Source organism: Taudactylus pleione, unplaced genomic scaffold, assembly GCF_031769625.1.
Source record: "Taudactylus pleione unplaced genomic scaffold, aTauple2 ptg000717l, whole genome shotgun sequence".
NCBI classification, from domain to species: Eukaryota; Metazoa; Chordata; class Amphibia; order Anura; family Myobatrachidae; genus Taudactylus; species Taudactylus pleione.
This window is the reverse complement of record NW_028285119.1, coordinates 875,096-1,163,453: the sequence shown is the minus strand read 5'-3', so window position 1 is coordinate 1,163,453 and position 288,358 is coordinate 875,096. Positions and strand designations below refer to the sequence as shown.

Here is a 288,358-nt window from a genome sequence, read left to right as displayed (position 1 = left end):
TCGGCACGCGCACAGCTCGTGATGTTGGGGGGGGGCTCCCTTTTCAAATTTGCCCTGGGCTCCAAATACCCTAGTTACGCTACTGGTCCAGCCCAAACTGATTAACGACTGTTCACTCATAAACATTAAAGTCTATTAGGGGAATTCAATATGGAGAGAAAACTCAGTTTTTGCGTTAATATCGCACCTATGACGTCATTATCGCAGGTTTTAGTTTTACACTGTATTCAATTTCAAAGACTTTTCGCAGGTTCGAAAAGTCTTTGAAAAAAAACGGGGATAACTTTTCACCACTGAATAGGTGGTGAAAAAAAGTGCAGAATTGGGGTTTAGGGGTGCAGGCTTAAAAAAAATAGCCTGCATCCCTTGGAATGACATTTTAAAAATAACTGTGTCAAAAAAAAAAATAGGGACACCCCAAAAAATTAATTAAAAAATTGGGGTGAAAAAAAAAATTTTTTTTTTTTTAAAAACAGGGAAATAGGATCAGGGCTATTCTGCAAGTATGCGGCAGGTGTTTTCTAGAATAGGTTATTAGCGGCAGGTGCATAGTTGCAGAATTTTTAAAAACTTACTTTAGGGACATAAAAATATGCTAGCACCCATTTTCATGTACCCCAAATTTGATGGGACCACTTAAAAAAATGAAAAAAATAACCTGTGCTCTTCTGCAACACTTCTTCAATGTCGGGAAAAAAACACCTGCTGCGGCTATTTAAATCCCCAACTTTCATTTGCAGGCTAAAACGGGGGTACCCATAGTGATCCCCCATGTTTTTACAACTTTAGGGGGGGTCCTACAATTTTTTTAAGGAAAATTTCGTAACTTTACGCAAATCCCACTTCACAGGCTCCCGTTTTCATTAGTTTCATATTGAATACGGGGATAAGCGGGCGCGCGCCCGATACTTTATCCCAGGTAAAAGGTCCGATATGAAACGTAACTTCGACAGCGAAGTTTACGTTTCATATTGAATTCCCCTCTATGTATGAGTAACAATAAGAAGTAGTAGAGAAATAGTTGCATCAGTGAAACTGTTGTTCCTTACATATCAGATAAGAGGTTTTATTTGCTAAGAATTGCGTTTGGCCAGAAATGAACACGCTGGGCATTGCTCAGACTTACGTGTGTTTTCTCATGCGTGAAAGTGTAAAAAAAGGCATAACTGCTTTGGTGTGGGTGTAGTATGTTTTTTATAGATTTATTTACAGTGGGGGTACAAGTGCCAGCAGGCTGCTGGCACTTGTGGTTCTATAAGTGCCGCCGGGCAGGCTTGCTGGGACCTGTATTCCCACTGTAAAGAACAAAATTTTTTCTATATTTTTTCTATATTTTACTCCTGCAGCCCAGGACTGATTGATCCCTGGAGGAGAGACGCCATTTTATTTTTGTAGTTCCCACTTTCTGAGGATTGCCAGCCCTAGGCTGAGCAGTTTGGGGTTGGTTAATGCTTTGGCAGGGGACCACACTCTGTGTGTCCGGTTTGGGTATGGGTTGCTGGCATTTTGGATCCCGGCGGTCAGAATCCCAACACCGGCATCCCGACAGGATTAGAATACCGGCACGTTTCGGTCAGTATCATAACCCCGTCCCTCTCCCTACTGTAACCATAACCATCCCTCCCCGATGCCTAACCCTAGCCTTACCCTAAGTGACTAAACCTGACCTCCCCGTACCCTAAACCTAACCCCCCCCCCTTAGTACCTAACCATTTCCCTCCCCCTAGTGTCTAACCCTTACCTTAAATGCTAATCCTCCCTCTAACCCACTACTTACTTTTGGGATGCCAGCGGTCAGGAAGCCAGCGCCCGGATCCTGACAGGTGTTGGGATTCCAGTGCTAGCATTCTGACCAACGGAATCCCATGCGGTGGTATTATGACCACATCCCGTGTGCCCCCCTTCTATGGCATAACCAACACGACTGGTTCAGTCTGGTGCCGGTTATAGGAAAATAGGGGGAACCCCAAGCCAGGTTTTCCCCTGATTTTCCTGTACCAGAAGGGGCTCAGAGGTTCAGGGCTGGTTACGCTTTTTTTTTTTGAGTGGGGGGTTCCCATGAAATTTAGTTTTCTGATTTTTAACCCTTTCATTAGACTACACACAGAAGCACTGCACATCACACTGACCTGTGCAGTGCTTCGGCAGAGCACGCATCTCACAGGCACTTCTATTCATTTCTTCTATTCTGTGTTCTATTGATAATTAGTAAATCCGTTAGTTGCATTTCTGTCTATGGAAAGTACTTGCCTATTAGTTCGATGGTCTATTGACTTCTATTTGTGTGTTTTGCTATCTATTTCTGTGCACAGATGTGTTCTTGCACTTGTGTTTGCCTTTAGTAAATCTCTGAGTTGCAAAATCAGGGGAAACTCGCACACACAGTCAATCATGAGTGTCTCACTAACTGAGCCAATGTCTGCAGACATTAAATCTTGTCCTAGCTCACTCATTTTATATTGCTCCATTTATGCTATTGATTGTATATTTCTGCTCATATATGCAAAGTATTTTTTAAACAATATTCAGATTTTGCATTGATACAATTATGGGCTTGTGTATTGTCTGAAGTAAGTATTAACTTTCACATAGGTGTCCTCTAAATATATGTGTCATATGTTTTTTCTCACAACACATAGCTATTTTATTGCATTTTACATATCTGTTCACTAAGGACTGACTATTCTTATTTACAGTACATGATTTTTTTAATCTTAATTTTTATGACATAGAGGACCTGTTGGCTTATGCTGTCATCCCTAACAAAAGCAACTAGAATAACATCGTCAGCCCAGGGAGTGTATATCCAGGCAGAGGAGGTTTAAGAGGGAAGGAGGCCCATGTACAGTCTCCTTGTGGGCTCCCCTCTTTCACCGACACATGCACGCATCAGTGAAAGTAGACTGTGTCAGAGTCTACTACACATGCAATGATGCTAGTGCCATTTCCCTGGTGCTCTCTGCAGCATCAGCGGAGAGGTCTGTGAGTGAAGGGTGAGCATTGCACGCCCTACACCCAATTTAGATATACGCCCATGTCTACAGGTCCTGTGTAACACTGTTTGGGATGCCAGATGCAGAGGTGATACAATGCTTTCACCTTCCACCTCATGTTATTATGGACACTCTGCACATGCCGAGTGTCCATAATAGGGTACGACTTGCAGCCGCTGCGGGAACTCCTGCGAGTCCCTGTACTTTTAAAGTGGCAATCATTTGGTTTTGCCTTAAAGATGATTGCCACTTTAAAAATATGGAAAGACTCAAAGGAGTTCCCACAGTGACTGCAAGTCGCACCCTATTACAAAAGCCCCAGTGACTGTTTGGACGGAGGGCCACCATTTTTTTTTCACAGTTAGCCTCCCAGCAATTAGGTAATGGTTCTTTGCTGAATAAATCTTATTCTCACAACCACTAAAACTAACAAATGCAGTCAGGTGCATAAATATTGGGACATTGACAGAATTTTCATATTTTGTCCTCTATTCACCACCACAATGGCTTTGAAATGAAACAAACAAGATGTGCTTTAACTGCAGACTTTCAGATTTAATTTGAGGGTAATTACATCCAAATCAGGTGAACGGTGTAGGAATTACAATGGTTTCTATATGTGCCTCCCACTTTTTAAGGGGCCAAAAGTAATGGGACTATCAACTCAAAAGCTATTTCATGGACAGGTGTGGGCTATGCCCTCGTTATTTCATTATAAATTAAGCAGGTAAAAGGTCTGGAGTTGATTCTAGGTGTGACATTTGCATTTGGAATCAGTTGCTGTCGACTCTCAATATGAGATCCAAGGAGCTGTCACTATCAGTGAAGCAAGCCATCATTAGGCTGAAAAATCAAAACAAACCTATCAGAGAGATAGCAAAAACATTAGGTGTGGCCAAATCAACTGTTTGGAACATTCTTAAAAAGAAAGAACGCACCGGAGAGCTCAGCAACACCAAAAGACCCGGAAGACCACGGAAAACAACTGTGGTGGATGACAGAAGAATTATTTCCCTGGTGAAGAAAAACCCCTTCACAACAGTTGGCCAAATCAAGAACACTCTCCAGGAGGTGTCAAAGTCAACAATCAAGAGAAGACTTCACAAGAGTGAATATAGAGGGTTCACCACAAGATGTAAACCATTGGTGAGCCACAAAAACAGGAAGACCAGATTAGAGTTTGTCAAACAACAACTAAAAAAGCCATTACAGTTCTGGAACAAAAATCCTATGGACAGATGAGACAAAGATCAACTTGTACCAGAGTGATGGGAAGAGAAGAGTATGGAGAAGGAAAGGAACTGCTCATGATCCAAAACATACCACCTCATCAGTGAAGCATGGTGGTGGTAGTATCATGGCATGGGCATGTATTGCTGCCAATGGAACTAGTTCCCTTGTATTTATTGATGATGTGACTGCTGACAAAAGCAGCAGAATGAATTCTGAAGTGTTTCGGGGAATACTATATGCTCATATTCAGTCAAATGCTTCAGAACTCATTGGACGGCGCTTCACAGTGCAGATGGACAATGACCCGAAGCATACTGCAAAAGCAACCAAAGAGTTTTTTAAGGCTAAAAAGTGGAATGTTATGCAATGGCCAAGTCAATCCCCTGACCTGAATCCGATTGAGCATTCATTTCACTTGATGAAGACAAAACTGAAGGGAAAATGCCCCAAGAACAAGCAGGAACTGAAGACATTTGCAGTAAAGGCCTGGCAGAGCATCACCTGGGATGAAACCCAGCGTCTGGTGATGTCTATGCGTTCCAGACTTCAGGCTGTAATTGCCTGCAAAGGATTTGCAACAAAGTATTAAAAAGTGAAAGTTAGATTTAGGATTGTTTAGTTTGTCCCATTACTTTTGGCCCCTTAAAAAGTGGGAGGCACATATAGAAACCGTTGTAATTCCTACACCGTTCACCTGATTTGGATGTAATCACCCTCAAATTAAATCTGAAAGTCTGCAGTTTAAGCATATCTTGTTTGTTTCATTTCAAAGCCATTGTGGTGGTGAATAGAGGCCAAAATATGAAAATTCTGTCAATATCCCAATATTGATGCATCTGACTGTATATCTAGAAATAAATGTATTTTGAACTTTTAAAAATTTTGCTCACTGCGATGAGATGAATAATATGCCACACAGTAGTGCCCATTTATAATATGCCTCGTAGCAGTGGCCCAATTCATAATATACCACAAAGTAATGCTTTCAATTGATAATATGCTACCATAATGTCCGAATTTATAATATACCTCTTTATTGCCTGCAATTTATAACATAGCCATCGTAATGCACCAATTGGTAATATACAACACAGTAATGCCCCCAACTGGTAATATGTCACTCATACCCCTTAATATTCCAGCCTTAGACCCCCTTCATACCATTCTATTGCAAATGAACCCCCCTCATGCCTAGACCACTGAAAGTCATTCTCTGCATCTTCCATCCACGTCACTCCAATCATGCCCGCCCTCTGTTGCTATGCAGTTTATTTGAGTAATCCACAATAAAACAAACAATTATGAAGATGACATGTGTGCATACATAGCTGCCCCTCAGACTCCTTAGTAAAACAGTGTCACCTAACACTTAAATAACAAAATTAAAAAAAACGAATATCACCAAGACAGTCCAGAAGGCGTTTATAACAATACACAAAGGGTTCCCCACTTGAATTTCTCTGGGGATATTCACTTCAAGATAGCCTTCTCATTCACTTGTCTCCAGAGTATGAACCTCTAAGAAATACAAACAATATACTCTTAGTGTAGCAAGTTTTTTAGACCTTTGAAATTGTGTAGGAGTTTTGGTTCAAACACAATTACCCAAAACGGTGGTCTACAGTGTAAAGTAGACAGACAGGCACTTTGTAAAAAGAGAGTTGAGTCATTAATTGGCAAAACTGCACTTTCATAAGGCACCTCTTGTCTTTATAGTCCCACCATTGCTCTTAGTGCACATGTAATGAATATAATATATCTCCTATAGTGTAAAACTATATTTATTAAAATCACAAACAAAACATTAAAGAATAAGGTGCAATGGACTCTCACCAAGCATAATGGTCTATCAGATGAAATAGTAGACAAATATTGCTTTAGGTAAAGTGTCATCCATGCGTCCCCAGGAACCACCATCCATCTACTCGGTAAGGTCCAACAGCATCCAACTATAGATCACCTCTTTTCCAACGCGTTTCAATACATAGATCTACTGATATTCTTTCTAAGACTTCTTTTACTATATGGGGGATAGGGGAATATATGATGGGACTAGAGATGGAATGGGATCAATTGTTAGTTCTTATTGTATATTAGCTATCAGTAGATCTATGTCTGGCATTACGTTATAACTAGAGTCTAATTTGCAGCACTATAAATATGGGCATTTGTGCTCATTACCTCTATATGCCTTGAGGAAGATACACACTGAATGTATTGAAATGCGTTGGAAAAGAGGCATGGACTCCACAAGACCCCTAAAGGTGTACTTTGGTATCTGGCACCAAGACGTTAGCAGCAGATCCTTTAAGTCCTGTAAGTTGTGAGGTGGGACCCCAATAGCACAGACTTGTTTTTTCTGCACATCCCACAGATGCTCTAGCAGATTGAGATCTGGGGAATTTGGAAGCCAAGCCAACACCTTAAATTTTTTTTCATGTTCCTTAAACCATTCCTGGAAAGAGACCATCAGGGAATAAAGTTGCCATGAAGATGTGGTCTGCAACAATGTTTAGGTAGTATGTGTCAAAGTAACATCCACATCAATGCCATGACCAAAGATTTCCCTCAGAACATTGCCCACAGCATCACACTGCCTCCGCCGGCTTGCCTTCTTGCCATAGTGCATTTTGGTGCCATCTCTTCCCTAGGTAAACAACGCACAGGCACCCGATAATCCACATGATGTAAAAGAAAAACGTAATTTATCAGACTAGGCCACCTTCTTATATTACTCCATGGTTCAGGTCTGATGCTCACGTACCCATTTGCAGGTGCTTTTGGCGATGGACTGGGGTCAGCATGGGCTCTCTGACAAGTCTGCAGCTACAGAACAAGCTGTGATGCACTTCTGACACATTTCTATCATAGCCAGCATTAACTTTTTATTGCCCATGTTTATTGCTTCCAGCACATCTACTTCAAGAACTGACTGTACTGTTCACTAGCTGCCTAATATATCCCATTCCTTGACAGGTTGCATTGTAATGAGATAATCAATGTCATTCACTTCACTGTCAGTAATTTTAATGTTATGGCTGATCGGTGTGTGTCTATCTATCTATATATGGGACTGTGCATACATCAATGTGGGCAGAGGGATCTTTAGGATCACTCACTAAAAGAAGTGGCAAAAGAGTAGCCCATAGGCTACTATGGGGCACCCCCATCTTCAGATGGCGTTATCGACCGGGTCAAGCTCAAGAATTCCAGAGCCTAGCATCCCCAATTGAAAGCTATGGAGGCTGCTTTGTGGTCAGAAATGGGGGGCTTCCTTAAATCCCGGGGATCCTTAATATTTGCAGATACCCCCAGAAAACATACGTTTGTTTTCAGGGGTATAATCTTTAATAAATATGTGAGATTTTAGAATACAAACAAACAAATAATATTAAAATAAGCATATTTAAGTATAAGTATATATTTTTATGATTACAACTGATTAATTCTTTGCAAAGAATAAGTAGGGTTTAGTTTAAATTTGAGAACGTTATCATAGTAACAAAGGTCTTAGTGTTGCAGGACAGTGGAGCAACACTGTACATTCGTATGGAGAACTCAGGGAAGTAAGTTGCCAGGTGCCCACAGGCAAAATACACGGCGGTGTTTCCACCTCCCCTTCTGTCTCTACAAGCCCCCAGTGTCTCTCCAGCTCTAACCAGACCCCTTCTGTCTTTCCAGTACCCCAGTGTCTCTCCAGCACTAGCCAGCACCCTTCTGTCTCTCCGACCCCAGTGTCTCTCTAGCTCCAGCCCCCGCATTCCTTCGGCTCTAACCAACAGACACTTATCATATTGCGAGTCTTCTGGCTCCAATTGCTCCTTTTCATGCCACGGCTCCTCTACCTTTCAGCAGTGTGGCTTGATGTCATGACGTCACATGCATCGCAAATCTTCAGCCACCACCGGCAGTTGGTGCAATAAAGTATATAAAAAAAGCTTTATTGCACCAGCCACCGCCTGGCAGAGCCTGAAGATAAGAGACAGCGGCTCCCTGGACCGAGAGGCGTCACCGGGTCTGGTGACACCCACAACGCACTCTGTTTTCCCCTTGTGCAGTGGAGCAGAGCGCACCCAAAAGGGGTGCGTGTCTTGGGCGTTTCCAGCATCCCCGGACATGCTGGGCTGTACCCGGAGACTGTGCCTACACTGGCGCCTGGAGGCCAATGACTCCACTGCCTCTGGGAGTCTCACCACTGGGACGCCTTAGTAGTGAAGATGCACAAGTATTTATTGGGTGTAAGTGGGTCAGGGAAGAAAGGAAATCAAATGACAACATGAATACAGTATATAAAATGTACATGTACTTGTGTGGTAGTTTACTATAATTGTAGTTTCTAAACAATTTCTGAGTATATTTTTTGCAAGAAATCTGCTACTGTAGTATTAGACTTAGGTATAAATACAAATGTATTTTTTAGATATACCATAATGTATGGAATAATAATTAAATTAATCCTTTACTTAATGAATTAGTTATAATATAGTTGTTTTCCAAGATACAGCCCTATATTTATTTAAACATACTGTAACTTAATATGTATTAAATTAAATTTCCCAGGCCAAACTTGCAATGTATTTTCTTAGTGGCTACTGCCACCTTCTGGCCATGAGTAAAAGAATTAGCAATAGAACTGGCAATGTGCAAAAAGAGAAATGCTCCAACAATGAAAAAAAGTCCTATAAGGTAACGGTTTAATGACTATTTCCATAAATACACAACAAACGTTGAAAAAATGGCAGAATTCAGGTATCTGTATTGCACCATGAAACATGATCAGAACCGTCATGTTTGGTTTGTGAGAACAAACAACTAGAGCTTATCAATATACTCAATGGTACACATCGTTTCACAATGTGTTCATATCGTTTAATTTAAAAATATCGCTTAGATCCTCTGACAAATCCGCTGTGTCAGAGGCAGAGAAAAGCTTCAGGTGTTTGATTCCACAGTGACACGCAACATAGAACGTGCGATTGGTTCCTCCAACCATATAAGGGGAAGACAAAAGGAGAACAAAAACTGATAGTGTAGTATGTTCCAAACTGTTACTGATATGTCCACACTGTCACGACTGTCGTGGCGTGGAGGTTTGTAGTCCATACCGGTGAGGGCGCTGTGGCGCAGTCCTTCTGGCAGGGGAGCTGGCGTGTGGAGACTGCCATTGCGTGTACACAGAGATCTGCCAGCGTGGGGCCATTTTGGCAAGGGTAAGTCTAGTGGTGTTTCCACATCACGGCTCTCTGGGCGCCACCATGTTGTCTTTGGCCATGTGACATAGCAGGCCAATCGTCTGTTGCCAGTGCAACGTGCTCACAGCTGTGAGAGAGAGTTCTCTGTGCTCCTGAACCTTAGACTTGTGCTCCAGTGCTTGCCTCCGGCTCCCTGCATAGCCTGCACTGCTCTGCCTTGCCTCGCACTCCGCTGGGTTCAGCCCTGTACCTTCCACCATACCCACTCCTGCCTGAACCTGTGTCCTCAGTTAGCTAATACCTGCGTAGCCATCATCACAGCATTACTGGATTTTCCTTTCAGTCATCATCACAGCATTACCGGATTCTCCTTTCAGCCATCATCACAGCATTACCGGATTCTCCTTTCAGCCATCATCACAGCATTTCCAGATATCCCTCTCAGCCACTATTCAGCATACCAGGATATTCACTTCACTCTTACAGTCTATCTAGATTCACCTCATTCATCTCTGTCACTGATCTGGACATTCATTTATTCCAGGGCCGGCTCCATGGTTTGGAGAACGTGTGCTGGCTCTTAACATGGCGCCCTTACATCGCGCGCAACAGAAAATGTGGACGTGGCCTAATTACCATAGGCCACGCCCCCTACATGATGGTATTTGGAGGCGTGTCTGCATGGCATGCCTCCAAATAACGTCAGGCTGGGGGGAGCCTCACTAGCTGGGCTTCTCCCAGCCCCTCTCCCGTCACTGAATAGATGCCGCGCTGTGGCGGTGGGGGTCCCCAACCTCCCGATTTCACCACCCATGGGACACTTCGGCCCACGGGTGGAACAGCGGGACACTACTGTCCCCCTGAAATTGGGATGTTGGAAGGGGTGCACCCTCTATGGGTGGTGCCCCTGTGTGACCGCACTGATCGAACACCCCTAGAGCCAGCCCTGGTTTATTCCCACTCACTACAGTTCCCTCCTGCCACACATATTAATTGTTATTACTGACCTTTAGTTTATCTTATTTCTCATGTATACCAAGATTCAATAAACAATCCACCTTGCAGTTTAAACCTGTTCCGGTGTCTACTCCTATTACCACTCCGGGTCCACAACAAACACAGGGCCTGATTCAGACCCGCTCGCGAGCGCTGAGTGCTCGCAAGTGGGTCGATGTTGCCCAAGTGCACATGCGCACGACGGAGGCGGCTCCATCGTGCGCATGCGTGAGACCCGAATAACGACGGCCAAGCCGTCGTTATGGGTCTCGCACCAAAGGGGGTGATGGTGATTGACAGCACGCCCCCTTTGGTGGGCGTGCCGGGGGCATGGCTGCCCAGACGGAGGCGTTCCCATGGGAATACCTACCGTCTGGGGCCGGCCCCACTGACATCACTAGTGATGTCAGTGGGAGTGCTTTTGGCTCTGATAGAGCCAAAAGCACTCCAGGGCTTTGCGGCAGCGAGACCCTACCGCAAGAGTCTCGTCGCAAGCCCAATGGTCGCGACCATCATTTTGGCCGCTTGCTATAGCTGTGGGTGGTTACCCACAGCTATGCGACCGGCCAGAAGGCCGCTCCAAAAAGGAGGAGGGACGGCCCTGATTCAGAGCGAGCGCTCTGTCAGAACGTCCGGCTCTGAATCAGGGCCACAGTCTCTAACAGTTTGCACTGGCAAAATGTATACGGCTACTGGACAGGAGTCCAGAACAGATTTAACTCACGGCATGGCTTCCCGTCTCGAAGAATTGGCGATCATGCAACAGCAAATAGCACAGTATGTACAAGAAATGGCACTCTGTCAGGATACCTTACAAGCTAAGCTTGATGGGGGTGGGCCGCGCTTCTAATAGTGGTGATGTGGTAGGTCCTAAATGTAGGAGAAAAGGGTCGGGTAGGTGCTGCAACGTATGCAAGAGTACCACTTCTTGCTGGGTAAATGCGACAATGGGGAATGGGTATACGTGAGCTCCTAAGTGAGAGAAATTGTGATTGTAGGTGTAGAATATGTGATGGAGAGGTGTGCGGGTGGAGGTGGGGGGTTGGGGGGGGAGTGTGGAGAGGATGTGGTATTGTGTAGGTGGGTGGATGGAATAAAAACTGACAAATGATGTTGGATCCAAACCTATTTAATGGGTAGACACAATACTCCCTAGGTGGTTCCGTATGTTAACATACATATAGTGAATGATAATGATAGTCTCGATATGGCCCACGGTTGGGGAGGTGGGTGGACCCTTTTAGGGGGTGGACCCTTTTTGGTCTGTCGACCAAATGTCCAGCAGGGGGACATGCAGGAGTGAGGATCGCACGCCAAAGGAGCCCCCTAAAAGGGTCCACCCACCCCCCCAACCATGGGCCATATCGAGATTCTCATTATCATTCACTATATGTATGTTAACATACGGAACCACCTAGGGAGCATTGTGTCTACCCATTAAATAGGTTTGGATCCAACATCATTTGTCAGTTTTTATTCCATCCACCCACCTACTCAATACCACATCATCTCCACACTCCCCCCCAATCCCCCCCAACCGCACACCCCTCCATCACATATTCTACACCTACAATCACAATTTCTCTCACTTAGGTGCGCACGTATACCCATTCCCCATTGTTGCATTTACCTTACAAGCTACACTAACTACTCCAAGTATGCCTGTAGTTACTTCTGTCTCCATTACTGTGGTATCTGCCTCTGGAGTTCCTCCTCATTTGTATTTACCTACACCTGGCAAATTTGATGGCAATCCTAAACTGTGTTGTGGTTTTCTCAACCAGTGTGATGTACATTTTACCTTACAACCCTCCAATTTCCCTACTCCTAAAACCAAAGTGGCCTATATAGTGTCTTTGTTGTCCGGCTCAGCCTTAGAATGGGTTTCTCCGCTCTGGGAGCAATCATATCCGCTACTTGATAATTAGCCAGAATTTTTAACATCATTCAGGAGGATTTTTTACGAGACCGGAAGAACCACTTCTGCCCATCCAGTATAATGAATCTGAAACAAGGTATCCATCTTGTCAGTCAGTACGTCATTCAGTTTCAGATGTTGGCATCAGAGCTCAGATGGAACGAAAAAGCTCTAACTTCGGCCTTTTGGCACGGACTATCGGATCGTATAAAGGATGATCTAGCCACTCGTGATTTACCCTCTAGTCTTAATTATCTAATTCCCCTTTGCAACAAGGTTGATATACGCTTTAGAGAGCGCAAAGCTGAGAAGCATAGAGCTGATCATTTTAGGCCTGATCTTCAACCTTCTCCTGCCATTCTCCTCCCTCTCTTACAGATGAAGAACCCATGCAGGTTAATCATACCCGTCTTTCTAAAGAAGAACAACAGAGATGCATTCAAAAGAACCTTTGTCTATACTGTGGAGACACGGGTCATCTGCAAACCGGGAAATGTCCATTCCTAACTAGTCCCGGGACACTCCGTTATGAGTAATACTTTCGTCCCCAAAGCAGAAAGACTCTGTCTTGTCCATAGCTCTGGACATTAAGTCTAGTCCTGTCTTCATATCTGCCTTCCTGGATTCTGGGGCAACAGAAAATGTCATGTCCTCTTGTTTGGCAGATAAATCACAAATTCCTTGCGTCACCTTGGATCATGTTATCTCCTTGACCTCTATTGATGATAGACCTATTTCTAATGAAACTGTGTCTAAAAGAACCCAATCTATTCTAGTTCATATTGGAGCTCTTCATGTTGAACATATCAGCTTCTTAATCATTCTCAAGGCTTCCCATGAGATTATACTCGTATACCCATGGCTGCGTAAGCACAACCCCAGAATTGATTGGAACACTATGCAGGTTCAGTCATGGAGTGAGGAATGCCAGGGGTCTTATCTTCCAAAGATCCGACGTGTGAGAAAAATTCAGATGTTAGAGGTCCCATCTATACCTAAAGAGTATCAATCATTTACCAATGTTTTCTCCGAAAGACAAGCTAACATCCTACCTCCTCATAGAGAATGGGTTTGTCCTATTGACTTGTTACCTGGGAAGATGCCTCCCCATGGTCGGACCTATGCGTTGTCCCTACCAGAAACCGACGCCATGTCGGAATACATGCAAGAGAATTTAAAAAAAGGATTTATCCGACCATCTATATCACCTGCTGGAGCGGGATTTTTCTTTGTTTCTAAAAAAGATGGAGGTCTGAGACCGTGTATAGAGTATAGAGGCCTGAATGATATTACAGGAAAGAACAGATACCCTCTACCACTGATCATCAAATTATTTGACAGAGTCAAGGGATCCACAATATTTTCTAAGTTAGATCTCCAAGGTGCATACAACCTCATCCTTATCCGAGCAGGTGATGAGTGGAAAACAGCATTCAACACAAGGGACGGTCATTTTGAATACTTGGTCATGCTGGTTTTGATTTTTTCATCCTCTCCTGAGGAACAACATAATCATGTCAAAGAAGTCTTGTCTCATCTGAGGAAGAACCAACTGTATTGTAAATTGGAGAAATGTGTGTTCGGTGTACCAAGAGTTCCATTTCTTGGATATATCATTTCAGGATCAGGTATAGAAAGGGACCCCAACAAAGTCACAGCAATATTGGTTTGGTCCCATCCCACATCTTTGAAAGCCATCCAGAGACTTCTAGGTTTATCCAATTATTTTTGGCATTTTATTAAAGGATTCTCCTACTTGATGGCTCCCATCACAGCCCTAACTCGTAAAGGTGCCAACCCTGCTCTATGGCCTCCTGAGGCAGAGACAGCCTATCAGCTTCTTAAGCAAGCCTTTATAACAGCTCCAGTTTTGAGACAACCAGATGTCAACAGACCTTTTTTACTGGAAGTGGATGCTATGTCTGAGGCAGTGGGAGCTATCTTGTCCAAGTGTTTTGAGGATAACCGGATTCACCCGTGTGGTTTCTTCTCAAATAAATTCTCCCCTGCTGAAATAAATTATGCCATAGGCGAACAGGAGCTATTAGCTGTCAAACTGGCCTTAGAGGAAGGCGGTACCTACTAGAGGGTGCTAAGTTCCCTTTCACAATTTTTACAGACCACAGGAATCCTCTTTTCCTAAAAATATTCAATGTGTAAGTCCTCATCTGGCCAGATGGGCAATATTTTTTGCCCGTTTTCATTTATTCCCTGTTGTATCACTCTGGGGCTCTCAATCTGAAGGCCGACACCTTGTCACGGTCACTGTCCACTGATAGTGTTCCAGAAACACTGCAGAATACTCCCATGCTGGAGTCAAAGGTTTCGCCACTATACAACTGCAACCACCTTTTGGAAGGACCTTTGTTGCCCCGGAGTTGAGGAAACAGTTGCTGACATGGGCCCACTCTTCTCGTTTTGCAGGTCATTCGGGCATTCGTAAGACCTTGGAGTTCCTGAAGAGATCCTACTGGTGGCCATCAATGAAAACCGAGGTAATCGAGTTTATCTCTTCTTATACCCGTGTGCCCAGCATAAATCTCGACAGTCTCCAGCCTGTGAATTGATGCCTCTTCCCATACCATCTCATCCATGGACACATCTGTCCATGGATTTTGTGACAGACCTGCCAAATTCTAATGGATATACCAACATCTGGGTTGTAGTGGATAATTTCTCAAAGATGGTCTATTACATTCTGCTAGAGAAGTTACCCTCGGCACCTGATTTGGCTCACCTATTTGTTCACCATATATTTTGTCTTCATGGACTTCCTTCAGAAATCGTCTCAGACCGGGGTGTCCAATTCGTGGCAAATTTCTGGAGAGCCCTCTACTCTGTTCTGCAAGTGAAATTTAACTTTTCCAATGCCTATCACCCTCAAAGTAATGGGTCCACCGAGAGGGTGAACCAGGACCTCGAGACCTTCATGAGAATCTTATGTCCTCATCCCAGGACAACTGGCCAGAGTCCCTTCCCTGGGCCGAATTTGCGCACAATGCATCATACCACTCTTCTACTAACCAAACTGTTTTCTACATCATGTATGGTCTTCATCCTAGGGTCCCTGAGTTCCGAAGTTTACCCGCCTTTGATGTACCAGCTGTGGATACCACTGTACAGAACTTTGCTTAGATTTGGGCTCAAGTGCCGGGTGCTCTTGTTAAAACCTCCCTGCGGTACAAGGATCAGGCTGATAAGAAGCAAAGAAAAGTTCCTCAGATACATGTCGGGGATCAAGTATGGATTTCTACCCGCAATCTTCATCTCAGGGTACCATCTATGAAGTTTGCTCCGCAGTTTATTGGACCATACTCCATTACAGAGATAATCAATCTAGTGTCCTATCGTCTTCAACTCCCATCTTATCTAAAAATTCCTAATTAATTTCATATATCTCTGCTCAAGCCATTAGTTCTCAATAAATTCTTCAGTGTTCTCCCTGTTCCCCCCAGGATCCAAACTGAAAAGGGGGTGGAATTTGAGGTGTCTCAGATTCTGAATTCTCGTATCCGTCATGGTCATTTGCAATACCTGATTGGAGAGGCTCTGGTCTGGAAGATCATTGTTGGACAAGAGCTGAGGAGGTCCATGCTCCCAAACTCATCAGCAAATTCCTCTTGGCTCATCACAAAAAGCCTAGGAGGTGTCCTGAGGCCACCCGTAAGGAGGGGGGTACTGTCACGACCAGGGTTTCGTGGTGTGGAGGTTTGCAGCCCTTACCGGTGAGGGTGTTGTTGTGTGGTCCTTCTGGCAGAGGAGCTGGTGTGTTGAGACTGGCCTTGCATGTACGCAGAGGTCTGCCAGCATTGGGCCATCCTGGCAAGGGTAAGTCTAGTGGCATCTCCGTGTCACGGCTGTCTGGGTGCCACCATGTTGTCTTTGGCCATGTGACATAGCAGGCCAATTGTCTGTGGGTCACCTGCTCTCTCTGGCCTATCTCGTTCTGTTACTGGGTACTTAAGGGTTGTAGAGCACCATGTAGTTGACAGTGCAACGTGCTCACAGCGTCAGCTGTGATAGAGGGTTCTCTGCGCTCCTGAACCTTAGACTTGTGCTCCGCTGCTTGCCCTAGCTCCTTGTCAGCCTCCAGATCCCTGCATAGCCTGCATGGCTCTGCCTTGAATCGCACTCTGCTGGGATCAGCCCTGCACCTTCCACCAGACCCACTCCTGCCTGAACCTGTCTTAGTTAACCCATTCCTGCGCAGCCATCATCACAGCATTACCGGATTCTCCTTTCAGTCATCATCACAGCATTACCAGATTCTCCTTTCAGCCATCATCACAGCATTTCCGGATATCCCTCTTAGCCACTATTCAGCATACCGGGATATTCACTTCACTCTTGCAGTCTATCTGGATTCACCTCATTCATCTCTGTCACTGATCTGGACATTAATTTATTCCCACTCACTACAGTTCCCTCCTGCCACATATATTAGTTCTTAATACTGGACTTTAGTTCATCTTATTGCTCATGTGTACCAACAATCAATAAACAACCCACCTTGCAGTTAAAACTGTTCCGGTGTTTACTCCTGTTACCACTCCAGGTCCACAACAAACACAGGACCTCATTCAGAGTCGGTCGTAGCGGCCGCACGGTCGTACCCCACCGATGTTTGCTAAACTGCGCATGCGTATAGTTCGCAATGCGCGTGCGCAAACTAGCCGATACGATTAGAAATTTCTCTCTCCTTGAACACAGCCAGGTCGGTAGTTTGAGTGACAGATTGAGGCGTTTGTGGGTGGTAACAGGGGAAGGTGCTTGAAAACGGGGGAGTGGAGATCCGAACACAGGCGTGCCTAATTATGCGAACGGCGTTTAATGGGAGTGCATAATTAACAAAGTAGTGTCATGGCACACGTGACATGGGAGGCTTGTACACTGACATGATCGTAGAGCTTAAGAGAGGGTATGGTCAACCTTAAGCTCTACAACCAGTTCCGATGGTTCCCGATGGTCTCGATTAATCCTTATATGCCTGGAGATGACGTGTAATGCGTACGAGAAGGGGGCGTATTTTTTTGTCTTCCGGCCGCTTCCTCCCCTTGATCGGCCAGCAAACGATCCGATCTTAGGGACGCAACATGCGAGTGCATCATTTGCATATCCGGCCCCTTTTCCCGTACGACCGTGCGGCCGCAACGACCAACTCTGAGTGAGGTCCACAGTCTCTAACACACAGACTCTATATTGGACTCCAATGTACCAATAATAGATTATGGGATACGTGTAGTTCTACTGGTCACAGGTCACCTGTGAAGAGAAGAATGTAACAGGATGCTCACAGTAATGCTTACATCCGTCAATATTCACCATACATATAACAGTATCTTTATACCTTCTGTTCCCTGGTGTTCAGGCCGGTAAATATCTGTATCATTAAACACCACGTGATATTCACACTTTCACAACATGCTTACTAGAGATGTGCACCGACCCCCGTGTTTTGGTTTTGGATCTGGATCTCCCCTGCTTTTGGATCTGGATTGGTTTTGCCAAAACCTCACCTCCGTGTTTTGTTTTTCAGTTTTGGATCTGGATTTTTTCTTAAAAGATCATAAAAACAGCTAAAATCACATAAAATGGGCCTGTGTTTGTTCCTACAGTATTATTAACCTCAATAACATTTATTTCCACTTGTTTCCAGTAAGTTTTGACCACCTCACAGCTCACAATATTGATTTTTTTCATCTAGTTAGGGGCCAAAAGGTTGCATCCAGCTAGCTGGCTGAAAACTGAGTGATACATAGAGTTGAGGACTTTGCAAAGATGATGGTCGGGGTACCCCTTGCGGATTGAAAAATTGATAGTTGATAATTGATACAATCACTGACTGAAGGAGGAATTGATAGTTGATAGTTGGTGCAGCCACTGTCTGAAGTAAGAATACTGTAGTTGATACTTGATAATTGGTGCAGCCACTGGCTGAAGCAAGAACAGTTGATACTTGATAATTGGTGCAGCCACTGGCTGAAGTAAGAATTGATAGTTGATAGTTGGCGCAGCCACTGGCTGAAGTAAGAATAGTTGATACTTGATAATTGGTGCAGCCACTGGCTGAAGAATTGATAGTTGGTGCAGCCACTGTCTGAAGTAAGAATAGTTGATACTTGATAGTTGGTGCAGCCACCGGCTGAAGTAAGAAGAGTTGATACTTGATAATTGGTGCAGCCACTGGCTGAAGTAAGAATTGAAAGTTGATAGTTAATTGTTGATGCAGCCTCCGGGCTGAGTAGTACTGGAATACAGAGCTATGATTAGGAACCAGTCCTGCAACAGCCTTGAGGGCTGAGAACTCTTGGCGGGATGTGGCCTTTGGGCCATGCAGCAGGATGCAGCCTTTGGGCAGTGTAACAGCCTTGAGGGCTGAGAACCCTTCGCTGAATGTCATTGTTGTGCAACTTATGCCGTCGGGAGGACACAAGTAGCAGTTGGTTCAGAATTTTCTTTAAAAAAAATGAAAGGGGCGCACGAAGGAGATGCTGTCTGTGGCCATTACAAATTCTGGACATTCATAAACATTAAAAATGTGTGGCAGCAATGCCCCAAACATCACAAAATGGAAAGGAAAAAGGTGCAAGATGGAATTGTCCTTTGGCCCTCCCACCTACCCTTATGTTGTATATATGAAACAGGACATTCACAGTTTACCAAACCAATCACTTCAGTGACAGGGACTGCCACTTGTGGCTAAAATGATTGGTTTGTTTGGACACCCCCACAAAACAAGCTGCTAATGTGCAGTGGACATTGGTGGCAATGATCCCATACACAAACTGGCTTTACAACATAGGTAAGATCAGATGTCGTCATTGTCATCCCCATCAGTGTGTACATCCTCTTCTTTACACAATATTAAGTCGTCCCTGCTGGAATCCACCATTACAGACGCTTCTGTAGTTTTTTTACTTAATTGCTGGTAAAGGTCTTCCTCGTGGAATTGTAATTCATTTTGATGAACATCATCTTTTCCACATTTTGAGGAAATAATATCCTATGCCGATCACTGACAAGGTTCCCGACTGTGCTGAAAACTCTTTCAAAGTGCACACTGGAGGGTGGGCAACTTAAGTACAGCAAAGCGAGTTTGTGTAAGGGACTCCAAATTGCCTCTTTTTCCTGCCAGCAGTGAAATGGACTGTTTGACATGCCTATTTGGATGCTATGCCTAAAATAGTCATCCACCATTCTCTGAATGGTGACCGTATCAGACAAAGTCACGATGGACATGTCACTCATTGTAGGCAGTTCTTTCAGCCAACCAGATGTCATTAGTTTTTGCTGACTGATCTGCATCACCACTAGCAGTGGGTCTCTTAGGAAAATTTAGTTTTTTCCTGGCAACTGCAGAAACTGAAGGAGGAGAAGATGTTGTGTCACATGTCGCTTGAGCTGACAAATTTTTCACCAACAGCTCTTTGCGTCTTTTCAGATTTATATCTGTCAGAAAGAAAGACACAAGGTATGATTTAAACCTAGCATCAAGTATGGTCGCCAAAATATAGTGATCTGATTTCAAGAGATTGACGACCCTTGGATCTTGGCGAAACGAGTGAAGGGCTTGATCTACCAGTCCATCATACCTAACAAAATCACTCAGTTTCAGCTCCTTCTTCAGTTTCTCCAGTCTGATTAGGGGAATGACCTGACTCAAGCTGGCAGTGTCTGAACTAAGGGCCTGATTCAGAGCCGCTCGTAAGCGGCCGCTCGTTCGCTCCGAGCGATGTTCGCACATCTGCGCATGCATATGGGTTGTAATGCGCAAGCCCCAACCAGTCAGTGCGGTCGGAAATCGTGTGCTCACACAATAGCGAATGCCTGCTAATTTGAGTGACAGAATGAGGCGTTTGTGGGTGGTAACAGGGGAAGGTGCTTGAAAACGGGGAGTGGAGATCTGAATGCAGGCGTGCCAAACGGTCAAAACGGGCGTTTAATGGGAGTGCATAATTAACAAAGCAGCGTCATCGACCACGTCACTTGGTTATCTTTTAGCCTGAACTGCTCGCATGATTGCGGTAGGAAAATGCTACCACAAGAATTGCGAGCAGTTCATACACCTTTCGATGTACTCGATTAATCTAATAAATAGCGGAGATGGCGTATGATGCGAGCGGCCAAGGGGCGTCTTTGCAAAATAGCGAGCGCATGTTTCATTCGCTCGTTCAGTCATGGAGGCGTCAACAGACCGCAAAGAGCGAGCGCTCAATTTAAATAGCCAGCCCCTTTTTCTGAACGAGCGTCTGCAAATAGCGTCCGGCTCTGAATCAGGCCCAAACTTCACATGTGGCAAGTTCAAAGGGTTTGAGAACTTTACACAACACGGACTTATTCTACACTGAGTTTGACTAAGTGCATTCCCACTCCTCTCCCTATGTCATAGGCCGTAGTGTAGCTTTGGATGGCCTTTTGCTGCTCCTCCATCCGCTGAACCATATAGAGGGTAGAATTCCACCTAGTTGCTACCTCTTGCTTCAGCTGATGGCAGGGCAAATTTAACAGTTCTTGCTGGTTCTGCAATCTTCGAAACACAATTGGTGAATGTAAAAAATGTTCAGAAATCTTTCGGGCCACCGAGAGCATCTCCTGCATGCCCCTGTCATTTTAAAAAAAAATGTTGCACCACCAAATGAATTGTGTGAGCAAAACATGAGATGTGTTCGAATTCGCCCACATGTAAAGCTCGCACAATATTTCTGGCATTGTCAGAAATCACAAAACCCGAGAAGAGTGGGGTAAGCCATTTTGCAATGATTTCCCTGAGTTGTTCTCAGCGGTATGCCTCTTACTGTAACCGGTGATACACAGAGTAGCCTGCCTCTGAATAAGCTGGCATTTGTTAGATGCTGCTGCTGCTGTTTGCACTGTTGGAGGCAATTCACTTACCAAGTGGGCTGTCACAGTAATGTAATCTTTAGTTTGCCCTGTCCCATTTGTCCACATATCTGTGGTTAAGTGGACAGTGGGCACAACGGCATTTCGGAGGACATTAATAAGGTTTTTTTAATGTCCTTGTACAGATTGGGAATTGCTGTTCTAGAGAAGTGGAATCTAGAAGGGACATGGTAGCGGGGACACATGATCTCCATTAACTGTCTGAAACCCACTGCATTAATGGCGTATACTGGACGCACATCTAATACCAGCATACCTGTTATGGCGTCAGTAATCCACTGTGCAACTGGGTGTTTGAGTTCATACTTGCTCACAAATGCAAAGGATAGTTTGATTGAACTACTAAAAGCAGTCTTGTTCCTGGTCCCCTTCTGGGATGAAGATCCACTCACAGCAATAGCAGCAGACGTAGCACTCAAGGATCCTTCTGAGGAACAACGGATAGGAGAGGAGTCAGTGCTTATGATATTGGATGCAGGACTACTTCCAATCACGAATGAGGATGTTGATGATGATGCAGGTGTTGGTGGTGGAGATTGCAGGAGCTTTGATCCAGATAGAAGTGAGCAGCTAGGTGACACTGGACTGATTGTTGTTCGTTTTTTTGTCCCCAAAGTTTCAGAAGTGACGTAACAGGGAGGAGGTTCCTAGATGGTTAAGGTCCTTACCTCTACTCACTGATACATGGCAAAGGTTATAAATGGCTTGGCAAAGGTTGTCTGGATTTGGGTGGAAATGATTCCACACATGAGAAGTGGATTTTTTGGTCCTTTGCCTAGGCATGGCAATAATGGGATTTTTCCCTCCATGGGCAACAACTGTTGCCTGATTTACAATTTTAACACAAACATCATCAACATCCTCATCATCCTTGTTGTTATTGCCAACTAATTAAATATCCTCCTCATCCTCCTGGTGCAATTCCACAGAATCATCCTCGATTTCTACATCAGCATGTTGACTTGTGCTGCTCATCCCCATATTTGCAGAGGGCACACAAATGGTGGAAGGAGGATCCTCTTCAAGTACAGTATTAGAAAGGTCAGGCTCACACATGGCAACCGCGGACTCTCCTCGGGGATCTGTGACTTTTCGGAGACAATTGTAATTTTTTTGTACCTCTTCTACAAGCAGAAGAGCTAAAATCATCACAACTATAACCACCAGTCATAAATAAAGGCCAAGACTTTATCCTTTCCTTGCCACTTCGTGTAGTGAATGGCATTTTGCCAATTTTTTTACTTCGCTTTAGATTTTTTTTCTTTAACATGGTAAAAGTAGATCTTTTTACATGGCCTGACTTAAGCCCTGGTGCATCGGCCTTCATAGATGATGTTGATGGAATTGCATCTTCATCATGAGTGCTGCCGACAGTTACAAGACTGGTATGTGGATCCATACTCACTGCGGTCTTACAGCAGTGTCACCAAGCAATTATAGTGCAGCTAAGTTGTGGCTAACGCACACAACCACACACAGAAAAAAAAAAAAAAATTTTCACACTGGGGGGGGAAGCACCCCTGAACGAGGCAGCAGCTCTTTGATAAATGACACAGGCAGCACCCCTGCACACCTACGTTGCTGATAAGTGTGGCTAGTGTGCACACACACAGAAGAAATTGTTGGATGAAGAGTACCCCTGAAAGAGGCAGCAGCCCCTTGATAAATGGCACATGCAGCACCCCTGCACACCAACATTGCTGATAAGTGTGGCTAACGCATGCACACACACACAAAATAGTTTTCATTATTTTCACACTGGGGGTGAAGAGCACCCCTGAAAGAGGCAGCAGCCCCTTGATAAATGACACAGGCAGCACAGCACAGCACCCCTGCACACCTACATTGCTGATAAGTGTGGCTAACATCTGTGCACACACACAAAATAGTTTTCATTATTTTCACACCGGGGGTGAAGAGTACCCCTGAAAGAGGCAGCAGCCCTTGATAAATGACACAGGCAGCACAGCACCCCTACGTTGCTGATAAGTGTGGCTAACACACGTGCGGACACACACAAAATAGTTTGTATTATTTTCACACTGGGGGTGAAGAGCACCCCTGAAAGAGGCAGCAGCCCCTTGATAAATGACACAGGCAGCACAGCACCCCTTCACACCTACATTGCTGATAAGTGTGGCTAACGCACGCACACACAGTAAAAATAGTTTTTATTTTTTTCACACTGGGGGTGAAGAGCACCTCTGAAAAAAGCAGCAGCCCCTTGATAAATGACACAGGCAGCACTCCTGCACACCTACATTACTGATAAGCGTGGCTAATGCACACACAAATTTGTTTTTTATTTTTTTCACACTGGGGGGGAGAAGCACCCCTGAACGAGGCAGCAGCCCCTTGATAAATGACACAGGCAGCACTCCTGTGCATCTATGTTGCTGATAAGCATCGCTAATGTGCACACACATTTTTTTTTCCACACTGGGGGGTAAGAGCACCCCTGACGGACAGAGCACCCCCTGGACAACACAGCAGCACAGCCAGCCAGCCCCTATATGAACTACAGCCAGCCTCTATGCAGTGGACAGGACAACAGCCAGCGAGCCCCTATATATGGACAACAGCCAGCCAAGCCCCCTATGGACATAAGCAGCCAGCCCCATAGTTACAAAAGTAGCCAGCCCTATGCACAGCATTAGCAACAGCACAGCGATCACATTTACACACAGCCCCCTCCCTCTTCACTCTCCACAGACGGTATGAAAATGGCGGCGATCGCGGGATCCTTTATATAATCCAAAACCCACGAGAATCTGACAGCGGGATTATGACATTTTGCCTCATTTTGAGATCCGAGTCAGGCGGGAAAACCTGAGCCGGCTTGGATCCAACTCGGATCTGCAAAGTTTGGGTGGGTTCGGATCTCTGGAATCCGAATTTGCTCATCTCTAATGCTTACATGTATGCTTACATATGCACTGCAGTTGATCCACATATAGCGGTTTCTTTATCTGTTATTCCTTATAATTCCTTCCAGGATTACCACGTATAACACTTCTTATAAAACGTGTTTAAAATGTTTACATTACAGATTATAATAACCACTTGGAAAAATAGAACAAGACCCTGATATTCTAACCCAAGTGGCAGAGTAATCAGTCACTGGCAGGAAGCATGCAGGTATTCTAACACCACACAAACACGTTTTGACTGGTATTCTTTTTCAAGGCAGTGGTGTCAACCAGAAGGATCCTATAGTAACCTGGCACCCACGACTGGGAGATAACAGCGTCACCCGTGGTCACAGAGGGCTCAAACTGACGTAGACCCCGGACCCGCAGCTCATCTGTGGCCACACCCAGGGGAAGGGGTGGGACTATACCCAGTATAAATATCCGTCCAGGAAGAGTACTGTTGGCAGCCTGATTGTAATATCTATTTTAACATTTCAGTAGACTTAAAGAGGGATTTAGGATTATAAGCAGATTTTCTCCTGTAGGTTGTTTGGGCGGGATGCAGTCAGGAAGGCGACAGTCGAAATGCCGACCGGCGGCTTCCAGACTGTCGCATCCCAACGCCTGTCATTTTACCTACGCCGGGAGCCCGATGCCCGGAATACCGATCAAACGCAAGCCAGGCGGCAGGCACGGACAGCTGCTGGGTGGAGGGTTAGGTTAGAGGCTCCTGGGGGGGACTTAGGGTTAGGCAACCCCCCCGCTAGGGTTAGGGTTAGGCTAGGGGAAGGGGGGGTTAGGTTAAGGCACCCCCAGGGGGAGGTTAGGGTTAGGCACCCACCAGGAGACATAGGTTTAGGCTGCAGGGAAGGGGGGGGTTAGGTTTAGGCACTTACAGGGGGAGGTTAGGGTTAGGCACTTGGGGGGGAGGATAGGGTTAGGCACCCCTAAGGGAGGGTTAGGGTGGGAGAGGATTAGTTACAGTTAAAAAACTTACCTATCGGGATCTTCTGTTGCCGGTCTTCCGGCGTCAGGATTTGAACCGCCGGACGCACAAATGATTTGAATTTTTTAATGAGTTTTAATAAATATATTATGGAAGTTTCAGAGGTAGAAATACTGGAGACAATGGAGGTGGTTGCTTCCAGGCCCCAGCTCTGAAAGGAGCATCATGACATCCTCCATTGGTCTATGTTCGGCACCCTAGAATAGGAATAAGCAGGGAGCACAGGAGGCATGTGCCTTGGTCCTCCCATTCAGTATAGGGATAGATCACCAGCAAGGGTGCCAGCAGTCAATGCAATTGGGGGGGGGAGTCTGAGTGCTCCTGGAGTGCTGCCAGTGAATGCACAGGGAGGAGGAGCTGTGTCTGGGTGCTACTGGGGTGTTAGTAGTCAGCATGGGGTTGGGTATGACTGGGTGCTGCTGGCCACCCACTTCAGTTGGAAAGTGAGCAATGGCGGGGACTGGCCATCTCTGTTGTGAGGCTGTGAGAGGCCCCCTAAATTCCAGGAGAGTTGGTAAGTATGGACTATATGTAGCCTTTGCTGAAGACTGTGTGTGCCCTGGTTCTTTTTATGATGTGTTACTCTACAATCTCAACACATCTGTAGTCACATCAATACACTTACAGGCATCCAGCTGCTGGTTCGCCTCACTTCAATGTTAGTCATACTTGGGACTCTAGCAAGGGCTCACTTGAATCTCCCTGATGCCCTTTAGAGCGGACATCCACATCCACATTCCTCAACTTACATGCAGAATAGGTTAACAGCCCTGACTGTGTATTTCATCTTAACATACCTACCGTTCTAAGGGCCTGATTCAGAGCCGCACGCAAAAAGCGTGAGCTCGCTCTGAATCAGGGCGGCCGCTTTTTTTTTCAAAATCAGGCCTACTGGCAGCTCGCATAGCTGTGGGTGACCACCCACAGCTTTTGCGAGTGGGCCAGGTGATGGTCGCGACCATCCGGCTTGCGACGAGACCCTTTTGGTAGGGTCTCATTCCTGCAAGCCCCAGTGAGCTTTCGGCTCTAATAGAACCGAAAGCTCACCCACTGACATCACTCGTGATGTCAGTGGGGCCTCCCCCAAAAGGCAGGCGTTCCTTCAGGAACGCCTCCAATTGGCCAGCCACCCTCCCTGCCCGCCTCCAAAACGGGGCGAGCTGTTGATCAACTCTGACAGCCGTCCCTTTTGGATGCGAGCACTGGAGCGAGTGCTTTTTGTGCTCGCTCCAGGGTTCGCGCGTGCGCACTGGCCCAAAATCGGCCCGATTGCGTGCGGGTCTGAATCAGGCCCTAAGTCTGTATTACCAATGCCTTCTGTTCAGAACTCATACACACTTGAATATTAGAACCTAGTTGGCCATTGGTGGGTTAACCCTTTCATGGTCACCGTTGATGGTACCATTGGTGGTTAACCTTGATGGTATGAAACCATTGAGGGGGAACCATTCATGGTTTCATCCATGGATAGTCATCACTGCTCTATTACTTACTGGGCCAATCTTAGTGGCGGAGGGGATTTGCGGGTCTGGTTTGGGATTGTCCGGGCACCAAGCAGAAAGACAAAAACCATCAAGGGGCTCCATGCCATCAATGGTGGAGAACCATTGATCTCCAGCATCAATTTCAAAACCATGAGTGGTTAACCAATGATGGTTGTTAACAGTCAATGGCCATTCCTAATATTACCTTGAGCAGCAATCACAATAGACATTGTTCATGTTTTTACAGTATTTAAGCCCTAACCCTAAACCTAACATTGACATGTACTGTGAACAATGTGAGACATGTAATGTAGACAAAGTTGAATGTTGACATTGTGATCATGTCAACATTTGAATGTCGACATAATGATGACATATCATTTTTGACTTGGGTCCTACCAAAGTCTCAACATGCCCTTGAATATGTTGCTCTCGCTGACACGTCACATAGAATGTGAAAATGACTCACTTTTTACCTTTACTATCCACTATGTCTTCCATCTTATGGGTATATAACATTATAACCAAACACTGACATTTGCTTTAGACCAGGGAGCCCATTTCACCAGTGACGTATCTGCAATGGGTAAGAGTGCAAGGTGCACACAGACAGGTCCTTAGGACCAGGGGGGCCCACACTGCAGACCTTAATCCATAGTCTGCAAAACTTACCTCTACAGAGTCCCACTTCAGCAGCAGTAGCGCTACACAAATCGCTTGTAAATGGCATGGCTGCCATTTTCACAAGAGACCTGTGCATGCGAAGTAGACTCTAGCACAGATATAGAAGCTACTCACTTACGCCACTATCCAGAAAGGAGGGGGCCCAGATGGAGACTGCACACAAGCCCCCTCCTCTCTTAATAAACCTGTGCCTTTAACTTTCTGCTGTGTTCCCTCCTCTGCCAACTGTAACCTACTCACAATGAATGCAGTTCATGTGGATGTAACTTAAATGCACAATAATTTACTAATATTATTTATTTATTTATTAACAGTTATAGAGCTCAAACATATTCGCCAACACTTTAGAGAGAATATTTCATTATTCCCATCAGTCCCTGCCCCAGAGGAGCTTACAATCTATGGGCCTGATTCAGAGATGTATGCAATGATGATGTTTTCGCAGCTGAGCGATAATCAGCAATTTGCGCAATATGTCTAAGTGGCACGGCACATGCGTTGCGGTACATTACTGTTGGCGCTTGCAGTGATTATTTTCTCGCAGTGTGATTGACTATCAGAGAGCATAGGAAACAGGGAGTGGCGGCAAATAACGCAGGCGTTTCGCGACCATTTCAGGGGCATGCCACACCATGCAACTGCAATCCCGTAATAACAATTCCTAAATAAATTCAGTTTCATGAGTTAATAGACACAAAAAGAGACTAAAATGACCAGACCTGAATTTATCATTTAGGAGTAAATTTATCATGCAGCGCTTTTCAATTGTAATATTATTGTCTTTTAAATCCAGTGGCCAAAATCGCTGAAGACACAGCGTATTTCTGCAGAGTAAACTTACTCCTTAATCATTCCTTTGGGTCGCTCCTATATGCACTCTCCTGCATATAGACATATTGTCTAGCTTCCCTTATGGATCATTTGTATAAAAGAACTACACGAAATCTACTGTATCAGTAATTTAAAAACAGATATTTAACATGTTAATTGTGTTTTATTGTGACATAACAAAAAACCTGGTATAATGACGAAGCACATGGAAGCCTGCCACCAATATAATTCTGTAGGATTATGTGATTTTATATATAAAATGCATTGGTCTGTTTGTTTGTATATCAGTTTATGCATTCAGACATCCCTGCACCAATTGGGATGAAACCAATGTGAGGTGGTCCAGTCGGACCTCCTGTTAGTGTACGCTGAGCAGAACTTTGACCCGGGGAGCCTGTTCTGAGTCTTCCACTGGATGGATTTGGATGAAAATTTCATAGAGTAGTAACATTGGATCCAAGTAGACATACTCGGGGGTTGAGGTCCCAGTTGGACCTCCCGTTGGTATACACTGACTGGAACTTTGACCTGGGAGCATGTCCTGGGTCGTTCACTGGATGGATTTAGATGAAGACTTCACAGTGGGGTGGCAATTGGTCTGGGATGCCTGGCAATTGGTCTGGGATGCTTAAGTTAAAAACTTGAAGATTTAAACCTGGGCAACACCATGTACTTCAGCTAGTCTATGCATACATCTGGGCCTACAACATGCAGACTTTAGCAAAAAAAAAACTTCAGAAAGTAAAAAATAATGAGAACTTTATAAAATAGTATATATCACTGAGAGTACGGCATACATATGTATTGTACAAGTCCTGCATTTCTACAGCTTTCACAAAATGCCAGAGGATACTAGTACAGTAGAGTGCAAATATAGCACTAACAGCTGTATCATTGGTTATAATACTAAACTAATCATGTGGGGTTAAATGTTAGTTGTAACTATTAGGTTGCTGAAAGGTGGACATCAATTTAAAAAGTAAAATTGCAATGTATCATAAAATGAATAATATCCAAATAGAATGGAGCTCCAGCCATATGTTCCTTCAGCTTGCAAGCTTTTTCCAGCAGGATTTTCATCAGTATTGCATTCTGGTGTTGCCTTAATGGTAACACTAGTACAGGGTGGAACACACATTTTCAGAGTTGCTAATCTGATGTTACAGAGCTACATTATCGCTCGAGCCTTTTTTTTTATTTTTAAAGATTACTTGATAATGTCATTACTGGCCTGCATTATTTATGTTTATGGAAATAGCTTATAGACTATAAATAACTGCAGGCTGCTACTGCAAAGTATTTCTGTGTTCTTTCTTATTCCGGGCAATGCAATTTTCTGACTGCTCTGCAGCAGTAATTCTGTGCTGTGATAGTCGCTCATGTGTACCAGTACTAATTGTACAACATAGCAATATTTCATGACAAAAACAGGGCTGCTCTAGATCTGCTTGGGCCCTATCCCAAACTGCCCCACAAGACATTGAGGCCTATTTATCAAGTAATATTTGTGGCATATCCCCTGAAAACACCCATTTTCAGGAAGTACCAGCAAATATTAAGTATCCCCTGGATGTATCTATGGGGGATTGCAGTAGATATTAGATATCCAGTGGCGAATGTTACCTAGCAGCCCCCCCCCCAATAAAATCCTCCACTTCAGTGAGCCAGTGCAGTCTGTGACAGCACTGGATACACTGTGATTGGAGGTGGCTTTCCACTGGAAGCACCGCCTGCCAGTCACCAGGCAGCCCCATAGGGAGGTGTCTCCTCCACCTGGGACTACAGTGAACGCAGCCCCCAAAAGCCTGTGTCATACAACTGCACGGCGCCACTCATATGCATGCACCGGTCCCGGTGCCTGCCAGATCTATTGCACAGGCACCGGGACCCGGATGGCCACGGCCAGACCAGCAGCAGCCACCTCAGATAAGAGGGCAGGAGCTGCTGCTGGAGATATCCGCTGCCATTCCTTATTTTCAATTGCAAAATCGCAAAAGAAGTCAACAGAGGTTTCTACGGGGGTTGCTTAACTACAGAATGCACTTGGCCCGGGTAGCTAAAGCCATCTTCAGATGATGCTAGCCATTGCAACCTATAGGCTACACTCCGCAGAGTTTACCAGGAGAGGAACTCATAGGAAATCCATAAGATTTCTCCAGTGGCACCCCTGATTACAGCAAAAGTCACTTCCCCAAACAGGGTTATTTTTCTTGTATGGGGAGAGCGATTCAGTGAAGAACAGAAATATCTTGTTTCCATTTCTTTCCTCTATTTCATTTTGCCATTTGTAGATGGTGATGAGATTCACTCCTCCTACTCCTTCATCTGTAGCTTCTCCCCTTGTCTCCAGCATCTGCCCTGTGACATGAGCGGATGCTGGCACTCAAGGTACTGCCGCTGCATGTGCAGTGTGAACAAGACATTCCGTAATCATGAGTATTCATTCTGTGCACTGCTTACCTCCCCTATGATTAAACAGAACAATGTCTACACTCACACTCTTGCAGACCAGCTTAAACTATGCCCATATGATTGTGAGGCCGAGATCCAGGGCCGTAGCTAGGGTAGTGCGGCCGGTGACATCCGGTTTGGGCCTGTCAAATTTCTGTTTATTATCATTCTTCCTTGTAGTTTCCTCTTATTTCATCCCCAGCATCTCCTGGCCTTTCCTATCTCTTCCCTGGCCCTTCCCCATGAAGCCATGGCCCTTTTTTGGGTGCATTATGTTACTTTGAAAAATTAGGGGGGCGCCAATGCTCTTTCTGGCACAGGGCACCAAAAAGTCTAGTTACGGCTCTGCCGAGATCCACAAATAGGGACGGTTTGGACGGTATATATATATATATATATACACACACCTTTTTCCACAGTTTGCAGAGTCACAACTTTGATCACAGTGACAATTGGTAAAGTTACCAGGTGTAAGATCCTTTTCTCCACCATTACATAGGCTGGGCTCAAGTTGCAAACACATCAATATAGAGGTGGGAATTTTTCTGCTATTCTTGTATTGAAAAACACTCCAATCTGTGGACAAACATTGATGCTTATACCATCCAATTTCAGTAATGTACTGAGTGTTGAGACAACCCCTGATGAAGTCTCGTAAGGTAACAAAACTTGTAGGGTAAAGAAGCTTTGAGATCCAATAGAAGGATACACAATTGAAGTCTGAACCCTAGAATAAGGGTGGAAAAATCTTATACAGTACTAATTGTGATGTAATATGTATTGTGAAAAGTGTGTTCTATAAAAAAAGATCTTTCAAATTGTAGCCCTATGGTATTATCTACTAAATTTTGGGTATAGCACCATTGATATTCATGTTTGTTGGGGCAGGTTTGTAACTTCCAGACACTGGATGCCCCTTAGAACAATTTAATCCTTGTCAGGCACCAGAAAATCTTCAGATAATTAGCTAGGAAACAGAGAATACCAGTTTTAGTTTATATGCGCCCTCTAGTGGTTTGTTGATAGATAGATAGATAGATAGATAGATAGATAGATAGATAGATAGATAGATAGATAGATAATGTGCTGTTTACACTGTACCAGGGAACACATGGAGTCTTTATTTTATGTTTTTACATTATTACTACAAAAGTCCTTAGTTGGGAATCCCAACTCACAGCTGGTGTCACGACCAGGGCTGTGTGTGTCCGGGGCCAGCGAGCCTTACCTGTTTGGATGCTGTGGAGGGGGCCCTCTGGCGGGGCATGGGCATCTGGAGGTCAGTGCAACATACACTACCGTTCATTGACATAGACATTGGTAAGGTTAGAAATAATGATTTTTATTTGAAATAATAATTTTGTCCTTCACACTTTCCTTTCTTCAAAGAATGCTCCTTTTGCAGCAATTACAGCATTGCAGACCTTTGACATTCTAGCTGTTAATTAGTTGAGGTAATCTGAAGAAATGTCACCCCACGCTTCCTGAAGCACCTCCCACAAGTTGGATTGGCTTGATGGGCACTTCTTGCATACCATACGGTCAAGCTGCTCCCACAACAGCTCAATGGGTTTGAGATCTGGTGACTGCGCTGGCCACTCCATTACAGACAGAATAGCAGCTGCCTGCTTCTTCCTTAAATAGTTCTTGCATAATTTGGAGGTGTGCTTTGGGTCACTGTCCTGTTGGAGGAGGAAATTGGCACCATTCAAGCACTGTCCATGGACAGGGTATGGCATGGCGTTGCAAAATGGAGTGATAGTCTTCCTTATTCAAAATCCCTTTCACCCAGTGGCGTAACTAGGGTATTTGGAGCCCAGGGCAAATTTGAAAAGAGAGCCCCCCCATGTGCAAAAAAATGGGCGTTGTCACTTAAAAATGGGGCGTGTCAACATGACACACCCCTTTATTTTCACACTGAACATTCCTATCCATATGCACCTTAACCCCAGTAGTACCCCTTATACAGTACCCCCAGTATGCAGTTGTGGTCCCTCTTATGCAGGCCCATAGTAGTGCCCCTTATACAGTATCCCAGTAGTGGTCCCCCTTATACAGCCCCCAATTAGTTCCCCTTACTCAGTACCCCCAGTAGTGGCCCCCCGAAATGCAGTGCCCCATGTAGTGTTCCCCCTTATGCAGTGCACCCAGTAGCAGTCCCCACAATGCAGTGCGCCCAGTAGCGGTATCCCCTTATGCAGTGCCCTTTATATGGTGCCCCCAGTAGTAGTCCCTCCCACCCCTATGCAGTGCCCTTTATATAGTGCCCCCAGCAGTAGTCCCCCATGCAGTTTTCCAAGTAGTTGTCCCCTTATGCAGGCACCCAGTAGCGATCCCCCCTATCCAGTGCCCCCTGTAGTGGCCCTTCCTATTATTGCCCCAGTAATGGTCCCCAGAGTGCAGTGCCTCTAGTAGTAGGCCCCTTTTATAATGCCCCCAGTGGTAGTTCCCCCCCCAAGTAGTAGTCCCCAGTAGAGTTTCCCCCTACCGATTAAGTGCCCCCAGTAGTAGCCCCCCCCAGTAGAGGTCCTCCCAATAATGGTGCCCCCAGTAGTAGCCACCCCTCCCCCATTGTGCTCCCACCACCAGTAGAGGTCCCCCCAGTAGTAGCCACCCCCCTCCCCCGTTGTGCCCCCAGTAGTGTGGATAGGTTAAAAAAAAAAAATATATATGTAAAAATATACTTACCTGAATCCACGCTGCTGCTGCTGCTCCGGTCCACTTCCGCCGCCGCCTCCCGCCAGTCCTCCTGGGCTGGCGCGCTCAGCATTATGGGCCAGACGTCATGATGTCATGACGTCTGTCCCATTACCCACTGCAGGAGCCGGGCGGAAGCCCGGCTCTCGCAGTGGGTGCTGCAGCAGTCAATGAGAGTCTATCTGACTCTCATTGGCTGCTGTTTAACACACGCATCGCCGCCAGCGCTGGTGGCGATGCGTGTGTTATGCACAGCCTGAGCCTGCCTCCTAGCGCTATTGGGCAAGCGCTCAGGGGGAGGGAACGGGCTCAGCACTCATTGCGGTCAGCGCTACACTGGCTAACTAGGGTGGGTGGGCCGGTACCGTGGCCGGCGGCGCCTACCCCACGCCACCGGTCCAACGGCGCCCAGGGCACGCACCCCGCTCGCCCTGCCATAGTTACGCCACTGCTTTTACCTTGTACAAATCTCCCACTTTACCAGCATCAAAGCAGCCCCAGACCATCACATTACCTCCACCATGCTTGACAGATGGCGTTAGGCACTCTTCCAGCATCTATTCACTTGTTCTATGTCTCAGAAATGTTCTTCTGGGTGATCCAAACACCTCAAACTTTGATTCGTCTGTCCATAACACTTTTTTCCAATCTTCCTCTGTCCAATGTCTGTGTTCTTTTGTCCATATTAATCTTTTCCTTTTATTGGCCAGTCTCAGATATGGCTTTTTCTTTGCCACTCTGCCTAGAAGGCCAGCATCCCGGAGTCACCTCTTCACTGTAGACATTGACACTGGCGTTTTGCGGGTACCATTTAATGAAGCTGTCAGTTGAGGACTTGTGAGGCGTCTATTTCTCAAACTAGAGACTCTAATGAACTTTTCTTCTTGCACAGTTGTGCACTGGGGCCTCCCACTTCTCTTTCTACTCTGGTCAGAGCCTGTTTGTGCTGTTCTGTTCAGTTTCTTGGCAATTTCTCACATGAAATAACCTTCATTTCTAAGAACAAGAATAGACTGTCAAGTTTCACATGAAAGTTCTCTTTTTCGGCCATTTGGAGAGTATAATCGAACCCACAAATGTGATGCTCCAAATACTCAACTAGCTCAAACTACGGCCAGTTTTATAGCTTCTCTAATGAGCAAACCCGTTTACAGCTGTGCTAACATAATTGCAGAAGGGTTTTCTAATCATCCATTAGTCTTCTAACGCGCTTAGCAAACACAATGTACTATTAGAACACTGGAGTGATGGTTGCTGGAAATGGGCCTCTATACGCCTATATAGATATTCCTTTAAAAAACAGACGTTTGCAGCTAGTATAGTCATTTACCACATTAACAATGTATAGAGTATTTCTGATTAATCTAATGTTATCTTCAATGGAAAAAAACAGTGCTTTTCTTTCAAAAATAAGGAAATATCTAAGTGACCCCAAACTTTTGAACAGTAGTGTACCTCAGGGTCACGCAGGCACAGAGTACTGAATGCAGGTGTCAGTTTGGATCATTTTAGGCTGTGCTGCAGCACGACACGGGCATCGCCATCTTGGATTTCATTAAGTGACTAATTTCAGCCAATCCAGCCAGAGCATTATCAGGAATCCTAGCAACCATGCACTTCCTTTGGTATTTAAGGGCTGCTGAGCAGTCCTTTCTTTGCAAGTGCAACGTTAATCCCAGTGCAAGCTAGGTACTAGTTTTCTGTGCTCCCTTGCTGTTACCTGTTCCTAGCTACTATCCTCAGACCCTGCTTGCTCCAGGCTCCAGCCACTCTTGTCAGACCTCTGTGAGACAGCAGTGTTCCTCCAGGCTACCACCCATACGGGGACTCCTGCTAACATCCGAACAATCTGCCCTTCTCCCCAGTCAGCCAGTTACCAGTTGTCTGTACTTAGCATATCTGTCAGGGTATACCTCCGTCTGGGCTACCACCTGCCAGCGGGCCACTCCTGAATAATACCCCTCTGAAACCTGCATCCTTCCAGTACCAGCAATCTGCCCTGAAGACCTCTCCTAGTTCCACTCCAGGTCCAGTCCTCTTCCTCCCGTGACAGTTTGCACTGGCCAAATGGATTTGGCCAGTGGACATGATCCCGGGAGAGATATTTTCCAAGGCATCATCAGCCGCCTGGAGGGGCTGGAAGCTTCGCAGCAACAGCTGGCCCCGTTTTTACAGGAGATGTCTTTCTGCCAAGATAATTTACAGGCTTCGCTTGTCACCGTGAATATGCCAACCTCCACTAGTCAGTCGGCTTCCCCGGTGATACCCGCTCCGACTGCTCCATCCCATCTGCATCTTCTAACACCCACCAAGTGTGACGGGAACACAAAACTGTGCAGGGGATTCCTCAACCAGTGTGACGTTCACTTTATGCTGCAACCATTGTGTCTCTTCTGTCTGGGTACACTCTGGACTGGGTATCTCCTCTCTGGGAAAGCTCCAATCCAATCCTGGACAATTATTCTGAGTTTTTGGCCTCCTTTAGGAGGATTTTTGACGAGCCAGGGCGAACAACCTTGGCTGCTGCTGAGATTATGCAACTCCATCATGGCAACCATCCCATGAGCCAGTACGTTATTCAGTTTTAGACACTGGCATCTGAGTTGGGATTTTACAAGGAAGCTCTGATAACGGCTTTCTGGACCAGCCTCTCAGATCGAGTGAAAGATGATCTGGCTACGAGAGACCTTCCTTCTACCCTGGATGGGGTTATTTCCCTCTGTAACCAGGTGGACCTGAGATTTAGAGAACGCCAAGTTGAGAAATCTAAAGGAGTCCGCTATCGGTTTCACCCAACTAATACTTCTAGTACTCCCACACCAGAACCAGTCGGTAACGAGCCTATGCAAATTAACAGAGCTAATTTATCTTCTGAAGAACGGCAAAGACGTTGCCGAGAGAACCTATGCTTGTATTGCAGTGGAAATGGACATATGGTGGCGTCCTGCCCTCAGTGTCTGGGAAACTCTCGCTCCTAACTGGCATCGAGGAAACCAGGTTAGGAGTTATGACTTTGTCTCCATCCAAGAAAGAATCTACTCTCTTTCTCTGGAGATGGTACAGGATAATAAAACTGTGCTTTCTATCTTTGATTCAGGAGCTGCGGAGAATTTTATCACAGCCGAACTTAAGAAATTCTGGATACTGGTCGAGACTCTTGACCATGAAATCAACCTGTCAGCAGCTGATGGAAGCCATATCCGTAATGGAACTGTGTCTTTTGTTACCTCCCCTTTACGAGTCCGCATAGGGGCTCTTCATACTGAGGACCTGGTCCAGACCCAGTTGCTAAGCTGCGTTCGCTAGGGGCGAGTATCGCACATCTGCGTATGCATATGCTTCAAAGTATGCATGTGCGAACCAGTCACTGCAGCCAGGAAATGTGCACTTGTAGTACACAGACTGGAAGCTACTTTGAGTGACAGATAGCGCCTTTTGTGGGTGGTGACAGGGGAAGGTGCTTGTGAACGGGGGAGTGGATGTGCGAACGCAGGCGTGTCTGAGCATCAAAACGGAGTTTAATGGGTGTGCATAATTAGCTAAGTAGCATCTTTGAACTCGTCACTTGGTGGTTTATTAGCCTGCGGTGGGGTAGGGGCTACCTCAAGGGCTGCGAGCAGCTCCGATGGCTCTCAATGTTACCAATTATTCATACACTTCCTGGAGATGACGTCTGCTAAGAGAGAAAGGTGGGCAGCTTTATACACCTGCGTATGCTCACTGTCGTCGCTCTCTAAGACATAGAGGGCATCCTGAAGCCACACAGTGCGATCTTGGAATTTGCATACCTGGCCTCTTTTGGCAGCGAGCGATCGCGGCTTAGCGAGCAGGTCTGAATCAGGGCCTGAGTCCATACAATTTTTAGTCATCCCCAAGGCTTCACAAGGGATTATATTGGGATACCCCTGGTAATGCCGACATAACCCTAGGATTGACTGGTACTCTATGCAAATTTTGTCTTGGGGAGAGGCTTGTCAAACATGTTGCTTACCCTGTATTAAGTCTGTGAGGAAAATACAAGTACTTGAAAATTCACTAATCCCTTCTCAACATGCTTCCTTTAGTGATGTCTTTTGTAAAGCTGGAGCTAACTCCTTGCCACCACAGCGGGACTTGGATTGTCCTATTGAATTGATTTCTGGCAATTTGCCACCTTGAGGTCGCACATATCCTTTATCCCTGTCTGAGACCAAAGCAATGTCTGAATATATCCAGGAAAATTTGCAAAAGGGCTTCATAAGGCCTTCCACCTTTCTAGCTGGGGCAGGATTTTTCTTTGTTGTCAAAAAGGATGGAGGCCTACGTCACTGTATTGACTACCGGGGACTAAATGACATTACTGTAAAAAACCGCTACCCCTTGTCTCTTATCACCGAACTATTTGACAGAGTCAAGGGCTCTTCCATTTTCACAAAATTAGACTTGAGAGGGGCTCACAACCTCATGCGAATATGACCTGGAGATGAATGGAAGACTGCATTCAGCAGTACTCGGGATGGACATTTTGAATATCTGGTGATGCCTTTTGGCCTATGCAATGCCCCTGCGGTCTTCCAAGGATTTGTGAATGAAATTGTCAGAGATCTGCTGTATCCCTCTGTCGTGGTCTATCTTGACGATATTTTGATCTTTTCTTCCTCTCCAGGGGAGCACCAAGAACATGTGAAAGAGGTCCTATCTCACTTACTAAAGAACCGGATGTACTGCAAGCTCGAGAAATGTGTGCTCGGGGTATCCTCCATTTCTTTCTTGAGATACGTTATCTCCGGCTCTGGATTAAAAATGTATCCTCAAAAGGTACAAGCCAATCTTGATTGGTCCCGTCCTGGCTCCCTAAAGGCGATTCAAAGATTCCTGGGGTTCATCAATTATTATAGGAATTTCATCATAGGCTTCTCCTCCTTAGTAGCACCTATATCTGCTCTGACTCGTAAGGGGGCAATTCCCTCTCAATGACCTCCAGAGGCCGAATCAGCTTTTCAATTATTAAAGCAAGCATTTATCTCTGCTCCAGTCCTGAGACAGCCTGATGTGGATAGACCTTTTTGTTGGAGTTGGACGCCTCTTCTGAGGCAGTTGGAGCAGTCCTCTCTCAAAAGTTCGAGGATAATCAGGTCCATCCCTGTGGCTATTTCTCCAAGAAGTTCCTGCCAGCTGAGAGAAATTACCCCATCGGGAAGCAAGAATTACTAGCTGTTAAACTTGCCTTTGAGGAGTGGCGATATCTGCTTGAAGGCACCAAGCACCTTATCACTGTCTTTACGGATCATAAGATTTTGCTCTTCCTAAAAATAATCATTGTGTCAGTCCTCATTTAGTTCAATTTCTCCTTAACCCTCTGCCCGGGATCTCAAAACCAAAAAGCAGATGCCTTGTCATGATCCTTCTCATCTGAAAACCCTGCAGAAGATCTAGGGGAGACACCTGTCCTGGAATCCAAGATGTTTGCTGCTACTAACATTCAACCACCTCCGGGAAAGATTTTCGTGGCCCCAAATCTCAGGAAACAACTTCTAACCTAGGCTCATAAGTCTCGCTTTTCTGGACATTTGGGTATTCGCAAAACCCTGGAATTTCTCCAACAGACCTACTGGTGGCCTACCATGAAGGTTGAAATCTCTTCCTGTACCCAATGCGCCCAACTTAAGACTCCCTGGCGAGCACCCACAGGTGAACTGAGATCTCTGTCTATTCCGACTCGACCTTGGACCCACTTGTCAATGGATTTTGTGACCGACCTGCCTGACTCCAAAGGTTACTCTACTATTTGGGTCGTGATAGATAAGTTTTCCAAGATGGTTCACTATGTTCCCCTCAAGAAACTACCTTCCGCCCCTGAGCAAGCCCAGATTTTTGTCTCCCATATATTTCATCTGCATGGACTACCAACCGAAATTGTTTCTGACCGGCGGGTTCAGTTCATGGCTAAATTTTGGAGAGCCTTGTGTTCTGCTCTGCAAGTCAAGTTGAAATTCTCCACAGCCTATCGCCCCCAGACCAACGGGTGCACAGAGAGAGTGAATCAAGACCTAGAGACGTCTTCCTCACAAGACGATTGGGTGGATTCTTTACCCTGGGCAGAGTTTGTGCACAACAGCTCATATCATTCTTCTACCAGGCAGACTCCTTTCCTCATGGTCTATGGTCATCATCCCAAGGGTTCCTGAGTTCCAAAGTCTTCCAGCCTTTGATGTTCCAGCCATATCCAACTCCCTACAAGATTTTTCCCAGGTTCATGCCTCTCTACTGAAAACATCCCATCGTTACAAATTAGGGGCTGACCGGAGGAGGAGGTTTGTTCCCAGTATGAAAGTAGGGGACCAGGTATGGCTTTCCACTCAATCTTCAACTCCGAGTACCGTCTATGAAGTTTGCCCCCTCGCTTCATCGGCCCTTTTACTATTACCGAGGTGATCAATCCTGTGGCCTATAGACTTCAACTTCCTACATATCTTAAAATTCCAAACTCCTTCCACATCTCTCTTCTCAAGCCATTGGTTCTAAATTGATTCCTTCCAGTTTTGCCTCCGTCTCCCAAGATCCATACTGAGAGGAGTGGAGTTTGAAATTAAACAGATCCTAGATTCCCGATACCGCTATGGACAACTCCAATATTTGCTGGACTGGAGGGTGTACGGTCCTAAAGAAAAATGCTGGGTAAAGGAGGAAGACGTCAATGCTCCCCATCTTCTTCACAAGTTTCATTCAGAAAATCCAGAAAAACCTATAGGGTGCCTGGAGGTCACCCGTAAAGGAGGGGGTACTGTCATGACCAGGGCTGTGTGTGTCCGGGGCCAGTGAGCCTTACCTGTTCAGATGACGTGGAGTCCTGAATGCAGGTGTCAGTTTGGGTCACTTTAAGCAGTCCTGCAGCGCGACATGGGCGTCACCATCTTGGATTTCATCAGGTGACTCATTTCAGCCAATCCAGCCAGAGCATTATCAGAAATCCTAGCAACCATGCACTTCCTTTGGTATTTAAGGGCTGCTGAGCAGTCCTTTCTTTGCCAGTGCAACGTTAATCCCAGTGCAAGCTAGGTACTAGTTCTCTGTGCTCCCTTGCTGTTACCTGTTCCTAGCTACTATCCTGAGACCCTGCTTGTTCCAGGCTCCAGCCACTCTTGTCAGACCTCTGTGAGACAGCAGTACTCCTCCAGGCTACCACCCCTAGGGGGACTCCTGCTAACATCTGAACAATCTGCGCTTCTCTCCAGTCAGCCAATTACCAGTTGTCTGTACTCAGCATATCTGTCGGGTATAGCTCCATCTGGGCTACCACCTGCCACCAGGCCACTCAAGAATAATACTCCTCTGAAACCTGCATCCTTCCAGTACCAGGAATCTTCCGTGAAGACCTCTCCTAGTTCCACTCCGGGTCTAAGTCCTCTTCCTCCCGTGACAGCTGGGTTCTCAGCCATAAAATTGTATCATAGGGCATATACAGCTAAGAGTCAGCAGTGGCACAAAGCAGGAGACAGGCAGGCCTGGCAACAGGGGGGACAAACGGGACATCCATACCTGTCCTTGAGGATCAGAGGGGCCTCGATGATCAGGGACAGAAAAAACAGGAGAGCAGCACCTATTAAGACTTTTTAAACAGCTGCTATACTGTTACAGCAGCCGTCCAGCTGAGGCCCTGCCCACTGACACCCTTCCCATCTTCCCAAGTCAAACACCAGATAACACTGTACATTATATGTACAACATGTCTGTTGTGTGTGTGCATTTTTCTATCTGTAATAATTGTGTGTGCATGTGTGCGTGTGTGGACCCGGCATGTGTGTTTGGAGAAGGGGTCAAGGAGGGGGCATTGTGAGGGGGGGACCAGATATGTAAGTGTTCTGGGCCCCAACATTTTTGTTGCCGGCCCTGAAGACAAGTAAGTGCTAATGTACATAGGGCTTCATACAGTTTACATTTTTGGCAATAGTCACTCTACTCTGCAATTATTGGGCATATGACAGTTAACTTGGCAGATACTGGACATTTAGTTTGTCAGTTAATTGCATATGATAACTTGCTTGACTATTACTAGACATTATCATCAAGAATGTACAGTGGGTAAAAACAGAACATAATAAACTTAGCTGGGCATATGATATATAAGATAATGGGCCAGCTTGAGCCCCGTTCCAGCTGACGACCGCACAGGGGCACCACTCCATAGTGGGCACTGTGCAACTGCCGCAGCCAGGCCCCGCGCCCACCATGCTGCTTTTGTGTAGCTTGGCAGCACTGGGCTCTTGCAGGTAGCTCAGACACAGTACAGACAGCCAAGTGGCGGCGTGATGTCTTAGGTCACCTTGCCACCCGCCATCCTTGTCTGCACACAGAGAGACAGTGAGTTACACTGAGTGAGATAGGCTGAGGGGCTAAGCCTGAGGATTGTGCTGAGGACAGTGATAATGGCTGAGATGCTGAGGATGTGTTATATCTGTACTCGGCTGGTCGAGTCTGGACTGAATCATCGGAATGGTTGCTGACTTGTTCACCTATTATGATGATGTCAGCCTGGGCATTAGACTAGTTGACTGTGATTGGTTTGCCAGAAGCTTTAATCAGGTGCTGGCTCTTGGGCCCGTGTAGGTTGTTCTGTTCTGGCTGAGTGTCCCACAGGATTCCAAGTCTTGACTGATCCCTGGTTCTAGCTGTTTGCAAGCTGCCTAGGAAGGATTGCTGGATTCTTCATCTGCTAAGTATTCTGGATACATTCTATTACATATTATTGCTAGCAGATATACACCTGGCTAATATACTACTCTGGATAGTTCATGTGTTTTGAAATGTCATCCTGCAGTTTTAAAGATATTCTGAGTTTTTTTTACTGCGCTCTCTCTTAGTGTATTTATTAAGGGTTGCTATTTCTATTGCTGCCGGCAAGTGTTGTGTCTCTTTCCAAAGTCACAAAGGAATTTATTGTAAAAAATTGTTGGTCTGCTGGCGCAAATATAAAAATAAAATACCTCTTAATGATTATGACTAAAAAGTAGAATATATGTGTATATATTTATTTTATTCTAAGTTAAAAGTAAACACATAACATATGGATGATTTGAACAGTATGAGTTTTATAAAACTGTTCTTTTAAAATAAGCATTGATCCCTCACATAAAAATTATAGATAATAAAATGATGTTTCAAAAAAGTCTTGTTTTCCCTTATGCATAGGGTTAATTGACGTTTGTTTTGTCCTAATATGTAAATAATTAGTCTCTCAGATGGCAATAACAATTGCAAAAAGGGAAAGTCTGTATCGTGAATATTGATTAAGTTGACTTGAGTGAGAGCCTATGTTGTAGCAAGAGATTTGCTGTCAGTCCGGCTCTTACCTCTGTCTTCTTTGGCGGCTGCCTGATCTTAAAAAGTCTCTGGTGTAAGTGCTAGCTGTGCATGAGTGGGAGCTGTGGGTGGTTTGTTCGTGCTCTGGTTCTCGTATGATGTTCCTGCTTTGGTTCCCACGTGAGGTTGAAAAGGGCGTGCGGCGGCAGCTTCCACGGCATATTTAGTGTATCGGCTGAGCTCAAGGCCGGACGGGTCTCCTGAGGGTGTGTGAGGCAGTCAGTGTTACTAGTAGGTGTGTGCCAACGCGTTTCATTCTCCAAAAGGGATGAACTTTGTCAGGGCAATCTGATTGGCTGTCTGCCTATCTTCTTTTTATGGTGCTCTTCATTTCCTTTTTTGACCGAGCCAGGTGTCAATCAATTAAATGGCTTGCAAATGTGCTGATTTCGTTTTCTTTCCTCCGATTAGGATATTTGTCAATTTGTTTCAAAAATAGTATCCAGTTACATTATATTATTTAATACAATTAAATGTAACAATATAAAAGTTATTCTGTTTAAAACCAGTGCAGTAAAAACCATATTGTAGATAGGAGTATGTTCCTTATGTTAAGTGTTAGGATGCTTCTTATTTAGAGGGCACATTGAGAATGTGATTTAGGAGTATATTTGAGAGCAGTCATGTAGTGTTAGTGTTGTTCAATTCAATGTAAAAACATGTTCCCTATATGTTTGATATGGTTGTGAGCTGCTCTGATAATTATTATGAGAAGCATATATAATATGCTTTGACAATAGTTGTGGGAAACATTTTGATTATAGGGGAAGTTGTATAATTCTAGTGTAGTTTGGTAGATGACTGTAGTTGGTTGTCAATAGGATTGCGTGGATTCAATTTAAATTGTTCGGTTACATTTGTAGTTGATGTGGAAGAGTTATTTTTTCGGTAACCAACCGCATGTAGATTTCAGCGGATGTGGCAGTTTAATTACCAACATGCCGATGTCACACCTGCCCATTTTGATTCTTGAACAGGTGGAGGAACTATTAATGTGGCAGCAAACAAAACGGAAACACTGAACAGGAAGGGGGCAGAGGAATTATTAAAGTCTGGTACTAAACATCTCTCATCATTGTGCTTCTGGGATTATGTATGGGAAGGCTGGAAGGGGAGGGAGCAGAACATCTCCAGATACCATCACAAAATATCTTCTCCATTTCGTGCTTGAGTTGCACCTGACCAAACATCGTTGTTATGATCAAGGAAAGCCAAGCCCATCTGTTGTTACACATTGGAATGAAAGTTTAAGAAGAAATATAACCAGATTGGTATCTAAAAATCAAGGTTGAAAAAGGTATAAAAGTATTTTGCAAGTATATCTATTTGTGATTTTGTTGAAATAAATACAGTATGAAACAAAAAAAAAAGTAAGCGACAGAGCAGTGGCACAAACACATGGCAGTTTAAAAAAAAAAATAGGACATCTATGAACCTTTTCCACAGACACAGCAGTGACAGACAGGATGGCAGTTTAATGAACTATAAAAATGTCAGTCAGCAATACCCAAAACAGCGCATATTGCAAAGAAAAGAGGTGCAAGATGGAATTGTCCTTGGGCCCTGCCACCCACCCTTATGTTGTATATATTAAACAGGACATGCACACTTTTAACAAATCAATAACTTCAGCAACTGGGACTGCCACTTGTGGCTGAAGTGATTGGTTTGTTTGGGCAACCAGAAAATAAGCTACCAATGGGCATAAAGTAGCTAACAGTATTGGTAATCGTCTCTACAGTTGGAACTGGAAGAGGTCATTCTCCTCATATGATTACTCATCCTCATCAGTGTTTACATCATCCTCACACAATATTAATTAATTCCTGCTGGAAACCACCATTACAGATACCTCTGTATTTTTTTTCACGTAATTGGCGGTAAAGGTTTTCCTCGTGGAACTTCTAGTTCATTTTGATGAACATCATCTTTTCCACATTTTGAAGATGTAGCCTCCTACGCCAATTGCTGATAAGGTTCCCGGCTGTGCTGAAAACTGTTTCTGAGTACACACTGGAGGGTGGGCAGCTTTGGTAATGCAAAGCCAGTCTGTAGAAAAGCCTCCAAAATGCCTTTTTGTCTTTCCAGTAGTCCAAGGGACTCTGGGCCTGATTCAGACCCGCTCGTGAGCGCTGAGTGCTCGCAAGTGGGTCGATGGTGCCCTAGTGCGCATGCGCACGATGGAGGGAGCTCTGTCATGCGTATGCGCGAGACCCGCATAGCGACGGCCAAGCCATCGCTATGGGTCTCGCACCAAAGGGGGCGTGCTGTCGATGGTGATTGACAGCACACCCCCTTTGGTGGGCATGCCGGGGGCGTTGCTGCCCAGACGGAGGCGTTCCCATGGGAACACCTACCGTCTGGGGCCGCCCCACAGACATCACTAGTGATGTCAGTGGGAGTGCTTTTGGCTCTGATAGAGCCAAAAGCACTCCTGGGCTTGCGGCAGCAAGACCCTACCGCAGGGTCTCGTCGCAAGCCCGATGGTCGCGATGGTCTTGACCATCACCCACAGCTATGCGAGCGGCCAGGAGGCCGCTCCAATTTTAGGTAGGAGGGCCCTGATTCAGAGCGAGCGCTCTTGTCAGAGCGTCCGGCTCTGAATCAGGCCCTCTGTAACATGCCTATGTGTATGATGTAATAAAAATAATCCTCCACCATTCTGTGGATGGTTACCCTATCTGATGGAGTTGCGGTAACGGTGTAGCTAATTTTCGGCAATTCTTTTAGACCTGACCAGATGTCACAAACTTAATTCTCTGCATCACCACTGGGTCTTTTGGGAAAGCCGAGTTTTTCCTGGCAGCTGCCAGGACTAGGTATGTCGGACTACAAGTCCGACATACCTAGCGTAATCGCTTTATTTAATCTCTTCCTTCAATTTCTCAAGCTTATTTTCCAAAAGCCTAATTAGGGGAATCAACTGACTCAAGCTAGCAGTGTATGAACTCACATCACAGATGGCTATTTCGAAGGGTTTGAGCACCTTGCACAAGACGGAAAGCATTATCCACTGTGCTGGACTAAGGAACTAACTGGACTAAGGAACACTCCTCCTCCTCTCCCAATGTCATGGCTTGTTGTATAGCTGTGGATGGCTTTTTACTGTTCATCCATCCACTGAAGCATATTGGAATTTCACCTGGTTACCGCCTCTTGCTTCAGTTGGTGGCAAATTTAACTGTTCTTGCAACTGCTGCAATCTCCTGCATTCTGTGGCTGAATGGTGAAAATTTGCCAAAATACATCGGCCCACAGACAGCATCTCCTGCGCGCCCCTGTCATTTTTTTAAAAACCCAGTACCACCAAGTTGATTGTGTGAGCAAACCATGGGACATGTTAGAATTCACCCAGCTGTAATGTTCTCACAATATTGGTGACATTGACTGAAGTCACAAATCCTGAGGAGAGTCCAAGTGGGCTAAGCCATTTTGCTATGACATACCTTAGTATGGTTGTCAGCGGTATACATCTTAGTGAAGCCAATGATGCACAGAGTAGCCTGCCTCTGAATGAGCTGGCATTGTTTGTTAGACACTGCTGCTGTTGCTGCTCAAGATGAATCAACCCGCCCAGTGGGCTGTCAGTCATGTAATCTTTAGTTTGCACACTACCGCTTGTCCACCTATCTGTGGTTTTGTAGGCCAATAATTAGTTTTTTTTAATGTCCTGGTACAGTCGAGGAATGGCTTTTCGGGTAAAATTGAACCATGATGGCACTGGTGACACAGGTCCTCAATTAACTGTGTGAAACCCACTGCATTAATGGCGGATATTGGATGCAGATCTAATACTAGCATAGCTGTGATGTTATCAGTGATCCGCTGTGCAACTGGTTGAGAGCTGTCATACTTGCTTCCTCTTGCAAAAGATTGTTTCACAGTCAGTTGTTTTTTTAAAATACTAGTCTTCTTGTTCCCCTTCAGGGATGATCCATCTCCAGCAGCAGCAGGCCTAGTGCTCAAGGAATCTTCTGATAAATCCTGGATAGGGGAAGAGTCACTTAACAAATTGGATGCAGAACTACCTCTGATCATTACTGTGGATATTGAGGATGAAGGTGTTGGCAGTAGAGAATGCAGGTGCTGGGATCTAGTTGAGAGAAGGGAGCTAGCTGATGCTGGACTGCTTATTATTCTTTTAGCATCAGTTTCTGATTTCAAATTTTTTTCATGAGTTTGCTGCAAATTACGTAACAGGGAGGAGGTTTCTAGATGGTTAATGTCCCTACTGCTGCTTACCATGTTTTACAAATGATACAGATTGCTTGACAATTGTTGTCAGGATTTGGGTAAAAATAATTCCACACATAAGAGGTGCATTTTTTGGTCCTATGCCCAGGCATGACAATGGTCTTCCTCTAATCATGGCCAAGAGCTGCTTCCACTGGTGCCTTACTTACACAAACAATATCCTCATCCTCAACATCCTTATTAGCACTGGCATCAGCTACACAAATATCCCCCTCATCCTCTTGCACTTGGTGGCATCCTCAATTTTTATGTCATCAGCTATATTTGTGCTGCTCTTTCCCACATTTGCAGAGGGAGCAGAAATGGTGGAAAGCGGCTTATCTGAGAGTACAACATTCCTGTGTGGACTAGAGACACAGGGCTTATATATGCAAGTGAGCAAAACAAAGCACACAAAATTGTACAATCAATACAATTATTTAATTTCATATTTTGATTTCACAGATGCAGCTCTATTCAAACAGCGTGGAGTGAAGTCACAGGGCTTATATATGCTCGTGAATGTCTTACTGATGGAGTCTGGACACAGCACAGCCAATACAGCAGAGTACAGCACAGCATAGAGCAGCATGCACCCCCTACACACACAGCCTAAGCAGCACACCCACTTGTGTCTTATGAGTGTGAACACAGCCTATACAGCAGAGTACAGCATAGCATACAGCAGTGGGCACTCCTATACACATTGATTGACTAAGTAGCACAGCCACTTGTAAGACTTGTGGTGAGTCTGGACACAGCCCTCCTATATACACATTAACTAAGCAGCACAGCCTATACAGCAGAGTACAGCACAGCAGCATGCACCACCCTATATACACAAGCAGCACAGCCTATACAGCAGAGTTAAGCGCAAAATACATCAGCGTGCTGAACAAGGAAATGGCATAGAATCCCGTCCGCAGTAACTTATATAATCCAAAACCCGCAAGAATCCAATGCAGCAAGGATGATGTTTTGTCTCGAAGTGGAATCGAGTCAGGCGGGAAGATCTGAGCCACCGTTCGGACCCCCAATGTTCGGGCAGGTTCAGATTCCTTGGAATCTGCTCATCTTTAATATACATATGTATGTATACTATATAACATAATATAATTATAAGCAGGCATGTAGTAAATCTGTCTGTCCTCAGACCACGGATCACTATACAGGGCTTCTTCACCTTAAAGCGATGCTCAGACTGAACCCCTTATGTTCATCACCCATCAGGATGTAAGCCCGCCCATTAATCCAGAGTTCCCATAGACAGAAATAGAATATGTGCTCTCATGGTGTAGTATTTAAAACATTTATTACATACACCACACATATAATGGAAGAAAACAACAATACCATTAAAATGCTTATCTTGGTTTGCAAAGTTTGTAAGAGTGTAGGCATCACACCGTCCTCAACTCGTTTTGTCTCAAACACTGTATTAGCATTACTTCATCAGGAGGATACTCCAAGGTGGCCCTGTCTAATATTTATGTCATGTATAACTAATTGGCCTGATCATTTACGAAACTTCTGTCAGTTTCCCAGTGCTGCCATTTTGGAACCCAGTGTGCATGCTCGGGATTCACTAAGTATAGCGGCAATTACTAAAAGTGCTTAACTGCAATAAAACCTATCTGCCAAAATATGTCATACACCACCGATCATGACATGCCTTTCCCCTATCTGATCAGGAGTGCAACTGCTTCCTGTGCACTGTTCCGATGTCGTCATCCGTATTGGTTCACAAAAGTATATAATATATGGTGGTGGTGATTTTCTTGTGTACCTATGGATGCCGCAATTAAGGCATAGATTAACAACATACTGTTGAGGTCCTTGAAGATCATAACGGCCATTTTAAGTTACACATTCAAATATATAAATACATAATACACCATAAAATATACTTAACGTGACACATGGTATGCAGCGATCTTAATAATCATATCAGAGTCAGACACAACAATAATAATAAATAGATTCTAAGAATTCATAAAAAAAATACAAAAATATATTTTATATATATATATATATACATATATATATATATATATATATATACACACACACACATATATATATATATATATGTATTATATATATCTCCAGAACAAAGTGGATGGCACTCTGACATAAATACACCCAATAAAGACGCTGGCAACACAGCCCTTGTGGTCGACGTTTCAGAGTTTTACTCCTTTATCAAGACATACAAATAACAAAACAAACACATACCTTATATCACTTCACCCGGTGCTCGGCATCTTCCCCACCTCCGCCCACGTCGGAGACCGGATGACGTCACTGTGCGCCGACGTCCCGACCATCTCACAGGTGCGTGGTTAGGACAATGTGTACCATCACCTTGACAACAGGGTAACCGGACTATGTGTCAGGAGACACATCAACACAACCTAAAAGGATAACAATGCAAAATAATGGATGGCATGCTGGTATACTGAAGTTCCTTAGAATTTATCGGATCTGCAGTAACAGGCAAGATGCCATTATACAGATTGATGAGATGTCAAAAAAATTCCTGACATGTGGATATAAGTATAAAACTTTGAAGTTGGCAAAAGAAAAAGTACTTAAAATATCCAGAGATTCTGTATTGAAACAGCAGCAGGTAAAGAAAGTGGATCATCATGTGATTTGGACCCAAGATTATTCCTACATCAGTCCGGTGATTACAAAAAAAGAATTGTGGCCTATTGTGTCTGATGATGAAAAATTGCCAGCATTACGCAATACATCTTTATTACCATCATTTAGATGGGGCAAGAATATTAAAAATATCGTAGTACATAACGATGTCTCGATGCACTGCGAACCTAAACCAGAACATTTTCTATCTCGTAAGCCTGGCAATTTTAGATGTATGGGCTGCATTACTTGCAGCAGCCTAGAGAAGGGGGATACATTTATACACCCTCATACTGGGAAAAAATTTCAGATAAAATACGCCTTAACCTGCACAAGCCGTTTTGTAATCTACTATATCAGATGCCCTTGCGGCTTATTTTATATTGGATAAACTACCAGGCATCTTAAGGAAAGAATAGCCCTGCATCGATCCAGCATCAGGGCAGCCATTGATGGTTAAACTTCTGAATTACCAGTGGCTCTGCATTTTAGGGACTTTAAGCATGGACTCTCTACAATCAGATATAAGATGATAGACTGGGTCCCCCCCAATCCAAGAGGAGGAGACAGGGGCCGCAAACTATTGCAGCTTGAAATAAAATGGATGCACATATTGAACACCGTGCATCCATATGGACTGAATGAGATGATGTCCTATAAATGTTTCTTATAATCCTGGTGATTGCTTAGTTTGAGTTAATTGTTTGCTCATAGCTCGATTAGTGTGTAGTTTTGATACTATATTTCTCAGGGAAGATTATATTCCTATATTTTTTTTGACTCTGGTTCCAATACAGTCAATATTTAAAATATAGATTTCCCCAGACTGTAATTATGATATAAAATTGGTTTGTGTCTTTTAGTCCTGAATAGATCAGAAGTGGGCTCTATTATGAAGTTCAGTATACCAGCATGCCTGCACATTATTTTGCATTGTTATCCTTTTAGGTTGTGTTGATGTGTCTCCTGACACATAGTCCGGTTACCCTGTTGTCAAGGTGATGGTACACATTGTCCTAACCACGCCTGTGAGATGGTCGGGACGTCGGCGCTACGCGCACACAGTGACGTCATCCGGTCTCTGACGTGGGCGGAGGTGGGGAAGACATCAAGTACCGGGTGAAGTGATATAAGGTATGTGTTTGTTTTGTTATTTGTATGTCTTGATAAAGGAGTAAAACTCCGAAACGTCGACCACAAGGGCTGTGTTGCCAGCGTCTTTATTGGGTGTATATATGTCAGAGTGCCATCGGCTTTGTTCTGGATATATTTTCTCTGGGAAAGGCAACTGTCCACGTTATTTAGATACCTGAGTGCCGGATTCTCCTTGATTGTATATATATATATATATATATATATATATATATACACACACGAATCCAAAAAGAGACAAGCACTCAGTGGCGAAATATAAGTTGCAAAAAACAGTGTTTTACAGCATCAACGTTTCAGGGCATCAGCCCCTTCGTCAGGACACACTAGTACACAACAAGTAAAAAAATGTTTTCGGGGTACTCTATATCAAATGCACTTATAATCCATTGTAGGGTTCAGGAACAAATTAAATTCTACCGGTGATACAGACAACCATTAGAAGCCAATATCCGGCAAATTTGGAGACAACCATTAGAATTGATTGTTATTCCGTCTATCCTGCAGCACATGTGAGCAGCAGTCAAGGGATACTGTTGCCACTATTTAGTAACTACTCCGCACTCACAATAATTTTGCAACATTTTTGAATATGTTGCAATACTAACAATCAAAGAAGACTAAGCACATTTGCACCTCACTGGGATATAATATCAACTCCCTATATATCCGAGTGCTGCTTAATTAAATATCTAATATTGATTGTATTGGTACAGAAATATTAGGATGTAGTTTTTACAGTATTAATATCTAAGATTCATGAATAATTATATACCCCCAATAAATCTGTGCTCCCCATTAACAACAGTTGGAATTTTTTTGGGCCGCTCTATATTAAATGCACTTGTAATCCATTGTGGAGTTCAGGAACAAATTAAGCTCTACCAGTGATATAGACAATCATTAGAAGCCAATATCAGGCAAATTTTGAGATAACAAATAAAATTTATTGTTATTCTGTCTTCACCGTAGTTTTGCCGTAATATACTCTGATTTCATCTAGTTATATGGCATTACCCTATATTATTAATAATTCATTAGTGGACCTGGCTTTCCTATTTTAATTGTGTTTTTTCACATTTATTTGTAAGTATTTTCTTTCACACAACATATATGTTCTGTATAATAACATATTTTTAACCCTTTATTTTTCACTGTATAATCCCCCTAAATTGGGGTATTTTTAACATACTATGAAATAAAAGTTATATTTTATTTATTACCAATTTCTTCTTGTGCGCCCACAAAAACAACCCCTTACTCTTTCTTTCAAACTTACATAACAGTTTATACCTGTACCCCGCGCCATCACATTCGTCACAACGCTAACATAATTCACTCCTTTTGTTTTGCGGTACTCAGGCAACAAACTTAGGCACGATACACAGCTCAATATAAGGTCAACGTTTCAGTGCCACTTTATTGCACCGGAACATTGACCTTATATTAAGTTGTGTATCGTGCCTAAGTTTGTTATCTGAGCACCGCTCCAAAAGGAGTGGAATGTGTGGGTTGATGTATATATAATATATATTGCTCTTCATATTAACAAGTGTGGTTGAGCTAGGTTAGTGTTACGGCAGGTCTAGTTTAATTAAATTGTAAATGCATGTTGACGCCTCCACATTCAGGTCAACTAACTAAAACATAAAGAGATAGAGAGTTGTGGAGGGGAAAAGGAATGCATATTCACGGGAAAAGACCAACAACACAAAGGCAACAGTCGGGGACTTTGGCCGAACGATGAATAAAATAATAGACATAGTTTTACATAGCTTTTTCTTAACTCAACAGAGTAATAATTTATATACAGGCATTACTTTAAACTAATACATTTTTGCTAAATATTTGCATATATGGGACCACATTTAAGGAAAATAGGAAAACTCATGCACTCTGTTTTGCAGGGCTTCTCTCTGGCATCTGTCCCTGCAGTTGAGTGAGAGAGGAAAGTTGTGTCCATCAGACCTGAACAGGGTGAGTTTCCTGGCAACGCACCAAGAAACACAAAACAAGTCACAGTTCAAATCTGTTTTTCTTTCTGCTTATCAGTCTCTTAAAGCTTCATGTTTTGAAGGTATCTGATCCTCAGGGTCTTTTTCAGCTTCTCTAATCTATTAGGTCACTATTAATTCTTTTTATTACAATGTTCATAAAAAAATAATTTAATTAAATAAAAAATTACAGTTATACAATCTATGGAAATCCTTACACAGAAATTATGTTTCTTTATATGAGCTCTAGCAATGTACACAAAACACATGTATACACACACCAACACACACACTGATTCAGAGATGGACACAATGCCAATATTTATGCAGATTGAGCAATTGTTAGCCACTGTGCATGCTAGTAAGCCACGCCGTGCACATGCAGCGATTAAATTGCGAATACGCTCAGAGAATTCACTCACAAAGTGAGTGACAGGCAGTCAGCAGGGGTGGTAACAGGGGTTGTTAGAAAAACACATGCATGTTGGACCATTTAAACACTGTTCTCTGGGCGTTCATAAATTAGCCACCTTGTTTGTGCTGGAAGCAGGAGACCTCTGCATGCCTGGAGACCTGCTATGTCTGCGACAGCTTATTTAGGAGGCTGATGGCCGCCTGATCTGTGATCATTGTTTCCGGTTTTATGCATGAGCGAAGGATGTGAAATGCTTTAAGTGGGCGTCTTGACCACTGTATTAAATTGAAAATTAAGATCTTCTTGCATGATTTGTTATTTCTGCAGTCTAAATGGAGTAAAAGGCACTTAAAAACCACCTTTAAAAAACAACCCAACTGTACAGTACCTACCATCAAAGTGAATTGACGAAAACTGGACTAATTAGTTTCCGGAACAATGATGCTGCAAATTCACTTCTACTCTGAATGCATACTATAAGGCGGCAGAAAGGGCATCTCTATGCCATCCCTCTGCTTATTTCCAACCTTTCCAGCACTTTATTGCATCTGCCCACTCTTGTGGTTTTTTTAGCCCCAGGACTATATTTCTCCAGGCAAGATCTCAGCTCTGTTTATTTTTCTTATCTTTATGTTTTCATCCCTGGTCTCCCACCTCCAATTTCTATTTTCATAACTTCTTGTTTCTCATCCCCAAGCTCTCCATTTGTCCCTTTCTATTGACTGCCCCTACCCCTGGCGGCCTCCCTCAGTCCCTCTCCCTCCTCTCATGACTGCCATTCAGTCAGTTGGCATGAGTTCTCAGACAATTACTATAACTAGTGGAGTCCTCTGCACCATGTGGACAAATCTGTGGCAACAGTATATGTTCTCTGCTGGATATCTAATCAGAGAAGACTCCTCTGATTGATCCACAAGGTGCACTGGGTACTGTATCTTCTATCACTGACCGTCACTAAAAATGACAAAGAATGAATGCTGGCCAAGTGATAGATCCGGCAATGACTAGGAGATAACATGATCTGAGAACTTGGGGAGTGCTTTGGGTACTGGGAGTATAGCAGTATAGTCTAGGTCACTTTTTATAAATAGTGAATAACGTTTTTGCTAGCTAAGTTTTGGTTAACTCTTATAGAGTTTCTCTAGAATCTGGGTGTAGGTGAAAGTTAGTTTTGTGAAATGGCATGGTGTGTCTCTACCTGAAGAATAGGAATTAGCAAGAAATCATCAGTGTAATTTCTGGTGACTCATCCACTGTGCCATCTGTCTCACAGGCAGGCTGAGGATCTATAATAATGTTCCTTCTCTGTCATGCGCAGTGGGAGCCAGAGTGTTAACCATAAGACCCTCTATCAATGTCCCTCACTGCTGCAACTGACGGACAGAACAACATACCGGAGAGGATACCCCTAGATTGCTGAAAACAGGAAAGACAATGTAAGCAGTCAACGGGTCAGAGTAGATTTCTCAGACCCATTGTTAGGATTATCTGATCATAAGGAAATCTGGTACAAGAATACCACATTTACCTAATACATGTAGTAGGGGACAATAAAATGGGGAGTAGGGACTGCTTCCTACAATACCAGGAGCAAATCAATTCTTAGAACAAAGCTATTATTATCACTATGGCATATGCCCAAACGTCTACCATTTAGAATTATCACACATAGGAGGAGGGGTTAAATGCAAATAGATATTGATGTCAACTCTGGGCAATCAATAATGCACTTGTCATCCTGTACCTTTGATGTACCATGGATACAACTGAGGTTCATCTTAGACACTACAGTATAATAACCTTTGAGGCCTTATGCACCTGAATCTTTGGACAACAACTTACTGTATATAAATAGCACCATACCAAGAAGACCTTTGTCAAGTACAATGGTTCCTAAACTGGGTGTCGGTTCGCTCTGGGTTTCCAGGGGTTGGTGATCCAGCACCAAATCAAATTATTTATGGTCAGTGTGATCGGCAGACCCACTGCTGGCAGCTGCCAATCAGGAAACATGTGGACAAGCAGAACCACAACCCTGCCCACCATCACATAACTGAATCTAAGGGTGACAGGTAAGCACATCCCTGCCCACCATCACATAACTGAATCTAAGGGTGACAGGTAAGCACATCCCTGCCCACCATCACATAACTGAATCTAAGGGTGACAGGTAAGCACAACCCTGCCCACCATCACATAACTGAATCTAAGGGTGACAGGTAAGCACATCCCTGCCCACCATCACATAACTGAATCTAAGGGTGACAGGTAAGCACGATTTATTTCATTTCAGATTTTTTTCTGAATTTCTCAGTAAGAAACTTTTGGCCTAATAATCTAGAGCGCCAGGATTCAAAAAAGTTTGGGAACCACAGATTTAGTACAGTAGGTGCACAAAAACGTAAAATACTGAGTACATAGATCGCCTCCTTTTACTGTTCACAGGAGGATGTACCAGAGAGCAGACTGTAGATTATAACATGAGCTTGAAACTGCTCTCTCAATGACACTTTATATGTGTCACCGATCTCCCTAAGCTACTGTTATGGACATTTCAATAAAGATGACACATTTCTAAAGGACAAAACATAAACAGGAATATTCTCTATTGCCATCCAGACTGCCCTTCAAATCCTGTCCTTTGCATCAATGGCTGGTTCTAAATATACCACTCCTTACAGTTTTTATTACAACCAATATTATTAAAATAATAATTGTTATATTGCATAGACTACCAATAAGCGTATAACTTTTCCACACAGAATACAACCATATGTTTTTTCATGGAAAGCCAATAGGATATGATATATAGGGCTAACCATGCCTAATTGTTTGCAACAATTCTGTTAAAGTACTTTTAAATAATATACTTTTAAGAATTGTCAATAACAGGATGCAAAAATAGATCACAGTGTAGAATAAATGACACCCAATCCACAGTTCCTGTAATTGTACAAAATACAGAAACTGTCACATTATAAGTAAATATTGTATTTGTGTAGGAATTCACAGATAAGAGAAACCTGCAGCAACTCCATACTCTTTAGTCTTTATATTTCAGATATTAATGCATCTGTTGGATCATTTTATTAATGTGACCTTCGTGGGATAGTATTATATGGAGACATGCAGGAGCCTCATTCACCAATGCCAATGTGTCACTGCAGCTTCCATCCCCTCCTGTATATCTAACAACCCCTGACTGTCCCATAGAGAAGCAAAAAAAAGGAAAACCACACAGCTGAGTACACATTGGAAAGGTTTATTAATGTTTTGGATGTCATAATGAAAACAACATAATGCATTTCTTTAGAATACAGATGACAGATATTCACCTTGGTTTCTGGATAGTCTAATATGCCAAGAAAAAGCATCATTTAGCAGCACATTTGTCCCTGCACAAACCATACCATAAATACATTAGGTACAAAAGCTATTTGTTTTCTGCAGGGCTGCCATCAGGGGAGGTGGGGACAGCCCGGGCCCAGACAGAAAAGGGGACCCAGCCCTGGCTCCTACCACCCCAGGCCACTGGAGCTTAGGACAGTTTTTGGAGCTCCCCTTAGTGGTTTGGCAGGCCCATAGCCCTTGGCTTCACCGTGTTGGGCCGATTACACAGGCCCCGTGACCGGAGCATGTACAATTGCGCAGCTGAGAGGAGCCGCAAAATGAAGAGGAGCAGCTGCCAAGGTAAGGTAAGTGAGTGATGCTGGCTGGAGGCACACAGGCTGGGGCTAGCTGGAGAGACAGAATAGGGACTGGCTGGGGAGACAGAAGGGGGTGCTGACTGAAGACACACAAGCTGGGGCTGGCTGGATACAGAGAAGGGGGGCTGGCTGGAGACACAGAAGGTGGGCTGGATGGATACAGAGAAGGGGGGCTGGCTGGAGACACAGAAGGTGGGCTGGCTGGATACAGAGAAGGGGGGCTGGCTGGAGACACAGAAGGTGGGCTGGATGGATACAGAGAAGGGGGGCTGGCTGGAGACACAGGATGTGGGCTGGCTGGTGACATACAAGCTGGGGCTGGTAGGCTGTAAACACAGAAGTGAGGCTGGCTGGAGACACAGAAAGGGCTGGCTGGTGACATACTGTAAAAGGGGGACTGGCTGGGGAGACAAAAGGGGTTGGGCTGGAGACACATAAGGTGTACTGGATGAGGAGACAGAAAGGGTGCTGGCTGGGGACACAGAAGGGGGTTCTGGCTGGGGAAACAGAAGGAATGCTGGCTGGGGAGAATGTGGCTAGCTGGAGCTGGAGAGACACTGCAGTGCAGAAACACTTGGGTGGCCCTGAGTATTTTGTCAGTTCCTGGCCAAACAATTTCTGATGGCAGTCCTGATTTTTAGGTGCAGAGCGACACACAAATACTGCCAGCTTTATTTTACACCAGCTACTGTAGGATGTGCCTAAGTCCCAAATCTAAATTTGTCTACACATTATAAATGTAATTTCCCTGCAGCACAAAATTGCACCATGTGACTGGATTTGCTCCAAGCTTTAAATAATGCACATCGTGGCTCATGCTGTAATTTGTAGGTGCCTGAGCACTGGCGCAAACACACGCTGGTCGCAAGCACTAACAAGCTGTGTCTAATTGGCTGCCTGCTAAATAACCTCTGAAGCTGATAGATACATTTTTATCTATGAAGACAAATGTTAAAAAACTGATTTTATTTTGGGTGTACAGTAAGTGTATCTGGGTGTGAGCAAATTTGTCATAAACCTGGAACATATGTGCCTGGTGCAGACCTAGAATGACATGCATCCAAATCAGATTATTATGCTATTTTTAAGTGCAGAATTTTATTATTTTGCTGACACATATGTGAACATAGATTAATAGATATACAGGTTAACACTATTATTCCTTTGTTTTATTTTTTCTCTGTCAATTTAGTCTATATAAAGTCTTGTTTCTCCATTCGACATTACACTAGTGATCTCAATTTATTTTTATATAACCTTGTATATGTTTTCAATTATTATATTGTTATATATTTCTCTATTTAGTGTTCTTTCTTGATGTAGCTATACTTTATATACAATTTCTCTATGGATTAATCAGCAGCTCATAGATTTGTATATTTGTACTTACCAATTTTTACACAGAAATTCCAATTGTATTCTTATGTACTATGTAACTACTCACAATCAGACTGCATTTGTATCAAGCTGGCTACAATTATGTCCAATTAACTAATACGGTCTCCTATTTAAGACTCAGAATAGAGATTTACCTCTGAAGGAACAGCCGGGTGTTTTAGTCTGAGAAACGCGTTGGATGTTTTATCCCCCGCATGCTGATGAACCTAGGACATTTATACTCAGCGCCACTGTGAAATTGCCGATTCCCACGTTACCTCTACACAGCGGAGTTTTTTTTTACAATGTACAGACACAATTTGTGCAACAGCTGACTGTCATTCACTGCAGAGTAGTGGTTCTCCACTCCATGTGCAAAGCGCAGCCGTCGCTACACGGCAGGCATCACGGATCCCCTCGTTTTGGTAGGGCCAGGAGAGGCCTCTCCCAACTCAGGGCCTGATTCAGACCCGGTCGCAAGCGCTGAGCGCTCACAACCGGGTCGATGGTGGCCCAGAGCGCATGCGCACAACGGAGCCGGCTCAGTCGTGCGCATGCGCGAGACCCGGATAGCGATGGGCAATCCGTCGCTCCGTGTCTTGTACCAAAGGGGGCGTGCTGTCGATGTTGAGTGACAGCACACGCACTTTGGTGGGCGGGCCAGAGGAGTGGCTGCCCAAACGGAGGTGTTCCCATATGAACGCCTACCGTCTGGGGCTGGCCCCACTAACATCACGAGTGATGTCAGTGGGAGAGATTTCGGCTCTGTTAGAGCCGAAATCTCTTTGGGGCTTGCGGCAATGAGACCCTACCACAAGGGTCTCGTCGCAAGCCTGATGGTCGCGATGGTCTTGACCATCGTGACCATCTTCCTGGCCGCTCGCTATAGCTGTGGGTGGTCACCCACAGCTATGCGAGCGGCCAGGAGGCCGTTCTAAAAAAAAAATAGCCCGGCCCCGATTCAGAGCGAGCGCTCTGTCAGAGCGTCCGGCTCTGAATCAGGGCCTCAGTGCTGTGTTAGCACTAACACTGGCTGACAGTGTATCCCATTACGAGAGTATATCCAGCCACAGACATTTGGAACACAGGTATACATCCACAGACGTGAATTGCAAACTAAGACACTATTTCCTACCGGACTCTGTTCCTAATATGCGGCTTTCAACTATGCGCATTTAGTGCATTTATAAACTATTACACAAATGCACTTCAACTGATGTTTTTGTTTCATTTATGATTAGAACAATTGATTTTCCATATGGTTTTTATCTTGAGTGACATTATCTGCTGCTGTTATGGAGTAATACACTGAACCAACTACCAGATTTAATTGGACATATTTTTTTCACTCAGTGTGGCCACATTGTTTTTACTTAGGATCTCCCTTATTGGATTGATTTGAATTAATTTTTTAATCATTTTTGTTACTTTCTTTATATTTCTTTTTTCACTCCTACATGTTTAGGTCATCCAGTATATGCTGCTTTCATATGTTCTATTCTTGCCCCTAAAGGGTTTGTTTTATGTTTATTATTTTTATATAATATTTAATTATCATTTTTATGAGATATTAAACTACATTTTGGTTAGTCTGGCGCTCCCAGTTTCCTCTGTTCCTCTGCATATGTGAACAACTCAGCATGAACCCCATAGTGCGTAAAACACACAGTACATATCTCGCTACATGAAAGAAGCACATAAGTACATGTTGGGATGAGTTTCTTAACATTCATTTCATGAATATATGTGTGCTCATGCATCAGGCAAAGCATGTGTATGGGTTATCCCTTTCTTGGGAAGTAGTCATTAGGTCAGCACTGTTAAAATGTAGACAGACATATTGACATTCCCAGAATGTCAACATGTGAAATTCGGCTACGGACAGGAGGTTAAAGCACTAGGGGGGTGGTTAGGGTTAGAATGTGTGAGAGTCTGTGTGGGGTGGTTAGGGTTAGAATGTGTGTGAGTCTGTGTGGGGGGGGTGGTTAGGGTTAGAATGTGTGTGAGTCTGTGTGGGAGGGTTAGGGTTAGAATGTGTGTGAGTCTGTGTGGGGTGGTTAGGGTTAGAATGTGTGTGAGTCTGTGTGGGGTGGTTAGGGTTAGAATGTGTGTGAGTCTGTGTGGGGTGGTTAGGGTTAGAATGTGTGTGAGTCTGTGTGGGGGGGTTAGGGATAGAATGTGTGTGAGTCTGTGTGGGGGGGTTAGGGATAGAATGTGTGTGAGTCTGTGTGGGGTGGTTAGGGTTAGAATGTGTGTGAGTCTGTGTGGGGGGGTTAGGGATAGAATGTGTGTGAGTCTGTGTGGGGTGGTTAGGGTTAGAATGTGTGTGAGTCTGTGTGGGGGGGTTAGGCATAGAATGTGTGTGAGTCTGTGTGGGGTGGTTAGGGTTAGAATGTGTGTGAGTCTGTGTGGGGGGGTTAGGGATAGAATGTGTGTGAGTCTGTGTGGGGGGTTAGGGATAGAATGTGTGTGAGTCTGTGTGGGGTGGTTAGGGTTAGAATGTGTGTGAGTCTGTGTGGGGTGGTTAGGGTTAGAATGTGTGTGAGTCTGTGTGGGGTGGTTAGGGTTAGAATGTGTGTGAGTCTGTGTGGGGTGGTTAGGGATAGAATGTGTGTGAGTCTGTGTGGGGTGGTTAGGGTTAGAATGTGTGTGAGTCTGTGTGGGGGGGTGGTTAGGGTTAGAATGTGTGTGAGTCTGTGTGGGAGGGTTAGGGTTAGAATGTGTGTGAGTCTGTGTGGGGTGGTTAGGGTTAGAATGTGTGTGAGTCTGTGTGGGGTGGTTAGGGTTAGAATGTGTGTGAGTCTGTGTGGGGGGGTTAGGGATAGAATGTGTGTGAGTCTGTGTGGGGGGGTTAGGGATAGAATGTGTGTGAGTCTGTGTGGGGTGGTTAGGGTTAGAATGTGTGTGAGTCTGTGTGGGGGGGTGGTTAGGGTTAGAATGTGTGTGAGTCTGTGTGGGGTGGTTAGGGTTAGAATGTGTGTGAGTCTGTGTGGGGGGGTTAGGGATAGAATGTGTGTGAGTCTGTGTGGGGGGTTAGGGATAGAATGTGTGTGAGTCTGTGTGGGGTGGTTAGGGTTAGAATGTGTGTGAGTCTGTGTGGGGGGTGGTTAGGGTTAGAATGTGTGTGAGTCTGTGTGGGAGGGTTAGGGTTAGAATGTGTGTGAGTCTGTGTGGGGGGTGGTTAGGGTTAGAATGTGTGTGAGTCTGTGTGGGAGGGTTAGGGTTAGAATGTGTGTGAGTCTGTGTGGGGGGGTTAGGGATACAATGTGTGTGAGTCTGTGTGGGGGGTTAGGGATAGAATGTGTGTGAGTCTGTGTGGGGTGGTTAGGGTTAGAATGTGTGTGAGTCTGTGTGGGGGGTGGTTAGGGTTAGAATGTGTGTGAGTCTGTGTGGGAGGGTTAGGGTTAGAATGTGTGTGAGTCTGTGTGGGGTGGTTAGGGTTACAATGTGTGTGAGTGTGTGTGGGGTGGTTAGGGTTAGAATGTGTGTGAGTCTGTGTGGGGGGGTTAGGGATAGAATGTGTGTGAGTCTGTGTATGTGTGTGTTGGGGGGGGGTGCAGGTTAGGATTAGGGATTAGGGAAGAATACTTACTGTAAAGCCAGCGGATCACAGACCTAACCCGAAAGTTGCATGACAGCTGGGACCCGGAAGCTGCGCTGGAGCAGCGGCAGCTGTCAGAAGCAGGTAAATGGCCATTGGGCCACCAGCGACAATATGTCGACATATCTACACTGACTGCATGATGAATGTAGACATGGCAAATGTCAACATTATCACCACGTCGATATAATCCCTTTCTCCATTGTCTCCAGCTAGGTGTGAAAATGAGCTGCTGATGTAAAACATTGATGGAAAAATGAAGTTCTACATCTTTCTAATCTTTCAGGGATGCTCCATGCTTACAATATATATCTTAATCTAGTTTCAGATGCAGTCTTTTCTGTTTTGTGTTTGACTGTTGTAACACTTGAGGACCAATGCAGCAACAACTTGAATATCAAAGCCAAAATATGCAGCAATGTCCACAAGTTTGTGGATATTCCATGTACCAGGGAGATTTGGAATTAGTTTAAACACTAATTTGTTTTGTGAATGAAAATGTAACACTGAAGTGAAGAATTGGTATAAAAATTAAATTCACTTTTTTTTACCAGATTCCTGTGAATTAATTTATTTAACTATACCACCAGAAAATCCTTATACCTCCCTAAAAAAGCAATGCAATATGATCACAACTTTGGCCATGCCATCCTTGCCCATGTACAGTCTGACCAACCACAATGTAATCTAATATGGCTGTGCCCTATCCAGCAGAGCACATCTTTTCTTCATTGTTATTTTAATGCAGCATTAATCATCGGGTATTATTATTCCTAATGGTGTGTGTTTTCTCTAGTTTTAAACTAATTAAGAAACTTAACTTCTTCAATAACTGGATAATGACAGAGTATTTATCGTATTTTACCACTTTGTGATTTATTTTGATTGGTGTCAGTATGTAATGGGAAGGCGCCATACTTTTATTCTTTTTGGTTATGAAAGTTAGACTTTCAATTAAAGCTGTTTTGTAAAGAAATAGAAATTAAGTAACATACTGCGGTTTCATAAATGTGAACAATAAAAATTCCTGAGAAAAAAGCCTAATTGCAGTGAAGACATACTGTAAAAAATCAGCTAACTCTTCTATATTACTGTATTATATTTGCTGTATGTGTGTGCAGACATTCCCGCCACTGAGCGATCTTAGAGTCAGTGTATGGGAAGTATAATGATGTCACAGAATGATGCTCAGGAGAACACAGAGGAGAGATTTAATGAATATGCTAAAGAGGACAGTTGGAGGTGTTGTCTATATCAACCAATCAGATGGATCCTATCATTTTATAGAATATACTAGAAAATTTGTAGCTAGAATCTGATTGGTTGCAGTGGATAACACCTCTACTTGTCCTCCTTAGCAGGTTGGGTAATGCTCACATGCTGCAGGCATACAGTATTTACAGTGCTTATAAATATTCAGATCACAAGAATATGATTAACCAGGCAAAGCTTGTAAAATGTTTATTATTAAGGAAACAATACAGCTCTCATATACATTAATGCACGTCTGATTGTACTGCCCAACCCCCCCCCCCCCTTCCCCAAGATAGCGCATATGACCAAGAAAGAAAATGCTTTGGTACAGTGCCAGAGTCTTTGCTTTCACTGCGCAGCGCCATTTTCCCGGTGATGTCACTGAGGAGTGACCCGCTTGCTAGCACAAGGTAAGTACACTACGGGTGCAGGATGTGTTTGGTGCAGGGCCCCTGGACCATGTGTACCGCATAACCTGCACCCATTATAAATATTCATATGCAATGATCCCTTGAATGTGACAGGTGCTGATCAATTCGGCCCCACCCCTACAATTAGCCACAAGCTTCCATTAGAACTAATATAACACAGATTATCCAGGAAGGAAACATTGCTAGTTATTCCGGCACCTTATAGATGTGCATCCACAAATGAGCGAGGCTTTCCTCCCATAATGAGCCTCCATGTGTGCAGCTGTACATTGCGCTACTTTCTGACAGAACCTTCTGCTTAAATGAATCTCCCCAAGAGTGTGATGCACATGATATGGGGCTGAAGAATGCAAAGTAACCTGTATATAATAGCAACTTACAAATAAGCTGTTTTTAGATCTAAGTTATTCTGGTTCTAGTAGTGTGGAGGGGAGGAAGATCATAGCCTCAGTTGTTAGAGAGGAAAGTGTTATAAATAAATAAAAACAAAATTAAAAATACGTGAAACATTTTTTTCCACTCATTCCCTAACCCCCACCCATCATACGGTGTCATACATGACCTTGTGTGTCAATGTGTGAATGGTAAACAGAATGAAAGCTGCCACAAACCCTTAATATTATCCTCCTAATCTGGGTCCAAGTCACTTTCTACCAAAGTAAGAATTTTAGCAAATGATTGTACTTGGGGGAAGATGTGGGAGCTACAACAGTTGAATGATGTACAAATTAAATCTTTTTCTAAAAGAAACCAACCAATACTGCTGCCCCTACCATGTACGTCTGGATACATCAAGAAAAAAGCAATAAGGGCACTAGTAATGTAGCTGATTTGAAAATAATAACACTTTTATTTAAAATACAATTGCAAATAACATGTCACGTTCCACTCCTCTAGAGCAGATTACCTTTCTCATGTGGCATCCTGGCATGTCCCTATGGTCCTCTTTGCATGTCATGTCTCCTAGATATCCCTGTGCATGTTATTCCCTGCATTTGCCTCTGTTTCCAGGTAGACTATGTGAAAAGGTATGGGTGCAGCCATCTTGGCTCTGGTCATGTCATTCCTACACCAATTTTGTTCATGCAATTCTCCACTTGTTCACTGCAGCCTATCCACTCCCAGGACAGCTTATTTAAACCCAGTTCTCCTGCACATTGCCAGATCAACAAGTCATATTCATGACATCCTTGTTCCTGTATTCCTTGGTACCTAGTACCAGGAGCGTATTTATTATGGGCACCCATACTTTTTTTTAAACTTACCTCTCCATTGTCCCACGGAATAGCCCTGCAGAAACTGCCTGCCGCAGCCATTTCCCAGGCGTCTTGCGCATAAGCAGAAGGAAATCACCAGGAAAATGGCTGCCACTCCATTTTCCTGGTGATCTGCGCATACGCAGTAGACTCTGGGCACACTCTAGTGCCTGGAGTCTACCGCTGCTGTCAGTTCGCTGACGGCAGCCAGGGAGAGAGGAGGGGGTCACCTCCTCTCTTAATACGCCCCTGCCTAGTACGGCTGCAATTCTCTCTGCAAGTTACAGTTATTCCTTGTTACCGAGTACTGCTGGATTCTCTCTGCAAGTTAGATATTGTTACTCCTGTGTTCCTACTTTGCTAGGATTCCATCCACAGATCTACTCTGGAGACTGCATCATAGTGAGTAATTACTAATTGTGCTGTCCACCTGAGGAGCTAGCTAATCAATCAGCCTGCTGCCTTATAAATCTGCAAGAAACTCCCAGACTGGCTTATCCTGCATTTATCAGCTCTGCATCACTACTGCTTCCAGCAAATACCTGTACCATTCTGGTCACTCCTGCTTCCAGCATTTATCAGCTCTGCAGTACTTCTGCTTCCAGCAAATACCAGTCCCAGTCTGGTTATCCTGCCTCCAGGATTTATCAGCTCTGCATCACTACTGCTTCCAGCAAATACCAGTCCCAGTCTGGTTACTCCTGCTTCCAGCGTTTCGGTCCCATTCCGGTGTTCCAGCGATCCGGTCCCATTCCAGTGATCCTGTCCCAGTCTGGCTCAGTGCGCATTAGCCGGTCCCAGCCCAGCATCCAGCATACTGGTCCCAGTCTGATCACCTTCCGGTTCCAGTTATTGACATACTAAAAAAGAACTTCACTACTGTTGACAGTTAAGCACCACTACTCAGTCATCACTCATATCAGTCTCATCCATTTGTACCAGTTCCTGATCCCACAAACAAAACCCCAATACCTGACGTCACAGTTATTATCACAATACAACTGATGACACAGGTAGACCTTAACTAATTTAATCAAATATGTTAAAAAGACTGGTATTTTAGCCACCACATTCGTAGAATTCCAAAAGTAAAGAGATTAATAAATTATTAAATACCTGCTGTTGCTCAATGCCTATATTTGGATCAATAAATGATCTCAGCACCTAGCTTGAATAGGTGGAGCTCTCTCACAGCCCTTTTGGTTGGCTAGATAGTACAGTCTATTTTGGGTTTTACCCACTGTTTGGGCCAGATAAGCACTACACTGTAAGGTACACCTTTATTAAGGTACGTATCCACTTATAGACATACAAACGAGAGCATGATTACGACATTGCAATCGTGCTGTCGTTTGTATGTCAAGTGATGTGTCTAGACTGAACGTTCACTCATTCAGTCCAGGCACATCCATCATCCCTGTACATGCTGAACCTGACAGGATCGTCAGGTTCACCAGCGTGTACGGGCGATGATAGATGGCAAAAACAACCAGCTGGCATGCTCATCGCTGGTCGTTTTTGTCATTTACATGCCCAATTTGCGGGTGATTGCACAATAATGACGTCGTTATCATGCCATCGCCTGTCAAAATCGCCTAATGGATACCCAAGATTAGACAGAGGATCCTTTCCTCTTAGCAGGCTGCCTCTCCCCCAAAATGCCTCTTGCCTATAACGCTGGCTAAGATGCTGCTGACTTCCGGCTTCTGGTTTGCGTTCCATCTGCGTGTCACTGTTTGGGTGGTCAACTGATGCATTTCTCCGCCCTATAACGCGCCAGTTGCATCAGAGGATATACGTCTAGGGGTATGAACTGCGATTGTTGTGGCTGAAACACCAGTCCCCCTCCAGAACAGAATACAGTGACTTTTCTGCAATATTCCTACTGCTTTAACATTTAGATCCTGCTTTGCTATGAACATCCTCTGCAAATTTGCCTCTAAATTTGCTACTGTGACTGTATACTGTAGGCTTCTGGTACCATATATATGATAACTGGACTTGCCCAAAAGACTTTGTGACCACAGAAATCGTTTTAAAATATTTGATGAAATGAGTTCAGGGCTACCTGTGTCAACTATGTTATTGTTAATAATTGTGGCATTTGCAATTGTATTTTAAGTAAAAGTTTTAATCCAGCGGCTACATTACTAGCTCCCTGTACTTATGCGCAATGGTGGTATGCCATAAAAGGGAAACATGTAAAATGAAAATATAGTGTACACATTCGTTCCCTGGTAAAGCTGTGTAGAAATTACACCTATCTGAAATCCCTATATGCTAAGGAGACTAGTCAATTAGATTTTGGAGTGATTATCTTGTATTGTAACTAGCTGAATGTGTGTATTATTTTACTATTTTAGCTTATTTTCTTCAAACAACTCCCATAATAAAACATATTTATTCTATTTTGTTTCAAAAATAATTATCTATCTGTCCTGAAAAAATCTAATTCTCTTGGATGGACTATGGGGCCTATGTATCAAAGCTTGATGAGAGATAAAATTGTGAGAGAAAAAGTATTAACCAATCAGCGCCTAACTGTCATTTTTTAAACACAGCTTGTAAAATGTAAGTTAGAAGTTGACTGGTTAATGCTTATCTCTCACAATTTCTCTCTCTCCAGTCTTTGATACATAAGCCCTAAGAAAGTAAAAGCCATGCTCATTTCATTCAAAGCATCGCAAAACGTAAAATATAGTGTAGACATAAGGAGGATGAACATGTGCGCTATGAAGTGGTTAAGCAGTAGGGTTTGATTTCCTGTTTTTCACCAGTTTCTCTGAACTTCCCCACAGTCAACACAGTTATCAGCAACAGGAGTGAGTTAATGGAAAGGAATCAGTGTCTGATCATAGGTGGAACAGCCAATGTTACTGAGCCAAAATCTCTGTGATACATTTACTTTTGTGAGATGGGTCACCCTCGTCCACAATCCATAGTAATTCACATGAAGTGCTCATTTGCATTGGAAAAGCGGTAATCTTTCTAGACTAACCGACCAAATTTTGAAATGTATCAATATTGCACATTCGAACCTTCGAATGAGAACAACACATTTAAAAAGAATTATTTAGCAACAAACTTCTTACTGTTGTATTGTAGCAGAATAGATTAATAGCTATATTATTTATTGTTACAGTAAGGAGAAAGCCAGTGAAACAATAACAAACCAGTAAGTAACAACTATGACATAGTAAAGACAAGATTTATATCACAATTGTAATATGTCCCTATTGTAACTATAGATAACCAAAGTATTTGTGTAATTGTCACAAAACACACTACTTTAAAATCCAGATTAAACACATTACTTCCCAATAATATACGAATGATTTTATAATGCAATTAGAAATGTGAAATACTTTTAACTCTACGTTACTGCCTTTAAATAAATATTCCAATTCACTTTTGAACTCATTCTGTGGTATTTTAGTGATGATGTCCCATCCCTAAAGTCCATACATGCTCTTTAAAATCCATCCACCCAATTGCATATACAGGACAAAAACAGATTTCTCCTTAAAAGAGCATAAATAAATGTTCACAAACCTTGTAATGTGATGTTTTGGTGTAACCCAGGGAGGAATGGTTCACAGCAGCAGCCTCTCCTGTCAGATCTCTGTCCCTTCCAGGGATCCTGTGCAGGCAGAGCTCTGCTAATTGCTATTACTGCCTCATACTGCACTTTTACTCTCTGCACACTACTGAGCTGCCTTCCATTAACTGTACCACCGCCCCTAGAAATTTTCCCAGGAGGGGAGTTGGAGGGGGCCTGTAGAGTCAGCATTTTGCTCTGATCTATGATGCTGGTTTCCTTATATGATATAACTGGCCATGTCCTCATTTTATATAGTTTTGTGTATAGGATAGCTCCTTGAAAGTAAAGTTAAAATTGGTCATAATTCATACAAAAACGAATGATTACAGTTTCTTTCTTAAGTCATTACCTGTAATATCTTGGGATAAATTTAACAAGATGTGTTTATGGGTGGGTGTAAAACTGCTGCACATCACCAGCAATTTTTCCCTTCAGGCCCCCAAATGTATTATGTTATAGATTGTAAGATTGCGAGCAGGGCCTTCCTACCTATATATCTGTCTATTACCCAGTCTTGTTCTATTAATGTTCCAATTGTAAAGCGCAACGGGATATGCTGCGCTATATAAGAAACTGTTGATAAATAAATTATGTTGTAGTTTGGAAGGTTACAATGTAAATCTCCTGTAACAATGTACATGTGTGACAATTTTAAATTTGACAAAACTGAGGCATGTTTAAGAAACAAACATTTCCTTTTTCTGATTGGCTGATGTCAAACCATAGGAGATTCCTATCTCTTCTGCACTGTATAATAATATATTTTCCCTGTTGTTACTGGCCTTTTTGCTCGGTGTTTTCTGTCTTGTCTGTATTGTTTGCATTTGTTAGGACTGCTAGTGGGAGGCCAGGTAAATTAATGAGGAGGAAGACATTCCCATATGTCAGTAAATAGCAGAGAAGGGGGGATGGAGTTATGGAAGAATCTGGAAAAAATGTCATATACTCATGAGGAAATCTTGGCTCTTGTATCAAGTATTTTCCCATGATATGAGTCCTTTTGGGGCAACCTAGCAACATAAACATCAATGGCCAGAAAGTGCTTTAAAATGGAGCATAGAAAACTGCAAAGAGATTTTCTTATATAAAAAGGCAGATGAAAGAGAAAATGTTTTAGGAGAGAAGAGCAGCTTCTGGCACAGAATATGGTAGTGATGAGGAAGAACTGAAGCAACATCTTCTTTGTGAGATTCTAAAATGTGTCATGGACAACGGTGTACTAGTATGAATATCATTTAGCAGTTTTTTTGGTTCACAATAAGTAGTCCCTGCAAATTTGGGGTACCTGAAAATGGGTGCTAGCATATTTTTAAAGTTGTTAAAGTTTAGTTTTAAAATTCGTAAAAAATCCACCTTCCGCAAGCACCTGCAAACCTAAAAAGACTTGGGGCATACTTGGGGACCCCCCTGGAGTCTATTTCGCTAATGTTTAGTTTGTCCCCCAAGTTTGGACTTTTTCACCCCCAAAATTAAAAGTACTTTTTTGGGGTGATCTAAAGAATTTTTTCTTAACGGTTTACCTTTGGGGGACTGTCGCAAAGGTGCAGGGGGGTTTCTACTGCTTTGCACCCCAAAACACCAATTCTGAACTTTTTTCCGACAGGTATTCATAGGTGAAACTTTTTTGCAGGTCCCATTGCATTGAGTTTCCGCACCGGCGAAAAGTCTTTGGAATTGAATACGAAGGAAACTTTTCTCATGCAGAAATGACGTCTTGCGATACTTTTCCACACAAACTGACTTTTCGCACCTAATTGAATACGGCCCTTAGTTTTATTAAGGGCAAAAACTCATAAGAAACCCTCTCCTCTCAAACAGGTTGCCAAAGGGTTAAGCAGAGCAGAAGTTGAAAGCATTGCTAGGGGTCAAAATCCAAAAGTCAAGGAGCAGTCAGATTATGGGGAAGACAACAATAATCAGGCCAGGATATGGACTTCCTGTGTTATATCCCCATCACCTGCACGGGATTATCTGTGGCCAGGAAGTGGGCAGGTTGAACCTAATTCTGCGGGCTCATATATATTTAATCAGGAGCCTTGATAGCTGCTGTGGCTCTACTGGCAAGAACACAGAACAAAATGTCAAGTCCCGTGGGGTGCATCAGCGCTTTTTCTTGCGTGAATATGACAACGTTCCATTCTTTAAAAGCAGATTCCTGATGCCATGCGCGTCGGTCCATCTGCGCATATTAATGACACAGGGACCCGGCAGTGCCTGGAAGGCTTCGCTGAAGCCAGAAACGCAGCACTGGGTCTACCATTGCCGTTAATGGGGACCGCATTGCTCTCGCCATTTAAAGCTGGCGAAAACAATGCTGGGCCAAACAGCGGTAATGTTAGCGAGTGCTAAAGGGGTTATGCTTCGTTGATAAATGGAGGCCCAGGTATTGTAACTCTCCCTTCCCAAAGAGACAGTATAGAATGGTTTGAGTTGGAGACTCCTCAAAAATATCTGACCAGTCTGAATCCCTGTACATTCAACTCTGCACCTTGCCCTTAGTTGATTTGAACACAAAGCTCCGGAAAACTATGCTCCAATTAGTATAGTTGGCATGCCCCCCACTCCGGATAGAAGTTTTAATTAAATATCCTACATATTCACAATTGTGTTACACACATTACCAAGACCTTTAAATTTAAATTCTTAGTTGTTGAGGCTTTATTCACCCCTGTGCTGAGACTATTTTTGGAACTTTTGGGGATGATCACATTCTGACATTAATGCTCGTGCTTTTTCTGGCAGTACCCATAGGAATAATACCTAGTTTTTCTCAAAAATCTTTGTATTTTCAAAAACACCATTGGTTTCTTTAAAACCCAAGAAGGGAATGCACTTGCAATAGTTTCAAAAATATGTTAGAATAGCAGAAAACTCATATTTTTTATATAACTGCCAAAGAAAATGCTTACATGATGTTTATTACCATACCTTGCTGAATAGTTTAAGGACTTCTTAAATAAATGCTACTACATTTGTCTGTGTTTTTTAATGTAAATTTTCATTTATATTGGCTATTTTTACCTGCTGAAATGTAGTGGGATATTGTTTGGTGATCACCCGACAATGGCCCCCATTTATCAACGAAGCATAAGCCCTTTAGCACTCGCTAAAGGTGTTATGTCATCCTTTCTGGATTTAACAAAGAGTGGTAAACTAAGATTACCGCTGTTTGTCCCAACATTGTTTTTGCCATTTTTAGATGGCGAAAGCGATGCGTTCCCCATAGATGGCAATGGGGACCCAGCGCTGCCTTTCTGGCTTCAGCGAAGCCTTTCATGCACTGTCGGTTCCCCGTATCATGCACATGCCTAGACGGACCGTTGTGCATTACACAAAACTCCCGTTGCTGGCAGTGTTAGGCTGCCAGCAGCCCAGTGGAGGACCTCGCTGAGGAGGAGGACTTTGCTGGACCTTGCCGGAGGGGTAAGTATTGGTAAATATTAGTGACATTTTCGTTTGTATTACAGTGAAACTAAATGAAAAATGCCGCTGGTGTTTGCCTTCATTGACAAATGGGGGCCCCACTGATAACTGTGCCTATTAGATCCAGGATAAGCAGGACAGTGGATCTTTTAGAGCCGCCCTAAGCTTGACTCTTTTGCCCCAATGCAGGGCTTAAGCCTGAGGCTTTATGACGTCATTGTGCAAGTGCATGATAACGTCCCTGGTCCTGACTTCTGACTGTGACAGAGGAAGTGAATTCTCCAAATCTTATTTACTTTCTCATCATGAATCTGGTGCGCAAATATAGGTAACATCAAACAGAGCTAAAGTGTAAAAAAGCAAACTAGAAAACTGTGTCAATAGACATTATTATTACCATCATGTTGTGTACTGTATGTATATCCACTTCTCTCTGAAGTACTACTAATTTTCTACACGTTTAGTATATGATTCTATGTATCATATTTGAATACATGCATTCAATTTGTGTTTGATCAATCTGTATGTTTTCTAGTTAGGCTTTTTTGTATTTTAGTGCGGTTTGTTGTTACAGGTTGAGTCTCCCATATCCAAATATTCCAAAATACGGAATATTTTTAGCATTATTGAGATAGTGAAACCTTTGCTTTCGATGGTTCAATGTACACAAACTTTAAGGCACAAAATTCTTAAAAATATTGTATAAAATTACCAGGCTGTGTGTATAAGGTGTATATGAAACATAAATTAATTTAATTTCTTTACACAAAATTAGTTTGAGCCACAAAATTATTGAAAACATTGTTTACAATTACCTGCAGGCTGTGTGTATAAGGTGTATATAATACATAAATGCATTCTTTGTTTAGATTTGGGTCCCATCCCAAGATATTTCATTATGATATGCACATATTCCAAAATACGGAATATTCCGATATCCAAAATACCCCTGGTTCCAAGCATTTTAGTTATGGGAGACTCAACCTGTACCTATATTTGAACTCTTTGCCTGGTTATTGTCACGTTTTGGCTCTGAAAATCTTCCAAAGGTGTTTAGAAGTCGGGGTCTTAGGTTGGGGAAAGAACCGGAGACGAGGGGCCTGGATATACGTCTTCCTCATCAACCAGTACTGGATGTTGGCTAGACCTGACCAAAGGCCTGCTGGGAGGTGTTCGCCAGTGAACCCTCCAATCAGGATTTGGGTTTAAGCTGCACCCTAGCAAGCAGGTCGCAGCCCTTTGGTCAGGTATCCGGCACAAGTAGGAATGGAAGAACACAAACACAGGGAAAGCACAGGAAGAGAATATGAGAATGGCTCCAGGAGTCAGTACACAGATGCCGTACTAAGGACACATGCTGGTGATCCAGGCGCAGGACTGGTACAGGAGAATGGCACTAGGAGTAAGTACTCGGTTGTTGTACTGAGTACACACGCTGGTGAATAACACTAAGAGTATATCACTAGTAGGAAGGAACAAGGAACCTGGAACGCTGCAACAGCAAGTAATCACTGGAAGTAGCAAAGTTGTTCAGGTTGCGACCTAGGATCGACCGTTACCCGAGCCCGGCTAAATACCCTAAAGTATCCATTGGGGGATGGTGTCAGTTAACAGCAACCAATGCTACCATTGGGTAAAGGGCTAATCAGGTGATGTAGACCGTCATGGCTGCGTCCATGACGGTACCGCAGGAACCAAATCACGGAGCAACACATGGATGTCCTAGCAGACCCCCGGAATAATCCTCAGCGCGTCATTCGCCGCCGCACCTGATGTCTGACCGCCCGAGAGGTCAGGGGAAGCCAGCGCTGAGGTGAGTAAAGGCCGATCCTAGGCTGCAACCTGACAGTTATCAGCTTGACACTCTCCTTTACAACAGTTGCTCCTACTTCTCTCCGCTGGCAGCGCCAGTTCTTCTGATCTATCTGTTAATTGTATGAATCTGGTAAGCTGCTGAGGATAAGTGGGATTGAAGTCATGGGGTATTTCAAGGGCTGCGCACCACTTGTCCTAAGGAGTTAAGATTTAATAAGGTATTTTCTAAACTGAATCTACAATATTGAGCAAAATAAAATGAAATCAAGAGCAAGTTCAATAAAACAAACTTTTTATTCTGGAACGAGATTTTTGTTTAATATTAATAATGCATGTCACTGGTTGCATGTTTAAACTTTGACAGTCGTAAAATTGACTTTGATACATGTGCGACAATCTAAAATAGTATAACTAATGCTGGTCATCCACTATACAATTTTCTGTCAGACATCTGTCCAATCTGGCTGGTTGGAATGAAAACCTGGTAATGTATGGGAGCAAATGACAGATGATCATATGATTTTAAACACTGAAAAAAGGACAAAAAAAATTGTTCAAATTGGTTAAATGTGTGTATTTTAACCAATTTGTCTGAACAACCATTTTTGGCTATTTTCCAGTGTTTGTGAGCGAATGGACAATTGCCATTTGCTCCCATACATTACCAAGTTTTCATTCCAACCAGCCAGATTGGACAGATATCTGACAGATAATTGCATAGTGGATGCCCTGCTTAACGCTTAAAATTTTGATGCATGGAATCTTCTCCTGGGGAAAAACTGTGAGAGGAGAGATTGCATTTTACCTGGATAATTTGTTAAAAGCTCAATTGCATTGGGTCCAATATTGGGTTTGCTTTCTTTACTGGTTTAAGTGATAAAGACTTGTGTGTGTATAAAATCCAGGTTAGCTCCAAATTATTCTGACCGACCAGTCAACAATAGTCAGTTATGGTGCTATGACTCAATAAAGACATTTCTATACCATAAAGGGCCACATACAGTACTCAAACCCTAATGTAAGCATTGATGTTAGCCTGGTAAAGAAGGTCCACCTTTCTACATGGACATATATTCACAGCAAAGCAATATAATGAAGCATTATACTGCATTTTTAAAATTTCAGTGTAAAATCATATATCCCAATAGTAAAGACACTTCACTGCATCTGTTTTCTTTCTTGTCCAGTAAAAAGGATCCACATTGAAGGATTATTGCTGATCTGTAAAAAGTAAATGTGGTCATCATTAAGTCATTAATGATTAACAAATCTAGATATTTAAACACTAATTGTTTAAAGTGTATTTTACAATATAGACAATATATAATTGTAGTTGTTGCAAAGGGGTTGGGTACGGGATGCCGGCGCTCGGGATCCCGGTGGTCAGAATTCCGACGCTGGCATCCCGAAAGGTTAGAACGCTGACGGCCCCATGTAAGTACTCCTAACCTAATCCCTCCATCCCCACAGTCTACACCTAACCACCCCCCCCCGCAGCCTAACCCTCCCCCTAGTGCCTAACCATAACCTCTTACCCTAAACCCCGCTACTTACCTTCGGGATTCCAGCAGTCGGGATGCCGATGCAGGTATTCTGACTGCTGAAATCCCCCCGGTCGCATTTTGACCGCATACCGTTGGAGAGTTGGCACATTCATGATATTTTGCACTGTTAATTTGATTCTTTAACAAAGCATGTCAATAAAAAAAGGGATAAAATATAAAACAAATTAGCACTGTAATTTATCAGGCGTCAAAAAGGGGCTCTAATGATAGCCCCAGGCGTTAAAGCTTGAGGCTACCATCCTTTTTCACACCCGTTAAATTAACGGGGCTAACTGAATTCAGCCCTAATTCTGCAAATTTTGGGGAATGGGAGGAAAAGTGTATGAAAATCAGTTTCGCAGTCCTTAATTTTAAATATGCTTAACAAGAGAAGAACTTGTCAGGTATATTCAACAAACAATGCTAATCATGGTAATATCACAAACAATGCTATCAGTAAATGGGAGGGAAAAGGCTGCAGTGATAGCATTTGGTGGGAAGCACTAGATTTGTTTAGTAATTATTGCTTTAGTCTGCTTGCCTGCTTTGATCCATCTCTCTACTTCTTGGGTGCAGTGTCATATCTTCTCTCTGTACTCTTTCACTTAAGCTGGGTACACACTGATAAGATATATCACCCGTTCCATTGAACGAGCGTCGTTTACAGACATATCCGATCTGCTGTGCAGCACAGCATATGCCTAATATATCTGAAAATTGTGACGAGACGCCATCATATCTAAGTCTGGAAGGCCCCAAAGGTGACCAGTAGCTGGAAGACATCTGGATATAGAGCCCACTTGCAGGAGTGAACTTCTTGGCAGCTTAGGAAGTCCAAGTACTGAAAATAAAACCAATCTGGGCGCATCCAGAAAGGCTGCAAGTAGGACCTAACACAAGTCACCCAAACTTGATATACAGTATAAGACAAACTGCCTGGCGTTTCTGAGATGATGCTACTGGTGAAGCTGCTGTTGTTGCTGCATAAGGTGATACATCTACCCAGTGGGCTGTCAGTCATATAGTCCTTAGTCTGCCCTGTTCCACTTGTCCACATGTCCGTGGTTAAGTGGACATTGGGTACAACCGCATTTTTCAGGACACTGAGGACACTTTTTCTGACGTTTCTATACAGTCTCGGTATCGCCTGCCTAGTGAAGTGGAATCTAGACGGGATTTGGAACCGGGGACACACTACCTCTATCAATTGTCTAAATCCCACTGCACTAATGGCAGATACCGGACGCACGTCTAACACCAACATAGCAGTCAAGGCCTCAGTTATACATTTTGCTTCAGGATGACTGCTGTTGTACTTCATCCTCCTCGCTAAGGACTGTTGGAGAGTCAATTGTTTAGTAAAAGTAGTGGTGTTCCTACTTCCTCTCTTGGATGATGAACGACTCCCAGCAGCAACGGCAGCAGTAGGCGTAGCAATGCAGGATCCTCCGGAGGAATCCCGGATAGGAGAGTCAGTTATGCCAGTGACATGACCTGCAGGACTACTTTCAAAATTGACGAGGAGGTAGTTGACGGTGTGGTTTGCAGGCGCTTGGATACAACAGGACGAAGGGATTTAGGTGTCCCTGGACTGCTTACGGTCTTAGCCAAAGTTTCTGAACTTGACAGTAACTTTTTATGAACGCGCTGCAGGTGACGTATAAGGGAGGATGTTCCTAGGTGGTTAATGTCCCTACCCCTACTTATTTCACCTTTACATATGGTACATATGGCAAGACAGTTGTTGTCCGGATTTGGATAGAAATATTGCCAGACCAAAGAGGTGGAATGTTTGGTCTTCTGCCCAGGCATGACCGTGATGGGCTTTTTCATCCCACGGACAACTGTCTCCCCCGGAGCCTGATTTAAACGAACGACATCACCATCAGAATCCTCCTCGCCAACTTCCTCCTCAGTGCCAGCTACACCAGTATCCTCCTCCTGTTGTACTTCAACAGTGACATCTTCAATTTGCATATCAGCAAGTGGACTGTGGGTACTACTTTCAGCACTTGCAGAGGGCGTGCAAATGGTGGAAAGAGCTTCCTCTTCCCGTCCAGTGCTGGGAAGGTCAGGCATCGCAACCGCCACCACACTTGGACTCTCCTTGGGGATTTGTGATATCTTCTTAGAACGCACAGTTCTTCGCTGTGCTTTTGCCAGCTTAACTCGTTTGATTTTTTTAGCGGGAGGAGGGCTTCCATCATCATGTGAAGCTGAACCACTAGTCATGAACATAGGGAAAGACCTTAGCCATTCCTTGCCACTCCGTGTCGTAAATGGCATATTGGCAAGTTTACGTTTCTCCACAGATGATTTAAATGTTTTTTTTAAGGTAATTTTCCTGAACTTTGTCATTTGGGATTGTATATGCCCTCTACTATGACACTGGGCATCGGCCTTGGCAGACGACGTTGATGGCATGTTATCGTCTATGTCATGACTAGTGGCAGCAGCTTCAGCACTAGGAGGAAGTGGTTCTTGATCTTTCCCTATTTTATTTTTATCGGAGAAAGTTTGGTCCTCCATTTATGTTATATTGATATATACGTGCGGCTAAGGCACACACAAACACAGAAAATTATTGTTTTTTTGTTGGAGACTAGTGCACTTTGTGGGTTACACCACCCTTTAAGAAATGAGCCAGCCGGCTCTTTACTTATGGGACACAGGCGCACGCTTGGCGCTGCTCCTTTGTTGATGTACGTGCAGCTACAGTGCACACAATTCACAAAGGCCCTCATTCAGAGCCGTACGCTCTGAGCAGAGCGCACGCTCTGAATGAGGGCCGGCCTCAATAACTATGGAGCGTCCTCCTGGACGCTCGTATAGCTGTGGGTCACCACCCACAGCCTATACGAGCGTGCAGTTTGATGGCCGCGATGGTCTTGACGATCGCGACCATCGAAACTGCGTGCCGGAGCCTGCGGTTGAGGTTTTCAACCGCAAGGCCCGGAGTGATTTTGGCTCTATCAGAGCCAAAATCACTCCCACTGACATCACTAGTGATGTCAGTGGGCCGGCTTCTGACGGGAGGCGTTCCCTTAGGAAGGCCCCCGTCAGGGAGGCACGCCCCCGGCACGCCCACCAAAGGGGGCGTGCTGTCAATCAACATCGACAGCACGCCCCCTTTGATCAGACACAACGAGCGAAGGAAAGTCCTTCGCTCGTCGCGTCTGGCGCATGCGCACGACGGAGCTCCCTCCGTTGTGCGCATGCTCAGTGCAGAACATCAACCCACTTGCGAGCGGACAGCCGCTCGCGAGTGGGTCTGAATCAGGGCCAAAGACAGAAAAAAAAAAAGAATTTTTTTTTTTTTTTTTTGTGGAGCGCACTTTGAGGGTTACACGACCCTTTAACAGACAGACTCACGCTTGGCGCTGCTGCTTTGAGGATGCACGTACAGTGTAGACAATTCACAAACACAGAAGAAGTGTTTTTTTTTTTTTGTTGGAGTGCACTTTGGGTGTTACACCACCCTTTAACAGACGAGTCAGCTGGCCCTTTACTTTTGACACAGCCGCGCGCTTGGCGCTACTTTGTTGATGCACGTGTGGCTACTGCGCACACAATTCACAAACACAGAAAAAAAATATATATATTTTTTGGAGTGCACCTTGGGGGAGCACCCCTGATGCACAGATCACCCCCTGGACAACACTACAGCACCCCTCTAGGACTACAGAGTTTATGGGACATTGCACAACACAGTCCAGCCAGCCCCTATAGACTTTGGAGTGGACACAGCCCCTATGGACAACTGACTGCACAACACAGTCCAGCCAGCCCCTATGACCGCAGCACAACAGAGCCCAGCCAGCCCCTATGGACAACAGCAGCACAAAACAGCCCAGTCAGCCCCTATGGATGAGTGGTCACAGCCCCTATGGACAACAGCAGCACAACACAGCCCAGCCAGCCCTAGCTCCCACCCTCCCTCTTTACTGTCCACAGCCGGAGCGAGAAATGGCGCAGACGCGGGGACCTTTTATAGAATCCAAAACCCACGAGATCCGGAAGGCGGGATGATGACGTTTTGCCTCGCTTTCAGTTCCGAGTAAGGCGGGAAAAGTCGAGCCTACACACACACACACACACACATATATATATACACACACACACACACACACAGTCAGGTGCATAAATATTGGGACATTGACAGAAGTTTCATATTTTGGCCTCTATTCACCACCACAGTGGCTTTGTAAAGAAATAAACAAGATGTGCTTTAACTGCAGACTTTCAGATTTAATTTTAGGGTAATTACATCAAAATCAGGTGAACGGTGTAGGAATTACAACGGTTTCTATATGTGCCTCCCACTTTTTAAGGGGCCAAAAGTCATGGGACTATCAACTCAAAAGCTATTTCATGGACAGGTGTGGGCTATTCCCTTGTTATTTCATTATCAATTAAGCAGGTAAAAGGTCTGGAGTTGATTCTAGGTGTGACATTTGCATTTGGAATCAGTTGCTGTCAACTCTCAATATGAGATCCAAAGAGCTGTCACTATCAGTGAAGCAAGCTATCATTAGGCTGAAAAATCAAAACAAACCCATCAGAGAGATAGCAAAAACATTAGGTGTGGCCAAATCAACTGTTTGGAACATTCTTGAAAAGAAAGAATGCACCGGAGAGCTCAGCAACACCAAAAGACCCGGAAGACCACAGAAAACAACTGTGGTGGATGACAGAAGAATTATTTCCCTGGTGAAGAAAAACCCCTTCACAACAGTTGGCCAAATCAAGAACACTCCAGGAGGTAGGTGTATATGTGTCAAAGTCAACAATCAAGAGAAGACTTCACAAGAGTGAATATAGAGGGTTCACCACAAGATGTAAACCATTGGTGAGCCACAAAAACAGGAAGACCAGATTAGAGTTTGAAAAACAACATCTAGAAAAGCCATTACAGTTCTGGAACAACATCCTATGGACAGATGAGACAAAGATCAACTTGTACCAGAGTGATGGGAAGAGAAGAGTATGGAGAAGGAAATTAACTGCTCATGATCCAAAACATACCACCTCATCAGTGAAGCATGGTGGTGGTAGTGTCATGGCGTGGGCATGTATGGCTGCCAATGGAACTAGTTCCCTTGTATTTATTGATGATGTGACTGTTGACAAAAGCAGCAGAATGAATTCTGAAGTGTTTCGGGCAATATTATATGCTCATATTCAGTCAAATGCTGCAGAACTCATTGGACGGCGCTTCACAGTGCAGATGGACAATGACCCGAAGCATACTGCAAAAGCAACCAAAGAGTTTTTTAAGTCTAAAAAGTGGAATGTTATGCAATGGCCAAGTCAATCCCCTGACCTGAATCCGATTGAGCATGCATTTCACTTGATGAAGACAAAACTGAAGGGAAAATGCCCCAAGAACAAGCAGGAACTGAAGACATTTGCAGTAGAGGCCTGACAGAGCATCACCAGGGATGAAACCCAGCGTCTGATGATGTCTATGCGTCCCAGACTTCAGGCTGTAATTGCCTGCAAAGGATTTGCAACAAAGTATTAAAAAGCGAAAGTTAGATTTAGTATAGTTTAGTTTGTCCCATTACTTTTGGCTCCTTAAAAAGTGGGAGGCACATATAGAAACCGTTGTAATTCCTACACCGTTCACCTGATTTGGATGTAATTACCCTCAAATTAAATCTGAAAGTCTGCAGTTAAAGCACATCTTGTTTGTTTCATTTCAAAGCCACTGTGGTGGTGAATAGAGGCCGAAATATGAAAATTCTGTCAATGTCCCAATATTTATGCACCTGCCTGTATAGACACACACATATATACATATACCGGCGGGACACGTGTGTAACCACAGCGTGGTACAGCGGATGACGGTTTTATCTTTGTTGCTATATTTGGGTATACATTCCCTTGAGTGAACCAGTCGGGTTACATTATGGTGAAGTTGCACCTAATTCTATTATGTCCCTGTTGAAATTCTATTGAGAATTGTGACATGCCAGTTGTTTTTACAATGTATATGTCATTATGTTGAACTGAGGTCTTGAGAAAGGTCCAGATGTGTACCGAAACGTCGACCATTAATATGATTCCTTTCATGTCCCAAGATGAATAAAACTTAATACGTTGTCAAAACGGAGAGTGCATCCTTCCTTCCAGGAACGCTGCATGTATCTTTTGGACTATTATGTCCGTGGAAGCACTTGGTTCCAAAATATTGCAATCATTTGTTAAGCTGACCACGGCTTCACGGTCATTCCCATCTGGCCAGTCCCTACACTGATTCTCAGATAAATAAACTTGATCTGCCACCTTTGGCTCAAGCTTGCATACATTTTAAACATGAAACGGCATGTGAGTGCCAAGTTTGTATGATATTTTTTATGTAGATGGTGTGGTCACATGCCAAGGGCACCCCAGATGGTTGAGTGCTGTGGATTAAGCCTGTCGTTTATTTAAATTTTGTGGTCACACTTGCTAGGACACCCTGTTTTTCAAATGTAAGACAAACTTTTTTTCTTTTTCCAGGTGCTTATTAACTGATAGCCCTGGGTGTGGTCCTGTCTCTTTAAGGCAGGACCCAGTTTCATGTTTAAAATGTATGCAAGCTTGAGCCAAAGTTGGCAGATCAAGTTTATTTATCTGAGAATCAGTGTAGGGACTGGCCAGATGGGAACGACCGTGAAGCCGTGGTCAGCTTAACAAATTATTGCAATATTTTGGAACCAACATTCCCTATGTTTAAAGGAGTTGCAGTTTGAAAAGCATGTGAGTGCCGAGTTTGTATGATATTTTTTATGTAGATGGTGTGGTCACATGCCAAGGGCACCCCAGATGGTTGAGTGACGTGGATTAAGCCTGTCGTGTGTATATATATATATATATATATATATATATATATAATATATATACACATACAGTATATGTACACGGTGTCTTGCATAAGTATTCACCCCCTTGGCTTTTTACCTTTTTTGTTACATTACAACCTGTCATTTATTCATTTTTTCAATCTGAATTTTAAGTGATGAATCTGCACAAAATAGTCTAATTTGGTGAAGTGAAATGAGAAAAAATAAGAGTTATGGTATAACATACCTTTGTTAACTCTTTTTCTTCGAGGTCCATGGGGTCCACAGCCATTACGTAGGGCATGAATCCCGATCACCAAACTGTTAACACAAACGAGCTCTCTGCTCCCAGGATGCATCGGGTTTCCTCCTCATATACCCCACCCCCTGCCTCAGGTAGCCAGTTCGTTACCAAGCTCAAGCAGGCAGAGACAAACAAAGGGTAAGAAAGAAAAGACCCATACTTACGAGTCCAGACTCTCAAGAGAAGAAACTACGGTAAAAACCTCCCCCAGAACTACAGGTGCGTCTGGGTGGGTGTCCTATGGACCTCGAAGAAAGAGTTAACAAAGGTATGTTATACCATAACTCTTATTTTCTTCTTCGGGGTCCATGGGGTCCACAGACATTACGTTGGTGATATCCCAAATCACTAACCCTACGGGCGGGGACGCTCCTGACTCTCGGAAGAGAGGAGAATCCTACGCCCGAAGGAGGCATCCTGAGAGGCAAAAGTGTCAAAGGTATAAAATTTGACAAAGGTATGGATGGAAGACCATGTTGCTGCTTTACATAATTGCTCAGCAGAAGCACCCTGGCGGGCCGTCCATGATGGACCTGCTGCCCTAGTAGAATGTGCCGTCACTCAATCCGGCACACGCATACCAGCCTGTGTATAAGCCAATGAAATTGCCATGCGAATCCACCTGGCCAATGTCTGTTTATTGGCTGGCCAGCCACGTTTATGACAACCATAAAGCACAAAAAGTGAATCGGACTTCCTCCATTTGCTCGTGCGTTTAACATAAATTCTCAACGCACAGACCACATCCAGGGAAGCCTCACCTTGTGAGAGACTTGTGCCCTGAAATGCTGGAACTACTATTTCTTCATTAATATGAAATTTAGACACCACTTTCGGAAGGTAACCCTCCCTAGTACGTAGTACTGCTCTATCTTGATGAAATATCAAGAACGGCTCCCGGAAGGAAAGCGCAGCCAAATCCGTGCAGATGCCATAGCAAGGATGAATACCGTCTTTGCTGTTAGCCACTTGATGTCTATTGAATTTAAAGGCTCGAACGGAGGAGCCTGTAAAACCTTCAGAACTAGAGTCAGGTCCCACGGAACAACCGGGGAAACGAAGGGAGGTTGAATCCTCAACACCCCCTGAAAAAAGGTCTTTATATCCGGTCTCAGAGCAATTTTATGTTGGAACCAGACTGAAAGAGCTGACACCTGTACCCTTAAAGAGGCCAGGCGTAGCCCTTTTTCCAGACCGCTTTGAAGAAAATCAAGCACTCTGGAAATCAGGAATTTATGTGGATCATACCCTCTCAGTTCACACCACTGAAAGAAAGTATGCCAAACCCTATAATATATACGGGCTGAGGATGGTTTCCGTGCCTTCAGCATCATCCGTATAACAGACTTGGAAAACCCCTTTTTTCTCAAGACGGAGGCCTCAAGAGCCATGCCGTCAAAGATAGCCGATGAAGATTCGGGTACCAGCAGGGACCCTGTAGCAACAGATCTGGTCTCAATGGGAGAGGCCATGGAGTGTCTATGGCGAAAGACTGTAGATCTGTGAACGAATGCCGTCTCGGCCATGCCGGAGCTATTAATATGACGGTGCTGCCCTCTTGTTTGATCTTTCTGACAACTCTGGGCAGAGGAGCAAACGGGGGAAACAGATATACCAGCTTGTAACGCCACTTTACTGTCAGTGCGTCTACAAACTCGGCTCTCGGATCTCTTGTCCAGGATCCGTACCTGGGAACCTTGTTGTTCCTTTTTGATGCCATCAGATCTATTTCTGGTAGACCCCACCTGTCCACAAGGTCCCGAAAAACCTGTGGATGTAGGGCCCATTCCCCTGCATTTATCTCTTGCCGACTGAGAAAATCGGCTTCCCCATTCAGGATTCCTGGAATGAACACGGCAGATATCGTGGGCAGATGAGTCTCTGCCCATACCAGGATTCTTAATACCTCTGCCAAGGCGGCCCGACTCCTCGTGCCCCCTTGGTGATTTAAGTAGGCGACCGCGGTGCGATTGTCCGACTGTATCTGCACCGACCTGCCCTTTAAGATTTCCTGAGCCTGCACTAAAGCTTTGAATATAGCTCTTAATTCCAGGATGTTTATCGGTAGCCGGCTTTCCGTCACTGACCACTTTCCTTGGAAAGTGTGTGACCCCGTCATCGCCCCCCAACCTTGAAGACTGGCGTCGGTTTTGACCAATGTCCAATCTGACACCCAAAAGGGGCGACCCTGCCTGAGGTGCTTTGTCTGCAACCACCAGGTCAGGGACAACCGTACCTCTGGAGAGAGACACAGCAGCTGAGACCTGATCATGCGGTGATCCTTGTTCCAGTGAGACAGAACGAATTGCTGCAGTGGTCTGGAGTGGAACTGAGCGTATTCCACCATCCTGAAGGTGGCCACCATCGACCCCAGGACCTGCATGGCTACTAGAACGGATATCTGCCTGTTGCGGAGCAACCTGCGTATTCGTGATTGTAAGGCAAGGATCTTCTCCTCCGGCAGATATATTTTCTGCACCACGGAGTCCAATCTCGCTCCCAAATGGCACATCTGTTGAACCAGACAGGATGACTACTTTTGCCAGTTTATGATCCAGCCGTGACTGTACAGACATGATACTGTCAGCCTCAAATGATCCTGTAACTGCTGTGGGGACTGCCCCAGCAACAAGAGGTCGTCCAAGTAAGGCAAAATCCTGACGCCTTGGCGTCTGAAGCATGCCACCATCATCACTGCCATCACCTTGGTGAATACCCGAGGGGCTGTGGGCAGGCCAAATGGCAGGGCCTGGAACTGAAAATGTTCCTCCCCTACCGCAAAACGAAGACATTTTTGATGAGCCTGTGTGATTGGGATGTGAAGGTGGGAATCCTGTATATCTAAGGACACCATATAGTCCCCTTGCTCCATTGCCAACACAATCGATCGCAATGTTTCCATCCTGAACCCGGGGACTCGAACAAATTTGTTGAGCTCTCTCAGATTCAGAATCGGCCGGTATGACCCATTCGGTTTCTGAACCAAGAACAGATTGGAGTAAAACCCCTCTTGGAACTGGCTCTCTGGCACCGGAATCACTACTTCTGATGCTAGTAAGGCAAGAATAGCCTTCTGAAGGGCCAAAGCTCTTTCTGAACCCACCTGCGGGTTTACACAAAAGAACCTTTGAGGAGGAGTCCTCCAAAACGTCAGGGCGTACCCTCGGGAAACATCTCCCCGAACCCAGGCATCCTCCGTCGTGAGGTGCCAGGGCTCTGAGAACTGAAGCAGTCGGCCCCCCACCCTGGGATCCCCCAGGGGGAGGCCCGTCCCATCAGGCCACTGGTTTATCCTGGACGTTTGTTTTGCCAGGGCTTCCTGGGTCCTGCCTTTCTTGGTGGAAATCTCGCTGAGGGCTGACCTTTGGCCTTGCCCTGCGGCCGAAACCCCCGAAAGGACGCCCTCCTCAATTTAGACGAGGTTGCTGATGGCAAACCTGCCGTCTTTGAGGCTGCCATGGAGGATACAATTTTGTACAGTTCTGGACCAAAGAGAACACCTCCTGTGAATGGAAGGAATTCTAGGGCCTTTTTGGACCCGGCATCTGCCCTCCAATCCTTCAACCAGAGGATCCTACGTGTCACCACGGACTCAGCTGAAACCTTAGAGGAAAGAACCCTGCATCCAAGGCGGCATCACCCAAATAAGAGGCCCCTTCTCTAATAAAGGAGATCATATCCAGTTGCTGCTTAGAGGCATCTGGTAAAGACTCTGTTAGAGTTTTGGCCCACTCCTCAATAGCTCTTGCTACCCAGGCAGTGGCCATAGCTGGGCGGGTGGCCGTTCCTGCCAGCGAAAAAATAGATTTGAGACAAGTCTCCAGTCTCCTATCCGTGGTTTCCTTCAGCGAAACTGCTAGGATTAGCAAAGTGGTACGTTTAATCAGCTGTGCCACATGTGCATCAACTGATGGTGGATTCTCCCACTTGGCACAGTCCTCTGCTGGAAAAGGATATAGAAGCGCCATTCTTTTAGACGAATGGCTTATCTTATCCGGACGGACCCAGGCTTCCTCCATAAGTTCTGCTAAATGTTCAGACTTTGGGAATTCTGCCTTAACCACTTTCTGGCGCTTGAACAGGGGGCTTTCCTAAGCGGAAGATCCCCTTCCTCGATATTTAACACCGATTTTACAGCCCTTATCAGAAAGGGGACATCGGCTACTGGGAAATGATCATCACCCCCCTCGGAGCTAGACTCCTGCGAAGAGTCCTGTGCTTGTTCCTCCTCCTCGGAGGCACTAGAGTACTCACCCATGTAAGGCGGTACATGGCGCCTAGATTTAGGCTGCTTTGGCTTGACAGCCTGAGGCTGAAAAACCCCCGAGGATGATGCCATAACCTTACCAGCACCAGGGTCCATCCAAGGCGGCCACATCATGTCCATAGGATGCATCTGCTGAGGCAAACCCCAAACCGGTGGTCCCTGGGCAGCCAGCCGTTCCGCCACCTGAGCCATAACCTGATAAAATGATGCCCAAGGAGGCTCAGGGCCTGAAACAGGAAAATTTTAGTTGGTGTGGTGGCTGTCTGAAACAGTTCCCACAAAGCCCATTTTGTAGAAAGTCCTGTGGGGACAAACCTGCCTTGCAGGCTATACAGGATATCAGCAACGGGGCTCCCGCCACCTGACCCTCAGACTCCTTAGACATATCAATTATGCCACTGGTTCTGAGTGTCTATGTGCTGCTTTCTACTCTCAACCCACACACCTGTAGCAAGGGAAGAGGAGAGACAGTGGCAGTATACAGGAATTACAGTTCTTTTACAGAAGAAACAGAGGGCCTGATTCAGAGCCGGATGCTCTGACCAGAGCGCTCGCTCTGAATCAGGGCCGGGCTACCTAAAATTGGAGCGGCCTCTTGGACGCTCGCATAGATGTGGGTTACCACCCACAGCTTATGCGAGTGTCCATGATGATGGTCGCGATGGTCAAGACCATCGCGACCATCGGGCTTGCGATGAGACCCTGCAGTAGGGTCTCGTTGCCGCAAGCCCTGGAGTGTTTTTGACTCTATCAGAGCCAAAATCACTCCCACTGACATCACTAGTGATGTCAGTGGGGCCGGACCCAGACAGTAGGCATTCCCATGGGAACGCCTCCGTCTGGCAGCCACGCCCCCGGCACGCCCACCAAAGGGGGCGTGCTGTCACTCACCATCGACAGCACGCCCCCTATGGTGTGAGACCCCGAGCGACAGCTTCCCCGTCGCTCGCTGGGTCTCGCGCATGCGCACGACGGAGCTCCCTCCGTCGTGCGCATGCACACTTGGGCACCATCGACCCGCTTGCGAGCGTACAGTGCTCGCGAGCGGGTCTGAATGAGACCCAGTATCCATAAACAACAATCACATGCATAAGAAAAGAATCTTTATAAATAAAATTCTGATAATTGGCATGTGCATATGTAATCACCCCCTTTGCTATGAATCCCCTCAAAAGTTCTGGTGCAACCAATTACCTTCAGTAGTCACATAATTAGTGAAATGAAGTCCACCTGTGTGAAATCTAAGTGTCACATGATCTGTCAGTATAAACACACCTTTTCTGTAAGGCCCCAGAGGCTGCAACACCACTAAGCAAGAGGCATCAGACCATAAAGACCAAGGAGCTCTCCAAACAAGTCAGGGACAAAGTGTTGAGAAGTACAATTCTGGGTTGGGTTATAAAAAATCTTTGATGATTTCCCGCAGCACCAACAAATCCATCATCATCAAATGGAAAGAACATGGTACCACAACAAACCTGCCAAGAGAGGGCCACCCAACAAAACTCACAGACCGGGCAAGGAGGGCATTAATCAGAGAGGCAGCACAGAGACCAAAGGTAACCCTGAAGGAGCTGCAGAGTTCCACAGCAAAGACTGGTGTATCTGTGCATGTGTATATAGGAAAGGTTCCTGGACTGCACACCCTGAATATATATAATGGGAGGTGCTACCTGATGAGACTAATTGCAGGCACAGAAACAGACAAATCTCAGGTGCACAACTCCAAATTACTGATAATATATAAAGGCAATAATAGCAAGGAGTCTGACAAGTTATATACTGTAGTGCAACTTTGATTCATTTTTGGGACGTGGGTCCCTCTTGTTGCTTGGTTGATCTGTTTCAGGGCACCGCATTATAACACATTTTTCTTTTATAACACATTTTAACCCTTCACTGTTTGATTATTATACATGTACTTCACTTTTTTATTTTCATTCTTTATATGCAGCTGCAGCTGCTCTTAACTATCTTTTACACTGCACTTTTCTTACTATGGCGGTGCCCTGGGATGGCTTAGCTGGACTAATTTGGGGGTGTCCTGCGCTCTGGATTTGAACCCCAGTATGTTAGGAACCTACCCTAAAGAGGTTACCTGGATATGGTGGGTAGGCCCATAACTTTGGCCACGATTATGCTAAAAACCTCTATTGATTGCAAAATGTTATTGCATTTATATATTATCAGTAAATTGGAGTTGTGCACCTGAGATTTGTCTGTTTCTGTATCTGTGCATGTGACCACAATAAGCCGTACACTCCATAGAGCTGGGCTTTATGGAAGAGTGGCAAGAAAAAGCCATTACTTGGTGATAAAAATAAGAAGACACGATTTGAGTTTGCCAAAAGGCATGTGGGCGACTCCTCAAATGTATGGAGGAAGGTGCTCTGGTCAGATGAGATTAAAATTTTACTTTTTGGCCACAAAGGAAAATGCTATGTCTGGCGCAAACCCAACACATCCCATCACCCCAAGAACACCATCCCCACAGTGAAACATGGTGGTGGCAGCATCATGCTGTGGGGATGTTTTTCAGCAGCAGGGACTGGAAAACTGATTTGAGTCGAGGAAAAGATGGATTGTGCTAAATATAGGGATATTCTTGAGCAAAACCTGTTTCAGTCTGCCTGTGATTTGAGACTGGGACGGAGGTTCACCTTCCAGCAGGACAATGACCCGAAGCATACTGCTAAAGCAACACTCGAGTGGTTTTAGGGGAAACATTAAAATGTGTTGGAATGGCCTAGTCAAAGGCCAGATCTCAATCCAATTGAGAATCTGTGGTCAGACTTGAAGATTGCTATTCACAAGCGGAAATCATCCAACATAAAGGAGCTGGAGCAGTTTTGCCTTGAGGAATGGGCAAAAATCCCAGGGGCAAGATGTGACAAGCTCATAGAGACTTATCCAAAGCGACTTGCAGCTGTAATTGTCGCAAAAGGTGGCTCGACAAAGTACTGACTTTAGGGAGGTGAATAGTTATGCACGCTGAAGTTTTCTGTTATGTTGTCCTAAATGTTGTTTGATTCACAATATAAAAAAAACACAACTTCACAGCTGTAGGCATGTTCTGTGAATGAAATGATGCACACCTTCAAATAATCCATTTTAATTCCAGGTTGTGAGGCAACAAAACATGAAAAATGCAAAGGGGGGGGGGGGAGTTTGAATACTTTTGCAAAGCACTGTGTATATATATATATATATATATATATATATATAACTCTCCAAGATCATGACCATGACGTCATGTCCTGTGCGACTGCTGTCTGGCAGCGCACGTGTGCTACATCGGAGGTTTGGCCTGCTGGGTGGTGAGCTATTTAAGTCTGTTATTCACTTTTGTATTACTGTATATGCTTGATAAAAGCGCTGATTAAAGGCGCTGAAACGTCGCTGAAACCAGCTAAGTGTCCGCATTGTTTGTTATCCGGAGTGCCGCCATTGGTTGGAGTATATATATATAGATAGATAGATAGATAGTCCTGCACTCTCAATCTCATATCCACATCATTGGGGTGCTTCCACGGACATAAAAGTCCACAAAATACATGTAAAATTCCTGGAAGGAAGGATGCACTCTCCGTTTTGACAACATATTAGATTTTATTCATCATAAGACATAGACTAAATCGCGACAACGGTCGACGTTTCGGTACACATCTGGACCTTTCTCAAGACCTCAGTACAACTTAATGACATATATATTGTGTTAAAACAACCGGCATGTCATAGTTCTGTGAAAAAAAGAGAAACAAGAATAACCTGTCTATCTGGCTCCTGTAAAACCAGATATGCTGGCAAAACATAGCAAACATATATGGCTAATTATAACACCACATAACCGTGTCAATACCACCGGTGTAAAACCAATACCAGTGCTCACCTGATATATAAGTACACATGGTGTGGATATACAAACAAGTAACCATATGTAATATTACCTCAATACATTTTACAGGGACATAAAACGATTAGGTGCAACTTCACCATAATGTAGTTTCAGAGATAAAGGCATGTTCTGACACGACTGGTTCACTGAATGGAAGATACACCTATAAAAATGGTATGATTGAAAACCAATGCAAAGCTAAATGGTACATACATGTAATCCTGTCACCAAAGGTATGGGCACTTACCTAGAATTCAATATAACAATAGAGGTAAACCGCCATGCGCTGTACCACGCTGTGGTCACACACGTGTCCCGCTGTGTATGTGTGTATGTCTTACCGCTCCTGCACGGCTAAAGAAGCCACCAAACAGGAAGCTGTCATCGACTATACCACTTCCGCGTGCCAAAGTGACACGCATGCTGTATCTTAGCAACCCGCGGAGACATCAGTATGAACGAGATAGTCACATAAAACTAAATGGGGGTTATGGGTGCATGGTTAGAGGAGCCAAATAGACTGACAACATGGTGATATAATTAATGTACATGGTACTAATACATAATATATTTAAATAATTAAATCTACTCCAAATAAGACATATAAGAGATAGTATATGGTATATGCTGCACATTAGCAAAATATATCAAAAGTCAATACAGGACTGCACAAACTTAACAAAAACTCAAATCTTAACACATATACGTACATAAACTAATAAGTGGTGCCTTAGATGAACTAAAAAATCATAAATGTATACATAACAAAATAATAAATTAAATAATAAGTTTATACATAAAAAATTTATATACATAAAAAATAATAAATTTATACATAAAAAAGTATAATAGAATATATATATCTCAATGTGTATGTAGAAAGAGAAAGCAAAAGCTTACTAGTACATATCTGATGAAATTGGCTATAACCATAATCATGTGGATGGTATAAAATAAATAAATCATGATGCATTTTTTACAAAACAAATCTATAAAAATCTCTTTAAAAAAAGAGGAAGAAAACTATTACAAAAAAGACACCAAGAGGATTATGTTCATTGAGACCTCTTGGTACAACTGTGTCCAGTTTATAAATCCAAAAGCTCTCTCTCCTTTTTAAACTTAATAACCTATCACTTCCACTATCTGGTGGGATCCAGTCAATCAATTTGCATCGTAGTGATGCAGCAGAATGTGCTTGTTCGACAAAATGCCTAGCCACAGGCTTATCACTTTTACCAGTCTGTAAAGCTGACCTAATAGAGGCACGATAATTTGCCATTCTATCCCTAAACCTACATGCTGTAAGGTCCTACATAGTATAGTCCACATGGACATATAAGTATATAGATGAGATGATCCAATGCACAGTGTAATCTGTACTTGATAGCTATTTTGGTACCTAAATGTGGATGTGGGAAGGTAGGCCCCAACTAACATAGATGTACAGGAAATGCAGCTGCCACAAGAGTAGCTTCCTGGTCTGAGTTACAGCAATTCAGATACTTCTCCCTTTTTACCCAATATTCAATTTATAATTGAGTTTTTCCTGTGAGGATAATTCAGTAACTATTATAACCACATTGACGACTAGTCTTCAGCAGACTGCTATTAGTTATGGTTGTATGTTCAATTTGTCTATGTCTTATCACGTTTATTATAAGTCTAGAAACTGTTAGTGATACCTTTGCTTTATGTTTTCTTTTTTTTAGAATCTTGGTTAGTATATATTTCAAATATAATAGTCTGAGTACTAAAGGGCTACTATATTACAGCCATATTATTACTGCCATATTATAACATTAGTATATTCAGCCATGGCACATGGTGGTTTAGGTCTATTGGATGAGGGTCTTCTCTCCCAAGCTGAAAGTGGTGTAATTTCGTTTACAGACGATGAAGAATCAGTAAAGTACTATTTGAGAAATTAGATTTTAGTACATTGCCAGCAGAGACCAGTGCGGACCTCTTTTATAGACTACTGAGGCTACAGAGAAGACAAATTGATCTTCAACTACATGGTCAATTTCTCTCTGAATACCATCGTCGGTAAACAAATACCACGTGGGTTTAGGATACATAATGTCCCGACCCTTGGAAGAAATAACCCTGTGTTTTGTAGTAGGTGGTGCGCTATACTGAACAAATGTTCGTCAGATTTGATGGTTCTTGTCATTGAGGAAGTTGGCAGTGAATTAAAAAAAGTAGTAATGGAAAATAGAACAAGCAAACATTGTTACATTGCCCACTTTACGCGATAAGGGTACAAATTGGCTTGAGAGATTACAAACACAAGTCGAAAACTATAAAAGAGACTTAACTTCATTCAAGCATAAAAAACTTGATGTAGTAACCTTGGATTATCAAAAAACATATGGTTTACCGATGGTTATTGGGTGACAATACCCATACCAGATCTGGACCATCTAGTTATTCCATTAGACGTAAACGGACTTCACAAATTCCTTTTGAATCTGGATCATCAGTCTCAACTTCTGATAATGATGCTATTATTGAGCCACAGAAATCTAGTAGCCATTTTTTAGATGTAGGTCTAAATTAGGATTACGTCTCACCCAGTATAGACAACGAAAGAACGCAGACTGCACCCGAGGAGGGGTGGCTATAAGGAGATGGCGCAGAGGGCGGCGAATGTGAGCGCTGTATTCAATCTCTCTAGTGTGAATCTTGATGAGACTGAACTAAATCTATTGGCTAAGGGCCTTACATATGTTCCGACCTATAGACATAGTGAATTTAAGAGAACAGTTGATATGTAATAAATCCGGACGTACTCTAAGATTGAAAGAATTTTTTTCTAATAAAGGTAAGACCACTAGTACAATTAAAAAATTTTTAAAAACCGTTGTGTTTTTGATCCACCAACCAACAATGCTAGCGTTAAGACTTTTTTGAGGTTGGCTAATAATGATATTAAGATACATGATGCACCTAAAATATACAACAACTTAACCACTGAGGAAGAGAAGGCACTTCATTCGCTGGTCGAGAATCCCAATCTTGTTATCAGACCCGCTGCTAAGGGTGGAGCAGTGGTGATACAAGACTGGAGTGACTATGATGCAGAATTTTGACACAGCTGGCTGACAATAATGTATATGAGCAGGTAGCAGTGAGACCGGTAGATAACATTAAAGCGGCAGTTGACATGGTATTAAATAATGCTTTACTACAAGGATGGATTGATCATGATTAATTTCAATTCCTTACAGTTGACAAGCCGCGCTGTCCTATAATATATACATTACCAAAGATTCATAAAACTACAGTAAAACCACCTGGTAGACCGATCATCTCAGCACATGGATCGGTCCTGCAACCTTTAGCTATTTTCATCGACAACGAATTACAACCTTTGGTGAGCCAAACTGATATCTACCTCAGAGATACTGGACATTTACTACAGTTAATTGATAATTTAGATGTATTGAACGACGTTATATTAGCCAAGTTAGATGTTAAATCATTATATACGGTAATTCCACATCAGGAAGTCCTTGAGGCATTAAGGAGAGCATTAATGACTCGTTCATTCTCATCGTTTACCCACTGAATTCTTGATTGAACTGGCTACTGTAGTATTATGTAAAAATTATTTTCAATATAAAGATCAATTCTTTTTACAGATATCTGGTACAGCGATGGGCTCAAATTTGGCACCATCGTATGCCAACCTGTACATGGCCAACTATGAGAGTGAACATATCATCTCCAGATATGGAGAGGATATTCTATTCTATCGTCGATTTATCGATGACATTTTTTTGATATGGCGGGGCACAATTGCGAGCTTCAAACAAATGGTTCATGATTTAAATGCATTGCATAGTCCAATACGTTTTACATCTCAAGCTAATGTTGGATCCGTCAATTTTTTGGATGTTACATCAATTTGGTTGACGGGAAACTAATTACTTCCCTATTCAGGAAAACCAACAGATAGGAACCTTGCACTGTTGCCTAAGAGCCATCACCCACCAGCCTTAAAGGACAATCTTCCTGTATCACAATACTTGAGAGTATTACGGATCAATATTTCAGTAGATATTAGAGAACGTCAATTACAAGAAATGACTACTAGATTCCTTGATAGGGGATATCAAAGGTCAACATTGCGTAAATGCCTTGAGAAAGCTAAGAGCATAAGTTTAAATCCTTCAGGGAAAGCGACTTCTAATATAAAAAGGAGTCACGGATTATTTTTTCCACTACTTTTGACGGTAATGCTAAACAAACCCAAAAATCCATTAAAAAATTCTGGCCAATATTACAGAGTGATAAAACACTCCCTTTTCAACATATGCCGCCACCAATGATGGCATACCGAAGAGGTCCCAATCTAAGACAGATGCTATTAAGGCCGACTTTATATCCAGGTAAAAAGAGGGAAGTATCTGAATTGCTGTTACTCAGACCAGGAAGCTACTCTTGTGGAAGCTGCATTTCCTGTACATCTATGTTAGTTGGGCCTACCTTCCCACATCCACATTTAGGTACCAAAATAGCTATCAAGTACAGATTACACTGTGCATTGGATCATCTCATCTATATACTTATATGTCCACGTGGACTATACTATGTAGGCCTTACAGCACGAAGGTTTAGGGATAGAATGGCAAATCATCGTGCCTCTATTAGGTCAGCTTTACAGACTGGTAAAAGTGATAAGCCTGTGGCTAGGCATTTTGTCGAACAAGCACATTCTGCTGCATCACTACGATGCAAATTGATTGACTGGATCCCCCCAGATAGTGGAAGTGATAGGTTATTAAGTTTAAAAAGGAGAGAGAGCTTTTGGATTTATAAACTGGACACACTTGTACCAAGAGGTCTCAATGAACATGGGGCCTGATTCAGAGCCGGACGCAATTAGCGCTCGCTCGTCCAGAAAATAGGGGTGGCTATTCAAATGAACCGTTCGCTGTTTGCGGTCTGTTCACGCCTCTAGGTCTGAACGAGCGAACAAAACTTGCGGTCGTTTTTTGGGAAACTACGCCCCCTGGCCGCTCGCATCCTACGTCATGTCCGCTATTTATTAGATTAATTGAGTACATCGACCAGGGTATGAGCTGCTCGCTATTCTTGTGGTTGGTTTTTGCTACCACAATTTTGCGAGCAGTTCTGGCTATAAAATAACCCAGTGACGTGGTCAATGACGCTGCTGTTTTAATTATGCACACCCATAAAACGCCCGTTTTGACCTTTAAGCACGCCTGCGATCGGATCTCCACTCTCCGTTTTCAAGCACCTTCCCCGGTTACCACCCACATACGCCTCTTTCTGTCACTCAAATTATCAGGCATTCGCTATTTTGCGAGCACATGAATTTCGACCGCACTGACTGGTTCGCACATGCGTATAACGATCCGTACACATGCGCAGTTGGGCAAACATCGCTCGGAGCGAACGAGCGGCCGCTTACGAGCGGCTCTGAATCAGGCCCATAATCCTCTTGGTGTCTTTTTGTAATAGTTTTCTTCCTCTTTTTTTTAAAGAGATTTTTATAGATTTGTTTTGTAAAAAATGCATCATGATTTAATTATTTTATACCATCCACATGATTATGGATATAGCCAATTTCATCAGATATGTACTAGTAAGCTTTTGCTTTCTCTTTCTACATACACATTGAGATATATATATATTCTATTATACTTTTTTATGCATAAATTTATTATTTTTTATGTATATAAATTTTTTTATGTATAAACTTATTATTTAATTTATTATTTTGTTATGTATACATTTATGATTTTTTAGTTCATCTAAGGCACCACTTATTAGTTTATGTACGTATATGTGTTAAGATTTGAGTTTTTGTTAAGTTTGTGCAGTCCTGTATTGACTTTTGATATATTTTGCTAATGTGCAGCATATACCATATACTATCTCTTATATGTCTTATTTGGAGTAGATTTAATTATTTAAATATATATGTATTAGTACCATGTACATTAATTGTATCACCACGTTGTCAGTCTATTTGGCTCCTGTAACCATGCACCCATAACCCCCATTTAGTTTTATGTGACTATCTCGTTCATACTGATGTCTCCGCGGGTTGCTAAGATACAGCATGCGTGTCACTTTGCCACGCGGAAGTGGTATAGTCGATGACAGCTTCCTGTTTGGCGGCTTCTTTAGCCGTGCAGGAGCGGTAAGACATACACACATACACAGCGGGACACGTGTGTGACCACAGCGTGGTACAGCGCATGGCGGTTTACCTCTATTGTTATATTGAATTCTAGGTAAGTGCCCATACCTTTGGTGACAGGATTACATGTATGTACCATTTAGCTTTGCATTGGTTTTCAATCATACCATTTTTATAGGTGTATCTTCCATTCAGTGAACCAGTCGTGTCAGAACATGCCTTTATCTCTGAAACTACATTATGGTGAAGTTGCACCTAATCGTTTTATGTCCCTGTAAAATGTATTGAGGTAATATTACATATGGTTACTTATTTGTATATCCACACCATGTGTACTTATATATCAGGTGAGCACTGGTATTGGTTTTACACCGGTGGTATTGACAAGGTTATGTGGTTTTATAATTAGCCATATATGTTTGCTATGTTTTGCCAGCATATCTGGTTTTACAGGAGCCAGATAGACAGGTTATTCTTGTTTCTCTTTTTTTCACAGAATTATGACATGCCGGTTGTTTTAACACAATATATATGTCATTAAGTTGTACTGAGGTCTTGAGAAAGGTCCAGATGTGTACCGAAACGTCGACCGTTATCGCGATTTCGTCTATGTCTTATGATGAATAAAATCTACTACGTTGTCAAAACGGAGAGTGCATCCTTCCTTCCAGGAATTCTACGTGTGTGTGTATATATATATATATATATATATATATATATATTTAAACGACAGGCTCAAACCACGGCACTCAACCATCTGGGGTGCCCTTGGCATGTGACCACACCATCTACATAAAAAATATCATACAAACTTGGCGCTCACATGCTTTTCAAACTGCAACTCCTTTGAACATAGGGAATGTTGGTTCCAAAATATTGCAATAATTTGTTAAGCTGGCCACCGCTTCACGGTCATTCCCATCTAGCCAGTATATATTATATATATATATATATATATATATAGATAGATAGTACTTCCCTCTTGAGTATCTGTGTGTGCCCCGCGGTTGTATGCCGGTAATACCAGGTCAGTCAGTACTTATACTGTACATAAATAAGTATAGATTCACATGCCCACAGTATCACTCAATGCACAGAAATAGTAGGCAATACTGCTCAACAGTCCAGCTTTAACAGCAGGAAGGAGCTTGAAAATATGACCTGACCGGAGGTGGAGAAGAGTGTACCTGAGGCGGGCTGTCTGCAGGGAGGAAGCGCGTTTAGGGGTGGGGCAGGGACTAAGAGGAGGCTTATCACCGGCGTTGATAAGCCACAAGTGTGCGGTTCCTTGCCTGCAGGGAGCCACTCTTACCTACCACCACATGCGGCTCCTGTCCAGGCTGGAGTCTGTGGCCGAAGTCACTGACCTAGTCGCCAGCGCTGCGGCCATCGGCACTAGGATCGGTAGAGCAGGACACAGCCGGAACGGACAGCAGGGAGATCGGGCACCAGCACGTAGGAGCAGTCGGCGTGAGCCACACACAGGTGAGTCTCCGTAGTGGCAGGGTACCCGGCGGTGGGCCTTTACAAGCCCAACCCGGCTTACCCCCACTTAGACGCCGGCATCAGTCCGACAGTGCCGAACAAACGGGGGACGTCTCAAATGAGGCGGACCCAAGTGATCTGACACTGGGAGATTGAGCCAGGTCTGGAGCCCCTGAAGAGACCCACGATGTCAGCCCTCGGCATAAGTGTGCCATCTGACCCCTTCACCGCTGCGTGTGCACCAACTATATCCTTTCCTACACAAGATTCTTTTGTTTTGCAAGCGGGACGCCGTTTAGATTCATCTTGAAAACAATTTGACTTTTGCACCTAATATTTGAGTGACATTCATTTACCTTTATATGTGGACTAGAGTGCCAGAGAGCACAACATCAGCCACTAATAGAAAGAAGCTGAAAACATTTATTGATTGCACCTAGATTTATTGTCATCACTGGCACAAGTTTATATGGAACGATTTTATTAATGTGTCTCAATATAGTTCATGTTTTTATGTGTATTCATAATGTTTATTTACAAGTAAAATGTATTATCATTCTTGACTCTGTATCAGTAATTATATTTAAACTGCCAGACTGCTACCAATCACTACATAACTAGCACTATAGTACACAAGACAAGCGCAGCACTTTTTTCCGATATTTATAATCTATAGAATCTACAATACCTGTCTATAGTTGCACAGGATCATAAGGCATAACTGCCATCTTTTTCATGGCAGATAAGATGTTTTTCCGAATTTCTTCATAGTCTGGCTTCTCCTCATATTCCAGGGTCATGACATATTCCAGATAGGTTTTCAGGATATCTACAAAATAAAGCAAAACATACCATAATTATTTGATTGTCAGATGCAAAAAAGTGGATAGTGGAACAAAGTCATTTGTGCATAATTAAAGAAGTCCTAAAAACATGCTGGGCTATTTGAAGTACAGATTTGTTTCCAAAGCACACTGCATTCAAAGAGAAAGCATCTGACAAACCAATGGCAGTTCTCTTCTGCCTTCTAATGCTACAATATCAATGTAAACTGGATCTTACAGAAGCAGCTCTAAAGGTGCATACACACACAACGATTTTTTGAATGATTATCGATAACGATATCGTTTATAGTTCAATCGTTGAAAAAATCGTTCACTTTCTGAGTTAAAACGATGAACGATTATCGTTCATGCGCGTTCACGTTTGTAGTTCAGTCAGACTGACCAACTCAACAATTTTCAGGTAGGGAATATGCAAAAATAGTTTTTAGTTCAAAAAAATCATTCATTACATTTAGTAAATGAACGATTTTAGTAAACGATTTTTGTTCATTTTTCCCTTGAAAAAATGAATGAAAATCATTTACTAAAATCGTTCATTTACTAAATCGTTGTGTGTGTATGCACCTTAATAAATCAAATGCAAGCAAAATCCAGGGTGTAGTCTGGATGTGCATATACTGTATGTAAGCTGTGTGAAAGGAGCCTTGCTCAGTGCCTATCTAAAGATCCTATGAGCTGTACTACACCGAAGGCAATGTTAACTTGTCATGTTCTATTAGTGTCCTTAATGACGCCGGTGGACTATGGTGTATTCACTACAGTGCACTGGCTAAAATTAAGTGAATAATATGAGCAGGTGTAAATAGCAACAATGCAAAAACCCATGTCACACTGTTACTTATATGGGATAGCATGTTAACATTGACGTCAGCATTAATCATGTCAACACTGATAAAATGTCACCAAGATTAGAATGTCATCAAAACGTCTGTGGTTCAACGGCTCCAGCAGTGTCTTCCGAGTTTGGCGGGGACGTCCGGATGACTTCGGGCAATATGACTAATCCTAATTCTTCGCCTAGTGCCTAACCCTAAATTCCCTTCCATAGCCTAAAGCTAAGGCTCCACCTAGTGCCTAACCCTCCCCTCCCATGGCTTAACTCTAACCCCCTGCTGCCGATCCATGTAGAATGTCAGCATTTCACATTGTGAAATGCTGAACATGTTGACATGTACAACGCCGACATCATAACTGTCGACATTACGGCTACATCCCTATGCACAAAGACGCTGGGCTAACAACATCTTACAGAACTTGCAGAAGGTAGGTAGACTTCGGACATTCACTAAACAAGGATGGTTCCAAAGTCTGCTCCTTTGTGGGCTATAAACTGTACCCCAAAACCCACATCAAATATCTGATTGCAGTGTAACAAACTATTCGTCAGGGGTTCTCAACTCTAGTCCTCAAGTACCACCAACAGGTTATGTTTTGTGGATTTCTTTAATCATGCACAGGTGAGGTAATCTATTTTGCTGGGTCAGTAATTATCCCACCTGCTTCCACAGACAGAAATCCTCAAAACATGACCCGATGTGAAGACTTGAGGGTTGAGAACCACGGTCTTAAATCATTTCCACACCCATGTAGGGAGCAATAAATTTGATAGACCTGGAATTTTTTTTCTGTTAAAGCACTGTTTTAGGAGTCCTGGAACATCTGGTTTAAACCTGTCAAAAAAACAAAAAAAAGTTGTAAGAGTTAATTATATATATGAATTATATATGAATTTAGAGAAAGAGGCGCCTATGTATTGAGCTGTTTTTTTGCATAATTTTATGTATCATTCCGATCTACTAATAGCACAATGCAAGAGATTTCACAGAAGTCTTTGGCAAAGTGCTAATTAGCACTACAGATCGCAGTCCCCCTTATTATCAAAGGGGACCCCTATGTACTAAACTCCAAAAACTCCAAAAACCCTATGGAGGCTCCGGGGGCAGGAGAGAGATCTCTCCCCCGCAGCCCCGACCAGTTCCGGAAGCTGACGCTGTGCGCATGCGCAGTGTCAGCTTCCCCCGGGGAAGACTTTCACTTCTGTGAAAGACTTCTCCTAAATGCCGGGAATATAATTCATGGGGACAGCGGGTATCACACTCGCTGTCCCTGTGAGTTCCCAGTAGTACATAATCGGGATATTTTTATTCAAAATGAAAATATCCCTGGCGAGATAGGCACATAATAATTGCGGCAGTACTAGTACATAGACCCCTTAGTTTGTTCCATGGGAATATTAGAACTGCTGCAATAGGAAACCCCAACAACCATCATTAATGCTGCAGCATGCATCCAACTGTCTAATGCTGTGCAGATTTTCCATTGCATAGTGCATGCTGAACAATTAAACTACAAACAATTGATAGGTTTTACATGCAGTACAATTGCTGCTTATATTTATTAATAAAAAAAAAAATCATACATTTAAATAAAGGTATCAACATCATCTATGTTCTCAGTAAAATAGCTGTCAGTCACTGGCAGAAATACCCACAGCTGTGTAACAGAGAACTGCAAATAGCTGACCGTTACTACCACAGATACCGAGTAATAAAAAAAATAAGTTAAAATGGATCATCGTGCTCCAATGATAAAAGTCAGACAAACAGCAAGGTGTTCTCCTGCTATAACAACAGTTCAGTGCAGTTGCATCTATTGAGTCCCCACTGCTAAAGAAAATACTTTTTATTTCTCCTGGAGGCTACAAAACCGAGGCTAACGCTGGGTACACACGGGACAATCTGTTCAGCGAATAATATAACTGAACTACCTCCCTTGAAATTCCTGGTGTGCTAGATAAACGATATTGTTCATCCACACACCAAAGATATCACCAACGATGAACGACCAACGATCGCAAACCCCTATGGAAAATGCAAGATATCGTCCAGATTGGCCTGAATGCATGCCCGATGGACGATATCATTATCGTCCAGCGGGAGCGCACGTCGTTGGTCATCCATTGCATACACACGGAACGACATATCGTTGAACGATATCGTTATCGTTCATATCGCAACAATATATCGGTCTGTGTGTATGCACATTAAGAAACACTGGGTCTCTTCCCAAACCCTGGGCAATTTGTGTCCCGACAACGCCAGTGGATAAAGTAATTGGACAACTGCACTAATTAGATTCCATAGAATGTGGTCAATTTGGCTGTACAAGTTTGCGGACAAATGAAACACTGCCAGGTCTGCCTACGTATGGATAGATTACAACTTTTTCTAATTTGACTCCAGAAATCTGACAACAGAAAATATTGTTCCAAAGCAAGCAATTTTTTTTGCCCTATTCAATTGGCACTAACCTGTTTTTATGCTCCATTATAGTACAACAACATGTTTCTTCACTCCATGGTAAAGAACCACTTAGCCATTTCAGCATGCAGTATCCCAAGGACTCCAAGTCACTGCGGCGTGTTGGTCCTAAATATAATCCAGTAAATAAAAGGTTTGCAAATTCCCAAACAAACTTTAATATATGATAAGATGCTTTTTCTCTACTAATTAGAGCTATACTGTATATAGCATTTTTTCAAAGGACATTGATGTGACAGATCCAGGGAATTTAACCAATTGACATTTTTGGAGTTAGGGTATATTTTATTATAAACATAATTACCCTCCCCTTTTGCCAACTCACGCTTTCTTCCTTTCATCTGATTTCTGCAGAAGTTTGCACCCTTCTCTCCTCCTCCTCCCTACCCTCCACCTGCCCCCATAAACCAATCACCTCTCAGCTCTGCCGCATCCTCTCCCTTGATATCTGCTCATACCTTGCCCAATTAATCAACATATCCAACTCCTCTACCTTCTTCTACTCCTTCAAGCATGATCTTTTCTCCCCCATACTACAAAAAAAAACAAAAACCATGCCTTGACCCTGGCTCTCTCTGTAATTACCACCCTATCTCCATACTTTCCTTTGTTTCCAAGCTTATTGGCTGGGTTGTATACAACAGTGTCACTTCATTCCTCCTCTCTCACTCCCTCCCAAATCAATCTGTCATACTCTCTCCCCACTCCATGGAAACCGTCTCCAATGATGTGACCAACAATCTTCTCACTGATGGAGTCTAAAAGTCACTTCTCCGTTCTTAACATTCTCAACATCTCTGGTGCCTTTGACATTACTGATTACCCTCTTTACTTGCAAACCCTCCATTTCATATAGCCTCTATAATCCAGTCATCTCCTACCTCTACAAACACTCCTTTTCTGTATCTACTCCTGACTCCAATTCCCCTAATATTTATTTGCCTATCAGACTGCCTCAATACACCTTCTCCTTTAGTGATCTCCCAATTTCATATGAATGCTGAAAACACACAAATTTACCTCTCCTCCCCTGACATCTCCTCCTCTCTCCTGTCTCCAGTTGTCTTTTGGACATATCTTCCTGAATCTCCTTCAATCCTCCCACCCATATGTCTAAATAAAGATCATTATCTCAACCACCACTGACTTCCAGTGTCTCTCACCTCTTATCCCTATCCACTGAAGGAAATACACTCTCTTCTGTCTCTCAAATCTGCTGCCTGTGAGTTATATGGACTCCTCTCTTCCTCACTACTCATATTGAGTCCTTTTCCCATTTTTGCAGCTTCCACATCTCCAGGATCTGACCCCCTCCCTATTACTTGGGGGGGGGGGGCTGCTACTACTGGGGACACTATTACTGGGGGGGGCTGCTACTACTGGGGACACTATCACTTGGGGGGGCTGCTACTACTGGGGACACTATCACTTGGGGGGGCTGCTACTACTGCGGACACTATTACTGAGGGGGCTGCTACTACTGGGGACACTATTACTGGCGGGGACTGCTACTTCTGGGGACGCTATTACTGGGGGGGGGGACTGCCACTTCTGGGGACACTATTACTGGGGGGGGCTGCTACTACTGGGGACGCTATTACTGGGGGGGGGGCTGCTATTACTGGGGACACTATTACTGGGGGGCTGCTACTAATGGGGACACTATTACTTATCATGTAGCAGCCAAGTAGTTGTACAAGTCCAGGGCCTTGGTACAAGTAGCCGCCAGCTAGTCTTATTAGTAGAACAAAAATAATTAAAATCCTAAAATTAAATACCGACCGGTCCAACTAACTAAACAAAAGGATTCTGTCTCTCAGAGTGGAGAAATCTAACGACCTTCTCACAAAACAGAAGTATTTAGCACAGCACATACATTCAGTAATCACAGTGTCTCTCAACAGGCCTCTGACCTGTTCCCCAGGGAGTGAAAGGCTGACAAAAGAGACTGACACACCCTTTATTAGCCTCTCACAGGTGGTCTGGCAATTAAGGCTATTTGGCTATTCCAGTGACGTAACTGGGTTCAGGGTGAGCGGGGTACATTACCTGAACGCCGTGGGACTGGCGGCGCGGGGGGCGCTGCCGGCCACAGTACCAGCCCGCCCGCCCTAGTTAGCCAGTGTAGTGCCGACCGCAGTGAGTGCGGTCAGCGCTACACATTTACACAGGACCGGCGCTAGGCTTCCAGCACTGGTCCTGTGCTGCACAGCTGAGCCCTTTCCCTCCCCCTGAACGCTTGCCCAATAGTGCCAGATGGAGGGTGGCAGGCGGGCTCAGGTTGTCCTAACACACACATCACCGCCAGCACGGCAGCGATGTGTGTGTTATTCAGCAGCCAATGAGAGTCAGACAGACTCTCATTGGCTGCTGCTGCACACACATCCTCCGCTAGCGCTGGCGGAGATGTGTGTGAATCAGCAGCCAATGAGAGTCAGATAGACACTCATTGACTGCTGCGCGCCCACTGCAAGAGCCGCCTCCCTTTCGGCTCCTGCAGGGGGTAATGGGAGAGATGTCATGATGTCTCTCCCATAATGCAGAGCGCTAGCCTGAGAGGGCTGACGTGCGGCAACGGGAGCGGTGTCCGGAGCAGGAGCGTGGATTCAGGTAAGTGTATTTTTTTTCTCTAACTTGTGTGTCTGCACCCCGAGGGGGGGGAGCTACTACCACTGGGGACATCATCACTTGGGGGGGCTGCTACTACTGGGGACACTATTACTGGGAGGGGCTGCTACTACTGGGGACACTATTACTGGGAGGGGCTGCTACTACTGGGGACACTAATACTGGGGGGCTGCTACTACTGGGGACACTATTACTTGGGGGGGCTGCTACTACTGGGGACACTATTACTGGGGGGGCTGCTACTACTGGGGACACCATCACTTGGGGGGGTTGCTACTACTGGTGGCACTATTTAAGGGGCTTATTACTAGGGGACCACTACTGGGGGCACTATTTAAGGGGCTTACTACAAAGGGACCACTACTGGGGGCACTAAATAGGGAGGACCACTACAAGGGGCCCTGTATAGGGGGGATCACTGCTGGGGGCCTGCATAGGGGGACCACTACTGGGGGCACTAAATAAGGGGCTTACTACTAGGGGTCCACTACTGGGGGGCCTGCATAAGGGTGACCACTACTGGAGGCACTGAATAAGGGGAACTAATGAGGGGCTGCATAAGGGGGACCACTACTGGGGGCATTGCATACTGGGGGTACTGTGAAGGGGAACTAATGGGGGGCTGCTTAAGGGGACCACTACTGGGGGTACTGTATAAGGGGCACCACTATGGGCCTGCATAAGAGGGACCACAACTGGGGACATTGCATACTGGGGGTACTGTATAAGGGGCACTACTGGGGTTAAAGTGCATATGGAAAGTAATGTGATGATAAAGGGGTGTGTCATGTTGACACGCCCCATTTTTAAGTGACCACGCCCATTCTTTGGAGCGCGCACATAGGGGTGCTCCATTTTTACATTTGCCCTGGGCTCCAAATACGCTAGTTACGCCACTGGGCTATTCACCAATTAGTAGTCTAAAGCTGGGTGCACAATAGATGATGTGCAAACAATGTGCTATCGTGAACGATTTCCCTTGAACTCCCAGACAAACGACATAGGGCCTGATTCAGACCCACTTGCGAGCGGCTGTCCGCTCGCAAGTGGGTCGATGTTCTGCACTGAGCATGCGCACGACGGAGGGAGCTCCGTCGTGCGCATGCGCCAGACGCGACGAGCGAAGGACTTTCCTTCGCTCATTGTGTCTGATCAAAGGGGGCGTGCTGTCGATGTTGATTGACAGCACGCCCCCTTTGGTGGGCGTGAATCCCTGACGGGGGCGTTCCTAAGGGAACGCCCCCCGTCAGAAGCCGGCCCCACTGACATCACTAGTGATGTCAGTGGGAGTGATTTTGGCTCTGATAGAGCCAAAATCACTCCGGGCCTTGCGGTTGAAAACCTCAACCGCAGGCTCCGGCTCGCAGTTTCGATGGTCGCGATGGTCAAGACCATCGCGGCCATCAAACTGCACGCTCGTATAGGCTGTGGGTGGTGACCCACAGCTATACGAGCGTCCAGGAGGACGCTCCATAGTTATGGAGGCCGACCCTCATTCAGAGCGTGTGCTCTGCTCAGAGCGTACGGCTCTGAATGAGGGCCATAGTGCATACTGTACACACTGTGCTCTACCATGAGGGCACCCAATTAGCAGCAGCTTTTTTTAAACCAGCGCATGCCGGACCTTGCATAACTATTTATGTATGTGTATTATATATATATATATTATATATATACACACACACATATACATAGATATATCTCTCTCTCTATAGATATATATAGTATCTAAAATATATATATATATATTAGGGATGTGCAGGCTCGGATAGGTTCGAGTTTGCACGCGGAGTTCGGATTTTTCCCTCCAAAAAAACGGAACTCAGAATGAGGCAAAACGTCATCTTACATGGACGAACATCATCATTCCTGGACAAAAGACCAGGAATGATGATGTTCGTCCATGTAAGATGACGTTTTGCCTCGTTCTGAGTTCCGTTTTTTTGGAGGGAAAAATCCGAACTCCGCGTGCAAACTCGAACCTATCCGAGCCTGCACATCCCTAATATATATATATATATATATATACTGTCGAAGCTGAATAATTGGCTGAGACCAGATCAGTTTAAAATTGAAGCGTGCGCGACGCCATCTTGCAAATGGCAGCTAGACTCCATTTTAGAAACAAGAATCTGCAAGACGCCATTTTGTGACCAGCGTCAATTCAAGTTACAACTCGGGAGCTAAGAACAGATGGCAATGTTTTTGTTAATCTACCAAGGGCAACTGGAAAAACAAGCTTTCTGAGTAAAAGTAAATAGAATAGACAATGGGTATTTTTACATACAAATTGGGAATCCCTGGATGCAGAAAAAGTAGAGTTGTGGGAATTGTAATATAATCCAGGCATTGATCTACACAATTGGATTTGTCTGAATCCTAAACTGGTCTTAGCCCCACACACAGGGCCTGATTCAGAGCCGCTCGTAAGCGGCCGCTCGTTCGCTCCGAGCGGTGTTTGCCCAACTGCGCATGCATACGGATCGTAAAACGCATGCGCGTACCAGTCAGTGCGGCTGAAAATAGTTTGTTTGCTAAATAGCGAATGCCTGCTATTTTGAGTGACAGAATGAGGCGTATGTGGGTGGTAACAGGGGAAGATGCTTGAAAACGGGGAGTGGAGATCCGAACGCAGGCGTGCTTAAAGGTCAAAACGGGCGTTTTAAGGGTGTGCATAATTAATACAGCAGTGTCATTGACCACGTCACTGGGTTATTTTATAGCCAGAACTGCTCGCAAGATTGTGGTAGCAAAAACCAACCACAAGAATAGCGAGCAGTTCATACGCTGGTCGATGTACTCGATTAATCTAATAAATAGCGGACATGACGTAGGATGCGAGCGGCCAGGGGGCGTAGTTATCCAAAAAACTACCGCATGTTTTGTACGCTCGTTCAGACCTAGAGGCGTGAACAGACCGCAAAGAGCGAACGGTTCATTTGAATAGCCACCCCTTTTTTCTGAACGAGCGAGCGCAAATACCGTCCGGCTCTGAATCAGGCCCACAGACAGGATGGCCCCAACTTCACAGCTTGATTCACAAGTTCACACAAGAGTCTGGGAGAACAAAAGTTTTTTTTTTCCTTTGAACACAGGACAGGTGGGGGCCTGCTGACAGAGGGCATGTGGAACTACAACCCTCAGCAATCCACACTGCTGGATGTTCACTTCGTGTATGAGAAATTATGCACTTAAATCTCACCCATTAATAACTAGCGTCCTTATATCAAACCCCGAATACCCACACATTACATACTCACACATAAGGTTCAATAAGCTCTAAAGTGTATGATTTAAGTTGGTTCAGTTAGTTAAATGCTGAGAAATAAAGATATTTGATAACTAAGGTATTATACATGCTAAACAAGTCGTGTTTGGAGTTGTACTGATGCGTTTTCTTTTTACAGTATTCCGGTGTTATCGGTGAGGAGATCGCATCATGCATTCTCGAGTTATGGATCGCAGAGCCTACAAGCAACAAAATTTATATTTTAGGAACAGCTGTTTAGGATGTTGCAGGGGGCGTGAAGAGGAAGATCTCAAGCTGTTAGAGGCAGGGAGAGTCTGTTTGAACCAGCCTGTTAAATGTGCTGTAACAGATGCTTCTCCCCTGGGAACCAATGATATCAGCAACAGACTTCCCTATTGTCCTGTTTATTCTGGGTGGGTATAAATATGAGTGCACGAACGCTGGTTCTCAGTCTTCATGCTGAACGCTGTATGACTAGGGGTCTCTTGCTGATGCCTATCTCCGGGTCCGGAAGCACCTGCGTATGTATACTGTACTTGGGGTCTGTATAATTTCCTTTTGCGCCTAAATTGTGTCTTGATCAATTGCGTGTAACTGTCTGAACTTTTACCTGAATATCACTTGTGCTTTGGAACCACAGATTCCACGTCTAAGTCTTTATTTATGGTATGACTGCGTACGCAAATTAGCGTCTTCCTTAGAGGTTTATAGGAAGGATTTTAGAAGGTGCAGGCAGGGGTATATAGAGGTTCTTTTTAAATAGCAACAATATATATATACATACACACACACACACACACACCTATATATATATATATATATATATATATATACACACACACACACACGCATGGATATATATTTATACACACATATGTAAATATATATATTTCATATATGATTATATATCTAAAACAAATATACACTACTGGTGATGGCTGCATTTTTATTAATTATATAGAATTTCTAGATATTTTGGGACTTTCAGCAGCAGGTAGTTGCAGCACCATAGTATCATTATAGATTCATAGACATCCAACTTACTGCAGTCAATGGAGCTCGGCTCTTCCCTTCCCTCTCAGACTTCTCACCCAGACACATACTGTATTTGCTGCTCTCTGCTCAGTCAGTCTGCTGTGCCACACAAACAAGGCACCCAGACTGCCTTTCTGTAAACCCGGCCCCTCCCAATCTCCGCCCACCACTCGCCCCGGAGCCTGGAAGTGGCGTCTGGTGCCCGGCTGTGCCTGATGTGAGACTGAGCCTCGCGAGATGATGATGTCATCATCTCACGAGAGCATTAGCTCCACAGCGCCGCGGCTGCAACGCAACTAGTGTCACCTTACCTGACACACAAGACCACCCAACAACCCCCCCCCCACCATCCCTCCTTCCCCACGTGAACTACGTGGGGCCGGGGAGTGCATAGTAATAATAAAAGAGTAGGTTGAGAAAAAAAAGAAAAACGCAAAGCGGTGGTTTGACATGGGCCTGTCCAGGCCCGGGTAACCTGTACCCGCTCCCCCCCCCCCCTCTCGGCGACCCTGCTTATATTAAGGCTGCATCTAAAAAAACAGATTTCTCCATTCTCATACTCAATTCCGAAGGGGGGGGGCAGGGTGTTTAAGTGGCTACACCTGTCAAAAGCTATAGGAGGTACAGAGTTGAAATTTGGTAGGGACGAGTAGAACTGTCGCACGGTGCTGCATGCCAAATTTCAGGGCATAGACATAAAAAAATGAGGATTTGGGAGTAATCTAAAGCTCCAACTGTCACATTTTGCTGACATTCTCAGTTCGAACCACCTTTCTGATATAGTCTATGGGGGTTTTTTGGGAAGGCAAAACTCAGGGTAGGTGGCGATTTTAGACTTGGGGTTTGTTTTATTAGTTCGCTATTGTACCAGGGTACGTGCTTTTGGGGTTAAGGTAAATTAGAAAGTTGCAGTTTTTAAACTATTACCTCAAGAATGCGCCATTGTAGAGATAGGACTTTTCAACTTGTTGTGCAGCCTCAGTAGGAGCCTCCAGTGGGTGTAGTCATAGTGGCTTCACTTGGGTGCAGCAAGATGGCCGTCGTTTGCGGGCGGTAGCGGGGGCCAGGACCGCGGGGCAGGAAGCCGGCGTTTGCTGCAGCCGGGATGTGGGGGAGAGGGGGTAGGGGCTAGCGGGCATTAGCTGCGGCCGGGAACCGGGGACAGTAGCGAGCGTTAGCGGCGGTGGTGGTGGTGCAGGCGTTTGGACCTGGGGGGAGGTTGCAGCACACAGATGCAGACTCGGATCTGAAAATTCTGTGATACCTGCATCTGTGTTTAAAAAAAAACAAACACAGAAGCACGGACGGGTCAGTGAGACCCGTCTGTTTTTTACACTGTTTTTATTTTTAAACAAAGAAAATGGCGTGGCCCCCTCCCCAATAAACCAACCAGCCCTGGGCTATGGAGCCCCAGTACTGGTTGTGCTAAATACAGGGGACAAACGACGTAGGGGTCCCCGTATGAAGCACAACCAGCACCAGGCTTTTCAGAACCAGTCCTGGTTGCCAAAATACAGGGGACAAATTACGTAGGGGAGCGCAACCAGCACTGGGCACTGAGCCAGTCCTGGTTCTGGAAATACAGGGGCAAAAAATGCATAGGGCCACCCCCCTGTATTTTCCAGAACCAGCACTGGACTCTTTCTAGCAGAGGGGGTGATGCCACAGCCAGGGGAGCCCTTTCACCGGGCTCCCCAGCCGCAGCATCACCCCTGACCGCTAGTCAGCCCAGGTCGGGGATTCCTGGGGAGTAGGGGACCCCCCCAATAAAGGGGTCCCCCTCTCCAGGGCACCCCAGGCCCAAGCTGACTGCCCGGGGCTATCCCCGGCACCCCTGGGCAGTGTGTGCCGGGTTGATTATGTAAAATGTGGTGCAATTAAATTGAAAACATTGTCGTTGCTGTGGAACTACAGTTCCTAGCAAGCCTCCCCCGTATGCTGGTACTTGGAGAACCACAAGTAGCAGCATGCGGGGCATTACGGGCGTGCTGGTAGCTGTAGTTCCACAACAAAAGCAATATTTAAAAAACACACAGCAAAGAAATGTATAATTTTATTAAAACATACAAGCACGCACACATGTACTCACACATGCACACACTATCTCACATACACACCTAGTATCCCTGAAGCCAATCTGTCCTCTTTTCCAGTAGGTAATCCAATGGTGTACCTGTAATAAAGAATGTCATACTCGCCTCCTCCTATGCGTGGATCTGTCCTCTTCATTCCAAAGTAGGCAAATCCTGGGTCTTGGCAAAAAAAAACAAAAAACACGAATTACCCGAGCCCACGGACATTAGTAGTGTGCTCTAAGACACTACTACCCGAATGACAGCTCCGCTGCGGGATTCCAGCCCAGAAATCCCGGTGCGGAGTGCTCATAGGTTGAGAGGCGCGAGCCTTCCGGCTCTCAGCCAATGAGCGGTTCTCACCATTGAATTCAATGGTGAGAACCGAACGTGCCCTTTTCAAAATGGCGCCTCAGAGCCATTTTTGAAATTCAAAGATGGCCGTCGCGACATCATCGCCCCGTCCCCTCGGCTGGCTTAAATACTGCCGAGGGGGGGTGGCCGTGCACTCAGTCGGCGGCGGGGAGCCGGCAGAGATGAGCTGCCGAAGACAGAAGACGCCGCGGAAGCCCTGGATGGGCGACGGCCAGGAAAAAGAGCTTAAAGGCCGTCGCCCTACAGGTGAAGAAGCCATAGAAGTCCTGGGGGAGTGGTAGCCATGTAAAAGAGCTTAAGGCTGCCACCCCCCAGGTGAAGGTCCTGCTAAATAAAATATTTAAAAAAACGGTGTTTGTTTTATTTTAATATTTCTTTTGCAGGGGTACTCTAGGTAACAGCAGGCCCTTAGTGCCCCGCCTGCTGGTACTTGTGGTTCTCCAAGTGCCAGTATGCGGGGTATGCCTGCTGGGACCTGCAGTACTACTGCAAAAGACAATATTTATATATTCATATGCACCACACAACACAAATCAACCCAGCATCCACCGCCCAGGGGTTCTGGGAATAGCCTCAGGCTATCAGCCTGGGGTGCCCTGGAGAAAGGGGTCCCCAACTACCCTGGGATCACCCGGCCTGGGCTGAATAGCAGTCAGGGGTGATGCTACGGCTGGGGGGCCCGGTGAAAGGGCTCCCGTGGCTGTGGCATCACCCCCCTGCTAAAAAGGGTCCTGGGTAATACAGGGGGGCCTTATTCATCCGCCCCCCCCCCCCCCGTATTTCCAGGACTGACTCAGAGCCCAGAGTGCTGGTTGCGCTAAATACGGGGAACCCCTACATCATTTGCCCCCCCCCGTATTTTGGCAACCAGGACTGGTTCTCAAAAGCCTGGTACTGGTTGTGCTTCATACAGGGAACCCCTACGTCGTTTGTCCCCTGTATGTAGCAAAACCAGTACTGGGGCTCCAAAGCCCCAGTGGTTGTCTTCTAGGGGGCGGGGCTACACTTTTTTTTTTTATTATACACATTCAATTTTTAACAGATGCATAGGTGTATCTCACTGCTGCATTTGTGCATCTGTGACTTATTGATTCGATTTTCTCACGTGCATACGCACTACCAGTGAGCCCTCTGTCGCCCACTGATGCCCCCTTTGCACTGCACCACACCACCGCTGCTGCCGCTACCCCACACGCCTACAGCTGTCTCGCACTCTGCACCTCCCAAACCAAACTCCTGTGTGATGTCCCTTCTTCCAACTGTGTTAGTGTACCATTTTGCTGCCCTTCTCTCCTGCAGGTGGCCCGGTTTGCTCATGCAAACCCTGACAGTTAATACATTTTAAAAAAGCTATGAAATTCCATAGACAAAAAACCTTACGGTTTCACATGTCCCATTAAGGCTGCTTAGACATGATCTGAAAATTCACAAAACCTATTGATTTTCTGCCACTCAAATGTCAAAAAGCAATGAAATTACGATCATTAAGGCTGACGCCTTAATGGACGTGTTCCTTGCGCAATACAGATATGGTATGCCATCACACCCTGTGGTTAACTGCAGATTCAGCACTCTCACAGAATGAGATTGCTGTCACTCACAAAATGGTGGAGCTGCTAATTCACAGAATTGTGTGCTCATTGGAATACACACATGCAGTCTATGCAACTGAGGTTTGAGCAGTTATGTGGCTACTACATACCACTCAGTGCCCACAATCTTCCCATTTAATCACCAAAACAATCTCACTGGCTTCCAAAATCCTTCTCACTGCATACATTTATCTCATTTAGAATGCACGTTCAGCTCCGTTATTTTTTAAAATATCATACTCTGTCTTCCCCTATATGCCTTCATGCTGCTATATATATTAGCAGCAAAGATCCTGCACCTACAAATATCGGGGAACTGTGGTAAGCTATCCAGATGGCATGTTTCACATCTCTCCAGAGGACTTCCATCCACTTGTGGAATCAATGCCACGTCAAGTTGCTTAACTTCCTTGGGCTCCTATACGATACTAGGAATCTATCTCATAACTTTTGGAACTTTAGTATATGTAATTAAATGTTTGATGGGGAAGCTTGCTAAACTGCAGTTTCACCAAACCGCAAGCTTTCACATGGATTTGATGCGTGGTTTGTAAGTCTTGCAATAATGGAATATGAGGTTACACTTGTGGAGTATTGATAAAGGCACTGGGTGTAAATTATAGTTGTTCTGTGCATATGTACTTGGAATATATAGTGTTGCGAGATAGCATATTAGATTTGTGAAGTACATATAGCACTTCAAGTTGTATTGGGAATTGTAATGAAGTCAAATGCTTTCTCCATATATACAAACATACACAGAAGTAAACTTGTATATTTGTACTCACTTGCAAGAAAGAATTCAACTTGCAGGGTGCTAGCATAAACAGATAGGAGGACCAGTCTATTCAAATAGTCCAAAAAGATAGGTACTCACAAACAGTCCAAAAAGAAAGGCACTCACCAATATAATAACAAGAAATTATGTTTAATCCAGGGGTTCAACTCCAATCCTCAAGTACCACCAACAGAACATATTTTGTGGATTTCTTTAATCATGCACAGGTGAGATAATATATGTTGCTGGGTCAGTAATTATCCTAGTGTTCCCGCTAAGCTGTTTTAGTGGAGTGACGTGCCTTCGTGTTATTTAACTGTTTATATGTGCCCTGCTCTGTTTGTGAGTGCCGGCTTGCTCTCTGTGCCTGCACAGTGACTGACAACCTCTCTACCAAACTTAGTGCTGGATGGTTGGCAGCCAACAGCTTGATTTTGCTCACCTCGTTACCTGACTGGCTGAAGCGCCCATCTTGGCTTGTGATTGGTGGGGAGCTGCTGTCGGTCATAGCTGTCTGCACTGCTGTCGCTTCTAGTGTCCAGGGAAGAGCCGCCGCCAGCCTTGACTTCTCTGGCAGTGGGCTTAGGAACCGTAGGAAGGTTGATGGATACGGCCAGGCCTTGGACTAACCTTGACATGATGGTGAAGCAGGAGCCGTATTTCACTGCTTAATGTGGGTGAGGAGTGTGACTGGAGGCGTGGAACCGGCTGAGCACTGTTTTCAGGGATATGTATGTCTCGGCTGGGAGAGTGAAGGCATCTAGTACACCAGGTGTGAGCAAGACCTGCATTACACCACCAATGTCCAGTGTTACATAAAACCCTAAACCTAACCCTCCCCCCTGCGCTACAACCTAAGACACCTGGCTTACCTTCATTCAGTATGCCGGGAGTTGGGATTTCGTCGTGGGGCTAATGATAGGCGTCAGGATTTTGACGTCTATCTTTAGTCCCATGTTGGGCTTTCAGTGTCAGGATTTCAGCGGCCGGGTAACCTGACTACATCCCATACTGGGTACATGATGCTTACATCATGAAAACTTTTTCATCATTCCTACCACCCTGAGGGCATCTCTGGGAGTGCTGGGCATTCCCCCAAAGAAGGGGTCATGCCCCCATCCCATAAGGCCACACCCCTTTTGAGAGCGCAGGTAGGTGTGCCCTCCTCAGTGATCAGCACCCTTCCCTAAAAAAATCCTGTGAACACTACATATCCAACCTGCTTTCACAGACAGAAATCCTCAAAAGATAGCCTGTTGAGGGCTGAAGTTGAGAACCACTGGTTTAATCCATAAAAGATTTTGTCACAGCAACAACAAATGCAAGGGTCGATGTTCTAGTTCCATTAGGAACCCCTCAAAACAGTGCTATTATCGATGGAACAAAAGTATACTCAACTTACCTCCCCATCAATCTTCTGTGCTGTCAAAATCATCGCAAAGCATGTCCACCTGTCTCTCACTCCAAAGGCCACTGGAAGTGAACCAATTTCCGGTTTCTGCACATACCAATTTTAGCAGGAGCCAATCACCTGGCCCTCCAGATTGGATGACGTGATCTCCCAGAAGTTAGTGATACCCATACTTCCAGTATTCGCTCTACTGACACTCTTCTGAAGGTCGACAAAACACTGGACAGGCTCCCTGGAAGACCCATCAGTATATTGACCAACTATAAAGCCAATGTTATGCAGTCAAGTTAAAATTTTTTTTTAATGAAAATTAGGTCTTAGTCGGTGATTCCAGAAAATATACTGTTTGTAACCTTGGATGTTACATCATTTTATCTCCATTGTCAGGAGATTCAGGCAGTATGTTCTTGTTTGCTGAAAGGTGATATTTTGGAGCTCGCAATGACTTTGTCTGTTCTTTGATAAAGACTGTACTTACAAACAATTCGTAGGCAGAGTCCTATTACTTGCAGATTACTGTGATCGTTGTTGTGTCAAATGTAGCACCAGTGTATGCTAATATATACATATCAAAATTGGAAGAACAATATATTTACCCCAAATATGGTTCTAGCACTCTACAATATTATTGGATTCTAGATGATTTTTTTGTTGTTGTTGTAATGGACAGGTACTGGATAGTCATTGGCATGCATATGTACTACTAACTCCCATTCAACCTACCAGCAACATCCAATATGACAATATACATTTTCTAGATATATGACTTAATACATACGGAAAGGGGTATAGGGACCACTCTATTTAAGAAATCTACGGATCACAAGACCACAATACATACTACCAGTCATCCTCCTCATACGTTAAAAGACAACTTGCTTTCTCACAATTACTAAGAGTATTAAGAATTAACTATGATTAAAGACTTGCAGAGATACAACTTCAGAAGATGTGTGAATGCTTTAATCACCAAAAGTTGCAGAACAATATCTAACCAGAGCTAAGCAACGACACCCGAAACATAAGAAGAACATGGATTATATAATGTTTATAACAACTAATTTGATACCAACGCATCCATCTTTCACAGAACCATAAAAAAATTTGATTTGTGGTGCAGACAAAACCTGGTCTTAAATTGTCCACTAAGAAACCTCTCATCTTATAAGAGGTGTCCTAAATTAAGGGACGCTGATAAGAACTATGAAATTTGCCAGCACACACTCACCAACATGGCTTAGTGGTGTCAGAGTGGGATGTTTCCACTGTACAGGGAGAACTAACTGTTGCAGGATGTTAACAGAGTGTATTTACCCATAGACATAGAGGAGCAAAAATAAAGATCCAAATTCAGTCTTATTTGCAGATCAAATTATGTTATTTACATACTCACTTGCCCTTGTGGGTAAATGAATGTGGGTAAAACTATATGCCCATTCAACAAACATATGGCAAATCACAGATCTTTGATACAGGTGGCCCTTAATATGGTCCAGATTGTCAAGCCAGAGGCGAGATACTTTCAGGAACAGCGACAGTTTTTACACTGTATGACTGATATGGAACCTAAATTACCAGATGGAGGAAACCATGGTCTTCAGAGAGAGGCAGAATGCATATGTAAGCTGGATACCATCAATCCTAGAGGACTAATTGAAGGAAATCAATTGAAGTGCTTTCTCCGATAGTGTAATAATTCATTGCACTCTGTAACCCACCTTTCTATTGTAAATGGTGTAGATTTAAGTGAAGAAGTTATGTGAGAATGATTGCTTATGTGAATGTAGTGCTATATCGCTTTATATTTGCTTTTGGGTCATTCCATGCCAAATCAACACAGCTTCCAACCCGACCGTCTCAGATTTTCATGACATTTGGTAGGATGATAGACGGCACAAAATAACTTTCATATGTAAAATTGTATCCTTCAGTGATATACGGTGTTCATGCTACAGGGTTGCAAACATGACAAAAAATTCAAAATTTATGCTTTCCACGTCAAATAAAACTAATCATAACTTTGCTTCTAATTGTGGTAGAACTTTCATGTTGGTCTTGTTTTGAAGCTAAGTTACCATAGTTTCATAAAAAAAATACTGTACTTTTATATTTAAAATACTGACTTTTACATTCAAGGTCACATGATGTGACATTTGACCTTGAATATCTACAAAAGTGTATGTATAAATTTTTTATACAAAAAGTATGTTATACACTTAAATACAATCTCTTTTTGGTATAAGTTTCATTTTGGGAAGCCTTTGGGAACAGGAGTAAAAAAAATATTAAAGTACTGCTGTTCAATCATTCTTGCACTAACCATGCAACTGGCAAGTTCATTCTGACTTGTCTTGTAGTGTCTCTCTCTGTGTTCTAGGCATGGCCATCAGTGGTTTTTCCATCAATGATACAATAACAATCCATAGTGAACCATCAATGGTTTGCACTACTCAGTCTGGCTGCAGCTTCTGCTTTGAGAACTAGTTATACAAAACATGCTAGCCTCTGGGAGGGGACAACTAGGTAAGCATAGGGCGAGGCTAGGGATATTACTCGGCATTAGAAGCGCAGCGGGGGGCATGACCATGTGATTGCGTAATTTTGGCCTGCCTCCACTATACAATGCTGAAATTACAAACATTGTGAAGCAGGGGGTGGGGCCATGGTGATGCGCTTTAGCATATGCAGGGGTTTGTGTGGGAGCTGAAATCGTGTCCGGGGGGGGGGGGGGGGTGGTCAGCCGGCTGGGAGACTTGGCTGCTTTTCTGGGGGTCCAGGAGCACCATTCGATTTTCGTGAGGCTACCAGCCAGCCGTTTCAGGAGAGTAGGCATGTATGATACAAGGGACTAAGAAAGTTTATCTCAGAGGTCCTCAGGGCACCCTAACAGTCTGGTTTTTAAGGATATCCATGCTTGACCACAGGTGACTTTGATTTAACCACCTGTGCTCAACCATGGATACCTCTAAAACCCGCACTGTAGGGGTGTGTTGAGGACCACGTTTGGGAACCTCTAGTTTATCTAATCTAGTGCATCAGTGAAAAGTAGTAGTTTGATCAAAAGCGTGACAAATGGATAAGAAGTACATTAGGGCTCAGTGCAAGAACCCATTTGATATGAAAGGAAAAAGCAGCAGATGCTACCATGGACGATTAAAATACTGCCACGTGTCAATAGTGATCAAATGATTTGTGATAACTGCTGAGGAAGGACCAAGCACATCAATTGATGAGGAAAGTGACACAGAATGGCAACATGCAGGACTGAATCAGCTTTGCAGTCATTAATTGAAAGCTTGAGCAGTGTGGGAGCATCATCTAACAAGAGGAAAAGAATGAAAAAAAAACTTGCAAAAAGAAAGCTGTAAAAATTGCAAGTTATAAGAAAGGATATATTCCATATTCCAGCTGAGGAACCTGTGCCTGATAATTGTCTTCTACAGCTGCTGTGTCCTTTAATATCAAATGGGTTGCAGCCAGGGGCGTCGAGAGGGGGGGAGCGGCACCAACAGCAGACTCCTATGCCTGTGGAGGGGAGCGATCACACTGATCACTCCCCCGTCTGGCTTTGCGCCGGGCTGAGGGGCTCACAGCAACCCCCTCCCCAGCGCCACTACAAAAGGGTTTCTCTTTTTTATTTTAGCTCAAGGGGGCGTGGCCACACCAACCAATATTAGGCCACGCCCCCTCTTCACATGGGCCCGGCAGGGCTCTCTACACCCCTGGTAGCAGCACTGAGTCTTAATGTACTTTTTATCCATTTGTCACGCTCTTGATCAAACTACTACTATTTACTGATAAACTGTATTACCACAAGTCAAGTCTGAATTTGCCAGATGCATGGTTAGTGCAAGAAGGGTTGAACTGCCGTACTTAATATATTTTTTACTCCTGTTCCCAAAGGCTTCCCAAAATGAAACTTATACCAAAGAAAGATTGTATTTAAGTGTATAACATACTTTATGTACAAAAGAATTCAACACTTTTTTAGATATTCAAGGTCAAAGGTTACATCATGTGACCTTGAAATGTAGAAGTCAATATATAAACATAAAACTATTTTGTATAAAAACTCTGGTCCCTTAGTTTCAAAACAAGACCAACATGAAGGTTCTACCACAATTAGAAGCAAAGTTATGATTCGTTTTATTTGACCTGGAAAGCATAAATTTGAAATTTTATATCATGTTTGCAACCCTGTAGCATGAACACTATCACTGAGGGCTAAAATGTTACATATGAAAGTTACTTTATGCCGTCTACTATCCTACCAAATTTCATGAAAATCTGAAATGGGCGGGTTGAAAAGTTACTTTTTTTGATGATTTGGCATGGAATGACCCTTTTGGGAGATAATTTTGTTTTATTTTGCTTTGTGTTTTCTTTCTTTTGCTCTAGATATGTATATTGTTTAACCTAACTGGACTGAGGTACTCTAACTGAACCATCCATCATTGCTATGCCGATCTGTAACATGCATAGAACATGTATTTAATTCCATAGCTCACGATTGTTGTGTCAGCTGAAAGCAATCTATACGTCCGCATAGAGCGAATACCGGATGTATATGTATCATTAATGTCCGGGAGACTGCGTCATCCAATCTGAAGGTCCCCATGATTGGCTCCTGCTAAGTTAGCACGGAAACTCGACAAGCTTAGCAATGATTTTGGCAGCACAGAAGATTGGGGAGATAAGTAGAGTACATGTCTTTTCCAGGGTATTAGAACAGTCTTGACAACGGTTACTAATGAAACAGAGACGTCAACCTTTGCTTTTGTTGTTGCTGTGAAGAAATATTTGATGGTTACTATATTGGTGCATGTCCATTTTGAAATAGATAGATATAAAATATATTTTATACATTTCAAAACCACAACTTGTGATGGGACCCAGAAAGTATGAAGTATGGCCCAAATATTTTAAATGATGGGTCTCTGCGGCCCACATAATTATGAGCTTGGTGCAATCACTGGTAATATTATTAATCTATGGTGCCATTGGATGTCTATTTTACAATTCAAAATACACAGATCTTTAAAGTCTTTTTCTATTATGCTCAAATAAAACACTTTACTGCATTTATTATTATATTGTATATAAACCATACCTCTAAGATTTCTGTTTGATACTTATATCGCCTGTTTATTAGAAAGTGATCGCGTCTATCTACTTAAGAGGTGCACATCTCCCCTACAATCATTTGCATATGAGTAGAGCTCTCTTTTATCCAAGCCCGGCAACAGAAACCTTGGGGCCCCAACCACATTTCTCCCGGGTACGTACAGAATTGAAATAAGGAAAAATACAAAGTTAATGGAGCTATATGCCATACTGTGCCCGTAGTTCACATTACATGCCACACTGCCTCCAGCACATACATTTCACACTGCATGCTACACTGAGCCCGTTCCCATTGTATGCCACATTGTGCCCTCAGTATACATATATACCATATTGTGCAACCAGTTCAAAGTTATTTCACTGTTACATACCTCCCTTTCCAGTGCCAATCAGCAGCAGCCACTGATGAGGTCATTCTTATGAGGCTGCTGAGCACCAGGTATCAGAAAAGCATCTGATGAGCTCCTCCTACAGTATCAGAATTCAGCACATGCTCCTCTGTCCCCTTCTGTGGAGTCGCATATTAAATATTTACTTAAACCTCACCTGCAGCTCTAGCTGTGCCTGCATTCTCCCCCATCACAACTCCCCCCCCCCCCCCCCCCTTGTTAGATGTGCGCCCATTTACAGGGGCAAAATACATTTATTGTCAGTGAGTTTAAAAGGTCTCCCTGCTATATATCGCAATTATACAAAGCAGACTAACAAGCGATGTTCAAAAATCTTGTGCAGACAATATACCTGTGCCTTTGTGAAGATCAAGGCTAATGAACTCAGCTGTGCCTTCATGGGGAGTTCTACTGCCTTCTCTGAATGCAACATGCTTTCCAGCAGGGCAGTAGCGATACGCATTATGGTATCCAGCAAGGTAGACCTAAGAAAGGTTTAATGCATAATTGATTCAATATTTTGCCCAATTAAGACTAGCAATTTCACTTTACTTTCTTTAAAATGTAGCTTACAACTTTTAAACTTTTGTGTATTGCACAGTGGTGCAACTAGATGCTCCTGTGCCCAAGTGTAAGAGAAAAACCATGGCACTCCCTTCATTTACAAGTACAGTGTTTTATGATGATAAATGCTAAAGGCCCTGAAGGGGTCCAGAGTCCCTATACAATTATTTGGAGTTAGAAGTGGATGGTCCAGAATTTCACAGCTCTAAATACTGCAGTGATTTTCAACCTTTTTCAACTCAAGGTACAATGCACAAGATTTTAAAATTGCCAAGGCACACTATCCTGCGAGCGCAACCACTGAAAAAACGTACACATTGGCTCCCACATAAAAAATATGCACGCGGCATGCTGCAGCACAGTGGCTGAAAAACGCTGAAATACTGGTACTCCACAATCTGGGAAAGGTGGCACCAATACAGCGATGCAGTAAATAATGGAGGCAGTGCCAGAAAGTAAAGATGCGTAGTCGCACATCTTTGCTTCCGTCGTGCCAAACAGCCCCTCTCGGCGTGCCAGGTCCTGTGCGACTCTGCTAGCACCGGGCGTCTGTTTCTGTCGAAAATGTGTCTAAGTCGCAATGTAATGCTACTAGGATGCACCAAGAGACTGTGCTGATTAATTTGATATGTGACACTTGTATATTTGTTTGTGACTGAATCAGCATACGAAGTGCTACAATGCAATGGGTTTTTCCTACGCCAAGTTCCCTTTACAAATGCAGTTGCACACAGATATGCAAGTTTTGCATATCAAATTAATCAGCAGAGTCTCCTGGTTGACCTTGTTCCTCTCTATCCACTCTTTCACGTTCTCTTCTCCGACTGACCCACCTCCCCCAACTTACTTGTCCGTGTTCCCCAAAGGTCTGTTCTTGTCTCCTTCTATTCTTCCTCAACAATTCCTGGCTTGGACGTCTCATCAGCTCCTTCATCCTCCAATGCCAGCTCTATGCTGACCCACCCAGTTACCTTTTCTCCTCTGACCTCTCTCATGTTTCTATCTTTATGCTATCTCCTTCTGGATGTCCCAGCGCTCTCTCAAACTCAAAATATTCCAAGCTGAATTCATTGTATTTCCTCATCCAGTATCCCCCACCCCCTCCTCTCTTTGTTGTCAACTCCATCCTTACCACTGTCCCCCAAAGCTCTAGACTCTGCCTTCTGCTTCACTCATCACATCCAGTTTCTCTTGCAATCATGATAGTTCCACCGTCGTAATATTTCTGGCATCAGACCCTTTCTTGCCATAGATACCTCCAAAACTCTTTTTCATTTCCTGCTTAGTCTACTGTAACCTTCTCCTCTCTGGCCTTCTTCTCACCACTCCAATCTATGGTACTGCTTGTCTAATTTAACTATCACACCTCATTGTGTCAGCCCCACCCCTCTGCCAACTACTACACTGGCTCCTCATCCACCTCAGAGCAAAATTCAAACTCCTGACCCTTGTAGTCATGCCATTTTCCCCTACATCTCCAACCTCATTCCTGTCACATCCCCTCCCTGCTCTTAAATGCCATCTAACCTCACCTCTGGGTCACCTCCTCTGACTTCCACATCCAAGATTTCTCCCATAATGGTTCACTGCTCTAGAACTCACTCTGTCTCCCTATTATTATTATCCTTTATTTATATGGTGCCACAAGGGTTCCGCAGCGCCTTACAAAGTACATAAATAAATGCGCACACAAAAGACAAGTACATAGACAAATGAGCACACAAGAAAAACAAACAGTTATTAACAGTACAACCAACACAGGACAAATACATGATTTATACATTGCTGCATAACACTTAAATAAGCAGCATGGTGTCAGCAACCAAGGGTTAGGTGCGGTTGTAAATTAAAGTAGGAGTAAGTGAGGGAGAAGCACATGAGGGAAGAGGGCCCTGCTCGTGAGAGCTTACATTCTATCAGACTCTCTTCCAATATCCACACAGTCAAAAAGGCCCTTAAGACCCACCTCTTCATAAAAGCTTATCATCCCTTCTCATAACTCAGTATACGACTCTTTTGACCTCCCATCTATTCTCTTTTCCAATTCAGCAACTCTGATTATGTGTGTCTGCCCACTTGTGGAGTATAGTTTCACTGAATGAGGATGTCCTACCCCTCCCTCTAACAAATTTTAATTTCTTGCCTTCTTTACCCTTCCTCTCACTTTCCCAATTAACTCCACAACATATTTGGTTGTATCATTTTATTATAGTTATCCTATGTACTGATTTCAGTTGTACTATTAACGTCTTTGCAGGGCAGCAGACACCTAGTGGCGCCATATAAATAAAAGATTATACCAACATTGGGCCATATTCAATTAGACGCAAAAAGTATTGCCGATTGCGACTTTTCGCCTGTCGGAAAAGTATCGCTGTATTCAATTCAATCCGCTTTTCGCATAGGCGGAAAGTCAATGCAATGTAACAGCAGGAGAAAAGAAGTGCTAAATATTTGTTTTGGGGAGCAAAGGTGGGGAAACCACTCAGAACCCTTGGGACAGCCCCCCAATGGAAAACTGCGTAAAAAAAAAAAAACACCTTAAAAACACCCCAAAAAAATGACTTAATTTGGGGGCGAAAAAGCACAAAGTGGGGGGACAAGTTTGCAAACTAGCGAAATAAGGTTCTGGGGGTGCTCTAAGAAGGGGTCAAGTGTTTTAAAAATGTCACTATTTTTAAAACGTCACTTTAGAGACATTAAAATATGTACCCCAAATTTGCCAGGACTACTTATTTTCTCCAAAAGATACTGCTTAAAGCCATTCTTCACCGCTTGTAAAAAGACGCTAATTAGAGGCAATTGTACCAACTTAAGTACCCAAAACAGTTTTATTAGGGCTAATCGGGGACATCTACATTGATTCCTTATGTTAGTGCATCTTTTTTGGGGGGGTACAAGCTGTTTTCCCCAATTCTGACACCACTTTCCGCCTATGCTGACTTCGCGTGTTGCAGTTTTCTCGTCTCTTGGAATTGAATACGGCGAATAGCCACGATAAGTTTCCGCGGCTAAAATACGAGATGTAGGCAAAAAGTACAGCATACGAAACTTTATCGCGGGCACGAAACTAATTGAATACGGCCCATTGTGAGACAATCCAAATACAGCATAGGTTACCTTCCTTTGAGTCTTATTAGTTCATCTGCCACTGTACAATCTGTGTCACTGTACTAAAACAACACTGATGAAATTCCTTAATTAAGATTCCACAGAACACTACAGTATAGATCCTCATGTACTCCTGTCTCTTCATGCTTTTCACTGCCCCCTTCACTAATGGTTTCATCAGCAGTTTCAATAGAAGTCTAGTAGTGTACCTAGTATTTAACTTGTAAATTGACTGAGATTTGTTCTTAGGCTACTGTTCATTAATGATTCAGTATTTTCATTTTGGTGGATTTAAATTCATGTATATGTGGGGTAGTGTGATATATGTGTAATTATGTATAATTGTTTATATGTTATTAAAGTTGCGTCACTTTTTAATGTGATTTAATTACTTTATGGACAGAAAATTTATTTAATTTTTGCTTCCTTTTTTTGCCATTTTGGTATTGTTTTTATTTATTTACACAGTAATTCCCATTTTTTGAAGATGCAGCTTCCAAGTTTCTTTTTGATTTATAACAGCTGTTGGAAAGTAAAAATGTATATTCTTTTAATTTTTTAATTATATATGTTCGGGAATATTGAGAACCGAAATGTTTAATAAAAATTTCATGCAAATGGAAGGCTTATATAAACATTCCACCCATCACTAAACACAGCAAAAGTCTCACTGCTCTTTATTGTATTTGTTTTCTGTATGTATGTTTTAATATATTCATTCTGGATACAGATAGGGAAGCTGAGGCTTCTAACATCTAGTATGCCTTTGCGAACTAATGTCTCGACTTATTCTTCAGGGATGAGATAGCTCATTCCCTTTCTAAAGGTGCATATCCACTTACAGACATAGAAACGAGTATACGATTACGACATTGTAAATGTGCAGTCATTTCACAGTCTGTGATGTGACTACACTGAATGTTCAGTGTAGGCTCATCAAACATCCCCAAACATGGGCAACCTGACGTCGTCGTCAGGTTCACCAGCATTGTTCGGGTTATGATAAATGTCAATAACGACCAGCGGGCGTGCGCATCGTTGGTCATTTTCGACAAATACATGGCCGATTTGCGAACGATTAACAAGCGATTGAATGATAATGATGTTATCGTTCAATCTGCCTATTTAATCGCTAAGTGGATACGCACCTTTAGTCTCTGTTCTAAACAGGCACACTAACAATAATATGAGATATGGTAAGAACTTACCCTTGTTATCTCTATTTCTACGAAGTCCATAGGGTTCCACAGGATACCTTGGGGTATAGGTGTGACGTCAGTCGCAGGGCACCAAAGCTTTCAGCCTCCCAGGATGCACTAGGTCCCCCTCCTATACCCCGCCCCCGGGCCAAGGCACCTCAGTTAGTTACCAAGCCATAGGCCGGAGGAGGAGAAGGAAGAGAGAGAACAAAGATCTGGACACATACAAGAATCACATTCTCACCAGAGGGAGACGGAAAACCGGTGACCAGAGCAAAGCCCATCTGCAGCACAGGTGCGACAGGGCGGGAGTCCTGTGGAACCCTATGGACTTCGTAGAAATAGAGATAACAAGGGTAAGTTCTTACCATATCTCATATTTTCTACTTCAGGGTCCATAGGGTATCCACAGGATACCTTGGGGATGTCCCAAAGCAGTATCCTTTAAGGGTGGGGACGCTCCTGTGCAGAAAGGAGAATCCGCCGCCCGAAGGAAGCATCCTGAGAGGCGAAGGTGTCAAACCTGTAATACCTCACGAAGGTATGGACAGAAGACCACGTAGCAGCCTTGCAGATCTGAACTGCCGAGGCACCACGTCGAGCTGCCCACGAAGGACCCACAGACCTAGTGGAATGAGCCTTCAGAGAAGGAGGGACCGGTAGGCCTTCATGAAGATAAGCTTCAGAAATAGCCATACGGATCCAGGCTGCCAAAGTTTGCTTTGAAGCAGGCCAACCCTTTTTACAGAAGCCATAGAGGACAACAAAGCGTCCGACTTCCTAAACAAAGAAGTGCGGTCAACATAAGTCCTTAAGGCCCGCACAACATCCAAAGAGGCCTCACCCACGGAAAGACCCGGTGAGTTAAAGGCCGGAACAACTATTTCCTCGTTAACATGAAACTGGGAAACAACTTTGGGAAGAAACTCGGGCCGAGTGCGGAGCACTGCCCTGTTCCCATGAAAAACCAAGAAAGGGGGTCTACAAGAAAGAGCCCCTAACTCAGAAACACGTCTGGCTGAAGCAACGGCCAGAAGGAAAACAGTCTTAGCTGTTAGCCATTTAATATCCACTGAGCCCAGTGGTTCAAACGGCGGTCCTTGGAGAGCCCTCAGGACCACAGCCAAATCCCAAGGCGCCACAGGTGGAACAAAGGGCGGCTGAATACGGAGAACACCTTGCATAAAGGTGCGCACATCCGGGATTGTAGCAATCCTACGGTGAAACCAGACAGATAGGGCCGAAACCTGTACCTTCAAAGAAGCAAGGCGAAGCCCATGATCTAGTCCCGCTTGCAGGAAGGCGAGAATCCGAGACAGACGAAACTCCCGCGGTGCATAACCTCTCGGTCGACACCACTGGAAGAACGTATGCCACACGCGATGGTATATCCTCGCGGAAGACGGTTTCCGAGCTCGTAACATGGTACGCACCACAGAGCTGGAAAACCCCCAGGACCTCAGCATGGCCGTCTCAACAGCCACGCCGCCAAAGACAGCCGAGTCAGGTCCGGGTGAAGACAAGGACCCTGAGACAGAAGGTCCGGTCGTAGCGGCAACCGCAGAGGACTGTCCACGGACAGACCCTGAAGGTCTGAGAACCAGTGCCGTCTGGGCCACGCGGGAGCTATCAACAGGAGCGTCCCTCCTTCCTGTTTGAATTTCCGGATTACCCGTGGAAGAAGGGAGACCGGAGGGAACAGGTATGCGAACCTGAACGTCCACCGGACGGACAGAGCATCCACCAGAGACGCCCCTTCGTCTCTTGTGCGAGACCCGTACACCGGCAACTTGTTGTTGTGCCGGGACGCCATGAGGTCGATTTCTGGAAGACCCCACCTGTCCACCAGTAGTTGAAAAACGTCCGGGTGCAGGGACCATTCCCCTGGATGAACGTCCTGGCGACTTAGAAAGTCCGCCTCCCAATTTAGCACTCCCGGGATGAAGACCGCTGATATGGCCGGAAGATTGCGCTCCGCTCAAACCAGGATCCGAGAGACCTCTACGAGAGCCGCCCGACTGCGAGTTCCTCCTTGCCTGTTTATGTAGGCCACGGTGGTAGCATTGTCCGACTGGACCTGCACCGGGTGACCCTGGAGAAACCGCTGTGCCTGCAGGAGAGCATTGAAGACCGCACGGAGTTCCAAGATATTTATTGGAAGCTCCGCTTCTGTCGGTGTCCACCTGCCCTGGAACAAGTGTGGACCCGAAACTGCTCCCCAGCCCCGAAGACTGGCGTCCGTTGTCAACAGGACCCAATTTGGAACCCAGAACGGACGTCCCTTGTTGAGGTGGGTCGTCTTTAACCACCACGCAAGGGACAGGCGAACCTCCGGGGTGAGCACAATCGTCTGGAACTTCAGAGACTGAGGCAGCCCGTTCCACTTGGACAGGATCAGGTGCTGCAGAGGTCTGGAGTGAAACTGGGCGTATTCCACCATGTCGAACACCGACACCATGGAGCCCAGTAACCTCATCGCCGAGTGTAAGGACACCCGGCGGCTGTGCAGACAACTGCGCACCCTTGACTGTAAAGCAGAGATCTTGTCCTCCGTCACGAAGATCCTTTGCTGTCCCGAGTCCAATAAGGCTCCAAGATGCAGAATCCTCCGAGACGGGATTAGAGTGGACTTCTGCCAGTTGATTAGCCAGCCGTGCCGTTGCAGCAGTGCAATGGTCAGGTCCAAGTGGTGTAACAGGAGCTCTGGAGATCCTGCCACCAATAACAGGTCGTCCAAGTACGGCAACATGCGGACTCCTTGCAGCCGCAGAGAAGCCGCCATGACCGCCATAGCGTCCTGTATGTCCAATGACACCATGTGGTCCCCAGGTTCCAGCGCCAGAATGATGGACCGTAGGATCTCCATCCGAAACTTCGGGACCCGCAAAGACTTGTTGAGTGCTTTGAGGTTGAGAATCGGACGATATGACCCATTGGGTTTCTGTACCAAAAATAGATTTGAATAGAAACCCTGGCCCCTCTGGGAGAATGGAACAGGCACTATAACTCCAGCCTGGAGCATAGTGTGCAATACCTTCCGCAGCTCCGTAGCCTTGTTCCGGTCTGATGGTAGACCCGTGGTGAAGAATCGAGCCGGGGGTCTGTGCCGGAAGGAGAGGGCGTACCCGTGAGAGACCACCTCCAGAACCCAAGTGTCTGTCGTAGTGAACGACCAACACCGGGAGAACTGCAGCAGGCGGCCTCCCACCCTGGGATCCCCCAAGGGGAGACCCGGACCGTCAGGCCGCAGGCTTGTCATCTGGCTTGGGGGCCGGACGTCTGGTACTCCATGCCTGTTTCCGGGGCTTGACCGATTTCTTAGGGCCAGCCTGTCGAGGAAACGACTGTGGTTTGGGCCTGCCCTGGGCCCTAGATGACCGAAAGGACGATGGTCCAGAACCAGAAGGAGCAGCGGCCGACGGGAGACAAGCAGATTTGGCTGCCGCCAGCGTGGCCACAATCTTATCCAGATCCGGACCGAAGAGAACTTCTCCGGTAAACGGCAACGCTTCCAGACCTTTCTTGGATCTGCGTCCGCCTTCCAGGATCGCAGCCACAAGGTGCGACGAGCAGCTACCGCTGCTGAAGAAATTCTAGACACCAGAGTACTAATGTCTAGAGCCGCCTCGTTGATGTAGGCGGCCGAATCACGGAGATTGCCAATCAACTCCGCCTGTTCGGCCGGACAGTCGGATTCAAAAGAAGCCTCTAATGAATCCGCCCAGCGCTCCATCGCTCTGGCAACCCAGCAAATGGCCATAGCCGGCCGTGCTGCCCCCCCTGCAAGGGAATAAGCGGACTTCAGGCAGATTTCTACCTTGCGGTCCGTAGCATCCTTAAGGGAGGACATGGATGGCATCGGCAATGTGGCACTACGGACAAGACGGGTCACGTGAGAATCCACCTGTGGAGGGGATTCACACTTAGCAAAATAATTATCCGCGAACGGATAAGCCACCGCCAGGCGTCTCTGCGGCTGGTATCTTTTGCCAGGTTGTTTCCACGCCTCCTCTAAATGGTCCACCAACTGACCCAAAAGAGGAAAGACTGTGGCATCGCCCTTCACATCTTTGAAAAAGGCATACTTAGATTTAGCCGCTGGGGGAACTTCGTCCTCAATCACCAAGGCTGTGCGGACCGCCCGAATAAGTCCAGGAATATATACTTTGGACTTAGCATCAGCGTCCTTAGTATGGAAAGGTTCCTGATCGTAAGGATCCAGAATCTCCCCATCATCAGACGTCCCTTCGTCATCCTCATAAGGAGCGGACAGAGACGCCACCGGCCTTTTATGAAGCCGCATCACAGACTCCCCTTGCAACACATCCGACAAGTGCTGTACAGAACTCGTCAGGGAGTTAACCCACGCTGGCTCCTGAGAACCCGGGAGCGGGGAAATAGGGAGACTGTGGGGTACCACCAATTGTCGTGGGAACCCCTGCATGGGTGACGACACCACAGACTGCTGGGACAAACCCATCGTAGTAAACGCGGGCTGCGGAGCTAACTGGCCCACTAAAGCTGTTAACGCCTGAGCGAAACAAGCCCAGGGCGGCTCCTGTACCGGTGCTGTAACCGTAATAGGCCGCGCCATGGACAAACACTGCCGGCAAAGGCCCTCCGCGCTACCCTCCCCCTCCGCTAACGGTACTTTGCACGTGGTACACTGTAGCCGGAGGGGAAAATCACTTTCAGACATGATGGCACCACGTATGTGACCTCTCTCACCAATTAAGTATTAAATAGGCGAGAGACCACCCTGCAGCACCGCACCGCAAGGGCTTTAGCAGAAAGAACAGGGACAGTAATAAAGCTGACAGTTTAGAGAAGAAAAGTTACAGGCAGCGCTAGCACAGTCACATACAATGCAGAGAAATAACAATTCCTGCACTAACAGCGCTGATCACTCAACTACACAGACACAGGGCCTGGTAGGACACAGCGCTGCATACACAGACCTGAGCCACAGCGGAGGAGAGGTATGCGGGGGGACCCAGACCACGATGCTTCCTTCCAGACTTCCAGCAGCGTTCACCATGCGTTGCAGAGAAGATGGCCGCCGAGGAGCAGAGAGAAGCTGGCCTGGGGGAGGAGCGCTGACACAGGACCAGTCAGCACAGTGCAGAGAGGGCTGTGTGCAGCGGGGGAGGCGCCGGCTGTGAGACAGGGAAGGCGCGCTCCCCTGGCATGCATTTAACCCCTGGGACGCCGCAGCGCTACCGCTCTGCTGCGGTCCGCTGTCCCAGGGGGTAGTGGAAGCGCAGGTTGGTCGCCTGGCTCCACGCTGCAGCCAGTCCCCAGGGAGCCCCCTGCCTGGGGACTTAGGCCCATGTGATCAGCGGGGACCCACCGCGGGACCCCGCTGCTTACCTCTGTCCCCCTTGAATCCGGCCATGGTCCGGAGCATCTGGGGTCACCGCTAGCTGTGACCCCAGACGCCCACCAGCATCCCCGGATCAGTACCGGCGTTCTGGTACCGGCGGGGTGTAGGGAAGACAGCATGGACGTCAGGACTGACTGTCCATGCTGTTCATCCAGATGTGCAGCCACAGCTGCATGAAGAAAAAGCTTCAGGGGCTCTTCTAGCCCCCACTCCAACAGGTGCACCCGACTCCGGCCGGGCACCAAACTAAAACTGAGGTGCCTTGGCCCGGGGGCGGGGTATAGGAGGGGGACCTAGTGCATCCTGGGAGGCTGAAAGCTTAACTCTTTGGTGCCCTGCGACTGACGTCACACCTATACCCCAAGGTATCCTGTGGATACCCTATGGACCCTGAAGTAGAAATATATATACTTTATGTAAGGCATTTAATAACTAATGTGTTTTATGAATTAATACATTGATTAAAGATTAATTTTTATGTATCCATATGAACTGATTTCATTTTGTTTAATCATACAATGAAATGAACCTCATCTGAAGATACAGAATACATTCATTTTCAGACTACTCTATTGTATTGATGAAACGTGTCATGTTTTTATATTTATTTATTACCAGTTATTTATATAGCGCACACATATTCCGCAGCGCTTTACAGAGAATATCTTACCATTCACATCTGTCCCTGCCCCAGTGGAGCTTACAATCTATATTTTCTACCACATGCTCACAAACATACACACTATGGTCAATTTTGAGGGGAGCCAATTAACCTACCAGTATATTTTTGGAGTGTGGGAGGAAACCGGAGTACCCGGAGGAAACCCACGCAAGCACAGGGAGAATATACAAACTCCGCACAGTTAGGGTCATAGTGAGAATCGAACCCATGACCTCAGTGCTATTTAAAACTTTTCTTTCAGCTGTCTGATTATGGAGTTGAGTTAACAATATTCAATTACCCGTGGTAAATTACCTCAGATGACGACGGGAGGTAGCCTCAAACTTTAACGTCAGGGGCTTTTCAATTAGCCTCCCGCATTCGCCCAGTAACCTTGTTAACCACATGGGTTATCGGGCGTAAATGCACAGGATCTGTGGTAAGTTCACGCACCTGTGTGATAACTGGCAGTTATCACCTGATAACTGCACAGTTAATAGGGATTTCTTTTCGGGTCTCAGGAGACCCGAAAAGATATCCCCAATAAGCGGGGCTAATTGAATATGGGCCGGCGATCAATTAGCCCCATTCAATTAACAGGGCTAATTGAATCCCACCCTATAAAGGACAACTGAGCGTTGCTTTCTGCCAACTTAACTTTCATAGAATATACCTGTCCCCATAAACATAACATGGAGGTGGCGTTTCTTACCTCAGAATCATCATGATTTACAAATATATTGTCAGCTGTGACGTCACCATGGACATATTCGTTTTCATGGATATATTCAAGTGCATCAATCTGCAGGGAAACATGACATTACTATTTACTTGTGGTGATGCCAAAATTTCAAGGACATATGTGTGGTACATAGTAGTAAAATCTCATTTGTTTTAGCTTTGTCTGTGATACAATGTAGGTTCATTCTAATGAGCCCAAATTGAATGTTTACTAATGCTGAGTTAATTCGGGCACAAAGTGATTTCATTGCTTTCCTCTGAACAAAGCAACATTTTGTTCCATATTAGCCACCAAAATGGTGACACACATAACAACTAAAGCTAGTTACACATTAGACGATGTGTAAACTATGCGATGATCGTCCCGATTTCCATACATCCCCAGAACAAATGATATAGTGCATTCACATTGTGTAATCCTTCAAACAACTGTAAAAAATAAATCTTGCATTGTTTGGGAGTTTCATCATTAACTATATAAAGTTAAAATATCGCATGGTCGTACGGTTGGGCGTACACACTACCTGATTTTAATAAAATCGCTAAAGATATGTTCTGAGATGACCTGCATGTACAGCAGATCAGAAGATGCGATGAACGACACAGGGAGCATGCAATAGTGCGTACACACTAGACTATGTGGACGATTTAATGTTCCAATTCCTTTATAATTGTCAAATCATCCAATTTATTGTCTAGTGTGTACCCAGCCTTAATCTAGCACAAATCAGATTAAAAACAGTTGATTGCCTATGACCCTTAATAAACAACATTTGAAAGATACTGATTTGCGTTGTTGGCATTTTTCATGTATTTACGCTATGCACTAATTTTTTTTTTACTTTAATTTAAATTTTAACCAAATCACTTTTTGCTAGTCCTATGTATCTTGTGGTACCAGAAAGTACTGAATTTGTGACAGATGTAACTTTCACATTTCTACTGTAGTAAATTGGTAGAATAACCAGTAAAAAAATAATTGCAACATAATTTTTATTTCCTATTTAGCCCACTTTTAGTAAATTACTTTCAAATTTAAAGACCTGGAATGGGACACCAACACTCATGTCACAGAAGTACTCAAGACAAATATTAACTTATCATTTTTATGTTATAAATGTGTCACGGGTCTGGTATTCTGTAGATCTGACATGGGCCCCAGGGTATTAACTAAGGAGTGCAAGAAACGGGGAGGCTTCAAGATACTACGACTCATAGGTAATACAGGTATTGGCAGGCTAGAGACACTAGAAATCACGGACCAGAGAAATGCAAGGATACTAGAATTGGAACAGGAACCCAAGCCACCGGGCAGCCTCTCCCCTAATGGTCCAAAGAGCAATCAGGCCAGAGAACTACTCCAGTGACAAAAAGAACTTTAACTCAAAACAGTATAGTACTGACAGTATGGACCTGGGAACCAAGGCAGTAATCAGAGTCTTATGTAACCAGGGAAGAACTAATGAAGCTATATCCCTGGTACAGCTCTGACGCAAGACATGGACCATAATCTGGAAGGGGAACTCAGGATATCGAGACACTTCAGGCACACACAGTGCTAAACACCTTGATGCTAAAAGACTTGTGACCTGATCATGCCCTCTAGACCTGGAATCCCAATGCTGACTATCAGCCCAAGACAAGAGCACTCAGTACAGAATAACCAAAATAGTCAACCTAGATTATGCAGTAACCCACTATAGCCACAGAGTGTAGTGATACAGTCCAGATGATGCCCGCACAACGCAGAGTGGAATCCACGCAGGTGATAAGATGTGTGACAGCAGCAGATGGTATGCACCGCAGGTATACTGGCAGGACTGGAGCTGGAGTTGGTAGTGGTCTGTGTGCAGCATGGGAGCCGCAGCGCTGATAGATGCTACACAGCGGTAGATTGAGTGCAGACAGTGATGATCAGTCCGTGTGCGGCGTGGAAACCGCAGCGCTGAGAGATGATGTAAAGCGGTAGATGGAATGCAGACAACAGCAAGCGGTCTGGGTGTGGCATGGAAGCCACGGCGCTGATATGGTATACAGCGGCTATGGTAAACAGTCTCGGTGGTTATCTGCATGAGCATAAACCCCCTGGCAACGAGCACGAATCCCCCTGGCAATGAGCATGAATCCCCATGGCAACGAGCATGAATCCCCCCGGCAACGCGCATGAATCCCCCCGGCAACGCGCATGAATCCCCCCGGCAACGCGCAGGTAATTTTAAAGTAATTAGAAGCCTTACTGTGGGGCATACAATGGTGTCGGGCAAATATGTAAGTGGCAGGTTTAAACCTTCCATGTATAAAACGCTATTCTATAGCAGCTAATTACCGCTTTGCTATGGATTGGATCAGTGGGGCCAACAACTACTCTTTATTTTCACTAGAACAGGCATGTAGCTCAGATATACATTTAATAGCGTTACTACACACCAAACCCTCATTGATGCCAAAACACGCCTGCATTTGCCCAGCCACCCCCACCACCCACAAACGGCACTTCCTGTCAATCACTTGGCTATGGGTCTGCGTACACACTGCATTCTCATTACTGAACGCAGTGGCTAGTTCGCGCACTGCAATAGATACGCAGTACTCAACAATCGGCCAATTGCGTGCGTCTTAGCACTTGCAATCTTTGCTGAATCAGGTCCTTAATACGGTAGTTCTTGAAATCGTTCATGCTGGTATTTACCTATCTACAGGTGGCTGGTGGGGAGATGGTACTTGTGTCCCTACATAAATTCGACTCAGTGGAGTGGCCCTTCCTTGGGAGGTGTTATCTAGATTTGGAGTGGGATCTAAATTTCTGGCATGGATTAAATTTCTTTACTTTTGTCCGGCGGCCAGAGTAAGCATAAATGGCTTTGCTACTGATGCTTTTAGACTAGAAAGGAAGACTAGACAGGGCTGCCCGCTGTCTCCCTTATTATTTGCCCTTGCAATAGAGCCCCTGGCCTGTGCTATTAGAGCCTTCTAATTGATATCTGGCTTCAGAATTATGGACAAAGAGGAAAAAATTGGTTTGTATGCGGATATCATTTTGTTTCTTACAAATATGAGGAGCTCTACTTCTCCTTGAGTTAGTGCAAAGGTTCCCAAACGCGGTCCTCAAGGCTCCCCAACAGTTCAGGTTTTAAAGATATCCATAATCTCCGACATGCTTTCTGTGCACAGAGGCGGAGTGGTTCCTGGGTTTTCTAAGGCTCCAGTGCCTTTGAAAGTGCGTACACTACCCTCTAAGAAATCTGTCTCCGTTGCCTACTCCTCACTCTTATCCCTCGGTTGTGTAGAGGGACTGACTAACCTTAGATCTCATTGGGATCATAATCTTGGCACTTTGGACCTCATTCAGACCCACTTGCAAGTGCTATGCGCTCACAAGTGGGTCGATGGTGAGGGACTGCACACGCGCAGCACTTGTACTGCACATGCGCAAGCCCTGGAGCGAGTGACAAATGCACTCGCTCCGGGGCTCGCTACAAAAGAGGCGTCTGTCGATGTTGATCGACAGCTCGCCCCATTTTGTAGGCAGGGTGGCCGGACAAACTGAGGCGTTCCTACTGACATCACCAGTGATATCAGTAGGGAGCTTCCTGCTCTATTAGAGCAGGAAGCTACCTGGGGCTTGCGGTAGACGAGACCCTACCGCAAGGGTCTCGTCGCAAGCCCCGATGGTCGCGATGGTCTTGACCATCACCTAGTCACTCGCTAAAGCTGTGGGTGGTAACCCACAGCTTAGCGAGCGGCCAGGAGGCCGCCTTTCAAAAGAAAAGCGGCTCGCCTTCATTCAGAGCGAGCGCTCGCTTTCTGCGAGCGGCTCTGAATGAGGTCCTTTGTCTGATGATGACTTGAAGGTTATTGCAGGTTCTCCTCGGGATGCCACAGGTTATGCTAGATTTCAGCATAGGGTCTATTGGACTCCGCTTAAGCTTTTTGAGTTGGGTGGTTCTACTGTGGACTCCTGCCCTAAGTGTATTGTTCCTTCTGCTGACTTCTGGCATCTCCTTTGGTCCTGATTGTATACGGAACACGGGTGTCCATGCTCCCTTATTGAACCCACGTATCTGTTTATTTAGTCTGGATTTAGAAGAGTCTCTCTCTATTTCTGTAAGACTTTAAGGCAATAATCTTTTAACATTAGCCCGGGTATGTGGATGGCCTCTGACCCTCTTCTATTACTTTCCCCATCATTAGTGACTCTAGTCAATCTGACAATTTCCCATGAACATTACATGTATCAGAAACAAAACTGTCCAAGTAAATTTGATAAGGGCTGGTCCTTGTGGCAGGACTCCTGTTATGCCCTTCCCGATCGTTAATAATACTGATCCTTTTTAATGTGTTCTTATTTTTGTGCCTCTGTCAGCCGATATGCACTATGTTTACAGATTTAGTTAATGTTACTGCTACCTTCATACACTAGTTTCTTAAAATGTCCGAAAGAATGTTTTGCAAATATAATTCTAGTTCTCCTGCTAGAATGTCAACTTATCTATTCTTATGTTTACTTTGAAATTGTCTTGATTCAATGTTCGCATACATTAATGTACCTGTAATTATCTTTTACATTTTCTATCTGTTAAAAGAAAAATGTAAAAAAATACTTGATTAAAAAAATGTTTATGGGCCTCACAAAAGAAAACAATGCAAAGAAAGGGGTGTGAGCAAGGGGTTGCGGGGAGCCATCTCCATGCTCAGTGATAGGACACTGAGCGGACGGGGCTGGAGCAGCTCAGACAGAGCTCAGCACCAGCTGGGAGTGATGTGCAGCGTGAGCGGACCTCTGTGCTATCCGGGACTGATGCACAGCGGGAACGGGCCTCAGCGCTAGCCTGGACAGACATCAGGGAGGTAAGAAAGTGGTTTTTAAGGGTCGAAGCGTAACAGTGTGTGTATAAAACAGCAGGAGGTGCGTAACCTTATGGCAAACATTCTTTATTATTTGTACTCATCATCCATTTTTCTTTATACTAATCAGTAAAATACCTTGAAGACAAACAAATATTTGAACATCACATACCATCCTGTACACAATCTGGTACACGGCTTTCTCAGGCAGAGGGTCACCAAGTTTATTTTCTATAATGATGGTTTGAAGATTCTTTCCCAATGCAGAAAACACCAAAAACCTGCAGCAAACCAGGTGTAATATTAGTCATCATGTGTATCTCAGCCATCCTGCAATATAATGCTACATAAAACTAATTGATCAGTCTCTTATGTTTATCTAGTTGTACAAAATTAAATTAGAGTTAACGTAGTATGACTATTCTATAATAAGTTTTGTAAACTGTAAAATCAATTAGCTTGCCTTCAGCAGAAATACTAAATCTCACTGGTGTCCTGTCTGTTATAATGGAAATCGGGAACAATAATAATGTGAATCTGCAATAACAGGTAAGCAAGATTCAGCACTAACCAGTTTACACAATGGCCATGGAGTCAAACAAAGACAAAGGCCCTCATTCAGAGCCGTACGCTCTGAGCAGAGCGCACGCTCTGAATGAGGGCCGGGCTCCATTTTCATGGAGCGTCCTCCTGGACGCTCGTATAGCTGTGGGTCACCACCCACAGGCTATACGAGCGTGTATTGTGATGGTCGCGATGGTCGAGACCATCGCGACCATCGAATTTGCGAGCCGGAGCCTGCTCCCTCCGTCGTGCGCATGCTCAGTCCATAACATCGACCCACTTGCGAGCGGACAGCCGCTCGCGAGTGGGTCTGAATCAGGCCCAAAATCCATTGATTATTTTTTTTAGTTTTATAAAGGTACTGGTCAAATCAGCTAACTTTATGTTTGAATTTGAAGAGATTTTGGCATCACATAAGCTGCACACGCAATTAAGCTCTGCCCTGAAACTGCGATATGAAGTCTATTATAATTAGGTTTTCAAGCCGAGATAAATCATGTTCCGACTTGAATCAGAAGGAGCAACCTAAGATGAGTATGCAAGGGAGTTTGTACTTTTTGCAAATTTCCAAACACTGTGTGGACTCTGATGTGCTAGAACCTGTGACTCAGGGAGAACAAAAATGTCTAACATATGCAAATACAGTACTGGGTGTATTAGGTATTAAAAAGTAACAAAACTTTCAATGACACATAATATTCACATAAAAACATCAAATATGTTATGCAACAACGATAACAAGTATCATTAAATGAAATCTTTTCTGCATTGCATATGTGTGATAAGGGATGGGAACGGGATGCCGGCGGTCAATATCCCGACCGCGGCATCCAGACAGGGTTAGGATACAGACACCTGTCGGTAGGTATCCTAACCCACCCACTCTCCCTAACCTCCCCCTTCCCGTACCGTAAACACCTATCACTCCCCCTTAGTGCCTAGCTCTCTCCCTACTGCCTAATCCTAACCCGCCACCTAACCCCACTTACGGTCGGGATTCCGGCGGGCAGGATGGCGGCGCCAGGATTCTGACAACTTTATTCACTTATGTGGTCATGGATTATCTGTGACTTCCACAAACATTACAAGCTCATTCATGTCTGTCTCTCTGCCCCCTGTAAACACCCCCCCCCCCTGCCAAGGCATTTGTTGGAACTAATCTGCAATGTTTTCAGAGTTCATCTAAGAAATCATAAACATGAGAGAGGGGTATATATGATTCATGACATGTTCATGGCGTGTAAATGAAAGCTACTTTGAAGGCAGTTTTTATTATATAATTAATCATGTTAAAATAATATTTACTGCGGTATCCAATTAGCCCCGAAAATTGTTCGGACACTAACGGATCCCCCAAGCTATCTGATTAGCCCCGAAGTGCCGCCCGATGCCGGAACTTATCGTGTTTTTTTTGAGGACCTGGTGTGTCCCGAGAAAAAAATACATGAAAAGTGCCGTGTTTTTGTCACAGCAAAGGTGAAAACACATAGGTCCCATGTGATTTCGGATTTAGAACATGATCGTGAGGGATGACAATGCAGGTCCTAGAGCAGGGATGGGGAATCTCAGGCCCGATGTCTGTATAAGGCCCGAGGGCTGTATAAGGCCCGAGGAATCATTTGGTCTGGCCCTCGGAGAATTTTTCTGCTAGCCTCATCTGGCTATCAGGGTGCCTAGAATGGTACCCGGCAGCCAGAATCTATGCAGCAGTGCCGCCTGGAATGTCCTTAGGACGCTTCAGATGGTCACAACGCTGCCCTTACAGCTCCCCGGAACATCTTCAGGATGCTCCAGGCATTGCTGTAATTACTGGCAATTGTGGCCTCGTCCCCGTTTGACATCACATTGAGGGGACGTGGCCTGCACCGGCCCGCAAATACTGTTATATATATCAAAATGGCCCTCTGCAGAAAAAAGGTTCCCCACCCCTGTCCTAGAGTATGATACTAGGAGGACCTGGAGAGAGACTGTGCAGCTGCACAGATCCCCTCCTCCCGCTCAGCAGCTGCCAGTGACAGGGAGGGATCGTGGGCTGACAGACAGCACAGCCGGCGGACGGTGGAGAAGTAGGCGTACACTACCGGCCAGTATCTTCCTACCTATCGTTCAGTTGGTGGATGGGCCAAATCAAACTGGTCTGATTTTCCCAACTAGCTGGACCACTGGTTTCCTGTTGTTTTTCAGCGTGTGGGAGCAAACAAATGATTATTATTTGCTCCCTCACACTAGACAATTCTCATTCCAACCAGCCAACTAGTTGGCTTGTTGGAATGATATTGTTCTAGTGTATGGCCAGCATTATCCTCCTCACACAGGCTCATTGAATGCTATGAATGCTAATTGTGCAAGGGGTCTCCTTCTGGACTTCATTCTCCAACCACACCTCCAGTGAGACATGTTTATTAAGTAATCCTTCTATAAGAGGTCACTGATAAACAGAACTGGAAATATTTCTGCTTTCAATCAGAAATATCTTTATTTTATAGTGACTTTTGACCAGATATAGGGGTCAATCCAACTAGTTGCAAGTTGGCTGTGTGAGCCGTTTTAACAGCAAACTCGCACTGTGAAGTGCAGTTGCAATCCAATACCAAACTCAAATTTTTATTTAGAGGAAAATTGTGTTTTGTTGTGCGCACCCCCCTGAGGGTGAGAGATTGAAGGGAAAATCTCTATATAAAGATAAACGTCAGGACACAAAGCAGAACCTCTTGGACAGCCCCTTAATTACTAATTAAGCATTTAGAAGTTGGCCTAATAAAAACGTAAGTTTTAGGTGTTAAAAAAAAAATAATGGCCTCAAATTACCCCCAAATCAACTTTTTTGTTAGTTTAGGCACACCAAATTATAGAATTTTGTTAAATGAAAGATTATTGCTTTTTACCATTGTTAAAAAAAAGTTAAATCACTTTTCCCTACTTTCTATTTTGCATTTTTTGTTTAATTTCTGAATGGAAAAAAGTTTGCTTATTTTTTCAGGTAGCTAATAATTTGTAAAAACCTTGCGCACCAGAGATAATGGGGCGGGGTGTGCCGCACACAGTTAACATCTTTTGAATATAAGGCGGCACCAGGCAGGCTACAGCCTGCCGTAGCGATCACAGTTGGTTTATAGATGCCGGGCACATGCGCCCGGCATCTCTTCACAGAAAAGGAAGAGCTTGGGGGCAGCCCAGCATGTCCGTAACTGCCCGGCGCCGGACCTAGGGGTAAATTTACTATGGGCAACATCTCCACTTCTAAAAACTCTCACTAGAGTGAACACTAGTTTGGGCAGCTTCGGCAGTGTGTACATGACATGTGACTGCTTCAACCAATCAGAACCCGTTTCTAGGATGATGCATGCATTTTCGTGTGTGATTTAAAAACACACTTCCATGCTCATGCATATTTATCACAGCGCGAGTTGTAAAACTAGGTACACATTTTCATGCGTTTTGTGTCTCAAGTGTTTTGGGACAAAACTCGCATGACAAAACAAGTTTGCTTTCATCATCGGAATAAGGAGATCTATGGTCTTACCTGGTTAGATCCTTTTCTTCGGAATCTATAGGGGGCACAGGCATTACCATGGGTATAGGCTGGAGCAGGAGGAGTCCGGGCACCAACTAGTTAAACTTTATCTCCCAGCAGTCCCGGCTTCTCCTCCCCTATACCCCGCCCCCAGCCATGCCAGTTTAGTTAGCAAGCCCAAGGCAGGAGCGAGAATAAGGAGAAAGAAGACAGACATACATAGAGGTCCAAACACCCAGAAACGCTAAAAGGAGGACTTTCTTCTTCATGCCATAGGGGACACAGGTATTACCATGGAACGTCCTAAAGCTATCTCCCTTAGGGGGGAGGGGCAACACACCGAAGCTGCACTGGGGAGCGACAGGACAACGCGCCCAAGTCTGACACCCGTCGGGCCGACTAAATAGTCAGTAGAAAGACTGTCTTCCACATAACCCCACTAATGTCCACCGAGGGCAAAGGCTGAAGAGCTCTAAGCACCAAAGACCAGTGCCAGGATGCCACTGGAGGAACAAACAGGGACTGTACGTGGAGAACTCCTTGATTGAATGTCCGTACATCAGGCATCAGACCAATCTGACTTCTGGAAGAGGACCAAAAGTGTGGTTCCACACCTGCAAAGAAGAAAGGAGGCGGCCCAAAACCAGTACCGCCTTGAGAGAATCCAAGAGAGAAAAAAAAAAACACTCTGGGGCTAAAGTTCCTGTCAGAACAGCAAGCGATGTAAGGGCTGATTCAGCAGTGCACTGCTGAACGCAGGAATACCGATGTTTGGGAATCTGCGCAGGACCCATTCTGCGTGTGTGCAGAATGGGTCCTCCCGCAGACTGTCAGTGATTGACATTCTGCTGCCGTTTGTGGGCAGGGAGGGGGCGGCGATGTCCTCCGTTTCCCGAAATGTCTTATGGAAGTGCCGGGACACCAAGATAGCAAAGTCCAGCAAACCCCATTGAAAAACCAAAAGCTAATAGATACCTGGGTGAAGTACCCATTCGTCGGCATGAACAGCCTGGGAGGTGAGGAATTTCACTTCCGATTCCAAACCCCGGAAAAGAAAAACGCTGATAAAGCCAGAAGATGATGCTCTGCCCAGCTGAGAAAACAACTCGCCTCCTGGAAGGTGTTTCAACTGAGATTGCTGCTCTGATGGTTGATGTAGGCGAACGGTGTCACGTTATCGTGCTGTACCAGGATAGAACGATGCTAGAAAGACTGAAGAGCCAGGGAAAGAGCCCTGTAGACCGCAAGAAGCTCCAGAACTATCGGTAACTGAGTTAATCCCTGACCCTGAAACGTCTGCTGAGGAGAACCCATTCCTGAAGAAAAAAGGGGCACCAAGTGGGAACGCTGGAGCCACCACAAGAGGGAGAGACGAACTTCTCAAGAGAGATTGATCTTCTGCGTCTTCAGCTCTAGTTAAGACCAGTTCAACAGGGACAGAACTCCCAATTGAAGAGAAAGGGAGTGAAACTTAGTACTCCACGCTGTCAAAGGTAGAGGACAGAGATCCCAGTATCTGCATACAAGAGATTTTTGACCCTAAGCATAAGAACTTGCGAATCCAGGCCTGTAGGCCCCTAGCTTTTCTAGCGGGAGGAAGACCAACTGAATCTTGTAATCTAGCAAGGAGAGGGCACATCTCCTGACGGAGACAAGGAGAAATTTCCAACTGATGATCCATTCGTGTGACTGGAGGAGATCCAATGTTCCATGAGAACTTCCTGAGATTGGGCAAGGATCAGAAGGTCATCTAAATAAGGCAGAAACCTGAAAGCCCTGCGGCGCAAATATGCTGCCCTGATCGCCATGACTTTGATGAAGACATGAGGGGGCTGTGGAAAGCCCAAATGGCACTACCTGAAAAAGGAAATGTTCCTCCCGGACGGCCAACCTGAGGAAACTATGGTGACTGAGCCAGATAAGAATGTCCAAGGAGGCCAGATTGGCTTCTGGCCCAAGAAGACTCTGGAAGAAAAGCCCCTGCCTGTTTGAGATAGGGGAACTGTAACAATTACATTGGAAGCCAGCCAGAGAGTGAAAAAAAACCCCCAGCAGGCTCTCTGCATTACCTGAATCCACCAGAGAACCTGTGGAACATAGTTAGTTTGCAGGCTCTCCCGAAAAAGTTAGGGCATAGCCCGCAGAGATAACCATCGCCCCCAGGCCTCCGAGGTGGTTGCTAACCAGGTCTCAAGAACAGTAGAAGTCGGTCTCCCATGTTGATATCCCCCAGGTGGAGGCCTATCCTCTCAAGCGGCAGACTTGTCAGTAGACTTGGTGGTAGGGCATCTAGTAGACCAGAGCGGTTAAGCTCGGGCCTGGAAGCTCTGTATGAGTTTCCCTGGGACCTCGAGCAAGGCTGGCCCATGACTTTTCCCTGCAGATGAAAGGAGATAAAATTTGAAGTTCACAACCTAGGTGCTGCTGCAGAAGGGAGGAAGGCCGTCCTGGACACTACCACCATATAGTCACGACCTTGACCCAATCGGGACCAAAGAGAATGAAGAGCCTCTAGGCCCTTGTTAAAGTCTAAGTCAGCGCGCCAGGGACGAAGCCAGAAAGCTCACCTAGCAGCTGTGAAATGCTGACACCTAGGAGGTTAGGACACCAGTATCTATTACTGCCTCTACAAGAGGCCGCCTCTCTGATATGCTCCACTAACCACAAAAGCTCATTTGTATGGGTAACCGAGCTGAGGCCATTCTGAAGGGAGTCTGCCCATCCTCAGATGGCTTTAGCCACCCAAGCGAAAGCCATGGCTGGATGTGCGATAGCTCCTGCATGAGCCTTGAGATAAGGTTCCATCTTCGTATTCATCAGATCCTTAAGAGTAGTCAAGTTAGGAATAGGAAGGGTGGTGTTCAGGCAGGCAATGAGAGTACACTGAGGAGGAAACTCCCATTTGGCTTGATCCACATTAGGGAGGGCCCATGCCTTCGCTAAGAGAACCTCTAGTTGCGCAGAAGATGGAAACCTCCTTCTGTGCGGAAGGGAGTCCTTCAGGAAATGAGAGGTCTCAGCCTCTGAAGTACTGGACTTATCGTCCTTGTGAGCTGAGGAAACCTCAGAGTCAGAATCATAACAGGACAGGGGCATAGAATGATCTATCCTGGAGGGTCTGTGTTTGGAAAGATTGCAGACAGCTGCGCTAAACCTTGCACTGATGAAACAGAACACCTGGGGGCAGCTGGGATCCTGTAAGGATACAAGCCCTGGGGTAGCCAGTCTAGGAATCCACTGCAATATTACCTGCGAGGAGGACTGCAACAATGGCAGTTCCTAAGAGAGAGGTAGTCCAAGCCAGTTCCTGGTTGGAAGACTTGGCCGACTGAACCTTCTGGCTGCGAAATACCGGACACAAAGCCCATCATGGTCCTGATCCTGAGGATAAAGTACAGTGTTACAAATCTTGCAGTTGCGCAATACTGAAACATCCCTGGTGCCTTGCTCGTGGAATAAATGCACAGCATTCCAGGGCTGTCCCCACCCAACATCTAGGCAACCTCCTGTGTGCAATAAGGGGAAGTGCAATGAATGTGACCTCAAAACAGAAAGTGTGGCTTAACAGAAGAGTGTTTAGACCCCCCCTTGCAGCAATCCACCAAAGAAGAGTCACTTTGACCATCTGGAGAGGGGGCCGTGCAAGAACCCAGTGTTAGCACTGAAAGCTACAATTACAAGCACACACAATATACAATGCTGTAACAATGGGCAGATAATGCTCAACAAACCAAACCCCACTTGGCTGGAAGGAGATTAATTTATAACCTGATCACAGAGGGGGAGGTATACAGGGAGACAGAAGCCCTATACCACTCTCTGGAGACAAACTGCAGCAGGCACAAGTTAAAATGGCTGCATAGGGCTCAATCCTATTAGGTGCGAATTGCGATTAGCGAGTTGTTTCTTGAAACTCGCACACATCGCATCGATGCGCACTCCCGAGAATTCTCCAATCCAATAAAAAATGCCTATTCGCACTACTCGCAGCGGAGGGGTGCGAGTTCACTGCCAAATGAGATTTGTGAGAAATGTATCCTGGACCCCCCAAAATTGATAATTTCGTTAGCACGACCGTTTGTGAGCATTAGGAAGGTACTGTAGGTTTTTAAATGGTATCAAATGCCTGATTTGTGTTTTGTTTTTTTTAATGCAAGAAAATGATAAAAAAAAAACTTTTTTTGTTTAAACTCAAAATGAATTAAACGTAAAATGCAGAAAAAAAGTAGGAAAAAGGGTGATTTGGGGGTACTTTGAAGGCACCTTGAAAAATCGAAAAAAAAATTCTAAAAACAATTATTTTTCAACTAAAACTAGCAAAAAAGTTTGATTTTGGGGTAATTTGAGGCCTTTTTTTTTAACCCCAAAATATGACATGTAATTATTGGACTAATTAAACTAATTGGAAACTTCCAAATGCCTAATTAGTCATTAGGGGGGTGTCCAAGGGGTTCAGCACGGTGTCCCCACATTTTAACCTTAAAATATAGATTTTCCTTTCCATCTCTCACCCTCAGGGAGGTGCGAGTGGAAAAGTGCGAATTCAGTCTGATTCAGTGCGAGTTGCTAATTGGATTGCAAAATGAATTCGCTATGCAAATTCAAAGTGAAAATAGCAACTTGCAATTCGCACCTAATAGGATCGACCCCTTATTGTCTCAAATGGGAGGAGAGAGAGAGGATTATCCCTATGGCATGGCTTCTGCAGTGAGGGAGCGTGCCAAGGGAGCGAGGTAGGCGCTAATGGGGAGAGCCTACCTCCCCCTTGCTGAACAAGATCCCCCAGGGCAATGGCTGCTCCAATAGTAGCGCCCCATTGCCTGTGTCCTGGTGGTCCAGCGGAAGCACCAGGCAAACTGGGCGACCGCTGTCAGCACCGCCGGTAGTCTCCCACACCTGTGGTGACAGCCGCTGCAAGCAGGGAGCTGCTCTTAACTTGTCTAGCATCAGCGGTACTCCCCCCGGTGTCCTGCTGCAGGTCCCTGGTGTGTGCTGGGGCGGCCGCAAACACTGACCCACTCGTCAGTGCTGCGGCCACCGGCTTAGGGGGTCGGTGGAGCGGCAGCGTGGGCGCCCTATAGGACGACTAGCGCTGCCCACTCATAGTATAAATATTTTTTTATAAAATTCAATAAAATAAAAGAAATCGCGTAGGCTGCTAAAAAAGCAGTCTCGAACACTGTGCCTACTCCTGCAAGGCACCAAGCTAAAACTGGCCTGCCTGGGGTAAAGGGGAGAAGGAGCTGGGGCTGCTTGGATAAAAAGTTTAACTAGTTGGTGTCTGGACTCTTCCTGCTCCAGCCTATACCCATGATAATGCCTGTGTCCCCTATGGCATGAAGAAGAAACACGATTTAGCCAAATCTTGGTAAATTTGCGAGTTTGGACTGGGCGTGTTCATGCGAACCTGCTCGAGTTTATTCTCGCCCAAACTCGATTCTTGGTAAATAAGTAAAGCAAGAGAAATAAAGTGTATTACAATTAAATGCTCTCTGTGCCTCTATTTAATTTCTATTCGGATTTAAAACAGTACTCAATTAGCACCACCCTCGCGTCTGGTATTTGGATACCTTAATGGTGCGTACACATGGAGCGATAAAAATGAGCGATTTGAACGATAACGAGATGCGTGGCCACGTACAGTATGGACAATAGCGATATCGTCCATCGGTCGTGCATGCAGGTCAACTTGCTTGATATCAAGCAGGTTACTATAGGGACCCACGATCATTGATCACGGGTCACTATAGTCGTCGGCGAGTTGGTGGTGTGCTGGATGATCACTACGTGTGTATGCACCATTAGAGTCCAATTCAGAGTGAAATGTATTTTGTTCCTCTAGTTTTCACTTTATTGCATCCAAACCTCTCTCTACTTATTAACCTCTCCTTGTACAGATTCAGAGGGTAAACATGTTTCTTTCTCGTTAGATATTAGTCACTCTGGAATAGCCTCAAATCATGTATTAAGACATTTATTTTAATACATTGTTCAATTCACATATAAAGTGTGTCATACCATGTAGATAATATAAATGGGTTTGTCACTTATATTGATTCACCAATCTCCTATTTAAAGTCCAATACAAGAGAGGGCAACATATTCTTAATATTTCCTATTGTTCTCAGTAGTGAAATGACATTTTAGTATTACAATCACCCTTAATATCTTCGGTTAACAAGTGACGAGGGGAAACCTCACCTCTTATCATATTCCAGAACCATCCACTTAATCTCCCTAAGATATTTTACCTGATTAAACAATTACATATTTTACCCTCTAAACAATTACATAACTTATTTACTTATCACCAGGCCAAAATTGCTGCCAATATTGCAGAATGACTGGTCCACACAGCCCACTAAGCTTTTTTCTATATGTAGCACCAAACTTCGTATATCAAATTTCAAATTCTCTATAGATCATAAGCTTACGAACAGGACCCTTTTTCCTCTCTGGCTGTTATACCCAATCTAGTCTTCCCAACTGCAAAGCATACAGAATATGCTGGCACTATATTAATAAATCTGCTAGCTACCAATCACGCATGAGGAGCACCAACCACTGAGGGGCCAGTGCAGAGGATAGTCACAATAAAGCATGTGCCTATCTTCTTTCTTCTTCCTTGTTTTTGCAGCCATCATGTAGATATGAGTAATGAAGAACCGTGGAGAGAACGATGGCTGCACACAGTAATGCTGGAACTTTGCCCGAAACCTTCAAGACAGATCACATGTAACATGAAGGTTCTGGGAAGGCGTCTAGCCACCACACCCCTGGGAATGGGGGTTAGTAAGCCTATGCAAGGTTCTAATAAAACAGTTAGCATTATCGCTAACCATAACCCATAACCCTCCCCTTAGTGCCTAACCCTCCCCTCCCAAAGCCTACCATAAGCCTCCGGTCTATGCAGGGTGCCGCCATCGGCAAGGGTATGCCGATGCCGGGAGCGACAGCAAGAGCCATGTGGGTACACACTGCCCGATGCCCTAATGACAATACCTGAAAAAGAAAATGTTCCTCCCGGACCGCCAACCTGCGGGTACACACTGTCTGATATGGACAATGTAGTCCGATCCGGCATTTGTACCCGGCATCAGAGTTGAACTTTGTTCTTTTTGCTATGTGCAATTTGGCAATGATATTTATATATTTATCTATATAGAGCCTGCCTATTATGCAGTGCTTTACAGAGAATATATAATAAAACAAATCCGTCCATTCCCCAGTGGAGTTTACAATCTATATTGTTTACAACTTCAGAATCACAAACATATACTGTATGTGGTGAAATCTCAGCACTCGGAGAAACCCATCATAAACATGGAGAGAACATGCAAACTCCACACATATATGGCCTTGGTCAGAAACTGACCCATGGCCAAGAGCTGTGAGGCAGAAATCTCAAACGCAGTGTCACGGTAATGCCCATAATATACAGAATTATGGTATAACATATATTTTGATAATTATTTTTCTTCAAGGTCCATAGGGTCCACAGGAATTACCTAGGTATATATAGTTGGACAGTGTCCACTGCACCAAACAACAAAGCTTTGGAGCTCCCAGCATGCACTGGTCCTCCTCCTTCCTATCTATCCAGCCCCCAGCCACAGGTGTTCAGTTCGTGACTAAGCCTCGCGGGAATAGACGGAGAATGGAGAAGGAAGAAACATTTCACCAGAAAACACTCAACAAGCGAAGAGGGAATCTGTGAAATAAAGCTTTAAGTACAGGTTCATCTGAGGCCAGGCGTGTCAGGGTAGGTGCCCTATGGACCTCGAAGAAAAAGAATTATCAAAAGGTATGTTATACCATAATTCTGTATTTCTTCTTCGGATTCCATAGGGTCCACAGGAAGTACCTAGGGACGTCCTAATGCAGTTCCCTTAGGGATGGGGACGCTCCTGAGAAGTTAGGAGAATCCACCGCCCAAAGGAAGCATCCTGAGAGGTATATGTATCAAAGCATAGACCTTTATGAACATACTCACGGAAGACCAGGTGGCTGCCTTGCAAAGCTGTTCAGCAGAGGCACCGTGTCTTACCGCCCACGATGGTCTGACAGACCGAGTGGAATGGGCTGTCACCTTGTTCGGAACAGGAAGATTAGCTTGAGTATAGACCTGGGAGATGGTCATACGGAGCCAGCAAGACAAAGTTTGTTTGTTTGCTGGCCAACCTCTTTTGTGGAATCCATATAACACAAATAGAGAATCTGTATTTCTGATAGTCTTGTCCGATCCACATAGATCTTGAGAGCTCGAACCACATCAAGGGAAGCTTCACCTGTAGACAGGTCTGAAGCCTCAAAGGCCGGGACTACAATTTCCTCATTAAAATGGAAGCGGGAAACCACTTTTGTAAGGTAGCCCGCCTTGGTACGGAGGACCGCTCTATTCTGATGAAATACCAGATATGGAGAACAACATGACAAAGCTGCCAGATCAGATACTCTGCGAGCTGAAGAGACAGCTAGCAGAACAAGTGTCTTCGCCGTCAGCCATCTCAAGTCCACCTTATCCAAGGGTTCAAAGAGATGCGCCTGCAGTGCGAACCAAAGGCAAATCTCACTGCTACCGGTGGGAGGAATGAAGGATGCAGTCGCAGTACCCGATGCATGAATGTTCTAACATCTGCCAGAGGAGCAATATTGCGCTGAAACCAAACCGTCAAAGCTGAAACTTGGACTCTCAAGGTAGCCAGACGAAGACCTAAGTCTAATTCAGCCTGGAGAAAACCAAGGCGACCCTTGTCTAAGTGAGTCATCTCCAGCCACCAGGCTAGGGGGAGGCGAACCTCTGGGGAGACACGAATCATCTGACGTTTTATCTGATGATGCTGACCATCCCACTGAGCCAGGATCAACTACTGTAGGGCTCTGGAGTGGAACGGAGCACAAGCCACCATGTCGAACGTGGCTACCATGGAGCCCAGTATCTGCATAGCAAAGTAGACTGATACTACTTGCTTGCACAATAAACTGTGCATGCGAGACTGTAGTGCCATAATCTTGTCCTCGGGCAGAAAGATCCTCTGTCGCAGTGCCCCCAGGTGTACGGTTCGCTGGGTCGGTGCTCCTGCAAGCAACCAATAGTCATTCAGAGATGACATTGCAATATCTCCTGAGACTGGGCCAATATCAGGAGGTCATCTAGATATGGCAGTATCCTGACCCCGTCGCCTGAGAGAGGCCGTCATAACTGCCATTATCTTTGTAAATACCCGAGGGGCTGTGGCCAGACCGAAGGGTAGAGCCTGGAACTGAAAATGTTGCTGACCCACTGCAAACCTGAGAAACCTCTGGTGGGATTCTGCAATCGGAACATGCAGATATGTATTCTGAATGTCCAGCGACACAATGAAGTCTCCCGGGTACATTGCCAGCATGATTGATCGTAGAGTCTCCATCCAAAACTTTGGTACTTTGACAAACCTGTTGAAAGATTTTAGATTTAAGATAGGTCGGTGCGACCCATTGGATTTTTGGATCAAAAACAAATTTGAGTAGTAACCCCTTCCCTGTTGCGTCACAGGGACTGGGACTATAACTCCTGAATTCAGGAGGGTCACCACAGATTCCTGGTAGGCAGAAACTCTGACCGGGTCCCCAGGAAGATTTGTGACCACAAACCTCTGAGGGGGATGCTTTCGAAAAGTTATGACATAGCCATGAGCAACCAGTTCCCGTACCCAGGAATCATTAGTTGTCTGCCACCAGGCCTGGGCGAACTGTAAAAGTTGACCTCCAACCCTGACATCCTCCAGGGGGAGGCCTGCCCCATCAGAACGTAGGCTTACAGTCTGGCTTGGAAGCCGGGCGCTTGCCTGACCAAGTCCTTCTGGGTGGCCCGCTATGAGACTGACCCTGTCTGGCCGAGGGCTGTTTCTTTGTCTAATTTCGAAACAAAAGCACCGGGATGATAACTGTCTTCTAGAAGTAGATGTGGATGGTAATTCTGCAGACTTTGGAGATGAAGTCATAATATCATCCAATCCTGGTCCAAACAACACCATGCCTGTGAAAGGTAAGGACTCTAGAGCCTTCTTAGACCCTGGGTCTGCCTTCCAGGACCTTAACCATAGGATTCTCCGGGCTGCCACAGAGTTAGCCGAGACCCTAGATGCCATTATGCCTGCGTCAGTATCTGCTTCCCCCAAGTATACAGCCGCCTCCTGTACCTGATCCAGAAGGAACTTCTGCTCTCGTCAGGTCGACTATAGTCTCCGCCAGAGACCTAGTCCAATCTTCCATCGCTTTTGCCACCCAGGCTACAGCCATAGCTGATCTGGTGATGGCTCCTGGCAACAAAAACATTATTTTAAGATAACTATCCAGTTTCTTATCCGTACCCTCCTTCAAGGCAGATGCTGCCGGAATAGGCAATGTAGCACTCCTAATCAATCTAGTGATATAAGTGTCTACTGTGGGGGAAATCTCCCATTTACTACACGCTCCTGGCGCTAATGGGTACCTAGAGGTTACCTTCCTAGTGAGCGAACAAAGCTTGCTAGGAGTTTCCCATACCTCAGACATGAAATTTGTCAACTGTCCCGAGTGTGGGAAATAGTCTTTAGCCACTGCCTGACGTCTAAAGACCACCTCCTTAGATGCTGGTGTGACCTCCTCCTTGTGAATATTGAGGACCAACCTCACCGCCCTTACCAAAGAGGGAACATCCACCAAAGATTGGTGGTCCTCATTTACTGAGACCGACTCAGAAGTCTGAGAATCCTCATCCGATGAGAAGGTTGATTCCGACTCCTGAGGCAACACATGGTGACTTTTATGCCCCCTCTTCCTTACTACCACCGGTCTTTCCACCTGCGGAGAGGCTGAAGACGGTAGTGAGCAGCCATATCCCAACAGGGATTTGCGGGGGGTAAACACATAGGAAGAACATACTACGGGAACCCCATAGCCTGAGGCACCCCTGCAGCTGGAGGCAATGCCTCCGTGGCCCTGCCTATCAAATAGGACAATACTTCCGGCGTCACGGCCATCCATGAAGGCCCCGGGTGCTGATGCAGGTGTACCAGTACCAGATGTACCAGGTTCCTGTTTGCTACAGTTTTTACAGAAGCCATTCAGATTCACATCCTACTCAGACAGGCTGCGGCACGGGACTTACAGGATATCAGCACCGGAGGACTCACATCCTTATATTCTGACATAATAAAATGTACAAGATATACAAGATATGTAAGATATGCAGGTCTAAATGCAATGTGACTTATACTATCAGTGACACACCCCACCATCAGAGGGACAAGGAGAAACACAGTGATAGCAGTATCTGACAGTCTCAGAAAACATAGACCGTGTACATACAGCAGCTGGCACACAGTCACATTCAATGCAAAAAGATGCGCAATTGCTACAGCCATGTAGACTCAATCAACTAAACCGGCCCCCGGAGGGGGATGGTAGGATATAGAGTATGCTATATACCAAACCCAAAGGAGAGGTATATAGCGAGACCGACCAAACCTCTGAGACCAACTGCTACAGCCGTGGACAGACGATAAACTGCGCACGTCTCACACACGAGGTGGTCATTTATACCAGACGCGAAAATCTTGCCCGGAGGTTGGCGTCTGGGTGGAGGAACGGCTAATCTCCCCTAAGCTGTGATTTTGACTTCCGGGTATCCTGCACTACAAGGTATTAAGACGTTGACTAGTGTGCTCTAGTGCGTCTTACCACCCCTCCCCGGCAATAGATGATTAGGCCCCGGCCGCCTTAGTGGGGAATCGCAGAGCATCTTTCATCCGCAGCAGCCTTGGGCGTGTCTCAACACCAGAGGCTAGGGACTGATTTGCGCATGATTCCCCGGGAGGAATCCTTACCTGACATTTCCGTTTACCCGACCATAGTCCCGGACCTCAGCGTCTTACGGCCACCAGCCGAGCCGCGCTGAAGCCTGCTGAGAACCTCAGGGCTTACAGCGATACTGGTGTTTCGGCGTCGGCGGAGGTAGACGGAGCCACAGTAGAGAGTCATTACTGGCGCTAGTACCGCTAAACTCTGAAGATTTTCAAACTTAAGGTAAACCATAAAATAAAAAAAGCTTAGGACTGCCTAGCAGTACCGCTGTTATAACAGGTGCTTCTTGCCGCGCACCAAACAAAAAAACTGAATGCCTGCGGCTGGGTATATAGGGAGGAGGACAAGTGCATGCTGGGAGCTCCAAAGCTTTGCTGTTTGGTGCAATGGACGCTGTCCAATTATATATCCCTAGGTGATTCCTGTGGACCCTATGGAACCCGAAGAAGAAAAATACATGTACTGTATTTCTTAAAGAATTTAACAAGATGGTTTTATTGCAGTTGCACATCATGTCAAGAATTGCCTATTATGCTATGAATCTTGAAGAAGATACACGGCAATCAATATACACAGTCGATTTCATAAACATCTCATGTATGCCTCAAAAACTGTCTTCAAACCTGAGCAGTGTTTGCTATACATATTGCACTTCTAGGTGATACATGAACAGGGACATGACAGTGAATAAAAGGGCTATGCTACACAATTGTGCTTCCCAATTGTGTTAATTATTTTGTATTACTTTTTAAGGCTCACAAAAGGCTTGCTTTTATCAGGCAACTAGGATTTGTGTCACCCGGGGCAAGGCAGTAATTTGGCTCCCCTGTCTCCTCCCCCCCAAAAAACAACCCAAAAGGGTTGCGTGGTCACAGTAATGCCCCTTATAACACATTATGCCACACAGTAATGCCCCTTTTAACACACTATGCCACACAGTAAATGCCCCTTTTAACACATTATGCCACATAGTAATGCCCCTTTTAACACATTATGCCACACAGTAATGCCCCTTTTAACACATTATGCCACATAGTAATGCCCCTAGCCACACATTATGCCACACAGTAATGCCCCTAGCCACACATTATGCCACATAGTAATGCCCCTAGCCACACATTACCACACATTATACCACAGAGTAATGCTCCTTACCATACATTATGCCACACAGTAATGCCCCTTACACATTATGCCACCTTAATGTCTCTTACAGGTTATGCCTCAGTAATGCCCCTTACACAATTATGCCGCCCCCCCCCCCGCCCGAAGCCTCTCACCTTGTCCGCAGGATTCAGAGATGCACCCCCACATTGACACTTTGCAGGCAGCCGTCTGCAGCCCCTGAGAAATACAGCGCCACTGCCATTCTAATGTGGTGCCGGTTGCGGGCCAATTAGAGCTTGCAGCCGCTGCTGATTAGCTGCCGGTCCGCAAGCTATGCTCTGCTCCACATGAGAATGATGGCTGTCTCTGAATAGCAGCAAGTGACTGCCTGCCGTTGCCGGTGTGCGGATCCAAACCCATTACAGTCAGCTATCTGGGTCCCTCCTCAGCACCCCACAAGCCCAGCTGCTTTTATTAGTACCTGTAGTTCTCATGGACTCCAAAGCCAACACATGTTGGGATTCCCAGTGCAGCACACGCATGTGACTTTTTCCATTTATCAACTGGAATAGAAACCACAATATATTATTACATAGACATCTCTAGAGATAATAGCAGTTTTTTTTGCTTTGTAGCTTGATAGTATAACATTGATATAACTAATAAAATGTTGATCCAAACACAGTACAAGAAGATCTGCAGACTGTCATATTGTACAAATGATTACATTTGCAGTGGGCTCTTGTTCACTAGCAGCTTTTATAAATGGTTGCATAGTGTACTTCCAAATAGATGTACCTTGCCCATCACTCTGCCTTCTCCACAAATTTCCACTGAGCCAACTCAGTCAGATAGGACTTAAGAGGCAAATAGATTCAAATATTAGTGATGCGACTAAGATGCAAAATCGCTATAAAACGTTCATGGGATGAACGTTGTGGCTTAGTTGCAAGGTCTTTAGCGCGCCAAATAGCACATATTAGAGGTTAGGTGTATGTGGGCACATCTATACACTGCAATATATAATCAGCACCGGTTAAAGGTTATAGAACTGATATACTGAAGGACAAAATAATCAGTGATCACAAAAACATATCAATGTATACAGTGTGTACTGTACAACTGACCGTTTCATTTAATACCCTAATATTTTGTCCATAGGACATATAGACAGATGTTAGGAATTCTTTACACAAGAGACCTATTGCTACTGTTTTTTTTTATCAGCTGGGCCGGGAATTGGTTTGAGAGGTGTACCAATGTTATTCTAAGGCATGTGAGGAACAGTATTTATTTCAGATATGAATTAAAATATGAACGAGAAGGATTTCATGTAGCTATTTACACAGGGGAATTATGTAGTTATTTGTACTTAGGTTAAAAGTATGAAGGCAGTCCTGGCATGGACCCTGGGTTAATTAACAAGCCAACCAGTCATCAGAGACTTGGTCATGATCTCATTATAGGGATGGGAAAAGCTGATAAAAGATATTTTGCTCTGTCCCAGACTTGGGGAATCAATTGTAAGTTGAAGCCTGGACCTGCATTCCTCTCATGGCCCCCGGCCCAGAATAAGCCGCATGTAAAAGTTTTTATTTTGAAATTGAAACCCAAGTTTGTCTATGTAATCTGTAACCCTTTTTATTAATATAAAATTTATGTAACTAAGCATTGTACTTTCTTTTGTATATAAAGTTTTCCTTTATAATTCTATTTTTATATATGCTCCAGAACCCAGTCTTTGAAGAACCTATTAGATCTCTAAGGTTACACTATAACAATTATTTATTGCTAGAAGCAGGGAGAGACCAACTAACTGAGTGGTAGTTTGTGTCACTGAGCCCACGCAATTGTGTTAGCACACCTGTGGCCCATTCTTGTATTTACCATGGGTGGTGGCAGTAGAGAAGTGTAAGGTATAACGGGTGGAGCGATAGAATATTCATTGAATTATATTTCGCCCTGCCCTCACTACATCAGGACTTGGGGATTCGCGCTAACACAGTCATGACGCTAATATAGTACCAGTTAGGGTGATGCAGTCATAGGCTCTGAGCTAGTCAGGACCAAATCAGGGATTGCCAGACAGCTTATAAGACCACAGTTAGATTATTCCTTCAACCCTACCATTGAGACCCATTTTTGATACACTCTGATTGTAGAACAAACAGGAAAGATTATAGAACTATGAACAGCAAAAAAGTTTAATGGATTATCCTTGAATTGCTGTTGCTTTTTCTTCTTTCTATCCTTTTATAATATGAATAAATGATATAAGTGCCTCACAATAACACTGATAAACCTCCCAAACAACATGCCCATTCCAGGTGGTAAAAGTCTGTAGCACTAAATGTCATATTAATGTAGGTCAAGGTGATTTAAGTAGTACAGGGAACGTCTTTAACCAGTGTTAAGACATAATTATTATTTAATAATGGCTTCAAGGAACACTCCTCATTTAACCCACTTAGCTTTGCATTTCAACTATAGCTTATAAAGAATATTAACAGATTATGATGATTGCCCAATTCTGTGTTATTAACGCAGTCTACAACATTAAAAGAGTAATCAATTTTATACCATGTGCAAAAAGGAGTTATGGTAAACTTACCCTTGTTAACTCACATTCTTTGAAGTCCATAGGGTCCACAGGGAGACAACGGGGTGTAGGTGGTACTTGGAGGACCGGACACCAACAGCAAAGCTTTATTCAATCCCAGGTTGCTCCGTTCCTTCCCCCTATACCTGAAGGCAACTCAGTTTTGTTAACAAGCCCAAGGCAGGAGCAGGATAGTAGAGAAGGAAGACTGGTACACTGAAGAATCAAACTCTCACACAGAGAAGGAAACAAGTGACCAAGCGAAGAAACCCATAGAAGCCAATTGGGTCAGGGCGGGTGCCCAATGGATCCTATGGACTTCGAAGAAAGAGTCAACAAGGGTAAGTTTTACCATAACTCTTTTCTTGTTCAGGGTCCATAGGGCTCCACAGGGAGACAATGGTGATGTCCCAATACAGTTGGTTCAAGGACTGGGACGCCCAGAGCACTGAGGAGAACTCGTTGCCTGAAGGAAGCATCCTGAGAGGCAATGTATCAAAAGGCATAGAACCTAAGAAAGCAGACCACGTGGTCGCCTTGCATAGTTGTTCGGCGGAAGCGCCATGGTGGGCTGCCCACGAGGTACTGTAGCCGGCAAAGGAAGGCCAGTCTGAGTGTAAGCCTGTGAGATAGTCATGCAAAGCTATCTGGCCAGAGTCTGTTTATTAACTGGCCATCCCTTCTTGTGGAATCCATATAGGACAAAGAGGGAGACCGATTTCCTTATGGCTCAGAGCACGGACCACATCCAAAGAGGCCTCACCTGCCGAGAGGTCTGTTAATTGAAAGGCCGGAACCACAAATTTCCTCATTGAGGTGGAAACGAGAGACCACCTTGGGAAGGAAGCCAGGGCATGTTCGAAGAACAGCCCTGTCCAGATAAAAGATAAGAAATGGTGAACGACAGGAAAGTGCCCCTAAATCCGATACCCTACGGGCAGATACTATTGCAGAAGAAACAGTCTTTGTGAGCCATTTAACATCTACTGAATCCAGGGGTTCAAATGGAGGTTCTTGAAGTGCATGGAGAACCACTGACAAATCCCATGGAGCCACAGGAAGGATAAAGGGAGGTTGTATTCATAGAGCACCTTGCAGGAAGGTGTGGACGTCAGGTAGAGGAGCAATTCTGCACTGGAACCAGATTGACAGAGCAGAGACGTGCACTTTCAGAGAGGTTAGGCGGATTCTGAGATCCAATCCAGCTTCAAGAAAGGCAAGGATTCTAGAAAACCTAAAAACCTGAGGGTCATAGTTTCTAGTAACACACCACTGGAAATATGTATGCCACACCCAGTGGTAAATCCTGGCAGAGGCTGGTTTATGCGCTCTGAGCATGGTCTGGACCACAGAGTTAGAAAACCCTTTAGACCTTAGGAGGGATGTCTCAAGAGCCAAGCCGTTAAAGACAGACGGGCTTGGGCTTGATCCGGATGTAGACAGGGACCCCGAGACAACAGGTCTGGTCGTACAGGACGTTGGAGAGGAACGTCTATGGAGAGACTTTGAAGATCGGAGTACCAATGGCATCTGAGCCAAGCCAGAGCTACCAACAGGACTATGCCCCCTTCTTGCTTGAACTTCCAAAGAACTCGAGGCAGAAGGGAGACTGGAGGAAAGAGGTACGCCAAATGGAAGATCCACTTCACAGATAATACGTCCACAAAGGCTGCGTCAGGGTCCCTTGTCCTGGCCCCGTACACAGGAAGATTGTGGTTGTGTCATGAGGCCATGAGGTGCACGTCTGGTAGACCCCATTTGTCCAAAGGAGCTGAAAGACTTCTGGATTGAGAGACCACCCCCTAACATGCACATTGTGACGGCTGAGGAAATCCACCTCCTAATTGAGAATCCTCGGGATGAACAATGCGGAGATGGCGTTCGGGCCCATGTGAGAATGCGGGACACTTCTGCCATTGCTGACCAACTTCGAGTGCCTCCTTGGTGATTGAGGTAGGCCACTGCCGTGGTGTTGTCGGACTGTATTTGTACTGGCTTGCCCTGAAGAATATCCTGAGCCAGAGTGAGAGCTTTGTAAATGGTACGGAGTTCCAGGACGTTGATTGGTAAGATCGCCTTGGCTATAGTCCAGCGTCCTTGGAAGGAGTGCTGGCTGGTCACTGCGCCTCACCCTCGGAGACATGCGTCCATGGCATGGAATGCCCAGTCCGGAATCTAAAGGAGGCAACCCTTGTTTAAGTGGGACATCTGTAGCCACTAGGATAGGGACAGGCAAAACTCTTGAGAGGATCAGGTGTTGTAGGGGCCTGGAGTGAAACTGAGTGAATTCCACCATGTTGAAGGTGGACACCATGGATCCCAAAGTCTGCATTGCAGAGTGAATTGACAATCGGCGACTGTGGAGTAATCTGCGCATGCTGAGCTGTAATAAAGAGATTCTGTCTGCTGGTAGGAAGATTCTCTGAGTCAAGGAAGGCTCCCAGATGTACCATTCTTTGAGAAGGGGTCAGGGAAGATTTTTTTTTACAGTTGATCAGCCAACTGTGCATTTGTAGTAAGCCAATGTTTACTTGTAGATGAAGGTGAAGAATTTCTGGAGAGCTTGCTAAGAGGAAGAGATCATCCAAGTATGGGAGCTGTCTGATACCTTGACGACGAAGATAGGCCGCCATAATTGCCATGATCTTGGTAAAGACCCGAGGAGCTGTAGAAAGCCCAAAAGGCAGTGCTTGAAATTGGTAATGTTGCTGTAGGACAGCAAACCTGGAGATACTGCTGATGAGAAGGTGCTATAGGTACATGTAGGTAAGCGTCCTGAATGTCCAGAGACACCATAAAGTCCCCAGGCTCCATAGCCAGGACAATAGAGTGTAGGGTTTCCATACAAAACATGGGCACCCTGATAAATGTATTCAGACACTTGAGGATAGGCCGAAGAGACCAGTTGGGCTTTTGAACCAAGAAAAGGGTAGATTAATAGCCCTTCCCTCCCTGTGATGATGGGACCAGAATTATTACCATGAGAGCAGTAAGGACTGAATGGCCTTCTGGAGGAGCAGGGCTTTGCTTGGGTCCGTTGGAGGTCCTGTGCAAAAGAACTGCTGGAGGGGCTGCCTCAGGAAAGAGAGGGCATATCCGTGGGATACCACTTCTCTTACCCATGCATCTGAGGTGGTCTGACGCCAGAACTGGGTGAACTGAAGAAGTCCACCCAGGGAGAGGCCTGCCCCCAGGGAGAGGCCTGCCCGCCAGGCTGATGGCTTGTCCTCAGATTTGGTAGGTGGACGTCTTGTAGCCCAGGTCGGTTTGGTCCTAGGCTTGGAGGTTTTAATGGATGCCGACTGCAGTGGAAAGGACTGACCTTTAGCTTTTCCTTGGGGATGAAAGAACCGAAAGGATGGTAGTCACAATCTTGTCCAATTATGGGCCAAACCAAAGAGAAAAAGATAATTCCTCTGTGGGGCACTCACGGACTCAAAAAACTGTATCAATCGATATTAATAATATTAATCGAGTTAAGGAATTGTCATGCAATTATTAAAATATAACTTTTATTGGTATTATTAATAAATAAAAAGTAGTCCGCGAAATATAATATTACAATACAAAAACAAAAATCATATTAATAAAATTGTGTTGCAACCAAATTGTACTGTGTATTTAATGCTGTTATACTACCTCCAAATGGTCATATATCTAGGTGTCTGTAACTTAGGGGACATAACCATTATTCACTAATCTTCATGATAAATTGGATAATGTCTCAAGGGTCCATGAGTCTCATATGCCTTTATAATCATGAAGAAAATTATTTTAGATGGAATGTGAATAAAATTCATAATCACAACCTCCTAAATGCCTGAATGATCAGGTATATAGTATTAATAAAGATAATAATAGACTGCCACTACTGAATATCCATAGGTGAACTCCTAATTATCCCGGAATTAAGTCACCTCTTGCAAAAGTGTCTGGATTGAAAAACACCCACTGATATATTAATCATCTATCATGTGACATGATTAAACCAAATACATCCACATGATCCTAATAATAAAGGGAAGTGTCTTAATATTCCTTCAAGTGCCGTCTGAAATCAGCGGCTTATGATAGATGTTATAATGTATAAAGAACCAATATCATAAATATCTTTGGGTGGTTCCCAAGTTTATATAACATTGACAAAGTTCAAATATAGTATTACACTTTATTAGGTATGTTCAATCCTATAGGCTAAGCATGTTCACATGACCTCAGCAATAAATAACCATATATTTAATATGATATATTTTATGCACATGCCGTCTAATTCAACAGCTTATGATGAATATTTGTAATACGTATCAGAGATCAATGTTTTTATCCTTCATAGATCTCTTATTTATTAAATATAAATACATTTGTCATTAGACTAATATCCTTAGTCAGTGACAAGCTCCGGGCGAGTCTGATTGTGATTTGTGGGTTTGTACTATATTGACAGAGTTCCACGTGTCTCACTGCATCTTGTATTGCAACATGTCAAATACAATGTTGCACTTTATTATGCATACTCCGTCCTCTGCTCCCAATCATGTAATCCCCCTGTCTAACAGACACCCTTCATTCTCAGTATCCTTATTTCATGGTGGTTACACAAACACAAACATATAACACATATAAAAATGATACACACGGGACCGTGTGCACCGCGTGTCTCCTGACGCGCGTTTTGCTACAACTGCTTAATCATAGGATCAACAACCTGGGAGCCCCCAGGGAGAGGCCTGCCCCGCCAAGCTGATGGCTTGTCCTCAGATTTGGTAGGTGGACGTCTTGTAGCCCAGGTCTGTTTGGTCCTAGGCTTGGAGGTTTTAATGGATGCCGACTGCAGTGGAAAGGACTGACCTTTAGCTTTTCCTTGGGGATGAAAGAACCAAAAGGATGGTAGTCCTAATCTTGTCCAATTATGGGCCAAACAGGATCTCCCCAGAATAAGACAGAGACTCCAAAGCCTTTTTAAAGTCTGAATCTACTTTCCATGAGTGAAGCCAAACAATACGGCGGGCTACCACAGAAGTAGCAGATGTATTGGAAGCTAAGTATCCAAAGCCGCCTCTCCTAAATAGGAGGCTGCATCTCTAATGTGAGATATGTAGGACAGCTGTTCCCTGGACCTGGTAGGTCGAGTAATAGCTCCTGTAAGAGAGTATATAGACTTCAGGCAAGCTTCCATCCTTCTATCCGTAGTCTCCTTTAAGGAGGTTGCAATGGGAATAGGTAAGGTAGCGTTCTTGACTAGGCGTGTCACGTGGGAATCCACTGCCACATAACAAGCTGCATATAGACCCTCTTGAATGAAACCATCTGAAGCTAAGCCTGTTAAACAGGACTTGCAAGACACCACAGTGGGAACAGCAGATTGCTTGTTAATCTTGCTTTTGCTAGACATAGCTGCAAGGATAATTGTAGCACACAATCTGGCACAGTGCAGTGAGCAACCCAGATATATGTACAATATGGCACAAAGTAGTGCACAACACAGATATACAGTATGTGATAGCCCTCACAAATATAGGTAGATGTGAGGTACAATGAACCCCCTTATACCTCAGTATTCCAGGGTTATAATGAAAGAAAGGGAAAGGTATAAACTGACCGTTGAAGAAAAAATTAACAGACAGCAGCGCTAGCACAAGTCACATACAATGCAGAGCATACAATATAACTGCAGTGAGCACTAAATTCAACTACACAGATCGCAGTGGCTGGTAGAAAATAGCGCTGTATAACCTGGCTCCTGGGAGAGGTAAACAGGGGGACCGGACTCAGCGTTCCCGGAGACTGATGCAGAAAATGGCTACCGTTAGTCTATGAGGGGGCGGAGGGTGCGGAAGGAGCAGCTCAGGGTCGGCAAGACCTCAGTGGAATGGCACCCTGAGCTGGGGGAGGGGGTCGTAGGGAGATGCTGACATAAACCACCGGATCCCTGGCCTTAGCTGACCCCTGCACCAGTATATTATACCCTGGTGGTCTAGTGGAGTCCCGGACGAACCGGTGTCCACATCAGCGTCTCCGGTCTATCTCCTGAGACCGGAAGTAAGACTGCGCATAGACCTGCCTTACCTGTCCCCTTAAGTCCCGGTTGTAGTCTGAGGTCCCTCCGGAGCCCCACTGAGAGAACCTAACCGAGAGCTGGAGTCGCGCCGCCTCGGAGGGGTGATGGAGCAGCAGTGCAGACGTCCAGATGACTGTCTAGCGCTGCTTGCTCTATTATGATAAACATAAAATAAAAATAAATCATAAAAATAAAGCTTGGGCTGCTTAATAGCAGCCCCACTGTTCTAACGGTGATCCAGTTCATGCCGGGCACCAACGAAACTGAGTTGCCTTCAGGCTGTGGATGGGGTATAGGGGAAAGGACCAGAGCATCCTGGGATTGAAAAAAGCTTTGCTGTTGGTGTCCGGTCCTCAAAGTACCCCCTACAAACCATTGTCTCCCTGTGGAGCCCTATGGACCCTGAATGAGAAATTATTATACAGACTGCTATGCTGCTAAAACTCTTCATTTTATAGATCTTGTGCCATCAACATCAATAAAGTACAACTACATTTAAAATAATAAAAATCAGAATGGTGTGTGTTTTACAATGCTGGCTAACACTTTTCCCCCTATAATAGCTAGTAGGCAATATGTCCTTTAAAAATGTGTCCTCTATTATGGCATGTCAACTGTCTTGGTTTTGTGTTGGTGAATTTACTTATAAAACAATTGCAGTCTATCCAGCATTTTACTTCTACTTTATGTGTTTTATGTTTTAGAGTACCCTAGAAGAACATTCTCATTCTAAAACTCTGTATGTCTGCATCTTTCTGCTAATAATCTTGGTTTCTTTTCACATGTACATAGAGATTTTCCCTTCAAAGAGGTGGACCAGACGCATGAACATCCAGAAGTGTTATTTGCATTAAACTAATTTAAAATGAGGGAAAGTACAGTCTAATTTGTCCTTTGTACGCCAGGATTTGCAATGAGTCCGTGAGAGAGTTGGGGAAGCTGAAACTCGCATCTACACTTTGGAGGATGTACAAGCTCCTTTGAAAACGCAAGTAGCCGCCCTGACCTCCCAACTCTCTTCTATGCAGCATAAAATGGCCGATATAGAGGGCCGGCTGAGACGCAATAACGTTCGCTTTGTTGGCTTGCCAGAAAAGGAGGAAGGGTCGTCCCCTGAGGCCTTTTTGGAAAAATGGCTTGTGGATACGTTTGGTCGGGATTCCTTCTCGACTCAGTTTGCAGTGGAAAGGGCGCATAGAGTTCCCGCTAGACCAATGATTCCTGGAGCCCCTTCGCACACCTTCATAGCAAAATTCTTGCATTACTTTGACCGTGACTCTGTGCTCCGCATGGCTAAGATAAAGGGTAAAAGTATCTGTGTTTCCAGATTTTGCCGCTGATGTGCAGAAAGATAGGGCTAAATTCATACCTGTCAAAAGAAGTCTTCATGAAATGAATATACAGTATGCCATGCTGTTTCCATCTAAATTGAGGGTTGTGGCAGATGGAGAATCAAAATTTTTTGTTACCCCTCGTGAGGCTGCAGCATGGCTAGATCGCAGGGCACCGGGCGCCAGACAGTTGGCTCCTGATTGATATGTTTAATTTTGAACGCTCGCAGCCGGGCTACTTTTTCTTCCTATATGCGAGGCTGTTTGCTCTATTATATTGTAGGTGCACAGTTATTTCTACTTTGTATCTATTCGGATGACGCTACCTGTTGCATAGATATATGTAAGTTGCAACAGCTTTCTTCAGATTCATATATATGTTTATATTCGATTATATTACGTTAAATAGTACTGTATTGGATCAAGGGAAATTATATACTATGTTCTATTGGTTTTAAATATGTTGGAGAGCCCCATTGCTTTGATCTCTATTTGCTCCGCCACTTAGCTGGGTTATACGGCATAGTGGGTAGCTAAGGTTAGGTTCTAGTTTGGGATTAGGTATGTCAACATTTGGGGTGGTATACAGGGAGGGGGGAGGTTGTTGGGGTTATAAAATGTTTAGTTATATACGGTATCTTTTATTTTTGCCTGCATTGTATCGCTTTTTGTATAATCAAAGTATTTTAGATAGAGGGTCTGATATGGACCTCATGGTATTTTTGGTAAATACATTTAACATTTTTGTCGATGCTGAATCTTTTGATATGGAATGTGCGTGGTGCTGATGACAAGATCAAGCGGTCATTAATTTTTAGACTCCTTAAACAATATTGTCCGGATATTGGGCCTGATTCAGAGCCGGACGCAATTAGCGCTCGCTCGTCCAGAAAATAGGGGTGGCTATTCAAATGAACCGTTCGCTCTTTGCGGTCTGTTCACGCCTCTAGGTCTGAACGAGCGTACAAAACTTGCGGTCGTTTTTTAGGAAACTACGCCCCCTGGCCGCTCGCATCCTACGTCATGTCTGCTATTTATTAGATTAATCGAGTACATCGAACAGGGTATGAACTGCTCGCTATTCTTGTGGTTGGTTTTTGCTACCACAATTTTGCGAGCAGTTCTGGCTATATAATAACCCAGTGACGTGGTCAATGACGCTGCTGTTTTAAATATGCACACCCATAAAACGCCCGTTTTGACCTTTAAGCACGCCTGCGATCGGATCTCCACTCCCCGTTTTCAAGCACCTTCCCCTGTTACCACCCACATACGCCTCTTTCTGTCACTCAAATTAGCAGGCATTCGCTATTTTGCGAGCACATGAATTTCGGCCGCACTGACTAGTTCGCGCATGCGTATAACGATCCGTACGCATGCGCAGTTGGGCAAACATCGCTCAGAGCGAACGAGCTGCCGCTTACGAGTGGCTCTGAATCAGGCCCATTGTTTGCCTGACGAAAACCCACTTGGTGGGAAGCAGAATCCTATCATTAGAAACGCCCTTGGGTGGGCTAGGCATATCATGCCTCCCACACCACATCCTCTAGGGGGGCATCAGTACTCAAACAAAAATGTGCCTTTTATACTGAATGGAGTCCAAACTGATATGTATGGGAGATTTGTATTCTTAAGACTGTAAAATTTATTCTACACCGCTTTTCTTGTTAGCAGTTTATATTCCTTCTCCGTTTAACTATGATATACTTAAATTGGCTACTGGATTTATTGCTGACTCCCTCAGTACTCATGTTATATGCCTGGGGGACTTTAACAACATTATCAACGGGTGCTTGGACAGGTGGCGGCAGACACCCATTAATCAGGGGTTGACTGACACTAGCTTTGCAAGATTTATTGAGGGCTTAGGTTGGATTGATGCCTGGCGTAAAAAGCACCCTGCAGTACGCCAATGTTCATGTTTCTCCTCCTCATATAACTCTTTTTCAATGATTGATATGGCACTGGTTTCATCCGATCTGGTTCCCATGATAGGTAAAATTGAATACATGACTAGAGGGGTGTCAGACCACTCTCCTTTGACACTGAGTTTGGATTTAGGTGGGCCGAGAGGACAGAAATTCTGGAAGCTACATCCCTCTTGGTTGATGCAGATGGGGGCCGGGTCTGAGCTTGAGGCATTATGGTCGGGCTATTTTGGAGACAACATAGGGTCTGCTAGGTCTGACATGATTTGGGATTCATTTAAAGCTTTCATGAGAGGGACTTTATTGAAAAGGGTTGCCGAAATTAAAAAATATTATAGGGACAGGGAGGTAGAGTTGGAATGCACTTGTAGAAATTCTGAACTGCAATTCTTACAAGATGGGCTTGATGTTTCTAGAATCAAATGGTTGGCTGCTCAGGAGGCTTCGTCTGCCCACTTAACAGATAGAACTAATCGTCAACTCCAATTTCGTGCTAATTCCCATTACATGTATGCTGATAAACCAGGTAGCTATCTAGCAAGATTGGTCCAGTTCACCAGACCTGTTAATACAATTTCAGAGATTGTGGGAGGGGATGGCGGTGTGGTCACGTCCATCTCTGGTATAGCTAATGTTTTCCTATCATTCTACAAAGACGTCTATAAATCCCATTTGTCAAGTAATTTGGAAGAGTTACCTGCATATATTACATCAATTGAGTTGCAAAGCCTTTCCTCAGAAGCTAGGGCCTTTCTTGATGCTCCACTGACTGCAGAGGAGGTAGGGGGGCCATTGATTCCTTCCCTAGGGGTAAGGCCCCGGGTACGGATGGTATCCCATTAGAGGTCTACAAAAAACATGCTAAAAAGTATTTGTCCCTAAACTATTAGAGCTATATAATGACCTTTTTGAATTGAATTCTCTTCCACCATCCATGTCAGAGGCCCTAATTATTGTATTATTAAAACCAGACAAGGACCCCAGGTTCCCGGACTCGTACCGTCGTATTTCTCTGATACCGACGGACATAAAAATTCTTGCCAAAATTCTGTCTTTAAGACTAAATCAGGTCATCACCTCTTTGGTCCACTCGGATCAATCTGGCTTTATGCCGGGCAAATCCACTTCTATAAATGTGAGGCGCCTGTTTACTCATGTTCAGGCCTCTCATGGGGACGAGTCCTCCTCAGTCATTGTGTCTTTGGACGCAGCTAAGGATTTTGATTCTGTGGAGTGGCCGTTCCTGTGGGAGGTCATGAAATGTATGGGTTTTGGACCAGTGTATTTGCGGTGGGTTCAGTTATTATACTATAGGCCAGTTGCTAGGATCTCTGTCAATGGATTTATCTCCTCTCCTTTCTTATTAGAAAGGGGCACGAGGCAGGGCTGCCCACTGTCCCTTTTTGCTTGTGTATTAAGGTCACACCCTAAGATTGTAGGTCTTAAGATAGGCACCAGAAACGATACTGTGGCTTTATACGCCGATGATCTACTGTTATTTTTAACCAATTATATAGAGGCTATGCCTATAGTTTTACAGGTTATTAATATATTTGGTGTTTACTCTAGGTTAAAAATTAACTGGAATAAATCCTATATCCTTCCTCTTAGAGGACTACCACCTGTACTTCCTCCCATACCTCTTCCCCTGCGATGGGTATCCCAATTTAAATATTTGGGCGTCTACATTACAAACTCCCCGCTTGACTTTATAAGGCTCAATCTGGATTCACTATTTGACTACCTAAAAGTCAAAATTAAAATTTGGAGTAAGCTGCTCCTCACGGTTACAGGCAGGATAAACCTAATAAAGATGATAGTACAACCTAAGATAGTGTATATACTTCAACAGTCCCCAGTGTTTATTCCAGCCTCAGCATTCCGTAAACTGGACAACATGCTATCTTCCTTGATATGGGTGAATAGACGACCTCGAGTTAGACTTAAAATACTGATGAGACCTAAGTCTGCCAGTGAGTTAGCGCTCCCTAATTTTCGACTACACTATTACACGACACAACTAAGGTATGTGAGAGAATGGCTTCAAGATAACTCCCCTAATACAATACACTCACTGTTGGTGTCTCAGGCCTCCCCTGGTCACACACCCTTACAGGCCTTGTTGAGTGACAGGGTTAATAAACCTCTTCCCCAGATACTAATACAGGCTGTCAAGGTCTGGCGGGCTACCATTAATATCACGCACTCTTCTGGACTGGATCCTGATGTACCCTTATGGAATTCCAGGGCATTATCTGAATTGAGTTCACTTGAGGTTAGACAAGTGTGGGGCACCAAAGGTATTAACTCACTGGGTCAGTTATATGACGGCTCTACACTTAAATCCTTTATTCAATTACAGGAGGAGTTTTCCTTACCGAGTTTTCCTTACAGATATCTGCAACTGTGGCATGCCCTCAGTGTTCAGTTTGGTGCTAGTCCGCCTGATATTCAGCCTTTTCCCATCAAGACAGTACTCACTTCATTGGGTCCCCGTAGGTCTTTTGTCTTTTATTTATTTATACCTGTCGTCTTTTCAACATGAATCCAGGCTACTTGATCTTAAAGGAAAATGGGAGGCAGATGTGGGCTTAATAGATGACAAAGACTGGGATATGGCTTTGAGTATTCCCCGAATCTCCACTGCCTCCATGAGATTCCAGCAAATCCAGCTATGTATCTTGCATAGAGTATATCTAACTCCAACTAGGCTGGTGAAATTTGGGGGCCTTGCTTCGAATGTTTGTCCAAGATGACGGATGGCTGTTGGTACATTCTGGCACTTACTCTGGGAGTGTCCCACAGTTCAGACATTTTGGCGCAGGGTTATACAGGTTCTTTCCAATATTGGGATTCAAGCCACTCTCCTCACCCCGTTGGTATGCTGTTTGGGTGTTCTGGACGATACCACTCTTGATAAATATGAAAGGCAGTTGGTTATCAACTTGTGTACTTTAGCTAAAGTCAGTATAGCTCGCAATTGGTTGGCCTCTCAGGGTCCGGACTTCCGTGCTTGGCTGGCGCTGGTTCGCACCACTGCCAGACAAGAGAAATATCTGTATTTAACTTGAAAGGCTGAATTTAAATATGACCGTATTTGGGGTAGTTGGTACAGGTCCAGTTATGCTCTCCCTGAAGTGTAATGGCCATTTGTTGTTTAAATGATAGTATGATTTACTGCAGGCTTGGGAGAAGCCCCTCTTCTCTCTTTTATTATTATTATTTTTTTTTATAGATATATACACAATATATAAGATACAGTTTTTTCAAATTATAAAAGTAGGTTTTGTCTACCGTAGGATATGGGTGTGTGTATTAAATAATATGGTGGAATAGATGTCCTAACTGTGATATTGTATTAGAATATTTTGTGTTTAGGACTGAGTGGTACCAATTGGATATGTTTATAATATATGTAACATTTTTATAAAGTCGAGATGATGTTTAAAATTTGAAGACATGTGAGGGTGATTTAAAATACTGAATATTTCTGTACCATATTACGGTGTAAATATACCCTTATTTGATACAATGATTTATATGTTTTTTACTGAAATATGCAATTATTATTGTTACTGTTTGTATTGAGTGATGGTTTTGTGAAAACCCCAATAAAAAAAAAATAAAATACTCAATTTAAAAAAAAAAAAAAAAAAGTAATTTAAAATTGATTGAAAGATTAAAGCCGCATATCCACTAGCAGATACCGGCACGACAGTACGATTACGACATCGTAATTGTACAGTTGTTCCCCTTCCCCCTCCAGTGCCTACACTGAACGACTGATCGTTCAGTGTAGGCACATCAGTCATCTCTGAACATGGGCAATCTGTCGTTATCGGCAGAATGACCTGCATGTTCAGTAGATGGACGCATCGCTGGCCGTTTCTGACATAATAGTGTCCGATTTGTGCACGATTACTGAGCGATTGCATGATTACGATGTCGTAATCATGCAATCGCTCAGTAACATCGCGTAGTGGATATGCAGCTTAAGATTTCGATGCAAATAATAGTTACACTACCACATAGCCTCCTGTCGAAGCTGGATAATTGGCTGAGACAAGATCAGCTCAAAATAAGATCGAAACGACGCTATCTTGCGAATGGCCGCAAGACACCATTTTGGAAATGAGATCGGCAAGACACCATTTGCGAATGGCCCCTTTAGCTAAACTCACACTTAAGTACATATGGCGATGCTATTATTAGCATTAAGCGATCGCATCTTTTTTCCATACCTCATACACACATTAATACACACAGTTGAACTGTTAAAATGTCGCATATTAGCAAATGCATAAGGCCCAGTATGAAAACGCTATTCATTAGCTTAGTGCGCACGCATCTGCCCGAAGTTAACTAGCGTCTTTTCCCATATCCCTAATACTTACATAATGCACACTTACACAAAAGGTTCCATAGCTATAAAGTAAAAGTTCCAAGTTTTATTCATTTATTACAAATGCTGTGAAATAAAGACTATTTTGGTATCTAAGGTTTAATACGTGATAAGTAAGCCATGTTTGGTATTGATCTGCACTCTCTCAACAGCTTCCCGGTATCATCGGTGTGGAGATCGCAACATGCATTCGCAACTTATGGACCGTAGAGACTTAAAGCACCAGAATGTACATTGTAAAACCAACAGCCAAGATTTGCATGAGGTGGGGAAACGGAGGCAGCAAGCTGTTAGAGGCAGTTCTGTGTCCATTTGAATCAACCTGTTAAATGCCCTGTAACATACGCACCGCGATGGGGAACCAATGGGATCAGCAACAAACTTCTCTATTGTGTTGTCTATTTCTGTAAGGGTATAAAGGTGTGTGTCATGACCCCAGTCTGGAGTCTTCTTGCTGATTGACGGAGGTTTCTTGCTGATGCCGGTATCTGGTCCAGAGCACGTGCGTATGTATGACTGTATCTTGGGTCTGTATAATTCTTTGCGCTAAATTGTACTTAGATCACAGCGTGTAACTGACTGTACTTTACTTGAATAATACTTTGTGCTTTGGAAACACATGTTCAAAATCTAAAGTCTTTATTTTACTGTATGACTGCGTACGTAAATAGTGTCAATATTAGAGGTTTATAGGCAGGTTTTAGAAGGTATAGGTAGGTGCGTATAGAGGTAGAAATCCAGTATCCTTACTCCCTACATAGGTGCACATATATACAGTGGTTCAACAAATATATATGTGTTTATGCACTCCAAACCAGGCACAATGTTAGGTTATACACAGATATGTTTTGTTTTCATGTTTGTTGATTTTAACATTTATGTGTCCTGTATGTGATTAACTGAGAGGTGGAACCAGGCAACAACTCTAAGGGCCATATTCAATTTGAGGCGAAAACCTGCCAATGACGTAATTTTCGCCTATTATCATTATCCCCGTATTCAATTACATTGACTTTCTGCCGGTGCGAAAAGTCAATGTAAAAAAACGGGGATAACTTTTCGCCAGCCTTTAGCAGGCGAAAAAAAAGTGCAGAATTGGAGTTTAGGGGTGCAGGCATAAAAAAATAGCCTGCACCCCTGGGAATGGTCCTTAAAAATTAACTGTGTAAAAAAAAAGTTGAAAAAAAAAATTAGGGACACCCCCAAAAAAATGTGTTGAATTTTGGGGTAAAAAAATAAAAATATGGGGAACAAATTTAAAGAACTAACAAAATAAATTCTGGAGGGGTTCCCAAGTATGCGGCAGATGTTTTAAAGAATGTGGGTGGTAGCGGCAGGTGCATTTTTAAAGAATATTAAAAATGCACCTTCGGGATTTAAAAATATGCTTACACCCATGTTCATGTACCCCAAATTTGACACACCTAGCTTTTTTTTTTTTTTTTTAAAAACCTAAGTGCTCTTCTTCACCCCTTCTTCGCGGTCGGAAAAAAACACCTGCGGCGGCTATTTAAAAACCATACTTACTTTCCGCAGGCCAAAACGGGGGTACCCATAATGATCACCCATGTCAGGACATCATTACGGGGGTCCCTGGATGCTTTCCCGAAAATTCGAGAATTTTTCCCGATACTTACCTTTCCGCCGGGTCCCGTTTTCTCAGCTTTCAAATTGAATACGGGGATAAAGCGGGCGCGCACCCGATACTTTATCCCCGTAAAACCTCCAGCACGGACTTTTCGCTCACATATTGATTACCCCCCTATGTTTAGAAGGAAGGACTCCAGATACTTGTATCTTTACTTTGAGAATCTTCTGAAAACAGCTGTAGAATATGCCTCAGTACCTCCTGAAGTGTGTGTACATGACGAAGCATGGACCAACTTTACCTGTCCAGCCAAGCTAGTGACACCGGTAATCAAGCACATTGAAACAGGGCATCAAGTGGCCAGAACAGAGGCACTGTACTACTTTACATATTTAAAAACATGAAACAGTCTTTGTTTAGCATGATTATTAATACAATATATGGTTTTGTAGAATACAATTATTATTCAAACACAATTGATGTATTTAAAAGAAAACATTTCTATATACCTGTGATTTTTTTAGCTGCTCTTTGGAAGAAGTTTTGTTCATTATAAATCTTTCCATCTTTGCTATCCTATAGAAGAATATAAAAAGGAAGAAATTAAGAGTTATGGTAGGCTTAACTTTCTTAAATCTATTTCTTCAAAGTTCATAGGATCCACAGGGATACCATGGGGTGTGTGTGGTTGGAGAGATCCGGTCACCAAACAGTCAAAACTTTAGCTCCCAGGATGCACCATTACTCCTCCACATATACCCCGCCCCCAGCCACAGGCAGACAGATTTGTAAACAAGCCCAAGGCAGGAGCATGAAAGAGAAGGAAGAACAGTACACTCAAGAAACACTCTCCAAGAAAATGAAGGAATTGGTGATCAAGAGAAAAAATACCCAATGAGGCCAGGTGCGTCAGGGTGGGCGACCTGTGGATCCTATGGTCTTCAAAGAAATAGAGTTAACAAAAGGTAAGTCTACCGTAACTCTTAATTTCTTCTTCAGAGTCCATAGGGGATCCACAGGGATACCATGGGGATGTCCCATAGCAGTTTCCTCTAAGGGTGGGGATGCTCCTGAGCAGAAAAGAGAATCCGACGCCCAAGGGAAGCATCCTGAGAGGCAAAGGTGTCAAAGGCGTAGAACCTGAGAAAGGTGTGGACAGAAGACCACGTGGCCGCCTTGCACAGTTGTTCAGCAGAAGCGCCATGTCAAATCGCCCACGATTGTCTTACAGACAGAGTAGAATGTGCTGTAACCCTATTTGGAACAAGAAGATCAGCTTGCGTGTAGGCCTGAGAGACTGTCATGCGGAGTCTATTGTTAGCTAGCCAGCAGATACCCTGCGGGCAGAGGAGATAGCAAGGAGAAAAAGCGTCTTCGCTGTTAGCCACTTGAGGTCTACGGAGTCCAGAGGTTCAAACGGAGGAGCCTGTAGAGCCCTGAAAACCAATGACAAATCCCACAAAGGGACAAAAGGAGGTTGAAGATGGAGAACACCCTGAAGGAAAGTTCTATCATCAGGCAGGGGAGCGATCCTTCACTCGAACCAGATTGACAGAGCAGAAACCTGAACTCTAAGGGAGGCCAGGCGGAGGCCAAGGTCTATCCCCGCCTGGAGAAAGGCAATCACCCGGGAGACCCTAAAAACTGTAGGGTCATAGGCTCTGGGGGAGCAGCATTGAAAGTAAGAGTGCCAAACTCTTTAATAGATGTGGGCTGATGAAGGCTTACGTGCCCTGAGCATCATCTGGACTACAGAGCAAGAGAAACCCTTGGTACCTAATAGGGATGACTCAAGAGCCACGCCGTCAAAGACAGATGAGGTAGGTCCGGGTGCAGGTAAGGACACTGTGCTAGTAGATACTGCCGTAGAGGAGGTGGAAAAGAAGTGTCAATGGAGAGACTCCGTAAGTCGGTGAACCAATATCGCCTGGGCCAGGCTGGGGCTATTAATATCACCATGCCGCCCTCTTGCTTGAACTTTTTGAGAACCCTCGGGAGGAGGGAGATCGGAGGAAAGAGGTAGACGAGATTGAAGTCCCACATCACTGCCAGAGTGTCCACGAAGGCAGCTGAGGGTTCTCTGGTCCTGGACCTGTATCTGGGGACCTTGCGGTTGCGAAGTGAGGCCAGGAGGTCTACGTCTGGCAGGCCCCATTTGTCCACCAGGAGTTGAAAGACATCCGTGTTGAGAGCCCACTCTCTGGGTGTATGTCTTGACGCATTAGAAAGTCCGCTTCCCAATTGAGGACTCCGGGAATGAACACTGCCGAGATTGCCGGGAGATGACATTCGTCCCAGACCAGGATGTTTGCCACTTCCCACATGACTGACTGACTTTGCGTGCCACCTTGATGGTTGAGGTAGGCTACCACAGTCACATTGTCGGACTGGATTTGGACCGGCCTGCCCCGGAAAAGGTCTTGCGACCGAGTGAGTGCTCTGTACACTGCTCACAGCTCCAGAATGTTTATGGGCAGGCGACTTTTCTGGGTTATCCACCGTCTCTGAAAGGTTTGATGACCGGTTACCGCACCCCAACCGCGAAGGCTGGCATCTATAGTGAGAAGTTCCCAATTTGGAATCCAGAAGGTGGCGACCCTTGTCCAGATGGAACGTCTGTAGCCACCATGAGAGGAAAACATGAACCATCGGAGAGGAGGATCGTCTGGGACCAGATCAGATGATACTGCCCGTTCTACTGGGAGAGAATCAGTTGCTGAAGGGGCCTGGAGTGGAACTGGGCATATTCCACCATATTGAAGATGGATACCAGGTACCCCAGGACCTGCATTGCTGAGTGAATGGATACCCTCAGATTGTGGAGCAAGTTGCGCACACGCAAGTGTAGTGCCAAAATTTGGTCCGCTGAAAGAAAGATTCTTTGTTATTCGAGAATCCAGGATTGCCCCCAGAGGTACCATCTGCTGTGTCGGATATAGGGAGGACTTTTCCAATTGATGAGCCAGCCGTGTGTTTGCATGCAGTCCACGGTCAGCTGGAGATGGCGTTGTAACCCAACCGGTTATGTGCCAAGATTAAGAGGTCGTCTAGGTATGGCAGGATACTGACTCCCGGAACTGGTAATGTTGCTGCAGAACAGCAAACCGTAGAAACTGTTGGTGGGTTGGATTAACAGGCACATGCAGGTATGCATCCTGAATGTCCAGAGAAACCATGAAATCCCTAGGCTCCAATGGCAGGATAATTGACAGCAGAGTTTTCATGCGGAACTTGGGCACACGGATACATTTGTTGAGGGATTTGAGATTCATAATTGAAGGAACCAGTACTATCACATCTGATCGCAGCAGGGAGTGAATGGTTTCCTGGAGGGCCAGGGCCTTGACTGGGTCTGATGGGAGCCCTGTACAAAAAAATTGCTGGGGAGGACGCCTCAGGAAGGTGAGCATACCCTGGAGAGACCTCTTCTCGAGACCCAGGCATCTGTTGTCCCCCAGGAGGAGGCCCGCCCCATCAGGTGGAGGGTTTGTCATCAGACTTGGGAGCTGGACATCTGGCTGCACAAAACAGCTTGAATCACGACTTGGTGGTCTTATGAGAACTACACTGCCTGGAAAAGGACTGTCCTCTTGCATTACCCTGGGAGTGAAAGGACCTAGAAGAGGACGGCCTAAGCTTAGGGGCAACTTCTGATGGCAGAAAGGTAGATTTTGAGGCTGCCACGGTAGCCATGATTTTTTCCAATTTTGCGCTGAACAACCTGACTCCAGAGAAGGATAAGGAGAAGGATAAGAATTTGAGTGCCTTCTTGGATCCCGTGTCCGCCTTCCAGGACCGTAGCCAAAGGATCCTGGCGGGCGACTACCGAGGTCGCAGATGCCTTGGAGGCAAGGAGTCCAGTATCCAAAGCAGCTTCTCCCAAATAAGAGGCCGCATCCTGAATATAGGATATGTAGGCCAGTTGTTCCCTGGTAGCGTCAGATGGCAGGCTCTCTTCCAGTGCCTCTGTCCATCCTTCGATAGCCTTAGCCACCCAGGCTGCGGCCATAGCCGGCCTAGTGATAGCGACAGAAAGAGAGTAGACTGACTTATTCTATACATGGCATCCTTAAGGGAGGATGTAGACGGTAAAGGCAGCGTAGAGCTTCTGACTAAGGGCGCCACATGCAAATCAACAGTAGGAGGGACTTCCCACTTAGTACACTCACTACTAGGGAGAGGGTAAAAAGACTAGTCTTTTTGGGACCTGGAACAGTTTGCCAGGAGTACCCCAAGCTTCCCGCATGAGCTCAGTGAGCTGGTCTGATTGAGGGAATTCAGCCTTAACCACCTTTTGATGTATAAACTATATATTTAGGATGATTTAACGGCCCTCACTAAAGAAGGGACATCCACTGTTTAATGAGGGTTCTCCACGCCCAAGTGCGATCCGGAGAGAGAACCTTGTGCATCATCTGTCTCCTCAAATGATACAAGACAAGTCAGAGGAAAGATATTTCTATATGGGGCACTCATGGACTAGAGAAATAGAGATTTTCATCTCATTTCATGAGGAGATTATTAGTCAAGCACCTGTGGAAATCGATATTTCGCGACCGTGACCTGTTACATACATATAATTCTTTTGAGAGACAAATGAGACACGGTCCATTTGAGTAGTCATCACAACTGTTTTTAATATATATTATTTTATTATTTTTCATATTTACATTTATTTTCAATAATCACATTAATGCACATATTGTTTATTATGATTTATATTTCGCTGCTGCCCATTTTAGGATAATACAATAAAGGTTATGTTTTAAATGAATTCTGTTTTTGTGGATTGCCAATATTTTCTACTGATTGACAAATTACTGTCATATAATATGATTTTAGTCCATGAGTGCCCCATATAGGAATATCTTTCCTCCGACTTGTCTTGTTACAAATTTCTATACTATTCCTGGGTGCACCTCCCACTAATCATTTCTTATTTTTGGTTATATTACATCACACATATGTGATATATCTGGAGTGTATAGGGAAGGACTATATGAATATTTTTAATTTATTTGTTATTTGTATATCTCTGTGCGGGTATTCTCTTCTTACTGGTCCTCAAATGATACGTCAGAATACGAAAGCTGGGTGGACTGGGAGGATGATACAGTCCGCCTATGTGCTTTGGTGGCTAACGGTCTGTGTACCAACATAGTAGGCTGCAATAGCTGTGGGTACCCCACGGTGAGAGGCAGCGTAGGAGCTGATAAGCGGTCCACTAGCTGCGTCATAAACTGGGATAAGGAGATCAACCAAAGGTGGCTCCTGGACAGGGGCTGGTATAGTGGACTGCAGAGGTGGTAAATAACAAATAGCACACAGACCGTCCTGCACGGAATCCTGAGAGGACAAGCCCGCTGAACAGGGTCTGCAAGAAACCAGCACAGGGGCCGCAGGCTCCTGTTTACCCTTAGAAGACATAGTACTAACCAGCCAGCAGCACACAATCAACGTATGGCTAGTTATGCAGTGCGACACCCTTCACAAATACAGGTAAATGTGGAGTAATAATCAACCCCTACATGCCTGGTAGTTGAGGGTAAACAAGAGCAGCAGGGATAGATATAACTGACAGTCAGAAAGTTTTAAGATAGTATATCACAACAGCAGAGCTAGCACAAGTCACATACAATGCATATACTGTAAATATACTTATAATGGGCACTGAATCAACTACTCAAGCCTAAAAGGGCTGGTAGGATTTTAGCGCTGTATAACCTGGCTCCAGGAAGAGGTATACGTGGAGACTGGACCCGAATCTCCTGAGATCTGTAGCTTCAGAAAATCTCTGAGCATCTCACATAGGGAGGAGGGTGAAGAGGATTAGCAGCTCAGAGGCGGGAAACCTCTTGTGAGGGATCGCGCTCTGGGCTGGGGGCGGGGCTGCCGGGGGAGAGCTTACCACCCCACTGCTGTATCAACCGCCGGGTGCTGCTGGCCTCATACGGTCCATAACGCCAGACTTGACTGCCCCGGTGGTCTAGTTGGGGTGTGGACGAACCTAGACGCCCCACTACAGCATCCTCCGGCTGGTCTCCATAACCAGAGATAAGAACTGCATAAACACGAGATTCCCCGCGAGCAGGGAATCGCCTTACCTGTCTTCCCAGTTTGTCCGGCTGCAGCCCTGGGATTCAGTGGAGTGGCTAGCCAAGCCCCACTGGCTCCCGCCTCAATCAACAGACCACTCACTGGTGTTGCAGCACCAGTAGGGGTAGATGGAGCATTAGCGCAGGCTCTCATCAGGACGGCTCGCTGCTTGTTTTGAAAACAATAAAATAAAAGAACTCCTAAAAATAAAGCTTGCGGCTGCCGAAGTAGTCCCCCTGTCTAAAGGTGCGACCGATCCTGCCAACACCAAACATAAAACTGTCTGCCTGCGGCTGGGGGTGGGGTATATGTGGAGGAGGACCGATGCATCCTGGGAGCTAAAGCTTTGACTGTTTGGTGCCCGGATCTCTCCAACCACACACGCCCCATGGTATCCCTCTGGATCCCCTATGGAACCTGAAGAAGAAAAGATTAAAAATGCACCCTACAAAAAAAACCAAAAAAAAACCCAAAGAATATTCTGTAATGTTCCTATTGACTAGTTACATTTATACATAAACAGATTTCAGATTTTACTACCCATGGATTACAATTTTAATGTGGGAAAGATGTCATCAAACTATCTGTAGCGTTCCCGCTAGGCTGTTCTAGCGGGGCACGGCGCCCTGCCCTCCTTCTTGAAGGCAAAAAGCGCCCTGCCCTCCAGAAGGAGGGCAATAAGCGCCCTGCCCTAACAGCCTGCGGGAGCAGTCTTCACCCGCGGGTCGCAGTGTCCCGCGGGTGAAGAAATGTGTGGTGACCCGGTCACCGCCGGAGAATAGACGCCGGGCGCATGCGCCCGGCATCTATTCTCCCTGTCGACAGGGCTTGGGGGCTGCCCGGAGTGCCCGTAAGTGCCGGGCACGCCCCCAAGAGTGACGAAAAGGTGACGCGTCTTATAGACACGCCCCCTTTTCGATGACCATGCCCCCTTCTCGGTCGCGCGCGAACGTGCCCTCTCTAGCTCCGGCGCCCTGCCTCACGCCGGAGCTAGAGTGAACACTATATCTGCATTGAATAATAGAGGTTTACGCAGATATTTCCATGACAGTAGTATTCAATGCATGGAGCAATGTGATAATATGCACAGGGCTGCTTTCTAAGGGTCCGTGTTCCCAAGCTATAATTCACTGTATGCAGATTTAATGGGATTTAAACTGCAAAAAGCATATACAGATGTGTCTCCATATACCTAGCCTCAAGTCGCCTTTTGCGAGTGAGCCGCGGTGTACTGTAGCGACTGTTTCTTTAAATTTGCATCTTATGCGCAATACAGACGCATCACTCAATCTGTACTAGAGACACCGGGCTACAACTTTAACCTCACAGGAATTTGTTTTAAATATGCACAAAGTCGCAGATGAAGCACAACGGAACTTGGTGTGAAAACGAGCCGAGGCCGCAACGTAGAACTTCCTATACAGTTTCATAGTGTTGCATATAAAATTAACCAGTGCAGTCTTGTTAGGTTGCAACTAAGACACATTTTCACAGGACCTGTCGTGCCAAGAAGGGCTGTTTGGTGTGACTGCTATGGCCAATGGTGCATGAGGACACATCTGTAGTGCTGCTTTACTCCATTCATGACAATCTAGACTAGTGCCCAAGTAATATACAAATGTGTCCACATACATCTTACGGAATCGGCATGTTATACCGCCAGATGTCAGCGCGGCGGATGAAATACAGATGCCGGAAGGTTAGCAGATGAAGATCCCGACAGAGGAGGCAAGTAAACTATCTCTAACCCTCCCTTAGGGCTGCCTAACCCTAAGCTCCCCGCAAGGGTGCCTAAACCTAACCCCCCGCTCCCTAAACCTAACCCTGCTGGGGGGCGCCTAATCCTAATCCCTTCCCCTAGCCTAACCCTAAGTCCCCCCCGGGAGACCCTAAACCTAATCCTCCCCCCCCCCCGCGGCTATCCGCTCTCAACGACCGGCTTACCTACGATCGGTATGCCGGGCGTCGGGATTTTGACATGGGGCTAATGATAGGAGTCGGTATTTAGACGCCTATCATTAGTCCCATGCCGGGATTTCACAGTCGGGAAGGCGGCGGTCGGCATTTCAACCACCGGCTTGCTGACTACTTACCCATCTTACTTCCTTGCGTGTTAAACAACCCTTCTAGTCGCGCCATGCTGTGGCATGACTCAGTAGCACAGAGTGTCTTTTTGTGCAACTTTTTACCTTTAAATGTCTTATTTGCAAAGCGATGCAAATATGATGCACAATCAGCTTCTGTTGATTAAAATGATATGCGGCATGCCTATATTCTGTGTACAACTGCGGGTGTATCTGCATGCGATATGCTACGTTACAGTGTCACAGCCGCTGCCACTATAATGTAGCATTTTGCATGCAGATACACTTGTAGTTACTCCCCTGTTCAAGTAGTTGTGTAGTGACAGTACAGGTTGAGTCTCCCATATCCAAATATTCCGAAATACGGAATATTCCGAATTACGGAATATTTTTAGTATGACTGAGATAGTGAAACCTTTGCTTTCTGATGGTTCAATGTACACAAACTTTTTTTTAAAGCACAAAATCATTAAAATACAGTATAACATAACTTTCAGGCTGTGTGTATAAGGTGTATATGAAACATAAATTAATTTCATGTTTGTACACAAACTTTTTTTGATGCTCAAAATTATTAAAAATATTGTATAAAAGACCTGTAGGCTGTGTGTATAAGGTGTATATAACACATAAATGCATTATGTGTTTAGATATGGGTCCCATACCCAAGATATTTCTTTATATTATGCAAATATTCCAAAATACGGAATATTCCGATATCCAAAATACCCCTGGTCCCAAGCATTTTGGATATGGGAGACTCAACCTGTACACAATACATATACCTAATAAGGTGTTAACAGTCAATGCCATTAGATATTTAGGTAGGAATTCAATTAGCCGTGGTACTTTACCGCCGGCTACTTGATACCCCGGGCTAATTAAATCCCGAACTTGACGTCAGGGGGCGTGGCCTAATCAAGGAGACGTGACCACTCCCACCTTAGAAAAAAACAACAACAAGTATTAGCAGTCCCATGCGGGCTGAGGAGGGGGTGCGATCAGGGTGATGACTCCCCCACACAGGGAGAGGAGACGTTGGGAGACTACTCAGCGGCAGCAGTCTCCCTGGTCCCATTGCAGCTTAGCACACAGCAGCTTGTGCTGGGCTGCTGACAGGTAAGGGAGAGGCTGCTGGGAAGAGGGGGGGAGGGTGCAGCGGACCCGGGCCCTTCCAACAATTTCCCCCCTCTCGGCGCCCCTGCTTATCAGGCATTTCTTTTTAGGAGCTAAGAAGGCTCCGGAAAAAAATGCCCGATAACTATCTGTTCTCAGGTCGGCGCCAACGTTAATACAAAGGATCGGAGAACTTCTCACGGATCCTATTTGTGTTTGCCAGAAAACAGATATTTTTTCGGGCTAATAAGATGGGATCTAATTGATTGCCCAAAGGCAATAAAGCTTTACAATACCGTTTTATTGGCCCCAAAAAATATTGGTCTAATAGGATTCTCCCCTTAATATTTACAAATGGGGCTGTCACAAAACATTGTAATTACAATTTTTATAGTGAGAATCATGTTGCAAATAAAAATCTGCTAATGGCATTCACAAGTGGGCATACTAAACAGGCTTATGCGCAAGACCGCATGGATTGCCGGATGGGGGAGTTTTCTCTCCGCCACTCTGGCAGACGACATGTTAATATACTGTATATCTGTGTTATTGCTAAGAGCTATAGCGGCACGAGGTCCCTGTCTTTGAAAAATGACAGGAGCTAATTGGTTGGTACTTTAATTCTCTCCATTTTATTTCTCTTTGATAAAGCTTTTAAAATATCCTCAATGAGTTAAGGGGACGCATCAGACATATGCTTGTTGGACATACTCTACACTAGACACACCTGTGTATTCTGGGTGAGGTGGCTTTGTCTAACACGTGTGCCTGTCCTGTTCAATATGGTAGTACTATACATTAGACACACCTGTGTATTCTGGGTGAGGTGGCTTTGTCTAACACGTGTGACTGTCCTGTTCGATATGGTAGTACTATACATTAGACACACCTGTGTATTCTGGGTGAGGTGGCTTTGTCTAACACGTGTGCCTGTCCTGTTTGATATGGTAGTACTATACACTAGACACACCTGTGTATTCTGGGTGAGGTGGCTTTGTCTAACACGTGTGCCTGTCCTGTTCGATATGGTAGTACTATACACTGGACACACCTGTGTATTCTGGGTGAGGTGGCTTTGTCTAACACGTGTGCCTGTCCTGTTCGATATGGTAGTACTATACACTAGACACACCTGTGTATTCTGGGTGAGGTGGCTTTGTCTAACACGTGTGCCTGTCCTGTTCGATATGGTAGTACTATACATTAGACACACCTGTGTATTCTGGGTGAGGTGGCTTTGTCTAACACGTGTGCCTGTCCTGTTCGATATGGTAGTACTATACATTAGACACACCTGTGTATTCTGGGTGAGGTGGTTTTGTCTAACACGTGTGACTGTCCTGTTCGATATGGTAGTACTATACACTAGACACACCTGTGTATTCTGGGTGAGGTGGCTGTGTCTAACGTGTGCCTGTCCTGTTAGACATGGACGTACTATACACTAGACACACTGTATTCAGGGTGAGGTAAAGTGACTGACATATGTCTGTTAGAATGGGGCTTAATATATGCTGGACAAACCTGTGTATTCAGGGTGAGGTGATGTGTCTGACGTATATGCTTGTTACAGAGATGATGCATCATGCTTTACTTCTGGCTTAGCAAACAGATGTGTCTTCATACACCTATTCTTTTTGGGCCTTATGGTGTGACACACCTGGTGGGACCTAGATGCTGCACCATGGGTAACAAATTCCCGCTTTTGCGTACTTTTTCCTGAATTTTGCGTCTTAGTCTCATACAAAGTTGCTTATACTTTACTAGGTACTTAGAATTAGCATTTTTGTTGCATAGGAAGTGGTATAAAGTACCAGATTAAGCATAAAGATGTGTGGTCCGAGACATGGCGCAGGTCACTTGTATTGGACCTCTGTCATGTCTAAGCTACAAAGTCTGTGACTTGCCAAATGGGGTCAATGGCATGATTGGAAGATAGGTGTACAGTATGTGGATACAGCTGTATGCCTACAAGCACACTGTTTTATGTGCAATTTGTTGATGCTTAATTTTTTGACATATAAGCATCCAACTAAGCATTGGGCCAAATATGTTTTGTCTGTTACCTAAAAGCAGGTATCCACTACCCTATTAAAATGAGCGATTGAACGATAACAATATCATTATTGTTCATTAATCGTTCACAAATCTGTCTTGAAAATGTCGAAAACGACCAGCGAAGCGCGCTCCCACTGGTCATTTTGACATCTATCATCGCCCGAACAAGCTGGTGAATCTGCCGATAACGACAGATTGGCCATGTTCGGGGATGAGGGAGGGTGCCTGCACTGAACGATTGATCGTTACGTGTAGGCACAGCACAGACTGTGAAACGACTGCACGATTACAATGTCATAATTGTGCATTAGTTTTACAGTCTTCTAGTGGATACACACCTTTAAGAGTTCAGCAAATTGTTTATGTCATCATGTTATACATGGCCAAGTTATTATTGTACACCACTGTGTGGATTGTATCTCAATAGTGACAAAAGTTATGTTTCTCATTTTACTGATTCATATTTTAATTACAAAAAACAAGGGCTGTAGATGTTACTAGAAGCAACCTGTGGATCCCCAAATATGAAGACACAATAACTACCACTCAGAGCATTAATATCAGTCTGAACCATTATTACACATTTAGTACTTGCTTCCTTACTAATATATTTTCTTTTAATTAAAACTTCTATTTTAAATGACCATATTACATATTTTTATTTGAGGAAATTACTTACCAGTTTTAAAATACACAGCTCTTTTTTACCAGTTTTCGGTGTTGTATGAGCTTTAAAACATAAAAAGGTACAATTTTATTTCCCATCACTGTCAGAAACAACTTCCTTAAATATTTTCTCTAATGTATTACATTATACAGTACTATGAACAATTTCAAAAGCATTCCAAAGATCAAGCGCACATCTATTTGTGAAGCCCTTAATCAGAATACTACTGATATACTTACTGAAAAACTTATAACTCTTTAGTATCAACTATGGAATATGACCACATTTACATTCATTAGCCCATAGTAAAAAAAGATAAAAGGAGTCTATATTCGGCCCACAAGCTTATTAACTAAAATATAACCTTTATTTTTTAGTATTAAAATAATCTGTATACATAAATAGCTAAATATAAAATGGTAATGATAGAGTGAAAAGAATAGAAATGTGTGTTATAAAACTGGAACTTCCCGCTGTGTGTTTTATTCCTGTTGTTTCAAATTTAATTAGAATGTATTATATATATATATATATATATATATATATATATATATAATTTATGTTGAAAGAATAATCAAACAATATGCTGTGTGTTTTTAGAGTGCTCCACAGTTGTTATTTAATATAATTCTATATAGATTTTATGCACAGATATATATATTTTTTGTGCTAGGGGATCTATTTAATCTCTCTTCATATAAATAGTACAACTATCCTGGTTTGATACCCTCTTATTTAGTCCACTTGCATGTGGACCAGAATAGTTATATTGAGGTCCAGGATGTCATTCTTCAGTTTGTTATTTCTAGAGTTTCAAAACTCGGTTTAATCCCCTCTGCTAAATCCACTTATATGTCTGAGATGGTTGTTTAGAGTCAGGTATTTATTAATATGACAGAGTTTTATTCTCTTACAGTAATTCAATCATCCCATTTACTACTCAACATAAATAGTATATTTTATTCATGCAAAGCAGTTAAGTGATTTCTGATGTGAATACAGAGGTTACTGATCTCAGTTCATATCGATTGGGATTATATATTGGTCAAAAATTATGCTATTTCATCCTGCATATGGGCACAATATTATCCTTTCATTTAAATGTAGTCTAGCTAAATAACACCAATCCTGTTCCCATCTGCTCAATTTTAATAAAGGCTGTTAAATTCCTTTTATTGGTAATGGTTTTTGTGTGTATTTTGTAATCAGCATGCATATAATTTGCATCATAAGTTCCAATAGCCACAAGTATAATGTTTCCAGTTTGTTACAAGGAATTGTAACCTTCTGAATGTTTTACATTTATATCGTTATGTATCCTTTTTTAGCTGCCGTGTTTACAGACTGTCACTACTAACTTCAGTGTTCCGACAGTCTCGGATAAGGGGCCTATCCATCTAACGACATGAAAGTGTGAACGTCCAGCGTTCAGACTTTCATGTCGCTGAGGTACGGGCACCGCACTGAAAGAAGTTCACTGAATGTCTTCAGTGCAGGAGCTCAACCTCCCTATCTATTAACATGCCGAACCTGACGACTGTCGTCTGGTTGACGGGCATGTTCGATAGTCGGGGTCGGCAAGGGCCCAGCGTGCACACGCATCACTGGTCCTTGCCGGCTACCCACTTGCAGACTTTCTACATAATACGACCAAACCTCCTGGTTTTGGTTGCATCGTGCAGAAAGTCGGCAAATGGATAGGCCCCTTTAGTATCAGACCTCTCTATGCTTGCCAGAAATTTGCGTTTATATCATATGGCAAGGCAGCTGGCTGTTAACATATGGCGCTTATTGGATTATGTGCCACAAAACCTATGAACATCACAAGCTCCCCTCCGACAATCATGGTCAGTGACCTCTAGACACACATATACCATGTGGCTAAACAGCCGGCTATTAATACATTAGACTTAGAGTTTCATATATCACAGGATTCTGTTCAAGGAACAGAATATCAAACAAACACACCTCTTATGACGCGGCATGTGCTGATTGGATGTCGCCCTTTTAAAAGTATGTAAATTTCCTCAGATCGGGTTGCCTTGTTAAAGCTCTAGTAGCAAAACGCGCATTGGTGGGGAAGCCTGCTGTGTCTGTAAAGTCCTGTGATATATGAAATACGCCAATAAACAGTGTTTAACAGCCTTTATTAAAATTGAGCAGATGGGAACAGGATTGGTGTTATTTAGCTAGACTGCATTTAAATGAAAGGATAATATTGTGCCCATATGCAGGATGAAATAGCATAATTTTTGACCAATATATAATCCCAATCGATATGAACTGAGATCAGTAACCTTTGTATTCACATCAGAAATCCTATCAGAAATCACGTAACTGCTCTGCATGAATAAAATATACTATTTATGTTGAGAAGTAAATGGGATGATTGAATTAAGAGAATAAAACTCTCTGTCATATTAATACATACCTGACTCTAAACAACCGTCTCGGACCTCTAAGTTCTTACAACCTTTATTCACATGTAAGTGGATTTAGCAGAGGGGATTAAACAGAGTTTTGAAACTATAGAAATAACTAACTGGAGAATGACATCCTGGACCTCAATATAACTATTCTGGTCCACATGCAAGTGGACTAAATAAGAGGGTATCAAACCAGGATAGTTGTACTATTTATATGAAGAGAGATTAAATAGCACAAAAAATATATATATCTGTGCATAAAATCTATAAAGAATTATATTACATAACTGTGGAGCACTCTAAAAACACACAGCATATTGTTTTCAGGGCCGTAACTAGGGTAGTGCGACCTGTGCCATGGCACAGGGTACCGCAGGGCAGGGGGCGCTGTTTGGGCCTGTCCATTTTCTGTTTATTATCATTCTCACTTGTAGCTTCCTCTTAGTTTATCCCCAGCATCTCCTGGCCATGGCCCTTATTTGGGTTATCTCCCTATTTAAAAAATAGGGGGGGCGCCAATGCTCTTTCTGTCACAGGGCACCAAAAAGTCTAGTTACAGCTTTCATTGGTTTATTATTCTTTCAACATAAATTAAATTTCATGAATATTTGAATACCTGTATATGATACAGGCTAATTAAATTTGAATTAACAGGAATAAAACACAGCGCAAGATTTTCCGGTTTTATTACACATATTTCTATTCTTTTCACTCTATCATTACCATTTTATATTTCGCTATTTATGTATACAGATTATTTCGATACTAATAAATAAAGGTTATATTTTAGTTAATAAGCTTGTGCGCCGAATACAGACTCCTTTTATCTTTTTTGATTAAGTTATAACTTTTGGTCTACGGCAGTACCCTCTATCTTATGAAGAAGTCAAATATATGACAAATTATGAATATTTAGGGACATTTTTCGATCAATATTAACTTATTTCTCTGTGCGATAGAACTGTCCTTTTCCTATTAATATTCATTAGAACACACTGGGGAATAGAAATCAAACTTTTGAAATAAATAAAGTTGAGAAGTTCCCCATGACAACGAATACGCTTCTGTCATTTTATAGACTTAGCTACATAAATGATTGCTACGAGCTGATTGCTTGCTATGGGCAACGTCTCCACTTTATCTCTTTCAAAGGTTTGATACATTTCCCCCACTGTCTTAACATGCACACCCCAAATATTGTGAAATAAACTATAGTAGGAGGGCCAATACTATTCGCAACAAACTTCTCCCCCAAGCTTACTACAGTGCATCCGGAAAGTATTCACAGCGCTTCGCTTTTTTACACATTTTGTTATGTTACAGCCTTATTCCAAAATGGAATAAATACATTTTTGTCCTCAAAATTGTACACACAATACCCGATAATGACAACGTGTAAAAAAATTTTTTTGAGATTTTTGCAAACTTAAAAAAAAAAATCTAAAAAAGTGAAGCGCTGTGAATACTTTCCGGGTGGTGGTGGGTGGGTGTGTGTGTGTGTTCAATATCATACTTGTAGCAATGAGCTTCAATGGTAAAGGCCTGGGACCATCTTACAGTCCTGAAACAAAGGCTACAATAACTGTCCCCATAATGATCCACCACTGTAGTTGATGCTGTAACTTCACTGATTTTGCACTATTTCGCTGGTTCCCTAGTACTGCACTTGAGCTCCACAGTTCTGTACATACCATCATCTACACAAAAACAGTGTTCTGAACCTAAGCCAGTACACGCTAGTCCTGTAAGCAAATAGTTGTGGGTTATGGTGAGTGTGCTAAACTTGATCTGGGTAATCATATTCACTTATAGTGAATGTTACCAGTCGAGAAATATACTATGTAGCAATTGGGAACAAACATTAGTAAGTACCCTCATAAAAATGCACAGTCTTCTCATTTGCCAAGATCTTGGCAAGCACCCACTTCTTGTTGCTGTTATCAGTCAAAACTTCATTCTCTGAAAGAGGCTCCAGCTTGACGAGCCTGCCTTTTTTTCTTGTGGGGCTTGTTAAACCTTTAAAAAATTAAGCAAAAAAACAAGACATTATATAAATGTAGATCTACTGAAATGGATCAATTGATAAAAGCTCTAGCAGATAAGGAACCCAATTAAGCTATTTCTACTTTGCCTACAGTAATTTTAGAGCTGTAAAGATGAAATGTCCCAGTCATTCTAAACTAATCGTTATACCCAGTGATGCCTGTTATTTATTTTCTTCTCTTTCTCCTCCGCATCCCACCACATATCTCTCGATTTCTCGCTCTCCTTCATCTCACTAGTCTATTCTGTATTATCATTTTACATTGTTAGGATGGTATGTCATACTTAAATAATTAGATTTCTTTGTCAAATGTTTTATCAACATTACATTATCCTGGGAGGGGGGATACCAGAGACTCTGACATGTTCATGAATACCTATACATAATACTCCACTGCTACTTCCATACATCCCTGTCACCTCCATTAATACACTGGAATTGACACAGTCGGATCATGTCCTCCGGACACCATGGAGACTGAGGGTGCCAGGATCCGCTGTACTATCTGGCGGAGTTGCGAGGAGGAGCTTAGCGGGAAGATTGTCACTGCATCTCTGGTCTCTCTTCCTCTTTTTCTCTCTCCTCTGTCTCCAATTCTTTAGCAACGAGTTTAATCATACACAACAAGTGATAACATTTGTTGCGTATGATAAATGGTGCTCAATCCTATCAGTTTCCACTTGTCATTTTTCAAACAGATGACAGTTGGGAGCTGATTGGCTCGCAAGCGGGTCGATGGCCGGGCAGTACACGAGCCCCGGAGCGAGTAAGAACTTCACTCGCTCGGGGCTCGCAGAAAAACGGGGCGGCTGTCGATGTTGATCAACAGCTCGCCCCGTTTTGTAGGCGGGTCGGGGGGGTTGCTGGCCAAATGGAGGCGTTCCCGGAGGAACGCCTGCCGTTTGGGGGCGGCCCTACTGACATCACACGAGATGTCAGTAGTGATCTTCCTGCTGTATTAGAGCAGGAAGTTCACTGGGGCTTGAGGTGGACGAGACCCTACCCACAAGGGTCTCGTCGCAAGCCCGATGGTCTAGCGAGTTGCCTGGAGGCCGGTAAAAAAAAAAAAAAAAAAAAAATACATCCCGCCCTGATTCAGGGCCTCTGTCTTTTCCTAGCTCTCATTTTCTTTCAGTATCTCCCTCATTTGCTATCCCCTCATTCTCTCTAGCTCTCCTATCTTTCTGTCCCTCATTCTAACATTGTCCCTTTCACTCACTAACTAAAGCTGCGAGGTAATGATACATCGTGCGGCATACACACTGAATTATCCGCCGTATGACTGCAATATGTATCATTACATGCTGAATGTAACTACACCACGTCGTTCATTGAATCATCCATTGGACATGAAGCACATCCAATGCGACAATTCAATGAATGACAGTCGGGAACGACGTATCGAGCGTACACATTATACGATGTGTACAATATACTGTTTTGATCCGTGTTGGAACGATATATCATATGGTGTGTACCCAGCTAATCAATTTAATCATGTTTTTTTTTTTTTTTTAAAAGGGAATTAGTCATCCATGCCTTAATACTGCAGCGGGTTTGCACAGTGTACATAAGTGCAGTTGTGCACACGTCCTTCACATGCTCTTTTAGATCACACAGGAGAAGATTATATGGTTTTAACAATACCCCAGCTTTGGGCACTGCACAGCTACAGTCAGGTGCATAAATATTGGAACATTGACAGAATTTTCATATTTTGGCCTCTATTCACCACCACAATGGCTTTGAAATGAAACAAACAAGATGTGCTGTAACTGCAGACTTTCAGATGTAATTTGAGGGAAATTACATCCAAATCAGGTGAACGGTGTAGGAATTACAACGGTTTCTATATATGCCTCCCACTTTTTAAGGGGCCAAAAGTAATGGGACAAACTAAACAATCCTAAATCTAACTTTCACTTTTTAATACTTTGTTGCAAATCCTTTGCAGGCAATTACAGCCTGAAGTCTGGAACACATAGACATCAGCAGACGCTGGGTTTCATCCCTGGTGATGCTCTGCCAGGCCTCTACTTCAAATGTCTTCAATTCCTGCTTGCTCTTGGGGCATTTTCCCTTCAGTTTTGTCTTCATCAAGTGAAATGCATGCTCAGTCGGATTCAGGACAGGGGATTGACTTGGCTATTGCATAACATTCCACTTTTTAGCCTTAAAAAACTCTTTGGTTGCTTTTGCAGTATGCTTCGGGTCATTGTCCACCTGCACTGTGTAGCGCCGTCCAATGAGTTCTGATGCATTTGACTGAATATGAGCATATAATATTGCCCGAAACACTTCAGAATTCATTCTGCTGCTTTTGTCAGCAGTCACATCATCAATAAATACAAGGGAACTAGTTCCATTGGCAGCCATACATGCCCACGCCATGACTCTACCACCACCATGCTTCACTGATGAGGTGGTATGTTCTGGATCATGAGCAGTTCCTTTCCTTCTCTTCCCATCACTCTGGTACAAGTCGATCTTTGTCTCATCTGTCCGTAGAATGTTGTTCCAGAACTGTAATGGCTTTTTTAGATGTTGTTTGGCAAACTCTAATCTGGTATTCCTGTTTTTGAGGCTCACCAATGGTTTACATCTTGTGGTGAACCCTCTGTATTCACTCTTGTGAAGTCTTCTCTTGATTGTTGACTTTGACACATATACACCTACCTCCTGGAGAGTGTTCTTGATTTGGCCAACTGTTGTGAAGGGGTTTTTCTTCACCAGGGAAATAATTCTTCTGTCATCCACCACAGTTGTTTTCCGTGGTCTTCCGAGTCTTTTGGTGTTGCTGAGCTCTCCGATGCGTTCTTTCTTTTTAAAAATGTTCCAAACAGTTGATTTGGCCACACCTAATATTTTTTGCTATCTCTCTGATGGGTTTGTTTTGATTTTTCAGCCTAATGATAGCTTGCTTCACTGATAGTGACAGCTCTTTGGATCTCATATTGAGAGTCGACAGCAACTGATTCCAAATGCAAATGTCACACCCAGAATCAACTCCAGACCTTTTACCTGCTTAATTGATAATGAAATAACGAGGGAATAGCCCACACCTGCCCATGAAATAGCTTTTGAGTTGATAGTCCCATTACTTTTGGCCCCTGAAAAAGTGGGAGGCACATATAGAAACCGTTGTAATTTGTACACCGTTCACCTGATTTGGATGCAATTACCCTCAAATTAAATCTGATAGTCTGCAGTTAAAGCACATCTTGTTTGTTTCATTTCAAAGCCATTGTGGCGGTGAATAGAGGCCAAAATATGAAAATTCTGTCAATGTCCCAATATTTATGCACCTGACTGTATAGCCAACTGTTAGTAAAAAGTTAAAAACGCACTAAGTGCTGTCTGAGGCAGTGCACATGCACACGGCTAGCCTGTGATTTGTCTCTATGATACTGGGGTGTATGCAGACTTTTTACGTTATTGGGGGAGATAATTGTGTGTTATTTTAATAGCAGCCCCAGTGTTGAGTACCGCTGTTCAGGACAAAAGAGGGTGTGACTGAGTGGTGTGCGCAGTGCATTCTAAGTACAGTGTGCACGCACACACTAATATGGTGACCTAATTTGCTTTGTTTTACATATATATGTGAGTGTATTCATATTTATGTAGATAGATAGATGATCGATATATGGCAGGCAAGCCAGAAAGAGGAGGTAACCAACACATTTATGAAGAAGTTGATAACTGGGTTCTGATGTTCAACTGTGATGTAGAATTGTAGATAAAACACGAGACTAACAAAACCTGATACAAGAAGAACTTTATTTAGCCCAAAAGAAAATCATATACTCACTAACAATACAGATGTAAAACAGGAAACAGTGTATTATGCAGTAACCTGTATAACTTATTATTATTACTACATTTTATTTATAAGGCACCACAAGTGGTCCGCAGCACCGAATAAGTAACTGCTCAAGAGGTGTCGTTTTTCTGCTTCTATAGTTTTTCAGATTCTTCCGTGTAAATATATATAGTAATGAACAGGGACATAGCCATCTACATTTTGAAGGGACCCTGTACCTCGCAGCCTAGGGTTTGTAATACACTTATGGTGGTATTTTGCTGCGCCTGCAATGCGAATAAGTCACAAAATTTAGAGAAAAAGGAAGGTATGCTACACCTCTTGAAGCAGCTTGGTTGCACCTTATGTCGTATTGAGGTGTATGAGGACACATATATATGCCACATTACAGTATATTATAACATCCATTACACACAGCCCCCTTACCAGTATAATATTCACTACACACACCACTCACTGAAAATTTTATGTCACCCCATTAGGCAGCCCTATCCTAGATAGAAGTCTGGTAATAGATTACCTCAATGACCTCTTATGTTATATCACATATTATGTCACCTATTTGCCAATGGTAACACTTCAAATGCTCAGTTCCTATTGGCAGCTTTTAAATCATACAGCCATACATCTGCAGGGGATTCAGGGCTGAGAAGATTGCAGTTTTCAGTGAGTGAGTGCAGAGACAGGGAGGAAGAGGGCAGGGACCAACCAGCTCCTACATGAGGGGATACTTCTTATAAAGAAAAGTCCACTTTGAGTGGAGATTTCATTTCAGCGCACAGGGCCTGATTCAGACCCGGACGCTATTTGCGGACGCCCGTTCAGAAAGAGGGTCTGGCTATTTAAATTGAGCGCTCGCTCTTTGCGGTTTGTCGACGTCTGAGCGAGCATCCGAAACATGCGCTCACTATTTTGTAAAGATGCCCCTTGGCCGCTCGCATCATGCGTCATCTCCGCTATTTATTAGATAAATCGAGTACATCGAAAGGGGTATGAACTGCTCGCTATTCTTGTGGTAGCATTTTTCTACCGCAATCATGCGAGCAGTTCAGGCTAAAAGACAACCAACTGATGTGGTCGATGACGCTGCTTTGTTAATTATGCACACCCTTAAAACGCCCGTTTTGACCGTTTGGCACGCCTGCGTTCGTATCTCCACTCCCCGTTTTCAAGCACCTTCCCGTTACCACCCACAAACGCCTCATCCTGTCACTCAAATTAGCAGGCATTCGCTATTTTGCGAGCACACGATTTCCAACCGCACTGACTGGTTGGCGCATGCGCATTACGACCCATACGCATGCGCAGATGTGCGAACATCGCTCAGAGCGAGCGAGCGGCCGCTTAAGAGCGGCTCTGAATCAGGCCCACTGTCCCTTTCTGGGACAGTCCTTATCTCAGAGCTCTATTTTTGCCATGCAGCTTACTTCACAATGCCTGTAATCACAGAGAAGTCTGAGGGAGCACTGATTAGCTCAGCCGTGTCTGTGAGTTTACAACGGGTGGTCGGGAGATGAATCATATCAATCTTTAAATCAATCAGATTTACTGAGAGGGAGAGACAGAGGGGGTGATTCAGTAGTGGAAGAATTGCAAAGCCGCACGCAAGCAGCTTTGCAATTCCTTCTTTGCAATTATGTTAATGCAGCAGCAGGCGTCATGCATTACTAATCCGAGATGCGTCCAAGGACGCAGCATCAGATAACCTGCGATCACATCGGCCGGTTGTGTGACCCATGGATTCATGCAAGCCGGCCACCGCAGCTCCAACAAAGAGGCCAGGAAATCTCCGTCAGCCGATGGAGATCCTGGCCTCTTCACTGCCCCCCAACGGAGGCCTTTGCCTCCTCCCGCCCACAATGGCAGCAGACTGTCAATCACTGACAGTCTGCTACCAGACTGCGTGCGATCAAGCAGGACCTGTACTGCAATGCATGCTAAATAAGGCACAGAAAGCGCCACCTATATGAGCGCTGACAAGTCACACTTTTCAGGCGGGGCAATGGACTGGACCCAATCACTAAGCAGACAATTCTGAGAACTAGGGGCTGATTCAGCAACAATCGCAACAGTGTACACAGATCAGCCGATTATTGAGTACTGCGCATGCACCCCATTGAGAGTGCGCTGCGATCTCACTGCGATTATGCACACAGGAATCCATCACAGAGTGAGTGACAGGCCGTCAGCGTTTGGGGGTGGTGACGGAGGAGTGGTTAGAAAAACCGTGTTGCATGGGCGTGCATAAATTAGCCACTGCGATTGCGTACGCAGCTTGAGAGCCCTCTACGTGAGACGAGACTTGCAGATCCTGCGTCCTATCAGACCTGCTGTAATAGTGCGTGACGGGTCGATGTATACGCAGGAAGGTTTTACGGATGTGAGATAGCAGCAGTGGGCGTCTCTATGCTGGCTGAGCGGTGGCAGACATTAGCATATATTCGCGCGATTACGCAGCTGTGATCATAATTGCGTTCAGTGCTGAATCAGGCCCAAGGTAGACAACTAGGCGTAGCAATAGTGGGTGCCGTTGCCATTGGGCCCCCGGACATCAAGTCATATGAGTGTTCATTCTAGCAGCCTGCACTTGTCACAACCTGTGCAGTTTCTCCTTCCTGCCTAGGGTGTCTCTCTCAGATCTGGTGCTTCTAGCACACACTGGTCTGTATCTCAGCAGTTTGTTGCATCAGCTGAGTGTGCTAGAAGCACCAGAGCAAAAAGCGACACCCCAGGCAGGAAAGAGGAACTACAAATGTTGTGACAGGTGCAGGGTGCTAGAATAAATACTATATATTTATTTATGTATTAACAGTTTCTTATATAGTGCAGCATATCCCGTTGCGCTTTACAAATGGAAATAACATTAATAGAACAAGACTGGGTTGTAAAAGATAGACACAGAGGTAAGAGGGTCCTGCTTGCAAGCTTACAATCTATAGGGAATTAGGTGTTGATACACAAGGATAGGTGCTACATATTGCAAATTGGTCCAGCCTGATTGCAGAGGTTTTTGGTGAGCTGTATGATCCAGTCACACTGGATATTTGGCCTAGGGTCAGAAGGATGTGAAATTGAAGAGAGAGAAAATATGATATGTGTAAACTATAAGAAGGCATTTAAATACGGAAGCTATAAAGGTTATGGGGGCGGTTCTGGAATCCGAAAAGCTTGTCTGAAGAGGTGAGTTTTCACGGAACGCTTCAATGTTTGAAGACTAGCGGAAAGTCCTATTGTGCACGGGAGGGCATTCCACAGGATGGGTGCAGCCCGAAAAAAGTCTTGTAACCGTGCCTGCGAACAAGTAATGCGTGTCGATGAGAGACGCAGATCTTGTGCGGAGCGGAGATGTCGGGTAGGAAGATATTTTGAGATAAGTGAAGAGATGTATGTTGGTGTGGTTTAGTTAATAAGCTTTATGTGCAAGTATTTTATATTGAATACGGTGAAGACCGGTAACCAGTGGAGGGACTGACAGATTGGATATACATGACTTGATGTTCGGGGCCCCCTGAGTCTCTGGGCAATGGCACCTTTGCACCCACTACTGCTTCGCCCATGGTTATAAGCATGACATGTAGATTTGTTTCCTCAGACAGGCATTCAGTAAAATACTGCTAACAAGACCATTTTAAATGTAAAATGTTTTTTATTGATTCATTGTAATTAAACATGTCTAATCTTCAAACATACTATATATCACAATTTCAAAAATAAACATTTCCATTTTACATAAAAAAAAACCCCTTTCCATCCTGTATTACCATGTGACAGACATGACTTTCTCTTTGATTCAAGTTTTATTGGTCAAACCTCCAATTTTTTTATTTCTTGTTTTTCTGGGGTACAGCTGGTCTAAATGTGCATAGGCACATATACACGCTCAGTGCAATTTCATGCAATATATACTTTACAACCAGTGCGATATTACAAAAAATAACTAATTTTATAGCACCATATATCAAAACTGCAATACCACATAGTATTTTTCCCCCATTATATAGCAAGTTAAGGAATTTTTAGGCATGCATTTGAGTATTATAAGCCCATACAGCGGCTCACATTCCCCCGCTGGGTCCTGGCCGCTACCCAGCAACCAAGGAACACAGGATGACACAGTGATGTCAGCAGCGGGAGGTTCAGTTGTATACCTTCCAGCAAAATACTTGCATCACCTCCTTGTCAGTTTATACCTGATCTCACGTCCGGCTTTGAGTGTAAGCGTACTCCATCTGGCTATGGATTATTGCAGCCTGATGGCCACTTCAGCCTTCTCCCTGCTGCCATCTACTGTCCATACATAAGCTCCTACTGTCCTAGTCAGGGCTTAAAGTGGTCCTAGAGAAGTGGTGGAACTCTCTCTCTCCCGGCGCTTTCTCAACAAAACTAATGTGCGCACCTTAGGGGCACACCGAAAAAAGGGCCTGGTCTCAAAAGAAAGGGGCGTGGTCACACAATAAAATTCCCAATTCAAACTACGCCACACAGTAGCAAAATCTTGTTTCACCCGTGATTCACATTACACCACATAGTAGCGTCCATTATTCATGTATGACAAACAGCAGTGCCCCTTTTACACAATGCCCACATTTGTGTCCTTTATACACAAATGCCCAGAGTAGTAGTGCCCCTAATAAACATGATGCCCACACTAGTAGTGCCCCCTATACGATGCCCACAGTAGTAGTGCCTCTTATGCAGATCCCACAGCAGTGCTTTCTCTTATGCAGTGCCACCAGTGGTGGTGCCTCTTATGCAGTGCCCCCAGTAGTGGTAGTGTCCCTTATACAATGCCCCTTATGCAGTGCCCCCAGTAGTGGTGCCCCTTATTCCTTGCTCCCAGTAGTAGTGCCCCTTATGCAGATCCCACAGTAGTGGTGCCCCCTATGCAATGGCCCCATTAGTAGTGCCCCGTGTAGTAGTGCTCCCAGTAGTAATGCCTCCAGCAGTAGTGACCCCTATAGTGAAGCCGTTTACACACAAAAAAAACGCCTCTACTTACCTTAAGCCCCGCTCCTGCGTCCGCTGCCTCCCAACGCCTGGCTGCTCCTCTGAACTATGCGAGAGACGTCATGACGTCTCTCCCATAGTGCACACTGCGACAGCCGGAGCTCAGGAGTGAGCTCCAGCCTCCGGCTGGCACTGCAGGGAGGGAGGCGGGAGCCCGCTGGTAACAAAATCCCAGTGGGCGCCTGGCAAATGGAGCCTCCTTGCGGCGCCGGACTGAGGTGGGTCAGAGGAGGCGGAACAGGTTCAGTCTCCAAATAGAAGTGACGGAACGCAGTTCAGCCCTGTTCAGGACCAATTTAACCCCTGATCCTAGTAGGAGTAGGAGTATAAGACCTAGGGACATCTGAGTACCTGTGAGAACATAAACCTGCGATAGGTGAAGACCTCTCTAGCCTGATTCTAGGAGTTTATGTGGACTGTTGGATGTGCATAATAGTGATCAAGGACGAAAAGAGGGATGGGGCGGTGAGTTTATTTGGGCTGTTGGATGCGCATAATAGTGATCAGGGGCGAAGAGAGGGATTGGGGGGTGAGTAAATACTTGGGCCCAGGTGTTTGTAGAAAGATGGGATTGTAGGGAGACATACTGTAATTACACCCACGCTACACCGTAGCGCAATATATACAAGTAAAAGATCTTTGAGACGAGGGGCCTTAGCCACACCCAATAGGAGTATTTATAATGGGTGCTGGGTAAGCGGAGCACATGGGCCCAGGGGGGGCCTACACCGCACCCTGCACCCAAAGTATAAATCACCTTGCTCCAGAAAGCGGGTCCCTTCTCCTACGCGGTGCCATCTTCCCAGTGACATCTTCGGGAAGACAGCGCTGTGAAGTGAAAGCAAAGGCGTCGTAAGAGTCTTTGCTCTCTAGAGAGCATGCGCCATCTTCCCAAAGATGTCGCTGGCGATGAGGGAACCGCTTTCTGGAGCAAGTTAAGATGCAGAGCCTGCCATTAATACGCCCCTGCCACGTCACCTTCTGTGGCCGCACCCCTCACAGCACCAGGCCCTGCAGTAGTCTCAGCAGCCCAGCTGTCCTATTAATTGTTTTGTCTTTTTAAAATCTCTGTGGAGGGAACCAAGCATAGCTATCACTTCTACTGACTGACTCACAGCCCTCAGGATGTTATGTGAAGGCAGAGGAGGAAGAAGGTGTGGAGAGATTACACTTAACAGAGCTCAAAATGTCAATACAAAGCCTCTCTGCTCACTAAATCATGCGTCATGTATCTATGCTTCCCATGGTAGTCATATACCAATGTGGGTAGTCAGCAAACCTGAAAATTAGAAATAGCAACCTGGAAATAGCAACTAAGGATACATGTTTATTAACAGTATTTTTCTTCTTCGCTGCTACCACAGTAATTTATGTTCCAAAGAAAAGCAACTCATTTTTCTGTGGGCTTGCTGTATTAACAAACTGCTATAAAGTCACCACAATATTATAAGAAAATGGTGTAAGTTTTGGTAACATACAGAAGTGTCCTCATACATGTAGCCTTAATACACCACGTAGCGTGACTTGCCTGGAGTGAGCCGCCAGCTCCCGTTCTACTCTGCTAGTGTTGGGCGTCTTTTTTTTTTTTTTTTACGAAAATGCATCTAAGGGACGTATTTAATTAGTGGCGAAAAAGGTCTCTTTTTTCCGCCATCGACGAAAACTGATGTTTTTCGCCCAAAAAAACTATATTTTCGCAAAAAAACGTCCGAATACGCAAGTGGCGAAAAAAACTGGAGAAAAGTTTTCTCCATCCAAGACCAGGCGAACACGAATGCAAAATCCCTATTTTTGGCTAAAAATGTGGGGATTTCTTTCAGAACCCTTTGGACACGCCCCCCCCAAATGATAAATGACTCCAAATTTTATTCGTATGTTGCGCACTTTGGCAAAAAGCAACCGCGCAATTTTTGGGTAAAATATATTTTTCTTAATGATTTAATGTATTGGGTGTGATTTTTCGGGGGGGGGGGTGGGGGTTGGGGGGCGGTATGGATGCGTCAAGTATTTTAAACATAGCAGGCGGTCGCAGCAGGCGTTTTTTATGGTTTTTAAAATTGCGTATTTACGGCACGAAAATATACTTGCACCCATTTTAACAATTTACGTGGAACAGTAATTTCCTGGAAAAAAAATTGCTTTGTATCATTTTCAACGGTTTTTATTTATTTTTCACCAAAAATTGCGCGGTCGTTTTTCGTCAAAGCGCGCAACTTACAACATTTTTTTTGGGGGGGGTAATTTATCACTAGGGGGGGTGTCCAAAGGGTTCTGAAAGAAATCCCCACATTTTTAACCAAAAATAGGGATTTTGCATTTTTTTTCGCCTGGTCTAGGATGGAGAAAAGTTTTCTCCAGTTTTTTTTTTCGCCAATTGCGTTTTCGTCTGTTTTTTTGGGCGAAAATATCACCTTTTTTTGGCGAAAACGACCGTTTCCCCCTATGGTGAAAAAAACGGCAGTTTTCGCCGCTAATTGAATATGGCCCTAAGTCGCAATGCGACTAGAATGCACCAGCAGATTAATTTGATATGCAACACTTGTATATCTGTGCGCACCTGATGCTGGGTACACACTTGGTCGATATAAATCAGCCGTTCAATTGAATTCCCGATATATCGTGTGCGCGCGACGACCAGTGTGCACAGAAGATGTGTGTATGAACGACGTCGTTCACAGACATATCGCGTTGGATGAGCAGCACAACCGATGTCCAATATATGCTGTGTGTATGGGAGGTCAACCGACTGCCAGTACACTTGCTGCAGAGGACGCCGGTGACTGACACCTCAACTGGAGGGGACCTGGCTAGGCAAGAGGGTCTTTTTAGCAACTGCAGCAAAAGGACACATCTGTATTTATCAAGTATGAATTTTCATTTAAAAGCAATTTCCACCTAGTTTTACATTTACTATATTGACAAAAAGCTCACAGCAAATAATATGATTGCTAGAAGATTCAGGATTTTCCCAGTGTAATAAAAGAGGGTGTATATTTCCCACATCAACAAAATTAGATAAAGGCGAGTATTTATGAAAGCTTGGAGATAGATAAAATTGTGAGAGATAAAGTACCAATCAATCGGCTCCTGTCACGTCACATGTTGTGTTTGAAAAATGACAGTTAGGAGCTGATTGGTGGGTACTTTATCTCTCACAATTTTATCTCTCTCCAAGCTTTTATGAATACCCCCCAAAGTGATTTCAGGCCAATTATGTTAGTCTGACTCTACATAACCCCACTATACAGACATATAACACTTACTGGTTTTAGGAGAGCAACTGGGCTTTTCAGGGCTCTTATTTGAAGGAATACAGCTCGGTTCATTCTGTACAGAAACACTTACTTGGGAAGTTTTAGCTGGAGTTCTGAGACCTGTAAGTAATTAAGAAGAACATGAGTAGATGCTGTCCTTTCAATTATGCTGAACTCTGTTATCATTATGGGCAATTTAACCTAGGGAAGGGGGAGATTGGAAGAGCTACGAGCATGGGCATGGCTAGAGTGGGTGTAGAGGTTGCCATTTCTATGGGGTTTAGAGGCTTAGGGGGCTTCGTACACAGGTCACATAGATGATTACAAGCTCCCAGAATTGCCTACTAAGCAATTGGCCCATTGCCCAGCCTGAAAAGAGAAACTCATCAGCGCTCAAATAGGTAGTGGTCTATCTCTCCCTCTTAGTAAAGCTCCACACTGATATGATCATCAACCTCACAGGCACAGGTGAGCTGATCAGTGAGCTCCACATAGTCAGATAACAGCCTTTGTAGAGTGATCTGGGGATGTAGTGAGCAATGTGGCATAATATGAACTCGGGGCACTTCAACGTGTCATAAGTATGTACTAGGGACACTGTGTGGCATAATGTAAACCGGGAGCACTGTTTTGCCATAATTTATACTGGCAACACTATGATGTGACATTATGAAATAGTGGCACTACAATGTGGCATAAAATTAAATTAGCACTGTGGGTGTAAAGTGAACTTGGGCACAACTATGAGGCATAAAATGAACTAGTGCACTACTATTGGTAATAACATTAACTAGGAACTGCTATGGGACTTAAAAATAAGTTAACTAGATAACTATGAGGCATAAAATAAATTAGTGTACTACTGCGAGGCATAAAATGAATTAGGGCACTACTATGGCAAATAAAACTAAATAGGGCACTACTATGGGGCTTAAAATGGACACCTGATGTGGAGAGAGTTGTCTCTCTTGAAGCATTGGGATGGGGTCCCCTTCAAACTATTGCTATGGGGCCCTCAATATTTTAGTAGGTGTAGAACAATCTATGTATTTCTACTAGCATAGTTTCTGCTTCATTGCACACTTATTAGATGTGCTGCTGCTACTCCTCTTTCTACAAGATATCAAACTTTACAGGGATAGGGCTAGTGTTGCATGGAGAATATTTGTTTCTCAAAAAAAAATAAAAATTACTTTGTAAGATGTCTCATCTCTACAAATGGTGTCTACTTGAGAGTGTAGTACAGAGGCTGTAAAACCGGATAATAACAAAAACTAATCGGGGGCATGGCCTGGAGTAGGTCGCAATTCAGCCAGCTGTCTTGTAGAAAATACTGTTTTCCATCCTGTTCCTTTGGAAGTTCCTCCTCATATGTGCCTGGAGTCCAGCGCTGGGTCATTTGTCTCCCTGTCTGACTGTGTGGCTGGATCCTCTGCCTCTTAGCTCCGTGATGTTCCTGCCTCCTCCAAGGGCTCCGTGGCTGTGTGCTGAAGTGGCTCTTACCTGCAATTCCTCATCGGGTTACCTGCTGTATACACCTGTGTCCTGGGCGTGAGTTGCACTGCCTGCCCTCTCTTCAACTCCTGCTGGTGAGTTCCGCCGCCATCTTGCAGCTGGGCTCCTTCTGGGATCCTGTTACAGTCTCCCTGCTGTTGTGGATTTCCTGGGCTGCGGAGTTCAGGCTTATAACCTCCTGTGGTGATCCTTTCAGTGCTGGTATTTTCTCCTAATGTAAGCGACTATCTTGATGAGGTGACATGTGGTGTATTCCACCTCCCTGTCCTCGCTGGCTCCTGCTGTGTGCTGCCTGCATTGTCCTTCCACACGAACAGCTTCCCATTTCTGTGAGGTCTCCGTCTATGGCTATCCATTACTATCATGACTCCTCTTCAACAGATCCTTCTGGCTATTGGTGTCTCTACCCAGAGGCTTGTGGACAGAATTGGGGAGTTGCAGGTGGATTCTTGTCCTCCTTGTTAAGTGGAGGTGCCTCTGATCCCCAACTCCGAAGTCCTTGCTTCACTTGTTCAAGTCCAGTTCTCTGTTCCAGTGGTCCTGGTACAATCCAAGATCGACTACCATTTTGTTGCCGTCCACCAAGATTCTACTCTAGCATGCCTAAACATCCTTTTTCCGGTCCTAGCATTTATGGTGAAGCTTCAGGAAATCTTTTGCATATGTTTTCTACCTTTTTGTGTATACGCTCAGGCGGGATGTAGCAGACAATTTCTTTTATTTTTTCCCTGCAGGATGCTGAGGCCTGGTCAGACTGAACATCTGGAGCCTATATATTTGTGTCCCTGTCTTGTTGACTTATACGCAATTTCATTTGTTTTCTAAACTGATGTGATTTTATATATCCTGTTTCATTGAAACTATGCGTTGGTTTATTTATATTTCGTGGACTTTGAAGTTCATAATTTAATGTTACTTTTCTGACACTTTGTCTTTTTAATTTTTTTTTATTTATTTCATTTTTTTATACTGCTGTTTTTTTTTGTATATCCTGTTTTATTTAATTTCATTTTTCATTTTATGTGTTTTTTTTTTAATCATTTTGGTTATGTCTACCTAAAGCTCTATATTTATATGAGGGTGGAGCTCCATATTCCTTTTGCATGGGGGAGCTGGGCTGAGCCATGTTCATTGGTCACTTAGTAGCCCCAGTCATTTATCCAAATGTTTAGATCTTTTTTTTTTTTAGGTTGGGGGCGGGATATATCTTTATAATTATGTCTGCCCTCATGACATTAATGTATTTTTTATTATCAGGCAGACAGGGCTTTCTTTTAGCAAAATATATCTCATCTGAATTTGTAGGCATTATACAGTATATGCTATAACCTACTTTAAGGATGGTTTTTATGGCTTATTTACTAGGACCCTTTATATACAGCGGTGCATCCAATGCAAAGGTAGCAGACTTTTACACACACCTAGCCTCAATACGCCCTTAGGTGCAAAACACCCGACATGATTTAACCACCAGGTCCTGTGCAACTCTGCTTGTATAGAGTTCCTTTTTTGTGTAATTTTCAGACGTAAAATAAGAGGAGAAGGAAGGACAATGTACACCAGAAATACTCTCTCTAAGAAGTGGGAATCATTGAAATACAAAAGAAAAAAAGATTACGCAATAACAACCAGGTGCGTTAGGGTGGGTGCCCTGTGGACCTATGGACCTCGAAGAAAAAGAGTTAACAAAAGGTATGTTATAACATAACTCTAATTTTCTTCTTCGGGTTCCATAGGGTCTACAGGAATTACATTGGGGATGTCCCAAAGTAGTTCCCTTAAGGGTGGGGACGCTCCTGAGCAGAAAAGGAGAATCAGACACCCAAAGGAAGCATCCTGAGAGGCAAAAGTATCCCAGCCGTTAAACTTGAGAAAAGTGTGGACGGAAGACCACGTGGCTGTCTTGCACAATTGTTCAGCAGAGGCACCACGTCGAAGCGCCCATGATGGTCCCACAGACCAAGTAGAATGTGCTGTCACTGTGTTTGGAACAGGGAGATCAGTATGTGTGTAAGCCTAAGAAATCGTCATACGAAGCCATCTAGCCAGAGTCTGTTTGTTAGCTGGCCAGCCTCACTTGTGAAAGCCACACAACACAAAAAGAGAATCCGATTTAGTAAAGGAGTTTGTACGATCCACGTAGATACGTAGAGCACGTAAAACATCCAGAGAAGCTTCACCTACAGAGAGGTCTGAAAACTGGAATCACAATAATCTTCTTTTACATGAAAACAGGATGCTACTTTAAGAAGGTAACCCGCTCTGGTAAGAAGAACAGCTCTATCACGGTGAAAAATCAAAAAGGGGAAGCGACAATAAAGCGCAGCCAAATCAGAGACCCTGCGGGCACAGGAGATAGCTGTCAACCACTTGTGGTCTACTGATTTCAGGGGTTCAAATGGGGGAGCCTGTAGAGCCCTGAGAACGGAGCTACTGGAGGGACAAAGGGAGGCTGAACCCCTATTAGCATGTAACATCTGCAGATATGTAGATGCTAAAAGCTAGATTCTGAACTGAGAGAACATAACCCTCCATCCAGGAAGGATGTATGGGGAGAGGAAACAAAGCAGGCTGTAATCACTGTGGGAAATCCAAAGTGGGAGGCAATGTGGGGACTGATAAGCAGTCCACTAACTGCATCACAACCTGAAACCAGGAGGACATTCAAGGTGACCCCTGAACATGTGCTGGCGAGGTGGACTGTTGTGGTGTATAACAATTAACACCACAACACCACAAATCCTGAGAGGCCTACTGCACAGGTTTTACATGAAACCAGCACAGGGACAACAGTCTCCTGTTTACCCCTTTGTCCTCATGGGAAATATTTGCAAGTAACCTACAACAAGTGTAGGGTTAATAATGCAATGTGACCCCCTTCACCGATAAAAATAATTGTGAAGCACTCTCTAACCCAGTGTTGGCTAACCTGGACACTCCAGCTGTTGTGGAACTATATATCCCAGCATGCCCTGCCACAGTTGTAGCATGCCCTAATAGCAAAACTGTAGCAGTGCATGCTGGGTTATGTAGTTCCATAACAGCTGGAGTGTCAAGGTTAGCCAACACTGCTCTAACCCCTATACACCCGGTAGTTGGGGGCTAGGAAAAACAAAACAAAACAAAAAATTTTTATTCTTCCAACAGCAGTTAGCATAAGTCACATATAATATATTTGCAAAAGGGTATTATAATCAACTACACATGAGATTGGCAGGATCTACATGCATATACATATATTTGCAAAAAAACATTCAAATTAACTACCTAAACACATAAGATTGGTAGGATCTACATGCATATAAATATATTTGCAAATGGGCACTATATCACAGTCACATTGGAAGGATATAAGTGCAATGCATACAAATATGCTTACAAATTGGCACGGAATCAATTTATACAAGCAACAATAAGTTGGTAGGATTCTAGTGCTATATACCTTGGTCCTAGGAGAAAGGTATACTCATATGCTAGCCATACACTAGCCAGATTTCGGGCCGATTGCCCGATTTAGACGCGTTGTACGATGAATTGTGTCGAAACAGTGTAATATTTAGGTAGGATATGATACGATGCGCGCTCCCGCCGCTCTCAAAACGTATCGTATGAACAGATGTGCAGCCCATATTATCCATCATAATCGTATGCAGATTGTGTGTGAAAAAAATCACCAAACTGTGCGGTCAGGACTGCCAGGGAATTCAAGGGGAAACGTACGATCAATTGCATCATACTAGGAGAGAGAGAGAGAGAGAAAGAGAGAGACAGACACACAGAGAGAGCGAGACACACACACAAAAAGGGAGCGAGAGAGAGAGAGACACAGATAGACACACACACACACACACACACACAGAAAGAGAGACACACAGAGAGACCAAATCTCCCCTCAGCAAACACTCAATTGCAGCTGAACGTCACTAATTAATTAGGAAAGAGGGGGACGGGCAGCTCAGTCTTCACAAGCAAATGTGAAGTACAATTTAACCTTTACACACCTGTAGTTGAGGGTTAAATGGAGCAATAGCAATGATAGTTATAACTGACATAAATAAAACCTGCATAAAATCGTTTCCCTTTACGCTTAGCATATATAAGTATAAAAGGTAACAATACAATGTGACCACCTTCACAAATATCTAGTAAATGTGATGTACCCCCATACCCTGTCAAAGGGATGAGGAGAAAAAGCAGTGATAATTATAACTGACAGTCTTTCAGAAACAAAAGGCAGTATAAAAGGTAGGATATCGAGCTCTGTATAACCTGGCCACCAAGAAGGGGTATACAGGGAGACTGACTAAACCTCCTGAGATTCGCAGCTACAGTAGAGCAGTTGAAAGTGGTCTCTGGGCATCTCATATACAAGGGAGGCATGGAGGAGCAACCCAGACGCGCGAATATCTCGCTTCTGGATCGGCGCAAAAAAATACACCCGGTGCTAGCAGTCTCTCACGGTACCTGGCGAGCTTTGGGGGCCTTTTTGGGGCAACTGCAGCAAAGATGTTTAAGGACACATCTGTAAGTGCTGTCTGAGGCAGTGCACATGCACACAACTAGCCTATGATTAGTTTTTATGATACTGGGGTGTATGCAGACTTATGTTACTGGGGGAGATAATTGTGTGTTACCAGTGTTGAGTACCGCTGTTCAGGACAAAAGAGGCTGTGACTGAGTGATGTGCGCAGTGCATGCTGTAAGGTGTGCACGCACACACTAATGTGGTGACCTAATTTGCATCATTTTTCATATATGTGTATGTATGTGTATTTATGACACCTGTCAGAATCCCGGCGCCGGCATCTTCAAGACAAGTAGCGGGGTTGGGGGGAGGGTTAGATTTAGGGTGAAGGAGGGGAGGTTAGTTTTAGGCACTGGGGGGGGGATTTAGGTGTGGCTCAGGCACCGGGGACGGAGGGATAGGGTTATGGTAGGGAGAGCCAGAGGGTTAGGAAACCTACCAACAGGTGTCGGTATCCTAACCCTTTCGGGATACCAGCATCCCCGAGCGCTAGCATCCTGTACCCATCCCCTTCAAGCATACTATATATATCACAATTTCAAAAACAAACATATTTCCATTTTACATTAACAAAATCCTTTTGTTAATGTAAAATGGGGCAGCACAGGTGGTTAAGCATTACAGCTCTAACTGTGTGTAGTTTGTATAATCTCCCTGTGCTTGCGTGGGTTTCCTCCAGGGGGTGGGTGTGTGTGTGTGATGTGGAATATAGATTGTAAACTCCACTGGGGCAGGGACTGATGTGAATGACCAAATATTCTCTGTACAGCGCTATAGAATATGTGTGCACTATATAAATAGCTGGTACTAAATAATAAAATAAACCCTTTCCATCCTGAATTAACATGTGAAAGACATAACTTACTCTTTGATTCAAGTTTTGTTGGTGAAACCTCCAATTTTTTTATTTCGGCTTTTTCTGGGGTACAGCTGGCCTTCCGCTTCAAAGAATTCCTTGTAGAAGAGGATCTTGTTGTCTTTACTGAAGCTTGTGGTGTGGCCTTCTGATTTCCATCTTTGAATGTAACCAATAATTATACAATAATTAAAGATGATCAAAACAATTCCTTTAGTACTAAAAGTGATGTTACTTTATTGTCAGATAATGCAGAAATTCATAACTGCACGAAAATGTAGAAATAGAAAGTACATAATGGGCTTTTATTCTAAATGTTAGGTCCTTTTCTATGAATTCATTGGAAGCACTGGTTTATCGGGCATAAGGACCTTCTTTAGAACTTAAAAATATTCAATATGGGTTTTTTTTTTGCATCAGCCGCTATATGCTTATGTCAGGCATATGCATCTAACTTAGGGGTGGGCAATAAGTACCTCCAGCTGTTGTAGAACTACACAACTTATCATGCCCTGCCACAGTGTTGCTATTTGGCCATGCTAAAACTACTGCAAGGCATCCTGGGATGTTTAGCTCAACAACAGCTGGAGGGCCGCTTATTGCCCACCCGATATATTCTGGTCTGCATGTGCTCACAACTGTGCGAACACACCCTAACTGTACTCTAGAATGCCCCTGCCAGTCCTGACTCTCCAAAGTCACACAAATGTGCAAGGCACATATGCATACTATTATGAGCACGCTTAGCACGACTTCATACACTTTGCAACCAGTGCACTATTACAGAAAAAGGACTACCTATTCACCAAAGCATTTCACTAACGTTCTTGGTTACGCTTGTTTTGTATTATGTGCTGTAAAGGCAAATGTAAAGCACTTTGAGTCCTTTAGGCGAAAAGTGCAATATAAAACATTATTATTACTTTCATAGCGCCATATATCAAAGCAGCAATAATACATAGTAATTTTTCCCCATTAAATAAAAAGTTTAGTAATTATTAAGCACATGCATGTGATCATGGACGCCGAGAGGGGAGAGGAATGGGGAATGAATACTCGGGCTCAGGACTTTGTAGAAAGCGGTGATTGGTGGGAGTTGTAGCTATGCCCATGTTATGCCCATGCTCCGAAGCGCCACATATACAAGAAAAAGATCTATGAGATGAGCGGACGCCCTATAGGTGTATTTATAATGTGTGCGGTGCACACAGGTCATTGGCATACTTACCTTGCTCCAGACTCCAGAAAGCGGGGCCCTCCTCCTCCGTGGCGCCATCTTCCCAGTAACATCTTTGGGAAAAGGACGCTGCGCAGTGAAAGCAAAGACTCTGGCGCTATGCCAGAGCCTTTGTGCACAAGCACCATCTTGCCAAAGATGTCACAAGGAAGATGGTGCCACCAATAAGGAGGGAATCGCAATCTGGAGCAAGGTAAGAGCTGGGCTTGGGGGCCCCGCTGCTCAGAAGAGAGGGCACACTACACATGGGCCCCTCGGGCGTTAATACGTCCTGCCACACCCCCTCCTGTGACCACTCTCCTCAAAGCACCTGTGCCAGCAGGAGTCTCAGCAGTTAAGCAGTCCTAAAAATTGTTTTGTCCTTTTAAAATCTCTGATCTGCAGACAAATGTAAAGAAAAAGACAGCTATTGATAGAATGCACACACCACTACCCTGTAGTATTTAATTAGATATAGATTCAAATCTAATGAAAGTACACAAATATAAATGTCATATACATAGCTTACAAGAAACGGCGTCCTCACAACATTCTATAAAATGTAGCCAACGTCTGTAACAAGAGTGTCTCATACATTGTAATAGTGCAGAGTAATGGATTCTAATACTGTGCATCGATCTGTTCTTGTCGGTATATACCGTAGTAATATAGCAGTTTTAATTCATCAGATTTAAAATTCTATTTCTCACTTTATTATATTTAAAATCCCCAAATAAGATGTACCCTCCTCTGTTATTGTGATCCTATGCACCCAGAGTAATATACTCTACAATATGTTGGTGTACCCCCTCCCAATAAAGCAAAAAAAAATGTGTATGGGTTATAATCCCACTATTATGTTCAAAGGATGGGCTCTAGTTGTATTATTAATCCCAGTCTCCCTTTTCGGGAGCCCTGCCTGCACCGCAGCGTCCTGCCCCCAGTCTGGCCTGAACTCTAGGATAGAATTAGGGTTAAAATAAAAAAAAAAGGAGATTTAGGTTATCACCTGGTGAAATCCTTTCTTCGAAAACCATAGGGAACACAGGCTTTAGAAAGTGGGTATAGGCTGGAGTAGGAGTCCAGGCACAGTTAAGTTTTTTCTCCCAGCTCCCAGGCTCCATCTCCCCTATACCCTACCCCCAAGCCCCAGGCAGGCCAGTTATGTTAGCAAGCCCAAAGCAGGAGCAAGAAGAAGGAGAAGGCCTGCACAAAGGCAGGTTCACACACCTAGAATATACTGACAGGGCATCCTGTGTCCCAAATTATTTCGAAGGAAAGGATTTAACCAGGTAAGAACATAAATATAATTTTCTTCATCTCTCCATATGTTACACAGGCTTTAGACATCCCAAAGCTATCCCCCTAAGGGAGGGGATGCTCCTGAGCTACGCTAAGAACCCTTCGCCAAGCCGCCTCCGCGGAAGCAAAGAGGTGTCAAATTAATAGAATCTGAGAAACATACAAGCTGAGGACAACTTGGCCGCATTACAAAGCTGCTCCTCAGTGGCACCATGTAGAGCTTCCCAATAAGTACCCACTGACCTGCTGGAATGAACTGTCATCACGGCAGGGGCAGGAATGTTCGCCGCAGAGCAAGCATGGCGGATGGTCAAACGGATCCACCATGCCAAAGAGTCGTCTTCGTAGCTGGCCAGCCCCATTTTCGAAAGTCAGAACAAAAAAGGACTGTCTTACGGAGATCCCTGGTTCTATCCACATATACCAAGAGGGCACTCACAACATTCAAAGAGGCCTACTCTGGCAAAGAATCAGGTCCTGGTTAATGTGAAACTGAGAAACTACTTTAGGAAGGTAGCCTAATCGTGTCCGAGTGAAAAACAAAAAATGGGGAGTTTGACACACGCCGGCCAATGCTACGGCAAGTAGGAAGACCGTCTGCCATGTAAGAAAATGAATGTCCACAAAGTCCAAGGACTCGAAAGGTGATGATTGAAGAGCTCAAAGCGGAAAAACAAAAACACAGAAGAAGGTTTACGGGCATTCAGCATGGTACAAATGACCGATCTGGAGAACCCCTTAGCTTTTAGGATGGATGTCTCAAGAGCCGACCCTTCAAAGCGAGGTGGGCCAGATCCAGATGGAAGCACGGGCCCGGAGACAGAAGATTTGGTCACAGAAGAAGATGCAGTGGAGCATAGATGGAGAGGTCTAGGAGATCCACGTACCAAGCTTGTTGCAGCCAATCAGGAGCTACAATGATCATGATGATGCCTTCCAACTCAACTTTCGGGGGATAGATTTACATGAGAAGGAAGGTCCACTGAACAGCTAAGGCATCTACCAGAAGGGGTCCCGGATCCCTGGTGCATTAGCAGTACCTCAGTAAATTGTGGTTGTGCCAAGGCGCCATCAAGCCCCAGCAAAGAACTAGGAGCTGAAAGGTGTGTGGATGAAGCACCCACTCGCCTAAGTGAATGTCCTGGCAGCTGAGAAGGTCATTTTCCTAATTCTGGACTCCAGGATGAAGGTTGCCGACAGAGCTGGAAGATGACGCTCTGCCTAGTTGAGAATGCGTCTCAACTTCTTCATGGCGCTGCTGCTGCAAATGCCGCTCTGATGGTTTATGTAGGCGATGGCTGTCACATTGTCAGACTGTACCTGGACCGGACAATGCTGGAGGAATGGTAGAGCTAGGCAGAGAGCTCTGAAGACTGCTCGGAGTTCCAGGAAGTTGATCAATAGCCAGCTCTCTGGAGCCATCCACCAACCCTGAAGGGTCTGTTCACTGGTTCCTCCCCCCCACCCACGAAGACTTGCAACGGTGGTGAGGAGGACCTAATCCTGAAACCAAAATGGGAGGCCCATGTCTAAGTGGGACACCTGGAGCCACCACAAGAGGCAGAACCAGACCTACCAAGAAAGGATGATCGTTTGTGTCTTGAGCTGCCAATGGGACTTGATCCACTGAGGCAGAACCTCAATTTGAAGAAGCCGGGAGTGAAACTGGGCATACTCCACCATGTCGAAGGCGGATACAAGAGAGCCCAGTATCTGCACAAAACAGCATTGACACTTGGCCATGATGTAAGAACTTGCAAATCATGGCCTCTAGGTCCCAAAGCGTTTCTGCCAGGAGGAAGACTCGCTGAACTTTGGAATCTAACAAAGCCCCCAGATGGCACATCTCCTGAGTCAAGGAGGATTTCTTCCAATTGATGATCCATCCGTGGGACTGGAGGACCTCCGGTTACAGGGAAAGATCAGAAGGTCGTCTAGATAAGGTAGAATACTGATACCCCTGCGCCACAAATGAACTACCATGACCGCCGCCATGACTTTCGTGAAGACACGAGGAGCCGTGGAGAGGCCAAATGGCAATGCCCGAAACTGGATATGTTCCTCCAGGACCGCAAACCTGGGGAAGTGCTGGTGACTGAGCCGGATAGGTACATGCAAATAGGCATCCTGGAGGTTGTGAAATCCCCCAGTTCCAGCACCAGAATGATGGAACACAAAGACTTAATTCGGAATCTGGGAACCTGCAAGTACCTGTTGAGGGTCTTCAGGTTGAGGATTTGCTGGGAGGAATAGTTGGGGTTCTGAACCAAGAAGAGGTTGGCATAAAAGCCCTTGCCTCTCTGAAACAGGGGAACTGAAACATTTACTTTAGAGGTCAGCAGGCAGTTAATGGACTCGCACAGTGCTTCTGCTGTGCCCGGGTGGAGGCCTGCCCCGTTATGCGGCAGGCTTGTTAGTAAGCTTGGTGGCAGGGCGTCAGGTAGACCAGGGTTGCTTAGCTTAGGGCTTGCAAACCGTCTTGGACGCCGCCACCATGGCCATAATCTTGTCCAAATATGGACCAAAGAGAATGTCCCCTGAATAAGGAAGAGCCCCCAGGGCCTTCTTAGAGTCTGTGTCAGTGAGCCAGGAATGAAGCCAGAGGGCTCGCCTAGCAGACACCGAGGATGCTGACATCTTAGTTACCAGTGTCTATTGCTGTTTCTCCGAGATAAGAGGCCACCTCTCTCGTGCTCCAATATAGACAATAGCTCGTTCCTATGGGTATCTGAGTTGAGGCCATCTTCAAAGGCCTCTGCCCAACCCCCAATGGCTTTAGCCACCCAAGCGGACGTCAGGTGTGTATGTGTGATGGCACTTGCGTGTGAATAAATGCCCTTGAGGGAAGGTTCAAACTTCCTATTTGTCGGATCCTTAATGGATACCATATTAGAAATAAAAAGGGTAGTGTTCTTGACCAGGCAGGCAATGTGAGCATCCACCAGAGGAGGAGACACCCATTTGCCGATCTGCAGCAGGCAGTGGATAAAAGGAGGCAATGCACTTATAAACCTGGAAGCGCCTAGTAGGGTGAGCCCATGCCTCCACTAGAAGGTCCTCTAGCTGCGCAGAAAAAGGAAACTCTTTCTGATGCTTGAACACCGAAGCGCTAGTCTTGGGGGCCTGCTCAGCACCCTTGATGCAGAGGACAGCTTTAACCGCCTTAATCAGGGCTGCTACATGTATCTGGGGTACCAATGGATCAATTACTGATGCCAAAGGGGGAAAAGTTAAAAAAATAACAAGACAAGATTACCTTTCGTAAAACTGTACAATACATCTAGTCCTAATATTGCACAAACAGCAAAGAACTTGTGGCCTATGATAACCACCAATACGGACTTGAAGTCCTTAAATAATGTACAGCTCATGTCTAGTTATACCCGCGAAAGGAACTTAAAAGATTGGCAGGTCAGGAATGACATTACATCTAGGAGAAAACCTGATGTTGGTAATTTCTTAACTAGGAAGCCAGGGTGTTATAAGTGCAAATAACCACAACTTGTGGTTATTTGGAGACAGGTAGTTTTTTCACTCACCCACATACAGGCAAGCGTCTGCAGATCCGTCATGTATTGACAGGTTCTACTACACATGTATATTACATTCACTGTCCTTGTGGTCTCCTGTACATAGGAAAGACCACAAGGCAGTTTAAAGAAAGATTGGCCTTACATAGGTCTTCTACACGTCTAGCTCTTGAAGGACGGGCGGTGGATCAGCCGGTAAGCTAGGCACTTCAAAGCACACAAACATAATCACGCTACATTGCGATACAATATAATTGATTATATCCCTAGATCTATAAAAGAGGAGGGGATAGCGCAAAGGCGGTTTTGAGATGTGAGGCAAGGTGGATACATAAATTAAACACAGTAATCCCCATATGGACTTAATGAAAATTTTAGTCTGAATTGTTTCTTATGAAACATGAAGATAATATGAGATATGGTAAGAACTTAGCTTTGTTATCTCTATTTCTACGAAGTCCATAGGGTTCCACAGGATACCTTGGGGTATAGGTGATGACGTCAGGCATCGGGCACCATAGAGTTAAGTTTTCAGCCTCCCAGGATGCACCAGGGTCCCCCTCCTATACCCCGCCCCCGAGCCAAGGCATCTCAGTTACGTACCAAGCCATAGGCCGGAGGAGGAGAAGGAAGAGAGAGAAAAAAGATCTGGACACACAAGAATCACATTCTCACCAGAGGGAGACGGTAAAAAACTGGTGACCAGAGTAAAGCCCATCTGCAGCACAGGTGCGACAGGGCGGGAGTCCTGTGGAACCCTATGGACTTCGTAGAAATAGAGATAACAAAGGTAAGTTCTTACCATATCTCATATTTTCTACATCAGGGTCCATAGTGTATCCACAGGATACCTTGGGGATGTCCCAAAGCAGTATCCTTTAAGAGTGGGGACGCTCCTGTGCTGAAAGGAGAATCCGCCGCCCGAAGGAAGCATCCTGAGAGGCAAAGGTGTCAAAAGCGTAATACCTCACAAAGGTATGGACAGAGGACCACGTGGCAGCCTTGCAGATCTGGACTGCAGAGGCACCACGTCGAGCTGCCCACGAAGGACCCACAGACCTAGTGGAATGAGCCCTCACAGAGGATGGAACCGGAAGGCCTTCATGAAGATAAGCTTCTGAAATTGCCATACGAATCCAACCAGCCAAAGTTTGCTTTGAAGCAGCACAACCCTTTTTACGGAAGCCATAGAGGACAAACAAGGCGTCCGACTTCCTAAATGAAGAAGTGCGGTCAACATAAATCCTTAAGGCCCGCACAACGTCCAAAGTGGCCTCACCCACTGAAAGATCAGGTGAGTTAAAAGCCGGCACAACGATTTCCTCGTTGATGTGGAAACTTGAAACAACTTTGGGAAGAAATCCAGGACGAGTGCGCAGCACCGCCCTGTTCCTATGAAAAATCAGAAAAGGGGGTCTACAGGAGAGAGGGAATGACGATTCCCGTCAGCGGCAGCCCGACATGAGCAGAGTTCGAAGCAGTGGAAGCCCGACAGCGCTGGAAATCCCGATCGTGGATAGGTGAGTATCTACTAACCTAACCCCCCTAACCCTCCTTAGGGGTGCCTAACCCTAGCCACCCCCTTCCCCGCTGCCTAAACCTAAGTCCCCCGGGGGGGTGCCTAACCCTAAGACCCCCCCGGGGGTGCCTAACCCTAACCCTCCCACCCCCTAGCCTAACCCTAACCCTCCCGGGGGGGTGCCTAACCCTAAGTCCCCCCCGAGAGCCCTAAACCTAACCCTCCCCCCCCCGCGGCTGTCCGCTCGCGGTGCCTGGCATCACTACGATTGGGATGCCGGGCGCCGGTCTCCCGGCGTCGGGAAAATGCGGGCGTCTACATCTAGACGCCCGGCATTTCACCCTTGCCGGGATATGACAGTCGGGAAGCCGGCTGCCGGTATTTAGGCAGTCGGCTTCCCGATTGCTTCCCGAAGAGAACCCCTAAGTCAGAAACACGTCTGGCAGAAACAATGGCCAGAAGGAATATTGTTTTAGCTGTCAGCCATTTAAGGTCCACTGAGCCCAGTGGTTCAAACGGCGGTCCCTGGAGAGCTCTCAGGACCACAGCTAAATCCCAAGGCGCCACCGATGGAACAAAAGGTGGCTGAATGCGAAGAACACCTTGTATAAAGGTTCGCACATCAGGGAGCGCAGCAATCCTACGATGGAACCAGACTGACAGGGCAGACACCTGCACCTTCAGAGAAGCAAGGCGAAGCCCATGGTCTAGCCCCGCCTGTAGGAAAGCTAACACTCTAGACAGATGGAACTCCCGAGGGGCATAACCTCTCCGTCGACACCACTGGAAGAACATATGCCACACACGATGGTATATCCTTGCAGAGGATGGTTTCCAAGCTCTTAGCATGGTTTGTACCACAGAGCTGGAAAACCTACTGGACCTTAACATGGCCGTCTCAACAGCCACGCCGTCAAAGACAGCCGAGCCAGGTCCGGGTGAAGACAAGGACCCTGCGATAGCAGGTCCTGTCGTAGTGGCAACCGCAGAGCAAATCGGAACATCCACTGGACGGACAGAGCATCCACCAGAGACGCCTTTTCGTCTCTTGTTCGAGACCCGTACACCGGCAACTTGTTGTTGTGCCGTGACGCCATGAGGTCTATCTCTGGAAGACCCCACCTGTCCACCAGAAGTTGAAAGACGTCCTGGTGCAGAGACCATTCTCCCGGATGTCCGTCCTGGCGACGGAGGAAATCCGCTTCCCAGTTGAGGACTCCCGGGATGAATACTGCTGATATAGCTGGGAGATTGCGCTCCGCCCAGACCAGGATGCGGGACACCTCTACGAGTGCCGCCCGACTTCGGGTTCCTCCTCGTTGATTTATGTAGGCCACGGTGGTGGCGTTGTCCAACTGGACCTGCACGGGGTGACCTTGGAGAACCCGATGTGCCTGCTGGAGAGCATTGAAAACCGCGCGGAGTTCCAAGATGTTTATTGGAAGCTCCTTTTCTGCCTGAGTCCACCTGCCCTGGAACAAGTGTGGACCCGTGACAGCTCCCCAGCCCCGAAGACTGGCGTCCGTTGTTAACAGGACCCAGTTCGCCACCCAAAATGGGCGACCCTGGTTGAGGTGGGTCGTCTGCAACCACCAGGCTAGAGACAGGCGAACCTTCGGAGTGAGCACCATGGTCTGTGATTTTAGACTCTGAGGCAGTCCATTCCATTTGGACAGGATCAATTGCTGCAGAGGTCTGGAGTGCAACTGGGCATATTCCACCATGTCGAAAACTGACACCATGGAGCCCAGCAACCTCATCGCCGAGTGCAGAGACACTTGGCGACTCTGTAGACAACTGCGCACCCTCAACTGCAAGGCAGAGATCTTTTCCCCATCACAAAGATCTGCTGCTGTCTGGAGTTCAACAAGGCTCCGAGGTGCAGAATCCTCTGAGACAGGATCAGGGTGGACTTTTGCCAGTTTATCAACCAGCCGTGACGTTGCAGTACTGCAATCGTCAGGTCCAAATAGCGTAGAAGGAGCTCTGGAGATCCCGCCACCAACAGAAGGTCATCCAGATACGGCAACATGCGGACTCCCTGCAGCCACAGGTAAGCCGCCATGACCTTGGTGAACACTCGTGGTGCTGTCGCCACGCCAAAAGGTAACGCCCGAAACTGGAAGTGATCGTTGCGGATTGCAAACCTGAGGAATTGCTGATGGCGCAAAAGAATAAGGACATGCAGGTAAGCGTCCTGTATGTCCAATGACACCATGTAATCCCCAGGTTCCAGCGCCAGAATGATGGACCGTAGAGTCTCCATCCGAAACCGCGGCACCCTCAAGGACTTGTTGAGGGCCTTGAGGTTGAGTATCGGACGATACGACCCATTGGGTTTCTGCACCAAAAATAGATTGGAATAGAAACCCTGGCCCCTCTGGGAGAATGGAACAGGCACTGTAACTCCAGCCTGGAGCATAGTGTGCAAAACCTTCCGCAGTACCAAGGCTTTGTTCCGGTCTAACAGAAGGCCTGTGGTGAAGAACCGGGATGGGGGCTTGTCCTGAAAGGAGAGGGCATACCCGTGAGAAACCACCTCGTGAACCCAATTGTCTGTCGTGGTTATTGACCAACACTGGGCGAACTGCAGCAGGCGGCCTCCCACTTCGGGATTCCCCAAAGGGAGGCCCGGACCGTCAGGCTGCAGGTTTGTCATCTGACTTAGAGGCCGGACGTCTGGTACTCCAGGCCTGTTTCCTGGGCTTGGCCGATTTCTTGGGCCCAGCCTGTCGGGGAAAAGACTGTGCTTTAGGCCTACCCTGGGCCCTGTAAGGCCTAAAGGACGACGTACCCGAACTTGAAGGGACCGCAGCAGATGGGAGACATGCAGATTTGGCTGCCGCGAGCGTGGCTACAATTTTGTCCAGATCTGGACCAAATAGGACTTCTCCATTAAAAGGCAAAGCTTCTAAGCCCTTTTTGGAATCAGCGTCCGCCTTCGAAGATCGCAACCATAAGGTGCGACGAGCAGCAACAGCTGCCGAAGAAATCCTAGATGTGAGGATACTGATATCCAAGGCCGCTTCATTGATGCAAGTGGCCGAATCCCGGAGATTGCCTACCAACTCGGCCTGTTCAGCCGAACAGTCGGAATCCAAAGACGCCTCCAAACTATGTGACAGTTAGGTTAGGGGGTCCCTCTCCTGGGTAGAGGACTCCTTCCTTACACACACACACAGCAGCAGGGAAGCAGCACACCAGTCTGGATGCAAGTACAAGCTGGTCGGCGCCAGTCTTTATTGTACAATGACAGAAATATAAAGAAAACATAAATATAAATCCTAGCCCTGTCGGGGCACTAACTTCACAGGTAGTTCCCTCACTACCAGAACCTGGCAGGGCCTAATGCCCTCGCCAGCAACAAAGCACAGCACAGTACTCACAGATAGGTTTTTCAAGTGTCTCTGAGCAAACTCCCTGCCTGCTCTCCCAGGTGAGACAATCAGCCCTAAACACACTAGGCTTATATTGGCCACTCTCAGGTGGAAAACTAAAAACCAAAACCTGGAGTGGCCGTGAGTGGAGCCCTCCCTCTCCTCTCACCCACAACCCGCAGGTCCCAAACCGGCTTTTCAAAAAGCCGAAACTCAAGCCTGCTACACTGCAGACTTTCTCCTGGGGGTTTAAAACACAAAAGACAGGAATCTGGGACAAATGTACCTGCCACAGACCACTTTACCAGTGATCCTATCACATATCCCCCCCTTTGTTTCGACCTGTGGGGCGGAACAACTGAAGCCCCCAAACAATGAACGCGTGACAACGCGTCTGCATTGGCCAGCTGGCTTCCTGGCCTGTGTTCCACTGAAAATTTAAAAGTTTGTAACGCCAAGAACCATCTTGTAATTCTCGCATTACTGTCCTTATTTTCAGACATCCACTGCAGAGGGGCATGGTCAGTTATCAATTTGAACTTTCTTCCGACCAAGTAGTACCTGAGAGCCTCTAACGCCCACTTTATGGCCAACGCCTCCTTCTCCACTGTGGCATAGTTTCTCTCATGTACATTCAACTTTCTGCTAAGATAGAAAATAGGGTGTTCCTCACCCTCCTTGTTCAGGGACAGGACCGCTCCTATACCTACTTCTGATGCATCGGTTTGTACTATGAATTCCCTTTCAAAATTAGGAGTCATCAGGACTGGTTGGGAACACAACGCTACTTTCAACTCCTGAAAAGCTTTCTCTGCCTCAGGACTCCATTCTACCATGACTTTTTGTTTGCCTTTGGTCAGGTCAGTCAGTGGGACTGCCATTGTGGCAAAGTTGGGTATAAACCTCCTGTAGTACCCCGTAATTCCCAAGAAGGCTCTCACCTGCTTCTTATTCAGAGGCCGTGGCCAGTTTTGTATGGCATCAACTTTATTGAACTGAGGCTTTATCAGGCCTCTGCCAATGGTGTATCCCAGATATTTTACTTCATCCATGCCTAGACAACACTCTTTTGGGTTGGCTGTCAAACCTGCCTTATAGATGGAGTCCAACACTGCTTGTACCCTGGGTAAGTGAGACTGCCAATCAGGACTATGAACGACCACGTCATCCAGATAAGCAGCCGCATACCGTCTATGGGGCCTTAGAATCCTGTCCATCATTCTTTGGAAGGTAGCAGGTGCCCCATGTAGCCCGAAGGGCAACATCTTGTACTGAAACAAGCCCTCTGGCGCTGAAAAAGCTGTCTTTTGTTTGGCGCTCTCGGTTAACGGTACTTGCCAATACCCTTTGGTTAGGTCAAGAGTGGTTAAATACCTTGCCGTCCCTAGTCTCTCAATCAGTTCATCCACTCTTGGCATCGGGTAGGCATCGAATTTTGAAACACTGTTCAACTTTCGGAAGTCATTGCAGAAACGCACACTCCCGTCGGGCTTTGGAATCAACACAATGGGACTTGACCATTCACTATGTGATTCTTCAATAACCCCTAACTCTAGCATATTTTTAATTTCTTTCGACACCGATTCTCTTTGTGCTTCTGGTAACCTATAGGGCTTTAGATTAACTTTAACCCCTGGGTCAGTGATGATGTCATGTTTAATGACCGAGGTTTTCCCAGGTACGTCAGAGAACAGCACCCTATTTCTAATCAGAAACTCCTTGACCTCTTGTTGTTGAATTGCCGACAGGGTTTTTGCCACTGTCACTTCGGGAACTAAGGGCCCTGGACTTACTGGAGGGTCTCGGACGGCCGATAGTACCGTTCTATCTTTCCAGGGCTTTAACAGATTTATATGGTATATCTGTTCCGGCTTTCTTTTCCCCGGCTGGTAAACTTTGTAATTGATCTGCCCCACTCTTTCTAAGATTTCAAAGGGCCCTTGCCATTTAGCCAAAAGTTTATTTTCCACAGTGGGAACCAATACTAACACTCTGTCCCCAGGAGCAAAGCTGCGTAACCGAGCATTGCGGTTGTATACCCTCTGCTGTGCCTGTTGAGCCTGTTCCAGGTGCTCTCTCACTATCGGCACTACCGCAGCAATTCTCTCCTGCATTTGAGAAACATACTCAATCACCGTTTTGTAAGGACTACACTGCCCCTCCCATGTCTCTTTGGCAATGTCTAGTAACCCCCTTGGGTGTCTCCCATACAAGTCGAAGGGTGAAAACCCGGTGGAGGACTGGGGAACTTCTCTTATGGCCAACAATAAATACGGCAATAAGTAGTCCCAATCCCTACCATCCTTGTCGACCACTTTCCTAAGCATGTGTTTTAACGTCTTGTTAAACCTCTCGACCAGCCCATCGGTTTGGGGGTGATAAACCGAAGTTCTTAACTGTTCGATTTTGAACGGCATAACTCTTTCATGACTTTGGACATAAACCGTGTACCCTGGTCAGTTAGTATCTCCTTAGGTATACCCAGCCTGCTAAAGACATGAACTAGCTCTCTGGCAATGGTCTTGGTTGACGTATTGCGCAACGGGATCGCTTCCAGGTACCTGGTAGCGTAATCCATTATGACCAGAATATACTGGTGTCCCCTGGCAGACTTCATTAAGGGTCCAACCAAATCCATCGCTATTCTTTCTAACGGCACCTCTATGATAGGCAATGGAACTAGTGGACCCTTAAAATGTGGCCTGGGAGCATGATACTGACACTCAGCGCAGGATGCGCAAAAGTCAGATACCTCTTTATGAAGCCCGGGCCAGAAAAACCTCTGCATTATTCGCTCAGTGGTTTTCTCTACCCCTAGATGGCCTGCCGTTATAGGACCATGGGCCAGATCCAACACTGTTCTTCTGTAGGCTTTGGGAACTATTAGTTGTTCCACAACATCTTCCCCCTTCTTAGTCACCTGATATAACAAATCCTGCCACATTGCCATGTGGGGATAGGACAAAGGACTATCAGGGTCTACGGGTTTACCATCAACTACTTTTACATTCTCCCTGGCTTTTACCAAAGTAGGGTCATTCAACTGCTCCACGGCAAAGACCTCTCTTCTGACCTCTAAATCAGGCAGACGATCACCTGGCCCAACAACACTTCCCACCTCAATGGGAGGCACATCAGTTGGCGGGCCACCGTCACGCTCCGCATTCTCTAGTTCGCCAATCATAGTAGAAAAAGGGAATAACTCTGCCTCAGAAGAAACTCCCTCCTCCACTACATCGACAACCTTCTCAAATGGATCGGGGTTGTTCACCTCTGGAACAAAACGGCTTTCCCACAACTTCCAGAAGTGAGCAAAGTCTCTCCCCAATATTGCATCGTACATCAGACCATGTACCAAACCTACAGAAACTATAGCAGAACCACATGGTGTCTCGATGTTCACCTCGGCAGTAACATAATATCGAGTATCCCCATGTATGCAGGTCACACCAACAGTTTTCCCCTCACGCCGCAAGGGGTTCACCAGCTCAGCTTTTATAAGTGTCACCAGGCTGCCAGAGTCTAACAGTGCCTCTACTCGGTTGCCATCTACAGCGAGTACACACATGTGCTTATCAGTCACAGCCTGCCGGTCAGCCGTACAGGCTATCTGTGCAAAGAAAGACCCCCTGCGGTAGACATGAGCAGTATCATATTGCATAGGTTCAGTTGTAAGTGCACAATTAGCGGCAATATGGCCGAAGCCACCACATCGGAAACACTGAGTCATATTAATGTCTAGTCGTTTACGGGGCAAGAACCTTCCCGGCCTGGCAGGCCTGTCTCCAGGTTCTACACCCTCAGTCTTAGGTACATTCCACCGCCCAGCACCCTTCTCCCCTGGAACAGTCTTACCAGTGTCTGTGGGAGTTCGCCGGTGCGCCATCGGGGCTCGGTGGGGCATACTCATCAGCTCCTCAGCCGCCACATACCTCTCCACCAGCTCGACCAACTGGTCCGTGGACTTAGGGTCTGCAAGGCCTTTTGTGGCTCCCCAGACAAAAAAGGTGCCACCAGACTTGCCCACTGCTCCTTGGGCCAACTCTCCCTTTCGGCCGTTCTTTCAAATGCGGTGAGATAGGCCTCCACATCATCGCCCGAAGTCATCTTCTGGAGGAAGTGACTGGCTCGTACGAAGTGAGTGGTGGTGGGAGGACCAGTACCAACATCTCTGGGCCGGGCGATCAGGTGCTGTACCACCTCTTTTATGGCCTGGCTGTTTTCCGCTAAGGCCCGGCAGGTCCTCGATGGCAACCTGTTGTTGCCCCTGGGCTGTCTCCAAGGCCGACAGTTGCACCCTGGTAGATTCCTGCTGAGCTCTGGTAGATTCCTGCTGAGCTGCTGTAGCTTGGAGCAGGGCTTTAATAATGTCCTCCATTTTGTCCTGGGGTGTAGGTTGGAAGCTGAACCTTGCCTCTCTGATCATGGGCTGATGCCTCCTCTATGGGACTCCAAGGACACAGCGTTATTTCCACACTCACAAATTGGGTGTCTGTCCCTTTAATTTTTTTAAACGGAAAGTTTTCCTCTTGCTGCAACTTCAGTGTGTGTGGGTGCCCGCATTCTCCACCATATTGTGACACAGTTAGGTTAGGGGGTCCCACTCCTGGGTAGAGGACTCCTTCCTTACACACACACACACACACAGCAGCAGGGAAGCAGCACACCAGTCTGGATGCAAGTACAAGCTGGTCGGCGCCAGTCTTTATTGTACAATGACGGAAATATAAAGAAAACAAATATAAATCCTAGCCCTGTCGGGGCACTAACTTCACAGGTAGTTCCCTCAGTACCAGAACCTGGCAGGGCCTAATGCCCTCACCAGCAACAAAGCACAGCAAAGTACTCACAGATAGGTTTTTCAAGTGTCTCTGAGCAAACTCCCTGCCTGCTCTCCCAGGTGAGACAATCAGCTCTAAACACACTAGGCTTATATTGGCCACTCTCAGGTGGAAAACTAACAAGCCTGTTACCAGGCTGCGAGAACCAAAACCTGGAGTGGCCGTGGGTGGAGCCCTCCCTCTCCTCTCACCCACAACCCCCAGGTCCCAAACCGGCTTTTCAAAAAGCCGAAACTCAAGCCTGCTACACTGCAGACTTTCTCCTGGGGGTTTAAAACACAAAAGACAGGAATCTGGGACAAATGTACCTGCCACAGACCACTTTACCAGTGATCCTATCACAACTATCAGCCCAGCGCTCCATAGCTCTGGCTACCCAACATACAGCCATAGCCGGTCTGGATGCCCACCCCGCCAGGGAATAAATGGACTTTAGGCAGATCTCCACCTTGCGGTCTGTAGCATCCTTCAAGGAGGACATGGAGGGCATGGGCAAGGTCGCACTTCGGACTAGCGTGTCACATTGGAATCCACTTGTGGAGGGGATTCCCACTTAGAAAAATAATTGTCCGCAAACGGATAAGCCACGGCTAAGCACCTCTGAGGCTGAAACCGTTTACCACCTCTAAATGGTCTACTAACTGACCCGAAAGAGGAAACACTGTGGCGTCACCCTTAATATCCTTAAAAAAGGCATATTTGGACTTGGACACCGGAGGATCGTCATCTTCAATAACTAAAGCCGTGCGGACTGCCCGAATAAGGCCAGGAACATAAACCTTGGACTTAGCGTCCGACTCTTTAGTACGGAGAGGTTCTTGGTCAGATAGATCCAGAATCTCCCCATCATCGGACGTCACGTCGTCATCCTCATAAGGAGCAGACAGAGACGCCACAGGCCGCAACACAGACTCCCCTTGTAACACTTCCGACAAATGCTGTACCGAAGTTTTCAGTGAATTAACCCATGCAGGCTCCTGTGAAACCTGGGGAGGGGTTAATAGGGAGACTGTGGGGTACCATCAGCTGTCTCGGGAACCCCTGCATGGGTGACGACACCACTGACTGCTGGGACAATCCCATCTGGGAAAACGCAGGTGGCGGAGCTAACTGGCCCACTAGGGTTGTAAGTGCCTTAGCAAAACAAGCCCAGGGAGGTTCCGGTACCGAAGCCGTGACAGTGATTGGCCGCGCCAATAAATAACACTGCCAACATAGCCCCTCCGCGTTACCCTCCCCCTCCGCTATTGGTACATTGCACTTAGTACACATAAGCTGGAGAGGAAATTCACTCTCAGACATGATGGTAAGTATGTGACCCCTCTCACTGATACTCAGTAGTATAGTGGGAGAATCACCCTGCAATCACCGCACCGCATGGGCTTTAGCAGAGGAAGAGCAGGGACAGTAAAATGGCTGACAGTAGAAAGTGAAAGTACAGGCAGCAGACGCTAGCAGAAGTCACATACAATGCAGAAGAAATCAATCCCTGCACTATCAGCGCTGTTCTTCAACTACACAGACAGAGTCTGGTAAGACACAGCACTGCATACACAGACCTGTAGTCAACGGAGGAGAGGTATGCCGGGGGACACAGACCGCGATGCCACCGATCAGCAGCTCCAGCAGCGTTCACCATACAAAGATGGCCACCGAGGAGCAGAGAGGAGGCCGGCCTGGGGGAGGAGCGCTGCCACAGGACCAATCAGCAGCGCAGAGAGGGCTGTATACAGGGAAGGCGCGCTCCCCTGGCATGCAATTAACCCCTGGGACGCCGCAGCGCTTGCCGCTCAGCTGCGGCCCGCTATCCCAGGGGGGTAGTGGAAGCGCAGGTTAGTTACCTGGCTCCACGCTGCCTGGGGACTATGGACCATGTGCTCAGCAGGGACCCACCGCGGGACCCCCGCTGCTTACCTGCTCCCCTTGAATCCGGCCATGGTCCGAAACATCTGGGGTCACCGCTAGCCGTGACCCCAGATGCTTACCAGCATCCCCGGATCAGTACCGACGTTCTGGTACCGGCGGGGTGTAGGGGAGACAGCATGGACGTCAGCAGTGACTGTCCATGCTATACTCCCAGATGTGCAGCCACAGCTGCCTTGAAGAAACTTCAGGGGCTATTCTTAGCCCCCCCTCTAAACATGTGCTCCAACTCCGAGCCGGGCACCAACGAAACTGAGATGCCTTGGCTCGGGGGCAGGGTATAGGAGGGGGAGGCTGAAAACTTAACTCTATCGTGCCCGATGCCTGACGTCATCACCTATACCCCAAGGTATCCTGTGGATACCCTATGGACCCTGATGTAGAAACTGTATATTCTGGTATTCAGAGTGTATATTGATTTATGCGTTATTGTGCTGTAACTTGTAATCGTTGTATTATGTATTTGCTACTTTTTTATTGTATTTTCATGGTATTTTTCAATTGATCTCTTTGTAACAGTCTGGTGGTGGATGTCACAAGTTGCCTAGCAACCTCTCCGACAGCACAGGAAGCGCCGGATGGCGTGCGTCGCAGACTTGTGACGTCATCGGGTCCCGACGGGTGTGGAGGGGAGGACGCGGACTGCACGGGTGATTGTACATTATAAAGGTAATGGTGCATACACACGGTCAGATTTTTCATCAGATTTGAACGATAACGATTTTAAAAATCGTTCAAATCTGATGAAAAAATCGTTCATGTCTACAAGCATGAACGATGGACGATGAACGATGCGCGTTCACGTTTGTTAGAGAACGATATCTGACATGTTTGCAGTCAGATTTGTCAGATATCGTTCTTTTTCTTCAGATATCGTTCAAATCGTTGAGTAAATCGTTAGCAAAATCGTTCAGAAAAAAAAAATTGTTCAAATGATATTGTTCAAAAGAAAAATCTGACCGTGTGTATGCTCCATTAGACGTGTTTTGTATTACAAGTATGATCCTGATGAAAACTCTGTAAAGACTTGAAACGTTGATCTATATCATACAGGCGTCCGTGCCTTTATTACACTGATTCAACAAGGCCAGAGAGTGCCGCCCACATCGGGATGGATGGATATATATATATATATATATATATACATACATACATACATACATACACACACACTGTATATCTGTATATATATAGTGTATTAAAAGGTATTCTGTAACATTTCAATAAGTAAAAAAGGAGTATATGCTTTTAGTCCTGGGGATGTAGTCCCTGTTTATTGGGCAACAGTACTTGATTGGCTGATGAGAGTACACAAAGAGATATAAGTAAAGTATAAAAGTAAGAGAAGATTCATATACCAACTTGCTGCCCTCTGTAATGTATCATGCTGCAGTGAACGAAGCAGTAGGATATTGCAGTGCAGCTATATGAATATAATAGTGTGTCTGTTTTTCAAGCCTGTCTGGGGAATGGATTCCAAATATAGTGTAATAAACATGAGATAAGCAGACAGAAACAGTAAGTTGAGAAAGTACCTTTGGTGAAATCTGCATAAAGGTTCTCTGGCAACTTCAAGCAGTGGCGTATCTATAATGGGTGCAGTGTGTGCGGGGCAGGGGGGCCCCGCACCGCACACCCTGCACCCATATTATTTTAAACTTAGCTGTCGGTGGTCCTGCGGCGGGTGTCAGCGCTGCTAAGAACACTGGAAAATGGCCGCCGCGGCCATTTTCCTCGCGTTCTGCACATGCGCAGTAGACTCCGGGTACGCTCTAGTGCCCGGAGTCTACTAATGCTCCGGTGGCTGGCCAGCCGCATCGGTCGGCTGCCGGCCATCGGTAAGAGAGGAGGGGACCCCGCACGGGGAGTGCAGACGGGCCCCCTCCTCTCTTAAGACGCCCCTGACTTCGAGGGTGTGGTGTGGTAACGCAGTGCGCACAGCAAGTTACCACTGTTCTCGCTGACATACGTTTTGCTCCTCTGGCTTGTTCAGACAAGCCTGATAAACAGACACACCTTTAGCTGCACTGCAATATCCTACTGCTTTGTTCATATATTTTTTGAGGATATTGTTTTTGAAGCCGTTTCTACCTGTCTGAAGTGGAGAAGACGTGTCCGGAAGAGTCTGAGGTTCCGTAGTGTCATCTCTAGGAAATTTCAATCCACAATTTGGACAAAATTTAAATCCATCTTCTGCTTTCTGCCCACACTCAGGGCAAAAATGTATAATCATTCTGCAAATACATAAACAGCAGGAAGAGATATAACAGGTAAGAATGACTCAGTTCTCCTGAATGTATGCAGAAACAGCAGATTCTTTACTCCAGAAAAATATTTAGATATCTGTAGGTCAATAAAAGTTAGTAGCACCCTGCTTCACAGTCATATGGAGAGAACTATGTAAAATAAAAGAGTATACAGCATATTCTCAAGTTTTGTTTATCTGCAATAGCTCCCTGCTTCCAGCAAATCTCCACTCCATTCTCGATTCAGAAGGTTTACTTGTGTCGGATCTAACGTTGTGAGAGTTGCTAATGTAAGAAAAAAACACTACAAGAAGGCAAGACCACCATCAGAAATTGTGAGGCCCAGTACAAAGAAACAGATAGGGCAAATAATAAAAAGCATTCAAAGAATAAAGCATTTTCTTGTTATTATTATTTTCCTGTATTGCGGTGTTATATATTATCATGATTTTTGTTAAATAGGTTTCCCCATGCAAAGGCAGTTTATAACAAGCAGGGTTTACCATTGGCAACCTTTGAAGTCTGCAAAAGCCCTAAAGATTTATTAAAAAGGGAAATTGTGCTAATCTACCATCCTTAGGGTCAATTATGTGGTCATAACCTTGCACTATTCATCCACATAACTTCTAATGGGGAAAAGGGGCACAGACACAGACGGGAAAGGAACAGGGCTCTCTTTTTTCGAAGTCCATCCTGGTCCACAGGGAGACCTTGGGTGTAGGTGGTAGTTGAGGACCGGGTACATCGCAGTTATAGCTTTTAGCTAACAGGATGCATCGGTCCATCCCCCTATAACCAGCCCCCGAGCCAGAGGCACCTCAGTTCGTGACAAGCCAAAGGCCAGAGGAGGAGAAGAGAGAAGGAAGACTGGTACACACAAGAATCACAGGATACGGGAACCTGGTGACCAGAAACATAGCCCATATGAAGCCAGGTTCGTCAGGGCGGGTGCCCTGTGGACCCAATGGACTTCGAAGAAAGAGTTAACAAAAGGTAAGTTTTACCATAACTCTAATTTTCTTCTTCAGGGTCCATAGGGCTAAACAGGGAGACCTTGGGGATGTCCCAAAGCAGTCATTTAAGGGTGGGGACGCTCCTGCGCTGAGAGGAGAATCCGGCACCTAAATGAAGCATCCCGAGAGGCAAATGTCTGGTCTGGTGGTCCAGGCCTGCTTGGTCCTGGGCTTGGCGGCCCTAGTGGAAACCGACAACCTAGGAAAGGACGGACCTTTAGGCTTTACTTGAGGACGAAAGGACTTAAAAGATGTAGTCCGAGGCTTTGTAGCAGTAGTTGCTGAAGGCAACAATCTTGTCAATGTCTGGGTCTAATAAAAAGTATGGTGGTCGCCCACATCAGCTTAATGACCTTTGCACAGGTGCTTGTAAAGGCCGGGGTTTACACTGAACTACAGAAATGTCTGGGCCAAACAAGATCTCCCCATTGTAGGGTAACACTTTTAGGCCTTTCTTGGAATCCGCATCTGCCTTCCATGAGCGTAGCCACACGGTACAGCACGCACACACTGCCGCGGCCGAGACTCTGGAGGTTAGGAAACTGGCATCCAACGTCGCTTCTCCAATATAGGAAGCTGCATCTCATAAGTGAGCTACGAAAGACATCTGATCCGTAGAAGCATCTGAGAGAAAAAAAGAGTCTTCAAGTGCGTCAGCTCAGCTCTCTATAGCTTTAGCCACCCATGCAATAGCCATGGTCAGACGGGCAACAGCTCCTGAAAGAGTATATCGATTTAAGGCAAGACTCCACCTTTCTATCCGCAGGATCCTTCAAAGAGGTTACTGTAGGTATAGGTAACGTAGCACTTTTAATTAAACGCGTAACATATGAATCCACCGCAGGGGGAATCTCTCATTTTGAACAATGAGCCACGGGAAATGGATAACAGTTGGTCAGACGTTTTTAGGGCTGAGACCTCTTACCAGGCGTCTGCCAGGCTGCAGCCATGTGTTCAGCTAGTTTATCCGATAGAGGGAACTCTGCTGAAGCCACTTTCTGTCGTTTAAACAGTGGGTGCTTAGATTTAGGGTCTGGCTCGTCATCTTCTATGAGTAAGATGGATCTAACAGCTTGCACCAAGGCAGGAATATTAATTTTAGACAGACTCTCGTCCTCCCCCAGAGGGGAGTCAGTGTTAGAGAGATTAGCATCTTCTACCTCCACATATGACACTTCAGAATCTGAGAGGTGGGGGAATTACGGCCTATTGTGGTAACCCCATAGGGGGAATTTCAGCCGATACTGCTAGGCAGTCCATAATAGTAGCCAGCACCTGAGAAAAGGGGGGCCCTTGTGCAGGAGCTGGGGGGTCTGATGGGCCTGGTGGAGTATAACACTTAACACATAACCCATCTTGTATCAAATGCTCACTTATGCCTGCAGCACATAATTTGCATGATAGCAGTATGGGTGCAGATGATTGCTTGCTACTCTTACCTTTGCTAGACATAGCTGTAGAGTAGCTTAGCACAGGGTATGTAGGATACAAGTAGGAATGCAATATACTGATCCTGTCGAGTGGTGCATACACACGGTCAGACTTGCTAGATCAATGATGAACGATTTTACCAACGATTTCTGACAGTATTTAAATGAATGCTATCGTCCAAATGTGACTGCAAACAGTCGATATCAGATATCGTTATATGAAATGCGGGCATGCGCATCGTTCATCGATCCATGCCAAACATGTCAACGATATGAACGATTTAACGATTTTTACAATCGTTATCGTTCATATCTTCCAGACAATCTGACCGTGTGTACCCTACATTAAGCTTGAGCAAGCTGCAGGAGCGCACAGCACAAATATGGCACAGTGCAGTAACCAACTGTATGTGACAATCCTCATAAATACATTTGTTGTAGAGATGTGAGGCACTGGACAAACCCTGAATACACCTGTATGTTAGGGCAAACTAAGAAAAAAAAAAAGGGAAAGATATACTGACAGTATAGAGAAATAAACAGACAGGCAGCGCTAGCATCAGTCACATACAATGCAGAAATACCATATACAGTGCCTTGTAAAAGTATTCACTCCCTTGGCTTTGTACCTTTTTTGTTACATTACAACCTGTAATTTATTATTTTTATGTGATGGATCTGCACAAAATAGTCTAATTTGGTGAAGTGAAATGAAAAAATATATATAAAAATAAATCTTTATAAATAAAATTCTGAAAATTGAAATGTGCATATGTAATCACCCCCTTTGCTATGAAGCCCCTCAAAACTTCTGGTGCAAACAATTACCTTAAGAAGTCACATAATTAGTGAAATGAAGTCCACCTGTGTGAAATCTAAGTGTCACATGACCTGTCAGTATAAACACACCTTTTCTGAAAGGCCCCAGAGGCTGCAACACCACTAAACAAGAGGCATCACACCATGAAGATCAAAGAGCTCTCCAAACAAGTCAGGTGCAAAGTTGTTGAGAAGTACAATTCTGGGTTGGGTTATAAAAAAATTTCCAAATCTTTGATGAACCCCCAGAGCACCATCACATCCATCATCATCAAATGGAAAGTACATGGTACCACAACAAACCTGAAAAGAGAGGGCCGTCCGCCAAAACTCACAGACCGGACTAGGAGGGCATTAATCAGAGAGGCAGCACAGAGACCAAAGGTAACCATGAAGGAGCTGCAGAGTTCCACAGCAGAGACTGGTGTATCTGTGCAAGGGACCACAATAAGCCGTACAATCCATAGAGTTGGGCTTTATGGAAGAGTGGCCAGAAAAAAGCCATTACTTAAGGTGCATACACACACAACGATTTTTTGAACGATTATCGTTTAACGATAATCGTCTGAAAAAATCGTTCACTTTCTGAGTCAAACGATGAACGATTATTGTTCATGCGCGTTCACGTTTGTAGTTTAGTCAGACTTGTCAACTCAACGATTTTCATTAAGTTAATATGCAAAAATCGTTTGTAGTTCATAAAAATCGTTCATTATATTTAAAAGAACATAGTTAATGAACAACTTTAGTAAACGATTTTAGTTAATTTTTTCAAGGTAGAAAATCGTTTACTAAAATCGTTCAATAACTCAATCGTTGTGTGTGTATGCAGCTTTAGTGATAAAAATAAGAAGACACGATTTGAGTTTGCCAAAAGGCGTGTGGGCGACTCCCCAAATGTATGGAGGAAGGTGTTCTGATCAGATGAGACTAAAATTTAACTTTTCAGCCACCAAGGAAAACCCTATGTCTGGCGCAAACCCAACACATCCCATCACCCCAAGAACACCATCCCCACAGTGAAACATGATGGTGGCAGCATCATGCTGTGGGGATGTTTTTCAGCAGTAGGGACTTGGAAACTGATTTGAGTCGAGGGAAAGACGGATATTCTTGAGGAAAACCTGTTTCAGTCTGCCTGTGATTTGAGACTGGGATGGAGGTTCACCTTCCAGCAGGACAATGACCGAAAGCATACTGCTAAAGCAACACTCGAGTGGTTTTAATGGGAAACATTGAAATGTGTTGGTATGGCCTAATCAAAGCCCAGATCTCAATCCAATTGAGAATCTGTGGTCAGACTTGAAGATTGCTGTTCACAAGTAGAAACCATCCAACATGAAGGAGCTGGAGCAGTTTTGCCAAAGCAACTCTCAGCTGTAATTGCCGCAAATGGTGGCTCGACAAAGTACTGACTTTAGGGAGGTGAATAGTTATGCACGCTGCAGTTTTCTGTTATGTTGTCCTAAATGTTGTTTGATTCACAATATAAAAAAAACAACACAACTTCACAGTTGTAGGTATGTTCTGTGAATGAAATGATGCACACCTTCAAAAAAAATCCATTTTAATTACAGGTTGTGAGGCAACATCACATGAAAAATGCAAACGGGGGTGAATAATTTTGCAAGGCACTGTAACTGCAGAAGAGTACTACAATCAACTACACAGATTCTGTGGTCAGTGACTCAACATCTGGTAGGCTAAAGCGCTATATAACCTGACTCCAGGGAGAGGTATGTAGGGCAACCGGACCCTGCGTTTCCCTGAGAGAGTTGTGGCTGAGCCTGGAGAAAATGGCCACTGGAGACGTATGAGGGGGTGTGGTCAGAGGAGGAGAGCAGTTCAGGGAAGCGAGACCTCAGAGGAATGGTGCCCTGAGCTGAGTGGCCGCTTTAATGGGGAAAGCTGACCTCCCCATGCTGATTTTAACCACGGGGATGCTGGATTTCTGCTCCATGTACCCTGTTGGTCTAGTGGATCACTTTGGACAAAGCCTGTGTTCACTCTCAGCGCCTCCGGTCTGTCCCCGAAGACCGGAGGTATGACTGCCAATCCGCGGGGTCCCCGCAAGCGATGTCCCACCTTACCTGTCCCCTTGCGTCTTGGCTGCAGTCTGGGTCCGTCCGCGGAGGCTGGCTAGCGAGACCCCAGGATGCCCGCCGTCAACCCCAGCCGAAGCGCCCGGAGGGTAGACGGAGCGGCAGCGCAGACGTCCTGTGCAAGAAAATATAAAATAAACAAATCATAAAATAAAAGCTATTTGGGCTGCCAAAGTAATGGTGACCCATCTCCGCTGGGCACCGACGAAACTGAAGTGCCTCTGGCTCGGGGTATCAGGGGATGGACCGATGCATCCTGGGAGCTGAAAGCTTTAACTGCGTAGTGCCCGGTCCTCAACCACCACCTGCACCCCAAGGTCTCCCTGTGGAGCCCTATGGACCCTGAAGAAGAGATGTTAGTTTTCAGTGAGAACACAAACCCCATTGTGAAGCAGTTTTATTACACCGCCCGGCACCCAGGTCCAACCGGACTTACAGAGTACTGCACGAGGGCCACCCCGGCTGGAAGAGCATTTTAAGTCTTCCAACATTACACCTAACTTTTTAAAATGTGGTCACACAGAAGACACACTGAGGGGCAGATTCAATTAGCCATGTGGTTTTACTGACCTATTCAATTAGAACTCCTGTGCGTTAAGTCCCAGGGGGTGCACTTTGATGCAGATTTTTCCTTGCAGCCTCAGGAGCTGCGAGGAAAACTCTGCGTTAAGTGCATCCTCTGGGACTTAACACGTGGGGTAAACAAAGTATTCCTGCACTTAACAAGGAATCTATGGTTTACCGCACATTACCGCAGGTTTGCTGTGTCCTGTCAATTAAGGAAAGATGTGTTATCTGGGAGAGTAAAGATTGTTAGATGCAGGTTCTGCTCCGACCATTATTGAGGTGAAGCAGGGCCAAATATCGATGAAATGTATTTAAAAAGCTTTTGCTGAAGATAGAGGGCCCGATTCAGCCCCGGACGCTAAGCGGCGAACGCACGCTATGGCCAATAGTCGCCCGTCTGCGCATGCATGTGCGTCAATATGCGCAAACTAGTCACTACGATCGGGAATTGTGCGCTCTTAGTACACAGACTGGACGCTACTTTAAGTGGCAGATAGTGCCGTTTGTGGGTGGTAACAGGGGAAGGTGCTTGTGAACTGGGGAGTGGTCCTGCAAATGCAGGCATGTCTGGGCATCTAAACAGAGTTTTATGGGTGTGCATAATTAGCATGGAGTCGTCATTGTACATGTCACTTGGTTATATTTCAGCCTGCAGTGATCGCAGTGCTTGCGATGGGGTAGGGTCTACCTCAAGCGCTGCGTGCAGCTCCGATGGCTCTCAATGGTTCTGATTAATCATACACTTCCTAGAAATGACGTGTGTAAAGAAAGAAAAGTGGGCGTCTTTAGACCGGCGTGCTTACGCTCTGCTGTCGCTCTCTAAGACATAGAGGGCGTCCTTAGACCAGATAGTGTGAACGCGGAATTTGCATAACCTTTTGGCTGCGAGAAACCGCAGCTTAGTGTCCGGGTCTGAATCGACTCCAGAGTGTTAATTCATCTCTTTGGTGATACCTCCTCTGCTGATATTTGCGATGGAGACCAGCGCATGAGGACATATTGTGCATGTGCCAGGCATGCATACCCAGCAGCACCAGATTTAGGCCCCGATTCAGAGGCGCTCGCCAATTGCGAGTGCTCGCTCTGAATCTGGGTGGCCATTTTTTTTTTTTTCACCGGCCTCCAGGCCGCTCGCTAAGCTGTGAGTGACCACCCACAGCTTTAGCGGGCGGCCTGGCGATGGTCGCGACCATCGGGCTTGCGACTAGACCCTTGCGAACTTCCTGCTCTAATAGAGCAGGAAGTTCACTACTGACATCACGATGTCAGTAGGGCCGCCCCCAAATGGCAGGCGGTCCTTCGGGAACGCCTCCATTTGGCCAGCCACCCCACCTGACCCGCCTACAAAACGGGGCGAGCTGTGGATCAACATCGACAGCCGCCTCGTTTTGCAGGGAGCCCCAAGTGAGTGAAGTTCTACTCGCTCCGGGGCTCGAGCGTGCGCACTGCCCGGCCATCGACCCACTTGCGAGCGGGTCTGAATCAGGCCCTTAGTGCGCATGTGAGTTAGGGTAGCCAAGGCAAAAAAAAAAGGGACAAAAAAAACGTTATTAATATTTGTGTGCACAAGCACTGGCTGATTATATTCCAGCAGCCAGGGATGTAGCGCCAGCCTGAGTTGGCAAAATCAATTCCAGCACTTATTGGAATGTTCAGTGCTACTGACCATTCATAACTTGCAAGACTATATTGGCACCCTTTCTAGTTGATAGCAGCACTGATAATGCAGGGAACCAGGAACTGCAGCACATTACGTGCGCAGTTACTGCAAATACAATTAACACCACTTCCCGTTAATTCTTGTGCACTACCATGTACCTGTGCACTACTAGTATTCCCGCTAAACTGCGGGAAGGGCAGGGTGCAGATAATCTGGTCATGTGGTATCTGCGCGCACTCCAGAAAGGGAGCGTGTCCTTGTGACACGCCCCCAATTCATCACACTTGGGGGCATGCCCAGCACTTGTGGATGCGCTGGACTTTCCCCAAGCACTCCCCTCATGGTGAAAAGATGGGCGCACAGCATCTATTCACCTGGCAGAGGTAGCTCGCCGCAGCTTTTCCCACATGGAGACACTGCGGTCCGCGTGTGGGAAAGACACAGGGCAAGATGTTTTAGCGGGGTGCCGGTAAAAGGGTAGGGTGAGCTTTCCCCCTTTAAAATTGGGCAGGGCATGGAACCGCGCTAAAACAGCCTAGCGGGAACATACACTACCATACAAGGTGATACCTGCCTTACAATCACAGTGCTTTATAATAAGGCTACATACACTAGGCTATTGGCTTTGACATATATTAGTGTAGTGATTTAGGGGCATATTTATTAATAAATATCAGCAGCCCGCGGCACATGTACGGACGCATACTCACTGTATTTTTTGCAGAATATACAGTGATACGTATGTGAACAGGATTCGCAGATACAGAGCTTTAACACAAGCTTTGTCCCTGCATGTGATTCTTGATACATCCTTGCATTGCGATACTGGGCGAACTTATCACAGCACATTCACTTCTGAGATGCAGACTGTGATAAATATACCCCTTAAAATGAATGATTACAATTATTGTAAAATGACGAAGGCTAGTATTACGTCGGTATAAATAAAATGTTTGTGGCAGATTCAAAAGCATGTTCCTCTACTGCAAGTTATCAGCTTTTATAGGGAGCGACTCAATTGAGCGCGATGCTGAATAGCCCTGGGAAGGAGTTCCCGGAGCTATTCAATTCACCACTTAAAGCCAGTATTCAATTAGAGTCGAAAAGTTTCGCCTGTCCGACTTTCTGTCTCCTTCACCTGTTTAAGAGGAGGAAACTTTACACAGGCATCCCCGGTTTTCTCCATAATGAATTCCTAAACAGGTGAAAACGGAAAGCGGCAAATGCGGAACAGGCGGAAAGTACTGTCAGAAGTGGGGAAATCAGTCTGTACCCAAAAAATGATGCACTAACATAGGGAATCAATGTAGATGTGTAGTAATAGCCCTAATAAAAGTAGTTTCAATTGCTTCTTATTAGCGTCTTTGCAAAAGTGGTGAAGAATGGCATAAAGCAGTATTTTTTGGTGAAAACAAGTACTCCAGTCAAATTTGGGGTACTTAAAAATGGGTGCAAGCATGTGGCCTGATTCAGAGCCATTCACTAGATGCGATCGCTCGTTCCCAGCGTATGCAAATCCAGCGAAGGCAGGCAATCGCTCGGCAAGGCATTAGCACGCCCACTACGTCTTGGCGAGCGATCACTTTGCGTAAGTAGACGCTCACCAGCCGTTCATAAGATGCCCACTTGCAAACGTCATCTGCAGGAAGTGCATGAAAACATTGGTACATCGAGCACCATCGGATGTGCTCGCAGCGCTTGAGGTTGACTATACCTGGCCGCAAGCACTGTGATCCCTTCAGTGTGAAATACAATCAGGTGACGTGCACAATAAAGTTGACTGTTAATTATGCACGCCTATGAAACGGCGTTGAAACATACAGACACGCATGTGTTCGTACCTCCGCTCCCCCTTTTCTAGTGTCTTGCACCTGTTACCACCCACAAACGGCCTCTCCTGTCACTCATTCAACTGGGCTGTCTATGCTGAGCGAACAAGTGCTTCCCGGTCTGTCGCACACGCAATGTGATGCATACGCAGAATGCAAAAATCGGCCAGCAACGAGAGAGCTCATCCTAGCGAGCAGGTCTGAATCAGGTCCATAGTTTTATGTCTGTAACGTGAACTTTTAAAAAAACGTGAAAAACCACCCTCATACATGCACCTGCAATACCAAAAACACTTGGCCCCTCCTTACAGCACCCCAAGAAGTCTATTTCGCTAGTTTCTATAGTTGGCCCCCCACTTTTTCGCCCCCAAAATGAAAGTACTTTTTGGGGTATTCGGAGGGCATTTAAAAAAAAAAAAAATGTTGCTGATTTTTCCTTTGGGAGACTATCCCAATGATTCTGAATAGTTTCCCCACATTTGCACCCCAAAATAACGGCGGAAAGTCCGATTTCGTGGAAACCTCTCTCCAAACGTCACTATTCGCCTCTAATTGAATCCGGCCCTAAGTCAGAGAAGGCCAGAGAGTGCGACTAAAGCTGGGTGTTTAATCGCACTAACCAGCATTCTCCGACTAAAGTGCCGACCATGAGGCTGTTAGAGCCACGCTATGATAAAAACCAGCATTGCGGCCGGCACTTTAGTCAGATTTCGGCTCGCACTCTCAAGAGGGTGCAAGGAGAAATCATTTAGTCGGTCTAACAGCGCAGTAAATTGAATAGCTTCCGAAACTCCTTCCCAGGGCTATTCAGCATCGCTCTAAGGAGCTCATTCAGACCCGCTCGCAAGATGCGGTGGTTCGCTGGCAAAAAGGGGCTGGATATTTAAAAGCGCTCGCACTGCATAGCGTAAGGACGCCCACTGTGAGTTAGCGAGCTACGGCAAATTGCGCTTGCAAGTGTCTGAAGACGCCCCCTTGCCACTCGCAACACACGTAATCTCCGGGAAATGTATGAATAATCGGGACCATCGTGAGCTGCTCGCAGCCCTTGGGGTTGCCTTTCCCCTCCGCAAGCACTGCGATCAGTGCGGGCTGAAATACATGCAGGTGATGTGTACAATGACGCTACTTTTCTAAATATGCGCGCCCTTTAAACAGCGTTTAGGCAGCCTGATACGCCTGCGTTCGCACATCCACTCCCCCGTTCTCAAGCACCTTCCTGTTACCTCCCACAAACGGCACTGTCACTCAAAGCAGCGACCTGATAGTGGTTTACGAGCAACAAAAATCAGATCACAACGAATAGTTTGTGCACTGCGAATTATACGCATGCGTAGATGGGCAAAAATCGCTCACAGCGAGCGGGTCTGAATCAGGTCCTAAATTCAATAGGCCCCATAGTTACTAGGATTTTTGTTGATATTATCAGGGATACACAATTAGCCTTCAGTCACATAGACTCATCTTTATAGCACTAACATAAATACTGAAGCTGTCTAACACCTATAATATATTTAATAGATGACACTTTGTAGATTACAATTTGTCAGCTGCATGTACAATATAAAGGGTACCTGAGATGATATGTAGCAATAACTACTGTAAGTGTAAAATACCACATAAATCAGGGGTAGGCACCTCTGGCACTCCAGCTGCTGTGAAACTATACATCCCAGCATGCCCTGCCAGTTATAGGCATCATGGCATCAGCCACACTCAGACAGGCGAGACATGCATCTGTATTGTAACCCACGCTAATAGCAGCTACAGTTCTGCAGACACAATGTACAACTCACTTCCCTGTATACTGTACCTGGCCTTCCCAGCAGCACCGTACAGGTTAAGTCTAAAGTAGTAGTGAGTGTGACACAAGGCAGCAAGTGGTCTGGTACCAGAGAGGCATGTGATCGGTGTGGGCGGGGGCGGCTGTGTAGGAAGGGGAGGAGTCCGGAAGGGACATGATGATGTTTAGCTGCTGCTGCTTCCACGTCCCACCTCTTGCAGCCTCACGCTGGGCAGCTAACAGGTTTCCCCTGTAGTTGTATACTGTATTATACTTTTGTCAGTGTCATCAGATTTTGCAGCCTTCCTTGATAGTGGCTGAAACCATTTTTGCTATTTGACTTTGCAGTAACACAGATCGTTCCCTGGGCCATAAACATGCACAGGATTTAGATTCCATCTGTACTTTTGTCACAGTATGGGAATATTAGGAGTCTATTCAGCAATAATGTCGATATTGGCACAAATTTTTTCGACCAACATTAACAGGATTATTCTCCCAGGTGGAGTTTCCACAGGAACTTGTGGGAGGGAGCAGTATGAACTCAAGCGCGGGAATGACATATATATATATATATATATATATATATATATATATACACACACACACACAAGTATATACACACATAAATATATATATATATATATATATATATATATATATAAAGTACCTATATGCTATATATTATTTTGAGAAAATGACCCAAATAACAACTCCAGCAGTCAACTAGCCAGCACAAATATACAAATATCTGCCATCAGGTTATATGTAATTAGCTGAAATGCCATGGTCAAAATTGAACAAAAACATCAGCATTAATAGGTTTAATGTCTATAAAGGCGGATACACACTAGACCACAGGTTCTCAAACTCTGTCCTCAGGACCCCAAACGGTGCATGTTTTGCAGGTCTCCTGGCAGAATCACAAGTGAAATTAGCTCCACCTGTGGATCTTTTAAAATGTGTCAGTGAGTAATGAACACACCTGTACACCTGCTGGGTGACCTGGAAAACGTGACTTGTGTGGGGTCCTGAGGACCGAGTTTGAGAACCACTGCACTAGACAATATGCTCCATGAGCAATATCGTCAGTGTTTCCATTTGAACTCCAAGGCAAACGACATTGGGTATACGCACTGACCGATATCGTTTAGTGACGTCACCCTGCTGCATCCCCGAACTTACAGAATCTGACAGATTCTCCTGCAAGTTCAGGCGATGGAAGATATCGTTAACGATCTGCGAAAGTGCACATCATTAACGATATTGTGCATACACACTGAACGTTATCGTCCATATGGTTCACTTTTATCGTCTACTGTGTAAAGGCCCCCATACATCAGAGAGGAATCGCCGTGATCCAGAGATGCCGGTTGGCGGATCGGTGAAATAGATTTGCCGGTCACGATCAAAAAATTATCGTGATTGGCAGATCGGTGAAATTTAACATGTAGAATCTACCGATTTTTGCAACAGATCGTGGAACATCGATGTCCACCAGACGGAATTTCCGACCTGCGGATCAGAGTTTCTGATCCGATCGCAGCGATCCATGTATGGGGGCCTTATGCCCTTTAAAATTACACTGACAGATTGTTTAAACCTTCAATAGCTAATTTTTCAATCTCAGAAATGTATATTCATTGTATATCTTTTCAGAACTGTAAATATAGGTCATCTTTCTTGCAAATGTCTGGAAAACAATACAAATTTGTTCTTCAGGGACCATAGGCTCCCCAGGGAGACTTTGGGGTGTAGGTGATAGGAACCAATCCAGGCACCACGCAGTTAAAGCTTTACAGCTCCCAGGATGCATTGGGTCCACACTCCCTATACCCTGCCCCCAAGCCAGAAGCACCTCAATTTCGTTGGTGCCCGGCCGAAGTCGGGTCACCATTTTGCAAGGGGGCTGTTCATCAGTCCCTAAAGCTTATTTCTTTATTTTATTTATTTTACTTTTACAAAAGAATAGAGCGCGCAGCAGCAGACTGCCCGAGGAACGTCTGCGCTGGTGCTCCGGTGCCGCAACGCCAGTACTGATATGGGATCCCGGCGGTCGTTCTGGGGGTCAGTGCTAGCCAGGGCCCCCGGAGAGGACCCAGACGGACGTCAGGGGACAAGTAAGGCGGGTCGCCACTTGCGGTGGCCCCCATGTAATGGCAGTCGATTCCTCCGGTCTCAGGGGTCAGACCGGAGGTGCTGGGTGTGGATGCAGGCTCCGGCCATCACGCACCACTTGACCACCAGGGACATATTGGTGCGGGAAACCAGCGTCCCAGGGGTTAATAACCGGCTAGGGGAGACAGCTTCCCTGTTTAAGCGTCTCCTCAGCTCAGCGCGCCTTTCCACTGCGGTCTGGCTTCCCTGAGCTGCTCTCCTCTGGACACGCCCCCTCTGAGGTCTCCGGCAGCCATTTTCGAAGGTGCAGTCGCAGTTCTCCCAGGACAGCGCGTTGTCTGGTCCCCATGCATACCTCTCCCCAGCAGCGTACTCTCCCCAGGGTCAGCGTATGTAGCGCTATTTCCTATCAGACACTGCGTCTGTGTAGTTGAGTATAGTGCCACTTTGCAGCGTCTTTCCTGCATTGTATGTGACTTGTGCTAGCGCTATCTGTGTCTTTTTTTCTCTCTGTCAGCTTATGACCATACCCTTTCTCTCATTCTGCCCTAATACAGGTTGTTGTTAGGGTAGCTCATACCTGACCTCATATTCATATATATATATATATATATATATATATATATATATTTCAATATTTCTGAGGTCTGTCACATACTGTTGTGTGCTGCACTGTGCCATATTTTGGCAACGGGTTCCTGCAGCTTACATAAGCATAAGACAGGACCAGTATATTGCTCTCTGTTGGTATTTATACATACTCCTGGTTGCTTTGTACACAGTGCGCTATTGTGCTTCATTTACCCTGCAGAGATGTCTGACAAGGGTAAGGAACACATTCCTGTACTTATGCCGCAATCTTGCAGATTATGTACTGCAGTTTTCAGTGAGGAGGATGTGGTTCGGGATGGGTTATGTATGAGGTGTTATAACCCGCCATGTGCCTCAAACCCCCCGACATCAGTACAGGAGCCCCCTTGGGTGGTATTTTCTCAGATGCTGGTCTCCATTGTGGACTGCATGGCGGCTCCGGCTGTGGTTCCTCCTATGGAGGTACCACAGCAGTTCGTCCCTCACTCACAGGGACTAACACTGATTATGCAGACCCCTCCTGTACCACAGCAGGCGGTCATTCCCACAGTGGGATTACTACATGGTGGTCCCCCACCATCGGTCATTCCCACAGTGGGATTACTACATGGTGGTCCCCCACGATGGGTGGATGTTTTCTCTACCTCATTACAGTCTGGCTACGACCTCTACGGCCATTCAGACCATGTTGCAGAGTGAGAAACCTGTATGACCAGCTAAACGTCCTGTGTTGTCATCTCAATCCACACAGCTGTCAGAATCTGAGATGTCATCTGATGACGGAGAGGTGGCTGATGCCTCTAACCCCGACTCCCCTCAGCAAGAGGCGTAGCGTAAATCAAGGATTAACATTCCTGTCTTGGTTCGTGTGGTCAGATCCGCATTGGTTATAGAGGATGACGAAGCAGCCCCTAAATCCAAACACCCTCTGTTTAAACAGATAAAGGTGTCTTCGGCAGTTTTCCCGCTATCAGATCAGCTGGTGGATCACATGGCCGAGGCCTGGCAATTTCCGGATAAGAGGTATAGACATGCGCCATTCGTCTGTCCACATGTATTATACTTTTAAATGTGTGTTAAACCACAGTGATAATGTTAGTTTATTGTTAGATATTAACGTAGGGTGTCTGTTAGACACAGGGACTTGCCAGCAGGCGCATGTGACCTGCCTCAGCCAGGAGTTTAGTGATCCAAAGTTACTGCACGGACATGTCAGTGACATAGATACATTGTAATTTACTACTCTACCTTACTTTCTGTATTATATATGACTTGCTCTCTCACCTGATAGAGGGTACATATTAAATATGAGTCCCTCATGTTACGACTACGGGACTATTAAGTTATTTTTATGTAGACTGTGTCTCTTTAAATAGAACAATAATCTGGTAGCAGACGTATATGACTTGCTCTAGTCAAGAGCTGAAACAGACACAGTGTAACAACATAAGGGTGTTATTGTACACGTCTTTATGTCAAGTTGCTTTCATACCTTTATAGAGGGCATGAATGAAGGGCCTGATTCAGAGCTGAACGCTCTGACCAGAGCGCTCGCTCTGAATCAGGGCCCTTCTACCTTTTTTTGGAGCGTCCTCATGGATGCTCGCATAGCTGTGGGTTACCACCCACAGCTATAGCGTGCGTCCTCGATGATGGTCGCGATGGTCTTGACCATCGCGACCATCGGGCTTGCAACGGAGACCCTGCGGTAGGGTCTCGCTGCCGCAAGCCCTATCAGAGCCAAAATCACTCCCACTAACATCACTAGTGATGTCAGTGGGGACGGCTAGAGACGGTAGGCGTTCCCATGGGAACGCCTCCGTCTGGCAGGCACGCCCCCGGCACGCCCACCAAAGGGGGCGTGCTGTCAATCAACATCGACAGCACGCCCCCTTTGGTGCGAGACCCGGAGCGATGGAGAGCCCGTCGCTCTCTGGGTCTCGCGCATGTGCACGACGGAGCTCCCTCCGTCGTGCGCATGCGCAGTGGGGGACATCGACCCGCTTGTGAGCGTACTGCCGCTCACGAGCGGGTCTGAATGACTCCCAAAGTCCTAGCCTTTCATATCATAAGGACAGGACTAGAGCAGGCGTATTTGATTTACTCTAATTAAGAGCTTAAGCGGACACAGTGTAACAATATAAAGGTGTTACTGTATCCGTTTCTATGTTAATCTGCTTTCATATCTTGACAGGGTATGAATTGAGTCCCAGCCTTTCATATTACAAGGATGGGACCAGTAGCTCATACAGTCAGGTGCATAAATATTGGGACATTGACAGAATTTTCATATTTTGTCCTCTATTCACCACCACAATGGCTTTGAAATGAAACAAACAAGATGTGCTTTAAATGCAGACTTTCAGATTTAATTTGAGGGTAATTACATCCAAATCAGGTGAGCGGTGTAGGAATTACAATGGTTTCTATATGTGCCTCCCACTATTTAAGGGGCCAAAAGTAATGGGACAAACTAAAGAATTCTAAATCTAACTTTCACTTTTTAATACCTCGTTGCAAATCCTTTGCAGGCAATTACAGCCTGAAGTCTGGAACGCATAGACATCACCAGACGCTGGGTTTCATCCCCGGTGATGCTCTGCCAGGCCTCTACTGCAAATGTCTTCAGTTCCTGCTTGTTCTTGGGGCATTTTCCCTTCAGTTTTGTCTTCATTAAGTGAAATGCATGCTCAATCGGATTCAGGTCAGGGGATTGACTTGGCTATTGCATAACATTCCACTTTTTAGCCTTAAAAAACTCTTTGGTTGCTTTTGCAGTATGCTTTGGGTCATTGTCCATCTGCACTGTGAAGCGCCGTCCAATGAGTTCTGAAGCATTTGACTGAATATGAGCATATAATATTGCCCGAAACACTTCAGAATTCATTCTGCTGCTTTTGTCAGCAGTCACATCATCAATAAATACAAGGGAACCAGTTCCATTGGCAGCCATACATGCCCACGCCATGACACTACCACCACCATGCTTCACTGATGAGGTGGTATGTTTTGGATCATGAGCAGTTCCTTTCCTTCTCCATACTCTTCTCTTCCCATCACTCTGGTACAAGTTGATCTTTGTCTCATCTGTCCATAGGATGTTGTTCCAGAACTGTAATGGCTTTTTTAGATGTTGTTTGGCAAACTCTAATCTGGTCTTCCTGTTTTTGTGGCTCATCAATGGTTTACATCTTGTGGTGAACCCTCTATATTCACTCTTGTGAAGTCTTCTCTTGATTGTTGACTTTGACACATATACACCTACCTCCTGGAGAGTGTTCTGGATTTGGCCAACTGTTGTGAAGGGGTTTTTCTTCAGCAGGGAAATAATTCTTCTGTCATCCACCACAGTTGTTTTTCGTGGTCTTCCGGGTCTTTTGGTGTTGCTGAGCTCTCCGGTGCGTTCTTTCTTTTTAAGAATGTTCCAAACAGTTGATTTGGCCACACCTAATGTTTTTGCTATCTCTCTGATGGGTTTGTTTTGATTTTTCAGCCTAATGATGGCTTGCTTCACTGATAGTGACAGCTCTTTGGATCTCAACAACTGATTCCAAATGCAAATGTCACACCTAGAATCAACTCCAGACCTTTTACCTGCTTAATTGATAATGAAATAACGAGGGAATAGCCCACACCTGTCCATGAAATAGCTTTTGAGTTGATAGTCCCATTACTTTTGGCCCCTTAAAAAGTGGGAGGCACATATAGGAACCGTTGTAATTCCTACACCTTTCACCTGATTTGGATGTAATTACCCTCAAATTAAATCTGAAAGTCTGCAGTTAAAGCACATCTTGTTTGTTTCATTTCAAAGCCATTGTGGTGGGGAATAGAGGCCAAAATATGAAAATTCTGTCAATGTCCCAATATTTATGGACCTGACTGTATATATACAGTGTGTGTCTCTATGTATAAAAGACCTATTAGTGGACACATGCGACCTGCGCCAGTTAGTATTTGAAGTTGATATAGTGTAACAGTACTAGGTATCAGTGAATAAGATACATAACCACATATGATCTTACTCGATCTGGTCACATATATCGATTTTCACTAACAAATAGAGGCACAGGGGAGACTGTGCTATTCGGCAGTAATATATCAGAGATGATTAAACACTTCCTCTGACTAACATTACTCCAATATAATAATATATCTGCATTCTAGGAACAGCATGGGGAAAAAGTGCATTACAAGCCCTCTCTAATTTGTCTATAGGATACTTATGTATATATGGGCAGACAGTACTCCTTTTCTCCTGTCACTGACAGTGGATAAACATGATATGTGTGTTACACTGGAATATATGACTAGGAGTGACATGTCTTAGAACTTTATATAAAGTCCACCCAGATTGACCATTAGTAATAAAACGCTTTTATTAGGGACACCCTCAACACACTATGCCTTATTTTGGTTATGAGTAGCAAGAGATATATATTCCATAATAGCATTAAAAACCTACACTGTGATTCCTTAATAACCAATATTTGAATAGTAGGTGAATAAAGCTCTCATCTAGAATTTTGCATCATAAAGATATTATATCTTGGTTAACTGTCAGATATTAGGACATTTGTCCCTTACTATACAGACACCCTATTATTTTCACATATTGGAACTTCGGGCTGTGTACAGGGCCCTCATGGTGACAAAACACATTCTTCATGGAAAGCCCATGCAGGTTCAGTCCGACAACGCCACCACAGTGGCTTACGTCAACCATCAAGGAGGCACTCGAAGTCGGGCAGCAATGACAGAAGAGTCACGCATTCTGACATGGGCAGAATCTCATCTCCTGGCCATTTCAGCAGTGTTCATTCCGGGAGTTCTCAATTGGGAAGCGGACTTCCTCAGCCGACACGACTTGCATCCAGGGGAATGGTCTCTTCACCAAGAGGTGTTTCAATTCCTAGTGTACAAATGGGGTCTCCCAGAGGTGGACCTCATGACCTCCCGACACAACCACAAGTTACCAGTGTACGGGTCCAGAATAAGAGATGCCGAAGCAAGCCTGGTGGATTCTTTGTCAGTGAAATGGACCTTCCAGTTTTCGTACCTATTCCCTCCAGTCTCCCTGCTTCCTCGAGTTCTTCGGAAGTTCAAGCAAGACGGAGGCACTGTCCTGTTGGTGGCCCCAGATTGGCCCAGACGTCATTGGTACTCAGATCTTCGGAGTTTGTCCATCGACACTCCGTTTCTGCTGCCTCAACGTCCGGACCTGTTGTCTCAGGGTCCTTGCCTTTACCCTGGTCTGGATTGTCTTTGACGGCGTGGCTCTTGAGACATACCTCCTAAGGTCCAAAGGATTCTCTAGCTCGGTCATCAACACGATACTTAGAGCGTGTAAACCTGCCTCCGCCAGGATCTACCACAGAGTGTGGCATACATATATCCAGTAGGGTCATACAAGAGCTTACGACCCTCAGGTGTTTCGAATTTCCAGAATACTGGCATTCCTTCAAGCTAGGTTGGACCTTGGCCTACTCCTGGCCTCATTGAAAGTGCATGTCTCTGCACTGTCAGTGTGGTTTCATCGTAGACTTGCTCCGCTTCCCGATATCCATACCTTCCTCCAGGGTGTCCTCCAGATTCAACCTCCCTTTGTCCCACCAGTGGCTTCTTGGGATTTGGCAGTAGTTCTTCGGGCCCTCCATGGTCCTCCATTTGCACCACTAGATTCAGTGGAACTTAAGTGGTTAACAGCTAAGACTCTTTCTTCTGGCTGTTGCATCTGCCAGAAGGGTGTCAGAATTGGGTGCGCTCTCCTGTCGTCCTCCTTTTCTGATATTTCACCAGGACAGGGCGGTGCTTCATACTTACCCTGAGGAGCTCATTTAGACCCGCTCGCTAGATGCGTACGCTCGCACCCAGAGTATGCAAATTCAGCTAAGTGACAGCAAGGCAAGCAATCGCACGGCAAGGCATAAGCACGACCACTATGTCTTGGCATGAGATCGCTTTGTGTATGCAGACACCCACCAGCCCGTCTTAAGACGCCCACTTGCGCACATCATCTCCAGGAAGTGTATGCAACCATTGGTACATCGGGTACCAATTGGAAGCAAACGCAGTGCTTGAGGTTGACTATACCCTACCGCAAGCACTGTGATCACTTCAGTGTGAAATAAAACCAGGTACATGTACTATAACGGCCATAGAGGACCAGGTTATATCTATATGGTCCGCTCCAGATGTATTGATCTTCAAAGTGGCCCATATAGAGGCCTCAGGTCTCCTGCACCTACATTCTTCTCTACGCAGCTTGGTGGTTCTGACTCTCTCACCCTGCCCCCTGTGTAGTACACATCCTGTGCTCCTGCCTGCAGATAGGTTGCGTACATCTGCACTTTAACCCTCTGTGGCTTCTACTATTGCTCTGTGTTGAGGGCTCTGATATATACTATACTTGCCTAGCTTCAGACCTGCCATTGATACTTCCCTTATCTGGCTTCTTGCTGTATTGTATTGCTCCTGTATCAGCCTGTCTGTTTTACTTACCTAATGGTGCGGAACTCTCATTCCTCTGCTACGGCTAAATTGGCAAAGTTTGCCTATGACAGTCCAGGCCCTTCCTCACCTGCACCTCCGTCACCTTCAGTATCTGGTTATGCTCCGTCTTCACCTGGTATGGCTGCATTAACTGAAGTCAGTATGGATACACTTTTGTAGGCCATTACGGATATAGAGAAAAGACTGTCGGACAGTTTTGCGGAAGTTCATATTTACATCTCTTTTATCCGTCAAGATATGTAAAAAATGAGAGATAGAATTCAGGTAGCGGAGACGTGTATTTCTAATTTGGAGGACACTAGTACTCTTGTTCTTGGGAGATTATCTTCTTTAGAGTCTCAGATGGTGGCATGTCAGCAGAAATTAACTGATATTGATGGTCATCTCCCCAGAAATAATGTCCAATTTGTCGGTCTTCCTCAGAAATCCGAGGGCACGAATCCGGAGTAATTCCTAGAATCCTGGCTGTTAAACATCTTTGGCAGGGGCTCCTTCACCCTACAGTTTGCAATTGAACGACCCGCCATATCCCTGCCCGCCCTCTTCCACCTGGAGCACAGCCATGGACTTTTAATGCCAAAGTCCTAAATTATAAGAACCATGATACCATTCTTCATCTTGCCAGAACCAAAGGCCCGCTGGAATACAATGGTTATAAAGTTGTGGCATATCAAGATTTTTCTGCAGAGGTCCAAAAATCCCACACATAGTTTCTCCAAGTGAAACGCCGACTAAGAGAACTTCAACTGCCATACTCTATGCTCTTTCCTGCTCGACTACTGGATGTGGCTGGGAACCGTACCCACTTCTTCGACTCTCCATGTGAGGCCTCGGCCTGGATTGGTCAACAGGTGCAGAATCGAACAGGCGCAGAATCATGCTGTTTTACCTTGAAGGACATTACTATACCTGAGTATTCTGTTTTGAATGTTTTCTCTTATTGATACTGCATTTCTTTATTCAAATTACTGCAGTATGATTTCAGTAGTTTGAGAGATTTTACGTGTACTGTGTCTTCTCATATTTAAATGGTGTATAGCTTTTATAGCACATATATGCCTTTGTCTTATTCCTTTTTGGGAATTTTTCTAGTGGCTTAGATGCTTCTAAACTGGGGATAACATGTCCTCTAGGTTACGGGTTTAGTTGCCCTTACTATATTTTGTTATAGGTTAGGGTTTTAGTTTTTAGTTTATTATTCCAGAGACTAGGAATACCTGTGTTGGGGTAGGTATGCAGGGTGGAGGTGGTTGGTTTTGGGTGTTTAAGTTTATCCTTTGTGTACTTTTTTCTATTGATTTTTTTTCTGTACAAGTGTTTATGTATTATGCGGTTCGGCTGGCGGAGGGTTCTCAAATGTATATTTGGATGTACTTGGCTGTGCTAGGGCTCCGGCATAATTTTATGTTATATGCTACCACTTATTGGTATGATAAATCTCCTTTCCTGGAATGTACGGGTTCTAAATGATGAGATTAAACGTTCTCTGGTTGTACGTCAAATTATAGCTCAGTCCCCGGGAAGTCTCTTTATTAGAAACACATTGATGGGTAGTTTTATCCTGTTGCTTAAAAGCCTTGGGCGGGATGGTTTTTCACTCCACTTTTCACTCGCACTCCAGGGGGGATTCTGTTTCAATACACAAATCAATGTGTTTTACGCGCAATAAAGTGCAAATAGATCCCCTGGGTCGGTATGTTTTTCTTGCTGGTACTCTTCATGCCTCTCCCTTTATTTTGCTAGCAATGTATATATCCCCCCCCCCCTCCCTTATAGTTCAGCCACTCTCTCACCAAGGCTTGTGATTTTCTTTTGGAATTTCCTAATACTCCTATTATTTAATCAGTGATTTTAATAATGTACTGGATGAATAGCTTGATAGATGTTGGGAGGGTCCTCAGTTATTGGGAGGAGGTAGGACCTCTTTTTCACACTTAATTACGGAAATGGGTTTGGTAGACGCTTGGCACCAGCGTTTCCCTTTTGCCCGTTATTATTTGTGTTTCTCTGAGTCCCATAAAGTCTTTTCATGTATAGATTTAGCATTTGTGTCGCACTCCCTGCTTACCTCTATTGCTAGGATCAGTGCTCGAAGTGGTAATTTAGAGGTACTTCTAACCCCCCCACCCACTCCCCTCACACTTCTCCCTGCCTGCTCCCCTCTCTCACACCCTGCCCTTACTGATTCCCTCTCTCTTTCACCCCCTACAATGGTTAGCCTGTCTCCCCCTCTCTCTATTCCCTCTCTCACACCCTCCCCTCTCTCTAATTCCCTCTTACCTGCGCTGCTGGAGTGGAGCAATCGGGATCCTCGGGTCTTCACAGCAGTTTATCTGGCGCTGCTACGAGCCAATGAGAAGCTGCCATTTGGCAGCTTCTTATTGGCTGGCGGCTGCGAGCCCTGCGATTGGCTGGCGGCCGCGAGTCCCGCGATTGGCTGGCGGCTGTGAGCCTCGTGATTGGCTGGCAGCCGGCCAGTGCGTGGTGCTTACAGTGCAGCCGGGACCAGGTACTTTGTCCCGGCTACATGTCAGTGCCTCCACTGCCGCTATTGAGATGTGTCCCCAGCGGGACACATCTCTACACATTGCTGCCGCTGTTCCAGCGCTGGGATCCCATACTGGATCCCAGCGCTGGTGCATTCTTGAAGTGGGGCCGGGAAGTAGCAGTATGTCATAACGCCGTATACCGCCCCACTTCGACCACTGACTAGGTTAGAATATTTGTCGAGGGGGGTCTCCGACCATTCTCCCATGCTACTCTCCCTCAACCTGAAATTTCCTACCAGTGCTTCCTTTTGGAAACTTAATTCCTTTCGGTTAACACAGATGGGGGCGACCTCTGAACTCTTGGTGGCATGGCATGAATTCTTTGAAATAAATTTGATTACAGATTCTGCCCCTTTAGTTTGGGATGCTTCTAAGGCATTTTTGAGAGGTTCTCTGATATCTAGAATAGCACAGCTTAAAAGCTTTTAATAGAGGTCGGGAGGAGGAGCTGGAGAATAGGAGCAGAGCTTTAGAGGCAGTATATCTTTCAAATCATCTTTCTGCTGATAGAGTGGAATGCCTCACTATACACAAACAATGGACTGATTTTTTATGACTATTATATCCAAGGGGACCAAACTGGTAGATTCTTAGCTTACTTAGCTAGAGCAGAGGTCTACCCTACTACTCGCATGTCCGCGTCTATGGCATGTGCGCGCGTATGCACGCGCACGCCATAGACTTCAATTGGGAGAACGCCAGGCGCACCTACTCACAGCCCGGCGAGAGCTCCACTATGCTGTGAGTCGTGACGCTATGCGCTCGCATCGTGACAGCAATGAGAGTGGCTAGATCTGTATCACTTAAGTTTTTTTGTTCCTGAACTGCTAGAGGTATTTGAAAATCTTGCCGAAAATTCTGGCTTTCCTGGCTTAATACGGTGGTACTTGAAATTATCCATACTGACCAAACTGGTTATATGCCGAGAAGATCCACTGCCATTAATCTTAGAAGGGTATTAACCTATCTACAGGTGGCTGGTGAGCAGATGGATGATGCGGTACTCGTGTCCCTGGATGCAGCACATCATTCGACTCGGTGGAGTGGCCCTTTCTCTGGGATGTATTGTCTAGATTTGGAATGGGAACTAAATTTCTGGCATGGATTAAACACCTTTACTCTTGCCCACTGCCAGAGTTAGTGTATGTGGCTTTGTTACTGATGCTTTCAGACTTGTACAGGGGGATTAGACAGGGCTGCTCGCTGTCTCCCTTATTATTTGCCCTTGTTATAGAACCCTTGGCCTATGCCTCCCACCCTCCTGAGGTGCAAGCAGAAATCAGACATAAGTGCTGGCCTAGATGCTGTTTTCTGGCTTAACGTGGCACTAACAGCAGCCGCAGCCATCACTTTAGTCCAGGGATGGGGATGCTCAGGCCCAGGGGCTATATAAGGCCCCCGGGAATCATTTGGTCTGGTTCTCTGAGCTTTTTTCTCCTAGACTCATCTGGCTAGCAGGATGCCTATAATGGCACCCTGCAGCCAAAATCTATGCAGCAGTTCCACCTGGAGCGCCCTTAAGACGCTTCAGACGGTCACACCGCTGCCCTTACACCTCTCCAGAGCATCCTCAGGATGCTCCAGGCATTGCTGCAATCCCCGGTGATTGTGGCCCCGCCCCTGTGTGACGTCACATGGAGGGGGCATGGCCTGCATGGCCTACGAGTAATGTTCTATATATCAAAATGGCCCTCAGCAGAAAAAAGGTTCCCCATCCCTGCTTTAGTCAGAGAATGCCAGTTACCACAACTAAACACCCAGCTTAAGGTGTGGTAACCGACGTTTTCTGACTTAAGTGGTTCTAATCGCACTTAACATTGAATAGCTCCAGGAACTCCTGTATGCTCAGCAGAATCTTATAGTATTCGAATGAAAATAAAATAAAGTGATCATTCACATCAGCAGCAGAATATAAGTGCTCTTTTTAAATAATAGTTGACTAATAATGTTTTTTAGTAGGTGTATATTTTCCATGTGCTGACGGTCGGGTGCAATGATAATGACTTTCAACTGTACTAGCTACCTGCTTCTGATTGGCAACTGTATACTGGGAAGATTTGCCAGGGCTGTAGTGAGGGTGGAGTGATGCCCTGGGGGCAGCACTCCTTTGCCCCAGCCTATAATGCCACTTCTCACCTGTTGTAGTGCCAGAGCATCCTGCACAATAGGTTATGTGCGTGTGCCACCCAGCTGTCCAGTTGCTCCTTAACTCCCTCCTGCTTCGTCCGAGTCCAGCATACTGTGGGATGCATCTAAATTCTTTAATCATCCTCACTCTGGAAGGAAATAGGAAATCAGACATGCATTAACATGTACAAGTACATACGCTGTGTAGATGATAAAATGTCCCTGTGGACTCTGCTACAAGTAAGACCATGCGTTAATTTAAAGAATGCTTGGCATTACATCGTTCAGCAATAACGGCAGCAATCAGTGGAATAGAATCTGACCTACCGGTGGCGAGGCACTATTAGGAATTTAAACACAGCATTGCCAATTTTAAACATATCATCATTAACCACGTCCCAGAAGACAAAAGAGGAGGGGACAGACATAGATTATTGCTGCAATTGGAAGAGAAGTGGATATACACCCTGGACACAATAAAACCTAGGGGACTGAATGACCATCTTGCTTTTGCCCCATTTATATGATAAATACAAACAATTTGAGTAGCAGCTTTTCCTGAGTGGTTATTATAGATGATGATTTCATTATGCGTTCTTAAAATGTTACTTATTTCAGTAGTTTTGAATCAACTTAAGTATGAGAATTCCTTAGTTTGTGATTATTTGTACTTTTAATGTATCTATCTTATTGAATTAACTTGGTGGTGGTTCTGTTTCCTTTTCCCTTCACAGTGTTAGGGTTGCCAGGGTAACGCCGAGTGACATGTGGGGGGGGGGTACTCCACCGTCTCCAGAAGTCCCGCAGCGTGCAATGGGCAAAGCACACGGCTGCCGGGTGTCTGACACACTGGGGTGATCTACTTAAGGTAAGCACACGCTTTGTATTTTATAGTACGGTCCTTGAAAATGGATCTAATAAACCCAAAACGTCTGAGAAAAAACTGACCTTGTGTTGTTTATTGAAAGAAGTCCGAAGAGTGCCGCTATGTACTTTTGCCATATTATATATATATATATTAGGGATGTGCAGGCTCGGTTTTACTCGGATCTCAAAACGGCATTTTATTGGCTATCGCCTATCATGTGTTTTGGATAGCCAATATAATAAATCCGAATTTGCGGTAAAGTGGCGATAAGAACCGAGTAAATCCAAGCCTGCACATCCCTAATATATATATGTATACACACATCTCCAAAGGCCGGCCCTCACTTGTATATCACATATAATATGTGTACTTGCCTTGGTGCCCTCCCCGGGTGCTAGCAGCTCCCCGATAGTATAGACCAAAGGTAAAACAGGCGGCACTCACAGGACTCCGCACCACAGTTTAAAAACAAAAATACTAAAATTATCCACATAAATGGACAGCGTAAAGCCCTATTATAAAGGTTATCATAGCTAAACAGCAATTTAAATATCTGAACAGACTAAAAGAATTTGTCATTAAATCGATGATATAGATCAGATATTGTCACAAAAATAGAATACAATATTTATCATTAAGGAAACTAAATATATACTCACTGAAAATCCAATCTTACAACAGGTCTTAAACCCAACCTAAAGAACATGTAAACATCGATGAAATAGAACATAGGTGTATGTATACACATATATCATATTATGAGAACACATATTCAGAGAAAACAGGAAAGAGACCAATTCTCGTTTAAACCAAATGGAGCTATGCAATTCATTCGATGTATCCATTTCGCCTCTAATCTCAAAAGAGTCTTCTCCCTATCACCACCTCTTATAGAAGGCAGTACTTGATCCACAATTTTGTAACTTAATGTTGCCAATGAATGCTTCATCTCACTAAAGTGGCGAGCAACTGGTTGATCAGACTCTCTACCACTCAAGGCCAATCTAATGGACGAGCGGTGTTGGGCCATCCTTTCACGGAACTGACAGATGGTTTTGCCAATATATATAAGTCCGCAAGGACATCTAATGGCATAAATGACAAACGTACTGGTACAGCCTAGAATATATTTAATAGCAATTCTACGACCAGAATATGGATGTGTGATATAGTTTCCACATTCCATATATGTACAGGTGGTACAGCATAAGCACCTGTAGCAGCCCGGTTTTTTAGTTAAAAAGTTGCCTTCTGCGGCTGCGGACTGAAAACCTGTAATATCGGTTTTTACCAATCGGTCTTTTAGATTGGGCCCTCTACGATAGCCTTGCATAACTTTGGTATCCTTTAAACATTTTAGATTTGGATCGGAAGTAACAATTGGCCAATATTTTTTAATGGCTTGGTTGGTTTTCTGGCTTGCTGTAGAAAAGGTGTTCACAAAGATCATATTTTTCTGGAAGAACGGAGAGAATCATCTCTTGAAATAGCCATTGCTTTATCCTTGGCTTTGTGTGGATCTTTCAACAAATATCCTCTTTGATGAAATTTATTCAGCATTAGATCCATTTGTTTATCAACTTCTGCATCATTGCTGGCTATTCTCCGTATCCTAAAAAACTGAGAAAACGGTAGGCCTTTCTTTAAAGCTACCGGATGATGACTGGCAGCATGTAACAGTGTATTTTTGTCAGTTGGTTTAGTATATAACGTGGTTTCCAATGATTCTCCATTCCAGCTGATCTCAACATCTAAAAATTGTATTTTCTTAGGATTACATTCAAACGTAAATTTATAGTATTATGTTTTTTATTAATGGACTCCATTGTCTTGTTAAACTCAACAACGGTGCCCGTCCAGATGACGAGAATATCGTCTATATAAAGAAGAAAACATTTAGTATGTCCCTTAAACTCTGGATTCTCCAAAACTATTTTTGGAGTCCATTAATAAAAAACATAATACTATCCAATTTACGTTTGAATGTAATCCTAACAAGATACAATTTTTAACTGTTGAGATCAGCTGGAATGGAGAATCATTGGAAACCACGTTATATACTAAACCAACTGACAAAAATACACTGTTACATGCTACCAGTCATCATCCGGTAGCTTTAAAGAAAGGCCTACCGTTTTCTCAATCTTTAAGAATACGGAGAATAGCCAGCAATGATGCAGAAGCTGATAAACAAATGGATCTAATGCTGAATAAATTTCATCAAAGAGGATATTTGTTGAAAGATCTACACAAAGCCAAGGATAAAGCAATGGCTATTTCAAGAGATGATTCTCTCCATTCTTCTCGAAAGTCTGAAGGGGTTAACCAGAAAAATATGATCTTTGTGAACACCTTTTCTACAGCAAGCCAGAAAACCAACCAAGCCATTAAAAAATATTGGCCAATTGTTACTTCCGATCCAAATCTAAAATGTTTAAAGGATACCAAAGTTATGCAAGGCTATCGTAGAGAGCCCAATCTAAAAGACCGATTGGTAAAAACCGATATTACAGGTTTTCAGTCCGCAGCCGCAGAAGGCAACTTTTTAACTAAAAAACCGGGCTGCTACAGGTGCTTAGGCTGTACCACCTGTACATATATGGAATGTGGAAACTATATCACACATCCATATTCTGGTCGTAGAATTGCTATTAAATATATTCTAGGCTGTACCAGTACGTTTGTCATTTATGCCATTAGATGTCCTTGCGGACTTATATATATTGGCAAAACCATCTGTCAGTTCCGTGAAAGGATGGCCCAACACCGCTCGTCCATTAGATTGGCCTTGAGTGGTAGAGAGTCTGATCAACCAGTTGCTCACCACTTTAGTGAGATGAAGCATTCATTGGCAACATTAAGTTACAAAATTGTGGATCAAGTACCGCTTTCTATAAAAGGTGGTGATAGGGAGAAGACTCTTTTGAGATTAGAGGCGAAATGGATACATCGAATGAATTGCATAGCTCCATTTGGTTTAAACGAGAATTGGTCTCTTTCCTGTTTTCTCTGAATATGTGTTCTCATTATATGATATATGTGTATACATACATCTATGTTCTATTTCATCGATGTTTACATGTTCTTTAGGTTGGGTTTAAGACCTGTTGTAAGATTGGATTTTCAGTGAGAATATATTTAGTTTCCTTAATGATAAATATTGTATTCTATTTTTGTGACAATATCTGATCTATATCATCGATTTAATGACAAATTCTTTTAGTCTGTTCAGATATTTAAATTGCTGTTTAGCTATGATAACCTTTATAATAGGGCTTTACGCTGTCCATTTATGTGGATAATTTCAGTATTTTTGTTTTTAAACTGTGGTGCGGGGTTATGTCACTATGGTAACTCAGCTGGCGTTTATGTGGGAGGGGTGTTTTGGAGACGCTTGTTCTCCATTGACGTCATCCCCTGATGCCGGCTTTGCGGTTCCTATGGTTACCGCTATGCTACGCAGGGTGGACACGCCGCTTGTATACCAGCGCGTGTGGATGACGATCACCCCCTTCGGCAGCTGCAACAGATAATTAATCACCTGGGTGTGTTAAGGTACCTATTTATATATGTTTGTATGTATGTGTTGTATCCCTGAGGAAAATCTCCAATACAGGAGATTGAAACGTTGGAATAAAAACAGTCTGAAAACGTCTTTTTGGAGTCCTGTGAGTGCCGCCTGTTTTACCTTTGGTCTATATATATATATATATATATATATAATATATCAGAAGCAGATGTATTCAGTGTTGCGCAAAAATGCTCTTAATAGTTCTCCAGCACAATTAAGTAGATGTAGTGCAGCTGTATCCGAATCACTTTCTCACAAGAGTATGTGATCTAGAAATGCAATACAGAAGGAGAGCGCACTCATGAGGTGATAACAACACTTTTACTGCATTAAAAGCTCGCGTACATGTAAATAAAAGCAGGCAATCTTAGCTGTGTGCAGGTCCTATAACAGTTCAGCAGTCCTCAGCCAAGTAGTGAACTCCGGATAAGTTCCACGAACCAAAACTACCTCCGGAACGGCAGGTGACATCACAGCATCTCACGTAATAGGCCACTAAAGGTTTCCTAGCGGTTCCCACCTTAGAAGTCAATGGTGGAAACTGCTCATTGGCTGAAAGAGGTGGAGCCAATGAACGCTCAGCCCATGCATTTCTGTCTGTGGGCTCTGGGTTTTTGTTTTCTGAAGACGTGGATGCCTACACGGACGGAAGACGACAGGAACCAAGGAGTAGGTGAGTATGGATTTTTTTTTACAGGTGTTGTGGATGCTACTGGACAAGTGGACGGGGACAGGGATTATAGATGAGTATGTGTGTGTGAATGTGCATGTATGTTTTAATAAAATTATACTGTCACAGTGTTTGTTCTGTGTTTATTTTAATTAGAGATGTGTTTTGGTTTTACTCGGATTTACTTGGCTATGTTCGGATCTCAAAAACGGCATCATATTGGCTATCCGGCTGTCACTTATTTGTATAGCCAAAAAGAGAAATCCGAACTTGCGGTAATGTGGCGAAAAGAACCGAGTAAATCCGAACCCGCACATCTCTAATTTTAATATTTCTATTGCAGGGTGAACTAGAGATACCAGCAGTCCCTTAATGCCCCGCATGCTGGTATTTGTGGTTCTCCAAGTACCAACATGTGGGGGAGGCTTGCTGGGAGCTCTATTTCTACTGTAAAACATAATATTATTCATCTATTTTTTATACACAATCAACCCAGTACCCATCGCCCAGGCAGGGCCGTTGCAAGGTTTCTCGGCACCCTAGGCAAAACTTCTGCCTGCTCCCCCCTCCCCCCCCCACACACACACAGGTGAATATGTGGAGGTGGTGTCTTAAAAGTTCCAAAGCCGCCACTGTCAAAAAGAGAAACACCCCCTTTAAAAAAACAAAAACATTATGCGCAACATTTGCGTATACATCCAGGCAGGCTCTAGTGTAGTCAGGTAGTCAGGCTAGCTAGATAGGGCACTGTGCATATGTTCTAATGGTTACCACCAAGGAACACAGTATAGAATTGCATGGCGATCCATACAACTCCGATAGGTGTTCCTGGGAGGTGACTCATAAATCAGTGGTCATGTTGGTGTCAGGGACTGCATCGAAAGACGCAGTTCCACTGACACTGGTGGCCCTATACAGTTAGACATTCTGAGTAACCATAGGGTCACTCTAATGTCCAATGGTGCGGCCAATATCAGCTCGAAAGTGCGACTTGTAAGGCACGACGGCGGAGCAGCAGGTAGGCGTTTAAGTAGGCAGTGATATAGATAGAACACACATTAATATGTATATATATATATATATATATATATATATATATATATGCACACACACACACACACATACATTTTCCCCAGCTTATCTCCTCAGGGAACAGCCTGTGTCCCATAGACTGTGTGGAGATCTCCCTAGTGAAGAGAGAGGCCATCAGCCTGGAACATCTGTCTGCTCGGTGGCTCAAGGGTCAGCACAGGATGGGAGGAGAGGTGCATGGGCGGACAGAAAGGGGATCTATCCACTACCCAGAGCTGGATTAAGGCTTTGGGTGGCTTGGGGCACTCAAACTGGGGGGCCCTAAAGTCCAACATTTTTGGGAATGGGGATGAGGTCATAGTGCGTAAGCATTTGTCTTGCACATGAATAGTGGACGTGGCTACATGATACGCTCCCAATTCACATCATGTTCATGGGGTGCACATCGCTGCCACCAGACTCACATGCACAGCAGGTGGGAGCATTCCATCACTACATTTCCTCAAGTCCACAGGTGGGACAGTACCCAAAAACAGGGATGTCCTACCAAAATTGTGCTGGTTAGGGGTATATGCATAGATAGTCACACACATACTGTATACTGTACACATACATACAGTCGCACACATATACACAATCATATATACAGTCACACACACATAGTCACACACTTAAATACATACAGTCCACACATATACACATACATACAGTCCAACAACTTATACACATAGATATATAGTCACACATAAATAAATTATATGTAGTCACACACACTACATACATACAATCACACACACATACATATACACACACTGTAACATAAAATACACATACATATATAATATAAAGTCACACAAATATATACATACTGTCACACATGTTTACACTCACATAGGGTCAGCTCCCAACTGCCATCTCACAGGCTGTGTTTGAAAAATGACAGTTGGGAGCTGATTGGCTGGCACCTTATCACTTTTCACTCTGTCTCCTAACACTGTTTAGTAAGTAGATCTCTATGTGAGTGTAAACATGTGTGACCCCATAGTATCCACATCCCTGTTATTACCTTGCACTGTGTACAGTACACGGTCTGCTGTACTACCCACCCCCCATGCTGTTCACAGCCTGGCATGCACTGAGTCACTGACTGCTGCACAGTGCTTCCGTGTAACCCCGCCCCCTGCTCGGACTCCTCCCGTCTCCCTTCACTGTCTACAACACCTCTCAAAGACTGGGAACCGGGGGGACCCGGGATACTTACCGCTTGTACCCTCCTTAATGTCACTGAGAAGTGGAGAGTAGGCCGGCCGGTGACGTCATCGGACTAAGGTGCTGTAGCTTGTCCCCTGCGGCTCTCAAGTCTAGCTGCGTGTTTTCTTTTTTTTCATTGTCTGGGGTGGTAGGGCGGGTGTAGATGGGCGACGTCGACAGCCTTCACCGAGTGTCTTCATGTGGCTGCCAGTAGAGGCAAGACCTTGCCACCTCTAGAAGGCAGCCTCAAGGAGGCCGCCCTTCAGGGCCCGGTGCCCTTAGGCAGCTGCCTAATGGAAGTGCCAGCCCTGCGTCCAGGGGTGCTGGGGATAGCCCCGGGCTATCAGCCCAGGCATGGGGTGCCCTGAAGAGGGGGAACCCCTTTATATGGGTAGTCCCCACCTCGCCAGGGATCCCCGGCCTGGGCTGACTAGCGGTCAGGTGTGAATGCTTTGGCCAGTGAAGGGGTACCTCGGCTGTGGCATTACACCCCCAGTAGAAAAAGTCCAGTGCTGGTTATGGTAAATACAGGGGACCTCTACTCGTTTTGTCCCCCGTATTTTCAGAACTAGGATTGGATCACTGAGCCCGGTGCTGGTTATTGAAAATACAGGAGAGCCCTATGTTTTTTTCCACCTGTATTTTCACAACCAGGACCGGCTCAGAAAACCCCGGTGCTGGTTGTGGTTTTACCAGGGAACCAAATTTTTTTTTAATTTATTACATTTTAATATTTGTTTTAAACACAGAAGCATGCACGGATCTCATGGATCTGTGCATGTTTCTGTGTAACTTGGACCTGCTCAGGCTATACTTGCTAGCCTGAAGCAGGTCTGGTTTTAGGTCAGTAATAGAGTGTGAGTAAACACTTATACTCTATTACATTGCCCGAGTTGTATCCTCACAATGGCAAAACATCTGGGAGCGAGCTTTACAAAATTGTGAGTTGCGGGGGCGTGAAAAACATGTGAGTTTGCATGTTCTTGCACCCTAATACATAGGGCGAGTATAGCGCTATACTCGCACACTTTCAAAACTCTGATTACATCCTGCCAGATATCTAATATCTGCAGGCTGTGAGGTAGGTGGGCACCATATAAGTGTTGCAGCCGGGATGCTCCATCCTTCAACAACCATGTCACAAAGAAGCCCACATAACAGCACGATCCATGCAGATAAGGAGTTATATTGTAATTTGAATTAATACCAGAGGGTGCAAGAGTATTGAGAGTATAAATCCAGTATGTTTCATGCTTGGATAGCTTTTTTTTTTTCTTGTAACAACAATTATTTATTGACTGAATTAGTTTACAGAGTAAAACAGTATAATAATAAGAATACAGGTACAGTACTTGTGTGTATAGACAGAAAAAAGCAATATCGCAACAAATAACATAAAGATCTAACAAAACTCCGTTGGAAAAATCAGGAGCTAGAGCTCATCAATTCAGCTTTTATAAAACTAATAAGCTACAATCAATTATAAAATGATAAACATCTAGAAAGAGAAATAATCAATCATAGAAACCTAGCACAGGATCACAAGAGCAATATCCAGGCTTATAAAGGTGCACCTCCATCCAGAATAGCTAAATTATACCAAGTAGTGAGTTGGAAACATTGTTTAAGTTTTCGTTTAAGTTCGAGGGACAAAAGTAGTATATATGGTAACCAAATAGAAAAAAAATTCTCATCTAAACCCTCTTTGTTTATAGACGTTTCTGTCCAGTCCATATGGAATAGATAGGAGAGTCCGGGTAGGAACATGTGTGATATTAGGGATCGTGGGTTCACTGTGAAAGGATTGTTTTCTTAGCAGCCCCAGCAATTTTAGTTAGAAGTAGTTTGTTACCTTTAGGGACGTTACGGGAGACTGTCTGCTTCAGGAGAACCACACTCATAACAGTTTGACTTGTTAGATTACCCTGTCAAAAAATGTAATCTAGGGGTGTAATATGCTTGATGTAATATTTTGTAATTCATCTCTGAGTAGGATGTGGCAGGATTTTTATTAAATTTCTTGGTAGCTGGGACAAAGTGAGATCTTGAAAAGTCTCCTTCCATTTGGTCAGGCCCCCTGTGATCTTCTCTAAATTAATTGTGGGATGAATAAGTGTGTATATTTATATATATATATATATATATATATATATATATATATATATGAGGAGGAAAAGGATTCTAGAGGTCTGAGTCGTAATGCACCATCCAGTTTATACATATATAAGTCAACAATCTTAATATCTTTTGAATGTAGCTCATCACTTGTAGATAAGGGAAGAGCGGGATATTAAGATGTGGAAAATTGCTTTGAAGCTGGCTAAGAGTATAAGGCTGTACCGTGGTAACATCTAGGAATTGATATAAGTATTTCAACCCTTGGAGAAACCAAGTTTTAATATGTTGTGAGGAGTGACCACCAAGGAAAGCAGGATTTCTTACCAATGGGAGGGAAAGAGAGTGAGAGGGAGAAATGTTTAATAGAGATCAGAGCTGCCTCCAAGCGCTGCAAGTGGTGGCCAAAAGTACATTATCCCTAGTCTCTTGAGGTAACAAAGTAAGGCGGGTATGAAGCAAAGTAGCATGGTGTATATCAGGACTAAAAGCCTGTTCTAGCAAACAGAGGGTGTAATTATTAGCTCCACTAATCCAGTCCATATTGTAACGATAATTGGCTGATCGGTGGTATGTTGTAGCTTATAAAGAGAGATCCTGGGACGTTTATTGGCCCAAATGAAGCGCTGCATTTCTTTATTAAGTGTCTGGAGGTCTTTCTTTGATATTAAAAGGGCTAACAATTGAATTAAATATAAAATACGAGGGAACTTACCATTTTAATCACTTGACATCTGCCTATATAAGAGAGAGGCAAAGAACCCCATTTTCTAAAGTCTGCTTTAGTTTGTGCAAGAAGTTTCTGATAGTTCACCGCATAAAGATTGGAAGGATGTGAGGGAATCATAATACCTAGGTATTTTAAGGTGGAGGTTGCCCACTTAAATGGAAAGGTATTTCTCCATCCCAGACGCGCTTCAGGATAAAAAGCCAGGGCTTCAGTTTTTGTGGTGTTAATCTGAAAACCTGCATATAGAAGCAAAATCCTGTAATTTATCCATCAATAAAGGAATAGCTTGTTTGGGGTTGTGAAAATAAAATAGGTCATCCGCAAAGGCGGAGGCTTTGATTTCATGGTTAGCTACCTTTATGCTCTGCCAGCCAGATAGCTGTTGAAAATAACGTATTAAGGGATCCATAGCTAGACTGAAAAGCAAGGGTGAAAGTGGGCAACCCTGCCTAGTTAAATCTTGGTTGAGAAGCGAAATCAGATGATAAGATTTACTGAGGTGGGGTTTCTTCCAGGTTTTCGAAAGAATTACAATACGTGTCGTATTAAAATTCAAAGGGGCATTCTTACTTGAAACGATAGAATTATAAAGATGAGTTTAAATGAGAGCTACTGGGGAAAGCAACAACTTATAATAATCCGCCGCTAAGCCATCTGGGCCTGGTGTTTTATCAACAGGTAATGCACGGATTATCCCCCGCACTTCTTCCTCTGTTACTGGGGCGACAAGCTGACTTCTATCTTCCTCTGGGAGGTGTCATAAAAGTGCTTGATGCAGAAAATCTATACCTAAAATAGGATCACCTTGGGGGTCTGTATACAGAGTTTCATAATTTCTACATCAGGGTCCATAGGGTATCCACAGGATACCTTGGGGTATAGGTGATGACGTCAGGCATCGGGCACCATAGAGTTAAGTTTTCAGCCTCCCAGGATGCACTAGGGTCCCCCTCCTATACCCCGCCCCCGAGCTAAGGCATCTCAGTTTCGTTTGGTGCCCGGCCGGAGTCGGATGCACCTGTTAGAGGAGGGCTAAGAAGAGCCCCTGAAGTTTTCTTCTATGCAGCTGTGGCTGCACATCTGGAAAGTACAGCATGGACAGTCAGTCCTGACGTCCATGCTGTCTTCCCTACACCCCCGCCGGTACCAGAATGCCGATACCGATCCGGGGATGCTGGTAAGCATCTGGGGTCACAGCTAGCGGTGACCCCAGATGTTTGGGACCATGGCCGGATCTAAGGGGGACAACAAGGTAAGCAGCGGGGTCCCACGGTGGGACCCTGCTGAGCATGGTCCAGAATCCCCAGGCAGGGGGCTCCCTGGGGACTGGCTGCAGCGTGGAGCCAGGTACTAACCTGCGCTTCCACTACCCCCCTGGGACAGCGGACCGTGGCTGAGCGGTAGCGCTGCGGCATCCCAGGGGTTAAATGCATGCCAGGGGAGTGCGTCTTCCCTGTCTCACAGCCGGCGCCTCCCCCGCTGCACAAAGCCCTCTCTGCACATGCTGACTGGCCCTGTGGCAGCGTTCCTCCCCAAGGCCGGCCTCCTCTATGCTCCTCGGCGGCCATCTTTGAGAACACATGGTGAACGCTGCTGGAAGCTTGGAACGGAGGCATCGCGGTCTGGGTCCCCCGGCATACCTCTCCTCCGCTTGGTCAGGTCTGTGTATGCAGCGCTGTGTCCTACCAGGCTCTGTGTCTGCGTAGTTGATTATCAGCGCTGATAGTGCAGGAATTGATTTTCTTTGCATTGTATGTGACTTCTGCTAGCGCTGCTGTCTGTACTTTCATTTTCTTCTGTCAGCCATTTCAACTGTCCCTGATCTTTTCTGCTAAAGCCCTTGCGGTGCAGTGATTGCAGGGTGGTCTCACACTATACTAAGAATTATCAGTGAGAGGGGTCACTACTTACCATCATGTCTGAAAGTGACTTTCCTCTCCAGCTTCTGTGTACTACGTGCAAGGTACCAATAGCGGAGGGGGAGGGTAGCGCGGAGGGGCTATGTCAGCAGTGTTATTTATTGGCGTGGCCAATTACTGTCACGGCACCGGTACCGGAGCCGCCCTGGGCTTGTTTCGCCAAAGCGCTTACAACCCTGGTGGGCCAGTTAGCTCCGCAACCTGCGTTCTCACAGATGGGATTGTCCCAGCAGTCAGTGGTGTCGTCACCCATGCAGGGTTTCCTGAGACAATTGATGGTACTCCACAGTCTCCCTATTTCCCCTCCCCAGGTCTCTCAGGAGCCTGCGTGGGTTAATTCGCTGACGAGTCCTGTACAGCACTTGTCGGACGTTTTACAAGGGGAGTCTGTGTTGCGGCCACATAAGCGGCCGGTGGCGTCTCTGTCTGCTCCTTATGAGGATGACGACGTGACGTCTGATGATGGGGAGATTCTGGATCTTTCGTACCAGGAACCTCTCCGTACTAAAGAGTCGGACGTTAGGTCCAAGGTATATATTCCTGGACTTATTCGGGCAGTCCGCACAGCTTTAGTGATTGAGGACGAAGATCCTCCAGTGTCCAAATATGCCTTTTTTAAGGATGTTAAGGGTGACGCCACAGTGTTTCCTCTTTCGGGTCAGTTAGTGGACCATTTAGAGGAGGCATGTAAACAGCCTGGCAAATGGTATCAGCCGCAGATATGCTTGGCGGTGGCTTATCCGTTTGTGGATAATTATTTTTCTAAGTGGGAATCCCCTCCACAGGTGGATTCTCATGTGACACGCCTAGTCCGTAGTGCCACATTGCCCATGCCCTTCATATCTTCCCTGAAGGATGCTACGGACCGTAAGGTGGAGATCTGCCTAAAGTCCGTTTATTCCCTTGCGGGGGGGGGGGCAGCTAGGCTGGCTATGGCCATTTGTTGGGTAGCCAGAGCTACGGAGCGCTGGGCTGATACTTTGGAGGCGTCTTTCGATTCCGACTGCTCGGCTGAGCAGACCGAGTTGATAGGCAATCTCCGGGACTTGGCCACTTATATCAATGAAGCGGCCTTGGATATCAGTACCCTGGCGTCTCGGATTTCTTGGGCAGCTGTAGCTGCTTGTCGCACATTATGGTTGCGATCTTGGAAGGCGGACGCTGATTCCAAAAAGGGTTTGGAAGCTTTGCCTTTTAATGGAGAAGTCCTATTTGGTCCGGACCTGGACAAAATTGTAGCTACGCTGGCGGCAGCCAAATCTGCATGTCTCTCTTCTGCTGCAGTTCCTTCCGGTTCAGGTACGTTGTCCTTTCGGCCTTATAGGGCCCAGGGTAGGCCTAAAGCACAGTCCTTTCCCCGACAGGCTGGCCCCAAAAAATCGGCCAAGCCCCGGAAACAGGCCTGGAGTACCAGACGTCCGGCCCCTAAGTCAGATGACAAACCTGCGGCCTGATGGTCCGGGCCTCCCTTTGGGGGATCCCAAAGTGGGAGGCCGCCTGCTGCAGTTCGCCCAGTGTTGGTCGGTTACCACGACGGACACTTGAGTTCTCGAGGTGGTTTTTCACAGGTACGCCCTCTCCTTTCGGCACAGGACCCCGTCTCGATTCTTCACCACGGGTCTTCCATCAGACTGGAACAAAGCCTTGGAACTGCGGAAGGTCTTGCACACTATGCTCCAGGCTGGAGTTATAGTGCCTGTTCCATTCTCCCAGAGGGGCCAGGATTTCTATTCCAATCTATTTTTGGTGCAGAAACCCAATGGGTCGTATCGTCCGATCCTCAACCTCAAAGCACTCAACAAGTCCTTGCGGGTGCCGAGGTATCAGATGGAGACCCTACGGTCCATCATTCTGGTGCTGGAACCTGGGGATTATATGGTGTCGTTGGACATACAGGACGCTTACCTGCATGTCCCTATTCTTTTACGCCATCAACAGTTCCTCAGGTTTGCAATCCGCAACGACCACTTTCAGTTCCGGGCATTACCTTTTGGCCTGGCGACAGCACCTCGTGTGTTCACCAAGGTTATGGCGGTCATGGCGGCTTCCCTGCGGCTGCAGGGAGTCCGCATGTTTCCGTACTTGGATGACCTTCTGTTGGTGGCAGGATTTCCAGAGCTCCTTCTACGTCACTTGGACCTGACCATTGCGGTACTGCAATTGCACGGCTGGTTGATAAACTGGCAGAAGTCATCCACCCTGATCCCGTCTCGGAGGATTCTGCACCTCGGAGCCTTATTGGACTCCAGTCAGCAGAGGATCTTTGTGACGGGGGAAAAGATCTCTGGCTTGCAGTCAAGGGTGTGCAGTTGTCTGCATAGTCGCCGTGTGTCTCTACACACGGCGATGAGGTTGCTGGGCTCCATGGTGTCAGTATTCGACATGGTGGAATATGCCCAGTTTCACTCCAGACCTCTGCAGCAATTGATCCTGTCCAAATGGAATGGACTGCCTGAGAGTCTAAAATCACAGACCATGGTGCTCACTCCGGAGGTTCGCCTGTCTCTAGCCTGGTGGTTGCAGACGACCCATCTCAACAAGTGTCGTCCGTTCTGGGTGGCGAATTGGGTCCTGTTGACAACGGACGCCAGTCTTCAGGGCTGGGAAGCAGTCACGGGTCCACACTTGTTCCAGGGCAGGTGGACTCGGGCAGAAACAGAGCTTCCAATAAACATCTTGGAGCTCCGCGCGGTTTTCAATGCTCTCCAGCAGGCACATCGGGTTCTCCAAGGTCGCCCCGTGCAGGTCCAGTTGGACAACGCCACCACCGTGGCCTACTTAAATCGGCAAGGAGGAACCCGAAGTCAGGCGGCTCTCGTAGAGGTGTCCCGAATACTGGTTTGGGCGGAGCGCAATCTCCCGGCCATATCAGCAGTCTTCATCCCGGGAGTCCTAAACTGGGAGGCGGACTTCCTCGGTCGCCAGGACGTTCATCCGGGGGAATGGTCTCTGCACCCGGACGTCTTTCAACTTCTGGTGGACAGGTGGGGTCTTCCAGAGATCGACCTCAAGTTGCCGGTGTACGGGTCTCGCACAAGAGACGAAAAGGCGTCTCTGGTAGATGCTCTGTCCTTCCAGTGGACGTTCCGGTTTGCTTACCTCTTTCCTCCGTTTTCCCTTCTTCCACGGGTAATCCTGAAATTCAAACAGGAAGGAGGGACGCTCCTGTTGATAGCTCCCGCGTGGCCCCGGAAGCACTGGTTCTCAGACCTCCAGCGACTGTCCGTGGACATTCCTCTGCGGTTGCAGTTACGCCCGGACCTTCTGTGACAGGGTCCTTGTCTTCACCCGGACCTGACTCGGCTGTCTCTGACGGCGTGGCTGTTGACACGGCCATGTTAAGGTCCAGGGGGTTTTCCAGCTCTGTAGTGCAAACAATGCTAAGGGCTCGGAATCCATCCTCTGCAAGGATACATGATCGTGTGTGGCATACGTTCTTCCAGTGGTGTCGGCCGAGAGGTTATGCTCCTCGGGAGTTCCGTCTGTCTAGAGTGTTAGCTTTCCTACAGGCGGGACTGGACCATGGGCTTCGCCTTGCTTCTCTGAAGGTGCAGGTGTCTGCCCTGTCCGTCTGGTTCCATCGTAGGATTGCTGCAATCCCTGATGGGCGCACCTTTATGCAAGGTGTTCTTAGAATTCAGCCACCTTTTGTTCCACCGGTGGCGCCTTGGGATTTAGCTGTGGTCCTGAGGGCTCTCCAGGGACCGCCATTTGAACCACTGGGCTCAGTGGACCTCAAATGGATGACAGCTAAAACAATTTTCCTTCTGGCCATTGCTTCGGCCAGACGTGTTTCTGACTTAGGGGCTCTCTCCTGTAGACCTCCTTTTCAGATTTTTCATAGGAACAGGGCGGTGCTGCGCACTCGTCCTTTCCTTACTAAAGTTGTTTCAACTTTTCACATCAACGAGGAAATTGTTGTGCCAGCTTTTAACTCACCTGATCTTTCAGTGGGTGAGGCCACTTTGGACGTTGTGCGGGCCTTAAGGATTTATGTTGACCGCACTTCTTCATTTAGGAAGTCGGACGCCTTGTTTGTCCTCTATGGCTTCCGTAAAAAGGGTTGGCCTGCTTCAAAGCAGACTTTGGCAGGCTGGATTCGTATGGCCATTTCAGAAGCTTATCTTCATGAAGGCCTTCCGGTTCCTTCTTCTGTGAGGGCTCATTCCACTAGGTCTGTGGGTCCTTCGTGGGCTGCTCGACGTGGTGCCTCTGCAGTCCAGATTTGCAAGGCTGCCACATGGTCCTCGGTCCATACCTTTGTGAGGTATTACGCGTTTGATGCTTCCTTCGGGCGGCGGATTCTCCTTTCAGCACAGGAGCGTCCCCACCCTTAAAGGATACTGCTTTGGGACATCCCCAAGGTATCCTGTGGATACCCTATGGACCCTGATGTAGAAAATATGAGATATGGTAAGAACTTACCCTTGTTATCTCTATTTCTACGAAGTCCATCAGGTTCCACAGGACTCCCTCCCTGTCGCACCTGTACTGCAGATGGGCTTTGCTCTGGTCACCGGTTTTTCCGTCTCCTCTGGTGAGAATGTGATTCTTGTGTGTGTCCAGATCTTTTTTTTCTCTCTCTTCCTTCTCCTCCTCCGGCCTATGGCTTGGTACGTAACTGAGATGCCTTGGCTCGGGGGCGGGGTATAGGAGGGGGACCCTAGTGCATCCTGGGAGGCTGAAAACTTAACTCTATGGTGCCCGATGCCTGACGTCATCACCTATACCCCAAGGTATCCTGTGGAACCCTATGGACTTTGTAGAAATAGAGATAACAAGGGTAAGTTCTTACCATATCTCATATTATTTGAGAAATTCCTCCAATATCAAATCAGGACGTACTAACAATCCAGAGCTTGCAGAGTGTAGTTTATATTATTTAGAAGCTGTTTTCTGTCTAAACAATGAAGCAAGCAATTTCCCCGATCTGTTGCCCCATTTAAAAAATGTGTGTTTTTGAAAAGTCACATCTATAAGAGCTTGTTCTGAGCACAAAGTGTCATATAAGGTTTTGGCATCTTTGTAATGACATTTGGATTCTTTAGGTGGAGAAGAAAGATATTTAGAATATGCCTCTGCTAAGGTTTTGCTCAGTATCTTATATCTGTCTAATAACACTTTTCGTTTGTGTGCCACATGTGCTATTATGTAACCTCTCGTAACAGGCTTGGAGGCAGCCCAGAATAGGTTAATGTCTTAGGAGTGTTGAGCGTTGTCACATGTGTAATTATTGAAATTAAATTCCAAAAGTTTTTTCAAATCTTTTGAGGCATTTGAATAGGAGGGGAAGTGCCAATTAAAAGAAATAAGAGTATGGGAACTCAATTGCAGCGTGGACCAAATCGGGGCATGATCTGTTATAATTATATCATAAATGCCAGAGTCTAGCACCCTATGCAAAATCTGTGGGAATACAAGCCAGAAGTCTATTCTGGCAAAGGTGTCATGGGGGTGTGAATAGAAAGAATAGTCTCTATCAGTGAGATGTTGATATCTGCAATGGTCGAACAACTGTAGTTTGTCGGTCATAAGAAAAGAGAGAATGGTGCACCACCCCCAGACCTACCAGAGCTTCCTGACCTGTCCAGCGAGGAAGACATCACCGTATTAATGTCCCCACCCAAAAGGAGATGGCCTTCCATCCAGCCTTGTAATTTAGAATATAAATCTGAAAAGAAACAGGCATTACGGCTATTTGGAGCATGAAAATTTACCACTGTGAATTGTTCTCCATCAAGTGACAAGGAATTTAAAACGGCCTTGAGGATAAAGAAGGGAATCAAGTATTTCATATCAAAGCGACTTGTTAAATAATATGAGTACCCTCTTGTCTTATTATTGTAGGAGGCCGCTCGAAAATCACCCACCCAGGTACCCTTTATGGTGTTTTTGTCAGATATCTTGCAGTGCGTTTCCACAACAGGAGGGAACCCTTTTCAATTGTTGCAAATTTTTTCTCCTCTTAATTGGAGTGTTTAAACCTTCAACATTCCAAGATACAAATTTGAGGGAGGATTTAACCTGGACGGAGTCTAGTGTCGAAGTCAAATAATTGGTTATGATCGTTTGTAATTATTATCTGACAATCTAGTCGTTTATGGGCTGATAAAGAGTAAAATCGGACGTTACTCTGCGTTGGAAGCAAGCCGATGCGCACAATTTAGCCACGTGTGTGAGAAGCAGGAGTATGTCTGAGAAAAGTACTTAAAAATACACAAAGATACTGTGAGTGTTTTGCATATAAATTGAGAAGCTCTGCATACAGATATAGTATGTCTGTGGCAATTGAAATATAACACAGACACTGATATGCACAATTGAAGTGTACTGAATGCAGAGTTAGAAACAATTGTCAGAAGTTTGAACATCATTAGCAATTGTTTGCCTTGTGTCCAATGCTGATGTATTTAAGAAGAACTAACAATTGTATTCTAAATAAGAATAGTAAAGCCTTTGTTAAAATTATCAGACTTCTTGTCAAGGCTTGCTCCATCTTTGAGCAGGGCAAACTTCATTTTATATGACCTTTTGTAATGATCTTCAGACGGATATAATATGAAAAAAAAAAAACAGTTACGGGATGAAGCTATATATATGTATATTAATATATATATATATATATATATATATATACAGTATATATATATATATATACTCTGTATATATTAATCCATGACACATGTTCAGACACACATTAACGAATAAAATACATACAGCACGTTTGCATGATACACAACACATGCACGCAGCACAGCATTTGCGCTGCGTTCAGACGCACAACACACACTGCTGAATTCCTGTAAATATCTCACTATTACTTATTCAAGCACATATAGAAAAGGTTCCCTAGCATTAAGAAAAGGTTTTGTTAGACAATCATTATGGTATAAAGTGTGCATATATGATATTTAAGATAGACAACATGGTAGACATGGTATGTTTGGTACTATACTGACACCCTGTTTATTTCCAGATATTTGAGTCTATCAGCGATGGAGTCACATCTTGCGGTCGATGGTTCTGGATCATAGGAAATTATTGGTTAGAATGCATACTCTGTATGTAGTGTCTTAAACCAGTTAATGAAAGACAATGTAATCTCAAGACATTGTTGGAGAATTGGGACATACCCCTAGTGACAACATATGAACTGTCCTATGAACTACAGCGTAATACAAAGACCTAGAGCAAGAACCAATGGAATTATGTTTGTCTGTCTACATTGTTGTTATCTGTGATCTGTAAAGTATATAGCCTGCTTGCTGATCCCAACATACAGACATTCTCCTTGGATGACCACAGGCTTCTGGACTGATAACTGTATGCTGGGACCAGTGCGCACGCGTATGTATTGGGCTGTATCTTATTTTCTGTATTTAATTGTCTTTGTGCTAATTGTGCTAGATCAAAGCATGTACCTTTCTTTTTGAATGCAATAAGAATTTTTGTGCTTTGGAACCACAATCATTGTCTGGACAGCGATTATTTCTCTCTAGCAATTTAGGGGTATTCATACTAGAGGTGCAGAAGTATTTTGAGACATTTATCCTATACCCTGTGGGGTAGGCATATCAATGTAACATATTGAGAATGAGCATTCCAACCTGTCCAAGTGAGCAGGTGTAATGCAAAAGTATCCTTGGCTTTGACTGTGGTTCCACCTCTGGGGCCTCTCTGCTGCTTAACCACAAATTTCTCCATTCTAATGAAGGTGGGAGGGCGGTTTCCCCAACAATGAAGGTGAGATTGTATATAGCAGGTCCCCTGAACAATGAAGTATCTGGCTGTAAACTTATTTATTTTACCACTTAAATGTAATGCGTGGGGCAATATGGTGGTGGGGTGCATGAATGCTTGGCACAAGTATTGCACTTATAGAAACCTCTTACTAGTGCAAGTGAGCTTGCTAGATGTATCTCTAGATGGCCGCCAGTAATGCAGGGAGCAGATATCACTGTACAGGACTCACCCTTGGAGTAAGGCAGCAGTATGGTAACTGTGACAGCAGCAACAGGACTGACAACACAGGTGATGGTGACCTTGTGACCGCAAGCATAGCAGGGAGTCTGCAGCACAGTCTGGGGCACAACCTCACGGGGAGCTCAGCAGCCTCATCACAGTGGCGGCGGTAAACAGGAGAGCAGCCCGTCGCAGCCACATGCCAGGCTGACAGGAAAGCAGCCTGTCACAGCCGCGGGTTAAATACAGTGCTGCACACGGCCGCACATTGATATAGAAAGATGGTGGCCGGCATAGAAGGGAGAGCTAGCATCTCCTTGTTCCCGTGACTGAAGTGTTGGGGGGAGCCAGACAATGGTGAGTCTCTTGCCCATTTCTATCCTCGGGGTCCCGGTGACAGTGGGCTGCTCCACAGAGGGTATTTAATGCCCGGTGTTAGGTGTGTCGTGGAGGAGCACACATTTAACACGCAGCCATAGCGTAGGCCCGCCCACTGGAAGTTTTGGATACCTGTTTTAAAAGTTCTCCTTTCCTATCATTTAGCTTGATCTCTTCTATAGCTTTAAAGGTGAAATTTGTTAAGCTGGAATTACAACACTGTGTATTTATTCACTAGTATGCCCGTGGTGAACATTTTGCCAATTTGAACCCAGAACATACAGTAGGTATGGAAAATGCTTTGCTAGATAATGGCTAGATCATACTGTATGTTAATACAACGGAATCGGGTAATAAAAGATGTGTGTGAAACATAAACGGCTAAGCCATGGCCTATTATGGTTTTTGGGGATTTTTTAATTGTAACATTTTGCCAATTTGTAAGTGCGATGATATATTTGGCCAGTACTCCGCCTCACCGTCTCCCAGCCTCCTGCCAATCAGCGGCTGCCAGCAGCTTTAGTGGAAAGCAGAGAAAAGAGGAGTTGCTTTCGAGGCACAAACCCGGTGCTGATTGGCTGGGAGTTGCACGCCTGGAATCGACGTGTTGATATATTTGGCCATAGACTCTGAAGCAAAATGGACCATTTCCAGGGGGTATTGCACGCTGAGCCCCTACAGATGCAAATGATAATGCACTGTTACTCCGCCTCACCATCTAACAGCCTCCCGCCAATCAACGGCTGCTGGCAGCTGTCGTGGAAAGCAGAGAAAAGAGGTGTTGCGTTTGAGGCGCAAATCCGGTGCTCATTGGCTGGGAGTTGCAACTCTGGAAACAATGTGTTGTAGAAAGTCGGTGAGGGAAGAGTGCCCCCTACGGCAGCAGCCTCACATGTTGTTCTGCCCACGCGCTCTCCCTGATTATGTAATAGCTATGTCATGCAGCCAGGCGGCCAATCAGGGGCCAAACTGGGCAGAATGTAAACAGTGTCCTCACATGGCTAGGTCCATGTGAGAGCACAGACCACCAGTAGTGAGTGAGAACAGCAATCAGTGGTGGTCACCCCGGGTCACTGTGCCGATTCTGTGTTCCGGTAGTTTTCTTGACATTTTAAGGTTAGCTATACTAAAGCATTTATTATGGTATTTGTCGATTTTTTTTTTCAGCAAATCTTATAGTTTTATTCCAAATTCTGTAATTTATTGCCGATTGAAATCCGTTGCAAAAAGAATCACAGTAATATCTTAATTAGTCTTTTGAGATATTCAAAATTCAAATAGCATTCCGGACAAAGGTACTAAGAAAATTATATATATAAGATTATATTGCAAGTATGTTCAAATGCTGGCAATTTCAGCTGACGGTTAGCTTTCTACTTCAGGGTCCATAGAGTATCCACAGGATACCTTGGGTATAGGTGATGACGTCAGTCTTCAGGCACCACAGAGTTAAAGTTTTCAGCCTCCCAGGGTGCATCTGGGTCCCTCTCCTATACCCTGCCCCCGGGCCAAGGCATCTCAGTTTCGTCAGTGCCTGGCTCGGAGTCGGAGGCACTGCAGAGGGGGGCTATGAAGAGCCCCTGAAGTTGTTTTAAAGGCAGCGCTGGCTGCACATCTGGGAGTACAGCATGGACAGTCAGTACTGACGTCCATGCTGTCTCCCCTACACCCCGCTGGTACCAGAACGCCGGTACTGATCCGGGGATGCTGGTAGATATCTGGGGTCACGGCTAGCGGTGACCCCAGATGTTTTGGACCATGGCTGGATCCAAGGGGATAGCAGGTAAGCAGTGGGGTCCCGCGGTGGGTCCCCACTGGTCACATGGTCCTGAGTCCCCAGGCAGGGGGCTCCCTGGGGACTGGCTGCAGCGTGGAGCCAGGCGTTCAACCTGCGCTTCCACTACCCCCTGGGACAGCGGGCCGCTGCTGAGAGACATGCGCTGCAGCGTCCCAGGGGTTAAATGCAGGCCAGGGGAGCGCGCTTTCCCTGTCTCAGCCGGTGCCTCCCCTGCTGCACACATCCTCTCTGTTCTGCCTGATTGGCCATAGTGTGTCAGAGCTCCTCCCCCAGGCTGGCCTCCTTCATCCTCTGCTCCTCGGTGGCCATCTTTAAAGCATGGTGAACGCTGCTGGAAGCCTGTGAGCGGTGGCATTGTGGTCTGGGTCCCCCAGCATACCTCTCCTCCGTTTATCTGAGGTCAGTGTCTGCAGCGCTGAGTCCTACCAGCCTGAGGGTCTGAGTAGTTGAGAATCAGCGCTAATAGTGCAGGGATTTGTTTTTTCCTGCATTGTATGTGACTAATCTGCTAGCCCTGCTGTCTGTACTTTCACTTTCTACTGTCAGCCATATTACTGTCCCTGATCTTGCTCTGTGCAGGGTGTTATTCACACTATACCAATAAGTATAGGTGTGAGTGTCACATACTTACCATCATATCTGAGACTGATTTTCCTCTCCAGCTCATGTGTGCTAAATGTTATGTACCGATAGCGGAGGGGGAGGGTAACGCGGAGGGGCTATGTCGCCAGTGCCTGGCACTGTCACGGCCGATTATGGTCACGGTCCTGGTACAGGAACCTCCCGGGGCTTATTTCGCTAAGGCGCTTACAACCCTTGTGGGCCAGCTAGCTCCGCCACCTGACGGGTTTGTCCCAGCGGTCAGTGGTGTCGTCACCCATGCGGGAGTTCCCGAGACAATTGATGGTACCCCACAGTCTCCCTGTCCCTTCCCAGGTTTCTCCGGAGCCTGCGTGGGTTAATACTCTAACTACATCGGTTCAGCATTTGTCCGATGTTTTACAGGGGGAGTCTGTGTTGCGGCCTCATAATAGGCCAGTGGCGTCTTTATCTGCTGCTTATGGAGATGACGATGAGACGTCAGATGATGGGGAGATTCTGGATCTATCTGTACCAAAGAGCCGGACGCAAAGTCCAGGGTGTATATCCCTGGTCTTATTCGTGCGGTCCGCACGGCTTTAGTTATTGAGGATCTTGATCCTTCGGTGGCCAATTTCAAATATGCCTTTTTTAAGGATATTAGGGGTGAGGCTACTGTGTTCCCTCTTTCTGATCAATTAGTGGATCATTTAGAGGAGGCGTGGAAAAATCCAGGTAAACGGTTTCAGCCCCAGAGGCGCTTAGCCGTGGCTTATCCGTTTGCGGACAATTATTTTTCTAAGTGGGAATCCCCTCCGCAAGTGGATTCACATGTCACACGCCTAGTCAGAAGTGCCACGTTGTCTATGCCTTCAATGTCATCCTTGAAGGATGTCACTGACCGCAAGGTGGAGATCTGCCTCAAATCCATTTATTCCCTTGCAGGGGGAGCATCCAGACCGGCTATGGCCGTGTGTTGGGTAGCCAGAGCTATGGAGCGCTGGGCGGATAATTTGGAGGCGTCTTTGGATTCTGACTGTTCGGTTGAACAGACCAAGTTGGTGGGCAATCTCCGAGACTCGGCCACTCACATTAATGAAGCGGCCTTAGATATTTGTATGCTCACCTCTAGGATCTCCTCTGCAGCCGTGGCTGCTCGTTGCACCATATGGTTGCGTTCTTGGAAAGCGGATGCGGATTCCAAAAAGGGATTGGAAGGTCTGCCTTTCAATGGAGAGGTACTATTTGGTCCAGATCTGGACAAAATAGTAGCTACGTTGGCAGCAGCAAAATCTGCATGTCTTCCGTATGCTACGATTCCTTCTAGTGCTGGTGGGTCGTCCTTTCGGCCTCGCAGGGCCCAAGGTAGGCCTAAAGCACAGTCCTTTCCACGGCAGGCTGGGACCAAGAAATTGTCCAAGCCCAAGAAACAGGTCTGGAGTACCAGTCGTCCGGCTCCTAGGTCAGATGACAAACCTGCGGCCTGACGGTCTGGGCCTCCTGTTGGGGGATCCCAAAGTGGGGGGCTGCCTGCTTCAGTTCGCCCAGTGCTGGTCCAGGACTATGACAGACACTTGGGTTCAGGAGGTGGTCTCTCACGGGTATGCCCTCTCTTTTCGGCTCAGGCCTCCATCCCGGTTCTTTACCACAGGCCTTCCGCTAGACCGGAGCAAAGCCTCGGAACTGCGGAAGGTTTTGCACACTATGCTCCAGGCCGGAGTTATAGTGCATGTTCCAATTTCCCAGAGGGGCCTGGGTTTTCTGTTCCAATCTATTTTTGGTGCAGAAACCCAATGGGTCTTACCGTCCAATACTAAACCTAAAGGCCCTCAACAAGTCCTAGAGGGTGCCTCTGTTTCGGATGGAGACCCTGCAATCCGTTATTCTGGCACTGGAACCTGGGGACTACATGGTGTCATTGGACATCCAGGACGCTTACCTGCATGTCCCTACTCTTTTGTGCCACCAGCAGTTCCTCAGATTTGCAATCTGCAACGAACATTTCCTTTTCCGGGCGCTGCCTTTTGGCCTGGTGACTGCTCCACGGGTATTCACCAAGGTCGTGGCGGCTCTCCTGCGGACGCAGGGAGTCCGACTGTTGCCTTATCTGGACGACCTCTTGTTGATAGCGGGGTCTCCAGAGCTTCTTTTACACCATCTGGATCTGACGATTGCGGTACTGCAATGTCGCGGCTGGTTGATAAACTGGCAGTAGTCCACTCTCACCCCGTCTCAGAGGATCCTGCACCTCGGGGCCTTATTAGACTCCAGGCAGCAGTGGATCTTTGTGACGGAGGAAAAGATCCTGTCCAGATGGAGTGGATTGCCTCAGTGTCGCAAGTCCCAAACGATGGTGCTCACTCCGGAGGTTCACCTGTCTCTAACCTGGTGGTTGCAGATGACCCACCTCAACAAGGGTCGCCTGTTCTGGGTGGCGAACTGGGTCCTGTTAACAACGGACGCCAGTCTCCGGGGCTGGGGAGCTGTCACGGGTCCACACTTGTTTCAGGGCAGGTGGACTCGGGCGGTAGCGGAGCTTCCAATACACATTTTGGAACTCAGTGCGTTGTTCAGAGCTCTCCAGCTGGCACAGCCGGTTCTCCAGGGTCCCCCTGTGCAGGTCCAGTCGGACAACGCCACCACAGTGGCCTATTTAAACCAACAAGGAAGAACCCAAAGTCAGGCGGCACTTGCAGAAGTGTCCCGTATTCTGGTCTGGGCAGAGCGCAATCTCCCAGCAATATCAGCAGTGTTCATCCGGGAGTCCTCAACTGGGAAGCGGATTTTCTCAGCAGGCAGGATGTGCATCCGGGAGAGTGGTCTTTACACCAGGACGTCTTTCAGAGTCTGGTGGACAAATGGGGTCTTCCAGAGATAGACCTCATGGCGTCCCGGCACAACAACAAGTTGCCGGTGTACGGGTCTCGAACAAGAGACGAAAAGGCGTCTCTGGTGGATGCTCTGTCCGTCCAGTGGATGTTCCAGTTTGCCTACCTTTTCCCTCCGTTTTCCCTTCCGCGGGTAATACGGAAATTCAAACAAGAAGGAGGTATGCTACTGTTGATAGCTCCCGAGTGGCCCAGACAGCACTGGTTTTCCGACCCCCAGAGTCTGTCAGTAGACGTTCCTCTGAGGTTTCCATTACGACCGGATCTGCTGTCACAGGGTCCTTGTCTTCACCCGGACCTGACTCGGCTGTCTTTGACGGCGTGGCTGTTTAAACGGTCATGCTAAAGTCCAGAGGGTTTTGTGGCTCTGTGGTGCAAACCATGCTAAGAGCTCGTAAAACTTCCTCGGCAAGAATCTACCATCGTGTGTGGCATACTCTCTTCCGGTGGTGTAGACCTAGAGGGTATTCCCCTAGGGAGTTCCGCCTGTCTAGGGTGTTGGCTTTCCTACAGGCTGGACTGGATCATGGGCTTCGCCTGGCTTCTCTGAAAGTGCAGGTGTCTGTCCTGTCAGTCTGGTTTCATTCTAGGATTGCTGCGCTCTCTGATGTGCGCACCTTTCTGCAAGGTGTTCTTCACATTCAGCCACCTTTTGTTCCACCGGTGGCGCCTTGGGATTTGGCTGTGGTCCTCAGAGTTCTCCAGGGACCGCCGTTTGAAACACTGGGCTCAGTGCACTTTAAATGGCTTACAGCTAAAACCATATTCCTTCTGGCCATTGCCTCGGCCAGAAGGGTTTCGGATTTAGTGGCTCTCTCTTGTAGACCCCCTTTCTACTTCAGGGTCCATAGGGTATCCACAGGATACCTTGGGTATAGGTGTGACGTCAGTCGCAGGGCACCAAAGAGTTAAGCTTTCAGCCTCCCAGGATGCACTAGGTCCCCCTCCTATACCCCGCCCCCGGGCCAAGGCACCTCAGTTTAGTTTGGTGCCCGGCCGGAGTCGGGTGCACCTGTTGGAGTGGGGGCTAGAAGAGCCCCTGAAGCTTATTCTTCATGCAGCTGTGGCTGCACATCTGGATGAACAGCATGGACAGTCAGTCCTGACGTCCATGCTGTCTTCCCTACACCCCGCCGGTACCAGAACGCCGGTACTGATCCGGGGATGCTGGTGGGCGTCTGGGGTCACAGCTAGCGGTGACCCCAGATGCTCCGGACCATGGCCGGATTCAAGGGGGACAGAGGTAAGCAGCGGGGTCCCGCGGTGGGTCCCCGCTGATCACATGGTCCTAAGTCCCCAGGCAGGGGGCTCCCTGGGGACTGGCTGCAGCGTGGAGCCAGGCGACCAACCTGCGCTTCCACTACCCCCTGGGACAGCGGACCGCAGCAGAGCGGTAGCGCTGCGGCGTCCCAGGGGTTAAATGCATGCCAGGGGAGCGCGCCTTCCCTGTCTCACAGCCGGCGCCTCCCCCGCTGCACACAGCCCTCTCTGCATGCTGCCGACTGGTCCTGTGGCAGCGCTCCTCCCCCAGGCCAGCCTCCTCTCTGCTCCTCGGCGGCCATCTTCTCCAGAACGCATGGTGAACGCTGCTGGAAGCGCTGGACGGAAGCATCGTGGTCTGGGTCCCCCCGCATACCTCTCCTCCGCTGTGGTCAGGTCTGTGTATGCAGCGCTGTGTCCTACCAGGCCCTGTGTCTGTGTAGTTGAGTGATCAGCGCTGTTAGTGCAGGAATTGTTATTTTTCTGCATTGTATGTGACTGTGCTAGCGCTGCTGCCTGTAATCTTTCCTTCTCTAAACTGTCAGCTTTATTACTGTCCCTGTTCTTTCTGCTAAAGCCCTTGCGGTGCGGTGCTGCAGGGTGGTCTCTCGCCTATTTAATACTTAATTGGTGAGAGAGGTCACATACATGGTGCCATCATGTCTGAAAGTGATTTTCCCCTCCGGCTACAGTGTACCACGTGCAAAGTACCGTTAGCGGAGGGGGAGGGTAGCGCGGAGGGCCTTTGCCGGCAGTGTTTGTCCATGGCGCGGCCTATTACGGTTACAGCACCGGTACAGGAGCCGCCCTGGGCTTGTTTCGCTCAGGCGTTAACAGCTTTAGTGGGCCAGTTAGCTCCGCAGCCCGCGTTTACTCCGATGGGTTTGTCCCAGCAGTCTGTGGTGTCGTCACCCATGCAGGGGTTCCCACGACAATTGGTGGTACCCCACAGTCTCCCTATTTCCCCGCTCCCGGGTTCTCAGGAGCCAGCGTGGGTTAACTCCCTGACGAGTTCTGTACAGCACTTGTCGGATGTGTTGCAAGGGGAGTCTGTGATGCGGTCTCATAAAAGGCCGGTGGCGTCTCTGTCCGCTCCTTATGAGGATGACGAAGGGACGTCTGATGATGGGGAGATTCTAGATCCTTACGATCAGGAACCTCTCCATACTAAGGACGCTGATGCTAAGTCCAAAGTATATATTCCTGGACTTATTCGGGCGGTCCGCACAGCCTTGGTGATTGAGGACGAAGTTCCCCCAGCGGCTAAATCTAAGTATGCCTTTTTCAAAGATGTGAAGGGCGATGCCACAGTCTTTCCTCTTTCGGGTCAGTTGGTGGACCATTTAGAGGAGGCGTGGAAACAACCGGGCAAAAGATACCAGCCGCAGAGACGCCTGGCGGTGGCTTATCCGTTCGCGGATAATTATTTTGCGAAGTGGGAATCCCCTCCACAGGTGGATTCTCACGTGACCCGTCTTGTCCGTAGTGCCACATTGCCGATGCCATCCATGTCCTCCCTTAAGGATGCTACGGACCGCAAGGTAGAAATCTGCCTGAAGTCCGCTTATTCCCTTGCTGGGGGGGCAGCACGGCCGGCTATGGCCATTTGCTGGGTTGCCAGAGCGATGGAGCGCTGGGCGGATTCATTAGAGGCTTCTTTTGAATCCGACTGTCCGGCCGATCAGGCGGAGTTGATTGGCAATCTCCGTGATTCGGCCACCTACATCAACGAGGCGGCTCTAGACATTAGTACTCTGGTGTCTAGAATTTCTTCAGCAGCGGTAGCTGCTCGTCGCACCTTGTGGCTGCGATCCTGGAAGGCGGACGCAGATTCCAAGAAAGGTCTGGAAGCGTTGCCGTTTACCGGAGAAGTTCTCTTCGGTCCGGATCTGGATAAGATTGTGGCCACGCTGGCGGCAGCCAAATCTGCCTGTCTCCCGTCGGCCGCTGCTCCTTCTGGTTCGGGACCATCGTCCTTTCGGTCATCTAGGGCCCAGGGCAGGCCCAAACCACAGTCGTTTCCTCGACAGGCTGGCCCTAAGAAATCGGTCAAGCCCCGGAAGCAGGCATGGAGTACCAGACGTCCGGCCCCCAAGCCAGATGGCAAGCCTGCGGCCTGACGGTCCGGGCCTCCCTTTGGGGGATCCCAGGGTGGGAGGCCGCCTGCTACAGTTCGCCCAGTGTTGGTCGACCACTACGACAGACACTTGGGTTCTGGAGGTGGTTTCCCACGGATACGCCCTCTCCTTCCGGCACAGACCCCCGGCTCGCTTCTTCACCACGGGTCTCCCATCAGACCGGAACAAGGCTACGGAGCTGCGGAAGGTATTGCACACTATGCTCCAGGCTGGAGTTATAGTGGCGGTTCCATTCTCCCAGAGGGGCCAGGGTTTCTATTCAAATCTATTTTTGGTACAGAAACCCAATGGGTCATATCGTCCGATTCTCAACCTCAAAGCACTCAACAAGTCTTTGCGGGTCCCGAAGTTTCGGATGGAGACCCTACGGTCCATCATTCTGGCGCTGGAACCTGGGGACTACTTGGTGTCATTGGACATACAGGACGCTTACCTGCATGTCCCTATTCTTTGGCGCCATCAACAGTTCCTCAGGTTTGCAATCAGCAGCGACCACTTCCAGTTTCGGGCGTTACCTTTTGGCCTGGCAACAGCACCACGTGTTTTCACCAAGGTGATGGCGGTCATGGCGGCTTCTCTGCGGCTGCAGGGAGTCCGCATGTTGCCGTATTTGGACGACCTGTTATTGGTGGCAGGATCTCCAGAGCTCCTGTTACGCCACTTGGACCTGACCATTGCACTGCTGCAACGGCACGGCTGGCTAATCAACTGGCAGAAGTCCACTCTAATCCCGTCTCGGAGGATTCTGCATCTTGGAGCCTTATTGGACTCGGGACAGCAAAGGATCTTCGTGACGGAGGACAAGATCTCTGCTTTACAGTCAAGGGTGCGCAGTTGTCTGCACAGCCGCCGGGTGTCCTTACACTCGGCGATGAGGTTACTGGGCTCCATGGTGTCGGTGTTCGACATGGTGGAATACGCCCAGTTTCACTCCAGACCTCTGCAGCACCTGATCCTGTCCAAGTGGAACGGGCTGACTCAGTCTCTGAAGTCCCAGACGATTGTGCTCACCCAGGAGGTTCGCCTGTCCCTTACGTGGTGGTTACAGACGACCCACCTCAACAAGGGACGTCCGTTCTGGGTTCCAAATTGGGTCCTGTTGACAACGGACGCCAGTCTTCGGGGCTGGGGAGCAGTTTCGGGTCCACACTTGTTCCAGGGCAGGTGGACGCCGACAGAAGCGGAGCTTCCAATAAATATCTTGGAACTCCGTGCGGTCTTCAATGCTCTCCAGCAGGCACAGCGGTTTCTCCAGGGTCGCCCGGTGCAGGTCCAGTCGGACAACGCTACCACCGTGGCCTACATAAACAGGCAAGGAGGAACTCGCAGTCGGGCGGCTCTCGTAGAGGTCTCTCGGATCCTGGTTTGGGCGGAGCGCAATCTTCCGGCCATATCAGCGGTCTTCATCCCGGGAGTGCTCAATTGGGAGGCGGACTTTCTAAGTCGCCAGGACGTTCATCCGGGGGAATGGTCCCTGCACCCGGACGTTTTTCAACTACTGGTGGACAGGTGGGGTCTTCCAGAAATCGACCTCATGGCGTCCCGGCACAACAACAAGTTGCCGGTGTACGGGTCTCGCACAAGAGACGAAGGGGCGTCTCTGGTGGATGCTCTGTCCGTCCGGTGGACGTTCCGGTTCGCATACCTGTTCCCTCCGGTCTCCCTTCTTCCACGGGTAATCCGGAAATTCAAACAGGAAGGAGGGACGCTCCTGTTGATAGCTCCCGCGTGGCCCAGACGGCACTGGTTCTCAGACCTTCAGGGTCTGTCCGTGGACATTCCTCTGCGGTTGCCGCTACGACCGGACCTTCTGTCTCAGGGTCCTTGCCTTCACCCGGACCTGACTCGGCTGTCTTTGACGGCGTGGCTGTTGAGACGGCCATGCTGAGGTCCCGGGGGTTTTCCAGCTCTGTGGTGCGTACCATGTTACGAGCTCGGAAACCGTCTTCCGCGAGGATATACCATCGCGTGTGGCATACGTTCTTCCAGTGGTGTCGACCGAGAGGTTATGCACCGCGGGAGTTTCGTCTGTCTCGGATTCTTGCCTTCCTGCAAGCGGGACTAGATCATGGGCTTCGCCTTGCTTCTTTGAAGGTACAGGTTTCGGCCCTATCTGTCTGGTTTCACCGTAGGATTGCTACAATCCCAGATGTGCGCACCTTTATGCAGGGTGTTCTCCGCATTCAGCCGCCCTTTGTTCCACCTGTGGCGCCTTGGGATTTGGCTGTGGTCCTGAGGGCTCTCCAAGGACCGCCGTTTGAACCACTGGGCTCAGTGGATCTTAAATGGCTAACAGCTAAGACTGTTTTCCTTCTGGCCATTGCTTCGGCCAGACGTGTTTCTGAGTTAGGGGCTCTTTCTTGTAGACCCCCTTTCTTGGTTTTTTATGGGAACAGGGCAGTGCTCCGCACTCGGCCCGAGTTTCTTCCCAAAGTTATTTCCCAGTTTCATATTAACGAGGAAATAGTTGTTCCGGCCTTTAACTCACCGGGTCTTTCCGTGGGTGAGGCCTCTTTGGATGTTGTGCGGGCCTTAAGGACTTATGTTGACCGCACTTCTTCGTTTAGGAAGTCGGACGCTTTGTTTGTCCTCTTTGGCTTCCGTAAAAAGGGTTGGCCTGCTTCAAAGCAAACTTTGGCAGCCTGGATCCGTATGGCTATTTCTGAAGCTTATCTTCATGAAGGCCTACCGGTCCCTCCTTCTCTGAAGGCTCATTCCACTAGGTCTGTGGGTCCTTCGTGGGCAGCTCGACGTGGTGCCTCGGCAGTTCAGATCTGCAAGGCTGCTACGTGGTCTTCTGTCCATACCTTCGTGAGGTATTACAGGTTTGACACCTTCGCCTCTCAGGATGCTTCCTTCGGGCGGCGGATTCTCCTTTCTGCACAGGAGCGTCCCCACCCTTAAAGGATACTGCTTTGGGACATCCCCAAGGTATCCTGTGGATACCCTATGGACCCTGAAGTAGAAAATATGAGATATGGTAAGAACTTACCCTTGTTATCTCTATTTCTACGAAGTCCATAGGGTTCCACAGGACTCCCGCCCTGTCGCACCTGTGCTGCAGATGGGCTTTGCTCTGGTCACCGGTTTTCCGTCTCCCTCTGGTGAGAATGTGATTCTTGTATGTGTCCAGATCTTTGTTCTCTCTCTTCCTTCTCCTCCTCCGGCCTATGGCTTGGTAACTAACTGAGGTGCCTTGGCCCGGGGGCGGGGTATAGGAGGGGGACCTAGTGCATCCTGGGAGGCTGAAAGCTTAACTCTTTGGTGCCCTGCGACTGACGTCACACCTATACCCAAGGTATCCTGTGGAACCCTATGGACTTCGTAGAAATAGAGATAACAAGGGTAAGTTCTTACCATATCTCATATTTTTCTGATTTTTCATAGGAATAGGGCGGTGCTTCGCACTCGTCCGGGATTCCTTCCCAAAGTGGTATCCAGTTTTCACATCAATGAAGAAATTGTTGTGCCGGCTTTCAATATATATATACATACATGCACACACACACTTACTTGGTCTAGAAACTGTGGTTCAGTCTGTCTGTCAGAGTAGAACTAGAGCAGTCAGCAGGAAAGTTACTAGTGGCAATCTCCTTATTGAGACTAAGAGCTACACAGCTACTTCTTTGCAGAGAAACAGATGAATGGCAGCTCGGTTGATTGGCCTGACCTAGGCATATCTTTGTTGTGTCCTGCCTCAATTAATAATACTCCCCAGTGCCAAGTGCAGAAATAAATGAGGAAGAGAAGTATAAACACCACCAAGATGGAGGCCAGATCTGGGGCTCCCACCAGAGGGTCTCATAAAATGAGGGTGATGGCTGTGCATGGCTAACATAGGGACTGAATCTGAGTCGCACGCTGATGCAACCACTTAAACATCTTTTGCCGCGGTTCATCTGCAACTTTATGCTAATGCTAAAAAGCCCTTCCCCTGAGCATGCATTTGAATGTGCAAGGGCTATGACACCCACTTTGAGCGGCTGCAGTCACAACCATAGGAAGCACCATCAAGATTTGCACCAGTGTCATGCTAGATGCAGAATCTCCTTCAGAGTATGGCCTCCAATGTACAAGATTAAATGTCTGAGCTTGCAACCACTCCTGCGAAATGCCCCCAACACTCCCATAACACACCATCCAGATGGAACATCTTTGTGCATCTATTTAGCTACCTCTCAGGAATGCCCATAGCATTCCAGAGTCAATGCTGCTGAAATCGGACCTGCTGTAAGCATACATCGTGGGGAACATTCGCTATGCTACTTTTTAGAGATTTAGTCACATACGCACTTAAAAAAAACAGTAATTTAAGTGAACATCGACATTGTGTGCGACTCAGAATCAGAACCACTCCTACTCTCCCTGTCCATACAAATTATGGAACATCTGCCTCTCCTTCACTGGCTATCTTGTTCAGCCACCCTGTGAGGAACATGGAGGTCAATGTCTGCCAATATGTATCAGCCTCATGCATCACATGACATGTTAATGTCACCAAATAATTAAGAACAAATGTGGGAGGACTCATTTAAAAACATTGTGGTCTATCCTCTTTCTAGGACCAATCAGAATTGACATGACCCTTACACTTTTCCCTGTACCTCTTTCAGGCCATTAGACACCTCCACATGTCCTTTATGTGCCATCAGATCCCTCCACATACCCCTTATATGTAATCACATGCTTATTTATACACAGTTTACCTTGAATACTATATACTGCCTTGTAAAATTGTTAATTTGGGGCTGCCAGTTTGAGCATTAGCACAGATTATAAACCTTTATCCTTCTATACAACCCCATATTGGTGCTTACCATGGAAGAAGAAATAAACCCTCCACCTGATCTTTCTCCGCACACAAGACTGCTCATTTATTTCTCAGTCCATCATGAAGTGAAGGCCATTTAGTCAGACTCATATAGATAATTTTATTAATGATAAATTGATAGTAAAATTATATTTTTGTCACTGCCCAGAATATATGAAGAAGGTAGGAGGGGGGAGACTTATCACCTAGGGCACTAAAATGTCTAATTATGACTCTGAGATTCCTATTGGATATTTTAATGTTTACAACTTATATAAATTGTGAAAGCATAGAAGCCATTTTGTTCAGAACAAGAATCCTTTTTGTCTTTATATCTGCAGAGTGTGCCACGTACACACAGAAATCATATGTGCAGGGAAGGTTTATTCAAATGCCAGTAAGTTTAAAGTTACAGCCAGCTCATTAGTTTTTGCTGCAGTTAATGAAAAACAGATGTATTTCCTGAGCAGACTGGAATGTATAAATATGTGTGGTTGCATTGCAGCAGAGAAAGATTTTCACTACACAAAGTCACTGCTGTGGTGTGTCTTCTTTCCGATCGATCATATGCAAACTGCAGTAACGGACTTGACGGTCACCTGAGCTCACTCCACTATCCATAGAAAGTGGCAGAACGGACAACCTGGAGGTTCCACCTAGATACCCAGCAGAACTGACCACTGGACTCACATCAAGGCGTGTTCTGAGGGGTGAAACATCAGGACAATTTCCCAGGTGTGTGAGTAATATTTTACTTTTGTGTTCTAACTTTCTCTTTCATCACCACACGTAGCGTTCTGTCCTGGAATCAGTCGTGGGTATTTATGGTCACCCTCAAGGCTTTTCTTTATTATTTTTCTGAAATGTACTAACCAATCTGTCTCATTTGTTGTTATAGGTTAGACATGACTGAGGTATGAGAGATATTCTATCTGTGTGAATTTGTATGTCTGAACATTGTCAGAGGTCCGTCCCCAGACTGTCCAGAATAGAGAACCAACCTTAACTCGGTTGCGTGGTGTATACTGGACCGTGCCGGGATGTTCTTGGTTCTGTTTGGTTTGGGAGAGGGATGTGCTGATAAATGTCAGGTGTGTGAAGTCCTGGTTGTATAAAGTCAGGCATTGCTTCTGGTCCGGTTCTCTGCAGATCCTACGTGTGACCCATATGAGGTGCTCTAGGTCAGGGAATAAGTCTTGTTTTGTCTTGTAAGTCTATGTAATGTATTTAACCTGTTTAGAATGTGTAGTTAGAGTAACATTAGTATATCCTACAGATTTAACAGGTCCATTAGGTCCACCTGAGTGGTTTGTTTATGATATAGAAGAACCTAAAGAAAGTCCATTAGATCTGCAGTCAACAACCACTGGTTCTTAGCAAGAGATACCAGAAATTTTTAGAACAGTCTGTTGTCACTTCTGGTTATCAGAAGAACAGAGTGAGACCCTGGAAAACAGTAAACAGTCAAATTAGAGGGGAATATCATTCAGTTAACAGCACCAATCAGCCAATAGACCCTTCACAATAAGGAAGTCCATAGATTAGACATATAGTCAGGATACTTAGCGTCCAGTAGTTTCCAAA

General features: G+C 45.2%; 1 protein-coding gene across 2 annotated transcripts; it reads right to left on the bottom strand.

Moving 5' to 3' along the window:
* Nucleotides 1-73,817: 73,817 nt before the first annotated feature.
* Nucleotides 73,818-239,074, bottom strand: VRK3 (VRK serine/threonine kinase 3). Of its 2 annotated transcripts, XM_088456775.1 has the most exons (15): nt 238,938-239,073; nt 227,550-227,692; nt 207,760-207,909; nt 200,864-200,974; nt 188,602-188,745; nt 184,316-184,365; nt 172,792-172,858; nt 154,858-154,939; nt 137,538-137,646; nt 132,492-132,581; nt 121,214-121,346; nt 102,198-102,315; nt 100,499-100,557; nt 98,731-98,871; nt 73,818-74,763 (listed from the first exon to the last, which is right to left on the bottom strand). In XM_088456775.1, the coding sequence occupies exons 2-14, from the start codon at nt 227,689-227,691 to the stop codon at nt 98,735-98,737; spliced, it is 1,392 nt and encodes a 463-aa protein (XP_088312901.1). In that variant the 5' UTR covers nt 227,692; nt 238,938-239,073; the 3' UTR covers nt 73,818-74,763; nt 98,731-98,734. The 2 variants fall into 2 exon arrangements, with proteins under 2 accessions (XP_088312901.1, XP_088312902.1); XM_088456776.1 differs by lacking the exon at nt 200,864-200,974 and having other exon boundaries at nt 238,938-239,074.
* Nucleotides 239,075-288,358: the final 49,284 nt, after the last annotated feature.

Bases quoted from the DNA above. Each gene is read 5' to 3' on its own strand.
- VRK3 (XM_088456775.1), bottom strand. From the start codon at position 227,691: ATGATTATACATTTTTGCCCTGAGTGTGGGCAGAAAGCAGAAGATGGA. The intron at 154,940-172,791 runs GTATATAGAAAT...TTTCTATTCCAG, and splicing joins AGCAGCTAAAAAAATCACAG to TTGATAAATGGAAAAAGTCA. The intron at 98,872-100,498 runs GTCTATCAAATT...TTTATTTTGTAG, and splicing joins TAACAGAAAAAAAATTCCAG to ATATCCTGAAAACCTATCTG.